The 279,589-nt window shown below is 41.2% G+C and overlaps 6 protein-coding genes across 15 annotated transcripts; all 6 read left to right on the top strand.

Moving 5' to 3' along the window:
• The first annotated feature begins 5,300 nt into the window (after positions 1–5,300).
• LOC133100394 (gamma-crystallin B-like) lies at positions 5,301–7,406 on the top strand. 2 transcript variants are annotated; one of them, XM_061204435.1, is made up of 4 exons: positions 5,301–5,309; positions 5,416–5,662; positions 6,632–6,641; positions 7,148–7,406. In XM_061204435.1, the coding sequence occupies exons 1-4, from the start codon at positions 5,301–5,303 to the stop codon at positions 7,404–7,406; spliced, it is 525 nt and encodes a 174-aa protein (XP_061060418.1). The 2 variants fall into 2 exon arrangements, with proteins under 2 accessions (XP_061060418.1, XP_061060409.1); XM_061204426.1 differs by lacking the exon at positions 6,632–6,641 and having other exon boundaries at positions 5,416–5,658; positions 7,131–7,406.
• A 5,326-nt stretch (positions 7,407–12,732) lies between these two features.
• On the top strand, positions 12,733–14,299 carry LOC133100381 (gamma-crystallin C). Of its 2 annotated transcripts, none has more exons than XM_061204414.1 (3): positions 12,733–12,741; positions 12,848–13,090; positions 14,027–14,299. In XM_061204414.1, the coding sequence occupies exons 1-3, from the start codon at positions 12,733–12,735 to the stop codon at positions 14,297–14,299; spliced, it is 525 nt and encodes a 174-aa protein (XP_061060397.1). The 2 variants fall into 2 exon arrangements, with proteins under 2 accessions (XP_061060397.1, XP_061060388.1); XM_061204405.1 differs by having other exon boundaries at positions 14,024–14,299.
• Positions 14,300–23,066: 8,767 nt separating this feature from the next.
• On the top strand, positions 23,067–24,786 carry LOC133100374 (gamma-crystallin D). Its single transcript, XM_061204394.1, has 3 exons — positions 23,067–23,075; positions 23,156–23,398; positions 24,514–24,786. Exons 1-3 carry the CDS (start codon positions 23,067–23,069, stop codon positions 24,784–24,786), a joined length of 525 nt encoding a protein of 174 aa, XP_061060377.1.
• A 7,250-nt stretch (positions 24,787–32,036) lies between these two features.
• LOC133100368 (gamma-crystallin F) lies at positions 32,037–34,429 on the top strand. The gene is made up of 3 exons (XM_061204381.1): positions 32,037–32,045; positions 32,126–32,368; positions 34,157–34,429. The coding sequence occupies exons 1-3, from the start codon at positions 32,037–32,039 to the stop codon at positions 34,427–34,429; spliced, it is 525 nt and encodes a 174-aa protein (XP_061060364.1).
• Positions 34,430–94,243: 59,814 nt separating this feature from the next.
• On the top strand, positions 94,244–276,497 carry PLEKHM3 (pleckstrin homology domain containing M3). 8 transcript variants are annotated; one of them, XM_061204302.1, is made up of 9 exons: positions 94,244–94,392; positions 111,294–111,426; positions 116,466–117,385; positions 137,217–138,152; positions 167,148–167,293; positions 177,803–177,996; positions 194,961–195,024; positions 244,874–245,031; positions 275,200–276,497. In XM_061204302.1, exons 3-9 carry the CDS (start codon positions 116,785–116,787, stop codon positions 275,375–275,377), a joined length of 2,277 nt encoding a protein of 758 aa, XP_061060285.1. In that variant the 5' UTR covers positions 94,244–94,392; positions 111,294–111,426; positions 116,466–116,784; the 3' UTR covers positions 275,378–276,497. The 8 variants fall into 8 exon arrangements, with proteins under 8 accessions (XP_061060285.1, XP_061060330.1, XP_061060322.1 ...); XM_061204347.1 differs by lacking the exon at positions 275,200–276,497 and adding an exon at positions 258,047–258,088; XM_061204339.1 differs by lacking the exon at positions 275,200–276,497 and adding an exon at positions 255,119–255,365.
• Positions 162,820–164,064, top strand: LOC133100338 (F-box only protein 7-like). Its single transcript, XM_061204287.1, is given in 1 exon segment — positions 162,820–164,064. A coding segment is annotated over 1 exon segment (1,230 nt). The 5' UTR covers positions 162,820–162,834.
• Positions 276,498–279,589: the final 3,092 nt, after the last annotated feature.

Below are 279,589 nucleotides of genomic sequence, written 5' to 3'. Positions count from 1 at the left end.
TTCCCTTCCTTGCTCCTCTCTTCTCTGTCCTTAGATGTACCCACATGGTTGTTCATTCTCTGTAGAGTCTCCTTCCATCTCACGCATTCAAGGGCTCCATATCCACCACCCAAGTGGCTTATTACCAGAGCAAGCATATAATTTGTTGCTTATCCTGAGTCATTTTTGAGAGTGAGTGTGTTCTATTAAGGATTACACTGGAGCAAGAGGCATGAACCAGGACCGTTCCAGGGAAGCTGAGGCACATGGTAAGGCTCTTTATAAAGGTTCCTTCCCTGGAAAATAGATTCTTGTATTATTTGATATTGTTCCTAAATCTCAGTTCTTTAACCTTTAAACTCCCAAAACTAGTGTTGGCTTCCTGGAGACATTAACCAGGGTCCTCTGTTTGCCAATAATAATACAGCAAACATGAATGAGAAAGCCAAAAGCTTCTTGCAGTGCCAAGTTTTACATTATTTGCCTAGTAGGCATAAAATCACACACATCAGACATGGAAATTATCCTGAAACACCTGAACTGAAGGCACACAAAATTAGAGACCTTGGATCTCATTGATCAAGTTTGCAAGTTGCTTCCCTTCCTGGGGCACAGGCAAAGAGAATGCTATCCACCCTCTAATCCCAACTTAAAGAAAAGGTCAACAGTGGGGAGTGGCCGGGGAAAGACATTATGCCCAAACTAACTCCTAATCTACCCTTCCTCCTTCTCTCTATCCTCTCTCTAAACACTGGGACCTTGAAGAGATGAGTGTCTGAGGTGAAAGCAGAGAAGGGATACCCTACAGGATCCCACTAACCTTCTCTCCATGAAGATGAACCAACAATTCGAGACAACCCTGGTATCAACCTACATACCCTACACACTAGTATTTCCTATATATCCTAGTTTGTTATAAGTCCATATTTTAAAGCTTTTTCTTCCCTTTTTTTCCTCTTTTCTCCCTTTGAATCCACAGTGTCTTCTGGACTAACCTTACAAAAGTTCCACCAAGCACAGAAACTGAAGTAGCAGCTATTCCATAAAAGTGTCAAGACCCCACTCTATTGAGCTATACCCTCAAAATGTTCTCCTCACTATGGGTTCCCTCTCCAGTTTTCCTTCCCCATTGTCAAGGGGTAGGTCCTGATGTAAGCAGGTGTCTTATTCCATCCCCTCTGGACTTTTGGAGTTCAAATTTTCTTCTTTGTGGGTTTGTTAAAGCAAAACTGACAGTCACAACCACCTGTTGCTTAAACAAGAAGGCATATTGTTTTTGTTTCTTTTTTTCAAATATTTATTTTATTTTTGTTTATTTATTTTGGGCTGTGTGGGGTCTTAGTTACAGCACGTGGGATGTTTGTTGCAGCATGCGGACTTCTTTGTTGCAGCATGCGAACTCTTAGTTGCAACATGCATGTGGGATCTAGTTCCCTGACCAGGGATCGAGCTTTGGTCCCCGGCATTGGGAGTGTGGGGTCTTAGCCATTGGACCACCGGGGAAGTCCCGAGACGTATTGTTCTTGTCGATGAAAAATTAATCAGTCAATTTAAGAAAGAATTGGAAACTTTTATTCGAGCCAAATTTGAGGATGATAACCTGGGAAGAGCATCTCAGGAAGCTCTGAGAACTGTTCCGCCTGTTAGAAGTCAAGACACAGTGTATATATAAGTTTTTTGAGACAGAGGGCTGTACATTAAATGACATATTATTGACAGTTTACATAATCCAGATTTAAGCGCCATTGTGGTGGGTCACGTGACCCTTTACAAGCTCTAGAAGGAATGTTGGACTTATCTGGTGGCACAGTGGTTAAGAATCCACCTGCCAATGCAGGGGACACAGGTTCGAGCCCTGGTCCAGGAAGATCCCACATGGCGCAGAGTAACTAAGCCCTGTGCCACAACTACTGAGTGTGCACGTTAGAGCCCTCGAGCCACAACTACTGAAGCTCGCGTGCCTAGAGCCCGTGCTCCACAACAAGAGAGGCCACAGCGATGAGAAGCCCGCACACGGTAACGAAGAGTAGCCCTCGCTCGCAGCAACTAGAGAAAGCCTGCGCACAGCAAGGAAGACCCAACACAGCCAAAAATAAATAAATAAATATTTATTTATTTAAAAAGGAAAACCAAAAAGAAGGAATGTTATCTTTTAAGGAGTTGCCTTGTTGGTGCTAGGAGAACGTTGCTGTTTATGGTTGAGCAGGTATTCTTGATGATGGGGGAGTTTTGGTTGATGTATAATGCAGATACACAATGCAGGGGGGAAAGGGGAAGCCAAAGGGCAGAAAAGAATTTTTATGTTGAAATTTTTCTTGCCTTGCCATAAAATATGAATTTTATTTCACATTTTGAACATGAAAATTCATTTGTTCCAAGAGGAATGCCATAGGAGTTAAGCAGAGGTGGGTTAATGATTGCTTCCTGTCTTCATGTCAGTTACTGAATGGCCATCAAAGACAAGTTGAGAAAGAGAACCAGAGGCTGGTGTTATGATGGTGATCTCCGGGTCCTTACCCAGTCTCCTTGTTTGGGAGAGTTTGGTCTACATGGCCACCAACCAAATGACCTCTTCTCATTTAACCAAGCACGTATATGATACAAACGCTACATTAATTGTCAATACTAGGAAGCAAACATGTGGGTAGTAAGGTCAACAGTTGACTGGACCTCAGACACTAGCAAAACTCTGGAATTGGACACTGCCATTGTAACACTAATTTGGCGTCTCAGGAGACATAAAATTAGAATTACGAAGGAGCAGAGGGCTTAGGGGACAGCACAGTTCTGTTTTCTCTCTTTTGCTTACTCATCTCGCCTATTATAAATGCCCATCAAATAGATCAAATGCAGGGTGCTTGTGTCATCCTACACATTGAAAGTTGCAAATGCTGAACTTTGATGTGAGTGTGTAGGCTTGTTGTGCTGAGCATTTGAAAGAGGTCCCGTGGACTATTACAACGATGAATTTCAGACGAGGGAATAACGCTCATATCCCCCAGACATTTACTGAGTAAACTTTATGGGCCAGTTCATTTTTCCAGTTAGTGAGAACACAAAAGTAAAGATGGGTGGCAGGGCGGTGGGGCGGGGATTAACATATACACATTACTATACATAAAATAGTAAACAACAAGGACCTCACATATAGCACAGGGGACTATACTCAATAACCCATAAGGGAAAATCATCTGAAAAAGAATAGATATAAATATATGTATAACTGAATCGCTACACCTGAAACTAACAAAACACTGTAAATCAGCTATACACACACACACACACAAGGAAAAGAAAGGAAAAGAAAAGAAAAGAAGAAGGAATAAATCAGAGTAGTGTTTTTCAAAGTTTGGTCCAAGAACAACCTGCTGCTGCCAGTTAAAAATGCAGATTCCTAGAGTCTTTTCCAGATCTAATGATGCAGAGTCTCAGAAGAGGGTAGAGCCTGGCAATTAGCATTTTTAATAAGCACAGGTGATTCTTAATGCACCCTGGAGTTTGAAAAACACTAGATGATTTCTAAAGTTCCTTCCAAATCTACATTTTTACCACAAAATGGCTTTGTGGTGGAGACATTTTTCAGGCATCTTTGAGAGGATTGAACATCTTTGAGAGAGACAAATGGGCTGAAGTCATCCTCAATAATGTCTCACTATTACTAATATCAAACGTTTATTCAGTGCTCATTTGTGCCAAGTATGTGCCAAACACATTAGACACATAATCCCATTTATTCAGGTCCATGTCCTTTAGCCAAAAGCCACCAGGCACACCTGTTGTGAAACAAAGGGGTTTGTTACTGGTTACAGTGATGGAGAGAACATACACCATGGGGAAGCATGGACTGTCTCCGTAAGAGGGTTAGAAAGAACTATGATAGGATTTCTACATTGGTTGGGTGACTTGGGGAAGTGCCTAAAAAGGCAGAAGTTGGACGTCTCTGGTGGTCCAGTGGTTAGGACTCCGCACTTTCACTGCAGGGGGCACGGGTTCAATCCCTGGTTGGGGAACTAAGATCCCACATGCTGCTCGGTGCGGCCAAAAAAACATAAAATAAATAATACAATAAAAAGCAGGAGTTCACTAAATTGGATGTTGTCAGACAGCAAGGGTAATTTTATGATTGGATATCTTAATAGATCTACTCATGGGGAAGGGAGCAAAGAACAAGGATTAAGCTGCAATTGATAAAGAAGTAGCAGTTAATCATTTTGGCTGAGAGAGGGCCTGTGTCTGGTATTTTGTGGGTGACACATTCGCTTTGTTTTTGCCTATGCTTAGACAAAATTATGAAGTCCCTTATTTTGTCTCATTTCATCATGGTCTCAGGGTAACCTTGCCTCAGTTGGTATTTTGTGACATTTTTTATGTCTAATAGGGAAATATGGCCTAGCTCTGAGGGCCAGGCCAGCTTCCAAATATCAGAGGCTGCTGGCCCTTTCTTTCTTTCTTTCCTTTCTTTCTTTCTCTCTCTCTCTCATTCAACATACTATATCCCATGAGATAAGTATTATGAAATAACTCCTGCTCTGAGAGGTTGTGTGGCTTGCCAAGTTCATGTGGTTACTAAGTGGACATTCTGAGTCCATGAAGCTTTACTGCCTTCCCCTGGTAAAGGGAAAGCAATCTATAAAGCAATATACTTCTCAGTCTTGAACTCAATGGTCATAAAAACCTTTCTTTTGGTTCTTATCACAAGTCGGCTATGAGGGGCTGGTTTCCAGTTATATGAAGTGTACTCACCAAAGAGGAAGTTAAAAGCTATGCCTTAAAGCATTGTCAAAACTAGCAAAAATCAGAATCCAGATTTGTGTCCTGTACTGGATTGACAAGTCCTGTGAAGAAAGCAGTTTTAAGATACAGTGGTCTCTGTGGTCCAGAAAAACTAGTGCTTGTGGCATTCTGCTTCACCCACAGCCTCTCTGGAATTCTGGGGCACTTACGTAAAGACATAGATTTTTTCCCCCATAATACACAGGGCATAAATGAATCATATGTATACAGACGTGAGTTTCAGGTCAAAAGTTCAGACTGATGTGCTGCTAAATTTATAAAACACTAAGAATCCAAATAAAAGCAACTCTAGGGACTCATCCAGAACCCGAACAGGACAGCGTTAGAATATACCAGAGAATGAGGGCAGACTAGACAGGCATTTCCACTGAATGCAGCATGTAAAAGCGATCCATAAAATCCCCTTACTCACCCCCGGGGCCCCTTTTGTGTTGTTCTTGCCAACACAGCAGCCGTCCTGCTATATAGACCCGCTGCGCTGCCGGGGCCCCATCACACTGAACTTGCATCATCCGTGTCAACCAGCCATGGGGAAGGTAAACGGAGCACAAGTGAAATAAAATGGAGGGGGGAAAAATGCCTCTGTACAAGATCTATTATGGGGAGCAAATGATTTAATTTTGAATTATACTCTCTTTGTAGATCACCTTCTACGAGGACCGGGGCTTCCAGGGCCGCTGCTACGAGTGCAGCAGCGACTGCCCTAACCTGCAGCCCTACTTCAGCCGCTGCAACTCCATCCGGGTGGACAGCGGCTGCTGGATGCTCTACGAGCGCCCCAACTACCAGGGCCACCAGTACTTCCTGCGGCGCGGCGACTACCCCGACTACCAGCAGTGGATGGGCCTCAACGACTCCATCCGTTCCTGCCGCCTCATCCCCCCAGTGAGTGTGGCTCTGTCTTTGCCTTCCTCTCTCTGGAAATCAAAGCCATTAAAAACTGTCATCCTTCAACCAAATCGTTCCACCTGGAGAGCAGAAAGGGGGAGTGACCCCAATGCATGCAGTCCATTCTAGAAGGGTGTCCCAGATAGCAAGCCGTTCTTCATGAACTCTGTGGTGGTTTTCTTAAAATCACATATTCCCAGTGTTTCATGTTTTAAACGGAATCAAAAATGAAAAGACCCATTAACAAAAAGCAGAACATAGAAGAGACTGAAGTTATCATCTGTTCGAGTTATAATTTCTTTTTTTTGTATTGAAGTATAGTTGATTTACAATGTTCTGTTAGTGTCTGCTGTACAGCAAAGTGATTCAGTTATACATACATACATTCTTTTTTTTATATTCTTTTCCATTATGGTTTTTCACCAGATACTGAATATGGTTCTCTGGGCTATACAGTAGGACCTTGTTGTTTATCCATTCTATATATAATAGTTTGCCTCTGCTAACCCCAAACTACTCCCACTCCAATATATAATTTCTTTTTTTTTTTTTTCAAGATATAATTTCTTCAAGTGGTCATTCTAAGCCATATCAACTCAGAAATCCAATAGATCACAACTTATAAATACAATCTGGTTCTGTTTAATTGATAAAAATACTTTTGCTTGCTTTGGCTTACTTTTCTATTTGATTATCCTCCTAGAGAAGACAGGCCCCCTGGCTTCTATTCTGATTTTGTAGGCAGTACCTATTAGCTCACCTAGAGGTAGAAATTAGAGGAAAGGCCACATCCAAAACTAAACTTTGAGATTCAGTCTTTCCTAGAGAGTGATGGCAGAGTTCTTAGAAGAATGTGTAGAAGTGCGGGAGCATGAGATATGGTGTCATCCAAACAGAGCTGCAAGAAGACCATTCCTGCTGCTGAGGGAATGAGGAAGTGGAGGGTAGGAGGCCAGAAAGGAAGCTTAAGAGTCACATAGGTTGAAATTTGAACTGAAAATGAAGTCATGAAAACAGAGGTAGAGAAGATGTGTCATCTTATTTTTTTTACAAGAGCTTAATAATCCATAGTATGCATGGGAACCAAAACATTAGTCTTACAGAAAATAGCTAAATGTTGATTCCTTTATAACAAGGGTAATATATCAAATGAGGTTTCACTTTCCAATGACGCTCACTTTTCTCCTTTGAGAGGGACATTCTCTAATAACAAGCACTAAAATGATCAGTTTTATTTTAGACAAACCTAAATTCCCAAGGACAGAGACTGGTGCATAGCAGTTGAAGAGCTGCTAAGTTCTGTTCCTAGCTTAGCCCATCCACCGTGAGATTCACGGCTGGGCGATGGGGACCATGAAGGCTCCTTAACTCCGCAACACGGTTGTGGTGAAAGCAGACTTGGACTAAGGGAACTTTAATTTCTCTCTATTTGTGTTCACTTACTTTTTCTTTTCTGTCTGCCACCCTAGCACTCCGGCACTTACAGAATGAGAATCTATGAGAGAGATGACTTCAGAGGACAAATGTCAGAGATCACAGACGATTGTCTCTCTCTTCAGGACCGCTTCCACCTCACTGAGATCCACTCCCTCAACGTGCTGGAGGGCTCCTGGGTCCTTTACGAGCTGCCCAACTACAGGGGAAGGCAGTACCTCCTGAGGCCGGGGGAGTACAGGAGATATCTTGACTGGGGGGCGATGAATGCCAAAGCTGGTTCTTTAAGACGGGTGACAGATTTTTACTAAAGTATTTTCATTCTCCATTTTTCTCCTTTAGAATCTAATAAAAGATTTAGCTTGTGTTTCTGGCACTAATAGAGTCCTGCCTTTCTTTTAATCTATTAGGACTTTGAAAGCAATAATGGCACTTGACCAGACATGACAACATATGTTTTCAAGATGGGGAACAACCTCCTATAAGGGGAATTAAGTAGAGGATATTATTGCCAGCATTCTTTTAAAGGCTAGGCCATGTAGGCTCAAAGTTCAGTTCAACTGGGCTCAACCCATTCGTGGTTAATCTTACAAAGATATATTTACAGTTACAATAATAAACAAGTACTTATTGAAACACCTCAAGTTATCCCTCCAGGTTATCCCCACCATCTTCTCTATATAGTCCAAGTCTTAATTGATAAGGAAAGCCATTCTCATCTAGACTCTTACTATAGCTCCATAAACAAACAAATAAATGAACTGGTCCTCTTACCTACTGCACTCCTTATCCTTCTAACAGCCTCCATCCCTTTTCTCCCATTTCCAATACCTCATACCTCCATGAGATTTCCCAATAGAATTCAGTGTCTCTTTGCTATGTGTGCTTTGTACAAAATTTTCAGGATTTTTACCAAAAACCACATGCACATAGGAAAACTCTGCCTCCTATCATTTTTTTTTCGGCCATGCTGCATGTGGGTCTTAGTTCCCCTTCCAGGGATCGAACCCACACCCCCTACAGTGGAAGCACGGAGTCTTAACCACTGGACGGCCAGAGTAGTCCCTGCCTCCCATCATTTTAATGGGAGTAAAGTACTATGACCATATATGAAAAATAAGGGACTTCGGTGGTGGCGCAGTGGTTAAGAATACTCCTGCCAATGCAGTGGATATGGGTTCGATCCCTGGGCTGTGAAGATCAGACGTGCTGCAGAGCAACTAAGCCCATGCACCACAACTACTGAGCCTGAGCTCTAGAGCCTGCACGCCACAAGTACTGAAGCCCATGTGCCTAGAGCCTGTGCTCCGCGACAAGAGAGGCCACCACGATGACAAGCCCACGTACCATACGAAGAGTAGCCCCTGCTCGCCGCAACTAGAGAGCCTGGGTGCAGCGAGGAAGACCCAATGCAGCCAAAAATAAATAAATATTTAATTTAAAAAAACAAAAAGAAGGAATGTTATCTTTTAAGGAGTTGCCTTGTTGGTGCTAGGAGAATGTTGCTGTTTATGGTTGAGCAGGTATTCTTGATGATGGAGGAGGTTTGGTTGATGTATAATGCAGATACACAATGCGGGGGCGAGAGGAGAGGCCAAAGGGCAGAAAAGAATTTTTATGTTGAAATTTTTCTTGCCTTGCCATAAAATATGAATTTTATTTCACATTTTGAACATGAAAATTCATTTGTTCCAAGAGGAATGCCATAGGAGTTAAGCAGAGGTGGGTTAATGATTGCTTCCTGTCTTCATGTCAGTTACTGAATGGCCATCAAAGACAAGTTGAGAAAGAGAACCAGAGGCTGGTGTTATGATGGTGATCTCCGGGTCCTTACCCAGTCTCCTTGTTTGGGAGAGTTTGGTCTACATGGCCACCAACCAAATGACCTCTTCTCATTTAACCAAGCACGTATATGATACAAACGCTACATTAATTGTCAATACTAGGAAGCAAACATGTGGGTAGTAAGGTCAACAGTTGACTGGACCTCAGACACTAGCAAAACTCTGGAATTGGACACTGCCATTGTAACACTAATTTGGCGTCTCAGGAGACATAAAATTAGAATTACGAAGGAGCAGAGGGCTTAGGGGACAGCACAGTTCTGTTTTCTCTCTTTTGCTTACTCATCTCGCCTATTATAAATGCCCATCAAATAGATCAAATGCAGGGTGCTTGTGTCATCCTACACATTGAAAGTTGCAAATGCTGAACTTTGATGTGAGTGTGTAGGCTTGTTGTGCTGAGCATTTGAAAGAGGTCCCGTGGACTATTACAACGATGAATTTCAGACGAGGGAATAACGCTCATATCCCCCAGACATTTACTGAGTAAACTTTATGGGCCAGTTCATTTTTCCAGTTAGTGAGAACACAAAAGTAAAGATGGGTGGCAGGGCGGTGGGGCGGGGATTAACATATACACATTACTATACATAAAATAGTAAACAACAAGGACCTCACATATAGCACAGGGGACTATACTCAATAACCCATAAGGGAAAATCATCTGAAAAAGAATAGATATAAATATATGTATAACTGAATCGCTACACCTGAAACTAACAGAACGCTGTATATCAGCTATACACACAGACACACACACACACATACACACACACACAAAGAAAAGAAAGGAAAAGAAAAGAAAAGAAGAAGGAATAAATCAGAGTAGTGTTTTTCAAAGTTTGGTCCAAGAACAACCTGCTGCTGCCAGTTAAAAATGCAGATTCCGGGCTTCCCTGGTGGCGCAGTGGTTGAGAATCTGCCTGCCAATGCAGGAGACACGGGTTCGAGCCCTGGTCTGGGAAGATCCCACATGCCGCGGAGCAGCTGGGCCCGTGAGCCACAATTACTGAGCTTGCGCGTCTGGAGCCTGTGCTCCGCAACAAGAGAGGCCGCGATAGTGAGAGGCCTGCGCACCGCGATGAAGAGTGGCCCCCGCTTGCCACAACTAGAGAAAGCCCTCGCACAGAAACGAAGACCCAACACAGACATAAATAAATAAATAAATAAAACATAAATTAAAAAAATAAAAATGCAGATTCCTAGAGTCTTTTCCAGATCTAATGATGCAGAGTCTCAGAAGAGGGTAGAGCCTGGCAATCAGCATTTTTAATAAGCACAGGTGATTCTTAATGCACCCTGGAGTTTGAAAAACACTAGATGATTTCTTTTTTTTTTTTTTTTTTAAATTGGTGAGTGACTATCTATTTATTTATTTTATTATTTTTTTTGGCTGTGTTGGGTCTTCGTTTCTGTGCGAGGGCTTTCTCTAGTTGTGGCAAGCGGGGGCCACTCTTCATCGCGGTGCGCGGGCCTCTCACTGTCGCGGCCTCTCTTGTTGCGGAGCACAGGCTCCAGACGCGCAGGCTCAGTACTTGTGGCTCACGGGCACAGCTGCTCCGCGGCATGTGGGATCTTCCCAGACCAGGGCTCGAACCCGTGTCCCCTGCATTGGCAGGCAGATTCTCAACCACTGCGCCACCAGGGAAGCCCCTAGATGATTTCTAAAGTTCCTTCCAAATCTACATTTTTACCACAAAATGGCTTTGTGGTGGAGACATTTTTCAGGCATCTTTGAGAGGATTGAACATCTTTGAGAGAGACAAATGGGCTGAAGTCATCCTCAATAATGTCTCACTATTACTAATATCAAACGTTTATTCAGTGCTCATTTGTGCCAAGTATGTGCCAAACACATTAGACACATAATCCCATTTATTCAGGTCCATGTCCTTTAGCCAAAAGCCACCAGACACACCTGTTGTAAAACAAAGGGGTTTGTTACTGGTTACAGTGACAGAGAGAACATACACCATGGGGAAGCATGGACTGTCTCCGTAAGAGGGTTAGAAAGAACTATGATAGGATTTCTACATTGGTTGGGTGACTTGGGGAAGTGCCTAAAAAGGCAGAAGTTGGACTCCCCTGGTGGTCCAGTGGTTAAGACTCCGCACTTCCACTGCAGGGGGCACGGGATCAATCCCTGGTCGGGGAACTAAGATCCCACATGCTGCTCGGTGCGGCCAAAAAAACATAAAATAAACAATAAAATTAAAAGCGGGCTTCCTTGGTGGCGCAGTGGTTGAGAGTCTGCCTGCCAATGCAGGGGACACGGGTTCGAGCCCTGGTCTGGGAAGATCCCACATGCCGCGGAGCAACTAGGCCCGTGAGCCACAACTACTGAGCCTGTGCGTCTGGAGCCTGTGATCCGCAACAAGAGAGGCCGCGACAGTGAGAGGCCCGTGCACCACCATGAAGAGTGGCCCCCACTTGCCGCAACTAGAGAAAGCCCTCGCATAGAAGCGAAGACCCAACACAGCCATAAATAAATAAATAAATAAATAAATAAATATTTAAAATAAATAAAGTAAAAAGCAGGAGTTCACTAAATTGGATGTTGTCAGACAGCAAGGGTAATTTTATGATTGGATATCTTAATAGATCTACTCATGGGGAAGGGAGCAAAGAACAAGGATTAAGCTGCAATTGATAAAGAAGTAGCAGTTAATCATTTTGGCTGAGAGAGGGCCTGTGTCTGGTATTTTGTGGGTGGCACATTCGCTTTGTTTTTGCCTATGCTTAGACAAAATTATGAAGTGGCCTTATTTTGTCTCATTTCATCATGGTCTCAGGGTAACCTTGCCTCAGTTGGTATTTTGTGAGATTGTTTATGTCTAATAGGGAAATATGGCCTAGCTCTGAGGGCCAGGCCAGCTTCCAAATATTAAAGGCTGCCGGCCCTTTCTTTCTTTCTTTCCTTTCTTTCTTTCTTTCTTTCTTTCTTTCTCTCTCATTCAACATACTATATCCCATGAGATAAGTATTATGAAATAACTCCTGCTCTGAGAGGTTGTGTGGCTTGCCAAGTTCATGTGGTTACTAAGTGGACATTCTGAGTCCATGAAGCTTTACTGCCTTCCCCTGGTAAAGGGAAAGCAATCTATAAAGCAATATACTTCTCAGTCTTGAACTCAATGGTCATAAAAACCTTTCTTTTGGTTCTTATCACAAGTCGGCTACGAGGGGCTGGTTTCCAGTTATATGAAGTGTACTCACCAAAGAGGAAGTTAAAAGCTATGCCTTAAAGCATTGTCAAAACTAGCAAAAATCAGAATCCAGATTTGTGTCCTGTACTGGATTGACAAGTCCTGTGAAGAAAGCAGTTTTAAGATACAGTGGTCTCTGTGGTCCAGGAAAATTAATGCTTGTGGCATTCTGCTTCACCCACAGCCTCTCTGGAATTCTGGGTCACTTCCATAAAGACATGGATTTTTCTCCCAATATACACAGGGCATAAATGAATCATATGTATAGAGACGTGAGTTTCAGGTCAAAAGTTCAGACTGATGTGCTGCTAAATTTATAAAACACTAAGAATCCAAATAAAAGCAACTCTAGGGACTCATCCAGAACCCGAACAGGACAGCGTTAGAATATACCAGAGAATGAGGGCAGACTAGACAGGCATTTCCACTGAATGCAGCATGTAAAAGCGATCCATAAAATCCCCTTACTCACCCCCGGGGCCCCTTTTGTGTTGTTCTTGCCAACACAGCAGCCGTCCTGCTATATAGACCCGCTGCGCTGCCGGGGCCCCATCACACTGAACTTGCATCATCCGTGTCAACCAGCCATGGGGAAGGTAAACGGAGCACAAGTGAAATAAAATGGAGGGGGGAAAAATGCCTCTGTACAAGATCTATTATGGGGAGCAAATGATTTAATTTTGAATTATACTCCCTTTGTAGATCACCTTCTACGAGGACCGGGGCTTCCAGGGCCGCTGCTACGAGTGCAGCAGCGACTGCCCCAACCTGCAGCCCTACTTCAGCCGCTGCAACTCCATCCGGGTGGACAGCGGCTGCTGGATGCTCTACGAGCGCCCCAACTACCAGGGCCACCAGTACTTCCTGCGGCGCGGCGACTACCCCGACTACCAGCAGTGGATGGGCTTCAACGACTCCATCCGCTCCTGCTGTCTCATCCCCCAAGTGAGTTCAGCTTGATTCCAATCATGCCACCTGAGTGTCCTCACTCTGTTATTGATGGGTTTTAGGGCGAGGGAGGTTTTCCTTTAAATACACCTAAGGGTTAAGTGGGCTTTGGGTAGCTGCCAAAGCCCAGGTAGATCCCGGCAGAAAAACAGCAGAGAATATAAGGAAGACTTCACTTAGGGAAAGAGTCAGTTTTGTTTTTATTCTTTGCTGCCATTAGGTCAGTCAAAGCTTGTCTGTAACAAATGTAGTATCACAATGGGATATAAAACAAACTTGCAAGTGGGAAGCTGTTTAGGCATAAGAAGGCAGTATTTCTAACAAATTAATTTTTACCTATAGTAAAGGAATTGATAATGAACAAATTAGATAGTTTCCACTACAGACCAGTAAAAATGGAAAATTCTGTTGTTAATATAGGCTATTCAAAGCTATCTTCCAATTTTGGAAAAGGTAATTTTTCTTAATTTGGAAAATCAGTTGAATTCTGGTTTCAGACTATTTAAACAAATTTTCCACCAAAAGATGTGATTTTTTAAAATCCTGTTTTAGTGGTAAATTTATGTGTATATGTATATAACTTTGGGAGATAATACTCTTATTAAAATATAGGCAAAATACTTATTGTTTTCCCCCAAAATGTAGGTTTATCACCTAGGAATCAAGAAATTATGGAATTAAGAATTAGGAATCAAGATATTTGAGTTCGTGATGGATTCTAACCCAGACCTTGAACTTCTTAAAAATTCCATCTCTCACATAAGAAATAGAAAATGAGCATTTGTTAAATGCTAGTAGAACACAGATCCATATGAAGCATTCACAGCAATTTCAGAGTCTCAGTTTTGACACTGACAATCTCATGCCCCAACCTGCCAAGTTCATCTCTTGTTTGGTTGCTTTTCCTGCTCTTTCTCTTTGTGGACCGAGCAGACAAGCTCCCACAGGCTGCGGTTGTATGAGAGAGAGGATCACAAAGGCCTCATGGTGGAGCTGAGCGAGGACTGCTCCTGCATCCAGGACCGCTTCCACCTGAATGAGGTCCGCTCCCTCCATGTGCTGGAGGGCTGCTGGGTCCTCTATGAGATGCCCAGCTACTGCGGCCGGCAGTACCTGCTGCGACCCCAAGAGTACAGGCGCTACCAAGACTGGGGGGCCATGGATGCTAAGGCCGGCTCTGTGCGGAGGGTGGTGGATTTATACTAAAATAGTTTCACACTACAGTTTTCTCATTTTGGAACGTAATAAAGTATTTAGTCTGTATTGTTGGCAATCGCTGGCTTCTGTTTTTCTTTCATTGTGTGCCAATTAATTCACCTGTAAATACTCCCTCTTAAAGATTGAGAAGTGGATAAGAGGTGGCGGGGTCTGTTCTAGAAGAGCATCAAGGTAGGATGAGTTTTGAACAAGGCTCAGAAGTGGGGGTGGAGAAAGGAGAGAGCCTGTCTGAGAAATAAAGGCAGATCAAAGGAGAGAGATGGGAGAGGGTGACTGGTGAGAAGGGAGGCATTCAGTTGAGGGCCTAAGGAACAGCATTCCAGGAGTTTCCATCTGACCCAAGAAGTAGTTGTAAGCCACAGAGTCACAGGTGAGTGGTGAGGGCAGCCCATTTGGAAAAAGCCTGATTAGACTATATAAGGAATTATACTTTTGTTTTCTTTCAAGCACAGTAATATATAACTAATGCCAGGGCTGCCATCAGCCATTGCCATACTTTTGGACTCAGCTGAAGACACTCCTTCTTACTCTAAAACAGCTCCTGACCAGGGTGCACCTCTTGGCCAGTACAGCTGCTGGACCAAACACTGAGTGAATATTAGAAACTGCACAGCTGTTCACAGTGCCCAGCTAATGCAAATAAATTAATGAGATACACATTAATATTTTAAATAGATTTGCCTGATATAGTGTACCACAAACAATAAAAAGTTCTTTACTACAAAAAAGCAGGCTCAAATTTAAAGGCACATTGAAGAAAGCCATAATTTCTAGAGCCCTCTGTTTGAAGTAAAATCTGCTTGCTCACAAGGGAAGCCCGGCATATTAAAAAAAAAAAAAAGAAAATTCTTTCATCAGTAGAAAATTAATTTATTTTTAACTTGAAGTTTTCCCTCCAAAGTGAAAGTCTCCCATAATCTTACTACTTTACACATCCTATAAAGAAAGAAGTGGAGGGGTCCCTCTGATCCCACACTTCATTGCTAGCCCTTCTGTACATTTGGTGAGTACCCTTCTTGAATTTTCCCTCATTTATATAGCTATCTCATGAAACACATATTTTTATTTCTTTACAAAAATGAAATCATGCTGTACCTATTAGTCTGCAACTTGCTTTTATCAATAAAATGTAATGTGGTATGGACATCTATCTAGGTCAGTACCTTATTCTGTTAATGGCTGCATTGTGTTCCGTTGTTGGAGGTTCCCTAGATTATTTAACCATTTATTCACTAGTGATTGGGCTTTTCCAATTTTGCTTTTCCAAACAAGGCTGCAACGAATATCTTCGTACATATACCTTTATCGACACACGCCATAGTTTCTGGAAGATAGAGACCTAGAAGTGAGACTGCCCACTCATAGTGCAAGTGATTTTTTCTTTTAATGGACTGCCCAATTATTAGCCACCAAGGAGCCTACCTTCTTTGAGTTAGGGACATCACCATTTACTGAGCACCTACCATAGGCTTGCCGTGTACAGCACTGGGGATGAAAAAACAAACAAAACAAACAAACAGAAGGCATTGTCCCTACTGCCACAGAACTCTACACAGAAATAATACTAAATACTGACACTAAACAATAAATACATAATCACTTTTTTTTGGTCAAGTACTTCCCAAGTACTAAATAACACATATGTAATCACTTGTTTATCAAGTGCTGTTGCTAAGAAGTTTTAAGGCATCCCATGACGCATTTCTAGGAGGAAAAATGGAGCAATATTTATTTATATATTTCTCGTGAGATGTGTTTTTATTCCTTAACATTTGGGGAGGGAAAGTGTTTTCTTGGCATGACATACACATTTAGAACCTAATTACATACCTTTCTGTGACACTTTTTTTTTTTCCTGTTTTGGAACAACACCTCCAATGAAAACAGTTTCCTGTGAATAGGAAAAAAACTGTTTTTGACACAGCAGACAAAATGTTGCATCTCAGGAGTAGCCAGTTCCAGCCTTTGGCCCTTTGGCTGGGGAACGGGAGACCAGAAAGGCACAGGTCACTGTTTCGCTATCATGACCTCCTCCAGCTGACCTCCTTTTTTCTCGCCCCTCCTCCCACCTCACCCCCACCTCCATCCCCTAAATTTCTGCCCCTTTATTCCTTTCTCGAGCCCACTGGTCTTGAGGTACAAGCCTCCATTGGAATCCTCCAATGTCCCTCCTGTCCTTCAGGAGAAATTTTAACAATCCAGAACTACAAAATCTGCCTTTTTCTTATGCTAAACATGCTTAAGACACACATACAGCAATTCTAATAACAATCCAAACATTTAATAAATGTCTTATTTTCTCTCTCTTTTTTTCTCTCACACAAAATCACAGGGAGCTTGCAATCCAACAAGAAGTGGACTTTTTCTTCTTTAGAATTCCAAAAGAGAAATGTTGAGGAACCAGGTTCCAATCACTTTTACAATCGGTTTTGTGCCTTTACTGGTGAATCATACATCTTTAGTAAAGGATTCTGAGAAGAATAAAGATTCATTATAGTTAATGAGAGTGGTAGTAGACAGGGATGAAAATGCTTGAGTAATTCTACTTTATTTAAAATGAAAATGTCATGTGACACAAGAAGAGTATGATAGTTTTCTAGCATAAGCTCCATTTGACAAACATTATCTTGAAGGTGAAAAAAAACTAGCTCAATCACATAAAAAGCTTATATATTGGACAAATTAAGCCTTTTATTTACAACACTTATGAAAATAACTGGGGCTAAATTAAACTTAGTAACACGTCCAGGGGGGTGGGATGAATTGGGAGATTGGGATTGACATATATACACAATTGATACTATGTATAAAATAGATAACCAATGAGAACCTACTGTATAGCTCAGGGAACTCTACTCAATGCTCTGTGGTGACCTAAATGGGAAGGAAATCCAAAAAAAGAGGCACATATGTGTACATATAGCTGATTCACTTTGCTGTATGGTAGAAACTAACACAACATTGTAAAGCAACTATACTCCAATAAAAATTTATTTAAAAAAAAACACATCCAGTGTCCCACAGTAAGAAGCAAGGATGGGACTGTAGCATGTCCTTTACTGCTATGCTTATCCTAATGTGGGGAGTTCTATGGAGGGATAACTTTCTATCTTTCTATCTTTCTTCCTTTCTTTCTTTCTTTCTTTTTCTGTTAGATCTGTTTTACTGAAGAATAGTTGATTTACAATATTAGTTTTAGGTGTACAACATAGTGATTCAGTATTTTTACAGATTATAGTCCTTGAAAACTTATTACAAGATAATGGCTATAATTCCCTGTGTCCTACGATATATCCTTGTTTCTTATCTATTTTATACATATAGTTTGTATCTCTTAATCCCATACCCCTAATTTGTCCCTCCTCCCTTGGAGGGATAATTTCTGGAATAACTCTAGGATAAGATTTTGAAGTATCAATATTATAAAAAAACAAGACCCCCCCCAACAATTGCTCATCATATTTTCACATTTTTAAAATCAAGGGGTTCTTAATATTTTAGATTTCCCAGACCAATTTTCCTTAAATAGGAACCAACATAGGGCTGCCTATTTTTATTTTGCCAAGCAAGGACATTTGAAATTAAAAACAAAACAAAAATTCAAAAGTAAGCACTATCTATTATTACATCATTTTATATTTTTAAAATATACATTTAAAAAAGAATATTTCAATCCCCTCAAATACACAAGTTTCTAATAAAGTGTGGTTCAGACCAAGAAAGAATGCTTGAGAATATTGCTTTGATTCATAGGCTTTTTTATTTGGCAAAAACTAGTAGAAACTGAGCAGAGTTTGAAGACTCTTGTCTGAGGTTCCAACTCAATACCTTCAAGGGTCAGGGAGATGATGTAAATACAGGCATACCTCACAGACACTGTGGGTTCAGTTCCAGACCATGACAACAGAGCAAATATCACAATAAAATGGGTCACATGAGTTTTTGGTTTCCCAGTGCATATAAAAGTTATGTTTAAACTATACTATAATCCATTAAGAGTACAATAGCATTGTGTCTAAAAAAAACCTATGTACATATCTTAATTAAAAATACTTTATTGCTAAAAGAGGCTAACCATCATCTGCACCTTTAGCAAGCCATAATCTTTTTGCTGGTGGAGGGTCTTGCCTCGTGCGGATGGCTGCTGACTGATCAGGGTGGTAGTTGCTGAAGGCTGGGCTGGCTGTGGCAGTTTCTTAAAATAAGACAACAATGAAGTTTGTCACATTGATTGACGGCTCCTCCTTTCACAAACAATTTCTCTGTAGCATGCAATGCTCTTTGATAGCATTTTACCCACAGTAGAACTTCTTTCAAAATTGGAGTCAATCCTCTCAACCCCTACCACTGCTTTATCAACCTCATGTTATCAAGTTCATGTAATATTCTAAATCCTTTGTTGTCATTTCAACAATCTTCACAGCCTTTTCACCAGGAATAGATTCTATCTCAAGAAATCACTTTCTTTTCTCATCCATAAGAAACAACTCCTCATCCATTAAAGTTTTATCATGAGATTGCAGCAATTCAGTCCCATCCTCAGGCTCCACTTCTAATTCTAGTTCTTTTGTTATTTCCACCATATCTGCGGTTACTTCCTCCACTGAAGTCTTGAATCCCTCAAAGTCATCCAGGAGGGTTGGAATCAACTTCTTCCAAACTCCTGTTATTGTTGATATTTTGATTTTTTCCCACGGATCATGAATGCTCTTCATGGCATCTAGAATGGCAAATTCTTTCCAGAAGGTTTTTAATTGACTTTGCCCAGATCCATCAGTGGAATCACTATGTATGGTAGCTATAGCCTTATGAAATATATTTCCTAAATAATATGACAAAGTCAAAATTACTCCTTGATCCATGGGCTGCAGAAAGGATGTTGTATGAGCAGGCATGAGAATAACATTAATTTCATTGTACATCTCTATCAGAGCTCCAGGGTGACCAGGTGCATTGTTATTGACAGTAATATTTTGAAAAGAATCTTTTCATGGAGTAGTAGGTCTCAACTGTGAGCTTAAAGTATTCAGTAAACCATGTTGTAAAAAGATGTTCTGTCATCCAGGCTTTGTTGTTCCATTTATAGAGCACAGGCAGAGTAGATTTAGCATAATTCTAAAAGACTAGGATTTTCAAAACGGTAAATGAGAACTGGCTTCAACTTAAGGTCACTAGCTGCATTAGCTCCGAAAAGAAAGTCATCCTGTCCTTTGAAGCTTTGAAGCCAGACGTTGACTTCTCTTCTCTAGCTATAAAAGTGCTAGATGGCATCTTCTTCCAATATAAGGCTGTTTCATCTGCACTGAAAATCTGTTGGTTAGTGTAGCCACCTTCATTAATTATATGAGCTAGATCTTCTGGATAACTTGCTGCAATTTTTACATCAGCACTTGCTGCTTCACCTTATACTTTTATGTTATGGAGACAGTTTCTTTCCTTAAGCCTCATGAACAACCTCTGCTAACTTCAAACTTTTCTTCTTCAGTTTCCTCGCCTCTCTCAATCTTCGTAGCATTGAAGAGAGTTAGGTTCTCCTTGCTCTGGTTTAGGCTTTGGCTTAAGGGAATGTAGTGGTTGGTTTGATCTTCTATCCAGACCACTCAAACTTTATCCATATAGGCAATAAGGCTGTTTCAGTTTCTTCATTAGTGTGTTCACTGGAGCAGCACTTTTAATTTCCTTCAGTAATTTTCCTGCTACATTCACAACTTGGCTGTTTGGAGCAAGAGGCCTAGCTTTCAGCCTATCTTGACTTTCAACAAGCATATGCCTTCCTCACTAAGCATAATCATTTCTAGCTTTTGATTAAAAGTGAGATACACGTGACTCTTCCTTTCACTTGAACACTTAGAGACTATTGTAGGGTTATTAACTGACGTAATTTCAATATTGTTGTGTCTCAGGGAATAAGGAGGACCAAGGCGGGGAAGAGAGATGGGGAATAGTCTGTCGGTGGAGCAGTCAGGACACACAACATTTATGGATTAAGTTCGCTGTCTTATATAGGTGCAGTTCATGGTGCCCCAAAGCAATTACAATAATAACATCAAAGATCACTGATCACAGATCACCATAACAAATATAATAATGAGGAAAAAGTTTGAAATATTGTGAGAATTACCAAAATGTGATACAGAGACTCTAAATGAGCAAATGCTGTTGGAAAAATGACCCTGCTAGACTTGCTCGATGCAGGGCTGCCACAAGTGTTCAATTTGTAAAAAACACAGTATCTGCAAAACTCAATAAAGCAAAGCACAATAAAATGAGGTATACCTGTAAGTGAAACAACCTTCTTTAAGATGACAAGGAGTAATGGGTAGTATGGTGAACTGTGGAAAGAATGAACCAACCTAAAGCATCACCAAAAACATCTAAACACTGTGTCAGCCAAGCGAAATACATCTCCAAGTCCACAGCCCTCAAGGCTGTTCTTATTTCCACACTGGTGTGAAAGCTGGGGAGAGCCACCAACAATGGACATCACAGTAGTTTCCAGTGAATCCTCCCCCACCATGAAATGCCTTGGTACCATGTAAGCCCTCAAAACCCAACCATAGAGCCTGGGTAAGTGAGGAGAGGAAATCCCAACAATGACTAAAGTTAAATTTTATCTCCGTCCCAGTGGAATGAGACTTAGGTTCATAAAATATTCTGAGTTACAGAAAATAAGGAAAGTGGTATTTCTTATATACTTCATTTTGTAGACTATTTACACTAGCTACACAAATCATTAACCCTGCATGCAGCAAAATCTGAACCTGAACTAGTATCTTTTTTCTTCACTTTTGTTTGAAACCATGTGAATATTTATAGAGTGACAAAGGGTTACTTCCTGGACCAGAGCTCGGGACAACAGGTTGTTTCTTCTCTCTTGTTCTCCCTCCAAAGACAATTGCCATCATTCATTCCAGGCAACTGGTGTAGAGCTCTGCTTCTGTGCCACAGGTGCAAGGAGTCTCAGGTCTTAAGCTATGCTCATTTAGCACACTAAGTACAATTTGGGACTTAGGTTTTATACACATTTGTCACTCCCAGAATTTTCTGTAGAGCATTGAAATTAAGCCACCTTTTGGCCCACAGCTTCCACATTTCAATTCTATGAGAAGTGTAGGGGGTTTTCCCTATTTCTTCCCCCGGGCAGAAATAAAGCCTTCCCTCTTCCCATTTAATGAAAAAGCCAAGCCCAAAGTGCCCTTGTTTTGGTCCTCCAGTTGGATCCTAAATTTCAGCTGTAGCTGCAGGTCAGCTGAAGTGGTGGTCGCCACTGACATCCCCATGCTGCTCCTCTAGACGCTCTCTGGGACTCTGCATTAGGGTTCTCATGTTTTACTGTTTTCACCTATCAACACTCTCCCCACAGAAACAGCTCTGAGCAAAATGATGGTTTTTTTAAATTTATTATTATTTTTCATTCTTATTTTTTTCATTTTTAATTAAAATGATTTTTATTCTTTAGATTCTGGCTGCATATATTCCACTAGGCTAACATAAGTAACTCTGTAAATACATGCAACAAGAACTGAAACATCATATTATACGGAGTTGGTGTCTAATTGATAAATATCAACTTACAAAGATTTATGACCCAAAGTAAAAACAAAGTATTTCAATGAGTCAACATAGGACTGGGACTAATTCTTTGAACATCAAAGAGGCTAAAGGCGTAGGTCATCTTCCCCTCCAGTGCTCTTTCAGTCCTACAGACTATCCTCTTCCAGGCTGATAAATACTGTCTAAAGCCTTCCTAGAGTCCAAGCTTCTAGATATTTATTCCTCCCTCTCCCTACACCATTCCAGCTATAGCTCCTCTTTGTGTTCGTGCAATTAATTTCCTCTAAGTCAAAAGCTCTGTGTACTCTTGTTCCCCGTAGAACAAAGGTGTATCTAGATCCTACCAGAAATGGGTTTCTTAGGAATTTGGTTTTCTTTTATAATAACCTAAGAGGTAATCTGGTTTTGTATTTTAAAAGTATTACTTTTTCTTATTTCCTTAAGCTTTTAGGAATTTCCCTTTTAGTTCTTCTTTCTGAGATGAATCATCTTAAAACCATTCTCCCTTTTGAATTTCAAGTAGGCAAGATAAAACATCCAATCTTCAGTCTACTTCCAAGTATGACTGCCACAAAATCAGACCAAATACTAAAGATCTGCGTTTGCTGTTTTTGTTTTTGTTTTTTTACCACACTGAAAGTTTGAAATTTTGTGAACCTTCTTGGTAAAACATTCCAATTTCTTACACCCTTTAATGAGGAAGCTCTCTTAAAAGACTAATTTGAAATTTTCAGTATTCAGTACAGGTCATTTCCTTATTAACCATTAGTATTCAATATTATGGTGCATACTTCTTACAAATTAATTTATATTTGCCATATTAAGACTCTGACTTTTTTGCTCCACCGCTTATATTTTTTTGTTTTTCCCCAACCCGTACAAATAAAAGAGTGGACTATATATATGAAATGGCTGAAGCTCTACTTCTATTATTAAATAGACACTGTCCCAAATTACTTTTTTTTTTTTCCAAACTGTCTCAATAGCATCAGCTAGTGATAGAAACTCCAGAGAGAATGGGACCAAAACCCACAATGAGCCCCACGGACTCTGACAGCAAAGAGAAAAAAGAGAACACGAAAATCCTCTCCTCACCGGGGGCCCCTTTTGTGTCGTTCCTGCCAACGCAGCAGCCCTCCTGCTATATAGACCCGCGCGCCCGCCCCTCCGCACTGAACTCGCATCGCCGCATCCAGCAGCCATGGGGAAGGTGAGCCCCGCGCCGGCGGGAGGGGCCCGCAGCCGGGCTGGAGGCCAGGCCTCTGAGCCCTGTCCTTCCCTTCCCTGCAGATCACCTTCTACGAGGACCGGGGCTTCCAGGGCCGCCACTATGAGTGCAGCAGCGACCACTCCAACCTGCAGCCTTACTTGGGCCGCTGCAACTCAGTGCGCGTGGACAGCGGCTGCTGGATGCTCTACGAGCAGCCCAACTACCTGGGCAGCCAGTACTTCCTGCGGCGCGGCGACTACCCCGACTACCAGCACTGGATGGGCCTCAACGACTCCGTCCGCTCCTGCCGCCTCATCCCCCACGTGAGTCCAGTTCCATATCATTCTGGTTCACTTTGAACCCAGAATGGATAGTTTCAAACAAAGGTTAAACATTTGGAGTAGTGATCGTTTAGAATAATTGAGAGTTTGGGGAAAAGGTAAGCTATGGTATATTAGTTCAATATAATTTGCCTTGAACAAAAGTAAAGTGTTGCCCAGGTACCAGTTAATCAACAAATATTTATTGAGTAAGAATGTATCGGCTGCCCCGGGCACGTATAAACTAGAGGTCCTGACCTGGAATCATTTACAATGGAGTTGTAGAAAAACCACTAATATCCAACAGAAAAATAATTAGGTGCTAGTTAGTTTCTGAGCAGACAGGAGTCGAAAAGGAAAATTTTACAAGGGTTAATTCTTGTTAAGACTCTTCTCCCCTTTTTGCCTCCCAATTGCATGTTTTGGTTTTCCCCACCTGTACAAATAAAAGTACTTTTTCTCAGTAGAGAGCAATGCAGAGATTTTACACACAGGCTACATATAATTCATACATGTCTTAAAACTCTAAGGTTTTTTAAAAGTTAGTCCTTGGGCTTACTCATTTTTCTTTCCCATTTTTCCTCATTCTATTCATAAATTACTAAATGAAAATCAAGTATGTAACTGAGAGACTTCAGATGTTTCACTTTGCTTTCCACAGAAACAAAAGCATCTAAGTCCTTGGTGATTTTTCCAAGATTTATTTTAAACTCAATGTAGAGTAATTCATTTCATAAACTGACTTTACTGTTCAAAGACACATGCTTGAAAATTTAAAATAATTCTTCAAAATGGCAAAAATAGTAATAAACTGTTAAAGATTTGGGTTTCTCTATGGTACAGTGTCCTGAGCGTGGTTAACAGTTCATCCTGGGAAATATCTGAATATATTAAAGAGTGAGATTTCCTTCTTAATTTTTAGTCACACTTTATGATCTTGGAAAGGTACTGAATCTCCACCTTTAAAAATGAAGAGTATACAAAGATTCATAAATAATGCATTTTTACCATATATTTGAAAATGGCTTGAGCTGGTCCTCACCAAACTGAATGGCACGAATGTGTTGGAATCATTTCATGGTTTGCTTTTCTCCTCTTTCCACCTCCGGATGGGCCAGGCTGGCTCTCACAGGATCAGACTTTATGAGAGGGAAGATTACAGAGGCCAGATGATAGAGATCACTGAGGACTGCTCCTCTCTTCAGGACCGCTTCCACTTCAATGAGATTTACTCTGTCAATGTGCTGGAGGGCTCCTGGGTCCTCTATGAGTTGCCCAACTACCGGGGAAGGCAGTATCTTCTGAGGCCAGGGGAGTACAGGCGCTACTATGACTGGGGGGCCATGAATGCTAAAGTGGGCTCCTTGAGGAGAGTCATAGATTTCTACTGAAATAAGTGCATCATTTCTCAATCTGGAAAGTAATAAAATATTTTCTGTTTTCCTGGCAATGGTTTGCTTGTGTTTTTCCTTTTGTCCTACATTTATTATTTTATTTATACACTCACACACACACATACACACACATACACACAAGATGCACGTGGAAATCAAGGTGTATGATCTACGGGTAACAAAGAAAATTCTCACAATAGAACTATGCCTTCCAATGAAGCAGAGCTTTACAGTTTACAAAACACTTCATAATACATTATCTTATTTGATTCTCTGGCCTTTAAACACATTGCTGCTTCAAACCAGATAGTGAGATATCTCTTCAGTTTTTCTTTGAGGAGTGAGGATCTGAAAGCTGAGGCTCAGAGATAGTGTGACCCACTTCTTAAATCAGGGATTCTGAAGCTGGCTACAATGGGCTTCAGAAGATTTTTAAATTCCCTAAATTGTATGCAAAATTGAGTTCACAAATCTCTGGCTCTCTCTCTTTTTTTTTTTCTCCTTTCATTATTTTGCCTTTTTTTTTTTTTTCTTTCATGTTTGATTTTGATGCTGAACTGGTCTCATGACACTCTCTGGACATTGAAACATTAAGTGGAGGAATGCTGATGGGGAGAGAGGAGATGGTTCTGGAAAAATTTTTGCCTTCCTAATGAAAGGGAGCAGCTGCCCTGGTGCCACAATTCCCTCTTATTTCGGACATTTTACACTCAAGAGGTGACAAGTACGAGGGAAATGTCACAGTTTCAGAAATGCTGGCCTTGATGTGGTCAAGCCCCTGAACCAATGTTTATTAGTCAGGGCTCTCCAGAGAAACAGAACCCACAGGATCTATATAGATATAGATGAGGAGATTTATTATAGGAATTGGCTCATGTGATTATAGAAATTGAGAAGTCCCATTATCTGCAAGCTAGAGAATCAGGAAAGCTGGTGGCATAATTCAGTCTGAGTCCAGAGGCCTGAGAACCAGGAGTGCTGATGTCTGAGGGCAGAAGGAAGAGGGAGTTCATCCTTCCTTCTCCTTTTTGTTCTATTCAGGCCCTCAACAGATTGGATAGTCTTCTCTACTCAGTATATTGATTCAAATCCTAATCTCTCCTGGAAATACCCTCACAGACACACCTAGAAATAATGTTTTACCAGCTATCTGGGCATCCCTTAGCCCAGTGAAGTTGACATAAAATTAACCATCACACAATGCCAGCAACCCTTTACCTTGAGACTTCTTGTAATGGGAGTAAAATAAATCCACATTTGATTATGGCACCACCACTGGGTGTTCTTTTATTTGTAGTTCAATATACATTTCTAGCTGACACAGAGTATATGTGACTTTTTCCGAGGTGACTGTTTAGAACTTTATTCAGAGTCTCAAAGAAATTCCTAATGGAAAATCCCCCCCGCCAAGAAGAAGAAGAAGGGAGGGAGGGAGGAAAGCAAGTCACTATAGCACAATGAAGTAATATGGTGTTTAACATATTTCAGACCTGGAGATCATCTAACCTAGATCACTCACTTTATGTAAGGTAAACTGAGGTTCAATTCTAATTTCAAACAGTTAATAATAGAAGTGGCATCAGAATTCAGAACTCACAGCTCAGAAAATCAATGATTTTCCATTGTGGAATCAGGAAGATGCTTGCCAAAATAACGACAGCACCAGCTTACAGATTCTTACCATGAGGTAAGCAACCAACCAACCAGGAACTGAATTAAATATATAGGATAATCCAAAGCTGCATTCTCTGTCTATATAAATGCACACATGATACACACACAGTTATATATATTTATATAACTGTATACATATACTCTCCATATGTGTGTATATCTGTGTGTGTTAGTAGATTGCCTGTGTAAGGTTATAGGGAAGTATAACACTATATTCACTTACCTTAGTTCTTCTACTGCTTGTTTTCTTACTTGTACTCTCACTGCTAGAATCTTAGAAAGGAGGAGTGGTGACTACGTTTGTACTCAAAGACTGATCTGATCAAGTCATTTCCCTGATTAAAAACCTTTGATATTGCTCCACTGCCCACAGGGAAATATTCTACCTTTTTCAAGAAACTGGCCCCAGCCTATCTACTTCCTCTCTTATTACCTGACCCCAGTTGTCCTTTACTCCATCTCATCCAAGTCATCCAATCACGTTAAGCATTTTCACACCTCTCTGAGTTTGCTCACATCTTTTCCTCACCTGGATTACTCTTCCCCACCTTCTACCCAGTGAGCTACTCATCCTCCAAAGCTTGATCAGAATTGACCCCAATCCCTTGGCCAAAAATGGATCTGAATCAGTTAGCATACATTAGACTGAAAGTAGCCAAAACACCATAGCAATGGATGAACAATGTGGAAATCTATTAGCTCACATGATAGGAAGTCCTAGGGTAGCACGGAATTTAGGAATGGTTAGTTCAGCAGCTCAACAATATCGTCAGGGCCCCAAGTTTTGTCCATCTCCCACCATATCATCAACCTGAAGCTGGTGTCCCTGGAAACCATAGCTGCTAGCTGCAAGCAGGGCAATACACAAGGAAGGTTGGGTGAAGGAAATCAACCAACAAGCTTTGCCTACAGCACAACTGTGCCCAGAGCACTAATTCCCAGGATTAAAGAGGACCTTGAAATATTATCAGTTCTTGAATGTAAGCTTTGGTGGTGTAAGATAGTCAGAATGGAAAGAATAAAGGGAGAAAGAGGAAGAAAGCCGAAGAAGGGAAATGTAAAAAAAAATTTTAAGACATTAATTTTATTAATTATTCCCTTCTTATAAAGTAAGAGGACTATAAGTAAGTTAAAATAAACTCTGTTTTAAATGCTTTTTAATTCCCTTTCAACCACTAGGAGTTTTCCCATTTTAATGTTTTCTTACAACCACAGTAGATTGTGTGTGTGTGTGTGTGCTGCACTGCGCGGCTTGTGAGATCTTAGTTCCCCAACCAGGGATTGAACCTGGGCTCTCGGCAGTGAGAGCGTGGAGTCCTAACCCACAGTAGCATTACTGAAATCAAGAAATTAATATTGAAAAAATTCATATTGATTCCCTTTTTTCTTGTTGCTCATGGAAGATGTTTTAAATTGTAATAAAATATACATAACATAAAATTTACCATTATAACCATTTTAAGTGTACGATTCAGCGGCATAAAGCACATTCACATCATTGTGCAACCACCAGCACTATTCATCTTCAGAAATTTTTCATCAACCCAAACTGAAACTCTGTACTCATTAAACAATAACTCCCCATTCCCACCTTCCCCCAACCCCTGGTAACCACCCTTCTACTTTCTTTCTTTATAAATCTGACTATTCCAGGTATCTCAAATGCATTGAATCATATAATATTCGTCCTGTGTCTGGCTCATTTCACTTAGCATAGTGTTTTCAAGGTTTGTTCACGTCGTGGCATTTATCAAAATTTCATTCCTTTTTAATGCTGATTAATATTCCATTCTGTGCATATACCACATTTTGTGTACCCATCCATTCCTAAATGGGCATTTGAATTGTTTCTTCCTTTTGGCTATAATAAAGAATGCTGCTATGATCATTGGGGTACAAATAGCTGTTCAAGTCCCTGCTTCCAATTCTTTCGGGTATATGCCTAGAAGTGGAATTGCTAAATCATATGGTAATTTGATGTTTAATTTTTAAGGAACTACCATACAGTCTTCCACAGTGGCTGTACCATTTTACATGCCCACCAGCAATGCACAAGCTTTCCAGTTTCTCCACATCCTCTCTAAAACTTGTTGTTTTCTGTTTTGATTTTGCTTTTTATACTAGCCATCCAAATGGGTGTGGAGTAGTATCTCATTGTAGTTTTGATTGCATATCCCTAATGATTAGTGATGTTGAGCATCTTTCCATGTGCTTATTGGCCATTGTATTATTTTCTTTGGAGAAGTGTCTATTCAAGCCTTGTTTTTCAATTGGGTTTTTTTTGGGGGGGGTGTTTTATTGTTGTTGCTGAGTTATAGCAGTTCTTTATACATTTTGAATATCAATCCTTTATCATATATGATTTGCAAATACTTTCTCACATCCCATTGGTGTCCTCTTCACTCTGTTGATAGTCTCCTTTGATGCCCAAAAGTTTTTATTTTGATGAACTCCAATTTATCTATTGCCTATGCTTTGGTGTTATATCCAAGGAATCATTGCCAATTCTAATCTCACGAAGATTTTCCTCTATGTTTTCTTCTAAGAGTTTTATAGTTTTAGTCCTTATATTTAGGTCTTTAACCATTTTGAGTTAGTTTTTGTATGTGGTGTAAGGTAAGGGTCCAACATCATTCTTTTGCATGTGGATATCCAGTTTTCCGAGTACCATTGTTGAAAAGACTGTCTTTTCTCCATTGAATGGTCTTGACAACCTTCTCAAAAATCATTTGACCATATGTGTAAGGGTTTGTGTCTGTGTTCTCTATTCTATTCCATTTGTCTGTATGTTTATTTTTATGCCAGTACCACACTGTTTTGATTACTGTAAATTTTGTAGTAAGTTTTGAAATCAGAAAGTGTGAGTTCTCCAGCTTTGTTCTTCTTTTTCAAGATTGTTTTGGGGGAGTCCACTGGTGGTCTAGTGGTTAGGATTCAGTGCTTTCACTGTGGTGGTCCGGGTTCAATCCCTGGTCCAGGAAATGAGATCCTGCAAACCTCTCAGTGAGGCCAAAATTAAATAAATAAATAAAAATTAAAAATGGCTTTACACACACACAAAAAAAATTGTTTGAGGTATTTGGGATCCTTTGAGATTCTATATAAATTTTAGAATGGGTTTTTCTACTGCCACAGAAAATATCATTAGAATTTTATAGGGATTGCATTACATCTGTAGACCACTTTGGGAAGTATTCATATCTGAACAATATTAAATCTTCCAATCCATGAACACAAGATGTTTTTCCATTTATTTATATCTTATTTTCTTCAGCAATGTTTTGTAGTTTTCAGTGTATAATATACTCATGTTAAAATTTTAACATACGGTGAGCATTTTCCATATCCTTAAATAAATTCTTTGAAAACATGATTTTTGGTAGCTGTGTAGCATCTCATCAAAGAGATGTTCTATAACTTACCTAATTAATGCCTTATTTTGGACATTTTATTTGTATCTAATTTTTTATATTATAAACAGTGGTCTGATAAAATGCCACCGTGCATAATATTTTCATGTACCTTTAGCTATTTCCTTTGGACAAATTCTTAGAAATGAAAGTATTAGATCAAAGAAGTGAAAATTAAGAGGTTTTTTTTGCAGGGGAGGAATGAGGTGTCTTTTTTTTTTTGGTTGTGTTGGGTCTTCGTTTCTGTGCGAGGGCTTTCTCCAGTTGCGGCGAGCGGGGGCCACTCTTCATCGTGGTGCGCGGGCCTCTCACCATCGCAGCCTCTCTTATTGCGGAGCACAGGCTCCAGACGCGCAGGCTCAGTAGTTGTGGCTCACGGGCCTAGTTGCTCCGTGGCATGTGGGATCTTCCCAGACCAGGGCTCGAACCCATGTCCCCTGCATTGGCAGGCGGATTCTCAACCACTGCACCACCAGGGAAGCCCCTGAGGTGTCTTTTTTATTGTGATAAAAAACACATAACATTAAATTTACCATCTTAACCATTTTTTAACCACATAGTACAGTAGTGTTAACTATATGGATGTCCTTGTGCAAAGATCTCTAGAACTTTTTCATCTTGCAGAACTGAAATGAGGTCTTAAAATATTCATCCACAGTGATCTTTAAAATACGGCACTATGGTTTTAATTTCTTCCTCCTTTCTACTTCTCTATAGTTTCCAATTTTCTATAAAATTAGAATTTTTAAAAGAAAGACTGTGAATAAGGCTTATTAAATTTATGTGTTTCAGATAAAATTGTTCAGGGCAAACAATTTATTAGCATTAGACTTAAGTAGCAAGAATCCAAACTAAGGAATGAGACACATGTATCACGGTTATATCTGTTTGAGGACTAGCTCCTTCTAAAGCAGTGGTTTGCAACCAGGGTTGATTTCACTCCCCCAGGGGACATTTGGCAATGTCTGGAAATATTTTTTGGTTGTCACAACCTTGAGAGGAATGCAAATAGTATCTAGAGTGTTGAGACCAGGGATGCTGCTCAACATCCTCAAATACACAGGACACACCCTCACAACTGAGAATTTTTTGACCCAAGATGTCAAAATAGTATGAGGTTGTGAAATCCTGTTCTAAAGAGTGGAGCGCCGGAAGCTGCTGGGGGGATGGATATGGCGGGGGTGGGGTGGGGGGGTGGGGAAGGAAGGAAGCCTGCAGCCCCTGGAACCAGAGCATTAACTAGAGAGCAACCAGGCTTGCCCAGGGCTGGGGAAGGTAGAGAAGGCAGAATCTTCCCAAGATTGTAGGATTTTAAATCTGTTACATTTGCATGTTAACTTGAATTTGTCAGCAGCTAGAACTAATTAACCTTAGCACCAGGTTTGCAAAATTATTGGTTAAATGAAAAGTCACGGTGTGAGTAATAACCACCCGTTAGTTCCCTCATGAACTCCAAAGTTGCGGGCTTCCTGCCGGTGGGCCAGAAGCAGCGGCTGAGTCGGGAGGTGGCCCTGGTCCAGTCTCCAGGGAGCAGAGCCGAGCCAGGTGCTTAAACAGGGCTTCCTCGGGGTCCAACCCCCATCACCTTTCCTCGGGTGTGTTGTCTGCTGCACCCGCTCATCAGCGCGGAGGCTGGTAGGAGGTCCTCTTAGAGGAGAATCCCATCCTCCTTCAGACGTCCTGCGGAGAAGGCAGGTGCATCCCACGTCCCACATCCTCACACCAAGGAAATGCTCTCTCATCTAAACGCCTCCCGCTGGAGCCCATCCTGACCTCTGACCCGGTCACTACCCGGTGTTGTTCCTCAAAAAGAGATCATTTCGAAATTCAAAAACGTTAAAAAATATTTCATTACAAGTATTAACCCGGTTAGGCGCTTTTGCTCGCTTCCAATCTCCTGAATAGGCTTCATTTAAAGGCCCCAGAGGCACCAAGTGACAGTTTTACGCGGGTCATCAGTTCGAAAGCTCTGGAGAGTCTAAGAGAAAACATACAGTAAGTCCCCCGCCCACCCCCGCCGTCATTATATAGAAGAGAGAGAGGAAATCCTCCTCACCCGGGGGCCCCTTTTGTGTCGTTCCTGCCAACGCAGCAGCCCTCCTGCTATATAGACCCGCGCGCCCGCCCCTCCGCACTGAACTCGCATCGCCGCATCCAGCAGCCATGGGGAAGGTGAGCCCCGCGCCGGCGGGAGGGGCCCGCAGCCGGGCTGGAGGCCAGGCCTCTGAGCCCTGTCCTTCCCTTCCCTGCAGATCACCTTCTACGAGGACCGGGGCTTCCAGGGCCGCCACTACGAGTGCAGCGGCGACCACTCCAACCTGCAGCCCTGCTTCAGCCGCTGCAACTCCATCCGGGTGGACAGCGGCTGCTGGATGCTCTACGAGCGCCCCAACTACTCGGGCTGCCAGTACTTCCTGCGGCGCGGAGACTACCCCGACTACCAGCACTGGATGGGCCTCAACGACTCCGTCCGCTCCTGCCGCCTCATCCCCCACGTGAGTCCGGTTCCCCTGGGCCTGCCGTGCCCTCGGGTCACACCAGTGCTCCAGACGCAGTGGTCAGGCTGCAGGACGGTGGCCTTCTTTTGCTGGCTCTAACCGGGTTCTCTTTCCCTTTATTAATATCTTTAAGGTTTCCTTCCACTGAAAAATTGAGTGATGCAATGCTCTTAATTGAAATTGCATTCTCCTTTGCTAAAATTAAACTCACCTCTACTGGGCAAAAGTGGTGCACGGTATTAGAGTGTCTGTGCCACCGCTGAGGAATAAGCAACAGGTGAACTCCTCACACTCAGGTGGCCTTAGGCTACTTACTGGGCTACTTCTCTCCTTCCTCATCTGTAAAGCGGGGTTAATAAGGGCAGTTGGTTCATCGAGCTGTGATGAGGTCAAAAGGAGGTTGCCCAGCACCTGGCAAACTACGCCCTCCTCCAAATATTAACCATTATGAACATCAAGGGTCCCTCAAGTTCTGCTTTTTGATTAGGCAAAACAAATAACCAACAATGTGATTCCAGTAGCACCTGCAAAGCCCACTGCTACCCAAGTAAAGCCCGAGTAGCCTGGAATTCCACAGTTAGGGATGCTTTAATTTGCCTATGACAGAGTCCTGTGGAAAATGTACCACTCTGGGGAAGTTTGAAATCCCCTCAGAGGGTTGAAAGCCTTGATAGGACCCAGACTGGCATTAGAAGCTTGGAAATCTGGGCTTCCACTTTCCAGCCCTGACTCTTTGATTACAGCCTGAAAGCTCTAGTCATTAGTTTCTCATAAAAGAAGAAAAGACTTAGAATGGTTGCTCTACGTGTGTCAGGCTGTTGTGAAGATCAAATTAGATAACGCACATGTGAGTCCTCTGCAAACCATGGAAGATACCTTATTAGCAGTTTTTTATACCTCAGAATGAATTGCTTATGAGAACCTTTCCTAACAAGGATTTAATGGTGGAAGAAGGAAGAAGGACTTGAGTGGATACCTGCTGGGAAGGAACAAGCAGATAAAAGAACAAGTGCTCTGGGAGAGACAGACAGGATTTGCCCAGGACTAACAGCCTGCCCTTACATTTTTCTAAAGGTTTTATAATCTATTGATCTAGACAAGCCTCCTTCATGATCTTGAGCTTCTATTTTTATTAATTACCTAAAAGTGTTTTGCCAGACCATATATTAGAGGTGAGAACTGAAAGCTAATCGTTACGATAGCTCTTGCTTTTCAGGATTTTAGAATAGCAGGACTGAAAGCAGAAAGGAAGGGATTAAGGAGTTGCCTGGGCTGGACTGCCACCATCTGTGCTTCACTTTGGGGAAAGCAATTCCACTTCCTCTCTCCCCAGCCTCTTCTAATGCTATTGAGATTGAAAATAATGCCTTTTGCCAGGGATATATTTGTCTTTTTATTTTAATATCTAATTATTTTTATAGCCTCCAAGGAGAGCTCCAGACCACCGTTTAAGTCTATAAAGGAGAGAGCACAAATTATATATAAAAATTGTCACTTAAGAATGGTACTAAGTAGGTACTAAATATGATTCATGTAGGTTGTGGCCCTAGAAAACTATGGAGCACCATGCATATCTTGATCTATGTGAATGGCCCCCTCTTCAGTTTTGCAGTGTGCAATCTACCCAACTATACCCAGTGGCCCTGTTGTTGGCTGTCTTTTTAGTTTGTCATCTTTGATATAGAAAAGATAAAAAAAAAATGCCCATTCCCCCAGGGGTGTGAGTGACTGGTTGCTAAAGGCTAGGTTTTCCGACTCTTCCCATCTGCTGATTGCTGAACGCAGACCAGCTCCCACCGGCTGAGGATCTACGAGCGGGAGGACTACCGAGGCCAGATGGTGGAGCTCACGGAAGACTGCTCCTCGCTCCGCGACCGCTTCCACTTCAGTGAGATCCACTCCCTTCACGTGCTGGAGGGCTGGTGGGTCCTCTACGAGATGCCCAACTACCGGGGGCGGCAGTACCTACTGAGGCCGGGAGACTACAGGCACTACCACGACTGGGGGGCCCTGGATGCCAGAGTGGGCTCCTTGAGAAGGGCCGTGGATTTCTATTGAAATATTTTTACTCTACCGTTTTCTCCATCTGGAAGCGAATAAAATATTTCCTGTGTGTCTCCTGCAGTTATGTAGCTTTCTTTTCCTTTCAGATTCCTTGGAAAAAAAGGCTCAGCAAAAATAAAGCTGGGAATAATGTGGATTTTCTTACATGTATCAGTGGAAAGGGTGGTGTGGGGTAGCAGTTAAGAGGACAGGCTCTGGAGCCAGAATGCCTGGGTCCACATCCACTTACTAGCTATAGACAATGGAGCAAGTTAGCACTTTTAACATTTTTGTGTCTCAGTTTTCTAATTTGTAAAAAAGGGGGTAATAATACTTTTCTCTTCATAGGAATTAAATGTGGCTTAATTAAGTTAATAGCCATAATTCTCTTACAACGATGCCAGGCACAAAGCAACTGATATATAAGAAGAACTTACAACGTAAGTGTTCCTTAGTTATTACTGAGTATCTGGACCTTGTACGTTAGTGTTTTCAAAGGATCAGTCATGGGTTGAGGATCACCTGCAACAGAATCACCTGGGACACCAGTTAAAAGACAGAATCCTAAACCCCACCCCACAGGTGATTCATATGCAAATGAAATTTAGGAACTGCAGTTCTAAATCTAGTTTCTTGTACTACAGAATTACATCCGAAAAGATTGAACACCTCCATTTTTAGACACTGGGCTCTGTACCAGGAAACAACAATGAGCAGAACTGGGTCCTTGTCCCCAAGAGCTTACAGTCTAGTGAGGGAGCAGAATATCCAACAGAATTTTTAAAATAATTATTCCAGCAGCATGGTTGTGGCATGTATGTCTACACGGCCATGGGAGCATTGAGGAGGAAGCCCAAGATACTGTCAGAGTGTCTGAGATGCTCCTACTGCAACTTCAGCCATCCCTAGGAACGACTTTGAGTTCCCACCACCACACTGAGAATTATCAAAGATCCGGCTTGTTATCAAGTATCAAAGATCCGGCTCCAAAATTCTTCTGGTAAAATTTCTAACAGAATGCTAGGAAAAAGAGATTGAAACAGATTATCATACCTACATGACGGGCAATATAACAAAGGGATTAGAACTCTAAAATATGACTGCAGTTAGACTGCTTTAGTTTGAATCTCAACTATATCTTGTATGAGCCAGGCAAGAGTATCAGATTGGGTTCCCCCAGACACAGATCATGAACCAAGGATTCAGGAAAAGTGACTTATGGGGAAGTGCTCCCACAAGGAAAGGTGAGGGAGTCGGAGAAGCAAGATGGGGAAGAAAACTTAGCCGGATCCCTTGGAGAGCCTCAGAGCATGGATCATACCTCCGAGTTTCTCCCTCCTGGAGGCAAAGGATCTGGGGGCTGGTTATCTGCCAACAGTCCCCTTTGCCATTGATCACAGGGCAAGGGAGACACAAAACTCCCAGTCCTCACTGGCTGGTGAGGGGCAATCGTCAGAAGGTTGCAGGGCAAGCGTTAGCAGCAAAGCCTGCAGAGGCTGAGGGGTGAGCACTCGTAGCTGGAAAGAAGGCCTGAAAGGATCTGGGCAGAGAGTACCTCGTCAGTATAATAGGGATAGTAAAAGTCCCTCCCTTGCATGGTGTGAGGTTAAAATGATATAAAGCCTGTAAACACTAAGTACAGTGCCTGGCACATGGTAAGTGCTCACCAACTGTCTACAATTATTATTATCATCATCATCATTATCATTATTATTATTAAGTTCTATGGATTTCGGAGAAATGGAAATAAATGTTGTGGAAACGCCATGAACTAATCTTGTCCCACAGGGAAGAAAGCATGGCACATACGAGGGAAACAGTGACTAATTTGTGTTGACTGAAGTATGAAGGGCCCAGAGAAGTAAGAGAGAAGGTGGTCTGATAGTTAAGGCCAGATCTGGGAGGGAAACAGCATTAGTCATCAGACCTTGGCTGAGACAGAAGTGATATTGTCAGTAGGCTCAGAACCAGCATCTAGAACCTGAGCTCTAAAGCCCAAAGCATTTTAAAAAATAAAAGGAGAACAATGGAACAAGCAAAATTATTTCAAATCCACATAAGAAAAAACCAGTAAAGGAGAAGCATTAGTACAAAACACTAACACTGCTGCTTCCTCCACAAGCAATGTGACCCTGTTCTCCTCCAAGAGGCCGAAGCTAGCTGCCTACTCAGACCTGTGAACTGGAAAAGGTGATTGTGTAGGGGCTTCCCTGGTGGCACAGGGAACACGGGTTCGAGCCCTGGTCCGGGAAGATCCCACATGCCGCAGAACAACTAAGCCCGTGCGCCACAACTACTGAGCCTGCGCTCTAGAGCCCGTGAGCCACAACTACTGAGCCCGCGTGCTACAACTACTGAAGCCCACTCGCCTAGACCCTGTGCTCCACAACAAGAGAAGCCACCGCAATGAGGAGCCCGCACCGCACAACGAAGGGTAGCCCCCGCTCACTGCAACTAGAGAAAGCCCGCACACAGCAATGAAGACCCAACGCAGCCAAAAATAAATAAAATAAATAAATTTTTTTAAAAAAAGAAAAGGTGGTTGTGTAATAATCAACACAAGCTATTTAAAACCTTTACATTTTCACTGCCACTCCTTCTCGCATTACCTTTCATTAAAACTATTCCAATAGCTTCTTAACTTAGTTACTTTCTCCTCGGCCCTTCCAGCTCTCGTTAAAAAACAACTTTTTTTCTCTAAGAACAAAACTAGAATATTGAATACATTATTTGGGGATATGGGTTGCTTCTGTTAGGATTAACTGCTAAGGTTATTTGAAGAAACTTGAAAATAAAAAGAAAGAGGAAGGGGAGAGGAAGAAAACAGAGAGATACTAGCGATGAGAGAATGGTGGCTCAGGACAGGGTGTGGCATTTATGGAGGTGAAAAGTGGTGAGATTCTGAACATATTCTGAAGGCGGAGCCAACGAAATCTCTTGCTGGATTCAATGTGGAGGTGAGAGAGAGGTTTGGTCTGAGCAACTGGAAGGAAGGAGTTGCCTTCAACCCAAACAGGGAGAGCTGCAGAAGAGCAGGTTTGTGGAGGAAAACCAGGAGGTCCCATTTTGGACAAGATGAGTTTGAGGTGTCCGTGAACATCTAAGTGGAATTGTTAACCAGGCAACTGGTTATACTAGCCTGGAGTTCAGGAGAGAGGCTGGGCTGGAGATCTACTTTTGTAAGTCATTGGTGGGCAGATGGTATTGAAAGTTATAAGTCTGAACATAAGGATGCCCAAGGGAGTGTGTGTAGGTGGAGAAGCCTGGGGTGCACTCCAGCTTTAAGAGCACAAGACAAAGAAGAATGTATGGGTCAGGGAAAGCTAAATGCTGTAACAAAGAGCACCAACAGTTCAGTGACTTACACAATAAAAGTTTTATCTTTCATTTAAAAAAATAATAAAATTTTAAACAATAAACAGAGGTTTTTTGTTTTTGTTTTTGTTTTTAACATAATGACTTTTTGGCTAGTTCTTCAGACCAGATACATCCAGAAACATTGAAGTCAGCACGAACAATGCCAATATAATTAGAGAAGTGGAATCTAATTGTTTTATATCACTTTTAATTTTTTGCCCATTATACTAAAAAGCACTACATACAGATTCATCAAGGAAATTTGGAAAATTGTAATGAATACTTAAAAATACCAGGATGCCCTGTATACATCTATAAATCTCCTTCAGTTTGAACATAAGTGTGATTATGAATAAAGCTGTTATAAACAAACAAACAAAAAATACCAGGGTGCCTATGCATCCACATTTAGAATTACTAAGAGAGAGATTAAGGACTTCGAAGCTGTGCTAAGTAGAGCGACAGAGGCCTGGTGCACAACTGCCTAGATTTACTTCCTCTTAGATGAGAGCACCACCCAGTGCTCACCAGAAGGAAGGCAGGTATGGTTTAAAAGTTTGTCCCAACATCACAATTGGTAAGAGATTATTTTGCACCTTTTAAATATACTGTTATGCCGTGTAGCCAAGGTAAACTTATAACTTAGCCAAAGAGCTTATTAAGTAAGTGTAAATTGTACTCAAATAGCAGTGTTTGAGAGCTTTGTGACACAGCATAGGCATTTCCTAAGAGAAGGTGAAGAAAGGCATGATGGTTGGTCTGTGTTCACCGGAGCAGCTGTGGCCCTTCGGAGAAGGGAATCTAGCATTTGTTTGTGCCTTTTCACAGAGCCTATGTCTTCTCCTCCATCTCTCAACATCTGACAGATCCATTTCTAATTTATGAAACTTTGAGTTCATGAGTAAGATAGATCCCATACCCTTGTTCAAATTCTTGCTTCACTTTCACTTTCAAGCTCAACACCTATATACTTATGATTTCTCAACCAACTCTTTTTACATCCTTTACATTTTTTCTTACCATTGTATATGAGTAGTTCTTTTACCAGAATATTGATTCATCTCTTTTAGAAAACAGGGACAGCTATGCCACATGTCATTGGCTGACTTCCTCTGTGTCTCTATCCCTCTCTCAGTGTCTACAGACATATATGGTTGTTCATAACCCACTGGTCTTAAAATGTCTCAGATCAATCTAGGTGTATTCAGACATGATGAGCAGTGTGTAGGGCAGTTCCTCTGCCCATCCTTGCATTTGAAAGCCACGACCTTGGCTCTTTAGAATAACACCCAAGCTTGCGTCTTGAGGCTGCTTTGAGCAGTATCCTCCAAACGATGTTTGTCTTTCTGCCTGAATCCTCCCACTGCCAGCTTACACTGGTCTCAGAGGTGGGAATTGGGAACTGTTGATAGAGCGCATAAATATAGCTCCTGTTCTCATAGCCTTTGGGCTTTGTTAAGAGTTCCAGAAAATTTTCACCACACATGCCACATGAAAGGGGACCGCTGCAAATCAGCGCAGATCCCAGAGCCCTACTCAGACTTTGTGGCCACCTGCCTCACCCTCTCAGGGTCCTGGCTTGGAAAATAAGATAAACCCTGTTGTACCTCATCATCTTTTCTTTCCTTGAAATCAGACTAGTCCATTCTAAACTAAGTCTCACCAGATCCTTCATCATGGTTTCCAGGTCCTACAGCTCACTTTTTGCACCACTTTTGTTCTTGAAAACTCTTCCTCTTTAATACTTACTTAATCTGGCTTTTTTTTTTTTTAAAGAACTTCCCTTTTATTTATTTATTTATTTTTGGTCGCACCACATGACATGTGGGATCTTAGTTCCCCAACCAGGGATCAAACCTGCGCCCCCTGCACTGGAAGGGCAGAGTCTTAACCACTGGACCGCCAGGGAAGTCCCTTAATCAGGCTTTATTTAAAATGTTTCTTTTCCCCCTTCATCCTCCATTATAATCCTCCATTCAAGGATTCACAGTACTCAATTTTGCCTTTAAAAAGCAGCAGCACTAGAATTGGGCGATTGGGATTGACATGTATACAGTGATGTGTATAAAATTGATGACTGATTAAAAAAAGAAAAAAATAATAAATAAATAAATAAATATAAAAAAAAAGAAGCAGCAGCACTAGAAAAAAAAAAAGCAGCAGCAACAACAGATTTCAACTCAACAAATTTAAATTAACTAATAATCATTACAACTTTTAAAATGCTTCAGCGTTCACAGTTACAGTTTACCATAACCCTCTAGCTGGTTTTCTGTTAGAAGCATTGTTCCTGAATTCTCAAGAGCTAATTTTGGGAATCAAACTTAGATACTAACATTACCATCCACTAGCTGTGAGACATCAGGCAAGCACTTAACCTCTCAACTGCAGTCTTTACAGCTGCCTAATGGGGCTAATCATAGAAGCCACCTCATGGGGCGTTTGTAAGATGTAAATAATAACATAGTGCTATAAAATGCCTGACATATAGTAACTCATTAAATGTTAACTATTGTCGTTACATTTTATTTATCTTTTTATTGTCCTAAGTATTGTATTTTGTACTTGTTGTGGACTTTTAAAAATTATCAAGAAGTCCAAAGCTTGCCTAAAAATAATGTAATTATAAGAGTATGTAAGGGAGCTATAGCACCTAGAATACAGGAAATAATAGATCTACTGTTCTCCAAACTAGTCAAATAAATTTCTCATTTCTAGGCAATACATTGTAAAGGTATCATTACTAACGTCACATTTTCTAAAGAGGATACCAGAATTGTGAAGAGTCTAAAAACCATCTCCTAAGAGTAAAGAAACTGGGACTACTGAAACTGTAGAGAAAAAGTATTTTCAGATATTTAAAAGGATCCCATGTGAAAAAGAGCCCAGACTAATTTTCTGAGTCCAGTACAGAAGCAACACCAATGGGTATAATTTATGGGGAGACTGCTATCAGCTCAACATAAAAAAGACTTTAAAGTAGGTAGAAATAGCAGCAATGTAATAGGCACAGGGTAGTGACCATCCTGTTCCTTGAGGGACTCAGGCATCCACCGAATAATAGAGGGTTTCTGTGCAGGTGAGAATTGAACTTAACTCTGAGCATCCCTTCTTACTCATGGGAGTTTATTTATCCGATTCTAGGGAGGTGGAGTAGATGCCTTCTGTTGCAAGTGACAGATGGTCAACTCAAAAGAGTTTAAACTGAAACAGGATTAGAACAAGAAGTCACAGCTGTTGTCACGCCGAAATGTATTCAAGGGTTCAAGCAATGATATCCTTTCCTTCGTGTGGGCTTCATCCTTAAACAGGCTTTCCCCATGAGATAGTCCACAGGAATCCAGGATTACCAGATCACTAGTGTTCAAAATCCCCATCTCTCTCCCTAAACATTTAGATCAGGTCTCTCAAAAGGACTCCTGTTAGTCTTGCAGGGGTGAGTTGCCAGCCCTGAACCATAAGTGCTTCCTAGAGGGTGGCATGTTCTAATTGGCCAGCCTTGGTCACATGACCACCATGTGTTGGGGAGATAGGACCTTGGGATTACTAGCTCTACCTGTGGAGGAGCAGTTCTCAAAGAGAAGAGATGTTGGGCTGACAAAGTAACAGATATCTGCTACAAGGGGAGGCTTGAATACGTAGATGTGAACAATTATGCCTCCAAAGTCCCTGGATGACCCCAAGAAATCCTCTTCTTCTGTAAGGTATTATCCATTATTCACAGATGTAAAGTAAGGACAAAACCTTATTTTCCCTTTTGTAAACGTTTTTCTTTATAGGTCCATATTTTTCTTCTCTAAGAGGTTTATAAGAATAGATTATTATAATTACCAAAGTAATCTAGAAATTCTTTCTAGGAATAACTAGTGGAGAGTAGGAGTCAGTTGGGTTCAGTTTGGTGCAAATGAACCACAAATGGAAATATTCGTTTACATAGGCTTAATTTGACCTTTCCTTTACAAATTCAGATTAGTGGAGAAAACCATTTGTAAGAATTAGTTCTTTGAATTGTGACTGTCGTGAATTTGGTTTGGGGCTACCCATTGATTATTGATTCTTTCCTTTCCAGGAACAACGATTGCTTTCCTGTTTGTCTCATTTTGTGTCCTGGGAACTTTGGTGACTTTTGGAAAGTCCATAATGACAGGGACTGGTAGCCAGGGGGGCCAACCTGTAATTAGAAGTTTGAAACATCCAGCGCCACTGCCACCAGCCACCTGTGGGGAAGGGAGAGGTGGTCAGTAATTTAACCAACCGTGTCTATGGAATGAAGCCTACTTAACACCCAAAAGGACGAGGTTTGGAGAGCTTCCGGGTTGGTGAACATGTGGAGGTGCTGGGAGAGTTACGCACCAGACAAGGGCATAGATGCTCTGAGCCCCTTTCCCCACACCTTGCCCTGTGCAGCTCTTCCACCTGGCTGTTCTGCCCAAGATTTTTAAGTGACAACAAATGACATATATATAACTTTAGACTCTTTAGAATACTAAACCTGTCCTAAGAAATTTTCAGAAACAAGAGTAGCCACTTCCTGTGAAAGAAACGAGTTTAGTAGCCATGATCTTATCACAAGCTATTTTTAGCAAAAGTCTTCTCTTTAAACCACTACTTATACTCCTTAAACAAATTAAAACTAAAACCTCTTAAAAGTCCTTTTATTAAAAAATATCCTTTCCTAACAAACCTGTAATCTAGTAAATAAACTGTTTCTCTGAGTTCTCTGAGACAGTCTAGCAAATTAACGAAATTCAAGGAGGAGGTCATGGGAACCTCCAATTTATAGCCAGTAGGTCAGAAGCACAGTTGATAACCTGGATGCGATTGCCATCTGAAGAGGATACAGGCAGCCTTGTAAGACTGAGCCCTTAACCCACGGGATCTGATGCTATCTCTGGGTAGATAGTGTCAAAATTGAGTTATATTGTATGACACCCAGTTGGTGCTGGAGAATTGCTTGATGCGGAGGATGGGGGGAACCTCCACACATTTGGGGACCAGAGTACAGAGCGTTTGGAGTATTGTGTGTGGTGTAGGGAAAACAATAGCATGTTTTTTCTTTATATCTAAGCACCCTTCTCCAATAAAAGGAACCAGGGCTCCTAGGAGAAGTGGTTAATTCCAAGACAGGAGCAGGGAAAATAAATATGAGTATGGAACATTTTGTGGTACCAGAAAACAAGAAAATACTAAAAAAATAAAAGGGAGAGCCACAGGCGCCAACCCAATGGTGATCCTAATGACAGAAGCTGGAACCATTTAAACCGCTATGTCTCAGCTTGTCCTGGGCTAGTGAGGATTCATTGTAACTGCTGCCCTACAGGGAGCTTTTTAACATGGTGACATGGTGGGAAGCAGCCTCTTCCCTACCCACTTCCTCAGTGGACCTATCAGTTTTAATATCTCCATTAGCTCAGGAGCAAACAAAAAAATTCCCCATGAGGTATAATACACATTATTATAATTCTAGAGATAAGACTTAATTGGCACTGTTCAGACGAGTCTCTGCTGATGCTTTATGACACAGGAAAATATTGAAATTCTTTAAACATCTGGAATATATATCCAGACATGGAAAGCTGACTTGGTGGCACTGTGTAATATAACTCCCGCATCAGTGACCAGGGATCAAGCAGCTGCTGAAAGGACAACAGTGTTGGAAGGCTGTCCTGCTGCTTTGACAATGTTTCTCTCTGCCATGTAGCCAATAATAATTGATAACATTTACAATGTTTCCAGTGTGGCAGGCACAGTGCCAATCACTTCACATCCATTTGCTTGTTCCAATCTTTTCACAGCAGCCATATGAGTTAAGTACTGGCAGTATCTGCATTTAACAAGGATACCAGTTCATAACAGTTAAATGATTAATCCAGCGCCACATACAAATGGAAGGAGCAGAGCCAGGACTTGAAGCCAGATTTCTCTGACTCCGGAATCCTCGCAGTTCACCATTAGGTTATACAGCACTGCCTCCGGCAGGATAAGGACACACTTTGACAAAGGAAGACTTGGGCGCGGGGGGGGGGGGGGGGGGCGGTTGGGAGGGTCAGAAACATGTACAGTTGGTTCTCAGTATCTGCAGGGGATGGGTTGCAGGAGTCCCTGGGGATACCAAGATGCCCAGATGCTCAAGTCCCTTCCATAAAAAGGCTGGCACGGTCTGCCGACCTCATCCGCGGGTTTGGCATCTGCAGATTCAACCAACTGCTGGTTGAAACTGGATGCCCTGGATGCAGAACCTGTGGATGTAGATGGCCAACTGTATGTTTATGGGAAAAAATCGATGTAGAAGTGGACTCAAGTGGTTCAAAACTGTGTCGGTCAAGGGGCAACTGTATACTATTTCCTGGACATGCCATTTGTAGCAATAATTTACTTGAAGGTTGTAATCTCATCCAAAATGAGGAGGAAAGAGGCAGAGGGAGAGGCGGGAAAAGCGTCCCACCTAGAGGACTGGAAACAGAGGAAAAAGGGATCTTTGAAACTCAAAAGTAACACTCATGGAACCAGACTGGCTATAGTAGCTTCCGTCATTTTAGACAAGGTCGCCAGCAAGACCATAAAGGAGGGTGTGACTGGGGGGGTCCCTGCTGCCAACGGGTCCCACAGTGAAAGGTAGTTCGCAGGCCTCATAGTGAAACGGAGCAGGACCCTGTGGTCTAGCCCCCCGTGTCCTCAGCCTGCCTTTTGTCTGTGGAAAAACTTCAGCCAACGAATAAGTTTAATCAGAGAAATGAGAAAATACAGAAACAAAGGAAAACAGTCCAACAAGACTGAATAATCATAGTTCAGTCAGCAAACACAGTCAAGGACCTTTAGCTCCTCCTCGAGGGCTATGGAGAATATTCTGAGCCATATCCTGTGAGCTTGTGAGCTGTCTTATAGATACTAAAAGCCCCACCAGGTGGAAGAAGTTAACTACGTGATGACCAGATTGTAGTCATGACATAAACTGCCACAATTCTGAGAATTAACCTCAAGAAAATGGGAACAAACCAACCCTGGAACTGAAGATTAACTGTACTTAACAACCAAGATGATGCTGGTGAGACCACTGCATTTCCAACTTCAACATGACGGTCAGAGCTGACTGTGCTGTTTCTACATGTAGCCCCCTCCCTCCGTCTATAAAGGCTCTTGACCCCTGCTTTTTGGGGGGACGCGGGGGGGAGTCGGCCTTTGGACAAGAGTCCGCCCTCCCCCGCGGTTGCCGGCATCCGAAACAAAGCAAACTTTCCTTTCCACCAATCTTGCCTCTTTATTGGCTTTTGAGCGGCGAGCAGCCAGAACCCCACTTCCAGTTACAATAGTGGTTTGTTCTCCATGACAATCCTGCCTTCATTTGGGGAGGAAGGGGTTTGATAAACCACCACAGATCTAGGGCACGATACCATAAGTCACTGGCAGGCCTTTCTCAAAAAAGACTATTTGTACAAGTTAAACAAGGAAGAGAATGAAAGCATGGAAAGTGCTGCAACATGCCAGTAAGTGGCTCTCCATCAGGAAACATGAAGGATGCTCTCCAGGAGGGAGATCAAGATGGCAGAATAGAAGAATGTGGAGCTTACCTCCTCCCACAAAAGCATCAAAAATACATCTACGTGTGGAATAATTCTCACAGAACACCTAAGGGTGCTTTCCAGTGTTCCTGTTAGGGAGCAGAGGAAACCTGTCTCCCTGGGCTGCTCATCAGAAAAGGAAAACGAATGCAGGATGGCACTTCGGTCAAGCATCCTGTTAGTAACAAGGGACTTGAGTCACTTTACCGCTTTAGAAGAAGCCACGGGACTAGCTCATATCTGTGAGAGTGGCCATAGACCCCTTCTGCAATACGGAGATTTAGAGATGGGGGTGGTCTCCCTGTGAAACTTTAAAAAAAAAAAAAAAAGGAAAGGAAAAGTAAAGAAATCTTATCAGCCCAGGACTGAAAACCCATACGGGTAGCATATGATTATTATTCATTCCCTTGAGTTGAAAATAAGAAGGGCTTTTTTTTGCTTTTTAATAGAAGGGCAAGTGTACCTAGACAGGTGCAGGAAGGACTAGGAAATCCAAGATCAATCTTTAGCAGACAGAAAACAAAAGGAAAAAGATCAACTTGGAAGTAGAGGCTGAGAAGACCCAGGGGCAGAGCTGACACGACTCTGGAGGGCCGGCTGAGCTCAGGCTGGAGCGGGTAGCCTGGAGCTGGCCGCAGTCACGAGGACAGGAGCAGGGACGGGTTCCCCACTCCAAGGGAAGGTTTATTGCATATGCCGCCAGGTTCCAGAGGGAAGAACAAATGCTAGTGGGTTCTCATCTGTGTTCCCGGAAACCAGACAAGAACATGGAGGCAGAACTTTCCGAGCAGTGCCTGATGCTGCGTCAAGAAAAGGGATGATGGGAGCCAAGAAGATGGACGCTGAGAATTCGGCTAGGTGCCAGGAACCCACAGCTCCGAGGCCGCTGCTCCGATCCGGGTTTCTGTCCCGGTAGGAAACTCAGGCAAGAAGTGAAGCCAGTCAAGCCCTACTTCCCACTAGAGGGACAGACAGACTGGTGGGCAGAAGTAGCCTGAGGTCGGGTGGAAATCTGGGATTTTGTTCACCACTATTGCTTCTGAAACTACTGGCCATAACACAAGTTGGCTCCTGAGTAGTCAAGCTTCCTAACGTCTTAGCTTGCCGACCTCCCCATTGGCTTAATGATTAGAAGGGCAGAGCCTGCAGGTCACAGGTATTGCTGGCAGCTGGGGAAATTAACTAAGAAGGATACTGAGAAGGCTAAGGTCAATATGGGGTCAGAAACAGGTTGAGACCTGCTGTGCCAGCCACGGAGTCAATGGATAGTTCAAAACAGGTTAATTGAGCACTTTTTTATGTCCCGGGTCCCAGTGCTGCTGAGTTAAGCAGAGAAATTTTGGAGATGGTAAGACAGTCACTGCCATCAAGGAGATGGGGGGAAGGAGCTAAGATTGATGGAGTCCCCACTCTGTGCCAATCGCTGTATCAGGTTCTGGGAATGCAGAGGACTAAGACAGGGCCTTTCCCCTTCAGGAGCTCAGAGTCTAGTAGGGAAGCCAGACCCACAATTAATTTGATGCAGTAAAATGTGGTTAACTGGGGCTTCCCTGGTGGTGCAGTGGTTGAGAATCTGCCTGCTAATGCAGGGGACACGGGTTCGAGCCCTGGTCTGGGAAGATCCCACATGCCGCGGAGCAACTAGGCCTGTGAGCCACAACTACTGAGCCTGCGCGTCTGGAGCCTGTGCTCCGCAACAAGAGAGGCCGCGATAGTGAGAGGCCCGCGCACCACGATGAAGAGTGGCCCCCGCTCGCCGCAACTAGAGAAAGTCCTCGCACAGAAACGAAGACCCAACACAGCCAACAATAAATTAATTAATTAATTAATTTTAAAAAAAAAATGTGGTTAACTGGGTAGGAGCTGAGGATGTGAAGGGCTACAGAGGCACAGAAGAAGAAATATGTGAGTTCTTCCTGGGTAAGTAAGGAGAATTCCCGAGGAGGATTCTCTGTCTCCGGAGGAGATAACATTGGAGATGGGTTTTAAATTATAAGTAAGAATTTAACCATTGAGAAAGGGCAGACGGACATGATAGCACCAGAACAGCACGAGAAAGGCGTGAACACACAGAGGCGTGACAGGGCATGGTGCATCCGGTGGGCCGGGAGGAACCCAGCATGGCCGGAGGACAGAATATAAGGAGCGGGTGGAGACAAAGGCCAGAGAAGACACTAAAAAGGTGGGGTGGAGCAGGGTATGAAGTGCTTTCAGGTAATCGGAGACCCTGGAAGGCATTCAGCAGGCTTCATGCAATTGGACCTGCATTTCCTTAAAGACAAAGGACAGGCAATTGGGAGGAGGGATGGAAGCAGGAAAGCCAGGGAGCCGCAAGAGCATTTACAGAGAACTGGGCCAGCTCGGAGTGGAACTGCCTCATCAACAGGGGGCAGCTGGACGTAATCCCTGCCTCCCTCCTTGGGAAAAGGAGGGGCCGAGTGGCCAGAACTTCCAAGTTTTCATGAAAATCTAAAACTGTACATTCTGATGCTAACTATCCACCCATCACCCCAATTTGTAATACTGGTTTAAAATTTTAAAAATCATGACAATCAGGCAAGCAAAACACCCTCAGTTAAATTTATGCACATTTAGGAACAAAGAAAGGATTGGAAATCCAGATAGTATAGTTTGGTAATTAAGCCCTGCAGTCAGACAGCCCTGGGTTTGAATTCAGGTTTTCTCACTAAGCAACCAGGAGGCCAGGGCTAAGTTATTGAATATTTAGCCTCTCTGTGCCTCATTACACAAGATGGTTGATGGGGTTGTTGTGAGGGATAAATTAAATAATGCATGTTGCGCCTTTAGCACAGGACCGGGCATATAATAAATGCTCAATATATGTAAGCTTCTATTGCTGTTATATCTATTGTATTATCATTATTGTATATTGTGTCATTGTGTGGTTAATGCGTTATTCGCATTTTCATAAGTTGAGTTTCTTTAAGATTCAAAGCACCACAAATAACCACTATAATCTTTAAAAAGATTAACTTGGGAATTCCCTGGCAATCCAGTGGTTAGGACTCAGCGCTTTCACTGCCGGGGCCCATGTTCGATCCCTGGTCGGGGAAGTAAGATCCTACATGCCGTGCGGTGCTGCCAAATTAAAAAAAAAATTTTTGTTAATTAAAAAAAATTATTTTTAATTAAAATTTTTTTCTGTTAATTAAAATTTTTTAATTAAAAAATTATTTTTAAATTAAAAAAATTAACTCATATTTCTCTAGTTTTGATACCCAAAGTAGTAAGAAAAGAAAAAAATTAACTGGCATTATTTATCCTCAAACCAGAAAATATGGACCTGAAATTCATCGAGCCTTTTCCTCAAGAATAGAAGGCTCATTTTTTAATGAGCTGCATCTTTCTCTCCCTTCCTTTAAAGTCTTGCAAATAAGTTTTTAACTTAGCAGACGTTTTCCAGCTTACATTTTCAACAATGGAGATTTGTAGACATTTAAAAAACCTAACCTAAACTTAAAATTAGAGACAAAGCTGACCGTTTAAAGAAGCCTGTCTGAACAAATATCTCACTTGCTAAAGATAAGTGTTCAATGATTTACACTTAATCCCCCAAATATCCTGGATCCAACTTTGCTCAGAGAGCGTTCAGTACAAGGTTAGCAGCAGGGCTTCCCTGGTGGCGTAGCAGTTAAGAATCCGCCCGGCAAAGCAGGGGACACGGGTTCGAGCCCTGGTCCGGGAAGATCCCACATACCGTGGAGCAACTAAGCCCGTGCACCACAGCTACTGAGCCTGCGCTCTAGAGCCCACGAGCCACAACTACTGAGCCCACGTGCCACAACTACTGAAGCTCTGCGCACCTAGAGCCCGTGCTCCACAACATGAGAAGTCACGACAATGAGAAGCCCGCACACCGCAACGAAGACCCAACGCAGCCAAAAATAAATAAATAAATCATTTATTTATTTATTTTAAAAAAAAGAAGTGTTCTGAAATCAAGATGTCGTTTTTTAGATCGATGGTTCTCCAAGTGGAATCCAGGGATCTCTGGCGGGTCAGCAAAGAATCTTCCAATCGTTCTGTGGGCTCTCTGGGACCCCCCCACCCTGGTTCTTGAATGTTTCAGCTAAGGATTCCCTCTTCCAAAGTCTGCAGAAGCTCAAGGACCCGCAGCTTCCAACAGTAGCCAAGAAGGAGAACCATTCTCTCTATCAGATTTTTCATTTCCCCTCCCATCCAAGAAAATACCAAAAAAGATACCCCACATCCAAAGACAAAGGAGAAGCTGCTAATGTTGGAGGGTCTCCTGCAGAGGCGGGGGGCGGCCGTGGCTCACTGTGGGGACAAGGACACTGGCAGCAGAAGTTCCGGGAAGTACTCCTTGGTGTGAGTCCTCCCAGAGTCCGCCACCAGCCCCACCAAAGAGCCAGGTAGGCTCTAAATACATAAATTCTTTAAAAAAAAAAAAAAAAAAAGATTAGCAGCAGCTGTTATGTCTGACTGATACTTGGGTTACATTTCTGTCTTCTTGCAAAATAGGAAAGGAAAGATCAGCCTACATGGGGTCAGAATGCAGAAAACTCTGAACTGAGATCACTTACATTGCACTGGGCAGGACTCTTCTAATTGCAAGTGACTGCAAACTCACCCACACAAGCTTTAACAGAAAGGATGTGTGGGTGCACATGATCGACAAGCCTTGGGCATGGCTGGATGCGGGGGTTCAAGTGAGATCATCAGGAGTCATTCTTTGTAGCCTTCTGTCTTCCTCAGCTCTGTTTTCCTCTGTGTTGGCTTTGCTCTCAACAGGCTCTTTCCACGTGGTGGACCTGCACAGCTCCAGGCAAACAGCATACTGTAGCTCAGAATCCCGAAGGGGAGTTCTTACAAAGTCTTTGCTTTGAGTCTCACTGGCCAGGTTTGAGTTAATTTCCCTCTTCCTGAGCTGGTCACTGTGGCCTGTAGAATAGAATATTCTAAGTGGCTGAAATGAAGCCCGAGCTTATCCCTGGAGTTAGGGATAGAATGAGCGAGACCTAAGCCACATGGTTTGAGAATGAGGAAGTGCTCACCTAAGGAAAGAGGGATACTGGAAAGTGGAATGGATTCCAAGCAGGAAAAAACACAGATGCCTGCCCCCCAGGTGCCAGTGCCACCCACTACAAAATCCAGAGAAAACTGGTAACTTGATTTGTGGCACAGCATGTAGCAAACAGCCCTGCTAACAAATGCACAAACTAGCTACCAGCTCCATCATTACTAGGAAGACAAGCTGAGAGTGGAGTCTATTGCTAGCACATTTGCTTTCTCAGGTCACCATTGTCAACTTTGACTTTATGAAGCAAAATGTGATTTTTTTTCTTCCTTGGAATTTAGAGTGCTTTTTTTTTGAACTTGCTATTGGGAGGATTTAGGATTAGGTACAAACTATCCTGTTGATAAAAGTGAGTAGACTCTGGAATGGAATTATTGGGTAAAGTTAATATTGTTGTACCATGAACTGTCTAAAAAATAAGGCCAATGAACTTGCTGATCTCCTAAGGGAAAGTCTTAGAGTGAGCTGCCAAATAATCGCATTCCTTTGAATGGCCAGGTCTCCCCATAACCATAACACCTAATATGGTCCTTTAGTCTATTACCTCATTTTGAAAACCAGACTTTGAACTTCTGTAAATTTCTTAAACCAAGGCTTTGTAAAGCTCCTGCTTGTAACAGTAGGATTGTGCAGCAAGAAGAGGTTTAGATTTGGGGGTCAAAATCTTTGAATTCAAACTTCCAGGGTCCTCTGTTTTTTTGGTCTCATATGTGCTTTATTTTAGTTTTTATTGAGCTATAATTGACATAGAACATTATGTTAGTTTCAGATGCACAACGTAATTATTTGATATTTGTATATATTGTGAAATGATCACCACAAGTCTAGTTAACATCGATCACCACACACAGTTACAAAGTTGTTTTTTTTTATTGTGGTGAGAACTTTTAAGGTCTGCTCTCTTAGCACCTTTCAAATACACAATATGGTGTTATTATTTGTAGTCACCGTGCTGTCCATTACCTCCCCATCCAATGTGCTTCTTGTTAGTTGCATGGCTTTATGCTCTGTGAGCCTGTTTCCTTTTCTCTCAAATACCTATAAGAATTCCTGCCCTATCTACCTCACCAGACTTTTGTGAGAAGCAAATATGAGCATATTCAAGAAGCCAATATTTAAACTATCAAGTGTTCTACTTTATTGTAAGGTAGACACATGGAGTTATTCTATAATAACACTGCTGCTTACAGAGCCACTCAACTTCAAACACATTCCTAGACTCTCCCCCAAGTGGCAGCTATTCGTATTTGAATATTTTCATAAATGTGGATAGAAGTTCATTCATTGAGGGCTTAGGCTGCCTTCCTTTGAGAGAAACGAAATCTTATTTTTTCCTTTAATAGTTATGGCTTATTTAGTGGATTTTTATTCCTTTGTAATTAATCTATTTTTCCTTCAGATTATGGAAGTGTTTCTTGAGACAATATTTGTTTCATCTGTATGTCATTTCTGGCTTCCATTTTTTCCATCTTGGATCCCTTTTCACGTCTTTTCTTTATGTCCAACACTAAGGTTCACAGTTCCCGCCTCAGTCCTCCATCCACCATAAAGCAAGAAATGGGACACACACACACACACACACACACACACACGAGAAGAAGCATACAGGTCAAAAAACAGGAAGAAAGGAAAAAAATTCAGGGGACTCAGAGAAGGGTGTGGACATTAGTCCAAGCATTTGGACTAGGAGAAAAATTGCCATGAAAGTTGGAATAAAATGAATTGAGGGGAGGAACAGAGGGTTCTGAGTCATTGCTTTAAAAACCTGGATCTCATTTTTATCGCTTGTTTCTTTGGCTGCCCAAGCATTTGGGGGGACTGTGCTCGGCTTCAGAGACATGGCTGTGTCACTTAGGGTCATTTAAGCCGTCTTTTGTAATTTTTTCTGAAGTGTCATTTTTGATCTTTGGAGTGTATTTTCAAAAAGTAACATGGATGAAACTCACAAATGTAATATGGTGCAAAAGAAGCCAGATACAAAATGTCCATACTGTATGATTCCATTTTTATAAACTAGGAAAACAGGCAAAATGATTCGATGATGTTACCCTAAACGTTGGGTAGGGTAGTGATGAGAAGAGGCACAGGTGGGTCTCTGGGTTTCTGGTAATGTTCTGTTTCTTGATCTGGGGACTGGTTACATGGGTATGATCAGTTTGTGAAAAATCATTGAAATGTATACTTACAATTTGTGCACTTTTTGGTATATATGTTATACTTTAATTTTTAAAAACATTTAAATAACATCAGTTGCTTTAGGTAAATGTCCAGCACAGAAGCCTTGAACTTATATTTTCTCGTAATGACTGCAGCCGGCTGGAGTGAAGACGTATGAAAAGGCTCTTGACATTCAAGCCCTGCTCAGTTATTCGTTCAATTAACACGTGTTTATTGAAGAATGGGGCCAGGCACTAAAGTCTAGTTAGAGGGAGGAGGAGATGGATGTCAATCAAATAATCACACAAATCAGTTTATAAGAGACTGTGAGGAGGGAGGGGTAACGCTGGGAAAGGCCTCTCTGAGACCGGAAGGGTGAGTAGCTGTTGGTAAATGAGGATATTAGAAAAGATTGATTGTCAGGTGGCGTTTAAATGTTAGGCTTAACTGGGCCACTAGAGGGCGACCACAGACAGGCATCTGCGGCAATTCCTAAACCCGTCCAGAACCGAGGCTGAAAAGTTCTCATAGCTTTTGCTCAACTTTAACTTCTACAGTGTTAGAGGAGCACAAAATATCTAACAGAAACTAACAATCAAGTGTCAATTTACATATGTAAATGTTGCTGTGTAGTCTTGCCTAACAGTATAAGCAGATTCCTACCAAACGTCTAATGGCCTTAAAAAGAAAAAAGATAAAAAGTCGAAAAGCAATGGTTAAAAGAATCTTTCTCGGCTTTTACATATCCTGAAAGAGCTGCCCACAAGTCACAGATATGCTATTACTATTGCTTATTCATTAGTACCTTCCACACCCAAGTCCTTCACATCTGCTGCACCCCAGGCCCCTACAGAAAGTACTCCACTGTGGATCTGCTACATGATATTGCCTGTTTCTCACTGAGGCAGCTACTGAGCAAAAAGAAGTTTACCTGTTGCCTTCCGACACACAAAGGCAGAATAAGCAATAATTTGTCACATCCTATTAAATGATCAGTGATGAAATCAGAACCAAGACATTTCCAGTGTATTAATGAGTAAGATTTCTTTAGCACCCAAGCATTCCAGTAAGCATTTAAGGCATGGCACTCCTTTCCTTTAAAACTAATTTCCAGGGCAATTAAAATCTTTTTAATTTTTATTTTTTTTTAAATGAAAGCAAATCTCTCCTGGCAACAGGTGAAGGCCTGTATGGTCCAGCCACTGTCTGTCTCTAGGACTCCTCTCCTCTCCTCTCCTCCTTTCCTTACTGCTCTCCAGTCTCACTCCACTTGTTTCCATGAAGTCATCAAACATTTCGCATTTCCCATAACTTCAGTTTTTCATTTGCTGTTTCCCTTGCCTGAGATGTCCTGCTCCCGTCATCTAACAAGAGGCTTTTTGTCCTTCAAGTTCCAGATGAATTGGCACTTCCTAGGAGAAGACTTCCTGAACCTTGCACTCCTGGCTGCCCTTCCCCACAGAACCCCAACCTTTAGCTGGGCCCTTTGATGCCCAGGATACTGGTCCATATTTCCTAGCCAGTGCTGGCAGCTGGATGTGGCCATGTGTCTTGTTAATGGGTTGTAAGTGGAAATGTTGAGTGAGACTTCCTAGAAGCCTCCTTAAGGGGAAGCAAAGAAGCCCTTCTTATTTTCTTCTCTCCTACTGTCTGGAATGCAGATGTAATAACTGCAGCTTCTGGAAGCATCTTGGACGCTGAGATGGCAGTGAGGATGGGAAGCAGGGCAGATAGGGGCCTGGAAAGCTAATGGCGCTGTGGGGTGGCGGAGAGGCGTGCAGTACCAGCCTCTAGGTATCTTTTTTTTTTTAAGATGTTCTTTCTTTCTTTCTTTCTTTATGCCTGCGCTGGGCCCCCGCTGCTGTGCGCGGGCCCTCTCCAGTTGCAGTGAGAGGGGGCCTCTCATGGGCTCTAGGCACGTAGGCCTGAGCAGCTGTGGCACTCTGGCTCAGCAGTCGTGGCTCAGGGGCTCCAGAGCGCAAGCCCAGCAGTTGTGGCACATGGGCCCAGCCGCTCCGCAGCATGTGGGAGCCTCCTGGACCAGGGCTCGAACCCGCATCCCCCGCATTGGCAGGCGGACTCTCAACCACTGTGCCACCAGGGAAGTCCCCTAGGTATCTTTTATATGAGAGAGAAATAAACTTATTTGCACCACTGCTCCTTGTAGCTTTACGATTACATAGCACCACACCCACCCCCAGACACACCACCCTATTGTCTTCAGTGCCCTTTTACTACCTGAAATAGCTCATTCATTTGTGTTTACATGAGAGCAGGGACCTGGTCAGTCTTGTTCACTGCAGTAGCCCCAGCACCTGCAGCAATGTAGTGTTTCCATTCTTTTCCAGAAATTCTTGGAACCTTGATATTTTTCTGAATTCTGAGAAAAATCCATTGAGAAATCAGGGGAAATATTATAATTCTTCCTAAGAAATAAAGTTTAACAATCTGCATGGAGGTGTTACTGGTTTGAAGGAATCCACCAATATCAAAAACTAGTGATGCTGTGGCAGTAATGGAAAAATCTGGAAAGTTTCCAGCAATTGTGCTACTTCACTTGGCTGTAACGAAAGTGTTTTAGTTAAAGCCTTGAAAGGTGAAAGCATCAAAAACAACTAGTAGAGGAAGCATACACAGTGCAGATTCTGAACATGAGAAAGAAGAAAGCAATTAGCACAGATCCAGATGATGTAGCTGGAGCTAATCAGTGTGATCTGCAAGCTGATGTCCTTGTGACAGTTTTTAGAATAAGCAAAATTATAATACTGTTTACATTTTCTCCAGTGAGAAATTCTCTTTTGCAACAAGAATGGGAAAAAAAAAAAAAAAAACAACTTACAGGTCATTTTGGACTGCAAAACACTCTGGAACACACACACAAAAAAATAATAATCGAGAGATTTTTAAAAGCCCTAAATCAGAAAAATGATTTTAGGCCCACTGAAGTTAGAATACTTATTTGCAAACAGACATATTACGAAACTGTGAGAGGGATATTAAATTGCTTGAAACTGGCTTGATTAGCAGTTGAAGCATTAAGTAACCATGGTGCAACTCTTCTAAGCAAAAACAGAATTCTGCTTAAAAAAAAATTAGAATCGAATTGCTTAATTCAGAAAAAGAGATCTAATATCCCTCACTAAACATTTAAGCAATGTTAGTAGTTTATATTAGGTGGACAAATTTTTGCTTTGGCAAACAAGAACAAAATCGCTCAATTAATGAAGTGATTACTGGAAAGACTTTTGTGAAGGAGAATATGCCTTATCAGAAGAAATGCAAAGAAGAGTATATATATTTTTGTGGACTATCCATCATGAAGTCTGAAACTGGTCTAAAATCTGAATTAGCAAAAATAATATGAACTTCAAGGGCAAAAAATCAGAGATAGACAATATTTTAATCATTTAAAAAAGGGAATGAATTTATAATAAACAAACAACATGTACCTTAACAACCAACTTGAAGACGCTTCTAGACATATTCTCAGCAATTCAACTGTCAACACAAAATGAAAGAACATTCAATATCTGGAATATTTGTCATAAAACAAAGACCAAGACAATCAGGGCAATTCATGCTTTATGTGTTTTTAAAATTTCATTTTAAGAATGATAATTTTTAACAGAAACAGTCTCACAGACATAGAAAACAAACTTATGGTTACCAAAGGGGAAAGGGGATAGGGGAGGGATAAATTAGGAGTTTGGGATTAGCAGATACAGACTACCGTATATAAAAGATAAACAACAAGGTCCCACTGTATAGCACAGGGAAGTATACTCAATATCTTTTATAAACCATAATGGAAAAGAATATGAAAAAGAATATATATACATGTATAACTGAATCACTTTGCTGTACACCACAAACTAACACAACATTGTAAATCAACTATACTTCAATTTAAAAGAAGAATGGGACTTCCCTGGTGGTCCAGTGGTTAAGAATCCGCCTGCCAATGCAGGGGACACGGGTTCAAGCCCTGGTCCGGGAAGATCCCACATGCCGCGGAGCAACTAAGCCCATGCGCCACAACTACTGAGCCTGCACTCTAGAGCCTGCGACCCACAACTACCAAGCCCGTGCACCTAGAACCCGTGCTCCACAACAAGAGAAGCCACCGCAATGGGAAGCCCGCGCACCGCAAGGAAGAGTAGCCCCCGCTCGCCACAACTAGAGAAAGTACATGGGCAGCAATGAAGACCCAACACAGCCAAAAATAAATAAATAAATAAATATAATTTTTTTTAAATTAAAAGAAGAATGATAATTCTTTTTTTTTTTAATGTAATTTTTATTTATTTATTTATTTATTTGACTGTGTTGGGTCTTCGTCTCTGTGCGAGGGCTTTCTCCAGTTGCGGCAAGCGGGGGCCACTCTTCATCGCGGTGCACGGGCCTTTCACTGTCACGGCCTCTCTTGTTGCGGGGCACAGGCTCCAGACGCGCAGGCTCAGTAGTTGTGGCTCACGGGCCTAGTTGCTCCGTGGCATGTGGGATCTTCCCAGACCAGGGCTCGAACCCGTGTCCCCTGCATTGGCAGGCGGATTCTCAACCACTGCGCCACCAGGGAAGCCCAGAAGAATGATAATTCTTAAAATTTAAATGTTTGTGGTATTATTTTTCAAATTCTAAAATCACTTTATTTGGCATTTGTTTTGTGGTGATATTCCCTTCTTTTAATGTTTTCTATTATCAAATGTCTATATCAGGTAGAGATCATTTTTACATGTCACTAAAATTGTTGACTTAAAACAAATAGACTGCAGTTATTCCTCCACCAAAAATGGGTTTATTTGAAGTCAGCAAAGAATTGTAATTTGGGGTCTGCAACCACGGTGCACATACCGGTCCCCAGCAAAAGTGGAGACGAGAACTGTTTTAAAGAGGGAAAAGGAAGAGGGTGGGAACGGGGGAGGGGTGATAGTAAACAAAGAGTTCATTGGAGAAATTGAGAGTTTGAAGTCTAGTGGCTTTTCACGGGCTGAGTTGTGACAGTCTCTCATTGGCTGAGCTCTTGCCAGGAAAAAAAGAGGAGTCTTTCTTCCTCTTGTTGGGCTCAGCTATCATCTATGGCATGACAGCTCTCCCTTCTGGTCTCCTGACTCTATTTTAATTGAGGTTTCTGTTTATTAATTTTTTTTTTACAAAATGTAGTATAATCTTGCATCAATAGATATGCCCATAAAAATAAACCATGCATTTATTATTACCTTTTTATTTTTTGCAGAAACTTCAGAAACTTTTAGTATAACCCTGTCACAGAAAAATGGTTCACTGTTTACTATAGAGTCATTCATTATTTAAAAACATGTAAAGAAGGTATTATGGAAAAATACAGAATAATTTATGATTTTGATTCCCAAGAATTCCTGGGAATTCCAATTTCTTCTTCCAGAATCCTGAAGATTAGTATCTATCAGGAATTTACAAACCCTAGTACAGTACCTGGCACAGAGTAGACACTCAGCATATATTTCAAATGAATGAATGTTATTTTGTTCAATAGTCCCAGCAGTCCTGTGAGGTAGAATGTTGTCCATTTACACTCAAGAAATCCAGGGCCTTCTTTGAGGCTGGTATGGGACAACACCCTTAAAATTCCTGAAAGCTCCATGGTTTACTGAGATGGCCTATGAGACGTGCTCTTAAGATTCTTAGAAGTACTCCCAGGCCTGTCCTGAATTTCTCTGACAAAGCATCTTATAGGCACACTCTGGATTTGATCTTAGCCCTGAAGCCATTTCTTGTTTAAGAATCTTTTTTTTTTTTTATAAATTTATTTTATTTATTTATTTATTTATTTTTGGCTGTGTTGGGTCTTCGTTTCTGTGCGAGGGCTTTCTCTAGTTGCGGCGAGCGGGGACCACTCTTCATCGCGGTGCGCGGGCCTCTCACTATCGCGGCCTCTCTTGTTGCGGAGCACAGGCTCCAGACGCGCAGGCTCAGTAGTTATGGCTCACGGACCTAGTTGCTCCGCGGCATGTGGGATCTTCCCAGACCAGGGCTCGAACCCGTGTCACCTGCATTAGCAGGCAGATTCTCAACCACTGCACCACCAGGGAAGCCTTGTTTAAGAATCTTTTAATGGGAGTGACTGGGGATGAACGACAGTTTTATTTCAGAACCCAGTGAATCTTAGTTTCTTTGTGTTTCCTTCCAATTCTGCCAAAAACGTGAATGATTTCTTCATTAGATCATCTCTCCCATCTTGTATTTTATCATAGGCCACCAGGAAAAGCCAGTTGGCACTTTCTACATTCCGCTTGGACATCTCCCCCAACGACCCCATGAGTTAATTAAGCAGCCTTTCTATTTTTCACCTTCTTACAGGTGACAGTGTTGCCACACTTCGTGCCACTACATTTAAAGGGTCCTCTGTTTTCCAGCCTCCATCGTCCTTCACCCCCTGACCAGAGTCTCCTCATGGCCTTTTCTTCTTCTTCCTGACACCCTGTCCCAAAGCCAGTGTCATATGGTTTAGGTATTTGTTAGGGCAGCATCCACTTCCAAGGAGCAAATTCTTTTTTTCTTCTTCTTCTTTTTTTTTTTGGCTGTGCCACATGGCTTGTGGGATCTTAGTTCCCCAACCAGGGATCAAACCTGGGCCCCAGGCAGTGGAAGCACAGAGTCCTAACCACCAGACCACCAGGAAATTCCCCCAAGGACCAAATTCTGTTCAAGTTATCTATTGCTGCACAGTAAACTTAGTGGCTTGAAACAACAACTTATTATTACTGTATTTGAACAAGGCACAGTAAGGGACAACCCATTTCTACACCAGAATGCCTGGGACCTCACCTGCAATGAGTTGAATATCTGGGAGGCTAGAGCAACTGGAAGCTGGTCGGGTATCTCTTTTTCTCTCTTGATCCCACTTTCCTTCTCCAGGGGGTTTCTTCATGTGGCTAGCTTAGGCTTCCTTATTTGATGGCAGCCTCTGGACAGTTAGTCTTCTTACATGGCAGCTCAGGGCTCCAGTCAATGTCCCAAGAGACAGGAATGAAAGTTGCCAGTCTCTTAAGGGCATACCTGGAAACTACCATTTCCACAATACTCTTCTGATCAAAGCAGTCAGAACTCACCTGAAATCAAGGGGAGCAGACATAGGTTCCATTTCTCAATGAGAATAGTGTCAAAAATCTCTAGTTATCTTCCATCTATCACACTTTTATTCCTAGGGTGATAATAATATAGTAAAAACTTCATGATAACAGAAATTCAAGTGTAACTTAACTCCTGCCTAGTCCATGTTCTTAAAGGGGAGTAGCCTCAGGTTCTTACATTCTACAGAGGATCGTCCTGGGAGCATTTGAGACTCTTAGTTCTGTATGTGGTACACACTGTGCTTGAAATAATTGGTGTTCTGAACATTCCCCATTCATCTCTCCATAGAATATCTAGTGAGTCAAGCCACTAGGTGATAGCAGCAAGAGATCCATGGCTGGGGTGGGGGTAGTGAATGAAGTCACAGTATTTACTCCTCGAGGAGCTCCCTCCCCGCTGAGTCATTGTGGTTTGGCTCTGTGGCTCCCCAGGCAGCCTCCTCCATTCAGCTGACCTAGAGTAGTAACGGCTCCCTAGCTCTTGCTAGCTCCAGGGTACTGCACCATTAGGTTTTAGTTTCCCTTCATCCTGACTCTTTATTAAATTCTCCTCAGTTATTCTATTTGTGTCTTCTGTTTGCTGATGGAGACTGGTATAGATGGTCTATTTCTTATAAAACTAATAGACTAAAACTCCCCCCTCTTTTCTTACCAGAATTGTCTATCAGTGTATTTTTCCCATTTTCCTATCAGGTTTTTGGTCCTTGTCCCTCACTTTTTAGAGTTCCTTATGTATTAAGAATATTAGCTCATTATCTGTAATATATCTTACAAATATTTTCTCCCAATTTGTTAGCTGTTTAAGCCATGCAAAAACAAATTTTTTAATGTTTTATATATTCAAATATATTTAAATGTATTCTTTCATTGCTTTTAGATTTTGAGTCTTTTCCTGCACCAAGGTTAAAGAATTCACTCCTATTGTCTTCTAGTACTTGTATGATTTAGTATTCTACGTTTAGATCCCTGACCATTTTGAAATGATTCTTGACTCTGGTGTGAAGTATGGGTTTAATTTTATCTTTTTCCAAATAGTCCCAGCACCATTTATTAAAAAGTCTGATCACTTCAAAATAGGTGTTTTTGTTTTGAATGGGTACACACACACACATATACACACGCACACACACACACCAGAATCTAAAAAGTGATCAGACTTGGGAGATATGCAGTTCTCTAAAAATTTATGCCAGATGTGGAAAGGACCAGTTTCATTCAGATCAGCAAGTATTTACATATTATCTACTATTTGCAATAAAATATAGGGAGAGGAGCAAGCCACGGTCTCTACCCTCAGGAGCAAAACCACCTGAAGGGGGCGATAAACACATATAAAAGACAGCAGTGAGCCTTACATAGCATTTAATACAGTGTATCTGTTAGGTTAGCACCTCTCTGAGCCACAGAAATCTACAGCCCAAACACCCATGTGAAGTGCTTACATATATCTACGATAATCCATGGTAGAAATGCATTTTGTTTGCTCGTGTATACGCTGCATGCTGATTCCATATTCTCCAGGTATCCTGATCACCTCTAACATTGATCTTCATCCCCATAATGGTCTCTTTCATAGGAGAAGAATTAAGATGAGACCATTTATTCATTCTACAGATACTTACTGAGTGCCTTCTATATGTGAGGAACTGCTCTTGGAGCTGAGATCATAGTAGATAGCAAGAAAGACCACATCCGTCTTGTGATGATTGCATCCTAGAGGCAGAGGCAGAAAACAAACATTTAAGATATAATGTCAAGTAGTGATAGGAGCTATGAGGAAGAGTAAGGCGGGTCAAGGAGATGAAGAGCAAAGTACCATCTTAGATAGAATAGTGAGGGAAAGCCCTCCTTGGGAGGAGAAAGCAACTGGGCAGAGTCTTGAATGACATGAATGGGGAAATCATGTGAAGGTCCTTGGAGATGAGCCTTCGGGGCACATGGGAGCAACTGCAGAACTAGGGACATCATGGGGGCCAACACAGCCAGAGGAGAGAGCAAGGGAGAGACTGGGAGAAAAAGTCTGAGGTGGGCAGTGCCTAGATCAGGTAGGAACTCTAGGCAAAAAGGAGTTTGGATTTTGTTTTGTGAGACGGGATGCTTTTGGCAGGGGCATGATATGCATGATCTGATTTATGTGCTGAATTTGGCTGCTATGGGGAGACTAGATCACAGTGAGAGTTGAAACGGGGGCTGGTTAGGAGTCATTGTGTTGTTCCTGTGACAGATGACAGGAGCATGAACCAGAGGACAGCTGTGACGAGGAAAAGAAGTGGAGAAGCAGAGGAATGTGGGGAATTTTTTGGAAGTGGAGCCAACAGGACTTGCTGAATGGACTGAATTCGGGGGTGAAGGAAAGACAGGAGCCAAGGATGACTCTGTGATTTTGGACTTAACCCAGTGAATAACAGTACCATAGATGGAGAAGGGCAAAAATCTAGAGATCTATATTGGACACATTGTTTCAAGATACATGATTACTCCCCATTAGTTTTTAACATCCCAGCATAAACTGCATGTTCCTTTTCTATTCTTCTGTAGTCTCCAGTTAGAGTTGTTCCCAGAAAGATGTTAAAGCCAGGTGTAAAAGAAGGGACGGTAAATGACCATTTGATCATTTCTCAAGGTCTCAAGCATTATCCTTCTATAAAGAGAATTAAATCACTCTTACTGTTAATTTAATAAAAGCTGTTTGGATCTAGTTGATTTCAATTGTAATCAAGCAGGAAAAAATTAATGGAAGTTAATCTCGGTTGTTTGCAATGTTATACATGGCCAAGAGCAGAGATGAACTTATAGCTTGCAACTGGCTCAGGCCCATGGGTGTTAGTTAACTGGGAAGCAGATGCTTTAAATGATAACCAAACCCTGATGTGATTTCTGATTTGGAGTCTCTTAGTCATGGAACACTTTCTCAGCATCTGCTATAGGTAGGATGCTGTGCTGGAGACAGTCACCATGTCAGATACCGTGGCCCATCTATTGTTATTCTTGGACATCTCTTCGTTCCCCGAGAGTTTCCCATGATTTCCAAGATACAATTAATCATTGCATTTTGTCTGTGGAACTGTGATGAGTCTCCAAGACCAAACACATCCCTTAATGAAACCATAAATGGGTTAAGGCATGTGAAGTACTTTGAGGGGTTAAACAGCTCATAGGAGTACTATTTAATGTTATCTTTACCTTAAAAGTAGCTCTTCAACAAAACAATAAACCAAATGTGGGTAAAAAAAAAAAAAAGCTGTGAAGAGGATATTCTTTATGAAGACCTTGGGTTTGCAGTCGATTCTTTCCTTGCTAAGTGAGAATCCTTGATATTTTGTGAATTCTGAAGAAGCGCAGCCATTGCAGGCCGCAGCATTGAGTCTTAGTAGGTAAAGCAGAGCAGAATATCTGTATCTATTGTGAACCATAAATTATTTTGTTTTTTGTGGGGAAAGAACAGTGGCATGGGCCAAATATGAATGATTTACATCTTAAGCAACAAATGTGCAAATTTTTTCTCTAAAAATAAAAAACCTTTTTTCTTATAAGAAATGTATTTTAATACAGAAAATTATAAAAAAGAAAACTTAATCATAACCACTACTCAGAGATTACCACTGTTAATATTTTATTTATATGCTACAACTATATATGTGTGTGTATATATGTGCGTGTGTGTATATATATTTGGAATATTGACTTCTGTGAGTATATTCTTTTTTTTAAATAAATTTATTTATTTATTTATTTATTTTTGGCTGCACTGGGTCTTCATTGCTGCGCACAGGCTCTCTCTAGTTGTGGCAAGCAGGGGCTACTCTTCACTGTAGTGCGTGGGCTTCTCACTGCGGTGGCTTCTCTTGTTGCGGAGCACGGGCTCTAGGTGTGTGGGTTTCAGTAGTTGTGGCACGTGGGCTCAGTAGTTGTGGCTCATGGCTCTAGAGTGCAGGCTCAGTAGTTGCGGTGCACGGGCTTAGTTTCTCCACGGCATGTGGGATCTTCCCGGACCAGGGCTCGAACCCGTGTCCCCCACGTTGGCAGGAGGATTCTTAACTACTGCGTCACCAGGAAAGTCCCTATGAGTATATTCTTTAAGAGGATATGATTTGAGGGGCTTCCCTAGTGGTCCAGTGGTTAAGAATCTGCTCTTCCATTGCAGGGAGCACGAGTTCGATCCCTGGTCAGGGAAGTAAGATCCCGCAAGCCATGCTGTGCGGCCAAAAATAAATAAATTAAAATTAAAATGAAAGAAAAGAGAATATAGGGGCTTCCCTGGTGGCGCAGTGGTTGGGAATCTGCCTGCCAGTGCAGGGGACATGGGTTTGAGCCCTGGTCCGGGAAGATCCCACATGTCCCAGAGCAACTGGGCCCGTGTGCCACAGCCTGCGCTCTAGAGCCCATGCTCTGCAACAGGAGAGGCCACCACAACGAGAGGTCCGCGCACTGCAACGAAGAGTGGACCCCGCTCACCGCAACTAGAGAAAGCCCGTGTGTAACAATGAAGACCCAATGCAGCCAAAAATAAATAAATAAATTTATTTTAAAAAAGAATACGATTTGAAAGCTGAAAGATCAACTTCTAAAGAACTTAAAGTTATAGTGAAAATTTGCCTAGCATAGACATAATAATAGTTATTTGCACTTTATAGAACACAGAACATGTTCTGTGCATTATCTCTTTTATTACTACTAATAATACTGATTGTTATTAATATCATTAATAATAATTATTACTATTGTTGAAATACTGGTAACAGAGGAGAGAATACCTTGCTGGGAGACATAAGTCCCAGTCCCAAGTTATGATTAGAAAAAGACAATGAACTTTGTTAAGCCTCAGTTTCCTCAAGCGTGCAGTAAAAATCTTGGACTAGATGAAGTCTGAGGCCTCTTCTAATTTTGAAATTCTGTCTAAGTCTGGTTTTGGAATATGGGCACTTACTAAGATGCATTTCCTGAGATGCCAAATTTTACTTTCCAATATTTTATCTAAAATACACCTGTTTTCAAGCAAAGAAAAATGGATCACATTTTGAAGAATATTTGAATGCTTTGAAGATGGGGCCTATTTACAGAGACCAATTTGTTTCTCTGTATTATTTTAGCATGCAACTCTATTCCAGTACCGAAGCTTCCTAAGTATCTGAGGCTTCGAAAAGTGGGGGTGTAAGAAGCTTATTACCATGGAGATAGATGGGAGCAAATGGTCACATCATCAAAAGCAAACTAGAAATGTACAAAGCTTTTGTGATGCTGATCCTTTTTTTTTTTTTTAAGTAAGAAGAAGAAGGGAAAAAGGCACAAATAAAAGGACAGATCTCTCTCATTAAATCCAACACTAATTTAGTAATCAGTGAAATAAAGGTTCCCTTGAAAGCCCTCTGCCAGAAAATACAGTACAACAAAGAAGCACAAAAGGTTGCTGGCTGCCAGGTGTAATTTCCAGGTACTCCAAGTGCATTTGGACTCCCTGTTCTCTTAGCTTTTCTTTACAGATTGGCTGTCTTCATGGTAGATGTGAACTATCTATTTAGTCACCCCAGTATGTTATCCAAATATTTAGGAGGAAAAAATTGCAGGAAAATAACCTTTAATTTCATGATTCTCCAAAAGAAACTGTTCAAAATTAAGAGGTATGAGAAGCTAAGAAAGAGCTAATTTATTTTTCTGTTTATTACACATCACTTTGGATAACCTGGAAATAATTTTGACAGTGGCATAAGAGTCAAAGTTGGGATAAGAGTCAAATTTACATAAAGTGGCTTGTATCAGAATAAAATCACTATTAACTCCATCTCCATCTGTATTGATAGATAGATAGACAGCTTTTCTCTTTTTTTTATAAATTTGTTTATTTGTTTTTATTTTTGGCTGTGTTGGGTCTTTGTTGCTGCGCGCAGGCTTTCTCTAGTTGCGGCGAGCAGGGGCTACTCTTCGTTGTGGTGTGCGGGCTTCTCATTGCGGTAGCTTCTCTTGTGGAGCACGGGCTCTAGGAGCACGGGGTTCAATAGTTGTGGCATGCAGGCTCAGTAGTTGTGGCTCACGGGCTCTAGAGCGCAGACTCAGTAGTTGTGGCACACGGGCTCAGTAGTTGTGACACATGGGCTTAGTTGTTCTGCAGCATGTGGGATCTTCCCGGACCAGGGCTCGAACCTGTGTCCCCTGCACTGGCAGGCAGATTCTTAACCACTGAGCCACCAGGGAAGCCCAGATAGCTTTTCTCTTAACTCCATCTATTATTTCATTTTACTCTGGCAGAAGCTGCCAAAAGCCTAAAGGCAGGAAACATTTACATTCAGTTCTTCATATATACTAAAAAAAAAAAGGAAATCGTTTAAGAATAAATATATAAAAGTTAAAGAACTTGGTCAAGATTCTGCCTTGCACTTTCAGTCTATAAATTACAAATAGTAATTGCAGGGAATTCCCTGGTGGTCCAGTGGTCAGGACTCGGCGCTTTCACTGCCGGGGCCCAGGTTCAATCCCTGGCTGCAGAATTAAGGTCCCACAAGCCGCGCAGCAAGGCCAAAAAAAAGAAAGAAAGAAATAGTGATTGCATAATGTTGGGATGTTTTAGAGATTGAGGTAATATTTTTAAAGTGTTTTGCACTATTCAGAGGGAAAATGCACTTTACATTACATTTTATGATGTGATTTATGAGAAGAATGGTCTCTTCTTCCTTATCTTCCTCTTCCTTTTCCACTTCAGATTTTCCTTCTTTGGTTGCAAGATTAAAAGAGAAGACTATTTGCGATTATAAAGCATTAATTTCTTTAACTGATCTATAAATTCAATGCAAAGACAAATAAAACATCAAGATGATTTTTTTTAATGTGACTAATACTAAAGTTCATCAAGAATGTTAATGGAGAATTATAAAAATTCTGAAAAATAAGAATAATGGGGAAGTAATTAATACAACCATATATTAAAATATATAACATTATAATAATCAAAATATTCTAGAGAAGAAATAGATAGCTCAATAGACTAGAATAGAAAGATCAGAAATAAATCTAAATACATATGTGAATTTAATATATGAAAAGGTAGATGTGTCAAATTTGGGGTAGATGAAAAGAAGGGAAGATGCATTAGTTAATAGTGATAGGTAAACTGGCTAGGAATAAAAAGTAAAATAAAATAGGTCCTTTATCACACTCTTTATAACCCAAAAATTTCCAGAAGATTTAAAGACTGTAAATGTTAAAAAAATAAAATTATAATAGTCTTTGAAAGAGTTCAGAACTTTGATGAATTTCTTTGGTGAATAATATTGGCATATAAAAAGACTTTCTAAGTAAGACACATAATCCTAAAGTCTTACAGGAAGAGAAAAATAAACCTGAACATATACAAACTGGAAAAAACTATTGCAAAATAGTTGGCAAATGAAGAGATATAGTCATTAATATACAACACTTTGTACAACTCAATGAGTAAAAGCAAATCAAATGGGAAATGGTCAAATATATTAAAATCATCTCTTTCACAATTAAATAATTACATATTAAAACAAGAGTATATCCATACAATGAAATATTTTTTAGCAATAAAATGTAGCATAATTTATAATAGCCAAAAAGAGTAAACAACCCAAGTACTGGTCAACAGATAAATGGATAAACAAAATGTGGTATATCCATACAACAGAATATTATTCAGCCATAAAGAAGAACGAAGTACTGATAACTGCTACAACATGAATGAATCTTGAAAACATTGTGCTAAGTGAAAGATGGCAGACACAAAAGAACATGCTGTATGACTCTAATTACATGAAATTCCCAGAATAGGCAAACCTGGAGAGATAAAATGTAGAATAATAATTGCCTAGGGCTAGGGGAGTGGAAGTTGGGGGAAAATGGGAGTGACTACTGATGGTTACAGAGTTTTTATTGAGGTCATGAAAATTGTGATCATGATTACACATTTCTGTGAATATACTAAAACCATTGAACTGTGCACTTTAAATATGCGAATTGTCTGATATCAATTATATCTCAATAAAGCTGTTATTTTTTTAATCTTATTTTAAAAAATGAGGTATGTTGAATTTGTTCATCAGATTACAAAACTCAATAAATAGTGAATATTGTTAATAGTATAGGGCACAGGCATTCTTGTACTCAACTGGTGGAAGTATAAATTGGTACCCTTTTTTGAGGACAATTTAGCAGTATCTTTCAAAATTTAAATACACCACATCTTTTGATTCTGCAATTCAAACTCAAAAAATTACTATGCTGATATAGTTGCAAAAACTTGCCAAGCTGCATATAGAAGGAAATCGTGTGTAATAGGAAAATCTGAAAATCTGGAGGTACCCATTTAAGTAAGTATTGTACATACGGCCTTTAAAAAATATGGAGTTATATGGACTGATATGGAAATATCTCCAAGAAAACAATAAAAGTAACTATTATTTATTGAGCGCTAGCTATGTGCCAAATTCTCTTCTAAGTGCTTTACCTGCAATGACCCACCAAATCCTTTTTGCAATCCTATATTCTTAATATTATTATTACCTCCATTTTATAGATGACAACACTAGAAAAGCACAGGTGGGTTTAAGTAACTTGCCCAAGATTACAGAGCTCCACCGTGGTAGAACAGAATTCAAACTCATTTGCATACAATTTTAAGGTAGCTATCTATAAATCTGTCAATATGGATTTATAGTTAATTTCTTATTCTAGAAGCATACATAAGTACCTATTGAAGAGAGAAGGACTGAATAGCAAAGAGAAAGTTTTTGCTCTGTATTTTATATATTTTTGTATTGCTTAAATAATTTATCATGTGATATTTACTTTATTTCAATAAAGAGATTTTAAAGCCTCAAGCCCCCAAAATTTGTATTCTAGTATCTAAAGATTCTGGGCTTTAGAAAGGGGGCTATTTCTGCCTTGAAAAAGCAATATGATTTGCCTACAACAAGCAATAGGCTCTGTTACCTCCGTTTTTTTTTTTTTTTAATAAATTTATTTATTTATTTATTTTTGGCTGTGTTGCGTCCTCATTGCTGCACGCAGGCTTTCTTTTTTTAGTTGTGGCCAGCAGGGGCTACTCTTCCTTGTGGTGTGCAGGCTTCTCATTGCAGTGGCTTCTCTTGTTGCAGAGCATGGGCTCCAGGCACGTGGGCTTTGGTAGTTGTGCCGCGTGGGCTCAGTAGTTGTGGCACACGGGCTTAGTTGCTCCGCGGCATGTGGGATCTTCCCGGACCAGGGCTCGAACCCATGTCCACTGCATTGGCAGGCAGATTCTTAACCACTGTGCCACCAGGGAAGCCCCTGTTACCTCCATTTTTATCTCCATTTTTCAGATGAGGTAAAAGAAATCAGAAAGCTTAAGTGAATTGCCTAATATTACAGAGCAGTGAAATGACACTGTGGGATCTAAACCCAAATCTGAGTCCAAAGCCTATGCTCTTACAAATATATATACCCCAGCAACAAATTGGATACAATGTAAATATCCATCACCAGATGAAATATTATACATCAGTTTAAAAAAATATCTCTGGTTTAAAAATAAAGCTTCTGGGACTTCCCTAGTGGTGCAGTGGTTAAGAATCTGCCTGCCAATGCAGGGAACACGGGTTCGAGCCCTGGTCCAGGAAGATCCCACATGCCGCAGAACAACTAAGCCCTTGTGCCACGACTACTGAGCTGCGCTGTTGAGCCCGCGGACCACAACTTCTGAAGCCCACATGCCTAGAGCACGTGCTCCACAACAAGAGAAGCCACCACAATGAGAAGCCAATGCACCACAATGAAGAGTAGCCCCCGGTCACCACAACTAGAGAAAGCCTGCTCACAGCAACCAAGACCCAGTGCAGCCATAAATAAATAAATAAATAAACAAATACATTTATTTTAAAAAATTTAAAAATAAAGCTTCTTTATGACCTTGAGATAAGAAAAGATTTCTTAAATAGGACACACAAAAAATTAACCATAAAGAGGAAAAAACCTAATAAATAGGGTTATATTAAAATTAAGAACTGCTATTCATTAAAAGACATCCCTAGGAAAATGAAAAGGTAAACCACAGATAAATGAAATTATCAGCAATGCATTTATCCTACAAATCATTTCTTTAAAAAACACAACAAAATACAAAACAGACAAAAGATTTGAACAGGAACTTCTCAAAGGAGGAATCCAGATGTACAATAAACACAGGAAAATGTATTAAAACTCACCAGTCAACAAACAAATACAAATTAAAACAAGACACCCCTACCTATTACCAGAGCAACTAAAAAGAAAAGGACTGACAATGCCACGTATTGGTGAAAATATGGAGCAACTGGAACTCTCATATATGACTGTTAGGATTGTGCTGATTGTAAATTGGTACACCCACTTTAGAGAACTGTTTGGCAATATCTGTTAAAGCTGGACTCAGTGGGCTTCTCTGGTGGCACAGCAGGTAGGAATCCGCCTGCCAATGCAGGGGACATGGGTTCGAGCCCTGGTCCAGGAAGATCCCACATGCCACAGAGCAACTAAGCCTGTGCTCCACAAATACTGAGCCTGCGCTCTAGACCCCGTGAACCACAACTACTGAAGCCCGCGCGCCTAGAGCCCATGCTCTGCAACAAAAGAAGCCACTGCAATGAGAAGCCCACGTACCACAAGGAAGAGTAGCCCCTGCTCGCCGCAACTAGAGAAAGCCCACGCGCAACAACAAAGACCCAATGCAGCCAAAAATAAATAAATAAAATAAATAAATTTATTAAAAAAAAAAAAGCTGGACTCAGCAATTCTACTCCTATATACCCAACAGAAATGCATGCATCTAGTCTCCAAAATACATGTTCATAGCAGCATTATTTATAATGGCCAAAATTTTCAAACAACTCAAATACCCATCAACAGTAAAACAGATAAATGAAATGTGGTGTATTCAAACAATAGATAAAGCAATGATACACAGTTTATTCATAAAGCAATGGAAAGATATGAACTATACCTACAAATACCAATATAGATGAATCCTACAAACGTAACGTTGAGCAAAAGAAGTCAGATACAGAAAAAGTACTCTGTTTTGATTACATTCCTAAAAAGTTTAAACAGAGATTAAACAAATCTATGTTGATGGGGTGATTACTCTGGGGGAGGAAAGTAGTGAACAGAAGTGTACACTTCTGGTTTTTGGTTTGTTTTTTTTTTAATTTTTTAATTGAAGTATAGTTAATTTACAATGTTGTGTTAGTTTCTGTTGTACAACAAAGTGATTCAGTTATACATATATATATTCCTTTCCATATTCCTTCCCATTATGATTTATCACAGGATATTGAATATAGTTCCTTGTGCTATACCGTAGGACTTTGTTGTTTATCCATTCTATATATAATAGTTTGCATCTGCTAATCCCAAACTCCCAATCCATCTCTCCCCCACCCCACCTTTCCCTTGGCAACCACAAGTCTGTTCTTTATGTCTGTGAGTCTGTTTCTGGTTCATAGATAGGTTCATTTTTGTCATATTTTATATTCCACATATAAGTGATATCATTTGATACTTATCTTTCTCCTTCTGACTGACTTCTCTTAGTATGATAATCTCTAAGTCCATCCATGTTGCTGCAAATGGCATTATGTCATTCACAAAAGGGTATTTTGAGTGCTGTTAATGTTCTGTTCCTTGATCTAGCTTCTGGTTACACAGGTATTTTCACTTTGTGAAAATTCATCAAGTGGTATGTTTAAAATTTGTATACTTTTCTGTATATTATACTTTTATAAAAATTCACATAATAAAAATTAAAACAAATGAACCAAATTTATATGTAATGACATGGATAATAATAAAAACATAAAATTGAGAAATTGTAATGACATTAATTATATAATATATGTAGTAACAACAATATACATTTTACATAAGTTATATTCCTGTAAACATTTTTTTGACCATATCGCACAGCTTGCGGGATCTTAGTTCCCTGACCAGGGATTGAACCCAGGGCCACAGCAGTGAAAGTGCTGAGTCCTAACGACTGGCCCACCAAGGAACTCCCTCCTGTAAACTTTTAAAACATACTGAATAATATTGTATATCGGATAGGGACCCATATATATGGTAGCAGTATAAAAATCATAGAATGTATAGCATGATGACTATAATTAATAATACTGTATTGAATACTAGAAATTTACAAAGAAAGTATATTTCAGGTGCTCTCATCACACACCAAAAAATGGTAACTATGTGAAGAAATAATATGTTAATTAACCTGACTCTAGTAATCATTTTACTATGGATATATAAACATCAAATCATCATATGGTACACCTTAAATATATACAATTGTTAATTTTTAAAACTTATAGAGGGCTTCCCTGGTGGCGCAGTGGTTGAGAATCCGCCTGCCAATGCAGGGAACACGGGTTCGGGCCCTGGTCCAGGAAGATCCCACAGGCCGCAGAGCAACTAAGCCCTTGTGCCACAACCGCTGAGCCTGCACTCTAGAGCCCGCGAGCCACAACTACTGAGCCCATGTGCCACAACTACTGAAGCCTGCGTACCTAGAGCCCATGCTCCACAGCAAGAGAAGCCACCACAATGAGAAGCCCACGCACCACAATGAAGAGTAGCCCCCGCTCGCCGCAACTAGAGAAAGCCCGCATGCAGCAACGAAGACACAACAGCCAAAAATAAAATAAATAAATAAATAAAATTTTTTTAAAATGGTGAGAAACACTGTTTAAAAGAAAAAGAAAAAGAAAAAAAACTTACAGACAGCAAAGAGTAAACATCAAGTGTGTGATCATGGCTGCCTCTAAGAATGGACGAAGGAGAATGGAACTGGGTTGAATCCATAATTTTTTCTTAATAAACTATCAAAGGCAAATATCACAAAATATTAACATTTTTTAATTCTGATAGTGGGTACACATAAATTTGTTATATTAATTCTTGTATTCTTTCCCATATGTTTGAAGGTTTTAATTTTTCTGAAAAAAATAAATGATCATTGCACCACACTAAACTGCCTCTTGATTGGTTACGAGAAGGCAAATTGACAAAAACTCCCAGAGAATGAGATAGTTTTGGGGGGAAAAGGAGGGGAGTTAATGTTTAGTTAGTTTGTATGACTTATGGTCCCATGTCTCCATTACTGATGTGAACCATTTTGCCAAAGCCATAATCCAGTAAAACACAAACAGGACTTGTCTGACATTTTTAGATATGATAAATCAAAGGTCAACTCAGCATATTTGACTGAATGACTGACCTTCCTTCTTTTGGTCTCTTCCTTAAATGAAATAGCCAGTTTACAGATCTAATTTTCCTGTCTTAGGATGTCTAAGACCTGACCCTTCATTTTCTTTCTAACTCAGCTGTGCATGGCTTGCTCATGCCCAGGCCCTAGTGCAGTCTAGCTTGAAACACTGTTGGTTCAACATTCATTAACTATTGGTTTGTTTCATCATGTCGCATCACTTCCTTGGGCAAAAGCCTTCAATCTCTCCCAAGTCTTCCTTCCTTCTAGGTAAGATGTGGTGTAATACCCAGTCCCAGAATTACCCCCATTTCCTTGCCAGGGGGATTCAAACCAGAGCAAAGCTCTGCTTCCTTAAACTCTCTCTCTCAAATAACCTAACACAAGACGAAATCCTATAATAAATCTGATCATCTTCTTAGTGAGATGCCCCCTGCTTCCTCATGCTGTGCGTTCTGCCTCACCACAACCAGTAATAAATCCGACTTCCTCAACTGCAGGAGCATGCCTGTTTGAGTGGAGGGCACTGATGCTTTACATTAAGTGAAAGAAGTAAGTCTCAAAAAGATATAAACTTCCTTTTAAATGTGGTTAATAAAAGTCAATACTAATTAAATTATTTAGGAATGCATTGCCACATAGGTGATAAAACTATAAAATAAAAGCAAGGAAATGATTATGACAAGTGTTGGCACAGTGTTAGTTCTTAGAGGGAAGGAAGAGATGGGATGAGCTGAGGCACAATCTGGAGGGTAGCCCTGACTTCCCTGGCTGTCCAGTGGTTAAGAGTCCGTGCTTCCACTGCAGGGGGCACGGGTTCCGTCCCTGGTTGGGGAAGTTCCACAGGCTGCACCGGGTGGCCAAAGAGAAAAAAAAAAAAGAAGAAGAAGAAGAAGGGAGCACCAGTGAGAGATGTTGCTGCAGGAAAGCACAGGTGGAAGCAGGCAAAACCCTGGAACTAATCTGAGAGCTGTGAGACCTCTGCCCCAGACGTGTCTGAGAAGAGGATTCAGCTTTATTCCGCTTGACAAGGAATGGATTCAAGAACATGTCTGGTGATAAAGCTTCAGTCTGGGCATAGCTTACCTTATTCAAGGATGAGTAAGGAGAATAAAACACAACAGCCTAGGAAAAACCTTTTGCAGAACAGGAGAAAGGAAGCAACTTCTAGGAGCCTCCTGAGAAGAGCTTGCTCCAGGAATTGATCCACTGTAGACTACTGAAAACTTCAGGGAACTGATAGCCTCAGTAGGTCCCAAATGGACTTTTTAAAAGGGAAAGGTTATGAGTCATTAAAAAAGGGGAATAGCATAAGAACACATTAGGGTGAAACGAAAATGCAACAAGATTTTTTTTAAAGGAAGAATGATGTGATAAGAAAAGATTGGAAGGCAATTAAAACTGAATCCTAGAATTTTAAAAAAGAAAAACTATATTGGAGGTGCAGCAAAATTCATGCTATTGTGATGTAGAGGACAAGTTAAATAACTCCCAAAATACAGAGAAAAGGAGAGAGAAATGAAAAAGTTAAGATGACAGAAACAAAGGATAGAGAGCAAAGAAAAGAGTGAACTGATGATCCTTTAGAAGAACTTGGAATGGAAAGACACAATCGCCAGAGATATGGTAGAAGAGTGATTCCTTACTGGAGGTTGGGGGTGAGGATGCATGGCACAGCCTGGTGGGCACATGACCAGAACTGCCAGGGAAGGCGTGGTGTACTTTTAAGTATGTATGTATGTATGTATTATATTGAGGTACAGATGATTTATAGTATTATATTAGTTTCAGGCATACAACATAGTGATTCAGAGTTTTTATAGATTATATTCCATTTATAGTTATTACAAAATACTGACTATACTCCTTGTGCTGCACAATAAATCCTTGTAGCTTATTTATTTTATGTGTAGTAGTTTGTACCTCTTAATCCCCTACCTCTATCATGCCCTCCCACTTTCCCTCTCCCCACTGGTAATCATTAGTTTGTTCTCTATATACGTCAGTCTGTTTCTTTTTTGTTATATTCACTACTTTGTTTTGTTCTTTAGATTCCACATATAAGTGATAAAATACAGCATTTGTCTTCTCTGTCTGACTTATTTCACTAAGCATGATACCCTCCAGGTAGGAGTGGTGTGCTTTTAAATTATAGTAATGAGTGACTGCTGGTCAGGCTGTGTTGTGTCCCTCAGTTGTGTTAGGGAAAAAAAAAAAGTCAGAATCATTGTAAAATAGATCTAAGATAATACATGAATAAATGAATAAAGATGTTTAGACTAAAAGTGCTAAACCACATTCCATGTAAAATCAATCAAGAGCTATCCACACTTAAGAAAAGGGAAGCCTCCTACACTTGGTGGGAATGTAAATTGGTACAACCACTATGGAAAACGGTATGGAGGTTCCTTAAAAAACTAAAAATAGAGCTACCATGTGATCCAGCAATCCCACTCCTGGGCATATATCTGGAAAACACAAAAACTCTAATTCAAAAAGATACATGCACTCCAATGTTCATAGCAGCACTCTTTACAATAGCAAAGATGTGGAAACAACCTAAGTGGTCACTAAAAGATGAATGGATAAAGATGTGGTATATATGTATGTATATATATACACACACACACAATGGAATATTACTCAGCTAAAAAAAGAATGAAATTTTACTAATTGCAGCAACATAGATGGACCTAGAGAATATCATACTAAGTGAAGTAAGTCAGACAGAGAAAGACATAATATCTTTTATATGTGGAATCTAAAAAATAATACAAATGAATCTATTTACAAAACAGAAACAGACTCACAGACGTAGAAAATAAACTTATGCTTACCAAAGGGGAAAAGGAGTGGGGGAGGGATAAATTAGGAGCATGGGATTAACATATACACTAATATATATAAAATAGATAAGCAATAAGGATTTACCGTATAACACAGGAAATAATATTCAATATCTTGTAATAACCTATAATGGAAAATAATCTGAAAATAGGTATATATATATATATATATATATATAGCTGAATCACTTTGCTGTAACCTGAAACTAACACAATATTGTAAATCAACTATACTTCAATTTAAAAAAAGAGAGAAATCCACACTTAGGCACATTTGGACAAAATTTTTGTACCACAAGATTAAGAGAAAAAAAAATGCTACCATATACATTTTCTTCCCTTAAAAAAAAGAAAAACTACCTAAAGCAAACAAATTAAAAAATCAGACTTCTCACAAGCTTTTCTTTTTCTGCCACGTGAAATTCCTATGACAATGAAGCAATGCTTTCAGAATGCTAAGGAATGAGGTTGAAATCCAATAGCACTTAGCTCTGTTGTCACTCAGGGAAAGGCAATACAAAGACTACAATTCGCAAGCACTCAGAAAGGATGCCACCTATGTACCCTTTAACAAAACTCCCCAGGATGGACTCTAACAAACTTTTGGTAAGTTTGTTATTGGTAAGTCATGGAATGAAACGATTGGTGGTGAGTACTAAAATCAATTGAAATTGACATCATTTTGACCAGCGGCAGCATAGTTTATTTTTTAACATCTCTATCCTCTATACAACAAAATTAGTTTCAGTAATAATAATTAAATAAAACAAATAATACTGGCCAAAAAGGAAATGTAGACAGTGAAAATAGTTTATTAAATTTTATGTATATAATGATACTAGTAAAAAAATTACATTACAAAGAAAGGGAAATATGGATTAATATTTTTAAATTACAAAGATGTGTGTTTTTGGTCAAAAAAGGAAAAAACTTGTACCTACATATTGGTCAGTCACAGTAATGAATTAAAACATTACAGTTTAATGTCAGCCTGATGGCAAGTGTCTCAGGTTTGACTCTCCAAAGGAAAATAATCCTAATCCTGTATTTTTACTAAAAATCAGTAGATGGATAACTTAGATCCTTGGCTAGTTTGATTTGGTATTCTTTTATCTTGACTTCTAGTAAGAATATTGCAAGGCTTTTATAAAGGATATAACTTATATTATCAGAACCATAAAAGATACTAAAATAAACGCATAAACAAAATTATGAATAAAATATATATAATGAAGACAAAAAAACCCATTACAATTTAATAATAATTGCAAAAGACTAACAAGGTTAAAAACAAGAAGAAAGTTTTATTTTAAAGATAATATTAGAATTCAGTAAAACATTTCACGTATAAACTAAATTTTGCACTTGCCAATAAGAAATATTCACCTAGGGGCTTCCTTGGTGGCGCTGTGGTTAAGAATCCGCCTGCCAGTGCAGGAGACAGGGGTTCGAGCCCTGGTCCGGGAAGATCCCACATGCCGTGGAGCAACTAAGCCCGTGTGCCACAACTCCTGAGCCTGCGTGCTACAACTGCTAAAGCCCGCTGGCCTAGAACCCGTGCTCCGCAACAAGAGAAGCCACCACAATGAGAAGCCTGCACACCGCAACGAAGAGTAGGCCCCGCTTGCCGCAACTAGAGAAAGCCCGCGAGCAGCAACGAAGACCCAACACAGCCAAAAATAAATAAACAAATTAATTTAAAATATATATATATTCACCTTGCAGTTTGCACTGTTTCACTCTTTTCTATTTTAAATACCAAAAGTTCAAATAGTCACAAAGAATGACAGAAGTCAACCCATGTTCTGATTCTTTGTCTTTGCAATCACCGTGATACTTATGTCAAATCTACTGCTTAAACACAGGCATTTGTGGTACCACAGGGGTTGGAAACACAAACTCGGTCCCTAAAGTGAGTTGGAAAAATCCTGAACCGTTATAAAGTTACCTTTGAAATGAGCTTGTGTGTGCCCCGTGTGTTGGAAGCCCAGTATATAACTGAGAATTCTTGTAATTGATGCCCATGTAGAATACAACGTTTACTAAAGGACAAGTAATAAAATGTGTTAAGTTGATGTTTATATGTGTCTTATTAAAATTCAGGAACCTCAGCAATTGTTTAGGATTTAGGCCAAAGATTTTTTTCAGGGAGGAGTATTTTATCACTGGCTGTTGACATTTGCTGGAACATGGTGATAATAAAAAGCAGACAACTTTTAATTGGTTTCATTATGTTCCCACTGCTCTGCCCTTGGGCGACCGCTGGTTTTAATAATTCTGGTAAATCTGGGGGTAAAACTGAATGCCAGGCCCTAGGTCTCTCTTTTCCAAATTATCCTCCAAAGAAAGGACTGTGGTTTAATCAGTTAGGATTATGCTCTCACTCCATGTATCAGGAAGCCAGTACAGTGGTTTAAGCAAGTGAGGGGAGTATTTTTTTCTCGTAATGGACAGTGCAGGGCTGTAGAGTATCTCCGTGTTGCCATCAGTGATGCATGCTCCCTCTAGTTTTTTGTGTCAACATCCTTCACGTCTGTCTTTTTCCCTTAAGCTCACCCAGTAGCTGCTAAACCTCAAGATCCTGCGCTGACGTTCCCCTCAACGTGCAGCAGGAAAAGCATAGGCAAAATGCTCGTAACAAGCCAAATCTGTCTTTTTTTTTTTTAATGAGGAAAACAGTAGCTTTCCTAGAAGCCTCATTCATCAGATTTCTGCTTACATCTCATTGGCCAGAACTTGTTATCCTAATTGCAAGAAAGAGTGGGAAATAAAGTGTTTGGTTTTGTTTTTGTTTTTAGCTGGGCGCATTGCCATCCCAAATAAAACTGGGCTTTTTTTTGAGAGGGAAGAATGGATACCATTTAGGTAAACCCTCTAGAGATTAAGGGCTAGCTATTAAATTCTTTTGTTGCTTTAAAAGTACTGAAATAAACAAACTTGGGGTATACTTGAATTTCCCAAAAGGAGAAACCTGTGGTTAAGAATCACTATAATTTTAATACATAGTTCCAGTGCTATAACAGGAGAAAAATCCATGCTATGTTCTGAATGTTTACGTCCCCTAAAATTCATATGTTGAAATCTTAACCTCAAAGTTGAAGATATTATGAGGTGGGGCCTTTGGGAGGTAATGAGGTCATGAGGGTGGAGCCTCCATGAGTGAGGGGATTAGTGCCCTTATAAAAGAGACCCGAGAGAGCTCCCTTGCCCCTTCCACCATGTGAGGACACAGGGAGAAGTTGCCTTCTATGAGGAAGTGGACCTAACCAGACTCCAAATCTGAGGGTGCCAAGATCTTGGACTTCCCAGCCTCCAGAATGGTAAGAAACAAATTTCTGTTGTTTGAAAGCTACTTACTCTGTGGCATTTTGTTATAATAATCTGAATGGACTATCCATATAAACAAACCATTTTTTGAAAGATGCTTAATTCTGTTGTAGTAGAAACTAGAATTGCTCTGGGTCACAATACTTCATGTTTCTACTTTAAAAAAATTTTAATATACTTTGTATTTTAGTATTTTTCCCCTTGTTACTTTCCTTTTCTGTGACCAAGAAAAAAATAAAACAGTATATTACCTTATTCAATCACCATGAGTATAAGTTCTAAAGACTATTAAATCCAGAAACAGGCTGCTGCAAAGGTAAATACTGACACCTCTTTTTCTGTCCACCTGTCTTTCAAGTTCTTGAATTTGCCTAGAGTTAAAAGCAGCTGTGGCCCTGGTAGCACTATTTACTACTTGCCATTCACTTATGAGTCATTGGTCCCACCTGCAAAGCAACTTGTGGGAGGAAGGAGAGAAGCAATGGTCATTCTTTGGATGGTGTTTTTAATGCCAGAGCTCCCTAACATTGAGGAAGTTCTTCATTTCATCCAGTCTAGGGCTTTCCCTTTCAGTATTAGGCCCTTGTTTTCTTGTTGTGAAGTGAAGAACATATTTTTTGGTGAAAATTTGCATGATCAGATATCTGTTTTCTTAATGTCTCCCACCTCGGAAAATGGCATGAAGGATGAACTCAGGAAAAAGGATGCTAGAAGAAAAGCCTCACATGCTGCAGCAATAGAGACTGAAAGAAGTTTCTGATCATAAAGACTTCCAAACTTCTAGGGGGGGAGCAGGCAGGGGGAAAAGTCTCCACTGCCAAGCTCAAGAAACCACCACTTGTTGGAGACAAATTTGTGGAGCTGAGAATGGTCTCTCTTAAAAAGACCCTTCTCAAAAGCTCTGGGTGATCTACAGATTCAATGCAATCCCTATCAAACTACCACTGGCATTTTTCACAGAACTAGAACAAAAAATTTCACAATTTGTATGGAAACACAAAAGACCTCGAATAGCCAAAGCAATCTTGAAAAAGAAAAACGGAGCTGGAGGAATCAGGCCCTCTGACTTCAGACTATACTACAAAGCTACAGTAATCAAGACAGTATGGTACTGGCACAAAAAACAGAAATATAGATCAATGGAACAGGATAGAAAGCCCAGAGATAAACCCACACACATATGGTCACCTCATCTTTGACAAAGGAAGCAAGAATATACCATGGAGAAAAGACAGCCTCTTCAATAAGTGGTACTGGGAAAACTGGATGGCTACATGTAAAAGAATGAAATTAGAACACTCCCTAACACCATACACAAAAATAAATTCAAAATGGATTAAAGACCTAAATGTAAGGCCAGATACTATAAAACTCTTAGAGGAAAACATGGGCAGAACACTCTATGACATAAATCACAGCAAGATCCTTTTTGACCCACCTCCTAGAGAGATGGAAACAAAAACAAAAATAAACAAATGGGACCTAATGAAACAAAAGCTTTTGCAGAGCAAAGGAAACCATAAACAAGATGAAAAGATAACCCTCAGAATGGGAGAAAATATTTGCCAATGAAGCAACTGACAAAGGATTAATCTCCAAAATATACAAGCAGCTCATGCAGCTCAATATCAAAAAAACAAACAACCCAGTCCAAAAATGGGCAGAAGACCTAAACAGACATTTCTCCCAAGATATAGAGATTGCCAACAAACACATGAAAGGATGCTCAACATCACTAATCATTAGAGAAATGCAAATCAAAACTACAATGAGGTATCACCTCACACCAGTCAGTATGGCCATTATCAAAAAATCTACAAACAATAAATGCTGGAGAGGGTGTGGAGAAAAGAGAACCCTCTTGCACTGTTGGTAGGAATGTAAATTGATACAGCCACTATGGAGAACAGTATGAAGGTTCTTTAAAAAACTAAAAATAGAACTACCATACAACCCAGCAATCCCACTACTACTGGGCATATACCCTGAGAAAACCATAATTCCAAAAGAGTCATGTACCACAATGTTCATTGCAGCTCTATTTACAATAGCCAGGACATGGAAGCAACCTAAGTGTCCATCAGCAGATGAATGGATAAAGAAGATGTGGTACATATATACAATAGAATATTACTCAGGCATAAAAAGAAATGAAAAAAAGACTCTGGGTAAGGGTCCCCATTTTGCTTTTATGTGGAATTTAACGCTAGATAGATATACATATACACTACGTATACGTATACACATACATATAAGATATACATGGATACATAGATATACATATATACATATACATATAAGATATACATATATTGATACAGAATAGATATAGATATAAATATGTACATATATGTGTAAGATATACACATATACATACATATATTGATATACATATACAAACAGATATAGATGTAGATATATAGATATAGCAGACTATGATTACTCCAGTAAAGAGCTGGCTTTGAACACCCAGGCCTCCACTCCAGCTGATCTACTAAAAGCTTGAGCACATCACATAGCATAGCCATCTTCACAACCATATTCTAAAACACCCCTCTTATCAGATTCTTCCCAGCATAAGAACCAACAGTGACAAAACATGGTGCTTCATTGCTACCTCATTATACAGTGAATACTATGGGACCGTTTGAAAGAATGAGGTAGATCTTTAGGACTAACAGAGAAAGACTGACACAGATATGGAGAATTGTGTTGTGAAGTGAGCAAAGGAAGTTGCATAGCTGTGAACAGAGGAGACTTTGTTGTTTTTTGTGTGAGGGAGAGGTGATTAGACTATGCATAGAAAAAATTCTAAGGGAATCTACATCAAAATGTTACCTTTTTTTTCCTTTTGAGGAGGTCATGGGGAAACATTCTATTTTTTCTATGTTACATGCTTCTCTAATGTCTTACGTTTTTATACAAAAAATATATATTACCTTTGAAATCAGAAAAAAACTGGATGTGGATATCTATGCATACATATATTCGTATCTTATGTGTAACATGTTTTCTAAAACTCACTTCCTTACAAGATCTGGCTTTGCCTTCATACCACCCCCAGACCTTCAGCTTCAATCAGCCCCTTCCATGCCATGTTCATTTTCCCCTCCACGCCTTTACTCCTGTTATTCCTTCTGCCTGGAATGCCCTCCCCTGAGCCCTTAATTATTCCAAATTCTACTCACCTGACCTTCAAGGATGGCCCAGATTAAATTCAAGGGTTTCCTTGAAACTCTTCCCCCAGCTCTCAGTTCATTCAGACTTCTTTCCCCAACTTTTATAATGCCTTTCAAACTTCAGTGTGTTTAAGAATCCCCTGGAGAGATTGTCAACCTGCTGTTTCCCCACCCCCAGAGATTCCAATTCAGTGGAACCATGGTAGGGCCCCAAAGTCTGCATTTCTAACGATACTCCCAAGTGATGTTGATGCTACAGGTTGTGGACCACATTTATAGAGACACTAGACTAGAACCCAACAACTTAGGACTCATTATATCTGTTGCCCCATTTATTTTATAAAGCATGTATCTTTTCCTATAGATTGTCAGTTCCCTGTAATAGTGGGCACCTTGTGTTACTCTCTTCTGTGTCCTCTGCAGCTTGAGAGCCAAGAGCTGTTCATAGGATACATGTTAACTGAGGCTTGGAGGTCTGCAGGTTTTCCCAGTAATTTAGTCAGGGGTAGAGATTATGTAACAATTTGCACTATTACCAGGTCCAGAAACTTTCTGATCCTGGTTCTGAACTTGAATGCATCTGGAATCCATGCATGTGACCATGTGAATTTACATAGGTTAAGGGACAACAGACATGCCGTCCTCAAGAGGACAGTTTCTTTATGGAGCCTCAGATTCTCTGAAAACACAACTTTATAGTATGACTTTCTTTCTTTAATTTCCAAACTGTTCTTAATTAGTGGAATCCCAAGGCTGGTTGATGCAACTTGAATATAATAGAGCAGTCTGAATTTAGGTGGCCATAACTAAGTGTGAAAAATGCAAGCGTGCAATTGACTTCTAGCCTTAGTTTTTAAAAGGAGTGATGGGCTTGGTCAGCCCACTCTTTGAATGCCTGATGCCACTCAGTGCAAGTCAAGGGACACTCAGCTGACCCCATATAGGCCAGCCTTGGTGGCCATCTCTGCAGAACAGCCCAAGCAACAGAATACACACCCAATCCGTGCTGCTACTCTGCATCTGCCAAGGTCCACCCTTCTTTCTCCAACCAGTAGAGAAAGTCCCCAGTTTTCATGGGGACCAAAGACAATTGGAACAATCCTACCCAGCCATCTCTGTGCCAGTATGTCTGGAGTGCTGAGAATCTCTAATCCTTGACTCCTCTCTTTGGCTATACACCCCATTCTCTTTCCCACTGGGTCTTGACGAGACAGGAGACATCATTAAAGCTTGTGTGTGTTTATTTGTGCCTTGTGAATCTATGTTACTGCATAAAGATCCACTCATTAGGGGAATAAGAATGTGCTTTTAGTTCTACCCCTGAAACTGGAAAATTAGTCTTTAATCTCATAGGAAAGGAGCACGGGCCTCTATACTGATATGGGAAAATATGGGATATTGGTAATTCCCAAAGATAATAGTCATGGGAACCTCTCAGGGAACAAACTTTGTTTGAAAAATTGAAAATAGGCAGGCACTCAGGTCATAGACATTGTTCCGAGCACTGAGGATATAATGATATACAAAACCAGACATAGTTATTGCTTATAGAGCTTATGATTATTCTCATGACATTTACAGTCTCATGAGGAGGCAATTATAAATAACGTAAGCCATTCAAATAAATGTAAAAGTTTAATTACAGTAAGTGCCGTGAAGGAGTAGTATATGTTGTTATAAATGCATGAAATAGAAGTTGTCAGGACTTCCCTGATGGTCCAGTGGGTAAGACTCCACGTTCCCAATGCAGGGGGCCCAGGTTTGGTCCCTGGTCGGGAACTAGATCCCACATGCATGCCGCAACTAAGAGTTCACATGTTGCAACTAAGAAGCCCACATGCCACAACTAAAAAGATCCCGCATGCCTCAACAAAGATGCCATGTGCTGCAACTAAGACCCGGCGCAGCCAAAATAAATAAGTTAATAAACGTTAAAAAAAAAAAGTTGTTGACCTAGAAAGGGTAGTAAGGGAAGACTTTCCTGAAGATCTGACTACTGAGCCGAGAGCTGAAGGATGAATGGAGAATACGAGGCAAAAAGTATACTGGGCAGAAGGATGTACAAAGGACCTGTGGCAGGAATGAGCAGGACATAATCACAGGAAAAGGTCTCCCAGTGGCTGGATCAAATAGCTGAAAGAAGCATGATGCAGGATGTTGCTAGAGAGGAAGAAAGGGCCAAACCATGCTGAGTCTCATAGATAATATCAAGAATTCTTACGGGTAATAGGAAGCCACTGAGGTGTTTAGATTTCTGTTTTGAAAGAGTTGCTCTGGCTGCTGTAGGGAGAATGAATTGGGAGGCTGATAAAGCTGGCTAATTATAATACGGCAGTTTGAATCCAGGTGGCCATCCTAAGTTTGAAATGTAAGTGCATGACAGACTTAAAAGGAATAATGGGACAAGTGATTTTTTTGGAGAAGTAGACCCCTGGAAGATGAGTAGAAGCGGCAAGCTAAAAGGGGAATTACTTGGGGTGTCATTCTGCTTTATTCTCACTGAGTACTGCTGTTTTCAATGACAAGTTCCCCAAAACCCAAACGGCCACAAACCAGTAAGAGGAACTGAGGGAAAATCACCTTGGAATAAAAAAGAAAAAGACAAAGATGTTTCCTCATTTTGAAAACTGGAGTCCTGAGCAGGAGGGGTCCACACCAAGTTTTTGTGAAGGTCATTTTGCAGTATGGCTTTACTCTCAACATCTCTAAAGACGGTCCCCAGAAATAAAGGGGCCAAGAAGGGGCTTTTCTAGAACCATTAGCAGGCCCCCTCCCGCACAGCTCCATTAGCGGGCCTTATTAAACCAACTCAGACAAAGAGCAAAGATGCCCTAGTTAATGGAGAGTCTCCGATAATTACTCTGCTCAGCGCTTCTTTTAGGGTCTGAATGGCCTTTAAATAATGTTTCTCTTGCGGTGGTCGCAGACAATGACCTAGCAATCTGCTTTAAGCGGTGCCAATCCCATTAGCTGAAGAATAGCAAACTCTGTGTGTGTCTGTGTGCCAATGAGTGAGTGAGTGTGTATGTGTGAGTGTGTGTGTGTGTTGAGGAGCTCAGCTTATGGTAGAGATCAGGTTTAAATGTTGCTTTCTTCCTCTTTTCCTCCCTTCCTTTATAAACCCATCCCTCCCAGGAATCAAAGGTATCACTGTGTTTACTGGGTCATCTACTGGGTGAAAATCTATTCCTGAAAATGGCAAGGGACCCCCTCAAATGGTTGCAGAAGATGCCTCTCATTCTTATTTACTAAGCACTTTTCTGTAGGATGTGATTTTTCAACTTATCTCTGCCCTCTAAAAACTTCAAGTCCTGAACCACAATCATGCAAATAATATAGTCACCCCAATACACGTCTACTGTTCAAAGCTGAAAAGCTTTATAAATGTGGAAGAAAAAGAGTAGAAGACAAAACTAATAGGAGGGAACATTGAGATCATTGGAATATTTTCCCCTGTGGCCCTCTCTCCTGATGCTTGCAACTCTTTTTTCTAACAATGTTGGCAAAAAATTAATCAGTCGATCTAAGAAAGAAATGGAAAATTTTATTCAAGCCAAATTTGAGGATTATAACCCAAGAAGAGCAACTCAGAAATCTCCGAGAACTGTTCCACCCGTTAGAAGTAAAGGCACAGTAAGCTTTTTGAGACAGAGGGCTGTACATCAAAAGGCGTATTATTGACAGTTCACAAAATCTAGATTTAAGCATCATTGTGGGGGGTCATGTGACCACTTACAAGATCAGGAAGGAATGTTCTCTTTAAGGAGTTGTCTTGTTTATGCTGGGAGAATGTTGCTTCTTATGGTTGAGCAGGTATTCCTGCCCATGGGGGAGGTTTGGTCGATGCCTGATGCCGAAACACAATGCACAGTGGGGGAGTGGGGAGGCCAAAAGGCAGAGAAGACTTTTTTTGTTTAAATTTTTCTTATCTTGCCATAAAATATGAATTTTATTTCACAACTATGTAGTTATATTTAAAAACAAATTATGTCCTGGGCAGAGCATGTGGAAAAAGGGCAAGGTTAATTTATTTGGGAAGGGTCAAAGGCTCCAACATGAAAGTGTGAAGAAGTTCAATCATGAGCAACTTTGTAATAAAAATGTGTAAAACAACATTCAGATACACAGAAGTGAGTCAGCTCTGGCTGGAACCTGCTCTTTGCCTACAGGACTTTTTCAGGGGTTCCAGAATGGTCTAATTCAAGGTTTTGAACAGAGTGTGAAAACAGGCCAGCATAACAAAGTGGGATGACTCCAGTTACACAAATACATGGGAGTGAGTTATGCGCAGCTCAGAGAGTCTCACAAAGCATCCGCAACACACACACACACACACACACACACACACACACACACACCGTGTTTGACAACTTCTGGAAAGAACAATTACACTGCAGCCAACAGGATAAAAGCTATTTTCTGATTCTGGGTTCTAGAAAGACACCATAGGCCAGGAAATATTCTGCTTGGAAAAAGTAAGAGGATGTTCCATTCCATTCTCATTCATTTTAACATCTGCCTTTTATTTTAGTGACTGTGAACAGCTTATGTATAGGGTTCCTTCTGAATAATTTAATTTCTGATGTTATTTAGTTTCAAAAGCATGAATTTACAAACTGATATCTATCTGAGAGATGTTGGTTTCTTGTACATGCACCATTAACAATCTACCTGTTGGGTAATGGCTTCATTTGCATTATAATTCGTTAAAATGTGTGAAGTAAGGACTCCTCCTGCAGGAACTGAAGAAAGTGTTTTGGGCCTTGGGGCTCTTTTGTATCAGTGATTCCCATTCTGGTGAAAAGGACTGAATAGTGTGAAAGTTCATTTGGGTGTGTGGGGAAAGAGAGAGAACTTTTAGAACAGATAAGAAAGGAAAAGGGGATCCAGCTCTTAGGCATAGGCTTGAACCTTGGGATAGAGTTTTTTTAAAAAAACAAGCTTGGGCTTCCCTAGTGGTGCAGTGGTTAAGAATCCGCCTGCCAATGCAGGGGACACGGGTTTGAGCCCTGATCCAGGAAGATCCCACATGCCGTGGAGCAACTAACCCCGTGCGCCACAACTAGTGAGCCTGCGCTCTAGATCCTGTGCTCCACAACAAGAGAAGCCACCGCAATGAGAAACCCATGCACCACAAGGAAGAGTAGCCCCCGCTTGACACAACTAAAGAAAGCCTGGGTGCAGCAACGAAGACCCAACGCAGCCAAACATAAATAAATAAATAAATAAATTTATCAAACAAACAAAAAACAACCTTAAAAATTACTCTTGGGGCTTCCCTGGTGGTGCAGTGGTTGAGAATCTGCCTGCCAATGCAGGGGACACGGGTTCGAGCCCTGGTCTAGGAAGATCCCACATGCCCGGAGCAACTAGGCCTGTGAGCCACAACTACTGAGCCTGCGCGTCTGGAGCTTGTGCTCCGCAACAAGAGAGGCCGCGACGGTGAGAAGCCCGCGCACCGCGATGAAGAGTGGCCCCCGCTTGCCGCAACTAGAGAAAGCCCTTGCACAGAAACGAAGACCCAACACAGCCAAAAATAAATAAAAATAAATAAAGAAATTAATTAATTAATTAATTAAAGGAATTCCTTTAAAAAAAAATTACTCTTAAAACCAAATTGAATTCTGGAACTCAATAGTCTTCGACATTACAAATACAAATTTTTCATTAGATTTTACTATGGACTATCACGGTGTTTGGTGCTGTGAGTTATAACGAGTATAATAAACATAATCCATCATCCTAGACTTTGTGGCTAGGTCATAATTCAGAGGTCCTGATCCCCAATCCAGTGCCTTTTCTAGTGTAGCAAAGCCTCTTTTACGACATGATTACTTTATCATAATCGCATAAGTACTAAAGATGGAATATTGCATTATAAGGGTTGATCCCCAGTAGAACTACCAAGTACTACCCTTAGATCTGGGCAACTGGGCTGCTCACCTGGGCTCTGTGCTTTAGGTCCTCCTCTGGCTACATCTCTTTCTGGCCAAGAAGGTGATTACCTGGAGCCTCCTCCTTCTAGACCAGGTTCCTGGGGCATCAGAATTCCCTGTACCAAAGCCAAGAGTCTATCTCTAGAGCTGCACAGGCTTTTTCCCCAGGGCTTCCTGGGGGCTGATCCAGCTGCCGGGGTGTTCTCAAAAGCCTGAGGAGTGACTATGGCTGGGAAAGCTGTAAATAAAGTTAGGCATGGCAGCCGAGGTGTCTACATGCACATATTTGGGGCTTGGTGGTGCAGGACAGGGTCTGGGCTGGGAAACTGAAGGCATCCATTTGTTTTCTTGCCCTGGCTCTTGTAAATATCAGGGTATACCTGCTCAGCTCCCCGGTTCTGGTGAAATGAACTTTGTATGTATGTATATGTGTGTGTTTGTAATTTTTTTTTTACACTACTCTGCAATGTAATATCTTCACATTTAGCTCCATGAAATAACAGCTCACTTATTGGGGGCCTTATATTGCCAAACACTAATACAAACTTTTAGTGTGAATTAACTTATTCAAAACACTTTGAGGTAGATAATATTATTACTATTATTACATTATTATTATTGTCACCATCCCCATTTTACCAATGGGGAAACTGAGGCACAGAGAAGTAAAATAATTTGTGAAGACCTGAGAATGAATAAGTGCCAGAGCCAGGATTCTAATTACAAGATAATGCAGCTTCTATTCAGTCTCCTCTGCTTTTCTACCACAATTCTACTTATCCTTCAAGGTAGGCTCAAGCCCTTGGTTTTTTGTAGAGGCCTGTCTGAGTGGCTCCATCCTCCCTCTAATCTTCTGAACTTCTGGAATTTCTTTTGCCTTTATCACTTGTTGGGTATTTACTGTTATGGACCACTGGACATCTTTCCATCTAGAGGTGAAAGATGACTTTTCTCTTGACTGAGAGTTAGTTGAGTATGCAGGTGACTTGTTTCCCAGAACAAGTATGGTGGACTCTGTGATGGGCTGCCCAGATCCCCTATCAAAAAAGGACTCGTTGCCCCAGCTGCTGGAAGTGGTGTCAGTAGATTGCCTTCAGTGGTCAAACCCTCCAAGGACTGTATCAACTGCAGAGGGCCACCTTGCCCAAGACCGTGCTCCTTCTCAGAGTAGCCCACATCCACTAACTGATGGATGTGGACATGGAAAGGCCTGGCCGTCTTGGTCAGTGGTGTGCTGGAGCCAGCTTCTGCTGGCTCTTGAGACCTGACTGTGCACATCTCCAACCCCATGTTCAGTGACACGACATCCAGAACTTGAAATTAGGCATCGTGTGGTGTTTACACCATGGAAATTGGCAGACAGTAACAAATCAGGGCTTTTGTTTTTTCAGAGTCAATTTACCAGCACACCACTTGTTCTTGGCCCAATTCAGGACTATTCTAAAGCCTCTGACAGGCCACTCTGTCTCAGAGGTCTTCATGGGGGTGGCAAGGCTGCTGTTGGGCTTTACAACTCTACCTTTCCCTCTGCCCAGTTTGGCTCTCACCCCTCCCATACACATGTGCTGATCCCACGGGCACTCCCTGCATGCTGAACTCACTCTGAGTTTGATTCCTGGGAACTCAACCTGCAACTCTTTTTTTTTTTTTTTTTTGGTGAGTTAAGTTTTATTTGGGGCAAAATGAGGACTATAGCCAGGGAGAAAGCTTCTCAGATAGCTTTCAGGTCAGGTGTTGAAGGGCAGCAACTCCTGCAGCTCTTAATGCTTTTAAAGTTTACCTAACTTTGCAGATTGCTTAGGCATTTTATCAGGAATGCTAGGTTTTCCCAGAAGGAAGTTTAGAATATATCATACAAAAAGGTTTTGTCCCATCTCAAGATTGAAAAAGTTTTCCTTTTACAATGTTTTAACTTCCTGGACCATTCCATCAACAGGTAAGCTCTTAATGGAGGCCTCTGGTTGGTAATAACCATCATACAAGCCACCATGAGCCCATGAACCACCTACCCGGAGAACAATGAATTCCTGTAATATGTGCTTGTTGAATGAAACACATTCAAATTGCCCAATTAAGGACGTTTTTCTGTAAGATTCTATCACTTATTCTTGATCTTTCTGGTTAAAAAAGACATAGTATGTGGTAGTAGAGTGGGGAATCATTGAATATTTTGCTTCGTTGAAGGCTTTTCACTATTTTTTTCTGTTTGCCTACTTGTAGAAGTGATAGCAAAAGACTCAAAAACATATATGGCCTGATCATTGGCTAATCAGAAAGAATCCTGCCTCTCATGCAAGAGAAGGGTCAGGTATCAATCCTTTGGGTGTTGAATCTTAGGGTGGGTGGGGAGGGAATTCCTTGGAAAGAGACTTGGGACACTTAGGAAGCTTAGGGACAGAAGCTAGTTACCAGCATGTATGCAACTGTTTCAATATTTCAGCAATGGGATATCCTTGCGGGTGCCTCCCAGCTGAATAGCAAGCTCAGTTGTACTTTTAAGCTGCTCCATTTATGACTTTAGTATTCTACATCTCAAATGCTTTTAATTTACCTAACGAGACAAACAAATATTATTATATTGCTCTCAGTGAATATCCCAATCGTCTTTACCTGGGCATATCTGTGCACATGGGGTGAGGTATACTTGGCTTACAAATTCTAGGCTATAAATAGCACCAACATTTTCTGATTAAGTTTAAAATATTTTTTGATGCAACTTTTGTTTTATTTCTTGGAAGACAGTATTGCTTTATTGAATCTGGACTTGACCATTATTTTATAAAGGAAAGCTAAGAGGAAAAAATTTTAATGAAGAGATACAATAATAAAATCTCCTTACATGTCCTTTGGTATTTCACTTTGTTTTAATGCACATTTATTAAGATCATTTACTAGGTACCATAAGTGGTGTGGAGACTACAAAGATGAATAAGGCAAGCTCCCTGCCCTTCAGGGGATGCAGAGGGGCTATAATGGGGGATCCTAAAGCAGGATAATGGGAATGAATGGAAGAGTATCCAGGAGTGGTAAAAAAATGTAAGTCTGGAGTATAGAGTGGGAGAAAAGAAGTATTCTGGAGATAAGTCTGGAATGGTGGAGTGTTAGGATGCTTTCAGCTGTAAATGACAGAGACCAACACAAACCACCTTGAGCAAACAGGGATTTAATTGGCAGTATAACTGCAAGGTCTAGAAGGTATACATAGGTGGCCCTATGGATGTAGGGTAATAATGACGTGTCAAGGTAGGGTCATCAGCTGTAACAAATGTATCACTGTAGTGCAAGATGTTGATAGTGGGAGAGGTTGTGCGTGTTTGGGGGCAGCGGGTATCTGGGAACTCTGTACGTCTCTGCTCATTCTCTACAAAATAAAGTCTATTAAAAAAAAAAAAGCAGCTGGGGCTTTTGAATAGAGACGTGAATTTAAATATTTAAATTCAGAGGAGCAAAATGACCCCTGCTGACCAAATGGAGGCCTGAGAGCCAGCAACTGCCCAGCTGAGATCGTTCTCAGCCTTTGACTTTTCATCCCTTTTCTGGGATCGCACTGAGGTTCTATATTAGTGATAATGAGTAAATCTAGTCATTCTGTAAATGTGGCTTTTTAAGGCATTTGATGTGCCAGACCCTGTGCTTAATGCATGGTGGGAAAAAAATCACAAACCATTGGCCCTGCCCTCCAACTTCATAAACTGGTATAGTTTTTCTCAAAGAATAGTCCAGTAATCAACTACATTGGGAGCACTTTGAGGCACTTGCTAAAATAACAGAATTCAGGACTTTTTGTAGACCTCCAGAATGAGAATCTAAGGGTGTCTGGTCAGGCCACTCAAGATGGCTGTCCTCTTGCTCTCTGTATCCCCTCTGCTCGACCAGTGCCTGCTGCACCTACACCCTGCTCACATGACTGACCTTCCTGTGCACTTGCCCCAGGCCCCAGCTGGTGATTGCTCTGATCCGAGGGGTGGCGAGGGCCGTGCCCCTCTGCTGGTTTCCCTGGTAACCCATGAGCCAACCTGACGTCAATTTCCCCCATAATTGGCAATTTCCCCCCCACTCCCGGGCCGCCCCCACCCCCAAGACTGGGTGCGTGACCCAAGAATTTGCATTTTTAACAAGCATCCAAGAGCCTTGATGCTCAAAATGTGGCATCACCTGGGAGTTCACTAGAGGTGCAAAGGCCCCACCATAGACCTCTTGAATCATGATCTGCATTTTAACAGGATCCCCACACATTAAAGTTTGAGAAGCACTATTCTAGAAGATTCTGTAACATGCTGAAGTTTGAGAATCAGTGGCCTGGGAAGACTAATGAGTATATAGATGAATTTGGTACAATGTGATGAGTGCATTTATAGAGGAACATGTGAGTTCCTCTGGGCATGTTTAAAGGATCAGGTTTCTCTGTCAGAGATTTCCAGGAGAGGTGTGATGCCACTTGCGGCTTAAAAAGCAAGAAGTTGGCCAGGCTAAAGGGATGGGGCAGGGGTGACAGCTCTCATCAGAGGAAACCCAGTGTCAAAAGTCCTGAGGCAAAAGAGAACACTGCATGTTTGAGGAACAAGAGAGGTATCTTGAATTGCAGTATAAGTTTTCAAACAAACATTTAAACTCTAAACATCAACCAAAAGAGACATTTTTAAAAATTCAATGGTTAAAGATTCTCTTATTAATCTTTAAGGGAGTGCAGGAATCAGATTTTTCGAATCTTATCATGCTGTTTCTCTGGCCTCCTTTGACAATTTTTTTGTGTGTGTCCATTTCTTCATTCATTCATTCAAACATATATACATTACACACTGTGCTTTGTGCCTATTATGTGGTGGTGAGTGAAACCAAAATAGTTTCTGCCCTCAGGGAGTTTATAGGTGAGGCTGGAGTGGGAGTGGAGAAGCCAATAAAACAGGTAAATTTTTAAAATGTGTAATTATAAATTGAGAAAATGGCTAAGTGTGCTATGATGGAGAATAAAGCAGGAGACTTCAAGGAAGGTCTTCCAGCCAGACTGAGGTAGGAGATAGATGGGCCCTTGGGCTGGACAGCTGGTGTTTGTCAAGTGGAGTAAAATTGAAGCTTTGTTCTCACTCCAAGGGCAAAGCTAGTGGCAGAAGCTGAGCTCTGCTAAAGTAAAGAGATAAGACGACCACTCCCGAGGTCAAGGAAAACGTCCCTGTCTGCGCATGTGCAGAAAGGCTCCTTGAGGGTCAAAAAGGGAGGGGGCGCCACCCCATAATAAGTGTGGACGTACACCGACATACACCCACAGGCTTCTGCGGTGGGATCCATCTCAGCAAAAAGTTGCGCGCAGCCCTCCTCCCCTCCCCCCGCCCCTGGTCTATTGGCTAGGATTCCCGGTTTTTATCAAGGCTCCCCAAGTTCAATTCCTGGGCAGGGAACTAGGATCTCTCTTCAGCACCATTCACTGCTGTCTCTCCGAGATCAAGACCACCCTATCCTCTTGCAACGTGGCCAAAGTCACTGTGGGGGGGGGGGGTTGGAGTGTCTCACAAAAGAGCACTCAGGTTGCCCACCAGTGTGCGTACACACACATACATACACACACACTTTCTGTTTTGCTGGGAATCCGAATGGGGGTTAAGACCTCCTCTCAAAACCATCCTCTTTCAACCTGCTGGCTACAACATGAAAGGGGAGTGAAAATTGATTTTCATCGCAGCTCCAAACCTGAAATGTGAAGCAATCTCTAGGTTCTAATAGTTCTATTTTCAGAAAGAACTTCTCTCTCTAATTTTCTTAGCCAAGGGAGCTGCTAAATAACAAGTCTGGTCCCTGGCATGTTTCAAGTGACATTTTCCAATTGCAAACATCCATCTGTGCGTTGGGAGAAGCAGTGAGGAGACTTTGCGGCACATACCATTGTTTTCAAAAAGTGTGTGATGAAAACTGTGCGTAAGAAAACAAAGAGATAAGGAGGCCGGGAGGGTGCGGTCAGGCCCTGAGTGGCGCTAGGTCCCTAAGGCAGGAAAGACGAGTCCTTGCGGCCTGGAACCTTGTGTGTCCGAGTCTCGCTTCCCGGGCTGCTGGGAGGAAGCATTTAAGTGTGGGACCGCAAGAAGCGCTTGTAAACAGAGAGCCGGGCCGGGATGGTCGGTGGCCGAACGGGCCGTGACCGTGAGGAGAGCTGGCTGCCAAAGCCGAACCCCAGCCAGAAGTAGGCTGCAGGCCCCGCAGGTGAAGGGGGAGAAGTAGCCGGCGGCCAGGTGAGCATCTGCCTGCTTCTGTGCTGCCCGACTGGCCACTGCGGGAAGGGTGTGGGGATGACAGCATTGTGAGTATCCGAGAAGCTCCCTGGGGTAGCGGTGATTTTGCTGTTTCTTCCATGCTCTGGTTTCTATTTCATCCTGGAAACTGCACAGCAGTGCAGTGGATAATAGGTGAGGGGAGACTGTATGATGCGTTGTCTGTTTATTTTTATGAATCAGGTATGTAAGTAGAAAGCAGTTGAAATAGCTGATCCTGTTCTGTGTGTTGTTTTTAGTACCCCGCCGCCCCTCCTGGGTCCTAGAAACCAAGCCTCAGCAGAGCTTTTAACTCCCATCTAACTGGGGCTTTCAGACTACAACGATTGTTCCTTCTGTTGACCTTGTTCATTTTTAATATACAGTAAATGACACTATGTGACTGATGACAAGCATGATTTGGTCTTCCATGAAAGGATTACTAAGCTAAAAGATCGAGATAAGGACATTTCAGACCCACTCCTCAAATAAACTGTTACTACTGAGATATACAAGTGAATGACAAATTGAGACTGGTCTAGAGTTATAGCTTGCAAAGCAGGACAGATTTGAATGTACTAGGTTAAACTGAGATTGAGCTATGCTGTTGTAAACTAATTTGGAAGTGTTTTTCTTCTTGGAAAAGAGAAATACCTGGGGTTCTTTCCTTTAATATTATAATTTCAGTAGTCATAGTGAATTGTGATTTGTATTCATTCATAAGATACTTTATTATAAAATACCACACGTAAATTATAATTGGCGCACCTTAAGATATAAGGCAATTTTTGTTTCATTAACTTCAAAAACAAATGCCTTAACCAAAATTGGGCTAAAAGGTCAGTAGGCATGTGTCACCTTGGTCACATAGTCTAACTTTTAGGTACTAGAAGAATATTAGATTAAATTGCTCATAGAAAAGTGTTTTAAAGTCATGCACATCAAGGAAATAATATTAATGCCTGATGAGTTTGTCTTTCAGTGAGTATTTTCACAGTGTAATGGTTCATAGCAAGAACTATAACGCCATTCTGGGTTTGAATTCCTGCTTGGTCACTTCCTATTGTGTAACCTTGGGCAGTTTATTTGCTATATTTCTTAATCTGTAGTATGGAAATAATAGCAGTACTGATTTCATAGGGTTGTTATGACGATTAAATGAGTTAATATTTTTAAAGTTCTTAGAACAGCGCATGTAGTAATTGCGATATACATGTTTGTTAATAAATACATAAAATAAAGATATACCAATGTTGAAAGTAAAATGGTGGTTGCCACGAGCTGGGAGAGGGGCGAAATGGAGAGTTGTTAAATGGGTATAGAGTTTCCGTTTTGCAAGATGAAGCGTTCTAGAGATTAGTCGCACAACAATGTGAATGTACTTAATAGTTCGGAACTGTACACTTAAAAATAGTTAAGATAGTAAATTTTATATATTGTACTTTTCCCCACAATTAAATCTTTTTAAAATACCAATGTTAGCAAAGTCATATACAATCATCCCTTGGTAGACAAGGGGAATTTTTTTCCAAGACCCCCCACAGATACCAAAATTCAAGAATGCTCAAGTCCCTTATAAAATGGCGTAGTGCTTGCATATAACCTCTGCTACGCACATCCTCTGGTATAATTTAAATCATCTCTAGATTACTTATAATACCTCATATAATGTAAATTCTATGTAAAGAATTGTAAATTCAATGTAAATGATATGTAAATAGTTGCCCAGTGCCCAGCAAAATTCAAGTTTTGCTTTTTGGAGCTTTCTGGAGTTTTTTTCCCCCAAATATTTTCAGTCTCTGGTTGGTTAAATTTGCGGATGTGGAACCCAAGGGTACGGAGGACCGAGTGTGTTCAGAATCTTTATTAGCACGCAGCAGCCCCATCCTTAGTTGTCTTTGCCATTGTGAAAATGCAACTTCTGGCAGTCATCAGTAAGATTCACTTATTTGGTAAATTCATGAAATTAAAACATCATAAAGAGCACAAACAAATGATAAGAAACAACATCTAATACCCTATGGCAGGCACAGTTCTGAAAATGCCCCTCCACCAAGATTGCATACCCTAATCCCCGGAACCCGTAAATATGATGCAATATCACTCCCTTGATCATGTTTCTTTATATGGCACAGTTGAATTTAAAATGGGGAAATTAGCTGGTGGGCCAAATCTAATCAAAGGGGCCTGTAAAAGAGGAGAGCATTCTCTGGCTGGGGAAATCAGAGAGATATGAAGCCTGAGAAGGACTGAACATGCTGTTGCTGTTTTGAAGATGGAGGTGACACTTGAGAAGGAATGGGGACGGCCTTGAGAAATGCCGGAGCCCTAGAATTGCTTTGCATGACCCAGTGTGGAAACTGGAACCTCAGACCGAGGGCCAACAAACTGAATGAGCTCAGAACTGGATTCTTTACCAGAACCTTTAGTTCTGGTAAAGGCAGCCTAGCCAATGCCTTGATTTCAGCCTTGTGAAAGAGAGCCTGAGCAGAGAACCCAGCCAACCCCGCCCAAACTCTGACTTTCAGAATTGTGAAGTAAGAAATGGGTGTTGTTTTAAGGTACTGAGCTTGTGGGAACTTGTTACGCGGCAAAAGAAAACTAGTAAGACAGGAACAGACTACCCATACAAGAGAAAACTAAATGGCTAATAGTCGTATGAAAATGCATTCTCTTTCCATTAATCAAAGAAATGAAATTGAAACAACAGCAAGGGACCATTTTTCCAGCTCTCAAATTTACATAGATTTTTAAAAATTCTAATTCTCCACATCAGGTAGTGTGTAGTGGAGGAGACACTCTCAGATGCTGTGAGGGGTGCACAGATGTTAAACCTTTCTGAAAAACTCATTGGCTGAATGTACGAAAAGTCTCACTAAATGTGTCCACTCCTCGATCCAGTAGTTCCACTCCTAGCAGTCTGTCCAAAGGAACTTATGAGAAATATTTTAAAAGTTAATGTTCACAAGTGCTTAATATGGCTTTGGTTAGAAAAGTCAGATATTGGCAATAGTCTAAATGCCCAACAAGAGGGGAACAGTTTAAATAAATTATGCTGTCATCAAAAGACATGGTGTTATACAGATTTGTAAAAGGATGTTTATGAAGAGTTTTAACAGGGTGGAAAGGTATCTATCAATTTTTGCTAAATGGGGGGAGATAGGCTAGAGAACTGTATATGCAGTCAACTCTCAACTATGTTTAAAAAAACAGAAAGATCTACCTACATAAGGAAAGGGACTGAAAGGGCCAAAATGGGGCAGTGCTTTTTTCTCATTGGAGGATGAATAGGCATTGTTTATTTTCCCTTTTATACTTTCTGTATTTTCAAAATGTTTAACAATAAGTATATAGTAATTGTTTATAACCATAATAGTCAATAAACATTATTTTAAAAGCTGTTAAAACTCTATGTTGTGGAGAATACAATGAATCTAAGACATTGTCCAGTCAAGTAATGGAGAATATAAAAACCCATAAATAACTTAATATATGGCAGGAAGTGATGTTTTAAAGAAAGACTAGAAGATAGGATATGATAAATATGGTTGGAAAGATTGAAATAAAGTTGGGTAACTTATTTCTCGATAAGGGTAATCAGTGAAAGGTTTATGGTGGAAGGATGGCTGAATATCATACTGAAATGATAGAAAAAGGAAGCTCACGGTTGAACTTTCATTGTCTTTGTTTTCTCATAGATTGATGGATTTTAGGCTTTGGGTTATGGACTCAGGTTAATTATATAAGTGGAAAACAAAGAACTGTGATGGATATATGACCATTAGCAAAAAAACAAAAAAAAAGAAAAAGAAAAAGCCCTCTGCACGTTATTACTAGGAAAACCAAACTGGATGTAGGCCGGTAACATCTGCATTAAAAAACATCCAAAGCTAATATTTATTGAATACTTATCAGATACTTAATATACTCTATTCCAGTTTAATCATGTGTGCAGCCTTCCCATAATACTTGAAGTCACGTCATACATTTACAAATTTAAGAAACAGGCAGGTAGAGGGGTACTACTTTAATTACTGGTTTCAGAAGACCTGATTTTATTAGAAACCTGAAAAGGTTAGACCATTTGGGCAGAATTTTTAGGATTCTCCATCTCTAGACAGTTTGCAGGAGCCCCAGACCACTGCTACTCCTTCTTTTTTTCCTACTAGCTCCCTTTTCTATTTTCACTTTACACTCTCCTCCAACACCTGTAGAAAAGTATGGAAAGTGTCTATTGCTCCACTGGCTGTTAGCCAAATGCTGATTTTCTGCATGGGGAGTGTTAACCCTTCAAAAGAAACCCTGTGGAGGGATATCTAGCAAGGAATTGCTTTTTTTCTTTTTCCTTTTTCTTTTAGAGTGGATTTTATATATGGTTCATAAGTAGCGGAACTGTATGCTAGCTTGGAGTTTCTGGTGCAAGCTAATGCAGAGAATTGAGTAATGAGTGAGAGTGTGGTAAGAATAACCACCAGTAGTAAATTCCGTGCATTGTGTTTGCTCTGTTTCATTGGCTACTGTAGGTATTACCAGACAGCAATAACAAGCCCACATAGTTCACCTTCATATTGACAGTAAGGTATGAAGTTTATTTGGTCCATGAGGGTAATTAATGTTAATGGCAACATGAATTATGAGCAAAAACCAAAGTCAAAATATAGAGGCCATTGTATTGAGATGTCAGGCATGCTATTTTCATTAACATTTTGTTTGTTTTTCATATACTCATTAACTGTCAATTTTAGTTATGTGTTTTAAATTGGATTCCCTGATTTTATGCCACATTTATGAGTATGGGAGAGATTTATTTGTCTAGTTACCGTGATTAGTGTAACCAATTTATAATTCAGTACAAACTGAAGCTGCCCTGTTCTGCATTATCCAGTTTACTTGTGGACATTTATCTAACTGGGAAATTGCTAAATATCCATTTTACCTTGTAGTCTATAGATGTGATTATAAATGTAGATTTTCATAGAACAAGGAACATATATTATAGGTTAGAAAACATTGGAAATGTAACCAGCAGTTTTTATGCTCCAGGAAATTAGCTAATTGATCTTTTCCCATGGACTTTTCCAGAACAACTTCTCTTCCACCCTCAGAGATTCATTGGTTTGTTAATTAAACAAGTAAGAATTGAGCACTTATTTTGTGCCGTGGCACATACCTCTTGTACTTGGAACCAGCAATACAATCTTGAAGAAAACAGGCACAATCCTTGCCTTCATGAAGGTTACAGTCTAGTGGGGGAGACACACAAGTAAGCAGGCTATTTTTACACAGAGTGAAAAGCATTATAATTGAGGAAATCAGTGTGCTATGGGAACACACAAGAGGGATGTTCAAAATGGACGTGGGAGGTCGGGAAAAAGTGATACCTCAGCAAAGACCTGAAGGCTGAACAAGAGTTAGCCAAGTTGTGTGCCTGTGTGTTTTGGGGTGCAGAGTAGAGACGATGGAGATTTAAGAGGTAAGCCCAGGAAAGTAAGTGGACTTGAGCTCTTATAGGCAATGTTAAGGAGTATATGATTTATCCAGAAGATAACAGGGTTTTAATTTTAGAAAGCCCTCTCTGACTGCAGTGTGGCGAATGGATTAGTGGAGGGAAAGACTGAAGGGAGGAAACTGGATGGTGGGGTCTGAACTAAGGCCATAAAGAAGGAGAGCAATGGATAAATTTGGCAGATCTCGCAGCGGTAGAATTAGCATGACTTGCTGATTTGGAGTGATTTGTGGGGGAGGGAGCCAGCAGGGTCAAGGATGATGATATCCTTCACTATATGGAGAATGCCAGGAGGAGGGGCAGGCTGAGGGTAAGATGAGGAGTTTGGTTTTGTGCATGTTAGGAGTTAGGGGATGTCTGAAAGGCAGCTGCGTGTGGGTCTAGAGCTCAGGATGATAATGTTTCTCATCTGTCACATGGACTGCTGCCAAAGCCATGGGGATGGAGAAGATCACCCAGGTGGAAGAGGAACTAAATAAGAGGGTTATGGGGAAAACGGAGGAACACCTACATTATGATGTGGGCATAGGAAGGGGGCTCATACAGGGGACCAGAAGGAGCATCCAGAGATAAAGGAGAAATACCGGAAGAGACTACATCAGTGCTTTCATGAGAGCAATGCAAAGAGTGGGTGTTGAGTAGGTCAGATCCTGCTGAGAGGTCAGTCAGATGTGGAGTGAAAAACCTCCTGGGTTTAGCCAAAAGGAAAGTGTTGGTGACCTCTGCCTGTGCAGTTTCACCTGGGGCAGAATCAGTGCTTCTGCAGGGAGGAATGAATGGGTGAGAAGTGGAGTCAGAAAGCATAAAAAAAAAGATTTCTTTAAGAAACTTGGAAGAGGAAAGGAGGAGGGACAGAGTATCCTACCTGTACAGGAACTTGGGAGACAAGGGAGTATTTTACTTATTTGTTTTTTCTTCTTTGAGAAGAGGCATTCCTTTTGAATCACCCTGAATCTTGCACTACTGAATCCTTCCACTCTAAGACTACCAGAAAGCCTGATGTGCAGCAACTCATTTTGCCTGAACAGTGCAGGAGGAGCCCTTGAGTTAATTAAAACCTTATCTCAGAGCTTCCTAAACTGATTGCTGTCACCACTCTCTCCACCAGTTTGTTGGTTTATAATGGGAGGAGATCAAAGAGACTGTGGTGACCCTTTCCCTGGTACCATATGGATGACCCCGGATGACCCCTGTTGGCATCCTGTACCCTGCCTTTGAGTTCACAAAGCACTACGTTATGTCATTTGATTTACATTCCAAAACAACCTTTGGAGAAGGTAGGACAGGGATCCTTATTTGACCTGCATTGAAATAACTAGAATTCAGGTTCAAATGACTTGCCTGGAATCACACATCTAGTAGTAGTGCATGGGCAGTTCAGGTCTTCTAGTTCCAGATCTAGTGGTCCAAAAGTAATTACCCTTCACTGAGAGGTTAGATATGATGTTTATATTTTCACTGTAGTGTGGTCATATAAAACTTAGGCATATCATATTTTAGTACACTTAAGAAACAAGACTGAAGATTGTGGGTCAACTTTGTTATTTTGCTTGAATCCCATATACATTGATATTTGTCCCCTATCCACCCGCTGTCCCCCAAAAAAGTTAAGTTGGTTTTAGAAGGAGGCAGTTTTTTTGGACATGCCTTAATAGTCAAAGCATGTTTGAATTATCTATAGTCACATCTAATTTGAAAATATTCCTTTTAATTCTTTTGACAGAAACACTTGTTTGCAGGTTTTTTTTTTTTTAAAGCAAACATTTTTACAAGTGTTTCTATTTATTGGCTAAATGAAAAATGATGTCTTCGGGAAACATTAGTAAAAGGTTTGGGCAATTAGGACTATGTAAACATTTGCAAAAGCACTTGTTTGGCCTAAATGGAGTCACAGTTATTATACCCTTGCAGACATTCCAAGCAATATGTCCAAGGTCACTGAGAGAATTGAGGTTAGCTATTTAGTTAGAGAACAGCCTTTTATTCTGTTTGTTCAGACACCTATCATCCACTATTCCCTTAGAGAATTTACAATGACACAGAAATAGTACAGAGGTGATTTTTTTTTTTTTTTTGTAAATTAAGTATAAACTATTTCCCTGGATATTTAGCAATTAACTTTCTGAGTTGTGGGATTAACAAACAGAAAGATTTAAAAAATAAATATTAAAGTTGCTGAAGTTTGACATTAAAATTCAAAGCACCTTGTATGTAAAATTCTAGCTGTATTATCTCAGAGTAATTAGTTTGCTGTTAATTGTTATACAGGACAGTATGTGCATTTTAGAGGTTTGTTTCCACTCACTTACTGGCCATATTACCTTGGACAAAGTACTGCATTTCTTTAAATCTCAATTTCCTTATCTGTAAAGTGGTAATAATAATAGCAGCTCTCCGATAAGGTTGTTGTGAAGATTTAACAACATAATGAAGATAAAGGGCTTCACATAATGACCTTAGGAAGTGCTCAATAAATGTTAGTGATGACTCTTAAATCTTGGTCTTGGTGTAGGAGTTGTAAGAACTCTATTTTGTTTTTAAACGTTTCATTAAATACATCATTCCACATTTAACATATGTCCATCCACGTTGAAGGAGTCCTCTATAGGGCATTTTTGAAGGGTTTAGTATAACAGTAGTTGTCTCTGATGCTGGGCAACTATTTGAGTCCCAGCTACCATAAGCCTATCATCCTAATGTCAGATCAAAACAGTCACAGAAATAAGACCAATCAGAGCTCCAGAATTCAACTTCCGAATGTTTACACGTTGCAGACTTGTTTTGTAAAAATCCATTGAGTACCAATGATAATAGTCCACAATAAAAGAAATTTAAACCCAGATTTGTGGATGAAAATGTAGTTCTTACTGTTCTTCCTCTTCATACTTTGTAAACTTTTCCTTTGTCCTGTATGATGGGCAGAGAGTTTTCTGGCCTTCATGTAGTACATAGTAAAATAACAAAGACTCGTCCTCTTATTTTACCTTGCCTTGTCCTTATCTTTGAGGGTCAAAGACAATGTTTTGTCTGCTTTTGGCAGCCTTGCTTGTTTCCTGATGGAATTGGTGAGAGGCTGCTTGGTAGCCAACCAAGGTCAAGGTCATGGTCACAGATTGAGTCCAAAAGGGAGGGAAGGGTCATGGGTGCAGCCCATCACCACTGGGTACGTCTGTCCTTTCAAATAAGAAGTGAGTCACCTTCTGCTTAGACCTTATCATGGGTCTGGTACTCTCTGGGTGCCATTCAACAAAGACCCAGCCTCATTTTTTAGCAGGTTCAAATGTAGCCAGGAAAGAAAAAAAATCAGTTAACTACTTCTCATGTACGTTCACCCTAAATGCCCAGAGGAACCGGTTTTGTGAATATGTGCTAACCCATAAGCTGGTTGTTGCTTTGACGGTTAAAGTGGTGAGTATTCTCCCTTCTGGTAATCAGCTGCGGTGACCTAAGGAATTAAAGTCAACAGGAAGTGAGGCAAGGATTCATTTCTCATGACATCTTAGCCACCCAGCAAATGCTTCTGTTGGCCAGGGATGTTTCTGTGGGTCGGATAGATTCTGTGGGTTGGATAGACTTGGGCAGCTTGTGAGGAAGCCCTCTGCACTTGTGCCTCCCATTTGTGCAATTGTTTGTTAGTTCACTTTGAGCTCAGCTTTTGGTGGGACCTTTAGAGATATTCCTGTAGGTTGACAGCTTCATGCCAGAAGCAGCATCATTTTTAGAGCAGGTCTGATTGGTTTTATTTGTACGTTTCGTTTGTCTTTGGTTTCTTTCCGCTGAAGTCATCTCTATACATGTTATTATGTCATTCAATTGTGTTCTGTCACTTAAGACTTTTTATTGTCCCTTGATTAGTAATGACTTCTTATTTATGTTCCCATAACACCTTTTGTATACTTCTGTTAAGGCACTTTTTATACTTGGTTTTGTATTGTTTCCCCACTAGCTATTAAGCTCTTTGAGGGCAGAAGCTGTGTTTTGTGTCTGTAGCATCATCTAACATAGTGTTTGGGTACTTGGTCCATCCTCTGTGAGCGCTTGTTGAGTATAAATGGTTGTGTGGTTAGAAATCAACTAGCTTCTAATAGGAATAGTAATTGTTTTAGATTTTACAAAAATTTCACATATATTATCTGCATTTGTGCATTACAGCTCTCTAATGGAGAGGTGCATTGATGGAGACAGACGTTGGAAGGATTTCCATTTTGCAGATAAGAAGGGCCAAGACATCCTGAGTCAACCTGACTTGCTGGAGGTCATTCAGCTTAGAAGGCAGTGCTGGGACATGAACCCTTTCTTGGTGTCAGAAATGTGTGTTCTTCCCATTGCCACACGTCTGTCCCATCAAAATCCCTCAAAACTGGGTGGCTCATGGATTGAATTCACCTTACTCCTTGTTTATGGTTCTTCTAGCGTCAGGGCCCCTGAGTGATTTAAAGTGGTTTAAAAGGTAATTGAACTTGGACTCAGTAATTTGACAGGGATTCTAGGAACTTCTTTTTCTTCCCCATGGGGCCTTCGACTGACAAGAGATGAGTCATTTTGGTCTCTATTTCATCATCTCTAAAATAATCCTGCTACTTTACTTACCTCTCTCTGTTGAGATTACTACAAATTTTTATCAAGAAGCTTATCAAGTGCTTTATAAACCATACTCTAAACCATGCATGTGAAGACGATTATTCTCAATAAAGTCAATTAGTTATATGAGCTGATGACATCTTTAAATCTAAAGATGCTAATCTGAAAAGCTATTTCTTTAGCTTTTTCGGGTATCTTGCATAGCTGGGTCTCAATGTACCTCCTTGGGGTGGCCATTACGAGGTCTCATGCCAGCTGGTTTAGATGGCACCTCCATGTACTAGTTATTCCCTGTTGCAGTTGGAGGGTGACTCTAGCACACGTGGTTTTTATGATGGAACTTTTCAACTTCTTCACCTCAGTCCTAGGATGAAGATAATTTGAGTGATTCTTTTGTTTGTTTTTAAATCACTGTTTCCTGCCATGGAGGTAACGGGGAATGGAAAACATTGAGTCTGCATTTTTAGACACTTAAGTAACTGAATTCTGTGTCTGTCTGTTTTGCTTCTAAAACCAGGACATTTTGGAATGCTGGTGGTTTTATGAAAATGGGCTTCTCAATCAGAAGTCTTGGCTTTCCAATGCAGTGGGTGCCACAGGGGCATAATAACATTGCTGCCTTCAATAGCAGAGCAATTGGAGATTTGAAGCCCCACACTTATATTTAGGTTGGTTTCTGGGAAAACATCTTGGGGCATCAAATGTCTCAATGATTTTTGCAAGTGGCAAACAGTAAGCGCAGAGATGGACTGAAAAATGCTTTAGGTTGATTGCCCGGGGGTATTTCAAAGGGAACATGTCCTTTCTGGTATTAAAAAGAGCTTGAGCTCTAAGTCACTGGAAAATTAGACCAGCCAAGCTATGGATTTGGAGTGGTTCACAAAATAATTCCCAAGCACTGCATAGGCGCTTTTGTTTCTATAAAAGGTCTGAGTGAGGTCTTTGCTACCTGACCTTTGCCATGTTATTTTTAAACCCGGTTTCAATAGCTTGGAAGCTTTTTCTAACCAAGAAAAAATTTAAAAGCTCAAGTCAACATAACGTTTTGGAAAGCATGCCAAATTTTACTTAAACGAGCTTATAATGAATTCAAATATACTTTCGCCAGAAAACCAGAGTGGTGTTTATATTTACAGACGTCAGTACTTTGAAAACATACTCTTTATGCAGTTGTTCATTCGGCCCATATTTACTGAGCACCCATTGTGTACTAGCCATTGTGTTAGGCCCAGTGAGGGTTGTAAAAATGAAATGGGGTAGAATTGCTGTGCCCAAGTTGCTGTAAGTCCAGTAGGGTAGGCGTGTGACCTCAGGAAAGTTACTAGGTGTCATTTCGCCTCAGTTTCCTCATCTGTAAAAATGGGAATAATGGTACCCACTTTGCACATGGTGAGGCTTAGAGATATAAAGTACTGAGCAATGTACCTGGCACAAAATATGCTTTTGGTAGTTATTATAATATAATATATTATATTATAATAATATAAGATAATATAATTATTATCATCATCATTTCAGAAGGAACAGGCAGCATGCAGTGTAAGTTGTGGAGGCAGTACCAAAGCCATTCTCTGGACATTTAAAGAAAGAGCTGACCATTTTAGGGTGAGGAATCACAGAAAGCTTGTGGAAGAGGCGGCAAGTAAGCTTGAAGAGTGGATAGAATTTCAGTAGGTAGAGGTGGGGAGACGGTACCTCAGAGATAACTGTAAGCAAAGTTTTGGAGTTGGGAAAGCCTAAAATTTGAGCAGTAGCATCCCAGTTTGGAGGAAAAGAATGTCTCATGGAAGGGAAGCGGGAAGTTGGACAGGCAAGCTAGTCCAAGACTGTGAAAGGCCTAGAGTGTCAGGTTAGAGAGTTGGGCCCTGTTGTCAGTGGGAGCTGCATTGAAGGGTTTTATTTGCTACCGTCTCCCCAGTACCTCAGACAGCACCCAACCCATAGTGAGCAGTCAGCAAATAATTGTTGCGTGAACAACTGAGTGTGGCTTTAGACAAGTTGAGCTTCATTTTGCCAGATGATAAGCCAGATAGAAATGTCCTACAGAAAGTTGGGGACATGGGACCAGAGTCCCATGGAGACTGAAGGTGGAAATTTGGGAGGTGTGAGCATGGAGGTAATTGTGGGGCTAAACTGACCCGAGGAGTACGTGCGGCTGTAGTCAGAGAAGAGAGCTGAGGTGATGCCCTTATTTGATGAGCAGACCAGGAAGGAAAGGAGGAAAATGGAACAGAGAAGGAGAGGGTAGAAACGAGAGGAAAACAGAGCGCGGTGCCCATGAAACCTGGGGAGGAAGGGTTTGAGGAGGGGCCGGTTGACATGCTCGAGGCGGGTCAGGGCTTTGCAGTGCCCTAGTGGCAGTATAGAGGGGAGGTCCCTGGATAGGGTGGAAGAGAGTTCAGTCAGGTGGGGCCTTGTGCCAGGCTGTAAGGTATCGGTGGGCACAGCACACTCTGAGACATTTCTTTTTTCTCTTTACGGTTAATAATTACTGGTATTTGCTTTTTGAGCAGGTCTTTAAACAGACAGTGTGCCCAAATTGTGTACTTTATATAATCTGATTCCAATTAAATATTAGATAAAAACACACCTAACTATTTAGTTCTGAGATCATGACTGATTTTTATTTTCTTTTCCATATCTATCAGTATTTTCCAGAGTTTTTATGTGTTTACTACCTTCATAACTGGGAAAAACACTACAAAATTATATTTCTAAATGGTATGTTCCTTAGGTATTGCCTGGCAATACACTTCTCATTTATTGAAACTTAGATAAATGTAGCCATTTAATGTTCCCTCAGGCCTATGAAGATGGGATTCCATTTGTGTTTCTAGCTGTCTTTCTCCTCTGAAAGAACCCCTGAACTCTTCTTATGAGGTCCACAGAGGCACCATTTCCTTATCTGCTGCTCTTGGCTTGCCGGTGCTCCATCAACATGCTTACATTACAACATGTCTTTATGACAAAGCACCATGAAAAAGCATAACCTCCTGTAGCCTGATAATCCAGAAGCATCCTTACTAGGGTCATATTCTCTTGTGGTGGAGCCTTTACATTATGTAGCTCTCAGAAAATTTACAGTCAGCTGTGGCCTTAACCAAAGTGAAGACCGTGTGAGAGCCACATGTGCTGACCATTCTTATAATCACCCTTGTTTCTCATGTTTGAAAATGAATTGGCAGAAACTGTTTATCCTAGGTGTCTTTGGTATTGCATTTTTCTCCATAGTCCAGCTGCTTCTAAAACTACATGGCACCAGACACCCTCTTGAGCACGCATTACGTTCTGAATACAAGCCATTTAGTCAAGTGGGAGGAAGTCAGCGTTTTTACCATCCAGCTTGGGAGAAAGTGGCATCTCTGTGTGGGCCAAGCTGGTATTATTACTCATATCTGCTTCTACTTCTGTGTGGAAGGACTGCTGTATTCATCCTGCTAATTAGCCTTGCCTAATGAGCATGTAAACAGCAGATTTCCTTGTTAGGAAACAGTAATACACTGATTCTGCATCCTGTTAACATTTTGATGCATGCATGGGATTCTTTGGATTGAGCTTTTATGACAACACTGACAAATGGACCTCCGTTTCTCAATCTGTTACATTGGGGAAATAATCCTTTTTACAGAAAGGGTATTCTTTATAAAAATAAAATAAAGTGTCTGTAGATCATTGAGTTTGGCTGAAAAGTAGGGTGTTATAAATAGTTGGCTGCTGACTTGGCTGTTGTTGGCTGACATATCTTTCCAGGGAAAGACAGGAGCAGGTGGTTCTTGAATGGGTGAGGTCCAGTGGAGGGCTCCATAATTATATAGCAGTTTACATTTTTTAAAGGTATGTTGGAACAGCTACCTGGTGAATGAGCCACGTGTGAAGCAATTTGATATTAGCAATGTTGTTGGATACAGGTAGCTGAGTAAGGTACCCAGAGGTTTAATGGTTTGCCAGAGGCCACCCAGCACGTGTGTGGTTGAGCCAGATTTAGAACACAGTTCTAATAGCTCCTGATTTCCACTTTTTGTGTGGAGGCAAACCACACTGCACCCACACGGTGATTTCACTCAGTTCACTTTGTCAGAGGAAAGGCCTGTTCATATTTTGACCTGTCTGAATATGTTATTATTATTATTTTTTTAAAAATTATTTATTTTATTTATTTTTGGCTGCATTGGGTCTTTTTTTTTTTGCATTGGGTCTTCATTGCTGCGTGCGGGCTTCTCATTGCGGTGGCTTCACTTGTTGCGGAGCACGGGCTCTAGGCACGCGGGCTTCAGTAGTTGCGGCACACAGGCTCAGTAGTTGTGGCTCGCAGGCTCTAGAGTGCAGGCTCAGTAGTTGTGGTGCACAGGCTTAGTTGCTCTGCGGCATGTGGGATCTTCCCGGACCAGGGATCGAACCCATATCCCCTGCATTGGCAGGCAGATTCTTAACCACTGCGCCACCAGGGAAGCCCATGTTGTTATTATTTTTTAATTAATTAATTTCAAAACCAAATGAGGCAAGCTAGTAAGAGGTGTTCATTTATGGAGACTAAACTTCGCATTAGACCCTTGTATTGTAGTGAATTTGAGGCCTATACATCCTAGGGAAAAGATAAATTCCAAAAGGAGAAAGGTTGGAAAATGGAGCCCCAAAAGATGAAGACATAGAGATTATATAGGAGGGTCAGTAAGGCATCATGCCTGCTGTCAAGTAGCTTGGAGTGTAGAGTGGGATGGAGAGAAATTGTTCATCATTACAGTACATTGTGGCAAACCCAGGGTGTTCTGAGAGCCTGAGCAATTCGGAAGGCTCCCCAGCTTGGGCCAAAACATGGAGGACTAAAATGTTGGTTAGGAACGACAAACTGGAGAGGTGGATAGGTCATGAAGGGCGATGAATGTCATGCAAAGGAGTAACAATGTATTCATTCAACGTGTGTCTATCTAGTGCCTTTTGTGTGTGTGTGTCAGGCATTCTCTATGTACTTGGGATACATTAGTGAACAAAATAAGCATCAATTCCTGCCCTCGAGGAGCTTATACTTTAGTGGGGTGAGAGAAACACTAGACATTAAATAATAAGCAAATTGAGTGGTTTGTTAGAAGATGGTAGATGCATAAGGAAGAAGGGTCCAGCCAGGTGATCAAGGTTAACGTGAGCAGTAGTAAGTCATGTTGATAGTATCTACTTTTGTTATGATATGATGAGAATGGCACTTTACCTCTGTAGTTTTTCTCCCCCAAATATACAGCCCTAGTCTTAACATGAGAAAACATTAAACAAATCCCAGTTGAGAGACAGTCTATAAAATACCTGACCAGCACTCCTCAAAACTGTCAAAGTCATCAAAAACAAGTAAAGTCTGAGAAACCGTCACAGCCGAGAGAACGCTAAAGAGACTTGACAACTAAATGCCATGTGATATCCTGGATAGGATCCTTGAACAGGAAAAGGATATTAGGGAAAAGTTGAGGAAATCTGAACAAAGTATGAACTTTAGTTAATAATGTATCAATATTGGTTCATTAATTGTGACAAATGTACCACATGAATGCAAGATGTTACATGGAGGAAACTGTGTGTGGGGTATATGGGAGCTCATTGTACTGTCTTTGCAATAATTCTTTAAATCTAAAACTGTTCTAAAATTAAAAGGTTATTAAAAAAAAATAAAAAACAGAGTAAAGGGGATCAGAAGTCCAGGGCAGAGACACACGTCATAATTTAAAATAGGGTGGTCAGGGGAGGCCTCATTGAGAAGGTGACGTGAACAGTCACTTAAAGAGAGAGTTCACCATGTTGGTACCGGGAACCAATGCAAAGACCCTGAGGTGAAAACATGTCTGCAAGTTGGAGAACCGGCAGGGCAGCTGGTGTGGAAGGGAGTGTAGGGGGTAAGGAGAGTATGAGGTCATAGAGGAAAGGTGATGGAACCCATCAGGTGAGGGCTTTTAGGCTGTTGTTATTCATGTGCTATACCGTGTGCCGGGAACCATGCCATGCATTGTCCTATTTAATTCTCTCAACTATTTTAGGAGAGAGGTATCATTAACTTGCTGATTTTGCAAATGAGAAAACTGAGATTAGGAAGTGACTTACTGAAGTCCCATTCCTGGTAATTGATGGAGCTGCCGTTCCTTTCTTCCTCCTGAGACCCAAAGTTGTCACTCCTGACTTCTTCCTCCTCTCCTCAGGGGGCTGGACTAGATCTTCTAGGCCAGGAATTGGCAACCACAGCCCGCTGGAAAATCTGACCCTCTGCTTGTTTTTTGGTTGGTTGTTTTAAGTCATGGTAAAAAACATACAATTTACCATCTAATCATTTTAAGGTCAGTAGTGTTTATATTCACATTGCTGTGAAACAGATCTCCAGAACTTTTCATCTTGCAAATCTGAAACTCTATACCCATTAAACAGTAACTTCCTTTTCCCTCCTCCCCTCCAGCCCTGGTAACCTCCATTCTACCTTTTTATTTCCATGAATATGACTTCTTAATATACATTGAATCACGCAGTATTTCTTTTTGTAACTGGTTTATTTTACTTAGTATGATGTCCTCGAGGTTCATTCATGTTGTAGCATGTGACAGGATTTCCTTCCTCTCAAAGGCTGAATAATATTCCATTGTATGGATATACCATATTTTGGTTATCTGCCTGTTTTGTAAATAAAGCTTTATCAGAACACAGACATGTCCATTCATTTCCATGTTGTCTGTGGCAATTTACCCCACTACAGCCGTAGACCTGTGTAGTTGCAAAAGTGACTGTGTGGCCCACAAAGCCTAAACTGTTTATTACTGGTTCTTTACAGAAAATGTTTGCTGAGCCCTGTTTTACTGGGGAGACCCTGAAGGGTTAAGAGAAACGATGTGGAGGCTGCTTTAGAAGGAGGAAGACAAGAAGCAGGAAGACCCTGCTGCCTTTGTTGGGTGACAGAGACATGGGTATGGGACTTGACCTCGAGAAGCTTATAGTCTAATTGAGGGAAAAAGACAGTCTGCAAAGTTGACTTGTTTAGTGATGCTTTAGATATTTGGGGAAGGGAGAGATCCGAAAGGATTGAGTCTCAGGAAAGACTTCATAGAGGGTTGGGATTTGGGATGGGATGGGATGGATCGGATTGCTAGAGTGTGGAGGAGTGCATCAGCCTTCTCACCACACCTTAACAGATGAGTAAGACATTGAAGGCATTTAGAGCAGTGTCTAAATAGTAAGTGCTCTCTAGAATGTAAGTTCCACAAGGGTAGGATTTATGTCTGTCTTGTTCACTGTCGTATCACCAGTGCCTAGAACACAGTAGGTGCTTCAGTAAATGTTTATGGAATGAATAAATCACTGCAGCTCTCAAATTCTTTTTAGCTATTTAATTTGTACTGTGAAAATACAGGCAAAGGGCTGGATCTCTCACATTGGTCTGTTAATTCATTTATTACGCTAAAGAGTAATTTTTTTTGGCTGTTGTTAAAGCAGTACCTCTATTGTTTATTGCTAGAGATAATCATTATGTGGTAAAAGGAATGTAAGTCAGGTACTAACAACAAAAGAAAAAGGGGGAAAAGAAAATGTCGTGATTCTAAAGATAACCACTCAAAAATAATTCATTCATTTATTCAACAAATATTTATTGAACTGCAACTGTGTTTAGGGGGTCCATGGGTGAACAGAATTGACAGTTGCTGCCTAAGGGGATATTGACATCGAAACTAGTAATTACAAATGTGATGTGTATAACTTACAGAAGTGCTGGTGCCCTTCTGAACCAAGGCCCTTCTGTCCTTAAACAAGTACATTTAACCTAGTCTGGGACACCAGAGAATGCTTCCCTAAGGAAGTGGTTAAGTCCTGATTATTGTTTGCTGTGTGGCAAACTACTCTGAAATTTAGTGTCTGAAAACAATTTATTATCTCTCATGGTTCTGGGCTAACTGGACTCAGCTGGAAAATTCTCACTTGGGAATCTCTTATGATACTGACTGGGGCTGGAATCATCAGAGAGCTCAACTGGGCTGTCATTCAAGATGGCTTCTTCCCTCACATGTCTGGTGCCTCTGTGCTCTAGCATGTGGCCTCTCCCTCCAGCAGAGTAGCCTGGACTTTCTATATAATCAGCTTAGAGCTCCAAGAGACAGGAAGAGGAAGCCACCAGGCCAGTCAAAGGCTGCACCCCCAATGGTCACAGCATTATTTCTGCCACACTCTACTGATCAAAACATCACAAGCTTTGCCCCGATTCATGGGAGTGGAAAAGTAAACTCACTTCTTGATGGGGAAGTAGCAAGTTCTCATTGCCGAAAAGCACGTGGGATAGGAGATATTGTTGTGGCCCTCTTTAGAGAATACAGGTCTGTCACTTGATGTTAGATTGGACCCTGAAGGATGATTAGGCACTGATGCGATGGGCAAAAGAGTCCAGGAGGTAGTAACCCCTCCAGCGATGGGAACAGCCCGTGGGCAGGCCTGGAGATCAAAATGGTAAACCTTGAAGGAGGAACTGAAAGGCCTTTGTGACTAAGTGGAGGAATGAGGGGAGGAAGAGTGGCATGGAAATGCTGGGGCACACAGTGAAGAGTAGGGTATGGTTTTGAAGGGTAAATGCATATTTACATCAGAAAGCAAAGAGAATAGCTGTGTAGGTTCCAGACAGAAGCGATGGAAAGCACTAACAGTGAAATTCCTAGAATAGGAAGAACAGATTAGCCCAGAGGACTTGGGGTGGACTTGGGGGTGGTTCAGGGAAATCTTACCCCAAATTACATAGCTAGTATGAGACAGAATTAGGATTTGGACCTAGCTCTGACTCTAGATCCACTAGATTGCTTGCTATTTCTCCACTGCATTGCTCACCACACTGCCTATGGAAAGTCATTTTATATAATAAACTTGAAAATTCCTTGCTAACCGAAAGGTGATTTACTCTTCCTAATTTCTTCCAAGCCATCCAGGCAAATAGCTTCTAAGTTTTCTAGACTCAGCTCAGAGGGCACCTCCTTTTGAAGGCCTTCTTAATCTCTCCCTCACCTTTGCTGGCAAGTGATCCCTCCCTCCTTCCCCCACCAAATCTGTTTCCGTCCTCTATCAAGGCAGTTTTTTGGACTTATTTTCTTAGGCTCATCATGATAGACTGTGAGCCTCTTTAGGGCAAGGACTGTATCTTATTCATCCTTCCATCTTCAGCATCTTGGACCTGTCATGACCTTAATGGGTGGTAGATGAGTGGTTTCCAGAATCCCTTGTTAAACAGCATTGAAATGGTTCTCAAGTTGAATTGTTACTGCCCTTAATGAGGATTAAATGAGACATTGCATAGGGAAGTGTCCCTGGGACTTCTTACTTTCTGTGGGCCTCAGTGTCCCCTCTGTGAAAGGTTGGGGTTGAGAGGATGATCTCGAAGGTCCCGTCCTTGTCTAACAGTCTACAATCTTAGAAGGCGGTGTGATGGAGAGTTCCACAAGCCCGCAGTGCTGGCCGTCAGTGGTTATATGCTCCTAGCCAGCCTGTGAATACCAAAGCAGGGAGCACAAAGAGTATATTCCTAGACATTTTGATTTAATAAAAAAAGAAAGAATAAGTTTGAAGGTATTTACTCTCTCTAGTATGATTAAAGACTGAATTTTAAGAACTAGGTAAGAAAAGGAATATTCATAATAGAATCTTAGATGAATAACTTGGTGCTCTGCACCTTGGTGCCTCTTCTATAAAATGGGAAACTCATATTTTATTATGTTCATTTAAAATTTTAGTAAATAAAGAACTAGAAGTTTTAAGATTTATTATGTATTTCTTTTTCTTAGCGTCTGGTGTACAAGACAAAACTGAAAAATTCCAAGTTTCAAAATGACAGAAGTAGTGAAACTCTGCTATAGGATTCAAGAGACTCAAGGCTTAGCATAGACACAGCAAACAAAACCATGTTTGCAGCTAGAAAAATATTATAACTGATCTTATCGCCAAAAATCAATCTGTGCCTTGCTTCATGAATGCTAACATAATAAATATGAAAATGTAAAAAGTAGACAAGTTCACAGTCATTATCACTTTATAAGAGGTTAGCCACCAAGTTCCTGTGACCTGCAAACCTTCTTGATACATTTAAAATAAAGGGCTGTATATAGTAGTTTTACTTACACACATTAAGCAATGTAGATTGGTGCTGTTGATTTAAATGTAATGATTTAATGACCTAAGTGCTAAAAATGATTTTAATTAACCACAGAAATTGTGCAGTTTTAAAGAAGAAAGCACATTTATGTACCTTTGCAGCAACTTGCAAAGGTGTTGCTAATTGCCTAGTTTTACCTGCTTGTAAGTAGTTAAGGAAAACAAAGCTTACCTAGTTGTTTTGTTTCTTTGTTCGTTTTTTTGGTAAAGATACAAAGGTGTATGTTGAGCACATGAAGTGTGGCTAGTGTGACTGAGGAACTTTATTTGATTTTTAATCAGTTTAAATTTATTTATTTATTTATTTTCTAAATTTTTAAAAAATATTTATTTATTTTTTTGGCAGTGTTGGGTCTTCGTTGCCGTGCATGGGCTTTCCCTAGCTGTGGCGAGCAGGGGCTACTCTTCATTGAGGTGCAAAGGCTTCTCATTGCAGTGGCTTCTCTTGTTGCGGAGCGTGGGCTCTAGGCGCGCAGGCTTCAGTAGTTGTGGCATACGGGTTCAGTAGTTGTGGCTCATGGGCTTTGGAGCGCAGGCTCAGTAGTTGTGGCGCACAGGCTTAGTTGCTCCGCAGCATGTGGGATCTTCCTGGACCAGGGCTCAAACCCGCGTCCCCTGCATTGTCAGGTGGCTTCTTAACCATTGCATCACCAGGGAAGCCCAATACATTTAAATTTAAATAGCCATGTATGGCTAGTGTCTACCATATTGGACAGCATCACTGTTCTTGTTTGGCCTGGCCTTGGAGATCTAGCATTTCCCAGACAGTGTGGTTAGTGTTAGGATTCTTTCTGCCCAGCCCCAAGGCTGGACCTACTTGTAGGCCAATCCTCAAAGCCTCAGGGAGTTTGGATCCTGAAGCCTTTTTGCAAGATGACTGGAAGAATTGTGAAGTCCAGAGTCATCATCAGGCATTACATAATCTAACCTTAGGAAACACAGCACAAAAACATTCAGGTTAATAAAAGGGCCATTCTCCCTCTCTACTTCCCCCTTGCACCTTTGAGCCTGACAAACCATCAGTGCTTTCAAGGTTTGTGACAGGACTCATGCATTTATGACTTTCAGACTGATTATGATATAAGTGCAGTCACAGAATTCCTCGTCTCTTTGGCTAACTCTTTTAGGTCAGTATCACAGAGATTTGCCGGGGCAGTCTTTTCACAGCTGCTCTCAAAGGCTTCTCTGTGTGAGTAAAAGCTGCTGACCTTAATTCCCCTTATCAAGAGTCCCACCCTGCTCTGTGTAAGTTCTAATACAATGTAGTGATGTGTACTCTTTTTTTTTTTTTTTTAAGATTTTAAATTTTATTTATTTATTTTTTTTGACTGCATTGGGTCTTCGTTGCTGCACGCTGGCTTTCTCTAGTTGCGGCGAGCTGGGGCTACTCTTCATTGCGGTGCGTGGGCTTCTCCTTGCAGTGGCTTCTCTTGCTGCAGAGCACGGGCTCTAGGCACGTGGGCTTCAGTAGTTGTGGCATGCAGGTTCAGTAGTTGTGGCACGTGGGCTCTGGAGTGCAGGCTCAGTAGTTGTGGCGCACGGGCTTAGTTGCTCCACAGCATGTGAGATCTTCCCGGACCAGGGATCGAACCCGTGTCGCCGCATTGGCAGGCGGATTCTTATCCACTGCGCCACCAGGGTAGTCCCAGTGATGTGTACTCTTGACAGTGGAACTTCTCTGTAGGTGTTGTCCACGTTTGGGCATGACTGCCATGGAAGAGATGTAAAGATGAGGAAGTAAGCGGGCAGATTTATGTATATAGAATACAATGATATAGAATACAATGAACTATGTGCCAATGTTGTTCTTTTCATTTTCTTTCAGGAAATTAAAGATGGTGGTGACATTGCCTTGACAAGCACTTCCTGTTGTCTTTACAGAGGTCTCACTGAAGAATAATCTGAAAGGAATGTTTGTCTCCCAGTACCTTTGTTGATGACTGTTGTCATCTAGCAGATGCTTTTAATGTCCCAGAAAACATCAACCACCCTTGTGCTTGACCTGCTCTGGGCAGCTGAATGAAAGTTCCTTCCAGTTGTTTCCAGAACTCTGTTGCCCAAAACACCTCTCTTCGTCGGGTGAATGTTCATGAAGCCCTTTCCTGAACCAGCTTAGGAGGCTTAGGCCTCTTGGAGCCTGTGACATGGAAGCTTTGGAAGTGGATGATATCAGCCCAGCCCTGGAAGTTACTGAGGATTTCTTTAGTACTTTTGATAGTAAGCTAGAAAAGGCTGTGCAGCAAGCAGAGGTTTATGGGATTCAGGAAGTCCCTGAGCTGGTGGGGCATGAGGTCCTCAGTAACATAGACAACGGTGCTATCAGAAATGTCTCCTCCCTGGGCAAGGGAGGCATGATCTGGGACCATTGTAAGACCAGGTTCTTAGAAACCAAAGCTCAAAATGTCTTCCCTGCCAAAGAACAGTTTATGGTCCAGAAAGGGACAACCCCAGATAATCTGTCCTGGATGGAACAAAAGGAAGCTTCAACCTTTGAGTTTTTCAACATCTGTCAGCGTCGGAAGGACAGACCTCGTTCTGTGAATGACTTATTGGATGAGACCTCTACTTTTAAGCCCGGCCATGCTCGATCGAGGTCAGATGTTACCCAGGTGGACTGGCAGGTGGTCCTCAAAACCATGCCTCTGCAGCAGCAGCAACAGCCACCTCTTCAGGGCCCTCACTTCACCAGGCCGTCTTTCCTGTTGTCCTCATCAGACAAGGTAGAAGATGCTCAAGGAAATATGGGTATGTTTTTATATCTGACTGCTATTAGACAGTTGTTGATTTTCCTTTGTCTCTCTTGCATCTACCTCATGAGAGTCTTACTCTCCATTGTCCATGTCTGGCTTTGCCTACTTAAGCCCCCTCTTCCATTTACCTTTGCACTTACCTTACCTGAAGTCTACAGTCTTCTTCCTCCTAGGAGGAACTGAGTGAAGAGATGACTACGGTTAATTCTCCTTTCCTAATCTTGTATGTTAGAATCAGAATATTCTCATGATTAATGTAGTCCTTTCCTTTGAACATCGTATGATACCGCTTATTCACATTGGTAGATGTTGATCAGCTCGTACCTTGGCCATAGTCTTGTGATATGAAGGATTAAAAGATGTGTGAAGACACAGTCCCTGCCCTAAAGAACTTCTCATTAGGTTGAGGGGATCAGACACTCCCAGAGACTCAGGAAGGCGCCCAGTGGTGAGAGAAAGGAGGTGCTCAACTGAAATGCCTGGGAGGGAACTTTTGTTTTACTTTATATTGTTGGAATTTTTTAAAAAAATGAATGAGTGGCAGCAATTGTCAGAGGATAGAGGAAGGGGAAGACATTCTGGGCTGGGCTTGGCAGGAAGGGCTTGTGAGACGTGGTGGAACTTGAGCTGGACCTTGAAGGACACTAAGTTGCAGAAAGAGAGTCACAGTTGGAGGACACTCGGTCAGGATTATGGTGTGGACCAAGGGGGAGACAAGGAGACCAGGCTGACCCTTGAGGAGACCAAATGATCTCATGGGGGTCGTGGGAGGAAATGTTTGGAGAGGTTGGTTAGGACCTCATGGTGCAGGGCCCTGATTTCTTTTTTCCTTGAACTTTATACACACACACACACACATGCACATGAATATGTACTCATGTACTCACACGTGAACTTCCTGTTCTGTGAGACGTGACAAACCATCTCTCTGTTTCCCCCAGCATTTTTCTTCACCATAACCTCAGTTATACAGGCTATCCATTTTTCTTACTGATGATTCTTCAGTTACCCTGCTTAACCTCTTAATTTAGATGGCTTCTGCTTAATTAACTGGGGAGACTATTTTATGTACTTAACTGCTATTTTAGCATTTCTTCAATCTCCGTCATTGCTTGCTACTCCACTGATACATTTAACATTGTATTTTATTTACTTATTTTACATTAAATTTTAATTAATAACATTTAGTTTGTAAGTATAACTCGAGGCAAGGATATGGTATAGTATGTCCGTTAAGGAAATGCAGTCTTCCTGCCTATGAGGTGCTACATTATTTTCACACCCAGTTCAAATCTATCCTTTTAAAATACTCTTTTTCCCCCACTCAAATTTATGACTTGTAATTCCTCATCTTCTCTCCTAGACTTTCACCAGTCCTCTGTAACATCTAGCCAAATGGTGATCATGGGAGTAAAAAGAAAAGGACATTATAAAGCACAGGGCTTGGTAACTGGCTAGACATTAGGGGATAAACAAGTTGCTGCGACCTCAGTGCCTGGCAGAATGAGACCTTTGCCTTGGGCTCACGTACAAACAGTTGTACTCATTGATTAGCAAACAACCTCAGTTTTTGTTTGGTTTCTTGGAGTTCACATAGATTTTTTTTTTTTTTAATCACTAAACCACTGTAACCATTCTAAATCCCTGGCATAAACCAAGTTAAGAGGATGTCGTATTTCCAATTTTATTTTTTCCAATCTTGTTTGGATTGTAAATGCAAGAACCAGCCTTCCTCGGGTTCTCTAAAGGAAGCTAAAGAAAGAACCTTCCTTAGCTTTCCTCTTGAGGATATGACAGACCGTGATTATTACTTTTTAATTCTCAATTTTAAAAAGTTTGAGTATTATGTTGAAATATATGTACTGAGTGGTATCTTGAAAACTAAACTGTAACCAGTGGCCTTTGCAAGTATTGATGTAATATAACCTGGCCCCCTTTTGGTCATCCACGGGATACGCATCCTATCTGGAATTAATAAGGTTGGGGAAATGGCCTGCCAAGCGTCTGACACCTGTTCCGTCTGGCATACTCTGGAGAGCAGGAGAGAGAAATCTTGTTCCTGTTGCTCACTAGGTAAAGGGCAGGGGCAAGCAGGGCCCACGGGCTGCCCACTCTTGGGCTGGGGGTGGAGAGGAGCTCTAGGTTCATGGCTGGTCACCCACTCTGCCAACTGTAATTCTCACAGCATTTGGGAGAGGTGAGGAAGTGCCAACACCCACGTGCATACTAGTCAAGATCAGCCAAGATCTCTGAGTGAAGTTCACTTTAAAACCTTTGAAAGTAGCCATCCAAACTGAAGAAAGGCTTATTGTCTCTCCTGAAGGCATATGCCACAAGCAGAGGGAGACGGTATGGTATCTTGGCCAGAGCTGTAGCTGAGGACCCAGGGGTCAGGATCTGAGGATCTGGGGTCAGGCCAGATCTGGGGTCAGGCCAGATCTCTTCCTTGAGCTTCAGACTCGCGTATCCAGCTCTCTGGTGAACACCTCTGCTGGAGTGTCCCACAGGCACTTCAAATTCAGTGTCCAGAAAGGGCCCGTCATCCTCACATCCTCCACTCTAGCTGTTCTAAAAATTAACAAGGGTTAATGAGAGGCTAAGGGCTCCTCAGAAGAAATAAAATGTAGTCAAATGGGTCTCCTTTGAGGAGGGCAACTTGGTGTTTTTTTGTGTGTGTGCATCCCAGGAAGAGCACCTTTACTAAACAACAGGAAACAAAACGTGCCAGGAATCTGACCAAATACACAAAGCAGCAGGTGAGATTCCTGATGGGAAAGAATGACTCCCCATGGAACATAAATAGATCCCCTCAAAGTACATATATTTCACATGAGTGTGTACATACATATGTAATATATTAAAAGAAATTTGGTTTCTACCACGAGAAGTTACTCAGCAACAATAAATCAACGTCGCACCTGAGACAGGGAAGTGCGGGCACTGCAGCCACGTTGTAAACCGAGGCGCACCTCCGTCCTGCACACGCCTCCCCTCTGTGCGCTGTGCACACTTGCTGGCTGGGGGCTTCTCTCTGCCCCTCCCCCCAGGCCCAGCAGATCCAGTGTTTGTAGAAGAGCGAGTCAGGGAAGAAAGGTGGCCTTGTGGCCTCGGAGCCCACCCTGCAGAGCCCAGGAGCTGGCTGCAGGGGAGAGGCAAACACCCGAGGCCACCGCCGCCTGCCTGGAGGGCTACCTCGGCTCTGGGGTGAAGGGAAGCGCTTGGGACCCCAGCAATGGCATGGCAGTGTGCCTGGTTTTCAACAAAGAGTGTGTATCTGGGGTCCGCCCAGGGCCCTCCAGATCTTTGTAGTTTGGCCAGCGGGGGCTTCTCCTAGGATCAAATGGCTTTTGGGAGGGGAGTAGAGTTTCCAGAGTCACCAGGGCTCAGCCCTGTGAGTGTGTGTGCACACACCCGCATACACACGTGCTTCAGTGGAGGTCAGCAGGTTGCAAACAGGTGTTCTACAGGGGCGCGCTCAAATAGTGTCTGCTTTGGGGTCAGTTTGTCACTGTGTTCTGAGTGTCCCCATGCCAAAGTGGATTTGTTCAAAAGATGCCAGTTGCTAGAGGCTACAGATACAGAAGACTCGTTACACACTGGGGCGTGCAACCCTCTCAGGGCGTGGCACAGAGTTTTAGTAACAAAACAAACAGAAGAAATGCACGGGAACCCTCTCCTCACTGTAAAGCCCTTTCCTGGCACCACAGGCAGATGGGGAAAGGCTATCAGGGTTTTGTGTCTAGCCCTGTCACTGTCTTACTTATGGGCTTTATTACTTTGTAGTCTTGTGTTTTCTCCAGTTGATTTTTATTTTTTTCTGGATCCTTTTTCTGAGATCCCCTGAGTAGCTTAAAGACTTAAACCAGGAGTGGTTCTTCTCCTCCTCACCCGCCGCTTCATCCTCTTTTGCCACCCTCATTCCCTCCCTTTACTTCCATAACAACAAGCCCAAGGGTCTTCTTAATTAGGTAGGGCCTCTGTGTCTTCTGCCTCATTTGGCAATGATTAACTAGGCTTGTGAACCTTACTGAGGATAAATGATGCTTTGGCTATAAAGCAAACCAGATTTTGGCATATTGAGGGCAGTGGGTAGCTGGGGTATAGTAAGAGTTGTTTGGCTAATGGGCAAGCCTGTCTGAAGAAGGCCTTCTGGTCAGACAAAGTAACATATTGGTTAAAAAAATGACTATAAACCTAGACTGTTAGAATTTCATTCCTTGTTTCAGTACTTACTAGCTGTGTAACATAGGGCAGGTTTCTTAATCTCTCTGAGCCTTAATTTTTTTTAGGGGGGGCATAAAGTGTGGAATAATAGTAGTACTTACCTCAATATCTTGTGAGCATTAAATGGGTTAAAAGATCTAAAGTGCTTCTTAGAACCATGTTTGGCACACAGTAAACAATAGATGTCTTAAACATTTAATAATATTACTATTACTATTACAATTGAATTTGGAAGTCATCCATGAGAAGCACAGTGATACGACCAATCACTCCTAGTTTTCCCTGGCATAGTCAGTTTCATAAAATGGCCTCGTAATAAATATTTCTTGAATTGGCCTTCCTGCCTTGTACTTTCTCATAGCTGTTAACTGGTTTGTTAATGGGAAATAAACCATCCATGCCCTCTCTCATACTGATTTGTCATCAACTGTTTACTGTCTTCTACACCAGAGTTTATGGTCACTGAGGAAGGGATTGTTTCTTATGCGTTGCATTATCCTCAGTACCTAATATAGTGCTCTGAACGTTCATACATCCTGAAAACATTTTCTTACACGTGAGATGAATGTATTTCTGATCGAAATCAACCTGATAAATTAAGAACATTAGTTCTTTAGCTGGTTTATGTCCTTCTAGAAAAAGAACAACTCCACCCTCTTTTCTGAGGGCCTTGCACCATCATCTAGCATCTCATACCTTGCACATCCTCTCTGTGAAGTTCTTTAGCAGCAGGAAATGAAGATTTGCTTTCATCTCAAAGGCTGCTGTGCACTATCCTTGTGATAAGAGAGAATCAAACAGATACGGCTTGTAAAGTAGCCCCTAGTGTTGGAAGAATGGTGCCCTGGCCTTGGAGGAGTCTCCAGATACCATCTCAGACTCCGGGGTCGCACAGGCATGGTTACGATTACCCTTTGTAGAGGAATCTGACTGCTGTTTGGTGAGCACAAAGTCTGGGGAGATAATTGTGGTGTGCCCTTTAGTCTTTCTGAAGTTGGCAGTCATGTGAGGTAATTTTTTGCATCCCTCCTCAACTTTTCCCTGTTCCCTCATAGTGTTTCTTTACAGAAGGCTATTGCTTTGGATTTGAAGATCACTTCTTTCCTAGGTTTTTGGTATATATGAGAGCAGAACACATCAAAGAGATTAACAGCCTACTTGTTACTATCAAAGCCAACATCCGAGCACCTGGTGTGTTCATCCTCAGGGTAAGTGAGAGAGCCCAGGTGGAAAGAGAAGGAAAAAAATAACAATAACAGCAGCAAACACTTTGTTCACTATTTTAAGTGCTGTGCAGATAGCAGCTTATTTAATTCCTATAACACTCCTGTGATATAGGTATTTTTATTGAGCCCTTTTTAAGGATGAGGACACTGAGAGCTTAAGTAACGTGCTTCCCGTCCCCCAGCTACTAACAAGTGGGTCCTCGGTTTGGACCCGGGCACCCTTTCTTCAGACTCCATGCTCTTAACCACTAAGCTGGAGCTGGACCCCTACTTTGGAAGCCAGTAATTCTCAGTCCCCAGAACCCTCCACTATAGAAGCCTTGTTGGCAGTCAGTCCCTGTGGGAGTAAAGGGTAGGAAGTGGTGTGGAGGAAACAGACCTGGGTGATAACGTTCATCAACTAAAATTACTCCCTCAGGGAATCACTGGTTAGGAAAACTGAGACCCACCCAAGCAGTTTAGCTAAGCAAGGATTGTTTCCTGCCTTTAACACATTTACCACATGAACAGTGCAGAGCTGGTCACAGTCCTTTAGGGGACCCATGAATCTGCAAGAGGAAGACTGTAACTTTGCCTTTCACACTCTTGAGTGTTATCCATACAGAAAAGCGTAAGTGAACCGACCCCTCTGGGTTTGTGACCACGGAAAGAAGGCTTCAGAGTTTTGCCCCATCTTTGGCTTCCTTTTTCAGTCTTACTCAGAAGCCTGTGAATGCATTCTAGAGATTTCATTGCCTCAGGAAGACAGACTATGCTAAGTGCTAGGGTACTGCCAGTGGATCCTACTAGGTGGATGGAGTATAGCTTGAATCCAATGTAGTTAAGACTACCTGCATTACCTGAGGATAGAATAGTCATAACAAAAGGGTTAGGTCATAAACTGATGGGGAAGGAGTAGATCTAAGGCGAGATGGCAACAGCAGTTCTTTTTTATTTTTTTCAGCTTTGTTGAAGTATAATTGACAAAATTGTACGATATTTTAGGCGTGCATCATGATGATTTGATATATGTATACATTATGAAAGGATGTACCCGTCCATTAAATAACACATCCATCACCTCATTTCAAAGGCAGCTACTTCTAGAGAACCTCAGGTAGGTGGTGGAGACCAAAGCTTCCTCAGCGCCAGCTCCCTTGCTCCTGCCATCCCAGGGTCTGCCATGCCCTAGGCAGCTGTGGCAAGGTGTGAGTGGGAACTAGCCCTGAGGGAGGAGCCTGATCCCACAACCAAAATGGCTCCTTTTTAGTCCTAGCACTAATCTTCATTCTATACAGACATGTTCCTGACTAGTATCTGTCTTAACCCTTTCCCCCTTTGCACCGCTGTTACCCTGTTCTTGTTCACTAAGTAATGAAACAGCCAGAGGCAGCAGGGAATTTCCTGTGGGATAAAAAAGATGGGGTCCTAACATCTTAGAATTACAATCCAAATATAAACATATATTAAGGTAAGAACATAAAACGCCATAAGAACATGTGGACACTAGATATGTTATCAATATGAAAAATAGGTATATACACACTCTCTCTCTCTCTCCCTCTCTCTTTCATCCCTCTAAGTATATACACACGGTAGAGGAAGGTGAGGCTATATGGAAAGAACACTCATCAAGGACTTGCAAGCATTGTATCGTAGCTCTACCCCTAACTCACCATGTAGGTTTGGAAAACTCACTTGTCTACTGCCTTTGGTTTGTAAACTCGTGAAGCAGGTTAAATTATCTCTATAATCTTTCCCAACTCTAAAATGATATTATTCTAGGATGTCGTTGAACTGACCTTGACTTATGATGGTTGTGTGGGAGCCAATTATTATAGTCAGAGAGGTAATGGAAGGTCATGATGGGAATATAGGTATGGTTGAAATTAGTTAACACAGAAGGATTTCCATGTGCCTTGTAACTCCACTTCTGGATGAACTGCTGTTGCAATTTTTCAAATAAAAAAGTTTTAGAAGAACTCCTTGGCATTAGCTATGGAGCTCTGAAACTCAGCAGACTGCCCGAATCTGACTGACTTTTCCCTCCCTGTGTTCACATTTTCATCTGCTTGGCAAGGGCAGTGGTCAACTGGGCTTTTGTTTCAGTCGGTTTCACTCTCTGGTGACCTGGTACCATCCCTCTGCCTGTTTTTCTTGTGCTGAGTACTTTAGGAGAAGGTCTCAAGCAGAGTTTTTCTGTAGGGCTAGAAAAACCATGGCAGTATGGTTTCTTTATCTGGAGTTCTATGTTACTCTGTTTTGATTCCCTTTTTCCCCATCTTTCACTAGAGAAAAAAAAAAAAGAAAGCCAAATTTGGGACTTATACTAAAATGACTGCTTTTTCAATTATGATGTTTCTCAAAAGACTTGGAGCCAGTAGAGGTGGGACTACTCCTACGGGCTTAGAACAAGTGAGGTCACCAGGACATGGGCTCTGCTGAATTTATGATTCACCCTTCAGCAAGATTAGTCAGTGCAAAGAAGTTGCTAAAATAGGTCACAGAAAGTTGATTTTATATGGTTGTATAGTTTCCATTGGTTATATTTTTCGGAAACCCAGCATGCCTCATTGCCAGCCCGCATCCTGATTCCTAACAAATGTATATGGGAACTCTGAAAATGAAATGTCTGGCATTTTTTTGCGGTTGTTCTGTTAATGTGTTTTATCTTTCTTGGCTAAGGAGAACTATAGTTACTAATTTCACAAACTGCTAGAGTTACTTCCTTAAAACACAGATCTTTTGGTGCTACTCTGTTCTCAAAAATGAATCATGGTTCCCCATTGTTTACAAAATCAAGTGTAAATTTTCTAAAGCATCCAGATACCTTTCCCATCTTTCCAAGCTTATCACCTGCACCTTTCTTCACCCCATCTATGTGCTAGTTTTGAATGTGCCGTGTGCGTTCAAGCTCCTGGGACTTTGCTCATGATGTCTCTTCACCCACAATACCTTCTCTGTCTTCTTCACTTTTCAAAATCCTCCATTTTCTTTCAAGGACCAGTTCAAATGCCACATCATCCCTGAGACCTTTACATATTTTTCCATTTTTTAAAAAAATTGAAGTATAAGTAACTTACAATATTATATTAACTTGAGGTACACAACATACCTATTTTCTATTTTTATAGATTATACTCTGTATAAAGTTATTATAAAACATTGGCTATATCTCCTGTACCATGCATCACATTCTTGTAACTTATTTATTTTATACGTGGTAGTTCGTACCTCCTAATCCTTCTAATTCACCTATTTTGCTCCTCCTCTGACCCCTTTCCCCTCTGATAACCACTGGTTTGTTCTCTGTGTTTCTTGTGGTTTTTTTAAATTAAAATTATTTTTTTTCTCTTATTTTATGTTTCCATAGCACATTTTATTCTGCCGCACATTATAGGTAATTGCTTGTACATTCATCTCCCACACTAGGTTAGCAGTTCTTTGATAAAATGAATTGTACTGTAGACAACTTTCTATCATATCGGGTATGAGCATATGCAAGGTGTTTGGTTGAACTCTATGTATTGGTGCTTGGAAAATCAGGACAGCACAGTTTTATTTGTTTGTTTCCAGAATGAAAATGGCCTCTCTTTCATTTTTCCGTACCTAAAGCTTGAGTCAAGTTGAATGAAGCTTATTAGTATTAATACTGTCAATAAGAGCTATCACTTAATGAGAGTTAACTTTATGCCCAGACCTGTGCTAAGAAGTATTCATCCATTATCTTATTTAATATTAATAATAGTTTAATATGTTAGACTAAGAGATTAATATTTTGCTGATTTTGCAAAGGAGGAAGCCAAGCCTTAGAGAAGGTAACCTCACCCAAGGCCATCTGGCTAGTATGTGGTGGAGCTAGGATCCCAAGCCAAGCCCATTCTGGAGGCCACACATAACCACGCTCTAATACTGCCTCTCAAGTCTGAGGAAGCTTAGGCCTCATCCCCTCCACCACAGATAAAGCACAGTGTCATCTAGATTGAAAGTCTAGAGGTTGGAGTTCCACTCTCAACTTGCACACTCTGTGGTATAACCTTGGCCAAGTCATTTTGTTTCCTGGAACCTCTTTCCAAATCTGTTAAATCAGTTAGAATGCGTTTAGAAGCAAGTAATAGAAACTCAGCTGAAAGTGGCATAAACAGTGAGGCCATTTATCATCTGATTTTTTCACGTATCTAACAGATAGCTATTGGACACTTAGTGAATATCAAACACTGTATGCAGTAAACACTTAAGGACACCTACCTCTGGTGGCCCCAGGGTCATCAAGATCCAGGCACTTTTCATCTTTTTCCTCTGCTATCCTCAGTATATTGGTAGTGTCTCTTCTCTCCCTCATTTATGCAAGATGGCTACAGCAGTCCCAAGGATATATATCGGCCGCCAAAGTCAGGAAGGGAAAGCAGGGCACTTCCTCTGGGTCTCTTCCCAGAGGACCCCAAAAGCACCTCGTCTGCAGCCAGAACTGGGTTGCATGCCTTCCCCTAAAGCAATCTCTGGCAAAGGAAAATACGGTTACTGATTGGGTTAAACAAATCATGATTCTTTTTGTGGGGCAGGGGAGAGGCCATCTCCACAACTGAACAAAATTAGGGTTCCGTTGGTAAATAAGGGGGAGACAGTTGATAGGCTGGAGGCACCTGACAGGTTCTACTTCAGATAGGGCTGGGCTGAAGAGATTTCTAGTCCCTTCTGGCTCTAAGTTTCTATGATTCTGTGTTACCCAAAGATATAGCAATGGAATGCCACTTATCTTAAAATCTGGTGGCCTAAGTATGAGAGATTCTTTTATACTTAATTCGTATAGATTAACGAAACAGAATGAGAAGCTCACGATGGCCAAGACTGAGCATCATTTGAAAGTTGATGTTTGGAAATGTTTTCTGGGTCAAAAAGTTCTGTAAGCACTAGAAATTACCCTTGTCACAGAAGGCAGAAAACCTCTGAATTTAAGAGGTTGGGTCTGTGATCTCCTGGTCAGGTTCACACTTGAGAAGTGAAATTGACCAGGTCTGTGTTGACTTATGCACTATCACTGTTGCTCATAGCACAAAGAACTTAGATGAAAAAGGTCCCCAGCTGGTGTGTCTAGCTAATACATAACTAGATATGTTATGGATCTCTTTCTTCTAGAGCCTGCACAGATATGTCTTTTCCCCTAGGTTAATGAAGGGAAAACAAGTGGGATATTCTCTTTTACCCATAAAGAAAGATCTCCAAAGTAACTCACAGAAGAGATATCACTTGAGCCTAGTTCATTTCTACCAGAATAAGTTAACAAATATCTGTGAGCACTACTGTGGCCAGCACTGTGTGAGGGCTTATATACCATATTGAAAATGTACAAAACACAGCCCCTCTTTGGTTCCTGTAGCATCATTCTCTTCATGTTCTTTGCTATGGACATTTGTGGCAGTGTCATGATTGATGTGCATCCTGTTAATTTCACTTCCCTCATGTGCCTCTAATGAGAACAAAGACCTAAATTTGGTTAATTTCCCCCTAGTCTCTGGCTTAAACACAGTTGAATAATAACATGAAACAAATAGACTTGGAAAACTGTTTTGTTAACCAGAAATGTAAAGAAAAGAGACATGATTGTGGTCTAGAATGTCAGAGAAGTCTTCATTGAGGAAAGGATGTTCCAGCTGAGCATTGAGGGTTGAGCACACAGCCAAGGTGGAGATGAACACAGGCTTTGTGTGGGGTGGTCAGAGGCTAAGCCAGAACAGGACTACATTTTGGAGAGCGGTGGGCTGAGATTATGGAGGACCTTCAAAGCCAGACAGAGAGAATTAACATGATATGTTTGGCAAGAAGCACTTGAAAATTTCTTGAGAGTCAAGATTAAAAGGATATTTTACAGAAAGTCTGGAAGCCGGCAGGGGCCAAAGGTAGTGGGGGGTGGGTTGCAGGGAATCTCCTTCCCTGTAGCTTTTGTGTCCATGTAAAGATTCATCAGTTAGAATGGTGCTCTTGGCCTCTCTCCCTCCATTTGCACACTCCACCCCTGGGGAGGAGTAACTTACGGGCAACTTTAGGAGAGGAACCAGGCATGTCTAACTCAGCCTCTACAGGAAGCACTGATTCTGGTCCGCTCCTCTAGGCCTGCTCCACCACCCATCAGCCTTTCATGGATAGTCCCTGGGAGGGGAGCCTGTGCTGATCCAGTGCTGCGGGTGACTCATTGGTGAGTCTGTGGAATTCTGGGGTGCTACACACCTAAGCTGTGTCCTCCAGCTGGCTCATGTTTTGATTTCTATGCATCTGACTACCCTCTATCAATCTCAGTTGGTTTAGAACTTGGGTGAAAAAAAGTGATGCTATTTATTGGGTCCCCTCAGGCCCTAACAGTACGTGGGGTGGATTGGTAGATGGAAAGAATTGAAGGGATGGAAATGAGAAGGCTCTGCGGTCATCATGATGTGAGGTGATGAGGACTCGAATTAGGGTGACTGTGGTAAAAGAGAAAGTGGGACTTGTGAAGAGAGAAAGGAGGGCTGTCACTGGGCTATAAACTGTTGACAGGATCTGTCTGATTCACTTGGCGTTTCCACAATTCTAGCTTAGTCCTTGGTGCATACATTCGACAAATACTTATAGAGCCAGCCACTGGGACTACGAAGTGAGAGAGACATTCAGGTCTCTGTCTTCAAGGAGCAGTTCTTTGAACGAAATAAAACAATGTTGTAAGATAGAGAGGGACTGAGGGGGGCCCTTTAACTGAGGTGCTGAGGGATGAAGGCCTCACTGAGGATGGCACCTTTGAGGTGAAAAGCTGAGGGAGTTGAATAAATCAGTGGAGATGGGGGGAGATGTCCCAAACCTAGGATACAGCAGCTTCAGAGTCCTTGAGGCCAGAAAGTGCTCGGCTTGTTCAAAACCCATGAGAGGCTTTTGGCTGGAGCGAGAGAAGAAATGTGAGATGATGTGAGGGGAGGTCAGAGCAATAATCAGAGGCCAGATTGTGCGGGACAGAAAGTAGAGGCGTTAGAAGAATCTGGAATCTGAAGGAAGGAGACAGATTGAGCCATAGAAGATGTAGGTTCAAGTGAATAATTTTGAATAGACACAACAAACCTTAGAATATTAGAAGACAAGAGGAAAAGAGATCCATAGAGGGGTAATTTTCAGATGTTATAGAGGAAGAGATTCTGAAGAAGAGGGAAAGAATTAGGTACAGAGTGGAGGTGGAAGGGTTAGCTTTAACAAGGAGGCAAGAAGCTTCTTCTTTTGAGACCAGAAGCTAAAATAGGAAACATCTTTGAATACTTAAGATGTGTGAGGCATCGTTCTGAGAGTTACTCATTTCTTCCTCACAATAGTACAATGAGGTAGGTGCTAATATAGCCCATTTTAAAGATGATAAAACTGAGACTTGGGTTGAGTAATTTGTCCAGGGTTACCCAGCCAGTAAGGTCAGAATTATGATTTAAACTTAGACCAGTTGGCTCTAGCACATGTGGTCTTAACCACTGTGCTCTGTCGTACTTGTATAGGATATTGGTTAGTGTAATGTTGAAGTGAAGCCAAGTATAGTATATGTAAAGGAGCTCCCTATGGTACACAAAGAGATGGTGGAATTTGCAGTTTGAAAAGACTAAAGAAGATGTGGAAAAATTGTTCTGGGATTGTGTTTGGGATCCATGAGATGAATAAAAGAATGAATTGTCAGGATTAAAGCTATAAAAGAAGTTGAGCAACATGAATCTATGTTTGACCGGTGCTTCGGTCTGAATATTTGTGTACCCCCCCAAAATTCATATGTTAAACTTCTGACCCCTGAAGCGATGGAATTAAGTGGAGGCTTTGGGGGTGCTCAGGTCATGAGGGTGGGGCCCTCATGAATGGGATTAGTCTCTTTTATAAAAGAGACCCTACAGAGTTCCCTAGCCCCTTCCACCATGTGAAGTTATAGCAAAAAGATGACCTTTTATCAACCAGGAAGCTTGATCTCACCAGTACCAAAGCTGGTACGTTGGTCTCGGACTTCCAGCCTCCAGAGCTGTGAGAAATAAATTTCTGTTGTTTACAAGGTACCCAGATTATGGTATTTTGTTATAGCAGTTGAAGTGAACTAACATACCTGTGTTAATACTTCTGTGTCTTCCTCGAGCATGCTGGTCTTAAATAGATGATGGTAATGATCCAGAGTTGGTGATTAAATCTGGGAAGTCTGAGCAAACAAGTTTTAACTATTGACTACAGAGTCTAGAGGAAGGAGTCCAGTGAAACAAGGAAGAGACTTTAAGGGATGAGGTGGAAGGGCTTCATGTTTAAAGGTCCTTATAAGGATGAAGTGGAAGGTGGGTGAGGTGGAGGAGTGAGAAAAATGAAGGAGTACCTCATTGGAAGTTGGAAAGTACGTTGTGATGAAGAGGTCTAAGAGGTCTAGGCTGTTACTGTTGTGGAAGAGAGAATTAGGTCTCTGGAATCAAAGAGGGGAAGGACCTATGTTTATAAAGATCCTAAAACCAGATGGCAAATACATAACATGTATCTTTTCCCACCTCAGTGACATCATGGTGCTTTTTCCCCACTGAGTCTGGATGTGGCCTCAGCATCTTTCTCAGTACAGGGTTCCAGGCAGTCAGTAGCAGTCAGTGAAAGTTGCCTCCTGTCTCTGCGTCAGACAGTGCCAGAAGGGGCTGTTAGTCCAAGGGTGCGTGGAGCTAAGAGCAGGCCAGTCAGTAAGAGGGGAAGTCCAGAAATTGGAGTTGAGGATTAGGGCTGAGACCTGAAGCCTAGAGGTTGTAACTAACCCCAGAGAAGCGTGCAGTCTTGGAGGAGTAAGTGGGGCTGGCCGGTGAGTAGACGGTTCTCAGGTTGTCTGTATCTGAGGGAGTCTAGTCACATTCTCCCATGCTCTAGGCTGTCATGTAGTGCTGGCAGCACCTGGGTCAGAGCTGTGAGGTGAGGTTGAACCAAGTGGCACTGTAGTCTGGGAGGCTGGGGATGGGATCTGGAAGTCAAGAGACAGTAGCAGTTGAGTACAGGTCATTGGCACTGGCCATTCATGAAGAAGAGCCAAATCATAGAATTGTCTTTGTTCTGAAGTGACGCTATGGTTCCTCCTTTATCATTGATCTGGAAGCCTCCTATTAGAGTCATTTGCCAAAACTGAATTGTAAGCACCTTGAGGATGTCTGTCATCTTTGGATCTCCAATAAAGCTTAGTGTTCTACTTTGCACATAGTTGGTACTCAGTAAATGTGTGTCAAATTGCTTTGCTCCCTTAGTTTTGAGCCCATGTGTAGTTGTAAATCCTGTTTCCTAGGCTTTCAGATCTTAAAATCATCTATCCTTTTAGCTAACAATAGCCTAGATAACCTGTAGAGAAACTGAAAAGAAAGATGATGAAGGGCAAAGGAAATGTAATAAATCTGTTGAACTTTGAGAGGCAGTCCTTTTGGGCTTGTCTAGGACAGAATGTGATTCTGTAGCATCATGGTACTCCATTCACTCTCTACTTTGGCTTCCTTTCACATTTATTCATCTTGTTGTAAGAACTTAAATGTTTCCTTTAAATTTGCCTAGATAATTTTGATTTGAAATACTGACACCACATAGGCTTTTGAGTTCTTTGAAAATGTTAAAACGTTGCTCTTTATCTTTCATTTTAAACTATTGTCTGATCTTTGAAGTCCTAGTCTTATGATGTCGTCCATGGTGCTGACTCAGGCAGTTCAGACTTTCTTGGTAAATTAAATGTTTACCTAAATGTTTCATTTATTGTGATCTGGGACATGGTGGTTTTTAAAAAAACAGAATTGCATAAAGTAACCCAAATGGAAGCACATTTTAATTACATATGCTAATATATGCAAACATGCCTAATTATTATTTATAATATTATTATTACATATGTATACTGTCTAAAGGCTTCCTATCAAATGCTCTACAGTCTGGGCAGAAGGATTGTGGGTGCCGGGATGTGGAGGCAGAAACTTTTTTTAATTATATCTTATTGATTTGCTTGGAATACTTTTATTATATAATTTAGTACATATTTGATGAGTGTGAAATAGTATCTGAAATATGAGTCATCAGGGTGGTGTAGCCATAGAGCCATGGGGCTTCAGAGGAGGACAGTTGTGTTCAACTAGAGGGGACAAAGAAAGGCTTCAGGAAAAGGTGAGATTTTATACTAGCTCTCAAGTATGATGAAAACATGGACAAGCAGAGATGCAGGGAAATCTAGGCAGGGAGAACAGTGAGAGAAAATGCCTGAGGTCGGGAGGGGCCAGTAATGGAAGCCACAGCAAGTCCCCTGGCTGGAGTGTGGGGAGTGGAAGAGAGTGGCTGCAGTGTGAAAGGTCCCTGGGGAAATTCAACACGGAGGGGCCCGGCTAACATCCTCTGAACCTCCTAATCAATCTCCATATCCACGCAAGTAGGACAACCACCTGTAACATATTCTTGCATAAAAAAAAAAAAAAACGAACTGGATCTTGAGATCTAAATAGCAGATGAGGGACTTCCCTGGTGGCGCAGTGGTTGACTCTGCTCCCAATGCAGGGGGCCCGGGTTTGATCCCTGGTCAGAGGACTAGATCCCACATGCGTGCCGCAACTAAGGAGCTGGCGAGCTGCAACTAAGGAGCCTGCCTGCCGCTACTAAGACTCGGTGCAACCAAATAAATAGATAAATATTTTAAAAAATAATAGTAAAATAAGTAAATAGCAGTTGATGGAAAACCTGGGAAACAGGAGCATTTGACTGATACCGTGAGGATACACTCAGCCAAATCCAGAATGTGAGAAATTCTACAGGACAAAGGAATGAATTTCTTCAATAAATACATGGCATGAAAAAATAAAAGGAGAAAGAGGGAATTGTTATAGATTTAAAGAGGCTTAAAAGACCTACCAACCAAATCAAGGTGTGGACCTAAATCGAGCAAACCATCTGTATAAAGAAATTTTTTGAGAGAATCTGGGAAAATGAGATACAGACTGGGTATTAGATAAGGAATTATTCATGTTTTGGGTGTGAAACTGGTATATATATATATTCTTATCTGTTAGAGATACAGCCTGAAATATTTACAGTAGAAATGATAAAATGTCTGCAATTTGCTTTCAAGTATTCCAGCAAAAGCAAACAAACAAACAAAAAACAATAAAAAGCAAGAGTTGGAGGGGAGTGGGAGAGAGGAAACAAGAATAGCGGAAACCTGATGACTTTTAAGCGAAGGGGTGAGCCCACAGGTGTCCATTTTACTCTTCTCCATGCCTTTGACTGTGTTTGAAATTTTCCATGAGAAAATGTGTTAAGGCCAGTCTAAGGAGTTTGGACTTTATTGTGTAGCACCAGGAAACTTGTGCAGGGCTTTGGGCTGATGAGGAGGGCATGGGAAAGGTTATGAGTGATCCAGAAAGGTTACCCCGGTAACTGAGTGTGACATGGCGGGGTGCGGGGGGAGGACTTGAAATGGGAGCCCATTTAAGATCTTGATTAAGATGGTGGCCTGAGAATGGGAACTTTTTTGAGAACAGAAAGAGGAAATAATGGCAAAAGAGGAACTCTTCGGTGGGTTGGCAGTACAGAAATGAATCAGGCTCATGAGGGGGAAAATCCCCTCTTCCTCTTCAATCAGTAGCAATTTTTGTCCTTAAGCCACTGTGCTGGGTACTGTGGGACCAGGAGGAGAGGGAAAAGGGGTCTTTGTTGAGGAGGAACTGACCCAGGTCTTTGTAACTAGCCACAGTGGAAAGCAATGGGGAAGCAAAGAGTTCTCAAGTTCTTTTTGTTTATGTTTTTGTTTTTGTTTGCTCTTTTTCACAAGGGAATTACTCTCTTATGGTATCAATATGAAATTTACAGACACAGTGATTCATTTTGATCACCTTTCTCTATTTTCATTGGGGAAACAGCGATAATCTTTGTCAGCTGTTCTACCTGAACCATTTATGATATTAATTAAGACAGAGATAATATTGTTCATTCGTGAAATGGAACACTTTAGAAGAATGTATGTGATGAAATGATATGGTCCGGGGAAACAAAAGTTGAACTATAGTAAATGAACGAAAGCTTAGATTTAAGTATATAACTTCTGATTTATCAATAGCAAAAATATTCAAAATAAACTTCAGATTCAGTAGAAAGTAGCAGCTAGAGATTAAAGAGAAATGGTAGTTCTCCAGCCCTCTACAGTCAGATAATTAATACTTCACACACAACATATTAATAAGGTTTGATATAAACAGGCCCTCCAGAAAGGAATACATGCTGAGAATAGTTTCCTGATCACATCTGTTCTCTTCTTTTCCAAGAAATTACACTACAAACTGCAGCCTATAAGGATGGGCCATTTCCTATGATTAACACCCCTCTTTTCTATCTCAGTTTAACATACCTATTTAGAGAGGGCTGAGCCGAGGTGGGGAGAAAATATTGAAACACAGTGCGTTCTTTACCTTATTCTGCAGCAAGAAGGTGGGGGAACTTTTGAGACTCCGTGTTAGACTTCTATTCAGTCCACCCAAGCTGGCATCTGCCACCCTAGCTTATACAGTCGGAAAGGAGTGAGGTTTGCTTCTGGCTTGGGTCCAATTATAGTTAGAATTTCTAATTCGTGGAAGCTGTTGTAAAAAGCTCTCAGGGAGGAAAGAAAAGGAGAGGAAAATTCCTAGCTAAAAGCAAGAGAGATGGTTTTTATTTTATTTGGGGATGCATGCCTGAGCTGTTGGGTCACAGGAGGGATGGGGATGGAGGGACGCGAGGTTATGGGTCTTATTATGGAAAAGGTTGAACTGTCATCGGCACCTGATGGAAATGAGAGGAGGAGAGGCGGCATCAGTGTCTCTAACAGCACTGCCTCTCTTACTGCATTATCAGCAAAGAAAACAGAGAATAGGCATCCATTATCTCTCTCTGCAAAGGGATTAGTGTGGGTTGCAAGAAATTAATGGCTTTTGAATTACCACAGAAATACTAATGAATGTCAGGAGCAGAGATGTAAAGCAGGTAAAACTGGCTTTTCTCTACCGCATTTCTCTCATTTTCTCTTTTGGTTTGCTATTTTAAGATCTAGATCTGTGTTACTCTTTTTTTTTTTTTTCTCCAGCCAAGATCAGAAATCATACCCTTTGGGAATGTGATTTCTCTTCTTCAGGGAGTGACTCAATTAGTTTATGACTGTCTCCGACGTGTGTCAGCAAAAAGATTGAGAAACATCTCAGAAATGAAAAGCTCTACTAGGGAGGAGAACTCCCTCATTTTCACGCCTGATGAAAGTATCAGGACATCTCCCAAGTGACAGTCCCCTTTTATTAAAGTATGAAATTTGTATCTGTTGCAGCTAATCATTGATTAAAGATGGCATGACCAGATGAACTTGTGAAACACAGGGGAAGAGAAGGGAAGGGAATTATACCTATTATATGCTGGACATTATAGTAGAAGCTTTATTTCTATTCTAATTCAACAAGTACTTACTAAGTACCTACTGTGTACCAGGCATTACACTATGTGCTGTGATACAAGGATGACAGGACAGGCCTTGCCCCTGTCCTCAGTGGAGCTTACAGACCAGTAGCGAAGACACACTTCTTTAAAAATTGTAAATTATTTTTATAATTTAAAAATTATAAACTGTATTATAATACAGCCTGATGAGAGCCCATTAGAGAGGAATAATATAGTAAGGATCCCTGATACTGACCCGGGGATGTGTCTGTGCAGGTGAGGGAGTGGGGTTGGGAGAGTCAGGACAAACTCCCTTTCTGGAAGAGAGGATGGCTGAGTGAAGGATAAGTGTGTCCCAGCTGGTGGAAGTGGTGGGAAAGGGGCATTGCAAGCCGAGGGAACAGCATAAGCAGGCTCAGAGGTGAGAGGAACTGCTATCCAAGCAGAGATCTAAGAAGTGAGTAGTCGAGGCACGGCTGGAGAACTGGTTATGAGCCAGAAGGCTCATGGCCTGGCCTTGAAGACTGATGGGGGCATCTGAGAAACAGGAGTTTGTGAGAAGTGCAGTGCACTTCATTCTCTGGTCTTTCCATTGGCCCTTCCTGGCTTTACCTACCTAAAGAAAGATGAGTATTAGCAGGGAGTTAGGTCAGGTGGCAGGAGGAACATTCTGTCTCTCGTATTTGGTACTCTGTAGAACGTTATCTAGAAAACAAGAAATCCTGGCAAAGCGCGGTTGTTTCATGGGCCCACATGGCATGGTCCCAGTCATTCGGTGTTTCTGCTTTCCGAACAGACTTCTGCATGTCACATTGACCATGAACCCCCAACACCCCCCTCCCCAGTACTTACTCTTGAGCCAGAAGCATGTCAACCCCTGATCTGTTTGGTTTCTGACACCCGCCTTTTCATCTCATTCAGTTCATTCAAATTAATGGATTAATATGTTGCTTCTTTTTATTTTTTTCCCTTTCTTTCTAGAACACAAGCAGGCATTCCCAAACATTCTGAAAAAGGGTTACCTGGAGATTCGGAAGGACCATGACAGTTACTGGCAAAGCTGTTACGCAGAACTCTCCCCCTACAGCTTATACTTCTACAGCCTCGACAGCAGTGGGAATCAAAACCTCTATGCCACGTACCAGCTGTCACACTTCCAGAGCATATCTGTTCTGGGCAACCTCGAGGCCAGGCTGGTGGATACTGTTCTGTATGACAACACTCAGCTGCAGCTAAAGGCAGTGTCGCCATGGGAGGCTTTGGACTGGGGTCAGAAGCTTTGGGAAGGTGTGCAGGCCGCCGCGCCTGCTTACGTGGGACGGCCAGGGGAGCTGGCTGACTCACCGGGGCTCGGTCATCATGTCGACTGTGCACAGAATCGTTGCTTGCAGAAGAAGTCCAGCAAGCTGCTCGTGCCATCCCCTGTCTTGGATAGCCCCAAAGAGTACCAGAACATCCTCAAATCGGGGACGCTGTACAGGCTGACCATCCAAAACAACTGGAAGGCATTTACGTTTGTCCTGAGCAGGGCCTACCTGATGGCTTTTCAGCCCGGCAAGCTGGACGAGGATCCCCTGCTGAGCTACAATGTGGATGTGTGTCTGGCCGTCCAGATGGACACCCTGGATGACTGTGACTCTTGCTTTCAAGTCATTTTCCCCCAAGATGTCCTCCGCCTCCGTGCTGAGACCCGGCAGAGGGCCCAGGAGTGGATGGAGGCTCTGAAAACAGCTGCCAATGCGGCAAGGAGTTCAGAACAAAACCTGCAGGTCACGCTGAGGACCAAACCCAAGGATCAGATGGGTGGGCATGAACTCAGGAAGAACAAACGCCAGTCTGTGACCACCAGCTTCCTCAGCATCCTGACGACTTTGTCTTTGGAACGAGGACTCACTGCTCAGAGTTTCAAATGTGCAGGTATGAAACAAATTTTCAGCCTAAAGCTCATTAAAGAACAATCCTGAATCCCACAATTGGAATTCCCTTTAAAAATCCCCTCAAGAGACCAGTCCTAGCTAGCTGCCTCTTGTTTAAAAGGCATCTCTCCTTTAAGGAGTTTGCTATATTAAACCATCTGTCCGTCTTCATGCCATGCTGGTGAAGTAAGTAGAAGCAGCTCTGATCTACCCACTGAATCAGAATGACTTGGCTGAAGCATACCAGGCTAGAATTTAGGCTTCCTGAGTCTGCTGTGATGACATTTCCTCTGCCTTCTTAAATAAAGGTCACTGGGAATGTGGATGTCACAGATTGTCTCCTAAGAGACATTCAAGCCCAAAGCTAACTACTAGCACTCCTTAGGCGAGGAAAATGTCTGTAGTCAGTAACTGTCATTGATCATGACCTTGTCAAACCCTGTTAAGGTAGAATCCAGAAAGTCAGCCTTGACAGAAAACCTGGAGGTGGCTAAGAGCAGGGCTAAGATGATTCAGGAGATGACCTCTGAGTCACGATGGGCCGGTGCCTCATCCTGGGGAAGCCTGAGGCTACTGGAACTGCTGTGGAGGGTGAGACACAAGGTGGAGGCCAAGGCAGTCATCTGTTAGTTCTTAAAACCCTATTACTGCTTCTCTCCCCTACTCACCATTCCTCTCACCTTCCCCCAGACAGTAAACCAGAAAGAAGACAACCCGCACTAAACCAAGTCTATATATCTCCTGTAAATGAAATCAAGTTATTTCAGTAAACCCCACAGTTTGTCACAAGAAATTTACCATGAAGGTAGCTTTAATTGGAAGCCTGATTTGGAAAATTTCAATTCAAGTGTATCAGATTTAAGTATGTTGTTTAGAAATGAACAGGAAACTCACCACCAGTCAAGACCAAATTTTCAATTTCGTGCTTGTTTCTGCATTGAAAAGCCAAATAGTGGTGGCACAGTGAAACTTTGAATTTAAGTTAGTTATGATGATCGCCTTTACTATTGAAAAATAATTTACCCAAAGGGGAGATTAAGTAAATCATCCCTGCTTTGTCTGGAGGGCCTCGGTAACTGGGAAGCAGACACTTGTAGGGTGGGATGGGAGAGACCAGCAACCCCGAGCCGATAAAGAAGCCGTACTAGGTGAGGGCCATATGTGTGCAGGCATGAGTGACCTTGTGTTAAGTCAGCCAGCTACTTGTGGAAAATGCTTTTGAACTAAGGAGATGCTGGTTTTAGCACAGTTTTTAGAAATTATTGACATTTCAGTGTCTTATTATACTAGTGCATATATTATATTTCAAAGTTCAGCCATTCAACAGTAATTTATAAGTGCTTACTCTGTGGACACGCTGGAATTATGGTACACTCCTGTGGCTTCAGACTGCTGAGAGCGGCAACAAATCTGCTTTCTTTTTTTTTTTTTTTTTAAAGATTTATTTTATTGATTAATTGATTGATTGATTGCTATGTTGGGTCTTCGTTTCTGTGCGAGGGCTTTCTCTAGCTGCGGCAAGCGGGGGCCACTCTTCATCGCGGTGCGCGGGCCTGTCACTATCGTGGCCTCTCTTGTTGTGGAGCACAGGCTCCAGATGCACAGGCTCAGTAGTTATGGCTCACGGGCCCAGTCGCTCCACGGCATGTGGGATCTTCCCAGACCAGGGCTCGAACCCGTGTCCCCTGCATTAGCAGGCAGATTCTCAACCACTGCGCCACCAGGGAAGCCCCAACAAATCTGCTTTCTTATTGGAATCAGGGAGAACAGCTCAGCTTAATTTTCAAGGTAGAGACCAGAGTATGAATCGGGAAACTTTCTAGTAAAAGAGGCAAGAAAAGCCTCAGGTGTTAGAAAAGATGGTCCCTTTGTGGGCTCCTACTTCACCTTCCTCTCCTAAGTTTGCTTCCTGATGGAGTGTGCCCTGCCCACATTCTGTACCACCTGAGTAGCATTTCTAACACTCAGAGGAAGCAGAGATGCAGGTAGAGGGTACCATTCAGCAGGTCCACCACATCTAGCAGTTGGAGAAATGAAAACAGGAAAAAGGCATAGAAAGATGAGTAGGAGAGACAGGGAGAAGGAAACTAAGTGGAAAAGAGTAGGAAAAGGATCACATAATGGGCTGGGATAGAACTTGGGGCAGCTGCTTTTTAGGGTCCATGTTTTAGGATGCTGCCCTTTGCTGTGTGAATCAGGTGCTCACTGAATAGCTGGCTGGAGAATAGGTTGGGGATGGGTGGTAATGGGGAACCCAGGAGACAGGGGTAATGTAGTCTAAAACTCCTTTGCTACTCGGCTTTTACCTTCATGCTTTGGTTTGGAGTTCTAATGGGGCACAGGTAGGTTTCTCATTTGGCATGGGGAGAAGTCAGTCCTAATTTGTACAGTGTGGCTGATTCTCAAGTAGAAATTTTTAATTTCACTTCAGTGCCCGCTTTTCCATCAGAAACTGCTACGCTCCGTTGCTTTATGGTACACGTGGGTTATGGGTAAGCGCGCCGGGAATACCGGTTTCCTACCTCGGTTAGGAATACTTCATCTCCTGTAGGGGGCAGAGTCTCAAAAGAAAAATATCAAAACTTGGTAAGCAAACCTGTGAATGTTTCCTAAATTATCTGGGAGGCTGTTTATTATATCAAAGATTATTATAGCAGATGGAACTTTAAAAATTGATTTATGTTTCTCACAAACACAGTTAATCTAAACCAGCTGTTTATTCATTTAGTACTTGTGTCCCCTAACTTTTCATCCTCATAAAAACACACATTCAGTGAAAAATCTGGTTATATAGCATGTTTACCTCCCAAACTGTCAAAAAGTCCAGTAAATCATTTTTAGTTGAATCTTGGCTTTATCATTTTAGGGAGAAGCTAATTCACCGTATTTCATGGTTTAAGTGAGCCTCTTTAGACTACAAGTATTTATGTCCACTTAGTCCCTCCCCCTTTAAATATTTTTGATGAGTAAACTTTAAAAGTGGAAGATTGCACTGAGCAGCTCTTTATCGTGATGTCATTCAGTTGCTATTTGGGGGAGCCACAAATGTTGGCTTTTAAATCTACAAAATAGTGCAGTTGGCCTCACTTCACTAAATTCTTTCTGTAGGTGAAGAATTTTCTATATCCTTTTTTGAAACTTAAAGAGCCCTTGCAGAGAAAATGGACTCAGACCATCCCCAAATGCCTGAGGTTACGGTTTTAAAAATACATGCTTGTGCATAACTGTGTATTTCTTAACACGTGCTTGAACTTTTTATAGTTGTATTTGATTATGTGTGGTTTGTTCCATGGCTTCCTCTCCAGATCCATGGCTGCCCTGTATTAGGAAACCCAGCTACAGTGGTCTTCTTGCTGTTATGGAACCTACCTTGGTCATTCATGCCTCCAGGGCCTTTATATTTGCTGCTCCTTATTCCTGAGAACATGCCTTTGAAAATTAAGTTCTTCCATTCATTCTACCGTTTATTGTGTGCCGAGTTTCTGACCACATGCCCCAAACTCAGGTGCACCTGGACGAGTCAGTGCTGCGAGAAAGCAAACGTGGTCCCTGTCCCTGCCTTCATGGAACTTGCAGTCCCCTGGGGAAAACAGACATTAATCAGATACTCACATCACCAATGCCAAATGGCAACTGTGAGCGGGGCTGCGGAAGTTAGGCCCACAGGTCAGATTAGAGAGCTGTCAGAGGTGGTGCCATGTGGAACTCTGTGAAATTGCAGACAGTCATTTTTGACCTACAAAAAAAAGGGCAGTTTGATAAGGTTGAACTTCATGTTTGACCCTGAAGTCCCAGAACGTTCCTGAGCAGAGGAGCATGTGAGGAAAGTGGTGTTTAAGAACAATTAATTTGCTGGTGCTTTAGTACAGCTTTACAGAAACACATTGGGAGCAGAAAATGAGGAATGCTTCTTTAATGAAGTCACTGGTTGGGATTCAAAATTATGTTTAGCAATGGGGCATCTGTAGTGTTAAAATATTAATGCTAAAACAAATGACTGTGCAGCTTATTAAAATATTTATGGGGTATGTACCTGTAAGTGGTTCTAAATGAGGTTGTTCACAGAATGCTGTATAAATTCAATTATAAGGCAGTAGCCTGGTTTTCTTCTGGAATTAGGCATGTGTACATATCTATTTCCCCTCAATAGATGCATGGTTTTCTTGGCACTAATACATACAGTTTTTTTCCTCTAATTTCCCAACAAAAAGAAACCTAGCAATTGAGTATTATGATAAAAGGGCCCAGGCCCTTTTTTATAGATGCTACAAGAGATGCAAAGCTCCGGTCTTGAAGTGTCTTACTGCTTTGTAATCTGAAGGTGAAATCGGACAGCCCACTGTGGGGCAGTGTTCCTGATTCTGAACTGAAATTGAAAATGTTAATGGAAGAGACAGCAAGAAAACAGTGAGCTGAGGGGATCCCCTCCACCATTTCACACTGTCAGTTTTTATGGTTTTACTCCTTTGGCTGCTGTTTAACCTCTTGGGACTGCTGTTGGTAATTACATCTCTCTGGCATTCAGAGCATTTTGCTTTCCTTTTTTTCCCCCCAGCCGTTGGGAGGGGTAAGCCCAAGGTGGGGGGGGGGGAGTTTTGCTGTGAATTCTTCAGCCATTTAGTGCAAATTCCTGTAATTACCGGCATTGTGTCCTCTCTGAATGGCACATAATACAGCAGAAGCCATTCCTAATTGAGACCTTACAGGAGGTACAAATCCTCTCTTTGTTCAGCCTGACAAATTAGTGCCAGAAAGTGGCAGGGTCCGAGTGGGAATCAAAGGCAAGAAACACAAAGATGGAACTTAAGGCTACAGTAATAACCCTCTCTTGTCCTGAAGGGAGAAAAGGAATGACCAATGAAAAATGAAGTTTTTTTTTGTTATAAATTCCCTTGACATGACAGCACCTTGGGGCTGCTCTATTTATTTAGCAAAAGTGATTAAATAGTAATACAACAGGACTGCCCATTGTTTCCACGGGTGCCCCCCACCTCACAGACCCCTGCTGCCTCGGCTAATTGATTGACAATGAACCTCTGATAAAGAAGTATGTTGTTAGGACCTGAGGTGGGGGGAGCCTTTTTTCCCTCTCTTTGTGTGTCTGAGTGAGTGAGTGTGAGTGTGTGTGTGTGTGTGTCTGAGTGTGAGTGTGTGTGTGTCTGAGTGTGAGTGTGTGTGAGATTTCCTTTTTGCTTGCATTGCACTCCAGTTTTTCTTTGCCCCGCCCCTTCTCTCCCCTTCTTCTCTCCCCTTGCTTCCCGCCACCCCTCCACCCCAAGCTTTTCAGCAGTTGCTCCCAGCCGACATTCACAAGCAGGTAGTGAGGAATGAGGATCCTAGTGCAGGCTTTTGACAAATTTATCTTTGGAGCAAATTTCCTCCTCTCCCCCTGGTCCATTTAAGGCAGAACAGCAGTGTGAGAAGAGAGAAAAGGGGAAGGGGGCTGATTATTGGTGCTTTAAGGTCAGAAAAGTGTTCTTGTTTTTGTTTTTTTAGTTTCTCATTTGTGGGAACGGATGTCTGAAGCTAGTCTTTCAACTAAGAAGCTGTGCACTAATAACATTTACATGTGTGTGTGTTTTGGAGGTGTTGTGGAATAAGAAATAAAAATTTGAATTATCTAATCTCCCCTCAGTTCCTGAGAAGCCAAGATGGATTATTTTAAGATAGAACCTGGCTGCTTGTGGTGTAACTCAGCACCCCAAGATTGCTGTAAATTGTGGGAAGATGACCAAAGGCCTCTAGGCAGATAATTAATAGCCCCTGGTTATATATGCCCAACTAGCTAAGCTGAAGCTAAATCCCTAATTTAACTCTGTTACAGCTGCAAAAACAAATCATTTCAAGCCCCTATGAAAGCAAAATATATTAAACAAACAGTATCGACCTTGTTAATACCACATGGCATTTCATGTGATAAATGAGGGCGTCTTTCTGGCAAAGGCCTGTTTTATGACATCGTTTAGACATAAAGGATACCTTTACCCTGGTAATATAAGCATCCCTGATAGAAAGTATGGAGTGGTTAATTATTCATTAAATAGCTGCCAGTCTGGAAGTAAGCAATATTTCTGAGTTGGGCATAGTTAGTTACTTATTGGCCTCAGAGTAAATCATGCAGAATGGCAATTCTTAAGAAAAAGAGAAATTGAATTTGGGAACTAATTATGCATGTGAGTCTAGGTAAAGAAAGGTCTGTAGGTTTTCAAGTGCCAAGAAGAAAAGTTATACAACTTATAACTCATGCTCCTGAAAAAGCAAATTCTAGCATAGCCAAAAATCTGTTTTGATTCCCGTGTGAAAAATTAGGGTATCCTCTAGTAGATTTCCTTAGATCTCCTAAGGAAATGAGAGACAGAAATAAAAAGACATTGACTTTCCATGATATCTTCAATTCCTATCTTTACTACTATTTTCAAATTTGCCTTCCACTTATTAGGGATAGTAATACAGTGAAGATTTATTTGACTTAAGGAATAGGCAGGTAGCCAACTGGAGGAGAAAAAAACAATTAAGGAAGACTCAGCTATGCCCCTCAAAACATATAAATAGCTTGGATAAATGAGAATTGTTTAGTCCATTGTTGCCTTCTCACTTTGTATTGTCTAAGTTATTTTGTTTTTGAGTGTATTTGATTGTTATCTCCCAGAGAAGTAATCTCTAGTTAGTTAGTTTTTGGTGCATGCTGGAGGGCTAAGTTTTATTTCCCCAACCTTGAATATGACCATGGAGGGGTTGCTGACAGTAAAATCCTTAAGTGGAGTTTTAGTGGAGGGTTTATTTCAACAAGCATTTATTAAACCCTTCATGTACACCACACACACGCTCTACCAGGCACCTCAGGATATCTAAGTGGGAGTGAGGTGCAGGCTGTGCTCTTCAAAGACATCTAGAATAACTACCCCCCAAAAAGGGTACTGGGGGGACTGAGAGACAAAGGGGTCAAGCATCATGGCCACTGGTTTGGAGACCCATACATCCATGTCTGAGTTCATGTCAGAGAATCCCTGTTGTAGAGAACTTGAAAGCTCAAGTGCTAAAGGGTGTCTCTCCTCACTTCCGCATTTTAAACTTTATCCTCCTACTTCCTGCAGAATTAATCTCAGGGGAACATCGCCTCAGCTTTTAGTACCATCTGTCAAAGATAAAACTTGAATTTCTGTTATGTGCTCATTAGGTAGTAGGTGCGATGGGAGATATAAGACAAGCATAGATGTGGCCTGGACCCCCAGGACTTTATAGTCTGGTTGAAAATGCACAAAGGAAAAATGAGGGATTACTAGGCAGTTAAGTCAGATCCATGCTTAGTGTTCAGAAAAGCATTTGGCAAAACCCTCAAGACAGAGAAACATGGGTTATCAGAGATTTTAGTTACGTCATTTTGTGAATGGTGAATGATTGGCAGCTTTACCCAAGGATTATTGACTAATGGATTCCTTTCAGCCTAGAATGTTGTCAGTAAAGGTACATGATAACAATGAGAAGCAGCATACTTTAGTAATTAGAGCGAGGACTCTGGAATCAGACTGGCTAAGTTTCTAGATCTGCTACTCACTAACTCTGTGACTCTGGGTAAATTACTTAACCTCTCTGTACCTCCATTTAAAAATCTCAGATGTGAGAAAATAATCACATCTACCCCAGAAGTTTGTAGTAAGAATGAAATGGGTTAAAAGGGCTTGGAACAGGGCCTGGCACATGGTAAGTGCTATATACGGATTAGCTATTTTTATTATTTGCCCACATAAGACAATAATTACCTGGATAAAGATATCATAGGCATACTTATCAAATTTGCAGCTATCTCAAAACTAGGTTGGACAGCTAATATGTTGAATGAGAGAATTGAGATTCTGAAACAAGCTAGAGGAATGGACCAAACAAGGTGAAATTTAGTAGGGATTAATAGATAGGACTATACTTATATTCAGAAAATTAAAGGCAAATATAGAAGGTAGGTTCTTCTGATCTCATGCTCATGTGGGCATGCAGATGAAGCCATGGGGAAGCCAGCATTTGTGCTGTTGTGGCTACACCAAATGCGTTCACAAAGCAGGTCCAGAAAGAAGAGAACACATCCTCACTGTGGCCAGACCACACCTGGAGATTTCAGTTATGGATGCTGCTCTGGAAGAACAAACAACCACATCTATTGACACCTGATAGGATAGTGCAAGGACTAAAAACCATGCCACACAAATGTAACCTGGAATAGGAAGGACACAAGTCGTCTCCACATTATTTGAAAGCTGCCATTTAGAAGAGAAAATAGGCTTACTTTGGGTAATTCCACTGGATCAAAGTAACAGAAATGCCCAGAGTAGAATGGATTTTCCCTTATTGAAGAGGGTTTGATGGCCATGGGTGAAAATGAGTAGAGTGGCAAGAGCCCTGGCCAATGAGACCAGAAGAACCTCAAGGCCAGTCACCTAACTTGTCTGAGCTACGTGTTCTCCTCTGCAGGATGAAGAGATTTATTAATTCAGCCCTTCTGCAAATATTTATTGAAGTTCTACTATGTTCTAAGCACTATGCTTGATGTTTAGTGAACAAGATAATCCCACTATGTGTCCTCACAGAACTTGGAAATTGGAAGCCAATTAAATAAGTAACTATAGCACATGAAGGTCTTTGAGTTTCCTTCCAACACTTCCATTTGTCTGGGATATTTTAGAGGAGATGGTTTTGCTCTGTATGGTCCCTTTTTTATTTCTCATTCTGTGATTCTTTGAATGTCTATAGAAGATTAGGGGAAATTAGATTAATGTGGTCCTCCGTTTAAATCTCATTTAATAAGTAATACCTTTTTCCTGTGGGTAAGAGAATTTAAAACATTAGAAATATCACTTGACTAAGAGGACAGGAGATGGGAATTTTTTTTTTATTGACTCTGATGTTTGTCATTGGATAAATTACTTTTTTGCAGTCTAAGTTTCTAGGTCCAGGAAATTCATTTTAAATAAAAATAAATGTATATGAAGAATGTGAATACACACTGAAATAGTACCATGACTATGGAAGAAGAGAAATGTTATATAATTTGGGTTTTGAACTATTTCACATCCTAAAATTCAGAGAGATTTGATCACTTTATATAAGTAGGCCGTTTGATTTTATAGGATATAAATTTGCTTTTTTGATTTATTCCTGGTATTCTCATCATAGAAGTCACATGTTGGTCTTTGATATGTTTCAGAAGAATAAAATCATTTTGAATTTCAGAAGATAGGGATCTTTTGATAGACCTTCCTGAACTTCATAGGCCATAGCTGTGCTATCTTTTTTTTTTTTAAAAGCTGTTCATTTCTCCTAGTCTTTGTTGCTATACTTTGGTCTGGAAAGTTCTTGTCCCTTTTTGTAGCTTCCTTTATGGTTAACATTGTTCTCATCATGTGTTCATTTCCGGCTAAACTTCTAAAGTAAGTGTTAATATACTATTGGACTCTATGTTGAGTTAAAAGTTTCTATTTACTGACCTTTCATTGGGAGGGAAATTGGTCTTGGTGTGGTTTTAGGACAGACTGGGGTAGGTTCTCTTAATTTCTAGGTAAGTTCCTTGAAAAACTAAGCTTTTCATGAAGTCCTAAGAGTAAGAACTACTGGAGAGGTTTTCTAAAATCCATTATACTGCCTAAAAGTAGAGACATACTTAAGTGAAAAACTTGCCATTTTAAAAATACATCTCTAGATAAGGAAATCTGGTAATATCCTAATACCAACTTATTTCTTGCGTTAATATTTTCATCTAGTCATTCATTCATTCATTCAACAGACATGGGCCACATACAGTCCCAGAAATTGAGGCATGGGGATAAACTAAAAGTTCATTTTAGCAGAAGAAAATATGACTGTAGACAAGACTTTATACCTTGAAATATGCTAATATAGAAAATGTTTTAATTAAATTATATTAATAAAAAACAACATGAAACTCCTTTACATGTTTCAGATGAAAAGTGGAGCAGGCCTGCAAAGCATTGTGCCCTGAGATCAGGGGTGACAGCCAGTGTTTGGGTACAGTTTTGTACTGTGCTTTGTTGAAGACTTGTAGGTGTGAAAAATCCTTTATACCCTTAAAGACTTATTTCCAAGCCTTCCTTGACCACTCTTCCCAAACCCCACTCTAATTCCCCAGGTAAATTTGAGCATTCCTCCTGCTTGACTCCACCCACCTCCACTGTCTTGGACCCATGGGCCTATGACTTGTGTCTCACTTTTTTGAGGGCAGGACCCCAGCACCTCTCAGACTGTGGTTGGAGCACCATGTGCATCGTGAATCATGAGCTTGATGTGGGGAGCCTTGGTTGGACCCTTTACTAGACCTGTTGAAGTCAGGATCTCTAGGATCAGGCCTAGAGATTTCACAAACTTTCCAGTTGATTTGCACACATACACAGTTTGAGAAACCACCAGCCTAGCCCATAGAATGTTCTTAGTGAATGGATCAAGTCATATTTCAGTTTTCTCTAGGTTATATAAGCTCATTTCCTTTAACTGTTTCTTCTACATATACTCAACATTTTAACCATTTAGTATCAACCTGCTGATAAGCCCTAGGGTTCCATATCCTCATTATATTCTGGAAACTACAATGATGTTCTCTTAGGGTTCTACCCAGTGGTGAATACAAATTAAGGAAGTGATTAGCTCAAGTCCTTGACCCACATTTTGGCTTCTTTTTTTAAGACATCCTAATGATATGTTTTTATTTTATACTTGATAAGCATATTTAGTATTTGAATTTTGAAAATAGCTTTTACCTCCCTCACCTTCTTTGCTCCCAGCCTGGTCATCGTTCACATAGATGACTACAGTGGCCTCCTAACCAGGCTTCCTGCTTCCATTCTAACCTTTTCTAAATCTTGTCTTAACTACAGTGAGTATGACCTTATTAAAATTCAGATTGACCCTGGTAGACCTTTCTTTACCATTTTTCAGTGGCTTCCCGCTTCTTTTGACATGAAGACCAGCATTTTTACAATGACCCGCCCCCCATGATTTGGCCTCTGCCCACCTCCTAACCTTCAACTCTTGCCCTCTTATCACTCTCTCCCACACTGAGTTCCAGCCACACTGACTTCACTCTGTTCCTCAAATGTACCACTTCCTTCCCACTTGCCTCAGAGCCTCTCCATGTGCAGTTGCCTCTCCCTGGAATCTTGCCACCCTCACCACTACCCCCAATGCATTCTTCAGGTCACTACTTAATATTCCTTTCTCAAGAACACCCTCTCCAACCAACCCCTCAGACTAACTTAGGACCTTTTTAGTTCCCTCTGCTATCATGCTGATCTAATACCTCCAGAAGAGTTTCAGAAAGCAAAACTTGAATTTGCTGGGCATCAGCAACTATTTGCATAGCATTTACATTCTATTAGAGATTGTAAGTAATCTAGAGATGATTTAAAGTATATGGGAGGCAGCGTGTAGGTTATATGCAAATACTACACCCTTTTATATAAGGGACTTGAACATTTGTGGATTTTGTTATCCACAGGGGGATCCTGGAACCAACACCTCATGGATACTAAGGAATGACTGTATTATTACAGCTTTGTTAGAAAGGATACAAATAAGGAACAGCCAAATGAAGAGACTCGGAGGGCAAGGTCTGGGAGGGCTCCAAACACAGAACTTCTGTGCCCTCTCCCCATGGAATCAGGGCGCATCTACCCCTCAGCACACCAATGTGTTCATCAACCAGGATGTTCCACAGAGCTTCAGTGTCCAGAGTTTTTATTGGGGTTTCATTATATAGGCACGATTGATTGAATCATTGACTTTGGAATTGAACTCAATCTCTAGCTCCCATTCCCTCCCCCAGAGGTCAGGCAGGCTCATAGTCCCAAGTCTCTAATCCTGTGGTTGATCATTCTGGTGACCACCCCCCATCCTGAAGCTATTTCGTGGTCCACCAGGACTTACTTCATTAGCATTAACTCAACTGTGATCCAAGGGGCTCATGAGTAATAAAGATACCTGTGTCACTGAGGAAATTCCAAGGGTTTTAGAAGCTCCCTGCCAGGAACTAGGAAGAAAGACCAGATAATTTTTTATGATACAACAGCTCAGGATATTGAGTGGGCCATTTCCACAGCAAAAATAGAACTTGGATGAAAAGAGAATGTGATGTTGTGGTTGCCCCTCAGACAGTGAGGAAGGTATGGCCTACTGACCCTGTTCCCTCATTTCTGGTGAGCTACTGGTGCCTTCCAGCACTGACTGCATCTGCCAGGGGAGGGGAGATTTCTGGTGGTATCTTGCTGGATCTCTCTGGAACTGATCAGCTTCAGAAGCAGATAAGAAACTGGCCGGCCTGGGGCTGCCCAGCCTGGCTACAGCCCTCCGAGAGCCCCAGCTCAAGGTGGTGGGGTGATGGACATGTCCAGTGACTTTGTGATTCCTGCTCTCTCACCCAGGTACCACTCTCATATCTTGGTTTAAAGTAGAGTGTTTCCTTTTTAAATGGCTATAAATAAAAATGATCAAGAAAATTAATTTTATGTATTACCTTTAACTGAAAATAATCTAGTTTATGCTATATACAACTTCTAGACATGGGAGCTAGGGTTCCAAAACCAGAGACATGTAGGCTTGTATCAGTTTCCAAAGAGTGAAAAATCACATTCTTTTTTAAATCCAGCTTTATTGAGACATAATTCACAAGTAACATTGTGTAATGTTAAGGTGTACAATGCGATGATCTGATATATGTGTATATTGTGAAACGATTGCCACAAGAAGGTTAGTTAACATATCCATCACCTCACAGTTACTTCTTTCTTTTTTTTTTTTTTTTTTTGGTGGTGAGAACTTTTAACATCTATTCTTTTAGCAACTTTCAAGTATACAGTACAGTATTATCAACTATAGTCATCATCATTCTAACCAGGTCTGTACTAGTATACCAAAGGTTGTGTCTTGTCCATATTTTTTTCAGTAATGTAAATAAATCATGTGGGGCTGAACCAAAAGCTTTGCTAAAAGTCACTTTCCCCCTTAAATCACCAGGCCCATACCTCTGACACAGAGGATAGACTTAGTTTGAAAGCCTTGGTCTCTTTCTTCCTTTACCAATGAAGATGTTCTTCTCAACCCCCAGAGTTTTAGAGACCAGACAAAATATTAGACACATGATTTGGTGGCTGGGAAGCATCCAGACTCAGTAGGATAAGTAATAAATTAGGAGCACAAGAGCCTAGTCTTCTGTTTACAGCCCTGCTACTGATTTATTATACAGCCTCAAGCTAGCCTTTTCACAGCCTTGCAGGTCAGCATCTTTGACACTATAACTTGAGGGACGATTAAACTTCTTGACTATGTACAATTCAAATGTTACAAAATGTCAGTTGCACCCAAAGTGCCAAATATTATATATCACTGCATTTTACCCCCAGAAAACATGGTGGGGGGGGAGGTTCTCTCTTGGATGAAGAGAGGTCTTGTTGTGACCTAAAAATGGATGGGAAACCTTTAGGAAAATGATATTTCTCATCTGCTGTTAGGATGAAGAATTTTAACTGAGTAAAAGGTGTCCAATAATGTGGGGGATTTCCTGGCTACCCCTTGAGCCCAGCTGTCCTGTATGACACTCTTCTTAATGATCTTCACCCACCAACAGGCATGCTCTGGTTTCCTGATTACCTCCCTCTTTCCTGCCCACTCCCATCATTGGATCCTGCCTGTCTGAGCCGTCATCCGTATAGAGGCTTTACAGGGTTAATAAATCATGCTTCTTCATTCTGCTTCTAGGGGTCAGGAGGATGGGGATCAAGATATCGCATGCATCGCTCATAGATCACATGTAATATTATATAATGGACCCTTAAATTAGATAGACTTATTCATGTGGTCACAACTGGAGTCCCTAAGGCCATGTCCTCTTGCCATAGCAGACAGAAAAACTGCTCCCTGTAGGCCAGCTGACGTGCCAAGGTCCTTCTTCTAAACTCCCTGGTCAGATACCTCATTTTTTTATCTGTGAGGAGTGCTGGATAAGCAATGGGGAAAGAAGCTGGGAATATTACTCTAGGAAGTTCCGCTCAAATGGCAACATGAAGACCAGGGAACAGACGTTTCCTACTTGAAGGTGTTGTGTGCTTTTTTTTTTTTTTCCAGTGTCCATAAATAAAAGTTTTATTGGCACACAGCCGCACTCATTCATTTATGTACTGTCTGTGGTTGCTTCTGAGTTGTAGGTGTTTCTTTGTGTCTTGCCTACCAGCTCTAAATATCCTGACACAAGCAGCCTGTCTTCAAGTATGAAACATATGGTTAAAAGATCAGCCTTGGTGGCAGTTGCAAACCTGTGTTTTTAGAGAGACAAGAAAGCTTGGAAAGCAGGCCAAAGAAGGCATAAGGGGAAGAGTAGGTAAAGAAAGTAGACCAAGGCAGTGCCTAAATCTTCTAGAACATAAAGGATTTGGTGTGGGGCGAAAATGCAGGAATTCAGCGCGGACTTAAAGGAAGCTGATGAAAGTGATTTTTTTTTACTTTGAGGCTGTTCCTAGTACTGTTCGGATCCACTCTCATGACTTTAATTTTATCAAATTGTTGTCATTACTAAAATAGCTCAAGTAGAAATTACTCTAAGAGATGCTGTCAGGGTTTCTTCGGAGGTTTCAGCAAAGAAGAGGAAAGGTTGTGTTTTAAAGATACTGTAAAGTTCAAAGAGACGAGACTCTCACAAAATAAGGAGAGACAAACAAGCATTGAGAATGGAGAGTAACGTGGAAGAGAAGTCAGAGGGGACCCTGGTGGGACAGTGTGTGTGACAGAAGCTACAGGCCAGACGAGACTGATGTACGTGGAGCCGTCTGTATACACACTGGAAGGAAACGTAAGGTCCAGAACAGAAAGGAAAGGCAGGTGCTTTTCAAGTAAATCAAAAAGATAATCTGAACTTCCAAGCCAATAAGAGGTTATTGACCTTTCAAAGCAATCATAATAGAGGTGCAACTGGGGAATCACGAAAAGAGTTAGTGGTGGTTTAATATAATGTTAAATACCAAGGGAAATCACTGTAGAAAGAACATAATTGGGACACACGATGGATCCTATGTGAGGAAAAAGAGTTCAGAGCAGGGCTGAGATTAGGGTGAGGGGAGTGAGGCGCTCGTTTGGGGCACAGAATTTAAGGGAATGCCAAAAAAAAACAGAAACAAAACTAAACCCTCAGTAACCAAGATAAATATTATTTTAATGTAATATTATTTAAAAATCAAAATTAATCCCCCAAAAATCCATGATGAACAAGTAAAAAATCTTTAATAGAGATAGGATCAGTATGATGGATTTTTCCTTTTGCCTCAGGCTCTAATATGGTTCAGAGGAGCATTCCAGTAAGACAGTTTACTTAAGATGTCTTCCCCCAAAGCTTTCAACATGTAAGTTCCAAGTTGCTCAGCCCAACATTCGCTTTGTTAATGTTGAGGGTGGTGAGGTTGACCTCCCTTTTCTGTCTAGGATTGCAGGGGTGCCAGATGGAATCCTGGTACTTCCATGTTTAAGATAGAACTGAAGGGGGTGGTGTGTAAGCTGTGACAGAGGAGCATTATTCCACCACCGGCAGCCTGCATGTCTAAAATAATCAGCTTAGTTTGGCCTCTTCTGTTTCTGCCATTGTTTTTCAAGTAAGGGTTATTGGTAGCAAGTGTTTCACCAGAAGGATTAATTTATGAAGAGAAGAGCCCCAGGCTTGGAGCAGATGTTACTCGCAGGTAGTCTCGTAGATGGTGGTGCAGTGTGGACAAGGCCTCTCTTTGGAGGCACCTCTTTTGTCTAAACTAACCTAGCAGCATGAATCATTTTCTTTAGATAAGAAAGCAGAGCTGGTGAAAGGGCTTTTCCTCCTCATAATAGATGGCATATCCATCGCTTGCAGAGAAAAGTGACTAAGTAGGGTCAGTACACGGACCTTTTATCTTGCCCTCTTGTCTTTGTGCTGTTGCAGGGTTTCTCAACAGTGGCACTATTGACATTTGGGGCCAGATAATCCTTTGTTGTGGGAGGCTGTCCTGTGCATTGAGGGGTGTTTAGCAACATCCCTGGCTTCCATCCATTAGATGCCAGTAGCTACCCCCACTCACCCTTTTGTGGCAACCAAACATGTCCCAAATTACAAATGTCCCCTGTTGGGACAAACATCTCCCCTGGTTGAGAACCACTGTGCTATCAAGAAACAAGGGCAACCAACTATGTCTCCTCTTCCTCACTTCTTTATAAAGTAGTAAGTGTCTTCTACTGAAATGCATGTTGATTATTTCATACCACCTAATGGTTTGTAATGAGACCTCAGCCTCTTAATGGGTAGGTTTAAGTAAAAGTACTAGGTTATAGTAATAGAACCCTCACCGACCAACATTCAGTATAAATATATCAGATGCTTTCAGTCACAAGTAACAGAAGATTGAATTCAAATTGATTTGTACAATAAAGGGGAATTATTCTCAACCGGCTGAGTTTTAGGCGTCAATTGATCTGCTAGTTCAGATTTTTTGAACTATTTTTTTTTAATTTAATGCCTCAAACAGCATTTTCTCATTTAAACCACCCGCCCCTTCTGACTGATAGATTTCTCATATAACGGTCACAGGCTCAAAATGTCATGGGCCTCTTTGCCAATCCCCTTGCCATGCTCTCCCCATGAATCGCCTACCAAATCGTTTGCACTTTATCTCCCAGTATCGCCTTCTTTTTCCCCCTACCTGCTCCCAAGCCCACTGCCTACCCAAGCTCAGGCCAGGGCGGTAACTTATCGACTGGTTCTCTCCCCTCCCAATGTTTTCTTCCCAATTAATCTTTCCAAAGCGCAGATTGCTGTTCTGCTTCTAACAACTCTAGCTGTTCCTGTATCTTACTCGTTAATACTCATCCCGTATTGATTAGTAAGGACTTCTGCCCTGAGCATTCGGGAGTCTTATGTTCAGTTTACCATTCCAAGCTCTTTTCCCGACACCCCTCTAGTTACAGTGAGCTTCAGACAACTAGAATAGTCAATGTTTTCCAAATGAGCTTCCATTTTTCTGACTTGAGCCTTCCTTTTCCAAAATCTCTTTTTTTCTTCAAGTCCCAGCTCAAATGCCCCTATGTCTACACAGCCTTCCTCGATCTCTATAATTAGAGTGACTGCTTCCTCCTTTGCTCATCTCTTACTGTCTTCTACTTGCCACCTTACAGATTTGTATTCTTGCCCCCTTCACCCTTCATATTCAGAGGAGATGCTGATGCTTGTGAGGTCCAAGGCTGAATGCACTGATGAACTAAATTGTGTTCTTTTGTATAATTGATTCATATTTTCTGTGCTTGTCATATTGTCATCCACAAGGAGACAATTTATGTGATATCTTGCGTATGGAGATAGCTACGTGGAAATTCACCTATATAGTTCATTGTTGTTCCTCATAAAGTGCCATATCAGGTGTTTCATCTAGGTCCTACCTTTTTCACTAGATGTACAACCATGGACAGAATTACTGTATCACCCTCTGTCTCAGTTTCTTCATCTGTAAAATGGGGATAATACCTACCTCACAGAATGATAAGAGAATTAAATGAGTGTGTGTGTGTGTATGTAAAGTGCTTATAACAGAACCTGGCATATAGTAAGCACTATGTTAGTATTTGTTTATCCATTTGCCTATTTATGTATTATTTCCATTTTAAATTTCTTACCATTTACTTGAAAGTCCTTAGGAAAAGAACAGACAGGCATAGAAGTTAATGAGAAACCCTAAGAGGAAAACAAATATGAAAAAAATACTAAATTTAGACTGATTTAAATATACTAGATATGGAATTTATAACATTTCTTATTAAACTTATCTTACACTACTCTAAATACTGGTATTGAAGCATCTTATCACAAGAAAAATTAAAAGTAACTCAACAATTCAAAACATTTCTTTGGAAATGAAAATCCGTGTCACAGATCATTATAACTCACTGTAGCTATTTAGTAGATAGAAAAGCAGTCAGAATCTCTCAAACAGTGCACATATTTACTTACTTGCCTTAGCAAAAATCAAGATTTATTGCCTTTCAAGATAAATTTTGACTAAATATTGACTCTAGGTTCTCAATCATTGTTTACCTGAAAGACCAATAAATCTTGACACTTCTCAACTTGAGTTGGAGTCTACTTGGTATTTATTCATTTATTTCATACGATTTATAATATTAATAACAACATACCATGAAATTAAACAAATAAACATTATAGAGTTTAGCAAGAGCAGAAAGTCTTTAGTTTCTATTTTTTTTCTTTTTTTCTTTTGCTGCAGAAGCTTCATTGTTTCCATTTGGTCCACAGCTCGGGAGAGGGCTCCAGGGTGGTTAAAAAAACTGCCTAGTGGCTGCAGGGGGCAGAAGTTCTGACACCAGGGGCATGCAGAGGGGTCCTTCAAAGTCCACTGGGCTCTGGAGGCTCCTAGTCCTGTTGGAGGGTGAGCCTTCTAAGGGATGCTCACCCAGTCCCGCCTGCAGACGTTAGTCACGTGCAGTGCATCTCCTTGATGAGTTTCACCTCCTCATCTAGGAAGTGGCTCTCCGGATGTCACAGTGATGGAGGTCTGTGCGAGCAGAACCCAGGGCCCGCAGATCCCACAGGGCCTAGTTCAGGGTCTTCTCCAGGTTTTCACTCCACTCCTCTTGGGAGGGCTTCTGCATGTTCTGGAGGAGGGTGCAGCCGCCACACTAATTTTGCATCTTGAAGAGACGCTCAGTGCCCTCGTGCTTCTCCTGAGCCAATTCACAGAAGTGGCTTACACCTCCAGAGCCACAGCGTCGCAGTGGAACTAGAGGCCCAAAGAGATGTGGGTGTAGGAGGCCCGCAGATGGCTGACCAGTCAGTTGACAGCGGCCTCTACCTCGCTGGAATAATTCTGACGAATCTGGTTGGCATTAAGGAGCTAACCACAAAAAACGGTGTTGGCCAGTCCCGGAGACAGAGGATGGCGAGGGTCCCAGGGGTCGCGACTAGAAAGGAGGTTGGAGAGTGGTCAGAGACAGGAAGAAGGGGTGTCCCTGCGTCTGTTCCATCCAAACATTGTCAAAATGAGACAGATCTGTGAGACCACCAGTGTGCTGCCTGTATTTTCAGTCAGCAGTGATTACCTGACATGATTTTTCTCTTCATTTCTTACTTAAACATAGCACCTCTAGCTCTGTTAATACAACATGCAAATCGAAACTGACTTAGCAATTTAAATATTCATTGTGGGGGGAAGAAAAAACCTCAACTAACAGCTTGTAGAATACTTTCAAATTTTAAACCAATTAGTGTTCAGATTAGGTTTTTTTAAAGATCTTTCTTTGGTTGCTGTAGTCCTGCAAGTATAGTCAAGCAGCACGTGATTATACTTGTAGATGACCTCTGTCTTGGACAGTTGATGTCTGTTGGTCTCAGTTGCCTCTGTCTGTCTCTCTAGATATAATGTGCCACTGAATAATCACTGTGTCCAGGCGCAGTGCTCATACTTTACAAGCCTAACATTTGCCATCTTGCTGTAATGAAAGGAAAATTCCTTAATTAGGTACATCCATAACTTCAGAGGAGTTATTTACTTATGTTCTTAAGGACATAGCTGTCCTAGCAACAGCTACGGTCCATTCTACAAGTGCCACGTTAAATTATCCTAAATGTGTGTCAGCCACAGTAGGAACAGTTTCCTTCCGAGTGTTACTTATACTTTTTAACGTGTCAGCCATCTGACTGTGTAGCCCAACTTTTTTTTTTTTTTTTTTTAATTTTTTTTTTATTTTTAGAATCCTTTTCAATATATATATTTTTTAATAGTTTGGCAATTTCTTTAAATTTATTTATTTATTTTTATATTTTACTTTTGGCTGTGTTGGGTCTTCGTTTCTGTGCAAGGGCTTTCTCTAGTTGTGGCAAGCGGGGGCCACTCTTCATCGCGATGCGCGGGCCTCTCACTATCGCGGCCTCTCTCGTTGCGGAGCACAGGCTCCAGACGCGCAGGCTCAGTAGTTGTGGCTCACGGGCCTAGTTGCTCCGCGGCATGTGGGATCTTCCCAGACCAGGGCTCGAACCCGTGTCCCCTGCATTAGCAGGCAGATTCTCAACCACTGCGCCACCAGGGAAGCCCCTAGCCCAACTTTTTGAGTCAAACTTTTGATCAACAATGAGTGACAATTTCGCGTTACAATCTCTCACTGCCCTGAAAGTCATTTATAGACAAACGTAAAATGAAGCCCACCAGAAGAAAATTCTTTTCTGATGAACAGAAATGAATTTCAGTATAGCTTTGGAAGCAACCAGTCAGTACATTTTAGGATTGTATTTGAGTATGTGTATTCCCTCCCAGACTTGAAGTTTTCATCCCCTGGGAAGAGAATTCCCTACCAGAGGACTTAAAACCTTATAGAGAAAATAATTTTGAAGTATTGCTCTCCAAAGTTGAGACCATATACCAAAGAGACCACCAGCAGTGTGCCATACTAGTCACATGAGCAATTAGAGGTAGAACACAATTGATTTTTCTTGATTTCCTGTTTTCTTCCTTTAGTTCCATTTGAGATGCTTGTGGATACTATTTTCCTTATAACAGACAAAACGCATACTCAGAGGCATTTGTTTTCATGTGCCGATTCTCCAATCCAAATACTTAATGTCTTGGACTTCCCTGGTGGCACGGTGGTTAAGAATCCGCCTGCCAATGCAGGGGACACGGGTTCCATCCCTGGTCCGGGAAGATCCCACGTGCCGCAGAGCAACTAAGCCCGTGCGCCACAACTACTGAGCCTGTGCTCTAGAGCCCACTAACCACAACTACTGAGCCCGCGTGCTGCAACTACTGAAGCCCACATGCCTAGAGCCCATGCTCCGCAACGAGAAGCCACGACAATGAGAAGCCCAAGCACTGCAACGAAGAGTAGCCCCCGCTCGCCACAACTAGAGAAAGCCCGCGCACAGCAATGAAGACCCAACGTAGCCAAAAATAATTTTTAAAAAATTAAAAATTAAAAAATTAAAATGTCAAATACTTCATGTCTTAATTGATTTTATGACTAAGTAGATGTCTCCTACTTTATGGGTCACCACCTGGTCCCAAAGATGTAGAGTAACTTGGATGCTTGAGACAGGAGAAAGTTTTGCATCACTTATTTCTAAGTAGGTGTTTCTCAGTGTCCCTCACCCTTGCCCTCTTCCTGTTACAATTATGTAGAATTATGTAGCCTCGGTTCCACCTGTGTTAACTTGTGAACACACGTGTGATCAGTCTCACCTGCCAGCTCCTTCCCCTCCTATAGAGGAGGATGCAAGTCTGGGGCCCAGGTTTGCTTTGCTTCAACTTCCCTTAGTGGATACCAAAGCTACCTTGCAAAAATTGCTTCTGCCCTGTGTCCAACAATCCTTTGTTTAAACACCGTGCCCAGCTTTGTGCTAATCTTAGGCTCATTAAATAGAATTTTCTGCTGTATACCCAATGTGACACCTTATTTTATTTTATTTTATTTTTTAACATCTGACACCTTATTTTAAAAAGTACTTATTCAACATTTACTTAATGAGCCAATAGTTATAGACTGTAAGCTAGTAAAGCTAAGTTCTTTATGACTTTCTCCCCTAATTCTTGTAAAACAAGAGGTCATTGAAATCCCCGTTTCCATTTTCCTTCATCTTGGAACATCTGATCCCTGGGGCACATGATCAGGCTCTAGGCCTTCAGCCAACATTTGCCCAGCGCGTCCCACAGCTCACTGTCTCCCACCAGAACACTGGGTGGGAGGGGGGAGGCAGGGACAGGGCCGTCCCCTTCCCCTCCCATGGCCGTTGCTCCTTACCCGGCGTGCACAGTAGAAGAGGGATCGAAACTTGCCAGTTTTATTTTGTCTATTTTAACAGAGCAAATGAAAATTTGTCCTCTCACTCTCTTTCTCTTCTTTCCTCTCTTTTAGAAAGGCACCTTCTCTTCTCTCTATTTGCCCCTGTTCTCTTCTTAGATCATTTCTTCCTTCCAAATACAAAGTCCTGGATTTCCCTTACCAAGTGAGGTGGAGGGGGTAGCGTGGCTGGCCACACTTAGAAAGCATTGGATGCGTTCTTTCCCTAGTGAGAGAGAATCACCTGGACGCAGACACAGCTCTTGTTACTTTTCTGTTGTGCCCAGGAATTTTCCACCTGCTGGCGGGGGTGGGGAGGAAGGCTGTAGTTGGGAGCCAGGAAGTAGAGAGAGGTGGTTGGCTTCTCCTCAAGATCTCAGCTTCAGTAACATCTCATTGCAGCCAATTGAGCTAACTAGGTACCCTTGTTAGAAGAAAGACTGTACCCTTGTCGAGAATTATGCCAACGTTTCTGCTTCAACCCCCAGCAACAGATTCTTTTGGGTGTCTATAGTGAAAGGCCCCTTGGGAAATGGACTGTACAAGCAGCAAATAGGATTTTGGTTAAATGGTGACATTTGTTTCCCAAAGTGTATCAGAAGGGAAGCTAAGCTTTTCAGAGCATGTGTTCATTAAAGATTTGAAGTGGGGTGGGAAGCAATAAAAAAAAAAAAAAAAAAGGCCAGTGGGTTCTCTTGTGAGATAGTTTTTTGTTCCTATGAATTGAATACACTCTCTGAAAAGTTTCAAAAAGAGACCGAGAGGAATGTTTTTGCTTTGATCCTACATGTGGAGTGTTCCCTACTACAAATGCCTTTTAATTTAGAAACATTGTTGAAAAGTCTGTTTGAAAGTATATGAAAATATAATATGTAAATAAGTTCTAATTAGTTATTTCAATTAATTATTTTTTGTCTCTGCTTTGCAGCTCTATTTTTCTCCTCATAATGTCACTTGTCAGAATCCAGCTTTGGCCTCCTCCAAAAAATGTGTTTTTCTAACGGTCATTATTAAGAAAACACACTTTTCCCCCTCTGGTTGAAAACCTCACAGTGATTAAGTAAAATCCCAGGTTGTGTATCTTTATGGGGAATTGTTTCAGACAGTTTTAGTCTATGATTTGCTAGTAGGATATTAAAGAGAGAAATCTTGCAGTTAATTGAAAGAACGGGTGTCTCCTTCTTCAAATAAATGGTATGTGTTGTTTTTTAGAAAATGAATCTACACCAGGCCACTGACTGGCCTCTAATCTTCTTTCCTGACCCTCCTATGTTCTTTCAATGAGAAATACATTGGATTTGGAGATTAAAAGTTTTAATTCTTTCTAAGTCAAATAAGATGCTTCTCAGTGGGGACAGTGAATGCTCTGGAAAAAATGCTGGTAAAATGAACTGTTGTTTCTACATAGTAAATTTTTGAAAATTGACTAAGAACTTGAAGTGTTGATTTTGGAAGCCTAGAAATTAAACTGTGTGACGAGTTATGAACTTTTCACTTAGCAGTCTGCCCACCCGCTGCACTTTACTTAAATAGAATGAGAATTTTAGAGCTTGGAGGGACCTTTGGAGTCACCTAGAAATCAGGGAACAATCCCCAGCTTTTACCCACCACAGTCCCTGGTGGTGGTTGGATGGGTAGAAATGCAGGTTCCTGGGCCCTACCCCAGGTTTACAGAATCAAAATCTCTGGGCCCAGGTTGGAGGTGGGGGAGGACTACATTTTTCACAAACATCGCCAGAAAATTCTGATGCTCACTGGATTTGGCAAAGCACTGATTTAGGCTAACTCCTTTATTTTGAGGTGAGGAAAGCAGGCCTAGAGAGTTTGATGGGTCAGGCTCACCATGTTCCCTAGGAAAGAGCAAGCTTCCTGACTCTAGGCTTGTGCTTGTCTATACACCATGTATCCAAAACACTCCTAAGAATGGGGATAGGTTGAAACCTTCTGGGTCATTAGGAGCTATCAAGCTTTAAAACAAAAAAGGGTTTAGTGAGCAAAATCAAGTTTATTTGGGAATAGCAGAAGAATTGCAATTCGGGACATGCAAACTGCTGTGAACCACAGGCAGGTCCGGAGAACAAAGGAGAGGAGTAGTTCTACTATAGAGGAAAGGGGAAGTTGGAAGGAGCTCTTTTGAAGGAAAGTTCATTGGAGGACTGTGAGTATTCAGGGCTGTGGTGGCTTCTTATTGGCTGGGTTGTTGCTGGGCGAGGAGAAAATCTTCCTTCTTCGTGCTAGGCTGTGTAAAGGAAGCTGCCACACGTGGAATGTGCCTGAGACCTCCCCTTTCAGGGCTTCCTGCCTCCATTTTGAATGAGGTTTTCCTTTTATTCAGTTTCGTAGGGCGATTTCAGCATCAAGAGTAGGAGAGCATGGTCCTAAATAAGTTATAAAGGTAAAGACACCAAGGACTAGACGTATGCGTTTATGTGCTGCTGCTTCTGTCTCAGCTAAAATGGGCATAAGAGGCCGGGCGGCGAGCGGGGCGTCGCGGAGCCCGCGCTCCTGGACTGTGACGCGCAGGCCGGGCGGCGAGTGGGCGCTGGGGCTGCAGCTTGCGGCTTCCTGGCTCCCGGAGGTCATGGCCGGCGTCTCGGGGGCTCCCATCCCCTCCAGGTTCTGATACCCGGTTTGCAATTACATTGAACAACAAGGATGCCCTCACTGGAGATGAAACGAGACCTTGGCTTCATATGGGATTGTTTCTGGGGAGTTGATACGTTTGATTCTTGAAGATGCCTTTGCAGCAGCTAACTTACCTTCCATCCACAGATTCAGAGCATGCCTTGCTCCAGAATAATGACCAATCCTCTCTGGCCACCAACTCCAGTCAGTCCAGCATGCAGGATGAACAACTGCGTGATTCATTCCAAGGACAGGCAGCCCAATCTGATGTCTGGAATGATGGCAGTAGGTCAGGACCTAGTCAAAATTTTGAAGCTGAGTCAATTCCAGATGTTGTGGATATGGAAGAGGGCACAGGTTTCTATCCCTCAGAACCAATGCTCTGCAGCGAATCGGTGGAAGGGCAAGTGCCACATTCATTAGAGACCCTGTATCAGTCAGCTGACTGTTCTAACCCCAGTGATGCCCTGATAGTATCCATACATCTTCTCGTGTTGGAGTCGGGTTACATACCTCAGGGGACTGAAGCCAAAGCTGTGTCCGTGCTGGAGACTTGGAGGTCGGGGGGCGTGTATAAGCTGCAGTACACACATCCTCTCTGCGAGGGTGGCTCTGCTGCTGTCAGCTGTGTGCCTTTGGGAAACCTCATCGTCATAAATGCTACACTAAAAATCAACAATGAGATTAGAAGTGTGAAAAGACTGCAGCTGCTGCCAGAATCTTTTATTTGCAAACAGGAATCAGGGGAAAATGTAGCCAAGTCATACAAAGATCTTCAGAAGCTCTCTCGCCTCTTCAAGGACCAGCTGGTGTATCCTCTTCTGGCTTTTACCCGACAAGCACTGAACCTACCAGATGTATTTGGGTTGGTAGTCCTCCCATTGGAGCTGAAACTGCGGATCTTCTGACTTTTGGTTGTTCGTTCTGTCCTGTCTTTGTCTGCAGTTTGTCATGACCTCTGTATTGCTTCAAATGACCAACTTCTGTGGAGGTGTGTATATCTGCGGGATTTTCGAGATGATACTGTCAGAGGTCGAGACACAGATTGGAAAGAACTGTACAAGAAGAGGCACAAACAAAGAAAAGAAGCTCAGAGAGGGCGGCATGTGATGTTCCTGCCATTGTCACCCCACCCCATTCCATTCTACCCCAACCCCTTGCACCCCAGGCCTTTTCCTCCCAGTTCTCTCCTTCCTCCAGGAATTATTGGTGGTGAATATGATGAAAGACTAACCCTTCCTTATGTTGGGGATCCAATGAATTCACTCATCCATGGGCCTGGGGAGACACCCAGACAGTTCCCTCCACTCAGACCACGTTTTGACCCAATCGGCCCCCTTCCAGGACCTAACCCCATCTTGCCAGGGCGAGGTGGCCCCAATGACAGATTTCCCTTAAGACCTAGCAGGGGTCGGCCAACTGACAACCGGCTACCATTCATGTGACTGGTTTGTAATCTCACTCTGGAGCTTGTTTTGGTTTTGTTTTTTTAAAACTATGGACGTCATCTTGTTGGGGTGCTATCTCTAGTGTTTTCTGATTGTGGTGGTGAGAAATGCACTCACAGAAGCCTTTTGGTAGGTATATTTAAAGCTCCAGGGGTGGTATGGCCCAAAGGTTACTGCATGAGAGGGTTGGCCTTGGGAATAGTTGGTTCCTGACATCCCCTCTCTGAATTACCCTCTAGAATGAAGGTTAGACATTGATAATGTTCTGCACCAGAATAAAAAAAAATTAAGTGTGAAAAAAAAATAAAAATAAAATAAAATGGGCATGAACCCTAGCCATGTTCTCTCAGCCTTTCTCTCTTTTATGAGCCTGGAGACCTGTGCAAAGTAGTGAGGATGTTTAGCCTGTTTAGTTGAACCCTCACCATCTTAGGCTTTGGGCCTGTGTGCCCGGTTGATATACATACTTGTAGGCTATATGCTTTCTTAAAATGCACATTTGTGGGGGTGGGATAGGGAGGGGGGGAGGGAGATGCAAGAGGGAGGAGATATAGGGATATATGTATATGTATAGCTGATTCACTTTGTTATACAGCAGAAACTAACACACCATTGTAAAGCGATTATACTCCAATGAAGATGTTAAAAAAAATGCACATTTGTGTATTTTAATATTGCCTATGTATGCTGCATCTAGGAGATTATAATAAAGTCATTAAAAGTTACAGAATAATAAACCCAGTAGGACCTACTAAAGCATATATAAACATTCAGCAAATGCTTGCTGTTTATTATATCCAAAATGCAAACAAGCAAAAAACTAAAATAACTTAAATTTATTTTTGCAGTGTTTTATGGTGAGAGTTTCAGCGGTAATGATGACCCTGAATTTCTATAAGATCACGCTCATTTTCTGAATCATTAGGGAAGACTGAATTCTATTCATTGTCACTTCAGTGTTAAGTCAGTTTCACTGTCCACTAAATTTTGGAAACAGTGTCGCAGTGTCTAAAATGTGTCAAGTTCTACTCAACTCTGTCTCACAGTCCATCTATGAAGGTGTCTAATGTGTAATTCTTAGAAGGGGCAACATATTTGCACAGGGATATTCACCGAAGTAGGCTGTTTTCAAGAGGCAGGTGACCAGGTTAGGAGGATCAATTCCAGAATAGCTCTGGGAAATTAAAATCTCTTTATATGCATGAGGGTGTTTATGTGCCAGATAACATTCGGTTTATTGTCTCTTCAACATAAACATTTATTGCTGGTCTGTCATATGTAAAGCGCTACAGTAAGTGCTAAGTTTAAAAAATACATCTGAGCGGTTTGTCGTGTGGTCAGGGTTGTACAAGCACGTCAGAAAGCGCAGTGTTTAAGGGGGCGCACGCTCTACATGCTGCATGAGCAGCGCGGTCAGTGGGCGCAGCACATGGCGTTCCAGTGTTCATAGCCTAGAGATCGCGACAGCACCTCCCACGCCCCACAGAAGCAGCAGGTGGGTTTGGTTCTTCCTTATCCTTCACACATATCTCAATCCTCAGCCAATCTGAGAAACAGGAGCTTGTTAGGGTTTTGTTGCTACTCAACAGTAAAGAAATAGCTATCCTAGGAAGAAAAGGTATTAAGCTCTGGAAGCATAATTCCGATACATTTACTCCCCGTCTGTCTTTCAATACCTCTCGTATCTAAAAACAATAGGATCTAATTCTCTTTCTGGAGGGTACCTTGTGAAACTGCTGGATGACTGATACCATTTTATTTGTGATGGAAATGAAAGCTCTAGGAATTTTATGATGCTTTCATTCATGAATTCATGGGAATAAGTATCTTCTTAGGCTGGCAGTTTGTTAAATAAACATGTTTGAGCTCCTTCTAATGGAAGTGGGCTGCCACACTGGTTATATTATTATTACTATGATTATTAAGAGTAATCTATTTTGTACCCATATTACGAAATGGGCTTAATGTGAGATTTCTGTGATCAATACAGGTCTTGGTACCCAGCCATGAAATGGGCCACGAGGGAGGATTTCTAAAACGAAAGCAGTGGATGAGAAATGTCAGAAAAACGATGCTGTTTGTATAATCCTGATTATCTGTTCTGAATGTTGTCGTTTGGGTTGATTATGACAGAATTTCTGTTGTCAGTAGAATGTAGTTCCTCCTAGCTAAAGGAAAATAAGGGCTTCTTTTTGTCAGGGCCATGATTATTACCAGGTCCCCTGACAGTACCAGGACAGTACTGACAGAATCATGGCCTTCCTGGAACATGAAAAGGGCCTTTGCAATCACTTGCAGGCAATCAGTGATGGGCAGGATTTGGCAAAGTAGAGATCAGAGAAAAGGGCGTCGTGAAAGGAGAAATAAATCGTGCCAAGATATGGAGGGTAGAGTAAGCACACTGTTTATTTGGAGAACAGTGAGGAGAGTCCTCTAACTGCAGCAAAGAGGTTCTGTTCCCATTGGAGAGTAGTAGGAGTAGGTAGTTGGAAAGGAGAGATGGGGACCAATCAAAGGACACATTCCTTTCATGATTTTTGTCAGCCAAGAAAGGCTACACATCAGGTTTTAGGATCATTTTAGAATCAGACAAGCTTAGAGCCAAACCCAAACGCCATCTCTTACTGGCTGGGTGACCTCAAGACAAAATGCTTAACCTGACTAAAACCTTAGTTTATTCCTCTGTAAAACAGAGCTCATAATATCTTCCTCATAGAGATGCTGCATGGGTTAAGTAAGAACCTGTATGAGAAGCCCCCAGCCAATTGCCAGGTGAAGTAGGGTTTCTGAGGAGGAAGCGAGGAGATGAAAGGGGGTTGGTTGTAGAGAGACTGGTCTCTGGCCACTGTACACAGAAGAGGTGGAATCAGAAGAGACCAGAAACAGTACCAGTGTCAGCAATCCCCGAGGAGGCGAAGGGGTGGGAGCTGCCAGGCTAGGAAAGAGGGGACGTGTCTGTACACATATTCTCTGCAATTTCTTTCCTATCGTAGACTTTTGTTTCACTTGAGGATTGTGTAACTTCGTTTTGTGGTGTTAGAAGTACAACAATCACCGACTCTTTCTTTTGCCCTGAACAGGATGCCAGCGATCCATAGGCCTTTCCAACGGGAAAGCCAAGGTGTGCAATTACAGCGGGTGGTATTACTGCAGCAGCTGCCACGTGGACGACAGTTTTCTCATCCCGGCCCGCATAGTCCACAACTGGGATACTTCAAAATATAAGGTAGGTACCGAAACTGGGTTCACTTCATAATAGCGATTTGGGTATTTACATGTTGTCATGTGGATTCTAAAGATGATGAGATAAGAATTTGAGGCAGACCTGATTAAGTAGTCTCATAAAAGCTACAACTTCATGCTCTTTTCCCACTCTATACTTTCTTTTTTTTTTAAATTAATTTATTTTTGGCTGCATTGGGTCTTCATTGCTGCGCGTGGCTTTCTCTAGTTGCCGCGAGCGGGGGCTACTCTTCGTTGCAGGTGCGCGGGCTTCTCACTGCAGTGGCTTCTCTTATTGCAGAGCATGGGCTATAGGTGCACGGGTTTCAGTAGTTGTGGCATGTGGGCTCAGTAGTTGTGGCTTGCGGGCTCTAGAGCGCAGGCTCAGTAGTTGTGGCGCACAGGCTTAGTTGCTCCGCGGCACGTGGGATCTTCCCAGACCAGGGATTGAACCCATGTTCCCTGCATTGGCAGGAGGATTCTTAACCACTGCGCCACCAGGGAAGCCATTGCGTTATTTCCCTCCCTTCTATGGTTTTAACTACCAGGGCTCATATGCTGATGATTCCTACATTTATCTCCAGCTCTGGTTTTGCTACTGAAAGTGAGATCTGTGGATTTAACTGCCTGATAGCATTTATCTCAACTGTAGTTTTCAGCCTAGTAGTCCTCAAGACACATGAACCAGTTAGCTCCATTGCACAGCATTTCCACCCTTGCATAAATGAGGTAATCGAGTTTGGCAAGTCGAAGAATCTAACCCCCACTGGAGTTGTACTCTAGGCTTAGGATTTTTTTCCGGTCCTGGGTCCTGCCACCCAATAGAGAATTCTGTTAATCTGATCGGACTAGAAGCTTTCCTGATCCTTCTGCCAGAATATCATCACATCTGCCTTGAACGAACCTTCCATGCAAGGTGCTTCGTACAAAAACAGGCTGTATGATGGTTTTTATACCTCCTTGCTGATAGATGTCTTAGACTTCCTTTCATTGTAACTGTAAATCACTCGGGAGCAAGGTAGGCAGGGAAGGAACCTGTAGCTGTCACCTACCTGTAATCTTTGAAGTCTAAAATGAACATGACAATTGTGAGTGGCCAGTTGTCTTGGATCCTTTTCTACATCCCTGGGCAGCTCTGTCTCCTGTTCTACCCAATAATCATCCACATCTTCACTGTCTTCAAGATGCCTCATCCCAGTCCTTCTCAGCATATGACCTTGCCTCCTACTTCAAGGAGAAAATTGAAGCTACGAGATTTGAATACGAATACCTACAAATCTGTCTACATTTGTTCCTATCCTTACTGCTTCCCGTCCTGTGTTGGGAAGAAGAAGAGCCTTTTCTCTTGTTTAGAGATCGTCCTTCCATGTGTGCTCCAGATATTTTTACCCATCTCGGGAATCCCTGCTGTTTGTTCCAGAGCTGAGAAAGGCACGTCCTCCTTGGTGGAAGCTCTGATGCTCCCCACCTTCCCCATTTGTGCTTTGCTGCTTCTCCCTGTGCCACCATCACGCATGCGTGGGTTTCTAGAATTGCACTTATTATAGAGGTTAACAGCAGGAGCTTGTTGTTCACCAGGCCTTTGTCCAAATCCTCTCTCCACCTCTAATTAGGTGCTTGATTGGTTGGGGCAAATTACTTGAACTTCCGTGAGTCTCCATTTCATAATCTGTAAAATGAACCCAGACTACCTGGGTTCAAATTTTAGCTTTGTCATTTACTAGCTGTCTAACCTGGGCAAGTTGTTTGGTCTCTCTGTGTTTCAGTCTCCTCATCTGTAAAATGAGGACAATAATAACTCATAAGGTTACCGATGGTTAGATGGGTTCATGCATGCGAACAAAGTACCTCGCACACATAGTGTTTGTTCACATAAGCATTTGTTCTTACTACGCTTCATGTATTTACCTAAAAGAGTTGTGTGAATTGGGATAATGTAAGAAACGCACTCTTCGACTGACTGTGGGAAGTCCTTAAAGAATGGAATGAAGTGATTATTTTCATGATCCTCACATTTATATACCAGCTGGCTGCTTATCTGTCTTCTTACTAAAGGTGAGCTTCCTGGGTGCTGGGGACCTGCCTTAGCACAGTTTCTGGTGCGTAGTAGGTAAGCAGAACTGTATAGTGAAGCCGGTCCTGTGGGTGCCTCAAACTCAGTACACCCCAAACTGGCTTCCTCGCCCTCACCAGCTGTCTCCCACCCCTCCCTCACTGCACGTGGCCACCATTCCCACCGCCAGTGCTGGGAGACATCCTGGCCTCTTCCCTCTGCCACACCGGCCCTGCCTAATCAGTTCGCAGAAATCCACAGCTGACTGGGAGCTCTGAGGCCCTGCACCCCACTGCACACGCGGCCCCACCACACAATCCCAACCCTCAGCATCACTCACGGGAAAGAATTCAGCCGCCTCCCAACCGTGCTTCCTGCCTTCAGGTCTTGCCCAACAGTATTTCAGAAAAGTCCCAATTTGCCCCAACATTATTCCCAAGAAGTCCCATTCTCACCTTGGGTAAATGTTATACCCTCTCTTAGTCTCTGTTTCTTCACATTTAGAATGGAGATAATAGCAGCGATAGTACCTACTTCACAAGGTCGCTGTTTGCTTAAATGAATAATTCGCAGAAAGCACCTAGTGCAGTGTCTGGAATGTAATAAGTGCTCAATTAATGCCAGCTTTTACTCTGACTGAACATAAGATAAATCCAAATCTCTTAGCCCGACAAAAGACTGTTTGTGATCGCTAGTCCCAGCCTTTCTAGCCCTTTTATCCACTCCCTCCCTGCCCCCGTGAGTGTCTTCAGGAAGATCGCACTCCTTCCCATTGCCCAGTCCCGCCAGGCTATGTCACACCTCTTGTCTTCCTCTTGCCCTCATTCAAATCCTAAACCCAGCTTAAACCTCATTTCCTTTCCTGATTTTTTCCTTCCCCTCAGCCAGACAGTTATCATTCTCTCCTCTGCATCTTGTACTTGACACTCTGAATATAGGCTATAAATATATTTGCCATGTGTGTATTAGATAAAAACTTACTTAGAGGGAAAGGACACTAGCTGAGTTTGAACAGTTTAGATTAATCTATTTGGAGCAGGACTTTGACAGCTGAGAGGTGTGTAGAGAGCAAGTGAGTGAGGCAGCCCCAGCCCTGTGATCGTTGAGGGCTTAGGCTGGTGGCACCTGCCCACAGAATATGTGCCCATCAGTGGAGCTAAAGCAGAAAAGGTGGCACTGAATGAGGAAAGTGAAAAACTCAGGAATGGTTTATGAAGCCATGAAATGGAGGAGATTCAGGTCTGTTTGTAGTGATGGCTGAAGGCCACTCAAACCATCAATCTAGCCATCACTACTGCTTGTAGTCTTTCTATAAAGCAGATATTTTTGTGGTGGTGGTCATTCAAGTGACAAGGTTTGATTTTTTGTTTGTTTGTTTGTTTTTGTTTTTTTACAAGGTTTGATTTTGAGAGGATAGGTAAGTTATAAGGATATTAGGTACCCTCACTTCGTCCATGAGGAAAATGTCCTTTGTCAGACCATTCCCTCCCTGGATCTCAGTGGACCAGGGAAGATTTTAAAGCAAGAACAGAGCTGGTCAATTTTATCTGGATCATCTCTCACTGGCATTAAGTAACTATATTCCATTTAGTCCAGTGTCTGTCTGTCTTTGCTCAGATGCCAGGATTTAACTTAATGTTCCTAATTGTGGGGATCAATTCAGACCTATCAGTTTCCAAGACCAGACATTGTTCTGTTAGATCTGCCTGCTCTCCTTAATTGCAAGTACGTGACTGGCTTGAATATCCATTTAAAGAGTGAAAAAATGGTTTTGCAGAGCAGAATGAAATCTGTCATCTTAAGCGTTTCCTTGTCTGCCCTCCAGAGTAATAATAATCCTAATTACTTTTAAAGCAGGATTTCATCTGTTTTCCAGTGTACATCCTGCAGATTGAATTGAGCCCCAGGATTACCTAGCAGCTAAACCCTATCCTCCAATTTTATAGCCATTTTCTAATGAAATTCTCTTTGAAGATAACTTTCCCTCTGCCACCACCCCCCCAATTCAAAAATATCAAGCATGACAAAGAGGTGGTAAGGAGCTCAAACTTAGCCTGAACTCTTCCTAAATTGTGCTTTTAAAAAATATTTTTGTATCCTGGCCTGAATATTCACATTCCATTTAGCTAGGGGTTTTCCATGTTACATAAGCCATTTCCTATCTCTTCATCTTGAGAGGCATTCAAGGCAAGCTCTATTGCCCTTGCAGAGCTGGAGAGTAGCTCGCGATGGGAAAAACCACTTGTTCAGAGTCATTTGGAGATTTTGAGAACAAATTGTAATTACAGTTAAGATTTCCTGATTCCTTCTCCGTTAGCCCACAGTGCCTGTTTTAATAAGACCAAGAAGTATTATGGTTGGAATTGATCTTATTAAAACTTTTGCCATGATTTTTCATAATAGATGATGGGAAAAAATACTGGAAGGAAACATTATACCAAAGCAATCAGTGGTTATTTTACTGTGGTAAGATTATGGGTGATTTTTTTTTCTCTCGTAATCTTTATTCTCCAAACTTTCAGTAATGTGATTACATTATTTTTATTATTTTATAAATTTTAACTGTCACGTAGCTCCGTGACAGTTTCCTACTTCAGAAAATATGTACTAGAAATTAACCTTTTTTTAATGCCTCAGAATTATAATTATAAATATGAGTGTTCTATCTCGTGATCAATAACTTCAATGTGGCTTAATATGGTATGGGAGGCTATTTTTTCTGTAAGGAAATTGCATTGTACCGCTATACTTTTATTCTTCTTTTTTTGAATATAATATACTTTCACATTTCGAGGTTCAAAAATACAAAGGACATATACATAGAGATAATCTCCCTCCCTCCTCTTCCTCTCACCCACAGGCAACCAAATTACTCCTTCCAGAAATATTTTACATACATGTGTTTTACACAGAAATGTCAATTGGCAATACAGTATACATGCTGCTCTTAGAAAATATTCCATTCAGATCATAAAACTCTTCCTTGGGCTTTTTTAAACAGCCATTCCATATATATTTTTTTTTTAATTTATTTTATTGTATTTTATGTATTTATTTTTGGCTGCTTTGGGTCTTCATTGCTGTGCGCAGGCTTTTCTCTGGTTGCAACGAGCGGGGGCCACTCCTCGCTGCAGTGGCGGGCCTCCCACTGTGGTGGCCTCTCCTGTTGCGGAGCACGGGCTCTAGGCTCGCGGGCCTCAGCAGTTGTGCGGCACGCGGGCTTAGTTGCTCTGCGGCATGTGGGATCTTTCCGGACCAGGGCTCGAACCCGTGTCCCCTGCATTGGCAGGCGGACTCTCAACCACTGCGCCACCAGGGAAGCCCCCAGCCATTCCATATTACATCATGAATTTAACACACACACACACACACACACACACACACATACACACCCCAGTTTATCCAACTTTTCCTTGTTTTGATGGACATTAAGGTTTTTCTAGTCTTTCTATTATAGACAGTGATTCAGTGAATAACTTTATACATCATTTTGAATGTAAGTTTTTCATTCACGAGTGAGACTATCTGTAGGTAACTTCCTAGATGTAGGTATATACACCTGTGAGTTTGATGGATGTTGCCAAATTGCTTTCTGTCGAGGTTGTATTCTATACTTTTACCTTATCTCTTCTTGCAGGTGCCTTTCTTCCCTTAGTACCGGGATGTCAGCTGTCACCTCTCTTGTCACTGTGCTGCCTCTAGCTGTCCTTCCCCTTTTCTACTTTATTAATTCTAAATATGTTGTGAGCTTAGAAACAAATAATCAAACTGTTAGAAGTGTGTGGTTCAGAGTCACGGCCAGAGCATTGTAAAGTACTCATTCAAGTGTTTATTGAACACTTACTGTGCTCACCGGGGACATAGCCTCTGTGTCGTGAATTTCTCGTGAGGGAGAAAGACAGTAAACAAATATACAAATAAGTGACTTCTAGATAAATGAAGTGTTATTAGACTTTAGTTTTTGTTTTAAAGACCCACACACCAATGTACTGCCTCCTTAAATTATGGGTTCATCTCCATTGGTAGCCCACTTGCTTTCTATTTGACTGGGGAGGAGGGAAGGACAGAACAGGGACAGGGATCTCCTCTTGTAAAGAGTGATGAACAGATAGTTTTTGGTAGAGTTATTAAAAAAATAACAGGAACTGTGAACGTAAACGATGCTAAAAAGCACGGAGCAGTGTATCTCGACGTCTGGGTTTTGGCTTGAGTTCTGCCACGAGATGACCACAGATAAGTCATTTAAGTTCTCTGGACTCAATTTTCTCTTCTATTAAGTATAGGTAATGGTAGAGAAAAATGTCCCTTCCTCTGGTTGCTGAGTGGGACCTAGGCTGACTTTCATCTCCTACTGCCCCCTCCACACAGCCTGCATGACATTAACCAGCCGCCCTGTCTGTAGTCAGATTGGTTGGGAAGTGGCTGGGTTAAGCAGGTTTTCTCTAGTACTCCATGTCCCAGAGCTTTAACATGCTAACACGCTGCACTTTGAAACACCAAGAGAAGAATGTGGCATGTGGCGTATTTCTTGTTGGCCCTCAGAACATCTTTTCTGTATGACTGGTATTCCTTGCCACACAGGTTGAGAAAAAACTGAACTAGATTATCTGTACCCGTTCTTGTTATTCTGAGATTATGTTCCTATCTGTTTTATTCTGATACATTTTCCTCCTTTAACAAAAGCTGAAGTCCTCACCACCACCACATCATCCTCCTCTGCAAATTGCTGTCTATGGTCACCACATTGCCTCTGCCCCATTGCTTTATTACCCAGGGCTCTTTTTGTGGGGGAACATACCAGGACACCGTTCCGGAACCTCTCAGGATTACATAAACCTGAACATTTGAGAATTTTGTTTTTCAGAGGTAGCTGTCACCAGCATAACAAAAGATGTATTATGTTGAAATCTATACCAACGATGCTTAATGTTAAAATCAAATGACAACATGCTTATTTATAAATACATATGTGTATCTAGGAGATTTGTCATTACTAGTTTGTGGAAAATTATAACCTGATTGTGTCCAACTCCTCCTGAGTGTGAGATGGGGAGGAGACCTGTTTCTACCTGGACCTCCTCCTCCTCAACTCTCTTGAATCATGTTGACGGCTGGGCTGTGGAGAGAGAACCAGTTCACAAACTGCAACAAAACCACAGTCACAGACTGGAGTTCTTATAGCTTAAACTATTCTAAGTTAGAAGACCTATGGAAAGAAACTGTTTTATATTAATAATACTAATATCATTAACAAATATTACTTAGTAAAATACTAACAGGCCAATAGGTTGGAAAAGTGAACCGTCAACCCTGTAAAAATTGCTTCTGATGTGAGTGGAGTGGGATCATGAAAAAGAATACCAACTTAAACCATTCACTTTTTTAAAGGAAAGCATAGTGGGCTTATCCATCTGCACTTATGAGCTGAGGTTTCATATCAGAAACAGCACTCAGGCTTTTGATGTTTTTCATAATTTGGTAGGCAAGAAGTAGGACAGTAGCTCTTGGCTCTTAGGTAGAATGTTATTTGGTGTTCACATATAACTCATGAAATATTTCTATTAATAAGAAAGAAACTTTCTCTCACATAAACTTTGTCACTTAAGAATATCATTGGCTTCCTTCCTTAAGTAACTATATATTTTTTAAAAAGCTTTTTAATTACAGTTGAGTTTGAAAGTAGAATGCTCATATCAGTATGGAGGGTGGTTTTGAACTTAGGACACTGTATCCCCACTGATTTCCTATTTTACAAAAATAGCATTTCATGCCAAATTTTGAGTTCTCTCAAAAATTCCCTCACTGATATAAGTGGTCGTTTCCCAAAAAATGAGCATGTGCCTTGCTGCCAAAGAGGGCTCAACATGGCAGGAATTTATTTGTTCACATACTCAGGCAGCCAAGGTCACAATATGCTCTGTATTCCTAACACTGGCTAATAACTTTGTGAAGCAGTGCCTTAGACCTTATTGAAAGTAGCTCTGTTTTTGTTTTTAGTAATTTCAGCGTATGAATGCTGATGTCAGTAGCTGCCATCCCATTTGTCTCATTGCTTTTACTGTCTCTGTTAAAGACTATTTTTTTCCATTTGGGCTTAAGTACCACCTGAAGAGAGAAGCCTTTTAAGGCCTGGGAGACTGGCCAGTGCCCTTTGTCCTTCTGTTCACCTACTAAAAGGTAGCATTGTTAACCTAATTCAGCGGGGCCCTGGCTCAGTATAAACACTGCTCAATAGAGCCAGAAAGACTAATTGAATTGTACAATACATCATTCTTCAGCAACAGTTTCAAGTGGATTGTACTTCATTTTCCAGAACACCATCCATTTTTTCCCCTCATTTAAGATTTTTAAATATAGCCAATATTTAACCACGATAAACAAAATATTTGAACCCAATTCTGTCTTTCCCCGCTGAACTGTGAGCTACATGAGGACAGGGGCCTGCCTGTTGTGGTCTCCACTGAGTGCCAGATGCCTGCTATAGTGTCTGCCATGTATGTACCTGCATCTCTAGACCTCAGAATGAGGCATTATTTAGCCCTGTCAATTGTTATTTCCAGTCTGGTTAAAGAGTCAAAGGTTTTGGCTACTTCGCGGTGCCTCTTTGTGAGCTGGATTTGCAGAGACTGTAAACGTCACTAACTCTAACTCTTTAACTTTGCGGGATCCCAAAGGATCATACAGCAGAACAGGCACCTCAAAAATAATTGCTTATAAGGGGAAAAAATAACTTTTGTTAGGGAAAAAAAAATGATGCTTTTTTTTTGCTTCTCTATAAGAACATAGACTTTTGTATGAGCTTTACAATAAAGAAAATAATACTGAATTTCATAAACATGTGTTTTTACTCAACCTACAATAGGCATACATTTCGTTATCACATGTACATATTGATAGATTTTGTGGTTGTATCTGCTTGTTGTACTCTCCTCTGTCCCATCCTTACCCACCAAGTGAATTTCTATTTATCTTTCTAGACCTTGAGCCAGTGTCACCTGCTTTGCCAGGCCTGCCCTGGCTCCTAGCTCCCTTCTCCCCAGCACGGTTGCTGTCTCCCTCCTTTAAGCTCCCAGTGGACCTCATCCATATTCCTTTTGTGGCAGATGACAGGCTACGTGCTACATGTATTTTTTGCTTTAATTATTTGTTTATTATATTCAACAGTGAATCTCATGAGGGTAGGGACTGTATCCTGTTTATCTTCATCAATATTCTTCTAGCCTAGAGTGTGGAACAGTGGATTTTCCGTTTTTTTAATAAGCAAAGTTGTTTGTTTTGTTTATGTTGAATTCCAGTCTTACTCCCAGTACTAGAGAGGTTTTGGTGGAAACTTTGTGGAGAGGTCCACGTCCTCAGTATCAGTGAATTGGTATGCAAAGATTCCCCCAAACTACCCACGGGTTATGCATTACTTAAGCTCCTCCCTCTGTATCTCAGATGTGTTTCTTCTATTTACTTCTTTGGATGACAATGACATTTTAAAATCAACTTTCATACTCTTGATGGATATATCCACTACCAGAAGTGGATATAGAGTTGGATGGATCTATTGGCCAAAGTCAGCCTAAGCTCAGAGCTGTTCTAATAAGAGCAACTCTTTTCTGCTTACGAAAGTGTGTGTTTGAGCCTATTTTCTATGCACACTGTTCTGCATATAATATCCTTTTTTCCCCTTTTTTGGGAGAGATCCTTTTATTCCTTTTGAATTTTGTAGTATGTGCATGGTTGACCTATCTTTTTAAAGTGGCTACTTTATAAAAAGTGTTATAGACTATATATACATATATGTGCACATAGTTTTAGTTTTTAAAGTCAGCATTGTTGTTAAGAGTAGTAATGGTGCTTTGTGACCACCTAGAGGGGTGGGAGAGGGAGGGGATATGGGGATATATGTATGCCTATAGCTGATTCCCTTTGTTATAAAGCAGAAACCAACACACCATTGTAAAGCAATTATACTCCAATAAAGATGTTAAAAAAAAAGTCTTAATGAATTTTTTTTTTTTTACTCTTTATTTTGAAATAATTATGGATTCATAGGAAGTTGCATAGGTAATATAATACAGAGAGGTCCTATGTATCTTTTACCTACTTTCCCCACTGGTTATAACTTAAATACCTATAGTACAATTAAAAAAACAAACAAACAGGAAATTGACATTGGTATACTGGGTCTGTATAGTTCTGTGTCATTTTATCACGTGTAGATTTATGCAGTCATATGATCAACATACAGAGTTAATGAATTCCTTTCAATGCCCAGGTTACTTTTACCAATTGCATTTCTGGAAGAGAGAAAGAAAAGCCACACTTTATACTTATACGTTACACTATGGGCTTTTTCATTTGGCTGTGTTCAGAAGATGATGTTATTTTGATATTTAAGCTGTGGTTCCTGGTTGGATGAGGTGTGGAAAGCCGGGTGATTCGCCAGAGCTGATGGAGCAGTTTCTTTTGTAGGTGTCTAAGCAGGCCAAAGAGTTTCTGGAGTACGTGTACGAAGAGCCCCTGATCGACATCCAGCAGGAGAACCCCATGCTGTACGGACACGCCGAGCCGCTGGCCACCGTGGTGCGCCTGCGGCAGCGGCTGAAATCACTGCGAGCCTATTTGTTCAGCTGCCGGGCAGCGGTGGCCGAGGATCTGCGCCGCAGGTAAGTCATAAATGTCAGACGGCTCCGGTTTGTTTTTCTTTTCCCGCCCCGGGAGGGTGGTTAGAGGATCTCCAAGGGCCTTTACAACGTGGAGTATCTCGAATTCTGTGGCTCTCCCTCCGGACTCATCTTTGGCTCTTTCCTCCGAGGACCTCTATCCGGTTGAGCCAAGCACAATGAAAATAATATCTCAGCGTAACTGAAGGCTTTTAACCCATGGATCGAGTTCCCACAATGGTGAAGACCTCTCTTTACCTGTAGGCTAACTTGAGATAATATTCATGGGAGTGTCTTCATTGATCACTTATGTAGTGTTTTATATTTCCCTCAAGTTCAGTTCTTATTATCATCAGGAAAAAATAAGCATGTTTGAAATATTTCATAACTTAGAAACATTTTTTCAATGGGAAATTAGTAGGTGGTTATTCAAATCTTATTTTGCAGACAGAAGCGAACTTGGTAAATGATGCAGGCTGTAGAGCTGGAATTAAAATGCATTAAAAACCAACAACAATCACAAAACATGAAAAGGCCCAGGATTCTGCCTTTTCATGTTACATTGACATAGGCTGCTTATCCATAGCTTGATTATCTCAGAGTTTATGGAACACACAAGTCCATGCCAGGCTCAGATCCTCAACATAAAAGTGAAGTTAAAATGTGCCTGCTCTCATCAAATTCCTTCTTTTACAGTTAGGTTTTATTGGCATTTAAATTCTCACCCTTGGCATATATGAACTAGCTTATACTTGAAATAATTGTTGATGGTGTTCGTAAGTCCCTAAACATACCTTTTAATTTTTTTTTTAATAGAAATTTAAAGGCATACATTAGTCATGATTTTTGGAGGCAAGCCTATGTGAATAAGAACCTTTGGAAAGTGATATCATTTGCTATTTGAAATCCAATTAAGATCCAAAGAAACTGACAAAACCCCAGGCATCTGAAGAGACGTTTTGAAAAGAACTAAATGTAGATGGTAAGGGATACATAATATCTAGACAAGCTCTCATATAAAATAATAATGAAAAGGCAGCTGCCATAAAGCAAAATACTTCTCAGTGGTAGTCATTCTATTACCTAGTTGTTTTTCAGAAAGCGCTAGAAAGTGGTCAGGATTTACTCTTGTAAAGTCTAGGCAAATCTTAATTTTAAAAGATCAGGGCTTTGCCTGAAAGGCAGTAAAATTATGTGTCTCAAACTAATTCACCAACTAAACTAGATACAAGATTTTTAACATTGAAAGTATGTTTGTTCTATTACTTTCAGTACCTTTTGGCTTTGCTCAGAGCTGGTTTTTCCTGTGCCTATATTTTTAAATGATATTAAAATCCACACATGGGAATCATGTTAGATACCTTTATGATATAATGTTTTGCTTTGGTTAAATATGTCAGATCTGGGCACACATTTAGAAATTAAATAGCAGATCCTCTCTTCATATGGATGACTAAGAATACCTATGCTGTTCCAGCAGTTTGGTGGTTTACCACCATGTACTGCGCCTTATGGCCAGACCACCAGGAAAGGAATGGAAGTTCCAGAAAAAAAGCATTCCTAGGGCTGTGAGAATGAAAATAGTAGTCTTTTTTTCCTTTTCCTTCATTTCTCTTTCCTGGACTTGTTCATGACCGTTATGTAGTGTAGTGCCTGGCACAAGGTGGGTATTCAGTAACTACTGAATGGATGGATGGAAGGAGGGATGCGTGATAGATGGATGTCTGTTACAGTGTCACTTCAGACCACTGAGCAGTGGCTAGTAGCCCAGTTTTGAGGAAGGAGTCATCTTCAAATTCTTCTTTTTCTTACTTCCCCGTGTCACTTAGCACAGTGTTTGACCTATCTGAAACTTTCAGAAATTGTTGAATGAATGAACAAATCAACTAAAGAACAAACCAAATCAGCCAAAAAAAATTTCTGTTTCTGGGATAAGTCTCAAATCTTTCCTCTCCTATTCACTTCCAGTGCACTCCCCTGGTTCAGTCTCAGGACTATTACAGTATCCTTCTAACTTTCTGTCTCACTTGGGTTTCTTTCCTCTCCAGTTGAACCTTTGCATCAGACAAATTATTAAGGCACAAGTATGGAATTAAAGATCTGCCCCAATCTAATCCAGTATATTGTTCTACTCTCTCAAACACTGCACTTCAAACACAAATAATTATTTAACTCTTCCCTCAGTGCATTCTGTTGTGGGAATTAAATGGGTTTTTACAACTGAAGGGCTTACAGTAGTGCTTGTACATAGTAAACACTCTACAGATACCATTATTATTAATACTGCTTTCTTATCCTAGACTGTTCTTGTCTCTAGCTTTTAAAATCTTTGTTAAAAGATTCCCCTTAAAAGCTACCCCTGAGGCTCTGCCTACTGGAATCAGGCCCCTTCTCCTGCTACTCACTATATCAGGAGAGGGGTGAGCAAGAGGAAGTGGGTTGGAGGGCCAGCCAGGCCCAGGGCCTGCGGTTCCTGGGTTTGCGGTATGTACTTATCTAAGCATTTGTTGCATAAAAATAGGTGGAGCAGGAGGCTCCCTAAGGCTCCCTAAGAGCAAAGAATGAGACAGTGATTCCTACAGAGCCCTAGAGGAGGTGATTGATTTTTTTTTTTAATGTTATTTTAGTTTCTCTATATTTATATACTGTTAACATAATGTTTGGGGTTACCATGCTCTCCAACCTGGCACAGAGAAAAGTATACCAGTAGCAAGCAGTACTCATAACTTTGGGGGGAGGTGGTGAGTTAGAGGGAGGCTAGAAATCTTTTTGATTTATTTTGAAATATGACTATTTAGTGAAATATGTCTAAGAGATTTTTCTGGAATGTCCATACTTCTTACAGCTGGGCCATGCTTGCTAATTCCGCTGTCTTCAGTGTCTATAAAAATAACCATAGCTACAAAGAGGAACCATTGCCCACCTCATATGCTAAAATTCCTGTCACCAGAAGCCATCTCTTGCCTATCAATCATCTTTCACTTTTATATGGAATCTGACTTTTTAAAAACAAAATTAGCCAACAGTACTTTTAGCGATGATAAGCTTGTTCAAAAACAATACTTAAGGTTCCCTTTGTTTCACCTGCGGGTACCACATCTAGAGTGGGGTGGTTTAAACAGTGAGAAGGACCTGCTGGGCACAACTAACCATACGTATCCTTGATAGAAGTTAAAAGAGGGAGGAGTTGATGAGCAACAGGGGAACAAAAATAGAGCAAGAGAATCCAGTTCTTATCTAGTCGTAAAAGGCATTCTCTCCCTGCCTGGTTTTTACCTCCATATAAAAGTTGTCATTAATCTCCAGCAAGTAGGCCCAACATGCTGAAGCCCTGTCAGCGCCATATAAACAGAATAAAGCAAACTGTTAATATTGCTGTCATGAGGAAACTGGAAACAGACTGATTAATCGTATTGGCGCTCAACCGCCAGGGAGACAACTTTGGTCGTCGCCTTATTAGGGAAGTCACAGTTGGCTTTTAGGCCTATCATTACGATGACCGTCCGGTTTTTATCTTCACTGTTTTTGTTATTGTTGTTAAATGAACGCCTTGTTCTTGAACCCATACTGCAAATCTTGACTGGCAGGGGTGATTAGTTTAGAAAAAGTCAGTATCTTCCATGAAATCTAAAATGTTTATAGTGCTGACCATTCACCGTTTCTGAGGACTCCCAGATGGCGAGCGACCCTGCTGGATTGATTCGAGACCTATTTAACTTTTCAAGAGAAAAATTATTTACAGTGTCCACATGTAAAGGTGCATGAAGTACTCTGTGGAAGATCTTTGCACTGCCAGGACGCATCCGGCTCAGCAGCCATTAAGGACGTCTTCAGGAGAGACCCTAAGAGAAGCTGGGAACACAGGAATAGTGGGGTACGTGTGTAAATCAGAAGTCACAAAAGGGCACCTCGGGGCCAGATTTGGCCCTCAGACATGTTTTGTTTGGCCTTTCAGGGATGGCCCCCACCAGGTTTTAAAGTTGCAAAATAGTAGCTAACATTTAAATAATTAGGAGTTTTCATGCTCACACAAAATAAAACTCTCTGGTTTCTCTTAAGAAATCAGAAGCTCTGATTACACAGAAGCTTCCCTCATTCCTGGATGCAGCAATCAGCTTTACATACTGGACTCTGCACTGTCCCATTGTCTCTACCCCTCCTATCTTCTCCCCAAACCCACTGGCATTGGGTACATAATATGTTGCTGCCCTGCTTGTCTTATCCTCAGCCCATTTCATTTATTTATGATGGTACCTGGGCCCATGTGAGATAATTATGATTTAATCAATTAAAAAGTACTTTCCCGTAAATATCGCGATATATTATTTGCTCTTTACAACAGCCCTTCAGATGGGTTAGACAGATGGTATTTACAAAGAAGGGAAAGAACTGTGACTCTGAGATGCTGCGTGACTTGCCTGAGGTGACAGAGCTGGTAAGGAGCAGAGTCCACACATGGAACCAGGGTTTCTGACGCTCAAATTGCTGCTGCTTTCCCCAGTGCATTTGCTGGTGGCCATGACGTCCAGGAGTTTCTAGATTCTTCAGAGGAAGGAACTGCTTTTATATCTTCTGAAGCCTTGTTTGAGGTCATCTAGGAGAGTGTGAAGGAAGGCGGGGAGGTGGCAGACAGTAATGTCCCTTGAGTGGGAAGGTGCAATTGCTGACACAGGCACTCCTGTGCTCACTGCCAGCGCCAGCTTTGGAGAACAAGGCATGACAATTGGCTTAGCGCTAATGATTGCATTTTTCGCTAGGTCTGTGTTTACCAAACCTTTCCATTCCATAGACCTGTAAATGTAGAGGTATCTGTAGGGTTGTCTTATCCATGTCTTTTGCTAAAACAAATATCCACCTATTTTTCACCATCATTTCATAAAAGAACGTAGTAATGCTAAAAAAAAAAAAAATAGGCAGACAGCAATGAAACAACTTTTTAAAGTCAAATAGATTTAAAATTCATTCTACTATGCTTTTTCTTTTCTCATTTTGCCTTGGATTACTACAAGTGATAAACTTGTAGTGGTGACAAAACATCACCAGACCAACACCAGCTGTTTGGACTAGCTTTTCAGAAATCCTGATTTAAGTCATATGTTCTGTTCTGAGTGCTGAAGTGAAATCATCTAGTCCAAAGAAAGACATTATAGAAATTAATTAGTGGATGCCTGAGTGTTTCCCATTCTCTGTCATTAACAAATGATTTGGGGATTGGGTGCCTGGTGAATCCAAAGTTCCTATTGTGATATGTATTTAAAACTAGTTTCTCTCCAACACTAGTCGAGGCCAGTAAGCAATATTACGCCTATCCATCCAGTTACTTAGAACACAATTGTGATGGTTCTGGGGGAACCTACTTGTTTGTTAAGTTTAGTTCTTGGCTTAGACCATTCTAAACAATTTAACAGCTTGACTTGGGAATCTCTAGACAATACCAAACGTGATTCTTCTACCTTCTAAGTCACCTTTTCCTGTCTTTGGTCTCACATTTTATTTGAAATTATAATTATATCCAGAATTAGTTCTCACTGAAATATCAGCTTTACTGAACAGTGAGAAATTTGTATCGTAAAAACAGCCATTTTTATTACCATTATTTATCCTGGTGAGTGCCAGAAAAAAATGAGTGAGTGAGTGTGTGTGTGTGTGTGTGTGTGTGTGTATCCTGTCAGACTCTCCTTGTCTCCTCTTCCTTCAAGCAAAATTTAGCAGCTTGCTTAGCACTTAGGAACAGTCCCCAGAAATGTCACCTGATTCACCAAGATTCCCTGCCCATTCCTTCGCTTGTTACCCCCAGGGAAAGCTGTCTGTCTGGCTAGTGAATTCACTGGACAGGAGGCTAAGTCCAAAGGGTGAAGCCTCCTTTGGATGTCCACTAGCGTCTCAAACTTAATATGTCCAAAACTGAGCTAGTAGCCCCTCTTCCACTCCTGTAGCAAACTGCTCCTGCTGCAGGCCCCCCATCCGCCTACCGCACCTCTACCCATACAGCTGTTCATGCCAAACACCTTTCTCCCACATTCCACACCCAACCTATCAGCAAGTCCTATCAGCTTCACCTTCAAAATATATCCACTCAAATCAAAATCACCACAGAATCATCACTTCCACTGCTACCACCTGGGTCCAAGCCACTGTCATTGTTCCCCTGGATTTTTGCGGTAACTGATCTCCCCCTTCAGTCTGTTCTTCCGGCTACAGCTATAGTTAATGTGTACATTAGATGATATCACCTCTGATTCAAACTATCTAATAGCGTCACCTCTCAATCCAAGTAAAAGCCAAGGACGTATAAGCCTGGTTCCCCATCACCTCTCTGCCCTCATCTCCCAGTACGTTCCCCCTCCTTTACTCTGTTCCAGTCATACCAGCCTTGTTTTGCTCCTCGAGCACACCAAGCAGGCTCCCATGTGAGTCTCTATGCTCATTTTCGTCTTCCCCAGATAGTTGTGTAGCTGGCTTCCTTACCTCCTTTAGATCTGTATGCAGCTGTCCCGTTACTGAAGCATCCTTGACCACTTTATTTAAAATTTTTGCACACACTGCCCGCTCTGCCGCCCCACACTTTCTCTCTTCATTCTCTGCTTATTACCACATAACGTGGTGTTTGATTTTTGTCTGTCTCCCTCTCTGGTGCCATCATGTATGGCTATGGCGGTCGTGCTTTGCTCAGCCTGTGCAGCCGTGTGCAGAGGCCCTGCTCTCTCCACTAGAATGTAAGCGACAGAAGGTCATGGCTTTTTACCTGTGTTGCTCACTGCTCTATCCCCAGGGCCTAGAACCATACCTGACATATAGTGAGGGCAAATAAATATTTGGTGAACAAATTAATTAAATAAATAAAGTACTGTTACCAACATTCTGCCCACTTAATTGGGTCAAACAGTTTTTTCATATTACAAAAAATACTGTTCATCATAGAAAACAAAAATAAGAAAGTCATCCATTATCTTACCACTTTGGTGCATATCCTTTCACACTGCTTCCTCTGCAGATTATGTTTTCCCTAAAAAATGGTTTTATACTGTACATACCACTTTTAACCCAATCCTTTCACTTAGTATATCGTGAACATCTTTTTATGCCGGTAAATATTTGTCTAAAGCATCATGAATCACTGAGTGAAAATGGTGTTTTGATGCATGAGCATACTGATATACCCTTGATCTGGGAAGAAGTAAATGAGGATAGTATTCAATGTACCCAACAAAAGATTGCCTGAGCTGGGAGATATCATAGCAACACTTCCTCTTTTCCCTACCTCCCAATAAGTCAGACGTATTAGGTGGAGGGGTTGTCTGTTACAGAGAAAAGATTTCATGCTCTTGTGACTCGAATACACTTAATGTAGGAGGCTAGCTTATTGAGAGCCTATCTCCTCGGGCAGCCTCGTTCTTAAAACACAATCTACACAGACTTGATTTGCTGTGTCTCTGAACTGCAAATGAGGAATGTCTTATAACCAGAATCTAAGATCCAAATGTGCCATTGATTATTAGCCAAAGTCTGGTTAATATTGGCTTTTAGAAGAATAAGCCCATTTTAGCCACAATATTATCACTAAATTAGTCTCATTAAAGACCAGTGGTTATTAGCACTTCAAGCAAATAGATAGCACTTCTTTAAGCTCAGTAAATGAACACAGCTCTTTACATTCTCTGTAAGACTTAATATTAGCCAGACTTTGTAGCTAGTTTTCAAGTTAGCTAATTAAAAGTGTCATTGGGGCTTTACTCTCAACAGATTAGCTGCATGAATCTATCAGGACTCAAACTACTAAAACACAGGATGTTATTTTGATAGTTTTTGAAAGCAACCGTTCTATCTCCTTCAAGAATTCCTTTTCCCTCGGATGACTTCTAGAACTAAGGTTTTCAAGTCATCTAACCTCCTGATCTCCTGATAGGCCCTCCCCCTTCCTTCATTTTCTCCAGAGATCTCATTCAGCAAATTTTATAAATATATATGCTGATATCAACACTCTATAAAGGAGTTATAGACTATCCGCAAAAGTGTCATTCAAAGCTAAACAGATTGATAAACTTTGAAAAAGGAGCTCTGGCAAGTTATATATTAATTTTACTGTAATATACATGTAGCTTTTTATTTACCAAGAAATCCTTCAGAAAGTTAGAAAGTGTTTTATCTTATTCTAAGATTAAATGAAATCTATAAATTATCTAAAATCATTTTCTAAGAGGCAACAAAAAAATAAAACTCGTGGCAGGAAAAGTGTTGTATTCTTGGAACCATTGAATACCGTAAGAATTTAAGCTAGGATCTATAATGTGATATAATCTGTCACTTTTATAATCAGACCCCAGAATAATCACAACCCAAATTACTTCCCAAGTATTTCTACTCCAGGCTTTAGATTGTTGCTAAGAAACTTAAGCACAATTTCTGAAAGAGCCGGTAAGAGACCCTTATTTCCCATACCTATCCTCCAAGATATAATATCTGATGCAATCTTGCCACTTTTTCAGCCCATGAGATTAGCAAAATGAGGTATCTACTGAAATGATTGAAGCTTGTTTCTTCCACATGGGTTGCTATTGCAATATCTGCCTTTGATTTAAAATTGTTTTTCCATTAGCTGGGAGCATGGTTGGACATACGAGTCCTGTCCACATCCAATCTAATGTAACTATTTCAGGAAGTGTTTGCAGCTCATATCGAGAACACCAAATTGCATCTCCCTAAGGATGCTTCACAGTGCTTTTTGCTGATTTCAGTGTGGGTGCATGTGCCCTCCAAAGGAAAGATACCGCAGCCCTCTCAATTCCGTACAGATTACCTAACCTGGAGCACATATTCTTGGAGAACACAGTAATATTTCATAAATAAATGGTTTTCCTTTCTAAATTATTCCTTATGCACTTCTACGTGTATTCTTCCTTTAGACCCTTATGATTTAGAATCAAAATTGGAGGTTTTCCTTTGGTGTTATCTTTTTTATTGTGTGTGTGTGTGTGTGTAAGAGAGAGAGACAGAGACACACGACACACAGGAAGGGAGGGAGATGAGTCTTTCCTTTAAAGCCTGTCTATTACATGTGCTGAGATATTTTCATTCAGACTTTTTTCATTTTAATCATTCGGTTTTTTAATGCCAGTTATGCAGCTCAAATAACTGAGCTTCAGAGAAATGGCGATATTACTAAATCTATCAAAATCCTGCAAAGGGTGTGCCTGACTTAGTCCCTTTTCTCTCATGAGCATCAGGGCTTGGTGGGAACTGAGTTGAAGTCCCCAGAAATTAGTCAGGTTAAATGAGTCTTGATGTATTTGACTCAGTGTCCTGGTCCAAAATAGAAGAGGACCCCCTACCTGTTTTATATAGACTACTGCCTTTGATTTCATAGGCCATTATTTCTGCATTTTTAACCCCAAGTACCAGCTGTGTAATATAAGGGATATGAATCATATATGACCTTTTTCCCTTTTGATTTTCATCTTTTCTTACTTTTCTCATTGGAACAATCTATAAATGAAGCCTAAGTTACCTTCTCAGTATGTCAGGAAATCCTAAAGGTGATAAAATAGAAAATGTTGGCACTAGAAACAGTTGTGCTAGTTGGTTTCCATGATCCTTTAGCAGGTTTCTTCATTGTTCTTTGGTATCAGAGAACTTGACAGTGCCACCTGCCAGCGATGCAGTTTCCCTTGATGGGTGAGTGAAGTGTGGAGCTGACTCTCCTTATCACGTTTGTCCTCTGGCTTTGGCGTCAGGGCCAACCAGAAGAAGTTGCATTGGCATGAGCAGGGCTGTCCTTGTGGTTGGCCTGTTGGCGAAATGCTGTCAGACCTGATGATGAATAGGCCTACAGTACAGTGAGGTCACTTACTGCACAGAGAACCCCTAAACACAGCCGCCTCACCAGAAACAAAAGGCAGCACCATCCTGCAGCAAAGAGGCCGTTTACCAAAGGATTGCCAAGTCAGACAACTGTAGCTGTAATCTGTAGCTTTCCGTTCCTAACATGCTGAAGTTTGGAGGGAACATTGGAGAAATTAGTAGTTACCTTTTACGTAACATTTTAGTAGAAACTTGAAGCATTTCAATTAAGAAAATGCAGAGTGTTTGTATAGGTACATGCACCCTCACACACACAAATGTGTATTTGGAAGAGCTCCTAGCTGGGTCCACATCCCATTTCCTCTAGGCCTTTACTAGCTCAGGCGCTGTCATTTTCCTTACTTTTCTATCTGCAACTTTGGCTTCTGTACTAGCTTCTTCATTTTAGCATATAGATATGCCCAAGTGGCTCCCATCTCTAAGAAAAGAATCCTTTCTTAGTCCTGCATCCTTCTGTAGCTATGGCCTAGTTTCTCTCCTTTAAAGTTAGTTTCTTAAAAGAATATTCCACGGTCCTTCACCCCTCTGCAGTCTGGCATCCCTCTTCCTCCTGGATACTGTTCTAAGGTCACTAATGAATTCCCCTTTGCCAAAACCAGCAGGCACCTTTCAGGCCTCGTGAGAGTCTTCCCCGGATTATGTGACCTCTCCTCTGCCTCTGATGCCGTTGACCCTCTTTGTCCTTGAAATTCTCTCCTTCCTTGGCTTCCTGGATGCTGGCTCTTCCGCTTTTTCTCCTATCAAACTGCTTCTTCCCAGCTTTCTTCCTGTGGCCGTTCCTTTAATAGTATTGTTTTGCCAGTGTCCAGTCTTTTCTGTTGCGCTAATGTGTACTATCTCGGGCTCTTCCTCATTTTCATGTCTTCACCTGTAGGCACACAGCTCTCCTCCCTGGACTCACAGATGACTCCACTTGGACATTCCACACCTCTTCCCCGACAGCTGAGCTACCCTTTCTTCCCAAAGGTGACTCCTCTTCATTATTCCCTGTGTTAGTAGATGGAACTTTCATTTACCTACTGGCCCAGCTGGAAAACCATGAGCAGTGCCAGGCTCCTTCCCGGCCTCCGTTTCCTGTTAGTCTTCATGACCTGTGGATTGTTGGAGAAATCTGTCTGTGGTAGGCCATTTCTCTCCAACCCCAGGGCAACCATTTAAATTCTGTTCAGGGCCCCATCATTTCTCACCTAGTTTATCTCCAGAATTATCCATCTCTTCAGTCTCTTCCCCCTTCTGCTGTCAATGATCTTTTAAAGGCACAAATCTAATGCTGTCCCTTCTCTTGCTTGAGGCACTCATCTCTTTGCGGGTAGGCTCTTCTCTAGGCATCTAAGCCCTCGCATGTCTGGCTACACCCTAACTTTATGAGCTCACGCCCTGCAGTCCCCCCAACCCCCAGCATGGACACATATACACATATACACGCATACAGAGCCTGTTCCCTGAAAGAATTATGTTCGTCCTGGCCTCTCTGCTCTTACCCATGCTGCACCCTCTGCCTGCAATATCCATTCTTCCACTCCTTCAGATGGATTCTGACCTGTCGGTTCTCTGAGGCCTTTCTTGAACAGGTGTCCTGCAGGCTCCCCTCAGCCCTGCACTCCACGCTAGAGCTGGAGCTGTCTGTTTACTTGTCTGTTTATCTCACTTGTCTGTATGTATTGGAAAAAGAACTGTGTCTTCTCCAAATTTTCTGTCACATACATACCCAGCATCCGCTCATTGCAATGAAAATGTGTGCTGATTTTAGGTTCTGATTTTAGGTTCTTAGCCGTAGTGACCAGTCACAGAGGTCGTAAGACTGGACTTCATTTGCATTAAATTCCTGGGCCATATGGTGATCACAAGTTGTGTTTTCTTACCAAAAAATGCAAATAATCATTCATCCTTTATTGAATACATTAATAGTAAAATTATAAAATTAGTGCTGCCATGGCTCTCAAGGGGGTGCCAAACCTTGCCTCCCGGACGTGAGCGGCTCCCCTAGCAGTGCCTGAAGTGGCTGCAGGTTCATCTCTGGTCCCCTGCAGCGCCCTATCCTCTCCTAGTCAGATCTGCTGGAGGCAGCTTAATGCTACCCAGCCACACCGCGGCCTCCCGGTTCTCCACAATCCCTTCCACAACTGACCCCTGGGAGGCCCTGCTTGTTCCATCCATTTCCTAAAGAGCTCCTGTCAGACGGGCCAGGTACAAGGCCAGCTCCTTGTACACCAAAGCCACAGTGGGGGAAGCCCTGGGCATCACCCAGATGGGATGTTGCCTGTGCTTTTTGGGGCTTGGCTTTTATGTCATTATTTGCCCTGCACTTCCCCTGTGGACATCAGCCTAAAGAAGATATTCAGAGAAAGACAAACACTGTATGATATCACTTACATGTGGAATCTAAAAAATACAATAAACTAGTGAGTATAACAAAAAAGAAGCAGACTCACAGATACAGAGAACAAACTAGTAGTTACCAGCGGTGGAGGGCGGACACAATATAGGGTGGGCGTAGGAGGTATAAGCTAGTAGGTGTAAGATAGGCTACAAGGATGTGTTGTACAATACGGGGAATATAACCAGTATTTTGTAATAACGTAAATGGACTGAAACCGTTAAAAAAATTTTTTGTAATTTAAAAAAGAAAATTAAAGAAAAGATATTCCGAGAATGTCTTGCCAATTCAGTCTGCCTTGACGGCGCCAGCAATGAAAAAGAGGAACAAACTGACGGGGTTATCTGGCCCCGCCTTTGAAATCCTTTCCTCCTCTAAGCAGAAGAGCAAGTCCCTACCTCTAAATAACTGCAACAGATCTTTTCCTTCTTTTATTTACATTAAAAAGCATCCCTGTAAGAGACACATTTTAATGCTGCTTAGTCTTCCCTCTCAGGAACTTTATTCTCATATTTGACTTCAATGCTTTCTTGATATAATTTCCATCCTCAGAGAGAAGAAAAGCTGATTGGCAATATCTGTCTTAAAAGTCTGTATTTTTTATGGCCACCACTAAATCTCCTGGACACAACATCTTCTCCAAACACAACAAGCTCAGTTCCTTTATCTTTTCTGCGTATATTGCATTTTCCAGTTCTTTGTGTCGTTAGGCTGACCTCTTGTAAATTATAGTATTAGACACTGAAGAGTGCCAGAGAGGAGACAACAGATACGGTGCTTCTGGAGGGGCTTAGAATCGCTTCCAGAGGGGAAGAGAAAATAAATATGTGAAATATATTTACACACAGAAACACTACATACACAGCTCACTTTAGCTGTGTAAATAATGTTTAAGGAGTATTAGAGATTACTGTGTCCAAAGTTGGTCGGTTATTGTGAGAAGAGTAATGAACAGTGTTTGGAGGCAAAGGGGACCCAGCCTAGAGAGGAGAAATTGGAAATTCTCTTTGCTGCTCATCAATTGTGTTCACTGAACATATCCGTCTCCAGCCCTTAGCACAGCACCTGGCTCATTTTAGGCACGCAGTAGTGTCTGTTGACTGGATAACTAACTGACTGGCTGTAGTACTCTAGTAAGTGTATACCAGTATGATTCCATTTGTAAATTTGCAATTAATTCTTATATCCTGTACACTCTCGGTCGGGGAAGTTTTAGGATTTTAGAGAAGAACTTTAAGTAGCAAACATTAACGACATGCTACCCTGCATTTGTCCCTGCTAGAGTTCATTTCAGTCACCTTCCTTCTAACTCTTTCTCCAGCTGACCTACGTGTGTATAAACCAATGGAAAAGACAGGAGCTCATCTTGAAATGATTTTCCAGCCTGCTTGTTTAGTTCAGTCCGTCTGTTTCTCAGCCCTGCTGCCACATTGCCTTCATTTTACTTTACTTAAGGGATTTCCTTACGAGGCAATTGCCTCTGAAAAAGGTTATTCCTCCCATTCAACCACACTTAAACATCCTCTGTCCCCATAGCAGATTATCATACTTTGCTACCCTAGTGACCTCCACTGAAAGGCTGCGTCCTAGGTTTGCTTTTCTGCACATGATGTTTGGGTCTCAAGTCATCTTGCAAATACTGATATATATTTTAAAATCTATAAATGCAATCTCATATTCTGGATTGGATCCTTGAACAGAAAAAGGACATTAGTGAAACAACTAGTGAAATCTGAATAAGGTCTGATTTACATAATAGTTCATTTCTTAGTTTTGATCAATGCACCATGGTTGTGTAAGGTGTTACCATTAGGGGAAGCCAGGTGAAGGGTATAAGGGCATAAACATTTCACAAAAAGAGGAAATGTTAGGAACTCACGTACACGTGAACATCCTGGTTATTTTCAAAACAATTTTTCAAGCATGAGAAAAACTGCAGACTACCAAAGTGTACTTCAGATAATTCTAGGCTTTGTAAGGTAAGAAAAAGTAAAAACAACCCCTGTTCACACTCAGCCCCGCTTCTGTTCATTTTCCTCCAAGGTCCGCTCCCTCCGTTCCCACAGCTTCAGCTGTCCCCTCTGTGCTGCTGTCAGAAGTGCCCCTGGCTCTTCCACATCTCTCAGCCCCACATCCGCCAAGGGCCACGCCTGTCCTCCACACAAGCACTTGATATTCAGCGCAATTAAATCTCAATGCTTTTTCCCCTCCCCCAGCAGCCTGCCCTGTGTTGGCCAATGACATCACCATCCTGTCACCCAAGCTAGGACTTCAGAGTCGCCTTCAATTCCAAAATGTTGTCAACTCTTCCAGAAGTTCTCCTGTGTCTACACACTCACCCCTTTCGCTTTCGCTTTCGCTTTCGCCTTGTGGTTACCCTGGAAGAGCCCCTGGGGTACGTGGTCAGGACTGTCCCTGCCTGCAGTCTCTCCACCCTCCCGGGTGCCTTCCGGAAGTGGGCGTGACCAAACGCATCAGTGTTACTTTCCTTCTTTTAAAAAGCACCAATGGCTCTATATTGCTGCTGGCCTGAACAGCAATAAACACCTACCTGGAAGAGAGATGTATTATATAGCTATATTAGATGGTCAGCTCAAACCCACCTCCCTCCTTCCTCCACCTTCATCTCCTGGAAAGTAGAAGAAGCACAGGCCTTTGGAGTCAGAAAGTCCTGGCCTTGCGTCCCCGCTTGTGACCCTGGGCAAATTAGTTTTTGCCTCTGAGCCTCAGTTCCCTCTCACATAAAATGGAGGTTGTACTTACCATGCAGGGTTGTTGTGAGAATTAAATGATGTACGTTGAGGGCCACACCTGAAGCAGACTTCTCTTGTCGTTAATCCTGTAGGGGGTCATGAGGAATAGGCCTCTTGATCATCTCTGTCATACGTGTGTGTTATTGAAAATGGAAGTTGGTTATGTCTCATGGTCCCTCCTGGGACCGCGGTCTACCTTCTACAATAGGGGGCCTCTTTGTAGGGAAGCTTCATCCCACATGGAGGGATTGAGCACTTTCCCAACACCCTCCCCAGCTGGGCTGGGACTGTGTGCTGCTACCTGCCACAGGTGCGGCCCCAAACCATTAGAGTTGAAGGGAGCCTAGCCTTAGGAACTGAATTTTATTCCCCAGAGTATAAGGGCCGTGTCACTCACTTGGTCTGTTCTCACTCTTGTGGATGAAACAGGAATTTTCAGCAGAAATCTTCAGAGCCTATCATATATTTATCAGGAGTGCTCCAAACTAGAATATGCCTGTCCCAGACCTCCATGGGGGATGAACTTCACCTAATTGGTTCAGTGCCCTTTTTTCAGTGGCCTAGTACAGTAGCTGGCACACAGTTGTGCTTAATCAGAATTGGATGGCTAGATAGATGAATGGAAGGATAAAGGGCTTAATCTCTAGGATTTATCCAGTAATGCATACTTAATTGAAAGACTGAGTAATGAATTCCCCAACAAGCTACGAGTTAGGCCAGTGGTTCTAAACCTTGGCTGCACTAATCACCACGAGAGTTTTTGTTTTAAGACTGATTTCTGGGTTCTACCCATACTTATGCCCTATTATTTTCAAAGGCTTCCCAAGTGATTCTAATAGACGGCCAAGGTTGAGACCTACCATGCTAGACCAATCTAAAAATATGTACCCTGTGCATATAACTCCTATTTTCATGTTACCATGTTGTGTTGTAATTATCAGTTTATGTATCTTTCCCTAGCTTGACTTTATGCTCCTTGATATGCTCTGATATGCTCAGCTACTGGGACTGTCTCATTCATAATTGTCTTCCTAGTGCCTGGCACAGTGCTTGGCATGTAGCAGATAGTCAAAAATTTTCATTGAGTTGGTGGCTTCTTTCATTTAGGTGGTACTATGCAATTTTCTTGTATCCTAAGACAAAGAGAAAATGCTAGCACCATGAGTTTTGTTTTGTGTATGTGTGTGTGTGTGTGTGTGTGTGTGTGTGTGTGTGTGTGTGTGTGGTGTTTTCTAACCATCTATGCTTCAGTACCTGTTTGCTTGTCCCTAATAGATTTGTTTTTCCTGTTCACTCACCGTCATTTATCCAGATGCTATGAATTGACAGCAACCAAAGATATTAGACTTTGTCAGGGAGTCTCAATTTGAAATATTTTGTCCCATTATTCCCATCTGTACCTAGGTTCCAAAACTCATCACTGTGTACGTAAGAGGATAGCTCACTAAGTGGTGTTTGGCACTGCCATCTCCATTAATGAAAGCCATAGGAGCCTCTAGGCAAAGACACTCAGGTTGCCCCTCCAACTGATTTTCTCAACTCTAAAATCTATTCATCTAGACATAGACTAATAGAGCTGGGAAGAGATTTAAGACAACAAGTTCAGTCACCTTCATTAACCAATGAAGGATCTGAAGCTAGATGGGTTTTAGGACTTGCCTGAGATGACACAGCTTGTTAGGGACGCAGCTGGTACAAGAAACCTGGCACTCTGGTCCTCAGGCCCGGACCATTGCACTGTGCTCCTAGCACCTTGGACTACATCAGAAATGAAAGATCACACGCCCTTACTCCCTTTTTGGTATTTGTGTTAGAAAGAAAAGTATCTGGAAAAAGGTATTATTACAGGTTTCTCAGAGGATGTGGGGAGGAAGAGTATTGGGTGGAAAGGGATTCTTGAATGAGACTTGGAAACTTCTCAGAAAAAGTGTGTTTTTTTGGCAGCACCACAATTTATCTGTGTTTCTGTCCGTTTTCAGAATTTTCCCCAGAGAATACCTCCTTCAACAGATCCACCTGTATTCCCTCGCTGATCTGCAGCAGGTAAGCACTTAGAGGGGCCATTTCATTTCTGTTTTCTCCCTGGGAAAATGTTTTTGTTGATTATGGCTTTGGCACTGAATTCTGCCATCATTGGAGTAGTTTTATTCACAAGCCCTAATCATCAATTATTTTCTGTTCAGAATGAGAAAAGAAAACTTAGTATAAAAAGATATTCTAGGACAATAAGAAATGCTGGCAAGGATATAGAGAAACTGGAGCTCTCATACACTGCTGGGAATGGAAAGTGGTGCGGCCACTTAGGGAAATAGTTTGGCAGTCCCTCAAAAAGTTAAACGTAGAGTTACCCTGTGACCCAGCAATTCCACTGCTAGGCATATACCCTAGAGGGCTGAAAACATATGTCCACATAAAAACTTGTACAGGAATGTTCAAAGCAGCATTATTCATAATAGCTGAAGAGTGGCAACAACCCAGATGTTCATCAGCTAATGAATGGATAAACAAAATGTTGTATATCCACGCAATGGAATAGTATTCGGCCATAAAAAGGAGTGAAGTACTGATACGTGCTACAGCACGGATGAACCTTAAGAACATCATGTTGAAAGAAGCCAGACAGAAACGAATACATATTTTATGATTCTTATTTTATGTGGACTTTTCTTAGGATGTGCAAAATAGGCCAATCCATAGAGACAAAGTAGGTGAGCGGTTGCCAGGGCCTGGGGAGAGCCAGGGTTGCCAGGGCCTGGGGAGAGCCGGGGGGTGAGGAGAGGCTGCTGACGGGGTGCGATTTCCTTCGGGGCTGATGAAGATGTTCTGGAATTAGTGGTGATGGTTGCACAACTTTGAAACTATACTAAAAGCAGCCAGTGAATTGTATACTTTAAAAGAGTGAATTTTATGGTATGTGAATTATATCAATAAAAAAAGTTGTACAAGGGAAAAAAAGACATAAAAGGCAATGAATATATTAAACTCTTTGACTTGTGCTCACGTCAAACAGTTGGATGACATTAAATTTTAGTAAAACACAACAGAGCATGTAAGAGTCAAAATCATCTTTTTATACTTTTATTTGTGTACGTATATCCTTTTAATGACTGACCAGGTTAGCACCCGGGAAGAAAGCCAACATTTTGTCTGTTCAACCCAAAATTCTGAATATGTTAAGCTTTGGTTAATCATTTAAATCAACAGCTCACTCCCTAAGAAGCTTTCAGACACTGCATGAAAGCATTGCTTTCTTTTCCATATATTGTGGATTCTTTCAAGAGTCAATTACAAAAAAAAAAAAAAAAAAATTGTGACAACTTTCAGAACGTCTCAAACTGCTGTGATTCGGTTCTTTTGTTTCTTGCTGTTTTGCCCAGAAGAAATGAGGTCAACTTAATCTGTGTTCAGATCCTTCACTCATTTTTCAAGACTTAAAAAATAAATAAAACCTTGAAAAGTAATTTAAACTTAAGAGTTTTGTGTTCTCTTTATCCCGCCAGAAGTAGATAGGTTATTTTAAAAGGTAGAAATAGTTCTAGAGCATTTAGTTGGAGAGGGTGAGAGAATACTAGGGTTTTAATTTCCACTTGTGCATCCAGTTTAAACTTATTTGGACACATCAGCTCCTTCCCCTCCTTCAGTCCTGCTGTCCTTTACTACGTAATCAAGCACCAGTGATCTGCTGGCTGGAGTGGAAAGAGATACAGTTTTAATTATGATTGCCCAGTGGTGTTCAAGGGGAAGAATTGGATACAAGACCCAGTATACATTTATATATTTTCTAGGACTCTACCTGATCTTAGTATCTGAGGACCGAGACTCTTATCACCGGAGAAGTATGTTTAAAGGCACCAGTGGCATCTTCTTGTAAAGGTGGTTTAAAATAGAATGGGTGGACCCCAGAGTGAGTACTTTTTGAGGAAGCCTTTCAAAAATGAGTTTTGATACCAGATGAAGAGAAAGAATCAGTAATTCCGTATTCATTTTAGGGTGTCAAAGTAGTGTAGCTATTTGGCATAATAAAGCCTTCTTTTTTAAAGCTTTCCTATACCCTGCTGTCTTTTTTTCTTTTCTTTTTTTTTTCCCCATTGTAATACTCAAACCATACATGCCAAGCAGCTTACCTAAATCAGTGGCAGCAGTATTCTCGGTGGGCCAGACCATTAGCGTCGGAGCCCCATAAGCAGCTTAATCAGTTTTCAGCCTCAGTAGTAAAGCGATAGAGGCAATCAACAGCTTATCAAACTCCCTGTGGGCGGGGGCAGCCAGAGCTCCCTTCATCCATTTACTCCACAGTTCACTCTAACCTGGTTCTTTGTGCCTGGATTTAAGATCCCCAAACTTATCATATTTAGAGGAAGTTTAATTCAATTATCTTTTTCTGCCTGAGGTGGGTTAAATTGGATTTAGCTTTTGATCTGTCTACATCTAGGCTATCAGTACTGAAGGGCACCTCCGCCCCATCTTCCCTTGGTTTCAGAGTAAATTTCTGGCATGTTTTCTGGATCTGAACTGTTCTTGCAAATAGGTAAGAGAAGGGAACACAAGAAGGGGGAAAACATACTATTGCTTTGTGACAGAGCGTGTCAGGGGTAGCAGGAAACCCAGCCTGACTGACCCAGCTCCCAGCCCCAGCTCGGCCTGTACCATTTCAGCCTCTGTCTGGGTTCTACGTCACCCTGTTTCAAGTCAGCTTCAGGAGTTTTAGGGCAAGTTATTTCTCCCATTTGATTCCCGTCCTCACTCCTAAAACAAAGGTCTCTATAAAAGCATCTCTTCTATTATATGAAATAACTATAGAAGAATGAATTTCAGTTTATAACTTTTGCAGGGGAGAGGAAGAAACTCAACCAAGTAACTGAAGAATTAATCTCAAATAATGGCAATATAAATATCCTTCCTAAAGGCCTAGATTCCTTTCTACAAGTTTCTCTCAAGTGAATTTGAGTTTCCCCATTAGCTTTTATTTAAAAAACAAAATGTAGCTATCTTCCTCTCCAGAAAGAAAAAAAAGGTAAAATTTTAATAAACATGGTAAAAGGGGATTTATAATTTAAGTAAATATACAGTAATCTTAAAATAATGTAGTACACAAAACACTAATACCACCCAAATAAAGATGCTGAAAGAATTCTGGTAGCAAAAAATGTGCAAACTTTTTCTCTCTCTCTGTTTTCATTTTTATAAGTAACAATCCCGGGGCTTCCCTGGTGGCGCAGTGGTTAAGAGTCTGCCTGCCAATGCAGGGGACGCGGGTTCGAGCCCTGATCTGGGAAGATCCCACATGCTGCGGAGCAACTGAGCCTGTGAGCCACAACTACTGAGCCTGCGCGTCTGGAGCCTGTGCTCCGCAACGGGAGAGGCTGCGACAGTGAGAGGCCCGCGCACTGCGATGAAGAGTGGCCCCCGCTCGCCGCAGCTGGAGAAAGCCCTCGCACAGAAACAAAGACCCAACACAGCCAAAAATAAATAAATAAATAAATAAGTTTATTTAAAAAAAAAAAAGTAACAATCCCAAAAGTTTTAGCAGGTAGACTCAATTCAACAAATTGGCAGAAGATTTCAGACTCCCTTAATGCCTCTGAAATGACATTCAAGACAGTTTTTTCTCCTCTTCTTAGTATTTGAATTCACTGGCCTCTTTGCATGCACTCTCTCTACTTTTGTACACTTGGACCTGGGAAATAAATAGCACTCACTGACACTGCTTAGCGAAGGGGACTCCCTCTAGTTGTTCTGGGAGCTGTAGTCACCTGCCCACTGGCCAGTGAGTGCTCAGCGTTGCCAATTATTGGTAACATTTGTAGCTTATGCCAGTGCGGAGTCCCTAATTGTCTTTTTTTTCTTTGGCTGCGTTGGGTCTTCATTGCTGCACGCGGTCTTTCTCTAGTTGCAGCGAGCAGGGGCTACTCTTCATTGTGCTGCATGGGCTTCTCATTGCGGTGGCTTCTCTTGTTGCAGAGCACGGGCTCTAGGCACACGGGCTTCAGTAGTTGTGGCTCGTGGGCTCAGTAGTTGTGGCTCGCGGGCTCTAGAGCGCAGGCTCAGTAGTTGTGGCGCACGGGCTTAGTTGCTCCGCGGCATGTGGGATCTTCCCGGACCAGGGCTCGAACCTGTGTCCCCTGCATTGGCAGGTGGATTCTTAACCACTGCGCCTCCAGGGAAGCCCCCTGTCTTTTTATTTCACCAGTAAATAAGTTGCTCACTGGGTTTTCCTAGCACAGGCAAAGGTAGTAGTTGACCCCCACATAGTCACTACCTAATCAGCGGCGGCATTTTAACATGTAAGATAGAGCAAGTATCAATACTTCTCCTGTCCTAGTAGCAGGACCAAGGAAGGGCGAAGAAGATGGGGGCAGAGACTCTCCAAATCCCGGGAGCTGGGTAGGGGGTTGAGGAGGGCACACCCGTTTGAGTTATTCATTTAAGTTTGGAATTTCAAATGAATTTCTGTTCAGCAAAGTAGATATTGTTAGAAAAACATTCAACCTATGCTCTTTGAATGTAAATCTGACAGAATATACTATTTTTTTTAAAGTAAAATCTTATAAGCAAACTTTCAGGAGGTTTGAATGCATGGTGGTGTTTTGAAATGATAGAGCAATTCCTCAGAAAGGATTTGGCAGGCAATGGCTAAGCATATGTGAATGAACAGACCAGTGTTGGTGCGTGTTTTTAATGGGGAAATGAGGCTGCTTTTTAACAGTTTTTTTCCCACTTGGATACTTTGAGAAGGGAAAGTAGAATAGAATTTATGTTTCGTTATTTTCAGTCTACCCAGCATTATCAGAAATTCAAGGGAAGACTTTACAACAGGAATACAATAAAAAGATATGCTCCAGTGGAACAGCAGAAACGATACTGTAACCCTCAGTGCGTTAGCTTTTTGTATTAGTTCTCCCCTTTCCCTGTTGAGTGTGTGACAAACCTTCTCCTTACTCAGATCCCTTTGGCTCTTTTAACACTGACAAGAAAGTCCCACATTTTATCAGCAGAATACATTAGTGTATGTGAGTTAGCGTTCAAGAGATCCTGGTTGCTATTAAGGAGCAAATCAGAGCCATGGTTTACTATGTCATTCCTCGGACCGTGTAAGTGATAGGAGGCTTCTTCTGAAGTTCCTTCTACTTGCTGAAAGGAACGGTCAGACTTGACTTCTAAATTGTGGCTACCTGTGCTCTTGTGACAAAAACCTAAAATGTCTATAAATGACTAACTCTTCTGGTGTTACTCACCTTTGGGACGTATGTAAGTTAAGCAGTGAATGATTCTATTTGTACCCGATTCGTGAGAAAGGATACTGGATGATCCCAGGGGTGAGGCGGTGGGTTAGAGCGGCCCCTCCTCACCCGCTCCCTCCATCGCTCACCACCTCACCTGCCAACACACACACACACCTCTTGTGGGACCATCTCAGGAGCTGACTTCCCCATTGTTCACCTTCCCTAGGCCCTAACTTTTCAAACTAGCCCCTACCTCCAGGTTAAGGCAATTCGATTCTAGTTAATATGAAACCCAGGCATACCTCATTTTATTGCACTTTATTGCACTTTGCAGATATTGTGTTTTTCACCTATTGAAGGTTCGTGGCAACCCTGCGTTGTCAGATAATGGTCAGCAGTTTTTAGAAATAAAGTATTTTTTAATTAAGGCATGTACTTTTTTTTAGACATAATGCTTGTACACTTAATAGACTGCAGTATAGTGTAAACAATTTTCATATGTACTGGAAAACCAAAAATTCATATGACTCGCTTTATGGTGATATTTGCTTTATCTCAGTGCTCTGGAGCTGAACCCACAGTATGTCTGAGGTATGCCTGTATATTACCTGAGAAGAGTAAATTATTATTTTGGCACAAATTCTTTTGTCTTATTAATAAGTTGAAAGCACAGGATAATCAACTGAGGGGAGATAGATTTCAATAGGTAAGTTTTAATTATGAAAAAAAGATGGAAGAGTCTGAAATTTGGAGTACTTACTAAAAGATGTGAAGTGGGAAGGGTGCCAGAGGAGAGGACCCATAGCCCTTAAGAGCCTTGAAAAGAGAGGAGTAAATCAGATGCATACTGCCTTTCTAGAGGGGCCTAAAACAGTCTGAATTGTTTGTTTTATGCTAAAGCAATGAACATTTATACTAAGCAACTGGGCATGTAAATGTTCAATGAATCAATGGATGGATGGATAAATACACACACATACACACACTATCCTGAACTCATTCACACTCCCTTCCTTTAAAAGAAAAGCAAACGAATTAGTTTAACTTAAGCCCCTAAATAAAATGACATTAGAAATGCTGGAATTGACATATATACGCTAATATGTATAAAACAGATAACTAATGAGAACCTGCTGTGTAGCACAGGGAACTCCACTTCGCCGTACAGTAGAAACTAACACAACATTGTAAAACAACTATACCCCAATGAAAAAAAAATTTTTTTAATTCAAAAAAGAGGGAGATGAAAAAACAACCAAAAAAAAGAAATGCTACTTTGTAAAATAATGCACAGAATTCTAAAACCAAATAAAATCTCCGCTTTTTACATATTGGAGCAACAGTGGGTTGTTCAATGTTGCAAACTTTCTGAACATTAAACCTTCTTGAACTGCCAGCTGGCTTTTCAGTTAGCTTTTTCTCTAGTCCCCCACACCCATGGAGTTCAGGAATTGTCATCCTTGTGACCTAACCATTTGTCAGAATTGGCTCCTGAAGAAATAATGCAAATTGGTGGCCCTACCATGAAGATTTTCTAGTGTGTTCTAGCTAGTGAGTACGATCACCAAAAGGTGACGTTTAAGGCATTTCGAGGCCACTTTTTAAAAACATACTTGGCTGAATACTTCTTCGAGGAAGTTTGCGAGTTATTTTGCATGGCTCTGCCGCACCAAGCAAACACAGAATCAGAGAATGTTATTCTCTGTGGGTGCTATTCACAGAGTCAGCAGACAAAGGCTGAGCCTAAGTGGGCACCCAGCACAGCTGCCCTTTCACCAAAGAAGTAACAGGTGATGACCTTTATTCACACGAGGGCTGACGTCTTTGAATCTGCAGCCCCCAGGGACACAGTGCCTCAGTGCCCACAACCAAGTCACTGGTCCCCAGGCCTCAGGAGCCCGAGGAACTTGTATTCATAGCCTCTCAGCACCCCTGATCCCCACGCCATTGTCTACCCCGGCCTTAGCGGTCAGGATAACTAATTAGGAGCATTTGGATTTAACCAGCAGAAAAACGAAGCGTGACAGCTCGCCTGTGTTGCTCCATGGCCAGAGCCTGTGTCCCCTGCAGCCGTCACAGCCTTTAGAAACCCCTGAGCATAATCTGGGATGAGACAGGAATGAGGCCTCCATTAAAACATCACTAAATCTCTGTTAGCAACTTTCATCAGGGTCGGTGCAGCCAGTGAATGAGTTAGGAAAGAGGACCGTAAGTCATTTGGGGAACAAATCATTCCTTTTAAATAAGGGGGGTTTCAAACAGTGAATATGGGTGTTTCAGGGTGAAGTGAAGGGACCGAAAGTTGCTCTTTGAAGGATTGGCAGGTTGGCAGCAGGGCAAGTGGAAAGTCACCGTTGTCAGGAGAGCAGGTGGGAACAGTTCCTGCCTCACGGTGTTTCAGATCCTGGGGGGAGGGGAGAGGGAGAAGTGACAAGTACCAGGACTGGAGCCTGGGTCTTCTGACTCCTTCCCCGAGGCATTCAGTCCTCGGAGGCCTGCCGATCATGACTGCTGGCGTTTTGGTGATGGGGCTGATTAGCCGAGTGGGTTAATACAGATGATTAACAAGGTGTAGCACAGATTGTTCCTTGTGCCAGCTGGTTAGCCTTTGCCCAGAGAAAACTTTGCCTGCCTGCAGATCCAGGCCCCACACCTGACTACAGCCACACACTTGGCCCACAGACGCGGTGAAGGACTGGGGAAGGCGGACGGGGGCTGCGGCAGGAAACGTGGCTAGCCAAGGGCACAGTTCTTGCTCCTGTTGGGAAACCAGGTCAGAAAGATGACCTTGGGTGCTGAGTGTTGGATGGAGAGGCTTGTCGTCCAGGTGAGAACGAGCTCAGAGATAAGGATTCCAGAAGCCAGACGTGAGCCCCTGGAGTATAAACAGCCTGCTAGTAGATGAAGATACAGCTACATCCCTGGATGGTGCTTGGTCAGCACTGAGATCACTTTCCTGGAGTCCACTTTCCTGGCCCCCACGTCTACTTTGGCTTCCAACCATCTGGGTTTTGTTGTTGATTTGGAGTTTGTGTTGTTGTTGTTTCCCACGTATTAAAAAGCATTGTAATACTGACTAGGTGAGGGCCTGGTTTCAAAGACAGTTTACTTAAAGATAGAAAGTAAGGTTAGTGTCACTCTTACCAAAGATGGAATTGCACTCTTCCCCCTGCCTGACCCCTCAGCCTGCCACCTCACACATAAATATCTTTTGATCCAAACCCTTTCTTGCCCCCTCCCGGTGACTCAAAACTAACCCATCATGTGATCAGGGAAACAAATGCCTACCATACCTTTGGTTGGTTAGTGAGGCATAGTTCTGTGTATTAGTTATCTAGTGCTGCGTAACAAATTACCCCACAACTTAGTAACCTAAAACGGAAGTAGACATTTACTGCCTCCCATGGTTTCTGTGGGTCAGGAATTCAGGGGCAGTTTAGTTGGGCAGTGTGGGTGCAGAATCTGTTAGGAGGCTGCAGTCCTGATGTTGGTTGGTCAGGACTGCGTCATCTGAAGAAGCCTTGACTGGCTAGAGCATCTGCTTCCAAGGTGGGTTACTCCCCCAGCTGGCAAGTTGGTGCTGGTTGCTGGTGGGAGGCCTCTGCTCCTCCCCACATGGGCCTTTCCATGAGCTGCTTAATGAGTGTCCTTATGAGATGCTGGCTGGCTTGTGAGTGACCTGGGAGAATGAAAGCCACGTGACCTCTCCTTGGAAGTCAGCATCACTTCCACGTTCTGTTCATATGAAATAATCACTAAGTCAGGCCCACGTTTCTGGGGCGAATTAGACTCCACTTTCTGAAAGGAGGCATGTCAAAGAATGTGTGAACATATTTTAAAACCACCATGTTTTGTAATAGCATCTTGTTTTTGTATACTGTGTTACTACCTTTTTTATACCCACTTTATAGACAAGAAAACTGAGATTTAGAAAAATTAGCCAGCATAGCAAAGCTACACAGCTTCTGCTCAGTGACTGAACCAAGACTGAAGCTGAGGTTTTCTGACTCCTTATCCAGTGTTCTTTCTGCTGTACCCTGAGTGTATGTGTATAAAAAAAAGGCAGCCTCTTGGCTAATGTCATCTCATACTTGCCATTTTTATGGCACAGAGATATAAAGGGGAAAAAAATATTTCCAAAAAGCTCAAGAAGAGAAATACATGAAGTCAGTTACAATTCTTGTAGTTATTTCCTATATACAGTGTGAGAAACATAAGGAAGCAAAAACTCCCTTATCATACATGATACAGTCACAGGGAATAGCCTTGGGCCCCAGAAAGGTGTTTAGGTACTTTTCTCTCACATTTCTTTTATTGCCCTGGTCAAACTTCCCTCATGCCACCAACAGCCAGCATGAAAGGGGCCCCAGGAGTCCTTCTGATTCTTCCTTTCTATTTGGTTCAGTTCAGTAAATGCGTGTTGACTGCCTTCTCTGTGCCAGGCACTGTGCAACAGAGGAGGCAAAGGTGAGTAAGCCAGTCCCTTCCCTCACTGAGCTCACAGTCTAGGGAGGGCGGCACACAAGCATTTTTTTTTTTAAGTCAGGGGGAGTTGAACTCAGGGTACTCAGGAAACACATCCAATCCAGTGTGGAAGATTATATTTCACAAAGATATCCACAACAGCATCTCCCATCCCACATTCCCTTCTGACACTGAGACTTCGACATTCTTCCCATTGAGAAGTGGCATCTTTTTTTTTCTGAATTTGGGTGGGCCTGTGACCATGGAAGTGTTGCTATGTGACTTCTAAGGCTAGGTCATAAAAAGTGATACAGCTTCAACCTGCTACTCTTTGGGAACGCTCACTCTTGTAAACCAGCCACCATGTTGTAAGGAAGCCCATACTAGCCCTTGCAGAGACCCCACAGAGAGAGGCCACATGTAGTCATTCCAGCTGACAGCCATCATCAACCACCAGACATGTGAGTAAAGATACCGCCAAATGACTCCCCACCTGGCCTTCAAGTCTTTCCAGCAGAGGCTACGATGAGACTACAGATACCATGGAGGAGAGACAAGCCGTCTCTTCTGTGTCCTGTCTGAAATCCTGACCTACAGAATCTGAACATATTGACTGTTTTACACCACTAGGTTTGGGGGTAACTTATTTTACAGCAATAGTAACTGGAACGCCCAGTAACTTGGCTGTCAGGGAAGGCTTCCTAGTGGCTGTGATTCTAGATTAAGATGTGAGGCTCTATAGGCGTGAGTTAGGCAGAGGGCAATGGGATGAGGACTTCCAGGCCTTGGTAGCTTCAGACCCCTCAATGACCTAACCCATGGTGTTTCTGGAATGGAGGCAAGCAGGAGAAAATTCTCATTGCTGACTTGGACATTTCTGAAGAGTAATTTTCGTTACTGATTTTGACAATTCTGTCTGCATGCTTCAAGATTTTGATAACTTGTCTCAAAACATTCATGGTATAAGTATGATGGTATCACATCACTTTCCTCAGAAATGAAGGAGTCTGTGATGTGCCTAAAGCAGCAAAGAGTGTAGAGTTTACAGTCTTTCCATCCCACCTGCACATCTGAAGCATAAGCCCAGTTCTCTATCAAGAGAACTGGCTAGGTGTTCTCTCTGTTCATTTATTCATTCAGCAAATATTTATTAAGCACATACTACATGCCCGGAGCCATGCCGGCCCTGAATTTGAGAGGGCTTATTTTCTCAGAAAAGGACTAGTGCTTCTTGATGGTTATGGTCCAAACCCCTGTATTCTGCCTGGGTGCCAAGAATTAGTAGAGGCTACCTATAATTCTGCTTCAACCTAGTGACATCCGGTGGGATTTTACCCCCTGATGTCTCATGCCAGCCATTCTCACATTTGTGGTTGGTCTACAAGGGGCCAGAGGGATTATAAGAAGGCTCTGTCTAGTCAGGTGTCGAGGGCTGAGGGGGTTTCTAGCACTTTCAAAATTCATTCGCTTGGCCATCATTAAAAAGTCTACAGATAACAAATGCTGGAGGGAGTGTGGAGAAAAGAGAAGCCTCCTACACTGTTGGTGGGAATTGATATTGGTGCAGCTACTATGGAAAACAGTATGGAGGTTCCTCAGGAAACTAAAAATAGAATCACCATATGATCCAGCAATCCCACTCCTGAGCATATATCCAGACAAAACTAAAATTTGAAAAGATACATGCACCCCTATGTTCATAGCAGCACTATTTACAATAGTCAAGACATGTGGAACCTAAAATAGGACACAAGTGAACATAGCTACAAAACAGAAACAGACTCACAGACATAGAGAACAGGCTTGTGGTTGCCAAGGGGGAGGGGGGAGGGGTGGGAAGGAGCAGGCATTTGGGATTAGCAGACACAAGCTGTTACGTATAGAATGGGTAAACAACAAGGTCCTAGTGTAGAGCACAGGGAACTATATTCAATATCCTGTGATAAACCATAATGGAAACGAATATGAAAAAGAATATATATATATATATATATATGTATAACTGAGTCACTTTGCTGTACAGCAGAAATTAACACAACATTGTAAATCAACTATACTTCAATAAAATTAAAAAAAGAGAGAGACAAAGTTCATTCGCCTGATGCTCTAGAGATGGAGCCAGGAAGCATGGCAGCCTCACAGGACTGCATTAGCACGTGTGTCTTAGGGAGAACCGTTGGCTGCATGTGTTAGTGGCCTGCAATTCTATCTACATTTGGAACTTGCTGCTTTTCAATAATATCACCCCCATCTTTCTGAGGAAAAATTGTAAGGTTGACGGGGGCAGCTCTTCACATTGTTCTTTGTTTTTTATTTTAATTTCTGGCTAAATTCTAGTAAACCATCAACATACTTGCTTCTGGAATTTTAAACAAGATTCAATCTCATTTGTGACAGCAGGAAAGATCTTTATAGCACAACAAATAAAGAAAAGGTGTAGGGTGCCTCGGTCATTCAAAAAGCTATTGAAGCATTAATAAGCCTGGACTTCTGTAGCTGGGGAGCTGGTTTCTGTCAGTCAGAAACTCACTCTCTTCCAGAGAGCTAGTCACTCACTTATTCATCCGTAAGAAGAAAGTGATAAATGTCTGTTACGTACCAGACACTTACCATGCCAAGTGCAGGGACAGGAGAGAAAAGGCACAGCACCTGCCCTCTGGGAACACCAGCTCTCCCAGTTCTGTCCTAGTACACCAGCCTAACCAAGCCAGTTCACATTTTAGAGGAGGGAAATATGGCTTCAGAACAGGGTTTTGTTGACTCCGATTTCTGCAGAGGCCAGGAAAGTGGCACCCGCGCCCGAAGCAGGCCTGAGGTGAGACTTCAGGCCATGATGAGAAGCCGGAGAGAGCATCTCCCTCTAAAGGGGACAGGTGGTACTCAGAGCCCCAGAGCTGTCATCCCTTCCCGTTTTCCAAGAGAGGCCGGAAATTTGTATTTTTATGTGAAATTTCTCAATATTTAAACACTCTGCAGGCCAAACAAAACACAGCTACTGGTTTTGACCTCTGCTTTATAAAAGAGAATGCCTGCTTTTGTTCTGTCAAACTAATGAATGCTCAATTACGGGAAGGAATTCGGAGGTTAGTGTTAGATTGTGCTCCTCAAAAGGCTGCAGACCCCATTCCGAACCCTTGAGATGCTAACTGACAGACTTGCACAGGCTGACAGCTGGACTCTGAAAGTGGACACACACAAGGAAACAGGCAAGCTATTCCAGGTCACTTTGCAAGGTCAGGGCAGTAATGCAAACATTCGGAAGGCTGAAGACAAAGGTCAGGTGGCAGCAAGGAAGCCCTACATTTCCTCGAGCTATTGGTTAATAAATCATATTCAAAAGGTATCACCAGATTCTCCCTCCCTGTCACTGCTTTGTGAGGTGGAAAATTAAATAGAAATCAAAACTAAGATGGCTGTCAGGAGCTTTTAGGAGACCAGCAGGCCAGTGTGAGGCCAACATGGGATGAAGTTTCTGCCCGGAGCAAAGGTCTCCAAAGGGGTGATGATACCCGACCTTGGGCATTGCAGAGGGGCTGAACGGTGCAGTGGTTATGCACTGGAGCCTTGGAGACCGGCTGCCCACATTCAGATGCTCACCCCAGACTCACTAGGTGACCTTGGGCAAGTCACTTCACTTGGTGCCTCGAGAAGCACTTCATTTCTGAAGTGGGGACAATAATAGTACCTGCCCCAAAATGTGTTTATGAGGCTTAGAGGAGTTAACATGTATGACACTTAGAACTCTGCTTAACACATAAGGCTTAGGAGATAGGAGCTGTATAGTGTTGCTAGGAGATGTGGACTTTTATAAATGGCTCCCTGTAGCTTTCTTTAGTGGCACCAAGACTCTGCATCTGTGGACACTAGACTACAGTTGTCACCACAGAAGTAATACTGGCTACACCCCAGTTCTGCCTCTCAGATTCTGCAAGGGTGTCTAGACCACAGGATCCTGCTGCAGCAACAGTTGCACAGCCACCATATGGAGCAGCACCTTGATAGGCAAAGCTTCCTCCTGCCTCCAGGGTGGTCCTAGACCAGACGTCCCCAGTGACCCCACAGGGGAATTGCACCTGGAGAGCCCCCTACCCCACACCTTCTCCCCAGGCAACAAGATCTCCCTAGGGCTCTGCTAGAGCAAGTCAGGTATTACCCTCCCAGCCTCGCCACCTTTGTTAGTCTTGCTGAGAGACCTTCAGAGCTTGAACCAGAAGGTGGGTTTTGGCTTCCAAATAAAGGTAGGCACATTCAGCACCTGTCTCTGAAGAATGCATGCCCTTTTGGTGGGTTGCGCACAGATGTCTTTTCAGTTTTAACAAAAAGCATTCTGTAAGTTTTAAAGAACCATAGAATACCTATTTTGTGTGCTAAAAAAAATACTGAGTCCACGCTATTTCTGCAACTATAGAAGGGAGGAGCTTACCAGACTGAAATGTTGGCAGAAACAAAGAGAACCCATGTTCCTTCCCACCTGCAATTATAGTTTTACTAGCTTGTAAAGCACACACAGATTTGCAGTACATTCTTCCCTTGCAGCTGGGGAGAGGCCCTGCTGCGAGTGTAATTGGCTTTCTAGCTTCCTTTAACGTTGAGGTGGAAGGGAGCTGGACTGAAGGGCCTTTACTCTTAGAATTAACTGATGTTGAATTGTGTTAAAATCCCACGCGTCTCCCTGAATCCGTGTGTTCCATTAAGTCTTAGTCAGGAGTGGAAACACAGCTTACCTCTGAAAATATCCCCATCCCTATCACTTCTCATAGCTTATAAAAGCCAAGTTTCTTTTTTTTAAAAAAAAAAACAAACGCATTTTTAACTTAACCCTCATAGGGATTATTCTCAGCCCTGTTAACCCGTGTGGTTAAAGCTATGTGGCATCTTTAAATGACAATTTCATACAGTATATCCAACTTTGGACCACTTTCTTCTCTGGCTTTGGCTCCTCTGTTCCCAAGAGGAGAATCACAGGTGCATTTGGATAAAAACTGCCTTTATCACCTCACTTCTTGGGTCCTGAGTTTCCTCATTTGTGATGTGAAAAGGTTGAATTAAGCAATTTTTAAAGCCCTTTCCAGCTCTAGGACTCTGGTTCCATGATTATAGAATCCTTGAGAAGCGATTAAGTTGTGGAAGCCACTCTACCTGTATCTACCTTCTGGGGTTTCCCAGCCAGTTTGCAGAAAGCAGCCAAGCTCTGGGCTCAGCCAGGAACCTGGGAGGAGAGCCAGATCTTAGCCCCTTCAGTTCTAAGTGACAAATGTAAGATTTCCATTTGCCAAAGGTCAACTGGTATTTCAACTTGTCATTAAATAGAAGTTTGAAACGTTTTCACAAATACAACCTAAAAGACAACTTACAAAAAGAAGTCAAATATTACTGATTTCATATATTCCTTAAACACAAATTGTCTTCCTAATACCTTACAATCCAGTGGCAGTTCGAAACAATGCCCAGCACGCAAAAGTTGGCCAATAAAAACATGCGGAAGAGAATATGCCATTTAGTGGGTTTGTTACTAAGATGGGCAGCGTCACTCAGGTTATCTGGTGAACGGTGGGTTGGTTTTCTCGGGGCTAACAGCAGAGATCCCACTGCAGCTCAGACAATAAAAGGATAGAGCAGGGCTTCCCTGGTGGTACAGTGGTTAAGACTCCATGCTCCCAATGCAGGGGGCCCGGGTTCGATCCCTGGTCAGGGAACTAGATCCCTCATGCATGCCGCAATTAAGAGTTCACATGCTGCAACTGAGGAGCTGGCGAGCCGCAACTAAGACCCAGTGCAACCAAAAAAAAAAAAAAAAAGTTGGGGCATTAATAAGGGAAGGTGTAGACCTGATGAGAAAAGGAAATCCAGGGAAGGATACTATGAATGGATTCTTGGCTGGAGGAGAGGTCAAGGGTGCAGAGAAAGTCTAGGCAATGGCGGGTAATAAAACTGCTGATTGGAGTTTCACCTTTTTCTCCTTTCTCTGCCTACTGCCTGCTGGGGGTAGGGACTCATCATCCTACAGGCAGGTAGAAGGGGCTAGAAAGGGCCAGGATTCTCAGCCTGCGGGCTTCACCCCCAGAGTGGTTAAGGCACAGTCTCACTGAAGACCAGGGGCCTGCTCACTCCACTCTCATGTCATAGCACTTAGTCAAGGAGAAAGAGAAAAGAACATTCAGGAGACCTACTACCCAAGGTAACAATAGCAGTCTATCCCTTACCAAGTCACATCCTATCTCTGGCACTTAAAATCTTTGTCTGTAAGATGAGAAGGTTGTACTAATAATTAGATTAACAATGGCTACTTTTTATTATATGCTCAAGAAATGTTAGTTACTTGTATTACTGAGTGCTTACTGTAGGCCAGATCTTGTTTGAAATCTATGTGGATTATCTCATTTCCTCACAACAGCCCTCTAAGACGGGACCGTTATCATCCACCTTTTGCCAGTGGGATGAACTTGCCCAAAGTCATCTAGCTAAAGTGGAGGAGCCAGGACCCGGGCTGTCCTGTTCTAGCACATACTCTTTTGCTTTTTCAATTTTGTATGAAATTTTTCAGATTTATCAAAACATAAATAACAACTACTACCCGCTGCCTGATTACCGCTGTAGCTGTAGGTATTCCCTTCGCCAGTGGGCACGAGCTGCTACACTGTACCATCTGCTTCCAGCACTGACGTTCTCTATTTCTAGAGGCAAAGTGCTAGCAAGATCCACCTGGCAGCAAGGCCCAGCCCCGCCATTGCTGAAGCCCCACCAAGTCTTTTCACTGGGTGGAGGGAGGGAATACTATGGCAAAGAGGGGACCAGAACAAGGTGCCCATGCACCCATCGCTAGCCAGAGGGCCAACACGTGGCACGAATCCCAGAGCCCAGGACACTTGGTGTAGCCAGTGTGATCATAGTAGTCAGGCCCAGCCCCCCACCCAGTTCCCCTACACAGGCCATAGCCCCTAAAATTTTTACAGATCCGTTTTGACCACTGGCATGGTGGTCAGAATATTTCCATTCTGTCCAACCCATTGACCTGTAGTTGTCAAAAACAGCAAATTTCTAGAACAAAGAACTGGATAACCCACAGAATATATTAACTTATAGTCCAAAAAGGAATGCAGGCTAAATACATATGGATTTGTGACACTATGAATTCGCTTTTTGTGTTTCAAAAGTTTGGAGTTAACACATTCTACATTCATAGCTATGGCTGACCTGTGTCCATGTGTGTTTTTGTATTTACAGCTAGTCTGATTCCAAAAAGGACTTTTGTGGTAGAGCTTCTCTCTCTCCTCTTGTGTGTGTGTGTGTGTGTGTGTGTGTGTGTGTGTGTGTTTTCATAACTGTGACTAATTTTAATTCCCATCCCTCTCCATTGGTTTGAATCATTGGCATATACACTTATCAAAGATGATTCTTTGCTGCTCGGGGTCCTGCATGCTTGGAGTTCTCCTAGCATCCCTCCCACAGAATGTGGTTAGGAAACCCAACTCTTCTAGAATTGCCTTTAGCCTAAAGGTTCCCCCCAGCTACTGGAAAGACAGAGAGCAAAAATCTCTGATGCAGCTGACATTTTAGGTGTGTATATAATTTACCAAATTGTTGGCCACTCAGCTCTTAGTCAGTGGTCACAAAAGGAATTAGCAACCCTCCCCTGCTATCCCAAAACCCCAAGAAGGAAGGGTGTTACTTGGCTTTGGCACAGGCCTGCTGGCGCAGTGTCAGACAGCAGCACAATGGTACATTTTGGCCGCAGAAGACTTTGGGGTGGCAGAAGGGGCCAAAATAGTTGTGGCATAAGTTGGCCAAGATATTAAGCAGATCTGAGTTTAACTTAATTTAGAGATAACAACTCTTTTTTTGTTTTCCAGCTGGCTGCTGCTTTCTCTGTCTCCATGGGACCAAAGATTTCAGCCAGGAGTTAGTTCATAAGGGCATTAAAGTCCTTTCAAAGTGAGACATGTAATGGTCTTTACACAGGCTTTCACATTTGGCTGGGCAAGATGGAGTAAGGATAAAAAGACACATGAGGATCTGGGGGAAGCTGAAAATGGATCTTGAGGCTTGAATTCCTCCTATGCGTTTGCTTAAGCCACATTGCCTGAGCTTAGAATAAGAGAGGCAGGCAGTCTGTCTCCTTGGGATAAGGAAGGATTTGGAACTCAGCGACTGTGAGGTCTTGGCCCCTAGTGTGTTTTCTGGTTTGTTTTGTTAGCAGGAGCAAGTTATTCTAGTTTCTTGCTTCTGGGGTTTTCTTCTGCACACTTATAAGCTGAGTCTCCACCCCGCTGATGGCAATAGGGTGGATGGAATGGGATAATGAAAGGGGTGGAGAGAGAAGTTGATTCAGCTGCTTAGGATGAGGGAGGCAAAGAAACTTCAGACCTCGGAGCTAGCTTCTGAGTCCATCGAGGGTGGGGAGGGAAGGGGCACCACAAGGACTGAAGTCCTCCCAATACGGGAGAGAAGCTGGTCTTTGAGACACTACTGTGGCCAGCACACCAGCTCATTGTCTGAATGGTGATTTTATTACCCATGAAATGGTTAAGCTGTAGTATTCATAGTGTTTAGAAAAGTAATCCATGAAGTATAACTAATCAAAAGTGATGAGATATACCTAAAAATGTTAGAATGGTAAATTTTATGCCACATATATTTACCACAATAATAATAATAATGAAAGAATACTCTTAAATGATCATGAGCTTCTCAGGAAAGTACTCCTTGACTATATTTTACAACCTTCCATGTATTTGTTAACTGCTAGGTACTGTGATGCAGTGAATTAAAAATTCACATAAGATGAGATACACGTGCTCGTGGGCAGTGTGCTGAAAGAGTCCTCTGAACTGGGAAGAGAGATGCATTTAGGAGGAAGGACCAACCTGTCACATCCAGGATCCAGAGGGGCTGGCCCAGTGGGGTGTCCTCAATTCCCAGGCTGGGAGCAGAAACGGTGGTTTGATGATTCTTGCCAAGACTGTTTTGCAGTCCCAAAATAAAATGTCACCTGAGTTGCTTGGTTCTTAGGCCTGTTCACAAGAGCTTTTTAAAACAATCCATAAGTGAAAGAGTCAACCTTGAATGCAAGTCTTTATCTTACCCATCCTGCTACTAAGAACAGTGCCTGGGCAAGAGGAAGTGCCCAATAAACATGGGTGAATGAATGAATCAGTTATTAGAAGAGGAAGACAGGAATGAGAATGAACTCGAAAGGGGCTGTGCATTACTACAAGCTCTGTTGTTGCATAGTGAGCATTTGTGAACTGAAGTCCTCACCAACATTTATCTTTTGTTTTTCTCTTTAGTACTATTTGGTCCTGAGTTCAAACACCTGACTTCCCAGTAAACCTTTAAATATTCATGGTCTGTTGTGTGGCTCCAGCATGCCCTCTGAAAGGCAGTTTAGCACAGTAGTTGAGGGTATAGAGTCTGGAGCCAGACAGCCTGGGTTTGCATCTTAGCTGCACTCCTTCCAGCTATGTGACCTTGAGCAAGTCACTTAAACTGTTATGCCTCAGTTTCCTTACCTGTAAAATGGGGATGATTAAAGTACCTACCTCACAGGATGGTGAAGTTAAGCGAGTTACAAATACATAAAGTACTTGGAAGAGTGCCTGGCATATAGTAAATGCTCCGTGAATGCTGCTCTTGAAAGTTCCTCACTGTATTATTGACAAGATTCAGCTGATTTACAACACTAATGAGGCTTTAGCATGCACCCTATGACCGCAGGTGCTTGCTTTCTCTGTGCCTTTTATTCTGACTAGCAGTTCTAACTATCCGTGAATAGGAAGAACACCTTAACTGACATTAGAAACTCTGAAATGTTACAAAGGGGATTCCCTCCCTGGACAATTTGACATTTATTTCACATCCTAATTCTACCTCTACTACCAATCTTTTATAGTTTAGACGGCTTCAATTTCTCCATCTCTGACATGGATAATAATTTACCTTACATGACTCATAAGGAAACTAATAAAATATATATTGAAATTTTATCAAAGTACCTTAGCAAATTATTAAGTGTAATGAAGATGTTTTCAAATGGCCCAGCACTAATACTGGCATTTTAAAAAATACATTGAAAACAGTAGTTGACTTGTTAATAACCATACTCTTTAAAAGCAATATTATAAAGCTAAGTAGTGATACCCCAATAGAAGAAGCAAAAAAAGACAATATGTAGCCATCTTGATATAGAGCAGAAATTCCAAATCAGAGTTTGGTAGGGTGATATTGCTAGGGACATTGCACTTAATGATGGCCTTTGCTACTATCAGGTCATATAGCATATTCTTTAGTAGTAAATTACTATATATGTAAGTGTGCACAAGTATATATGCAAATACATAGTATACACAGTCATGTATTTAAGGAAATGGTCTCTTCTCCATAATCTGAAGATTCCTGGTAACTCCATTTTAATTTAATAACATACATTCTCAGTTGATCTCAACTACCTGCTTCCTAGGATGCCCTATAATTTATACTGTTGACATTACCTTGTGACAGGAATTACGAGCACTACAGCCAGCTTGGGATTCTTAAAAAATGAATGAAAAATAAAGAGGAAAAAGCAATAACCGTGAACGGGGAGGGGCTGGAGGTGGCAGGAGGAGAAGAGGAGGGCAGCTTGGCCCAGGAGTGGCATTGGAAGTGGGAAAGGAGAGGGAGCTGGCTGCCTCGGGACGTGTTATTTTTCCTGTGGCTTCTTGCCCCTCTCCACCCCCACCTCTTCCAGTCTGAGCTTCGAGTACAGTTGAATTTTCACCGCAGAACTTGGCTGGGTCTCCTCAGGGACTTTCTCTTTCCCATCTTTCCATAAATTATAGGTTTGCACATGAGAGCAGAACAGATGATTCCCATTATCTTTTGGGTTGGGTTAGGATTTTTTTTTTTTAAACCTCCTGCCCACTCTTAAATGTGTATCCTAGTTCAGGGAGGTGGAATTTTTATTAACAGTGGCCCATCCACCAACGAATTGCTCCCCTCTTCCTTAATAGGATGGTTTTAATCTGGTTTCCTTGACCAGTGTGACTGAGATCATTTTCCTTGGCCTTTAAATACTCTCAGGAAGTCATTGCTCCAGGAGAACAGGGCCTGTCGGAGTTGTTCACCCATAACCCCAGCACCTGGAACCGTGCCCAGCATCCTGCAGACTCCCCATGAATGTGTATGTATTTTGGTGGTAGCGTGACATTTCTAGAGCACTATTATACTTTCATAAATGACCCATCAGATCATTGTAAAGGAATCGGACAGATCCAAAAGAGTTAATTTACCCCAGAGCATAGAGGTCATTTATAGGTAGGGTGTAAGGCTCACTAAAAGCTAGAGCCACTGTAAGTAGTTAAGGTTTATTGAGCTCCAACCCTGGGCACTCTTTTTGATTAGATACCCAGACCAGATGCAAACTCAGTAAAGAAAGGGGAAGGGAGAGGGAGGGGATATGGGGATATATGTATACGTGTAGCTGATTCACTTTGTTGTACAGCAGAAACTAACACAGCATTGTAAAGCAATTATACTCCAATAAAGATATTTTAAAAAATAAATAAAAAGAAATAAAAAGAAAGGGGAAGGGAGTTTACTGCCTTGCATCTGAGCTCATTCTGCTCTTTTTTGGTACAGTACTCAAGCTAAGCCTTCTAAAAGAAGTAAGTCCTAGGGAAAAGGTGCAAAGGAAAATGAAAAGATGTGACCTAATTCCACTTCCAGGATTTGGAACATTCTATTACTTATAGACATAAGAGTAGAGTGAAGGAATTTTCCAAAAAAATGTCCTTGACTCTATGGGAGGAGAAAGAGAAGCAGGAAAGGACAGATAACATTTTTTAAGAAAGAATAATGTTTCATGCTGAATTCACTAGTAAAGTTGGGAGACCTGCCTGAAAGAGCAAGGAAAATGAGCATGATAACTTGGTCTCATCAGAAGAGAAGCCTAGCAATGAAGAGGGCTGTAGAGAAAAGGGAGGCAAGTTATAAATGGGGGAATCATAATAGCAAAAAAGGAAAAGCTGAAATGTTCAACTTGAGACACTAGAGGAAGAAACAGCCAAAGCTGAGTGGAGAGGAAGAGGAGGAAAAAGAGATGTTACCAAGAAGCATGTTGTAGCGATGGAAGAAACTGCCCTACAGTGAATGGACAGAGACTGGAGAAGATATTTTTAAAATCCAGATCCTTTGAATGAGGCCGCCATCAAGTAGACCCATTAGAGGGTCTAGAGATTACTATAAATTTTCAATTTGACCTTATCTTGTAGTTTAATAAACTAAATATGTACTTGTCCACTATCTCTTGCCCTAACCTTGACCAAGATCTACTAAATTAATACCCTCTCTTTCTACTTGACTGCCCTGGCAGCCCTGTTGTTCTCACTGTACTAAATATAGTTCCAGGGACAAAAGGGATGAGACACATGAAAGGCAACAGCTTAAGATATGTTAATATATGTCTTTCTTGTTCAAGACCAACTAATCCATCTCAGGAGCCCCCTAGAACTACTGCTTTTTGATGTTAGCTTATTTATTTAATGATTTGGTGATGAGTAAGTCCTCCTGTACTGTATGCCATAATATAAATTAAATCATAACATGTGAGTGTTAAATCTCCCCACTCTGAGGATTCAATCCTATGTTAATTCTATTGTTTACTCTAACAAGAGGAGACATTAACTTCATAATTAAAAGCCTAATATATTTGGATGGCCTTGTTTACCTAAGTAGTGACTTGCAGTTAAGATCCTGAAAGCCTTTCTCTATGGTGTAATCTTTTTTGTGTCAAACACATTGTGTACTATGCCTTAAAGACAAAGATATATCATTCAGACTTGCTCTTGACCTAGAAAATGGGCCATGGAAGGAAACTTAAACCAAATGAACACTAAGTTGCCTTAGATGCACGAGTACCAAGTTATTCATTTTAATTCAAATTAGCAAAGGAATTGTCATTCTTATTCTCTAGCTACATGTTCTCTCCAGAAATACATTACTGTATCACTATATGCCTGATATAGTCTAACAGATGCCTAGACCTTTGGTGTTTCTCAGAGTGTGGGATAGTAAGGATAACTATTGATATTAACATTTTTAAGCTCTTAATATCTGTTGCTTACCATTCTAAGAGCTTTACCGGTATCTACTCATTTGATTCTCACAATGAAGTGGGTATTATTGTTATCCCCCTTTCATAGATAAAAACCTTAAGCAGAGAAGTAAATGACTTGCTCAAGGTCACCAGCTGGTACATGGGAAAGTCTCAGAATTTGAACCGAGTTAGCCATTGCTCTTAATTACTATGTGAGGATACCTCTGATTCCATGGAATGTCTACCAAAATGATATTAGTTGATATAAGAGATGCTTTTAGGCAGTACATGGTCATAGCATTAAATGACATTTAATTACATAATAAGAAAGTTATTCTCTTCAGTTCTCTTCCTGTCCTTGAGGTTATATCAAGCAAAGTTTCATTCTGGTGCTGGTGTGACTTGAACCCCTAACACCTGCGTATCTCTCTTTTCAACAGTTAGCTGTAGGCTCAGGGCCTTCCAGCAGTTGGGTTATCTTGATTTCATGGCAAGGGATACTGGCTTTCCATTTATGGTGTTCATATATGACTTTCATTTTTAAATAAATTTATTTAAGCAAACAAATGACTCAATTGAAATTAATTAACACAAGTGGAATGCAGCTATGAAAATGTTTGTGAAGGTGTTTTCAAATGATTGAAGTTTGGGAAACGCTTCCCCAATTCTTCTATTTTGAAATTCACTTTAAAGCAATAGTTTTAGCAAATAGTGAGATCCTTGTTCTCTTATCACAGAAAAATTCCAATTTCCCTCTGTGGGTTGAGGACTCATCCGGGATGGAGTTTTCACCAGGTCATGCAGAAGGGAGAAAAATATAATGTGGTGAATTTTTAATAATACCACACATATTCAGTTGAAAATATTTTTCTGAAATCATACTGTTTCTACTTTTTTGGTGTTAAAATCCCCTTCCTTTCTTGTGAAATGCTGGTGATAGTAGCTGAAAGGTTTTGTTTTGTTCTTAATGTCCTTACTAGGCAAAATTAAAAACTGGACACTTTTTAAAAATTGTACTGATCCAGAAAACATGTAATCTGGGTGCCATTGCTCAGTCACTCTATTCATGGTATGATTCCTCTCAGTTGCCCAGCAGCCCTGAGTGCTTCAGGAAGGGTGATATGGGATCATGCCAATCCTTTCTAAAGTGCATTCAAGCATTTTCTTCAGGGAAATTATTAAATAACTCCTGTTTATGGAATTCTCTTATGTCTGTTCTCTAGGTTTATAGTTTTCCTATTAGGACTGCAATGCTAATTATTAATAAAATAGTTTTTGAAAGATGTAGTATCTGAAATAACTATTGTGAGCAACCAATCCATTGGAATACTTATACTTGCTAAGATATGTTTATTTCATTTTCACTTCCAAAATGGAAAGTTCAGAGCATAGTTGAGAAATACTTAAGTAGTTATTGTTTTTTTCTTGTTTTGTTTTTGTTTAATGTAGTTGCTGTTGTTTCTGGGACTCAGGAGAAAGGGAAGCTAAAAAAATTGGACAGATTTAAGAAGATTTTAAAAGGTTGTTATTTTTCTGTCTCTGTTTCTTCATTGTTTTGACCAACACATTAGTATTTTACATGAGATTTCAGAGTTGGTCTAGAAAGAGGCCATTTGGAGATACAGAAAGATCTGTAAAAGAGAAAGCAGGAGACCCAAAATGCCCAAAGTCAAGAAGACTAGAGTTAGAAGGGTTAACTATAGGGCGAAAGCACAAACAAGAAGCAAAGTTCAAGGACTCCAGCGGGATTTAAGGTGGTTTTTCAGAATATGTTCGAGTTAGCCAGGGAAGATCTGGCAAGTTCAAGACTAGCATTGGCCAGCAAACCCAAAGCAACAGGATCACTGCCATTGTCACCACTCTAAGGAAAAGAATATAAACTAGGCTCAGACCAAGACGTTCCCAAGCACCTGGATCACTCTCAGTGGATATTACTGGCTTGCATGGAGCTTTTATTTTACTAACTCTTAAGATGTCTGAGTAGCCTTCTCCCTTACATGGCTTTCCCTTGTGCCTTAAATGATCTTTATAGGGAGACATGTAGGTTCTCATCCTCATCTACCCTTTGGCCTCAGTTTTAGCAGCAGGTGGCAATAGCTTGTTTCTAGTTGACTCTAAGCCCCATGTCCATATGCAGTCTTTTATGATCTAATGCAAGGGGAGCTGGAACAGACCTATCACACTAATGTCATCTTTGTTCTCTTGGGAGTAGCCATGACCCAGAGTACCTGCAGGAGACAGGGCCAGACTGAAATATGTGGATACCCAGGCAGCTAATAATTTGGCATCCTACTCATTGATACTCTTTAAACCTATTTTCAATATGTACTTAAATAGTATTTAATATGTTTAGTAGATAGGGGAAGAGAAACTGATTTTCTACTAATAAAAATACATATAGGGCTTCCCTGGTGGCACAGTGGTTGAGAATCTGCCTGCCAATGCAGGGGACACGGGTTCAAGCCCTGGTCCGGGAAGATCCCACATGCCACGGAGCAACTAAGCCCGTTGCACCACAACTACTGAGCCTGTGCTCTAGAGCCCGTGAGCCACAACTACTGAGCCTGCGTACTACAGCTACTGAAGCCCGCGCGCCTGGAGCCCGTGCTTCTCAACAAGAGAAGCTACTGCAATGAGAAGCCCATGCACCGCAACAAAGAGGAGCCCCCACTCGCCGCAACTAGAGAAAGCCCGCACACAGCAACGAAGACCAACGCAGCCAAAAATAAATAAATAAAATTTTTTAAAAATACATATATACCTCTTTATGTTGAAAATGAGGAATTTATTACATGCTCTGACAGTAACATTATCTTTTTAGCTTATTGAATGGAATTTCTAATAAATGTTTCCATAACTCTGAACTGGATAGGGTTAACCACTCAGACTCTCCAAGAGTATAAGCACCATACTTGAATATAGTTACAAAGTCTTGTTAAAAAATATAAAAGTTTTTTTTTTTTTTAATGACTTTCATGTCAGCAAAATGTTTTTAGTTTTCCTATATACCAGGTCTTGTCATCTGAGACTAGAGATGGTTTTACATCTTCCTTTTCAATCTGGAGTTTTAAATTTCTTTTGCTTGCCTAATTACCCTGGCTAGAACCTCTAGTACAATGTTGAATAGATGTGGTGAGTCTGTTCGTGATCTTAGAGGAGAAAGCATTTAGTTTTTCACCATTCAGGATGAACTCACTTTTTCATAGACAGGTAATTTCCTCAACCTGATACAGGCTTCTGTTCCTAGTTTGTTGAGTGTTTATCATGAAGAGGTGTTGGATTTTGTCAAATGCTTTTTATGCATCTATTGAGATCATTATGTGGTTTTTGTCCTTTATTCTATTAATGTGGTAATTTAATGTAATCAAACTATTACATTGTTTGATTTTCAGATGTTAAACCAACCTTGCATTCCTGGGACAAATCCCAATTGATCATAGTATGTAATTCTTTCTATATGTTGCTGGATTCAATTTGCTAGTATTTTATTGAGGATATTTGTATCTTTTTCCAACTTTTCTGTAGTTCTTATTTTCTCTAGGTTTTTTGTTTGCAATTTTTATGGAATCAGTTGAGTTTAGTCTTTATTTAACAAAAATTAATCTCTTGCACCCATGTTAGTTGATTGCTACTTCAGATGACTGTCAGCTGCTTCATTGCAGAACTATTTCCCTGGCTTGTAGTTACTCTGTACACCTTACACATGCTTACTACCAAAATGCTCAGTACTCTATATAAGGAAGTTGTTTTAAAATTTCATTGCTATCTTCTTATCCTCAAGTGGGACTAGTTCACAATTACCAGTAATTTAAGGAGTGGCTATGGAAACCCAGCCTCACTGGCACCTTATTTCCAATTTATTTGGTGAGAATGTAGTACAGTTTACCAGTTCACGCCCCAGGACTGGCTGGGCCACACCTTAATCTAGCTCCAGGGGCTTAGAAGAACCTCATCATCGGATTCTGGCGTTAGGGTTCATAGTCCCTGATGGTCAGAGTAGATCTAAGGCCACAGAAGAGAGCTCTCTGGGATTCTTTCCATTTTGTGTTGTGCCAGCCATTGTTTTGGAAAGCATAGTAACAAAACAATACTCACATCTTATCTTCCCTTTTCAGTTATTTTCTTTGGGAGAAAGGAGACAGAACACCTAACTGAACACTTGGTACCAAAGCCTTGCCAATTGGTGGTGAAGTCACATGGGTGGAGCTTCCCAAGTTTTGAGTGCATGTTTCCACCTGACTGGGCTTGTTGAGCAGGTATAGCAGGTACCAAGACATAGACTTGGATCTGCCTTTTAATCTGGACTAACTACATCAGTGGAAAATGATTTTTGTTATTTGATTAGAGCTGTAGGAGTAGCCAACTCTCGTTGTGATAGCTCAGGCCTTTTATAACTGTTTTCGGAGAGAGAGAAAAGAAAACAAAAGAACAACTCTGACCATGGTCTAAAGCCAGGCTTCTGTCACTAAGCAATAAAGAAAAAGCTCAAGTAGCCCTTGCATAAGTGGGAATTTGTGGTTTCTAAAGCTGCCCATTCCCCAAATGACTAAAATATGTTATTGGCATTTGGCACTGTTTCCTATGTTTTGCTCTCCTTAAATTTCTCTTTAAAAAAGTTTGAGTTTAAAGGCAGAACCACTGAAAAATGCAATTTAATCATAGAACTGTGAAAGGCCAGCCCAGAATTAACCCCAGGATGCCCTGTTTTGTTTTTTTAAACCAGAACTTTGAACCAGGCTTATTCTCAGGGGGTGCTGGAAAGTCTAAGGGTAGGCAGGAGGGAAGGAAAAGAGGGAGGCAAAGGAAAGAAAATGAGTAGGCCAGACCAGCCCTGGGATGGCTCTGCCATGCACCAAGGGCTTTGCTCCGCCATGCACCAAGGGCTTTGCTCCCTCACTAGGCAAAGTGACTCCAAGATTTACACTGGAATGAGTAGGAGAAAGGGAATGGAAATGGAAATTGAAGGAGAACCCAGAGCCAGGGGGAAGAGTGAGAGGACTCAGTGGCAGAACAGTCTCCCATACCGCAGGCTGTCAGGGGACAGAACACAAAACTTCCAGGGGCCTCTTGGCCCCAATTCACTTTTTAAAAAGTGGTGTTTTTCTCCCAGATTATAACAGTATACTCATTGCAGAGAATTTGGGAAGTATAGGTAGTTACTGAGAGAAAATAACCATCCTGGCAGCACGGCAGAGAGGTTCAGATCGCAGCCCTTGAAGACCTGAGTTTGAGCCCCACTACTCAGTGTCCTCATCTATAAAAGCAGGGGTGGTGAGATCCCTGCACTGGTGATGCGAGGATTGAAGGAGATCACAGACCTGGCCAGGGCTAGTTGCTGCTGCTGTTATCATAAGCCCCCACCAGAGTAAACACTGAGACACACATCCAGCGAGTTCTTTTCTATGCATTCATAGGTATGAAACATGGCCATTCTTTACAGCATATAAATTTTTATCTTGCTTATAACTTAAAAATACCCACTGCTTCTGAAGATTGTTAATTCCTATGTTAAGATCCCATTGCTGTAGTTAGTTTAACCTCCTTTTTATTGGACATTTTGGGGTTTCCAATTTTGTATTATAAATAATACTATAATATGCATCCTTGTGCCAGAATCACTTAGTTTCTCACTATTTAAGATAAATTCACCTGAGTAACTACTAGAGTAGAGAGTTTGAACTTTTTAAAAGCTTTAGATACAATTTACTATATCTATATCCACACCAACAGTGTAAGCAAATTCTCTATATCACTGGAGCATTAGCCATTGTCATTTAAAAACTGCAACTCTTTGGTAATATTAGAGGCAAAAAAAAATTTCTCCTTTTTGACTTTGCATATCTACTTTTTATGATTTGTGAGGCTAAACATTTTTATATGTTTATTGCTAATTCCATTTTTTTATGAGTTGTTTGATTATATCTTTTGCCCATTTGGGGGTAGGCTGTTTTTTCAGTTTATGTGAGTTCCTTCTATATTAGGCTATCAACACTTTATGTGTGATATTTTCCCTAGTTCGGTTGTTTGCCCTTGAATTTTATGTATGATGTTTTTTGGTAAATAGAAGTTTAACTCTTATGTTTCCAGATCTGTCCATTTTTCCCCTTGTGAGATATTTTTCCATGGCTTTAAAGCCTGAAAAGCCTGTCACCATGCTTAGATCAGATAATGATCGTTTGCATTTTCTTGTCTTTTAAAAATAATTTTATATGTTTAATAATTTAATAAATGTCCAGGATTTATTCTACTTCATGATATAAAGTGAGGATGTAGTTTGATTTTCCCCCAAATGGGTAAGCAGTCATTTCAGCTCCTTTTTTTAAATAATCCATCCTTCCTGTGCTACTTTTTATTCCATATTTATCATAATCTAATTACATGTGTGTTCTGGGATCTGTTTCTGAGCAGTCACTTCCACTTCCTCAATAGCAATTCTGATGCCAGCACCAATTATTTGAATTGTATGATATATTTTGATGTCTGGTAGTGTAAATACAATCTCATATTCTCGTTTTACAAAATTCATTTATTATGCCCGCGCTTTTATTCTTATAGATCAACTTTGGAATCACCTTGTCCACCCAATATACTTTGTAAATTATTTTAATAATTGTGCTGATTCTGGGTTGGATTTCTGTACTTTTTCTTAACAATGAGAATTTTTAGCTTGGGACTTAAAACATGTATGTAGTTTAAATTTATGGAAGAATAATGTGCTAAAGAATCAAGTGACTTATTTTATAATCTTAAATACAAGTATGATTGAATGATCACAACCGAACGCTGCCATAGTTTATCGAGAGGTCGTTGCAGAGCCAGCCGCTTCCCAAGTTGTGGGACTTATACAGATTGCACATTAATATTCACTTTTGAGGTACAGAAGGAACTGAACATGTACCAAGTGTTCAAATGCTTTGGTATTTTTCATTCTGCATAATCAACAAGAATGTTAGCTATTCCAACGATAAAATGCTTTTCAAGATCAGTTCAAAAATTGCCCACTACGGCCTTTCCAGCTGCCAAAGAATTCATCCTCCAATTGTCCTCATGTTTGAGGAGCTGGCTAGCTCATCCCTCAGGAATTATCCATGTCCCAGGAGTGCATGAATCACACAGCCCCAAGAGGTTCTGCTAAAGTACACATGGTGTTTAACTGGCAGCAACTTCTCCATTTGCCCTCTGTGTTCATGCCATTAGCCCATAACCCCATCTGGCCAAAGACCTGCCATTTTGTTTGGACAGAGCTGCCATCTAAATATTTGATTCCAGGGCCTGCCCTAGGAATATTGCAGAAATACTCAGTTTCAGCTTTTTTAATGCAGAGGTCGAATGCACTTGGAAAGGCCTAGAATAGAAACAGAGCAAGAGCCATTCCTCCTTAACTAGTCATCTGTTTATACCTGTGGAAAGCAGCAGAGCAAGAGGGGTAAATTGGTGGCCAGAGTCAAAAAGGCCTTAGAAACTAGGTGACACTTGAGCCAGGTATGAGAGCATGTGACTTGAGGGGAATGGCAGCCGAGTAGGAAGGATCACACCCTGCAATCAGACGACCCAGTTCAGACTCCAGCTTTGATGAGCTCTCTGACCATGAAACAAGTCCTGTAATCTTCCTATGTCTCAGTTTACTTATATGTAAAATGAGTATGATACTATTTTGGACAGTTGCAGTAAGAATTGGAAACAGATACAGAAGTATCCAGAATTCATACATGGTCATAGCAATGAATGGTAGTTATTTAGAGAGCAAGAGATTGATGCATGGCAGATAAAAACCGGAAGCAAGTGTGGAAAGACAGGCTGTACCTAGCTTGTGGGAAGCCCTTGTAGGGCCTGCTAAAGAGTTGAGACCTCATCCCATAGGGGCTGAAGAGGCCTCCGGGAGTTTTCATTAAAGAAATGCCAGCTCTAGGACGGCACTAAAGCCTAATGTGTAGCACTTGGGCTCCGGGAGCCCAGCTCCCTTCTCTACACGTCCAAGCTGGGTGACCTTGGGCAAATGACTCAATCCTTCTAAGCCTCAGTTCTATCATCTATAAATTGGTTACGATAAAAATACTGACCAAAAAAAAAGAAAAATACCGACCTTCAGGGGTCTTGCGAATAATAATAGTTATTTATTTAATGCTCGCTGTGTGCCTGCCAATGTTCTAAGTGCTTGACTTGCGTTATCTTAAAGGAGGTCATGAATTTAAAAGCTTAGGACAATGATTGGCACATATTAACAGTTAATCACTGCTGTGAGGGTGGTGCAACAGCTGATGTCATTATTCTTATTGTTCGGTCAAATCTGTATTTTAGTAAGATCCTTCTGGTGATGGCATAGAGAATGGGCTGCAATGGTTGAGGCTGGAGGCCAAGAGAACAGGTACTTTCACACACATGTTTAAAAGGTCACTGAGCTGTATACTTCAGGTCCGTGCATCTTACCTCATGTATGTTATACCTCAGTTTAAAGAAATGTAATAAAAGAGATAACCAATGAAAACTCTCCTCCTAGTTTACATATGCTGCTCTACAACTGCTTAGAGTTTCAATTAGCTGAGCTCTCTTCACTTAAAAAAAGTAGGGGGGTAGGCGTTGTGAGGGACTAAGTGAAACCCTTTTTCAATGAACCATGCTCCTGAAGGACAGGAAGCCCAAAGAAAACAAACCTCTACAACTCATACAAAATTCTGACCTCGTGGAGAGTTTCCCTTTGCTAGAGCTGCCTACCAGCAGTAGTGAATGAATCTAGAGGAGAGTCTCTCTCTTCTTCCAGCCCAGTGGTACAGAGATGATAGAACCAAGAAAGGCAGGACACCAGGGTGGTGTGGAGAAGGGTGTTAGACGCTGGACCAGATGACAGACCGTCCACCCTCAGCCCTCTGGAAAGTTGACTGTTTACCGGGCTTCCTACCTTAGGGCACTTTTCCATTTAGTTTTTACTGAACCTCTAAACGTGTCACAGGTGGCAATACTATTCAGAATGCTTTTCTCTTTGAACCTAATCTTATCTTTGAATGTCCTCCTGTTGTAAAACCACCATTTTCATTTCGTTCTTAAGGCCAAGTCCAAGGCACTTCAGTCAGTATGTTGACCTTTGCTTGGATTGACACCAAACTAAGTGGTAAATGTGTTCAGACTGGGCAACATACTTCTCCTGCATAGTGCCCTGGGTGATGTGAAATGATTGTGACCTCTGAATGGATGGGGAATGGATTTTTAAAATCTGATACCAATTCTGTTTCTCCTCCTGTTGATTACAAAAACACAATCTAAAACGATTGGAATGTCGAGACCAACCAGCTGATCAAAATCAAGTAACGTGCCTCGGGATGGAGCAGTGAGGGGAAGGTCATTTCTGATAGGTCAGGAGGGAAAAAGCCCTGGCCCAGCAAAGCTGGAGAAGGGCATTTAAAACATTTAAGTGAGATTTGTAAAAACTGCAATATTCATCCTAACCAATTACTTACTTACTAACTCCCAGTTAGGTATTTAAGAAGATAAGATTAAATGTCTAGAATTCAGTGATAATTATGTAAACAAAAACCAACCTTAAATTGCCTAGTATTAGATATGGCTATTGACACTATGCATATCTTATAAATCATTCTAATTGAACGGGGCAATGTTACCTTCTGAAACCTAAAAAACCCATAAGTCAGGCAACATTCTGATTAGACAGACAGGTCTCCTTGGATACAAGCTTTGAGTCTTATGTGGCCATGACAGGTTCACTGATAGGCAATTTTCAAGAACTTTTGTGAAAATAAACATGAAGATAAGTGAAAACACAGGTCATGTAATACCAAAAAAATGAAGATTCTCTACATTTTCATAGTGCTTATATACATGCATATGCAAATTACATGTATTTATTTCTAAAGCCATGCTTTGTAGCACTGTCATTTTTTTTAACTATTTAAGCATTTATTATAAAAGTGGCAATTCATATTAATTTAAACATTAAAAAATACAAAATTATATACATATATATTTTTGAAGGTGCAAAAAGGTTTATTACTTACATAATTTAGTTTTATGGGATGAGCAGAGCAGTCTCAAGCTGGTCCAAAATGGCTGGCGAGAGCAAGGAAAGCAGACTGGCTTGAGGCTTTTATTGTGGTTAGGGGGTGGGCCTGGGTGAGGACTGACATAGAAAGACAGGAGATTGGGTGGTTTGAATCTCCTGTAGGTGCTTGGGCTACCCTATCAGCTTGCCCAGGTGTGGGGCACAAGAAGAGGCAGGTGTGAGGCTTAAAAGCTATTTGCAGTCAAACATCAAAAGAGTTTAACTTTTTATTACAAATATCATTCACACAATCACCAACATGCTCTTCCAATGTTACCACTAAATTTTTTCTTAAAATTTTTCTTCCCTTTCCACTCTTACTACTACTCCTTTACTTTTAAGAAGTTATCATCTTTATCTGAATCTCTCTGATAGATTTTTTAAATTGAGGTATAATTGACATATAACATTATATTAGTTTCAGGTTGCGCAATGTAATTTCCAATATTTGTATGTCTTGCAAAATGATCACCACAGTAAGTCTAGTTAACATCCATCACCACACATAGTTACAAAATTTTTTTCTTATCATAAGAACTTTTAAGATCTACTCTCTTAGCAACTTTCAAATATGCAATACAGTATCATTAACTATAGTCATCATGCTGTAAATTATATCCACGTGACTTATTTATTTTATAAATGGAAGTTTGTATAGGGTTGGCCAAAAAGTGCCTTTGGTTTTTAAGTAAAAATAAAAGACACATTTTTCATTTTCACCAAGAACTGTATTGAACAACGTATTCACCCTTTTGTTCCACTACCTTCTGCCATTTTTCAGGCAACTTCATATTCCGTCTTCCCAAAACTTTTTATCTTTTTGAGCAAAGAACTGTTCCAGGTGCCTTTTACCGTCTTCCAGGGAATTGAAACTTTTCTATTAAGAGATTTTGTAAAGACCTAAATAAGTGGAAATCCGAAGGTGCAAAGTCTGGGGAATACGGCAGATGAATCAGAACTTCCCAGCCAAGGTGTAACAGTTTTTGCCTGGTCATCAAAGAAACATGAGGTCTTGCGTTATCCTGATGGAAGATTATGCGTTTTCTGTTGACTAATTCTGGATGCTTTTCATCGAGTGCTGCTTTCAGTTGGTCTAACTGGGAGCAGTACTTGCTGGAATTAATCGTTTGGTTTTCCGGAAGGAGCTCATAATAGAGGACTCCTTTCCAATCCCACCATATACACAACATTGCCTTCTTTAGATGAAGACTGGCCTGTGGTATTGTTGGTGGTGGTTCATTTCACTTGTCCCATGATCTCTTCCATTCCACATTATTGTACAGTATCCACTTTTCATCGCCTGCCACAATTTGTTTTGAAAACAGAACATTTTCATTACGTTTCAGTAGAGAATCACATGCGGAAATACGGTCAAGAAGGTTTTTTTCACTTATGTGGAACCCAAACAATAAAGCAATTAACATAACCAAGCTGGTGCAAATGATTTTCATTGCTTGATTTGGATATTTTGAGTATGTCAGCTATCTCCCACATGGTATAACGTTGATTGTTCTCAATTAATGTCTCGATTTGATCCCTATCAACTTCAACTGGTCTACCCAACCGTGGAGCATCTTCCAGGGAGAAATCTCCAGCACGAAACTTCGCAAACCACTTTTGGCACATTCGATCAGTCACAGCACCTTCTCCATACACTGCACAAATCCTTTTTTTTTTTGCGTTTCCGTTGTGTTTTTACCTTTCTTGAAATAATAAAGCATAATATGCCAAAAATGTTGTTTTTCTTCCATCTTCAATTTTAAAATGGCTACACAAAAATTCAACAGTTTTGATGTCTTTTTTTATTTTTTATTTTATTTTTTTATTTTTAAAAATAAATTTATTTATTTATTTTTGGCTGTGTTGGGTCTTCGTTGATGCTCATGGGCTTTCTCTAGTTGTGGCGAGCAGGGGCTACTCTTTGTTGCGGTGTGTGGGCTTCTCATTGCAGTGGCTTCTCGTTGCGGAGCGTGGGCTCTAGGCCTGTGGGCTTCAGTAGTTGTGGCTCGTGGGCTCTAGAGCGCAGGCTCAGTAGTTGTGGCACACGGGCTTAGTTGCTCCGCGGCGTGTGGGATCTTCCCGGACCAGGGCTCGAACCCATGTCCCCTGCATTAGCAGGTGGATTCTTAACCACTGCGCACCAGGAAAGTCCCAATAAGCCTTTTTTTAAATGCACACTGATATGACAACTGTCACAATACAATCTAACAAAATGGTTTTGAATGAAGTTAAAGACAACTAAGTGCTACTATAGCCATCTTATGGAAAAAACCAAACGAACTTTTTGGCCAATCCAATATTAAATTATTTCCTTAAGATATATTCCCCAAAATGGCATCCCAATACCTTTTAACTCCCTTCACCTTCTTCACTTACCCCCCCCCCCCCACGTATTGTCTCTGGCAACCACCAATCTCTTCTATGTATCTATAAGCTGGTTTGTTTTGTTTTAGATTCCAAATATGAGTAAGATCATACAGTATTTGTCTTTCTCTGTCTGACTTATTTCACTTAGCATAATGCCCTCAAGGTCCATCCATGTTGTCGCAAATGGCAAGGTTTCATTCTTTTTTATGGCTGAATAATATACCATTGTGTGTGTGTGTATACACACACTATATGTGTACACACTATATATATATGTATACACACTATATATATGTATACACACACACACACACCACATCTTTATCCATTCATCCATCACTGGACACTTAGGTTGCTTCCATATCTTGGCTATTGTAAGTAACGCTGCAATGAACATGGCGGTGCATATATCTTTTCAAGTGAGTGTTTTTGTTTTCTTTAGATAAATGCCCAGAATTGGAATTACTGTATGATATGGTAGTTCTATTTTTAATTTTTTGAGGATCCTCCATACCATTTTTTATAATAGTTGCACCAATTTACATTCTCACCAACAGTGCACACGGGGTTCCCTTTTCTCCACATTCTCACCAGCACTTGTTATTTGCCTTTTTGATAATAGCCATTCTAACAGGTGTGAGGTGGTATCTCATTTTGGTTTTGATTTGCATTTCCTTGATGATTGGTGACGTTGATCACCTTTTCATGTAACTGTTAGCCATCTGTATGTCTTCTTTGGAAAAATGTCTATTCATATCCTCTGCCCATTTTTAAATTAGATTTTTTTTTTTTGCTATTGACTTGTATGTGTTCTTTATATATTTTGGATATTAACCCCTTATCAGATATATAACTTACAATTATTTTCTCCCATTCGGGGGTTACCTTTTCATTTGTTGATGGTTTTCTTTGCTGTGCAGAAACCTTTTTAGTTTGATATAGTCTCACTTGTTTATTTTTGCTTTTGTTGCCTTTGCTTTTGGTGCCAGATTTAAAAAGTCATCTCCAAGACCAATGTCAAGGAGCTTACTGCCTATGTTTTCTTCTAGGAGTTTTATGCTTTCAGGTCTTCCATTCAAGTCTTTAATACATTTTGAGCTAATTTTGTAAATGGTGTAAGACAGTGGTCCAGTTTCATTCTTTTGCATGTGGCTGTCCCGTTTCCCCAGCACCATTTATTGAAGAGGCTTCCTTTTCCCCATTGTATATTCCTGGCTCCTTTGTCATAAATTAATTGACCATATATGCATGGGTTTATTTCTATTCCGTTGATCTATGTGTCTATTTTTATGCCAATCCCATACTGTTCTGATTACTATAGCTCTGTAACATAGTTTGAAATCAGAGCGGGTTATGCTTCCAGCTTTCTCAAGATTGCTTTGGCTATTCAGGGTCTTTTGTGGTTCCATGCAAATATTTCGATTGTTTGTTCTGTTTCCATAAAAGATGCCATTGGAATTTTGATAGGGATTGCATTGAATCTGTATATTGTTTGGGGTAGTATGGACATTTTAACTATATTGATTCTTCCAATCCATGAGCATGAAATATCTGTCCATTTATTTGTATCTTCAATTTCTTTCATTAATGTCTCAGTTTTCATTGTACAAGTCTTTCACTTCCTTGGTTAAATTTATTCTTAGGTATTTTATTCTTTTTGATGCAATTATAAATGGGATTATTATCTTAATTTCTCTGATGGTTGCAGAATTCTGTTTTTAACATCTGCCTTTCTCTCCCTCACGTCCCACTCTGCAGAGGTAGCTTTTGTTTAACTATAGCCAGTCTGTCTTCTTCCAGACATCTCTATACACAAATGTGAATATTTAATTTTTTTGCAAATGGGATCAGTACTACCTTTTTGCATCTTGCCTTTTCCACTTAAGATTATACTGTGAACATCTGGACATATGTGCACGTTCAGTATACATAAAGGTTTACCTCATCCTTTTATTAGCTGCATAGTATAGAGTTACCTTGATTTTTAATCTGTGACTTTTTCTCTATTAGAACCAATACTGCTGTGAACACTCTCATACATTTTCTTGTACTCTTGTGTGAATGAGTCTGTAGGGTAAGTTCATTAACATGAGACTACCAGGTCAAAGAGTATGCATGCTTTGCAGTTTGATGTATATTGCCACTTGCCTTCTGAAAAGGTGGAACCAATTTTTACTTCCTTTCAGTGTCTTGAGAATGACTGTTTTCCTCCATCCACATTAACTTTCTGTGTAAACAATATTTTTAATCCTAGCCATTCTGATAAATAAAAAATAACTTCACACTATGATTTTGATTTTTATCATTGTAAGGTTAAGTATCTTTTTTATATTATATTGGCTATACGTAGTTTTTGCGAATTGCCTTTTTATTTCATTAACCTGTAATTAAATTATATTAAGGAAATTGGCATTCTTTTTACATAAATAGGAAATATATTTCCCCGTTTTCTGTTATGTGACTTTGTAAATGGTATTTTGTACTGTACTGATTTTTAATTTTGCATATTCAGATTTATCACTTTTTTATGGTTTCTAAGATTACAAAATACTTACTCCACATAAACGTTTTTCTAACATTTTTCTCTAATACTTTTATAGTTTAAAAATACTTTCACGGTTTACTTTTTGTATTTAAATCTTCCATTTATCTGGAATTACATTTTTATGAAATGAGTTAGAGATTCAGCTTTATTTTTCCCCTGATGGCTAACCAGTTGTCCCAACATCATTTATTAAATAATTTATCTCTCCTCACTTTTATTGTGTACTAAATTCCCATATGTATTTGAATCCATACCCTGGGTATACAGATATCCAGCGTAAACAGCACAATCACAGCAGATAATATTCTCAAAAAACAAGATGTATGAAGTCATAATCAGTACTGACTGGTGGTTTGCTACTTGTTGACACCTTGAGGCAAAGAATAAAAAGTACCCACATTCTTAAGACAATGGCATGCAAGCTAATAAAGAGCACCATTTCAATTTATATGCAGGGTTTGTTTTTCCTCACATCAGTAACCCAGCAATTTATTAGATCACAACCTTCTAGCCAGGAACTCATTTTGGTTTCTCATTTAATCGTAGGCATTTCTGGTCTCATAAAAGCTGTTAAGTAATAATAATGTTGAACACTTATATTGTACTTTTCATCCCTAAGTTCTATCTAAACATTAACTAATTAAATGCATTGATGAAAGGAAGGGATTTGCAGACTTCTTCAGGAAAACTGGTATCTGGTTGCACACCTAGGAGGGGATGATTCCTAAAAAGCATTAACTCCCTCTTTGAATGGTGCTCAGTGAGCAGAGGAATAAAAAGCTGGTGACGTTATTTCACTTCTTTTGAAAATTTCCTTGGGTATCTTCTAATTAGTCTGGTTAAACTCACCTTTTATCTATCTCCCCAGATATTTCCTTTCTACATTCCTGGGGGTATTCAACAAGCTTCTTTTGATGTTTTCCCTGTCTGTTAATCACAAAATCATAGAATCTTCAAGCTGAGAGAAATCCTTACTGATCATCTAGTTTTGAAAGACTTAGTATGATCACTTTATTTTGTAGATGAGGAAACTGAGGCATGGAGAAGTTAAGTGACTTATTAATAAGGTCAGACAGCTTAGTGGGGACAAAACTGGGAATAGAAGCCAAGATGTCTAGCTCCCATTTCAGATCTAAATCAGCTTCAATCCTTTTTTTTTTTTTTTTTCTCTTTGTGATCATCTGAATTGCTTTTCCCTTTTCTTTAACCTTTTTTTTTTTTTTTAACTCCACCCTTTCTGTACTTCTTCTTCCCTTCTTTCTGCCTTTTATGTCTCTCCTAACCCTTAGTGGGTCATTCCCTTATATGATCAGGGAATATTGCTCCTATTTCTCCTCTATTTCTCTATCCCTTTAAACATGGGGTCTTTTGTTGTTTTTCTGTTAAGATGTCCTCCATTGGCCTCTACTCAGGTCCTCTCTGAAAAGCCGTATTTCTTCAATTTCTCCCACATACATGCATTCGGGGAGTTGCTTTGTTTTGCTTTGGTTTTTTCCAGCTGTAGTTGCTTCTTCCTTTAATTAAATTACTTCTCTAGTTTTGGTAAATAGCCTAAGGTTTAAGTTGATGTTAAGTCCATTTTCATCACACAATTTCATGTTACTTTAATCGATGAATTTCCCAGTCATTCACTCAATAATAAGAATCATACTCCATGTTCAGAAATTCACACAAGATGCGACCACTTAAGAGAATTTTCATACAAGTAGTAAGTATGCTGGACGATAAATCTTTACATAAGCCAAAGACAAATCCAGTTCAGATCAGGACTGTGGGAGTAAACCTGGACCAGACTGTGCATCTTGTTTCCAGGCAGGGACTGAGTCAGTTTAGAAGTCCTCCATTTCTATATGGTGGATCAGTGGGCATCCAGTGACCTCAGGATTCTCAGGCTGAACGAAAGCCTGAGGCTGCACTCTGACCCTAGATGCCCTCAGAAAGGCCCCTTCCTAGAGTAGTGCAGGGTGCTTAAGGGGGTGGAGGGGCATCTGACATAGCCCAGCTGGGTGATCTTAGACAGCTCACATCACCTCTCTTGGCCTTAGTTTTCTCATATATTAAGTAAGGAAGCTGAGTTAAGGAAACCACTTAGAGCCTTTCCTTGTTTACTGTTCAGTGAGTAATAATGACATAACTAGGGCCAAAATGAATAGTAGAGACCTAAATACGATTTATTTTCGACACATAGCTAATTAACTCAATAGAGGAGTAAGATTCTGCTGACCATACGATGAGAATTTTCTGGAACTGTCTCAATTTAAAATATTTTAATCTATTTTCCCCTAAATAATACTCATGCACTTATATGAGACCATGTGGCCCGCTTTGGGGCTCAGAATATGTGGGCCACATAATTGTACTTACTGTTTGCAAATGCTTCTACTGAAGTTTCATGAGGTTGTGGCTTCACGAGGCCACACCCCTTGAGGCACTTTCCATAGTGCAGAAAAACTGAAATAGGCCCCTTCCCGTAAATATATATATATATTTTTTTTTTAATAAATTTATTTATTTATTTATTTATGGCTGTGTTGGGTCTTTGTTGCTGCGTGCGGGCTTTTCTAGTTGTGGCGAGCAGGGGCTACTCTTTGTTGTGATGCGTAGGCTTCTCATTGCGGTGGCTTCTCTTGTTGCGGAGCATAGGCTCTAGGCACGCAGGCTCAGTAGTTGTGGCTCGCAGGCTCTAGAGCACAAGCTCAGTAGTTGTGGCACATGGGCTTAGTTGCTCCGCAGCATGTGGGATCTTCCTGGACCAGGGCTTGAACCTGTGTGCCCTGCATTGGCAGGTGGATTCTTTTTTTTCTTTTTTTTTTTTAATTTATTTATTTATTTATTTTGGCTGTGTTGAGTCTTGGTTGCTGCACGTGGGCAGTTGTGGTGAGCGGGGGCTACTCTTCGTTGCAGTGCGCGGGCTTCTCATTGGAGTGGCTTCTCTCGTTGCAGAGCACGGGTCTAGGCACATGGGCTTCAGTAGTTGTATGCGGGTTCAGTAGTTGTGGCTCACGGGCTTAGTTGCTCCACGGCATGTGGGATCTTCCCGGACCAGAGCTCGAACCCATGTCCCCTGCATTGGCAGGTGGATTCTTAACCACTGAGCTACCAGGGAAGCCCCGGCAGGCTGATTCTTAACCACTGCACCACGAGGGAAGTCCCCCCGTATACTTCTGTGAATAAGAAATTTATGTTCTTGGGCTCAGCTTTACCATTCAGCCATTGGAGAAAATTGAAATTCGTTTATCTTTTATTCCCTGAGATAGTTTCCATCAGGAAGCAAAATATAATTTGATAGGAATGGTGATGACCACTCAAAGATCTACCCAATTATACTAACCCAGATAACCCAGATTAAATTATCACATAGTTTCCAATATCTAAGTAGAAATTGTCACCTTTGGGAGAGGATCAGATAAGAGCTAATTTGTGACATCATAATCCACCCTCAGTGAAGTATTTGATTAGCCAAAATCTTAGTCCTGTTAGAACAGTCCCATAATGGATAAAGAAGGGTGTGGAGCAGCTAATTAGAGAAGACACAGTTTTCTGTTTATATACAAACATCCCAGCATTAAGCCATGATAAGGAGCTCAAAGGCTAATTATGGGGAAATGGGGTTTTAACAAACTTTTTGAAATAAGAAAATTCCCTATGCTTTTTATTTTCTATTTTTGAGAAAAATATGGTAGTATGCTTTTTATTTTCTATTTTTAAGAATTTATTATTAAAAGGAGTAAAATTTAGTTAACTAGACTTACTGTGGGGTATTTTACAGTGTATACAAACATCGAATCATTACATTGTACACCTGAAACTAATGTAACATTATATGTCAATTAAAAAAAAAGAGTAGAATTTAGAATTGAATGAGAACTCAGAATATTCTTGCTGTGGTTTAGGTTTTCAAACTTGAGCAGACTCCATAGGCTGTTTTTCTTACCTCTCCAGGAACTCACCTGGCCTAGATCACTAAACGTCACTGTCCCCACCTGTTAATGCTGAGAAATGTCACTCAGAGAGAAAATAGTGAGTGCAGCCTTTCATAGCCCTCTGGCCAAGCAATGCAACCTAAATTATATTTGAAATCATTTTACAATGCGTGACAATTTTGATTCTTCCACTAGTAACCAGGCTAGCTTGTTACTGGTGAGTGGCAGGTGGCTTTATTTAACATGAATGGGGTCTTTTGGTTAGACTTTCAGAGCAGGGGCCATTTGTCAAGTGCAGCAGCCCTCTTCATCAACGTATTCCCAACAGTTGTCCAGAATCTAGATGTTACACAATGGCTGAGGAATGCCTGTATTGAAATGGAAGGTAACTTGACAAATCAGGGGGAAGGAATTCGTCGATGCATAAATTCAATGAGAAAGAGCTTTTTCTTTCTTGTTTCTTGTCCAAGTCCCCAGTGCTCTGTCCCTCTCCCCATGTAGATTTTGAATTTTGTGGTGGTGCTGAGGGAGTGAAGGTAACAGACATAAAAGAATCATTTGTGCCCTTTTCCCAATCCCACAGATTTCTATTGGCTGCAGACCTTGAACATGACACTGCAATTTCCTGGTGCCACACATGAGTAATAAGCAGCTGTTTCTGAAACTGTGGTTTGGAGAAGGCAGCACTAGGTTATTTTTTAACTTAATTGTAATTTTTGATTGGTCTGCAAGAAAGCAAATCAAATAAAGTCTGTTGTCTTAGTCTGCAAGAAAGCCATAGGCCTCAAATTCCAATGCTGACCATCTTGACCAGAATAGAAGAGGGGGGAAAATGTGTGTATCCCTGAGCTGGAAGTTCGACCAGGCAGCTTTCGTGGGCTGCTGTCACACAAGAAGCATAAGCATATTTGGTATATTTGTCAGCTGGATCATGGTGAGTGATATTTGACTATTCCTTGAGTTCTAGAAGTACCTGAAATGATAGAGTGAAAAGAATTTGTAGAGGGACTGCAAAAGACAAAAATAGAAAAATCTTGAAGATACCAGCTTGATATTGCATTTTGTCTTTATCCTACAGTGCAATAAAAGGACACATAATTTTAAGTTACAAACAGAAGTGTGTATTCTTTGAACACCAGGTCAGTATGATACCTCTGGAATAGTCATATATGCAACACTCCCAAATTAAATGAATCAGACTAGGATTTTCCTTAGTACAAGAAATTAAGTTTAATGGAAAACAGAAACAAACTCTTTCACCCTATTTTGGACATATGCCTTTTCTCAAAGAGATAAGGCAATTTGGTATACGGAAAAGGTGAGGGAGATTGAGGAGATGGACAAAGAGCTACATATGTTTTCTGCTAATTACTTTGTCATGATTTTGTTCCCGTAGAGAGACACTTTGGGGAAAATAACTAAACCTGGGATAACCAAACCTCATCTCAGAGGTCTGTTTCACTAGCACCTACAACATATCCAAATGACCACCTGGTTAACTGAAACCACCAGCCTTCTAATGCTAAAGATGAATGGCCTTGTGACTTGTGATGGACTGATATAAAGTTATATTAACCTGTGACCAGGAAAAGAGTGAAAAAGAGGGGCTCCTTGGGCTTTGGTCTTCTTTGAGGCTGCCATCTTCCTATTGTTTGTGGTATATGGTCCCAACCTTAAGTCTCCACCAAGATGGCTAGGAAGTGGGAGCGAAAAGCAGGATTCTTGAGGGCAGGAGGAGATGGTGGGAGGCAAGACACTTGATTTCTTTTTAAGCGATTATCCCAAGGAAAGATATATCTGCTTTTTAAAAAGCACCCTAGGAGATGTCACACCTGGAGCCTGCTTCTCTTAGTGATGAAACCTCCAGACCAGAAGCCAGAATAGCTCCCCAGTGCTGCTAGTTGTTATATTCAAAGACAAGATTTAAACCTTCCAAATATACCTTTACCCCTTGAAATGTATCAGTATAAAGTTTTTCTTTCTATAATATTAAAGAAATGTTTGTCAATTCTAAAATAAACTTATAGAATATTACCTCACTTTTCTGGAGGAAAAACTTCCAGCAGCTTCAGCCCTTTGGAAGAACATGGCCCTGAACCTCAGCTGACAAATAGGAGGAACAGTTACTCAAGTATAAAGAAGCAGAAAGGGTCTCTGAATAGCTGAACTGCCACCAAGTCCACGTGCTCTTCGTGCACCTCCCTAAGTCACACAGCAGAATGAATGATTCAAAATGTTGTGACACAAAAAGAGCACAAAGATATGACTGCTACAGCCAAGGAAAAAGACTGGAAAGCATCCTCAGCCAGTCAACAAGAACTTAGGTGCCTGACAGAGAGGGGATATTAAAGACTAGTATGAGACTCAATCTTTATCTTTAAACAGTTTACATTCTCTAAGGTTGCTCCATATAAAATTGCCATTTTTATAGGTAAAATCACCATTATACTTTTATAGGTAAAATCACCATTTTATAGGCAGTATCTCCATTTTTATATTTTCAATCTACAGTTGGACAAGCAAAACAATCACATGTTAAACAATAGCAAAAAAATACAAAGGAACATCAATTTCTATTTATATTAAATTATGTGATGTAAAAATAAATTATATGAAGCACAAGAGATCCATGGCAGGTGAAGTAGCCAGAGATGGCTCTCCAGATCAAGCCAGAATAGATCTGAGCCTTAAAGCCTGGGTGAAATTTAAATAAGTTTTAAGAGAGGAAGTGAAACTCCAGGTAGAGGAAATACGTGGGTGAAGGCACAGGAGCAAGAACAAGCATATTCTACACCGGGAAAACTTTCCTCGCAACGGAACATACATATTAAGAAATGGAAAATGAATTTGGATAGATAGTGTGGAATCAGCTTATGGAGACACTCATATACCAGGCAAAATGTAAGCTGCAGTTTTGTCTAGTTCACACTTGTATCAATCACTGAGAATAGTAACTCAATGTAATTTTCTGACATGAACGAATGCAGAGTTTTTACCAATGATAAAATAAGAATTCAACCAAAGGTTTGAGGGAAGAGATGACACACGATGAAAGTGATGTCTAAAACTGACTAGTATATATGCTGGATGGATCAAAGGAAAAAGACTATTATGCAGAAATAAAACCAGAAGATTATTTCATTAATCTAGAGAGGGGTGATGAAAGCCTGAGATAGGATGGGAAAAAGACTTACACTAGAGACATTTAAAAGAGAATCAACGTGAACCTTGAAACATTATGCTAAGTGAAAGAAGCCAGTCATAAAAGACCACATATTATTCTATTTACATGAAATATCCAGAGTAGGTAAATCTGTAGAGACAGAAAGTAGATTATTGGTTGCCTAGGGCTTGGGGGATGGGTTAGGGAGAAAACACTAGTGACTGCTAATGGGTATGGGGATTTGGGGAAAAGTTGATGAAATGTACACAACTCTCTGAATAGACTAAAACATATTCAATTGTAGACTCTAAATAGGTTAATTACATGTTATGTGAACTATATAGCAATAAAGCTGTTATTTAAAAAGAGAAAGAGAGGGGCTTCCCTCGTGGCACAGTGGTTAAGAATCCACCTGCCAATGCAGGGGACACGGGTTCGAGCCCTGGTCCGGGAAGATCCCACATGCTGCGGAGCAACTAAGCCCATGCGCCACAACTACTGAGCCTGCACTCTAGAGCCCACGAGCCACAACTACTGAAGCCCACGCACCTAGAGCCCGTGCTCCGCAACAAGAGAAGCCACCACAATAAGAAGCCTGCACACCGCAATGAAGAGTAGCCCCTGCTCACCACAACTAGAGAAAGCCCACATGCAGCAACGAAGACCCAACCCAGCCAAAAATAAATAAATTTTTACAGATAAATAAATAAATAAAAAGAGAAAGGGAATCAATAAAATGTGGTGCATGACAAGACATGTGTATTTGATGGAGAAAATGAATCATTCACTCTAGACTCTGTATAGTTTGATTTCATTGAAATAACAAGACTGTCCACTAACACCATTATTAATTAATATTGTTTTAGGAGTGCTGCATGATGCAATAAGACATGAAACATGAAAGGAAGGGACCAGATTATTACCTTCAGAAAACCCAAAAGAATCCTAAAAATGATAGGGATTCATGAACATTTAGTAATATAGTCGTATATAAGATGGACACAAATGTCAGTATATTCTAATACACCAGCAATAGCTGATAAGAAAAAATATTATACAAAAGTTTAACCTTAAAATAACCTAAATAACAACTGTGAGTGGCTTACACTATGCAAAACAGTATGAAGGTTCCTTAAAAAACTAAAAATAGAATTACCATATGACCCAGCAATCCCACTACTGGGCATATGCCCAGAGAAAACCATAATTCAAAAAGAGATATGCACCCCAATGTTCATTGCAGCACTATTTACAATAGCCAGGACATGGAAGCAACCTAAATGCCCATCGACAGATGAATGGATAAAGAAGATGTGGTACATATATACAATGGAATATTACTCAGCCATAAAAAGGAATGAAATTGGGTCATTTGTAGAGACGTGGATGGACCTAGAGACTGTCATACAGAGTGAAGTAAGTCAGAAAGAGCAAAACAAATATCGTGTATTAATGCATATATGTGGAATCTAGAAAAATGGTACAGGTGAACCGGTTTGCAGGGCAGGAATAGAGACACAGATGTAGAGAACAAACATATGGACACCAAGAGGGGTGGTGGGGGTGGTGGTTGTGGGATGAATTGGGAGATTGGGATTGACATGTATACACTAATATGTATAAAATAGATAACTAATAAGAGCCTGCTGTATTAAAAATAAAATAAAATTCAAAGAAAGTCAGTGGCTTATACAAAGGAAAAAAACAAATTTGTATTAATAATAAATGAAGATTTATTAAAATGGAGATAGGGAGACTAAATGTTGTGAAGATATCAATTCCCAAATTAATTTTTAAAAGCTTATTAAAATATCCAGATAGGAATAAATATAAATTACTGGCACTGTAAATTTGGTGAAATATTTCAAAAGCCTTCAAAATGTTCATACCCCTTACACTTTGTACCAAGAAAATCTTCTAGATAAAGAAAAAGCTTTATGTACAAGATGCCCCAATCTTCTCTTTTAGATCCTAGATGATAACTCTCATATCTTCCTTAAGGTGTTCTCTTCTCATCCTCAGTTCCTTAAAACAACCTTTACTCATCTGGTTTCCAGACCAGGTGAGTTCTATATCCTGATGTTTTCCCCTAAATGGACTATAGTTTGTTAGAGCCTCTCTTTAAATGTGTCATTAACTTTGGTTGTTTAGAAAAGAGTAAAATAAGTAAAACAAAACTCAGCTGAAGTATTGTTACCACAATTTATAAATAACCCTGTTGGGTATATGATTTGGTAGTGGTTATTTCTTATAAAGTGTGTATCATGTGTTGGTATTAGGAGCACACTTTCCTGGGGTTGATTGGAGTTAATGGTCCTTGAGAAAACATAAATAAAAGGAGGTCTTATCTATGGCTTCTTAAAGGTAATGGGGAGGAGAATAAATTTTAAAACGGTGGAAAATGTACTTGCTTGACTCAAAAAAAAGAAAAAAAGCCAGCATAATTTCTACCCCCTTTATTAAGAAAAACAACAACAACACTCTTATAAAGCAGTAAACCTGATTCTTCTGTTCCATTTCTGCATCAATACAAAAATAATATACATTGCTTTTAAAAATGCCAAAACAACCATATACAAGGTGAAAGATGTGCTTTTCCAACTTGTTCCCTTCCCTAGATTTAACCATTATATTCATTTTTAAAACATCATGAGATTATTCAGTAGTGATGTTCATAAACCACTTTAGTTTTTATCTCCAGTATTATGTATAGCTTGATTTTTTGCAAAATACATTATTAATTTTTTAAAATTTTATTGAAGTATAGTTGATTTACAATGTTGTGTTAATTCAGTTTTACATATATATATTCTTTTTCATTATGGTTTATCACAGGATATTTTTCTCCACACCCCCTCCAGCATTTGTTATTTGTAGACTTCTTAGTGATGGCCATTCTGACTGGTGTAACGTGGTACCTCAATATAGTTCTGACTTGCATTTCTCTAATAATTAGCGATGATGAGCATCTTTTCATGTGCCTATTGGCCATCTGTATGTCTTCTTTGGAGAAATGTCTGTTTAGATCTTCTGCCCATTTTTTGATTGGGTTTTTTGGTTGTTTTTTTTTTATTGAGTTGTATGAGCTGTTTGTATATTTTGGAAATTAAGCCCTTGTTGGTCACATCATTTGCAAATATTTTCTCCCAGTCCATAGGTTGTCTTTTTGTTTTGTTTATGGTTTCGTTTGCTGTGCAAAAGCTTGTAAGTTTGATTAGGTACCACTTGTTTATTTTTGCTTTTATTTCTGTTGCCTTGGGAGACTGACCTAAGAAAACATTGGTACAATTTATGTTAGAGAATGTTTTTGCCTGTGTTCTCTTCTAGGAGTTTTATGGTGTCATGTTTTATATTTAAGTCTTTAAGTCATTTTGAGTTTATTTTTGTGTATGGTGTGAGGGTGTGTTCTAATTTCATTGATTTGCATGCGGCTGTCCAACTTTCCCAGCACCACTTGCTGAAGAGACTGTCTTTTCCCTGTTGTATATTCTTGCCTCCTTTGTTGAAGATTAATTGACCATAGGTGTGTGGGTTTACTTCTGGGCTGTCTATTCTGTTACATTGATCCATATGTCTGTTTTTGTGCCAATACCATGCTGTTTTGAATACTGTAGCTTTGTAGTACCCAAATCCTTTGGGTAGTATTGTCATTTTAACAATATTAATTCTTCCAATCCAAGAGCATGGGATAGCTTTCCATTTCTTTGAATCATCTTCAGTGTCCTTTATTAAGGTTTTGTAGTTCTCAGTATGTAAGTCTTTCACCTCCTAGGTGGGGTTTACTCCTAAGTATTTTATTTTATTTTATTTTTGATGTGACTTTAAAAGGGATTGTTTGTTTACATTCTCTTTCACATATTTCATTGTTAGTGTAAAGAAATTGCAAAATACATTATTACATTACTTGTAGTCTTTTATTTTTGTATTATCAGCTATTACTATTTGTTCACCTTGGCCTTCTAATATCTCTTTAAATATGATTTACTGCTCTCAGATGTTATTTTTATGTAAAATTATCATTTTAACTATGATTCACTTGAAAGTATCCATTTCCAGCTCTTTCCAAATTAAATTTAATCTTCGTTTTTTTCTTATATCAAAATCAGCATGTATATGCATGTGCATCAATCAATGAGAGAGAAATAAAGGCAAATTTTATCTTGTTAGTGTATGAACTGCCAAAGTCTTTGAAGCCCATGCAGTATTAGTTAAGTGAGGAGGGCTCTGATGGACCATTGGCTCCACACTCACGGATATTTGCAGGCCAGCAGGTGAGGGGACTGTGGGAGGCAGGCAGACTCAAGACACTGGGGCCTCATGGGGACAAGTGTCAGTTGAAGAGCACGTGCCTCAGCAGGAGCAAGCAGCCTCTACTCACAGCCGGGATCATCATCGTGTTGGAATTCAGGCCGAGTTTTTCCAGATCTAATGATTTTCCAAAAGAAGCCAAAAATCTGGAATTTTATGTGAAACCTTCCAATTATTAAATTGGCTTATTTTTTTTTTAAACACTAAGAGATTTTTTTAAAAAATCTTCAGGCTAAATACAGCACTCAGACTGCCAAATTGCAGCTTCTGTGTATTATTATAATTATCAGCAGCAAGAGAAACCTATATTCCACATTTGTTACATGTTCTCAGGGGAGATGGTGAAAAAACTATTCTATTAACTCATCAGAAAACAGGTATTATTGAATGTACAACATAAAATACTACATTAGTACTTACTCTATATGTTTTCAGTCTATTTTGGGAAATCGACCACACTGCTCTTATACCGCACGATAACTGTCAAGTTAGTTTATGAAAGTAGGGTTCCCCATTTGTTGGTCCTCAATCCTCTACAACACACTACCAAAAAAAGAGGAATACGAAAGAAATTTCAACATCTTCATTTTCCAACCTCCAGTGGTTTAAGCCAGAAAGTTCTTTTGGAGCGAAAATACTATGTCTTTTCTTTCTCAGAGTTGCTAAGAAATTATAATTAGAGGTTTTCCTGTTGGGTAAAGGAAAGGAATTCCTCCTGCATCTGCAAGACTTCTCAACAAATTTGCTTCTTCCCTGTTCCATTTCTCTTTCTGCAGGTGATAGAGGGAAAGCTGGCTCCGTTCTTGGGCAAGGTCATTAAATTTGCTGCCTCACATGTGTACAGCTGCAGTCTTTGTAGCCAGAAGGGGTTCATCTGTGAAATCTGTAACAATGGAGAGATCCTCTACCCTTTTGAGGATATTTCAACAAGCAGGTACAGAATCTCTTGTCTTTTAAAAGTATACCTGAATATGTCACATGCAGTGTTATTGGGCCAGAGCTGGCCAGCTTTTAGTCGAGTACTGTATCGCTGTCTCTTCCTCTGTATCAGATTTCCCTTATTCCTGGAGAACATTTTTTACCCTTTGGTTTCCTATATTTATTTCCAACTCATCTTGCTACCTTTGTCCAGAATGAGATAACAAAGTTGCATAGCCTAGCTCTGCATTATTAGGTAACAGAGTGTTCAGATTCATTTTTAGAATGAAGATGGGGAAGGAAGAATCCTCACAACCATCCCAGGTCAAGTGATAGGCAATGGAAATCACAGTTGCAGAGGAAGACCAAAACTGGATTGGCCACTAGGAAGAAAACCAGAGGACACTGATGAACAGCCCTCTGGCTCACCACATGCTCTTCTGCATAAATGCACTGCAGTGTAGTGATGAAAGTTTTAGGACCCAAAGGAGAGAAAAGTGGGAGTTCATGTGGGATTATTTTTCTAACCAAAGTGCAAGAAACCAGACACAAAAGGCCACATATGTTCCATTTATAGGAAATGTCCCAAATAGGCAAATCCATAGAGACAGAAAGTAGCTTAGTAGTTGCCTAGAGCTTGGGGAAAGGGGAAAAGGGAGTAACTACTAATGGGTATGGATTTCTTTTGGGAACGATGAAAATGTTCTAGAATTAGATAATGGTGATGGTTACACAGTCTTGTGAATACAATAAAAAGTAGTGAATTTTATGCTTTAAAAGAGTGAATTATACTGCAATAAAAATATTTAATAAAAAAATAAAAATTAAATTTAAAAAATGCTTCCAACTGAATAAACCATATATTCTGGGCCATAAAAGAAGTCTCAGTAAATTTAAAAAGATTGAAACCATACCAAATATGTTCTCTGGCACATGGAATTAAGATATCCAGTAGAAAAAAAAAAATCCAGGAAACCCCAAAATATTTGGAAATTAAATAATACACTCTAAAAACTCACGGGTCAGAGAAGAAATCCACCACAAGAGAAATTTTAAAAATATTTGTAAATGAATGAAAATGAAATACAAATTATCAAAATGTATGGAATGCAGCTAAAGTAGTGCTCTGAGTGAAATTTATAGCTATAAACACCTATATCAGAAAAGAAGAAAGAAGGTCTCAAATTAATAATCTAAAATTCCACTTTAAGAAACTAGATAATGAAGAGCAAAATAAATCCAAAGCAAGCAGGAGGAAGGAAAGGATAAAGATTAGAGCAGATATCAATGAAGTAAAAAACAGAAAAGCAGTAGATTGATGAAACCCCAAATTAGTTCTTTGAAAAGATCAACAGGGACTTCCCTGGTGGTCCAGTGGTTAAGAATCCGCCTTCCAATGCAGGGGATGCAGGTTCGATCTCTGGTCGGGGGACTAACATCTCACATGCCGCAGGACAACTAAGCCTGTGCACCGCAACTACTGAGCATATGAGCCATAACTAGAGAGCCCACGTGCCGAAACTACAGAGCCCACGCACTCTGGAGCCTGTGCGCCACAACTACAGAGCCCACGCACTCTGGATCCCGTGCACCACAACAAAAGATCCCGTGTGCTGCAACTAAGACCCAACACAGCCAAAATTAATAAATATTTTTTTAAAAAAGATCAACAAACTTGATAACCCTTTAGGTAGGCTGACCAAGAAATTAAGAGAGAAGACATGGATTCCCAATATCAGGAATGAAAAAGGGTACAGCAATTTAAAAAATTTTAAAGAGGTAGTGTAAACAACTTCATGCCAACAAGTTAGACAACTTAGATAAAATGGATAAATTTCTTGAAAGACAAATTACCAAAACTGACTCAAGAAGAAATAGAAATATGAATAGACCTACAACAAGAAATTGAAATAGTAATCTTAAATTACTTTAAATCTTCCCATGAAATAGTCGGATGGCTTCACTGGTGAATTTTGTTGAATATTTAAAGAAATAATACCATCCTTTATACAGTGATAAAGAGGGGCATTACATAATGATAATGGGGTCGATTCTTCAGAAAGACATAACAATCCTTAGTGTGTATGAACAAAGAGTCAAAATACATGAGACAAAAACTGATAGAACTACATGGAGAAACAGATGAATCCACTGTTCTATTTAGATATATCCACTATTATAGTTAGAGACTTCAACACCCCTCTATCAGTAACTGATAGATCCAATAGGCAGAAAATCAGTGAGCATATAGTTAAACTGAAAAGCACTATCAACCAAGTGAATCTAATTGACATCCATGTCAATTCATGTGGTTCATCCAACAACAACAGAATTTGCATTCTACTCAAGCTCACATGGAATATTTACCAAGAGAGACCATATTTTGGGCCATAAAACACATCTGGACAAATTTTAAAGAATAGAAATTATGCAAAGTATATTCTCAGACCGTAATGAAATTAAACTAGTAATCCATAACAGAAAGATACCTGGAAAATACCCACATGTTAGAAGATTAACAGTATACCTTCAGAGACAGAAGAAGCAAGAAGAACTACAATCCTGCAGCCTGTGGAATGAAAACCACATTCACAGAAAGATAGACAAAATGAAAAGGCAGAGGACTATGTACCAGATGAAGGAACAAGATAAAACCCCAGAAAAACAACTAAATGAAGTGGAGATAGATAGGCAACCTTCCAGAAAAGGAATTCAGAATAATGATAGTGAAGATGATCCAGGACCTCAGAAAAAGAATGGAGGCAAAGATCAAGAAGATGCAAGAAATGTTTAACAAAGACCTAGAAGAATTAAAGAACAAACGCCTAGAAGAATTAAAGAACAAACAAACAGATAAACAATACAATAACTGAAATGAAAAAATACACTAGAAGGAATCAATAGCAGAACAACTGAGGCAGTAGAACAGATAAGTGACCTGGAAGACAGTATGGTGGAATTCACTGCTGCAGAACAGAATAAAGAAAAAAGAATGAAAAGAAATGAAGACAGCCTAAGAGACCTCTGGGACAACATTAAATGCACCAATATTCACATTGTAGGGGTCCCAGAAGGAGAAGAGAGAGAGAAAGAACTCCAGAAAATACTTGAAGAGATTATAGTCGAAAACTTCCCTAACATGGGAAAGGAAATAGCCACCCAAGCCCAGGAAATGCAGAGAGTCACAGGCAGGATAAACCCAAGGAGAAACACGCTGAGACACATAGTGATCAAATTGACAAAAATTAAAGACAAAGAAAAATTATTAAAAGCAACAAGGGAAAAATGACAAATAACATACAAGGGAACTCCCATAAGGTTAACAGCTGATTTCTCAGCAGAAACTCTACAAGCCAGAAGGGAGTGGCATGATATATTTAAAGTGATGAAAAGGAAGAACTTACAACCAAGATTACTCTACCCGGCAAGCATCTCATTCATATTTGACAGAGAAATCAAAAGCTTTACAGGCAAGCAAAAGCTAAGAGAATTCAGCACCACCAAACCAGCTCTACAACAAATGCTACAGGAACTTCCCTAAGTGGGAAACACAGGACAAGAAAAGGACCTACGAAAACAAACCGAAAACAATTAAGAAAATGATAATAGGAGCATACATATTGACAATTACCTTAAACGTGAATGGATTAAATGCTCCAACCAAAAGACACAGGCTTGCTGAATGGATACAAAAACAAGACCCATATATATGCTATCTACAAGAGACTCACTTCAGACCTAGGGGCACATACAGACTGAAAGTGAGGGAATGGAAAAAGATATTCCATGCAAATGGAAATCAAAACAAAGCTGGAGTAGCAATACTCATATCAGATAAAATAGACTTTAAAATAAGGAATGTTACAAGAGGCAAGGAAGGACACTACATAATGATCAAGGGATCAATCCAAGAAGAAGATATAACCATTATAAACATATACACACCCAACATAGGAGCACCTCAATACATAAGGCAAGTGCTGACAGCCATAAAAGGGGAAATCAACAGTAACACAATAATAGTAAGGGACTTTAACACTCACTTTCACCAATGGACAGATCATCCAAAATGAAAATAAATAAGGAAGCACAAGCTTTAAATGACACAATAGTCCAGATAGATTTAATTGATATTTATAGGACATTCCATCTGAAAACAGCAGATTACACTTTCTTCTCAAGTGCACAGGGAACATTCTCCAGGATAGATCACATCTTGGGTCACAGATCAAGCCTCCATAAATTTAAGAAAATTGAAATCATATCAAGCATCTTTTCTGACCACAACACTATGAAATTAGAAATAAATTGCAGGGGAAAAAACATAAAAAACACAAACACATGGAGGTTAAACAATATGTTACTAAATAAACAGGAGATCACTGAAGAATTCAAAGAGGAAATCAAAAAATACCTAGAGGCAAATGACAACAAAAACACAACAATCCAAAACCTATGGGATGAAGCAAAAGCAGTTCTAAGAGGGAAGTTCACAGCAATTCAAGCTCACTTCAAGAAACAAGAAAAATCTCAAACAATCTAACCTTACACCTAAAGGAACTAGAGAAAGAAGAACAAACAAAACCCAAAGTTAGCAGAAGGAAAGAAATCATAAAGATCAGAGCAGAAATAAATGAAATAGAAACAAAGAAAACAATAGCAAAGATCAATAAAACTAAAAGCTGGTTCTTTGAGAAGATAAACAAAATTGATAAACCTTTAGCCAGACTCATCAAGAAAAAGAGGGAGAGGACTCAGATCAATAAAATTAGAAATGAAATAGGAGAAGTTACAGTGGACACTGCAGAAATACAAAGCATCATAAGAGACTATACTACAAGCAACTCTATGCCAATAAAATGGACAACCTGGAAGAAATGGACAAATTCTTAGAAAGGTATAACCTTCCAGGACTGAACCAGGAAGAAATAGAAAATATGAACAGACCAATCACAAGTAATGAAATTGAAACTGTGATTAAAAATCTTCCAACAAACAAAAGTCCAGGACCAGATGGTTTCACAGGTGAATTCTATCAAACATTTAGAGAAGAGCTAACACCCATCCTTCTCAAACTCTTCCAAAAACTTGCAGAGGAAGGAACACTCCCAAACTCATTCTATGAGGCCACCATCACCCTGATACCAATACCAGACAAAGATACTACAAAAAGAGAAAATTACAGACCAATATCACTGATGAATATAGATGCAAAAATCCTCAACAAAATACTAGCAAACAGAATCCAACAACACATTAAAAGGATCATACACCATGATCAAGTGGGATTTATCCCAGGGATGCAAGGATTCTTTAATATACACAAATCAATCAATGTGATACACCATATTAACAAATTGAAGAATAAAAACCATATGATCATCTCAATAGATGCAGAAAAAGCTTTTGACAAAATTCAACACCCATTTATGATAAAAACTCTCCAGAAAGTGGGCATAGAGGGAAACTACCTCAACATAATAAAGGCCATATACGACAAACCCACAGCAAACATCATTCTCAATGGTGAAAAACTGAAAGCATTTCCTCTAAGATCAGGAACAAGACAAGGATGTTCACCCTCGCCACTCTTATTCAACATAGTTTTGGAAGTCCTAGCCATGGCAATCAGAGAAGAAAAAGAAATAAAAGGAATACAAATTGGAAAAGAAGTAAAACTGTCACTGTTTGCAGATGATGTGATACTATACGTAGGTAATCCTAAAGATACCACCAGAAAAACTACCAGAGCTAATCAATGAATTTGTTAAAGCTGCAGGGTACAAAATTAATGCTCAGAAATCTCTTGCATTCCTATACACTAAGAACAAAAGATCAGAAAGAGAAATTAAGGAAACAATCCCATTCACCATTGCAACAAAAAGAATAAAATGCCTAGGAATAAACCTACCTAAGGAGGTAAAAGACCTGTACTCAGAAAACTACAAGACACTGATGAAAGAAATCAAAGATGACACAAACAGATGGAGAGATATACCATGTTTTGGACTGGAAGAATCAATATTGTGAAAATGACTATACTACCCAAAGCAATCTACAGGTTCAGTGCAATCCCTATCAAATTACCAATGGCATTCTTTACAGAACTAGAACAAAAAATCTTAAAATTTGTTTGGAGACACAAAAGACCCCGAATAGCCAAAGCAATCTTGAGGGGAAAAAACGGAGCAGGAGGAATCAGACTCCCTGACTTCAGACTATACTACAAAGCTACAGTAATCAAGACAATATGGTGCTGGCACAAAAACAGAAATATAGATCAATGGAACAGGATAGAAAGCCCAGAGATAAACCCACACACCTATGGTCAACTAGTCTATGACAGAGGAGGAGGCAAGGATGTACAATGGAGAAAAGACAGTCTCTTCAATAAGTGGTTCTGGGAAAACTGGACAGCTACATGTAAAAGAATAAAATTAGAACACTCCCTAACACCAGACACAAAAATAAACTCAAAGTGGATTAAAGACCTAAATGTAAGACCAGACACTATAAAACTCTTAGTGGAAAACATAGGAAGAACACTCTTTGACATAAATGACAGCAAGATCTTTTTTGACCCACCTCCTAGAGTAATGGAAATAAAAACCAAAATAAACAAATGGGGCCTAACGAAACTCAAAAGCTTTTGCACAGCAAAGGAAACCATAAAGAAGACAAAAAGACAACCCTCAGAATGGGAGAAAATATTTGCAAACGAATCAACAGACAAAGGATTAATCTCCAAAATATATAAATAGTTCATACAGCTCAGTATTAAAAAACCAAACAACCCAATCCAAAAATAGGCAGAAGACCTAAATTGACATTTTTCCAAACAAGTCATACAGGTGGCCAAGAGGCACATAAAAAGCTGCTCAACCTCACTAATTATTAGAGAAATGCAAATCAAAACTATAGTGAGGTATCACTTCACACCAGTCAGAATGGGCATCATCAGAAAATCTACAAATGACAAATGCTGGAGAGGCTGTGAAGAAAAGGGAACCCTCTTGCACTGTTAGTGAGAATGTAAATTGATACAGCCACTATGGAGAACAGTATGGAGGTTCCTTAAAAAACTAAAAATGGAATTACCATATGACCCAGCAATCCCACTACTGGGCATATACCCAGAGAAAAACATAATTCAAAAAGACACATGCACCGCAATGTTCATTGCAGCACTATTTACAATAGCCAGGTCATGGAAGCAACCTAAATCCCCATCGACAGATGAATGGATAAAGAAGATGTGGTAGGGCTTCCCTGCTGGCACAGTGGTTAAGAATCCGCCTGCCAATGCGGGGGACACGGGTTCGAGCCCTGGTCCGGGAGGATCCCACATGCTGCGGAGCAGCTGAGCCCGGGCACTGCAGCTGCTGAGCCTGCGCTCTAGAGCCCGCGAGCCACAACTACTGAGCCCGAGTGCCGCAACTACTGAGGCCCATGTGCCTAGAGCCCATGCTGGGCAACAAGGGAGGCCACCGCAATGAGAAGCCCGCGCACCACAACGAAGCTCGCCGCAACCAGAGAAAAGCCCGCGTGCAGCAACGAAGACCCAACACAGCCAAAAATAAAACAAATAAAATAAAAATAAATAAATTTATAAAAAGAAAAGAAATTATTAAAAAAAAAAAGAAGATGTGTTACATATATACAATGGAATATTACTCAGCCATAAAAAGGAACGAAATTGGGTCATTTGTAGAGACATGGATGGACCTAGAGACTGGCATACAGAGTGAAGTAAGTCAGAAAGTGAAAAACAAATATCGTATATTAACACATATATGTGGAATCTAGAAAAATGGTACAGATGAACCAGTTTGCAAGGGAGAAATAGACACAGATACAGAGAACAAACGTATGGACACTAAGGGGGGAAAGCGGGGGGCCAGGGTGGGGAGTGGGTGTTGGGATGAATTGGGAGATTGGGATTGACATATATACACTAATATGTATAAAGTAGATAACTAATAAGAACCTGCTGTGTTAAAAATAAAATAAAATTCCAAAAAAAAAAACCAATATACCTTCAAGTAACAGATGAGTTTATAACTTTACATTCACATAAAAACCTGCACATGGGTATTTATAGCAGCTTTATTCCTAATCACCCAAAACTGGAAACAACCAAGTTGTCCTTTAATAGGCGGATGGATAAATGAACTGTGGTATAGGCATACAGTGCAGTGTTATTCAGGGATAAAAGAAATGAGCTATTATGCCACAAAAGGACATGGAGGAAACTTAAATGCCTATTATTGAGTGAAAGAAGCCAATCTGAAAAGGCTACGTACTGTATGATTCCAACTCTGTGATGTTCTGAGAAAGGCAAAACTATACAGATGGTAAGAAAATCAGTGATTACCAGGGGTTTGAGAGGGGGTAGGGAGGGACGAATAGGTGAAGCACAGGAAATTTTTAGAGCAGTGAGATTATTCTATATGATTCTGTAATAGTGCACACATGACATCATACATTTGTCAAAAGTCATAGAGCTGTACAACACAGAATGAACCTTTATTTAAACAGCAGACTTCAGTTAATAATATATCAATATTGGTTCATTAATTGTAACTGACATACCACACTAATGCAAGATGTTGATAATACGGAAAACTCAGGGAGAGGCGGTACTAATACAGGAACTCTGTACTATCTACTCAATGTGTCTGTAAATCTAAAACTGTCCTAAAAAATAAAATCTATTAAAATAAAACAATTCATTTAGCTGAACATTTGACTCAAAGATCAAAGCTGAAAAGTTTTCATAAACTTTATTAGAACAATTTTAGATTTACAGAAAAATCACAAAGAGAGTACAGAGAGTTCCTTTATACCCCACACCCAGTTACGTTAGTATGGTACATTTGTTACAATTCATGAACCAATATTGATACATTATTATTAGCTAAAGTCCATAGTTTTTTTTCCAGTTTCCTTAGTTTTTACCTAGTGTCCTTTTCTGTTCCAGAATATCACCTTACATTTAATTGTCACATCACCCTAGGCTCCTTGGCGGTGACAGTTTCTCAGGCTTTGTTTTTATGACCTTGACAGTTTTGAGGGGTACTGGTCAGGTATTTTGTAGAATCCCTCTATTGGGATATACTTGATGTTTTTCTTATGATTACACTGGGTTCTGTGGGTCTGGGAGGAAGAACACAGCGGCAGTGTCATTTTCATCATATCATATCATGGGTACGTACTATGAACGTGACTGATCACTGTAGTCTTTGTGTCAAGTGTCTCCACTTTAAAGTTACTCTTCTTCCCACCACCCACTCCATCCCCTTTCCGTACTTTCCTTCTGGAAGGAAGTCAGTATGTTCAGCCCACACGTAAGCAGTGGGGAGTTATACCCCATCCCTTTGTGAGTGCAGTATGTACAAAATTATTTGGAATTCTTCTGCATAAGAGATTTGTTTCTTCCCCATTTATTTATTTCTTCAATTATTTATTCATGTCAGTATGGACTCATGCATATTTATTTTATACTTTGGGTTATAATTCAATACCACTTTATTTTGTTACTCAAACTGTTCTGGTTTTAGCCATTTAATAACTCTTTCAGTTGGCTCCTGTTTCCCTTTGGCATATCCCAATGATTATGGGGTTTTTGGTTTTGAGCATTTCCTTACTTTCTGGCACTGTCAGATGCTCCAGGCTCATCTTATATAATTCCTGCCCTAATCCTAGAAGCAGCCGTTTCTCCAAGGAGCCCTGGTTCCTCTTAATAGAGAATATTAGAGAGCAAGATCAGGGTGCTGGGATGCACACATTTTTAAAGCCCTCAGTCCCAGGACTTGTCCCTTGCAGGGACAGAGGTACTCCCCTCTCACTGCACATCAGAATCTCCTGTGAGACCTGGCTTCTTTAAATCCCCAGAATGTGTATCTTCAAAGACTCCCCATGTGATTCTAAGTCACATTCAGAAGGAAAAGATCCCTCCTCTAAGATATCTGTGGTCATGATCAGAGGTGCTGGATTCTCACAACCAAAATGACCACATTAGCACATCTATGGGCTCATAGGGCCTTTACCCAGTAGGAAAGAATACATAGCTAGTTAGAATGCTCTGTTTCTCCCTTGGTCAGATGCAGTTCTCCAAGCTTGCACAAATGTCTGAGTCCGAAGGAGCTCTGACCTGCCTTCCTGGAATTCCAGGTGGATAATACTTTCCAGGAGCCTGTTGCGCTTTCCCATGGTGTTCAGTTTCCAGTTAAACACTGGGAGTGGCTTGTACACATCAATGGAAAAGGACAAAAACAAACACTAATAAAAGATTTACTGAAGGAAAACTTTAATCAGAAATAGAGGTGCAGGGGGCTTCCCTGGTGGCGCAGTGGTTAGGAATCCGCCTGCCAATGCAGGGGACACGGGTTCGTGCCCCGGTCCGGGAAGATCCCACATGCCGCGGAGCGGCTAGGCCCGTGAGCCACAACTACTGAGCCTGCGCGTCTGGAGCCCGTGCTCCGCAACGGGAGAGGCCGCGACAGTGAGAGGCCCGCGCACCGCGATGAAGAGTGGCCCCCGCTCGCCGCAACTGGAGAGAGCCCTCGCACAGAAACGAAGACCCAACACAGCCGAAAAGAAAAAAAAAAAAAAAGAAAAAAAGAAATAGAGGTGCAGATTTAGAACATATCTATAAAGATGTACTGAATAAATAAATGTGGGTAAATAAAAGTAAATTTGAATTGTGGGATAAATTTTTAAATCTATGCATAATTGAAATCTTTATGGATGAAGTAATGATACATTGGATTTACTTTAGAATAATCTGATGGTGGGAGAAAGGCAATAAATATAGATGAAAGAGATAGATAATTGTTGAAGCTAGGTGCTCGGTACACAGGGGTTTATTATACTATCCTCTCTACTTCTGAATATGTTTGAAATTTTCCATAATAAAATACGTTTTAAAAATCTGTATGTAAAAATCCTAGAAATTTAGTATTTAGTTAATTTGTTACCACATCCTTGACCATCTTGCTAAATTCAGCACCTCTGCATCCTCAGAACTATATTTAATGTCCTTTCAGATCCAAATATCATGTGAATAGCATAATTACAATTCAGTAAAGAACATTCCACAAGCATTAGAACTATTCTTTCTTTCAATAAATGATTCATTGAACATATTATGTTTGTGCACTGGGCTGGGTTCTAGAGACACACAGTGAACCCGGCATGCTCCTTGCTCACAAATAGTTGAGAGTCTCTAGTAAGAGACAGACAAGCCAGTAGGCAGTTGTGTTAACGTGTGGGAGGAGCCACAGTAGAGGGGGTGGACCTGGGGCTCCAAGAAGGGGAATGACGTATATTGTGGGTAGGAAGACGTTCCACAATTTCTAAACATATGACAGAGCTCCATGTTGAGCTCTAAAGCACCAATTTATGTACTTCAATATTAGAATACACTCGGTTTTAACAACATGCTTATTTGATTATGACCACATATCAAACATTGGTCAACTCTTGAGACTTTCTTTTCCTTATTAAATGAATTGTTATGCAGGAGGAAACTTCATGAATGTATAATTTAGAAATATAGCCCTAGTATTAATTTTTAGAACACCATCTCTGGCAGACATAGAGAATGTTCTGGGATTGTAGGGGAACGGCACTAATATTTACTAGTACTGGTGCCAGCAGTTTACATATCTCATCATTTAATTCTTATGCCAATCCTCTGAGGGAGTATTATTACCTCTGTTTTAATAATGAGGAAACCTAGGTTCAGAGGAGGCAATTAATTTGGCCCAAAAGATAAAGCCAAAACTTGAACCCAAATATATCTGACTCCAAAACCTATGCTTTTTTCATTATACATCACTGGTTTTTTTTTTTTGTACCTGTAGTCTTCAAACTGTTTTTGCAGCATACCCCCTAAAAGAAATTTGAAAATTGTATGTACCTCTGCTATTAAAGAAGCCTCCCCCGGACTTCCCTGGGGGCGCATTAGATAAGAATCCGCCTGCCAATGCAGGGGACACGGGTTCGATCCCTGGTCCGGGAAGATCCCACATGCCGCGGAGCAACTAAGCCTGTGCGCCACAACTACTGAGCCTGCGCTCTAGAGCCCGCGAGCCACAACTACTGAAGCCCGCGTGCCTAGAGCCCGTGCTCCGCAACAAGAGAAGCCACCGCAGCGAGAAGCCCGCGCACCGCAACGAAGAGTAGCCCCCGCTCGCTGCAACTAGAGAAAGCCCCTGCGCAGCAACGAAGACCCAATGCAGCCCTAAATAAATAAAATTTTTAAAAATAAATAAATAAATAAAAGAAGGCTCCCCCAAAATTGTTATTTACAATTTTCCCTTTATTTGCCAACCTGGACGTTTTTATACTTGGAGCAGTGAGCCAGAGTTAAATTGGGAAGGGGAAAGCTCTGCTTTTCTTTCGTGAGGTGGCCGAGGGGCTGTTGTGAGGGGCAATGGGAAAGGGAACCACAGCAGGGCTCCCACCTCTGAGCAGCCCAGGCAGGCCAGGTCCGCGAGGGGTACCTGTGCAGCTAAGGACCCGCCTTAATCAGGTTTATGAAGGCAAACCCCAGATTAAATACCTACCTCTCTCCTTTAAATTGGAAAACACTGAAATCCAAATTGCAAGGTTTTAAATACAATAGGAAGATCCAGAATCACAAAACTGCTTTACTTAAGCCTAATCCAGCATTTACCCTTTAGAGGACTAAAAGGAAAGCTCAGCCCTAGGAGAGAGGAACATTCTGTTAAAACAACTGTCCAATTCCACATCCTGAGGAAATAGGAATGACAAAACATGCCCTCCTTGATTGAGAATCAGAAATAAGGGCTCTAAATTTTCAGAATTACAAATCAGAAGATTAGACTGATACTGCCCTAAGAATTAAGCAAAAACAATCACTATAAAAGGAAAAACGTCACATAAATCCACAGAATGACCCAGGACTTAGTTTTTGGGGTTTTTTTTTTTAATCCTAAAATTGCCTCCTATCCAGCTTTCTTTCCAACATCTCTACATATCACTGATCTTCTTTTGTTATTAAGGACATAATGCTGCTAAGGAGACCATCCTGCTTCACACATTTCTGTGACGATGCCAGTCCTGAATCTTGAAATGTTTCCAGATCACAAGTACATAAATACTTCATCTTAAAAACACTCAGGGCTTCCCTGGTGGCGCAGTGGTTGAGAATCTGCCTGCTAAAGCAGGGGACACGGGTTCGCGTCCTGGTCTGGGAAGATCCCACATGCCGCGGAGCAACTAAGCCCGTGAGCCACAACTACTGAGCCTGCGCGTCTGGAGCCTGTGCTCTGCAAAAAGAGAGGCCACAATAGTGAGAGGCCTGTGCACCACGATGAAGAGTGGCCCCCGCTTGCCGCAACTACAGAACGCCCTAGCACAGAAACGAAGACCCACCATAGCAATCAATGAATCAATAAATAAATCTTTAAAAAAAAAAAAAAAAACACTCAGCATGCGTTTAACATGGGACTTGCAAAACATACCAGCTATCATAAATCAGTTCCATCCTTTGTGTCTGATCCATTCAGCCTTGTTGATTTTTTCAGGTCATATACAAGCCATCCCCACAGGTTTTCCAGTATGGAAAACACTGCACTTCAAGACTTTATGACCCCGCTCCCATTCGGGGTTGTATTTAGATGTGGGAGTGCTATAAGAAGATTATATATTAATACTGAATTTGGTGCGTTTCATATAGTAGGCATTCCATAACTATTTGCTATTTGGTTCAACTCTCCCAAATATATTATGTGCGTTCATTAAGAACACTGAGAACGCTTTTTTAAAAAACTGGTTAAGAGAACTTAAAATACTTGCACTAAATGAAATAAATCAGACAGGGAAAACAGATATTATATGATTTCACCTATATGTGGCATCTACAAAAAACCAAACTCATAGATACAGAGAACAGATAAGCAGTGGCCAGAGGCAGGGGGTGTGGAAGGGGCAAAATGGGTGAGGGGGGTCAAAAAGGTACAGACTTCCAGTTGTAAGATGAATAATGTGCAGCGTGGTGACTAAAGATAACAATACTGTATCATCTATTTGAAAGTTGCTAAGAGACTATAGCTTAAAAGTTCTCATCACAAGAAAAAAAACTTTTGTGACTATGTGTGGTGATGGATGTTAACTAAACTTAGTGTGGTGATCATTTTGCAACATGTACGTATATCAAATCATCACGCTGTACGCCTAAAACTAATGCAATGTTATATGTTAATTATATCTCAATAAATCTGGAAAAAAAACACTTGTGAGGATAGAGGAGCATAGTGAAAGTCTGAAGTAACACTACAGATTTATATGTAAGGTTGAAGCAACTGACCTGTCGTTTCAAATATTTCTCTGGCATTGAGTGTTGGCCTATGGAGGTCAACGTGCACTTGTCCTAGGAAGGCATCCCTGAGCACATGTTCTTCCTGTGTTAGGGCATCTGCAGCTCAGTGGTTACTCTTCTAAAAGGGTTACATGTTTTTTTAAAGCTCTGGGGGTTTGGAGAAGCAGACTGAGCATTACTTGGTAGTTTTCCTTTTGTGTGCAATAGTCGACCACTTCCTCCTCTCCTTCAAGAAATCACAGTTGCACACAGGACCTTGAATTTATCAACATCAAACTCTTACCAGTTGAGTTAACATAGTCTGACACCACATCCAGTCTGCACACGTTCACAGAACATTTCCTATATCTGTCTATTGAGAACGAACACTGGCCTCATGGAAAAGTCCATAGCAAGTGAGTTTCTAAGAGGGCTTATCCTGTTTTTCACTTTTGAAATCTATTTTGTCAGGTTAGCTTACAGAAAAAAAGGTCTCCCAAAGAACTCAGTTCAAGCCCCATTGCTTTCATCCATCTTGGCCAAACTCCAGAAATGTCTAGCTTGTACTGAAGAGCATGGAGACTCCTCCCAATACCTTGACCTCTGGAATTGGCCTTTGTCATTTTGCATCTCATTGCTATTCATACCACCCTGCCCCTGAGGACCTGAACTTGTTGGGGCATGGACTTTGTTCTTTGTCTTGGCACCTCTGCCCTTCTTTAAGCTTCATGTACACATGAAGCGTCAAATAACTAATTGTAGTCAAACCTTAAAAAGGTTTGTTTAAAAAGAGAAAAAAACCCAGCCGTATTATGAAGTACAAAATTACTTCTTCACACAGAAGATGCTGAGATGCACAATTCTGAGTACAACTTGAGCAGTCCATTAAGAGCTGTGTTTTCCATTGCCCTAGTTTCCTTTGATTTGTTCATGGAAGGTAAACGTGGAGATGGCTTTGCCTAAGGTTGCCACTTATGTGCCTAGAAAATCATTAAACCCCAGATTTGCCACCATTTTTCTGGGCAGCCAGTTATACAATAGTTTGTCATTTTTTGAAAGAGAGTTTCATGTTTAGGCAGGGATTTTTTGGTGGGAGTTGGGGGAGTAGAAGAAAGCTCCAGAAGAGGAGGAGAGAGAAGCACTGCCCAGAAGCTGATCTTTCCTTGTGGCTTCCTATTTGCTCAGGCTTCATTTCTGTGAGCCCTTGCACAAACAGACTGAATACCTGGATTATGCCCTCATCTGGACTCGAATACACATACATTACATACCCTTTTTTCACTAATCATCCTGACACATTCCTCTGTTGGTAAATGGTTCCAAAACAAACACTGTCGGTGCACCTAATTAGCAGGTTTGTGGGCTGTGCTTGGCAGTCCTGTTACATCCTGTTCCACAATAGAGAACAACAGCCTTGGCTAGGTTAGGCTTTAGGGAGGGAGCAGCTTCCCTCAATGCATATACGCTTTTTTAATGGTATTTCCTTTCCGTGGCTTTTCTTGGGAAGCAGCCACTCAGCAAGTATTGTAATGAGGTGTGGGATCCTCCCAGCAGCTAGAGGGAATTTGGACTCCTCTTCATAGGTGTGTTTGTTGAGGAACCAGTAGTTTCCATCTGCTTAGTGTTCCCTCCCCCTCTCCCCCCTCCCCCCGGGTTGAAGAGGAGCATATCGAGGAACTTTCTCCATGGTTCTCTAACTCTGATGGTGAAGGACAAGACTCCTGCCTCTGTTCTAGAATCAAAGCTAACCAAGTCGGAAGGGCCTGTGGAGACCATTTAGACATTTTTAGCGTAGAAAAACTGAAACCCAGAGAGCGCACAGATTTCATGAGTGGCAGAAGCAGGGGGTGACTTGCAAGATGGAATTCTGCTCTCCTTAGGCTACCTGACTGCCTGCTCTTAAATGTATTTATTGAGTCAGTGAAGGTTCTCCTTGATAAAAACTCGAGCACAATGCTAGTTTTTTTGGCTTTTAAACTTTGGTCAAAGAGTAACTTGGTAAATAACATTTTACCTTGGCCTGGTGGCTCCTATATTCACATGTCAAAATGTTTCAGAACGTCTGCTAACACAGACAAGACTTTTGTGAAATCCTCAGGGCTGACCTGACCCTTTTTGCCATTAAGCCGCTTGATAAATTCTGTGCATTTATAAACACAGTCCTAGCTGGTGAGGCCCCCATTGGTTTTTGAAGCCATTTGGTCACTTGAATAGATGGCTGTTGTCTCCCCCAGACACATTTCTTACCAAGTTTCTACTTAGGTGTCTGGCTAATATTATGTTAATCATTTTATCTCTAAGCGTTTTAGACAACCTAATTTTTTGTGGCTTGGAGGGGGAGAAGTTATTTAACTCTTGTTTTAACTTTCCAATTATAAACTAAATTGATGTCCATTATAGAAAATGTTGGAAGCATATGAAAGTAAAAAATAAATAAATAAATAAAATTAAATAAAGTACATAAAAGTATAAAGAAGAAAATTCTCCATACATACATATGCATATATGTTTTTTAATAAAATTGAGATTGTATGAAATACATAATTTTATATCCAGTCTTTTTATCACATCATATTAGAACCAGGAAAATAGTCGTATTTAATCTATACACTTCCACTGATGGGTACTTTTACAGGGAAAAAAAAATTTAATTGGCTCTAAAATTATCGAGATCCATAAGTTAAGGCAGGCTAGCCCACAGAAAGATCACTGGACTGGGAATACGAAAGCCTAGATGTCATTCCTAACTCTGCCACTAAATTGCTGTGTGACCTTTAACAAGCTGCCCCACCATCTACACATCAGGCGTATGACACTGTTCTAAGCTCTTATTGACCAAAGAAGAGCTTGTAAGAGCTTTACTTCAGCTCCATTGCTTAGCATTTTGTATTAGTCTGTTTGATGGTTTGTCATAACGTTTTCAGTGAAGTTGACTGATTCTTTTGATACATTTCACCCAAAGGGATTAAGATATAAATTCAAATTGTGATTCAGTCCACCATTCTGAAATAATGTAAGATCCATGAGGAAATGGACTTTTTCTATTTTGCTCACTGCTCCATCCTCTACATCTAGAACAGCACATAGTGAATGCTCAATAAATAATTCATGAATGGATGGTTTACTTTATTTTAGTTTTTCAAATCTGTACTTACCAACATATTTTCTTTTATTTTAAATAGATTTTAAACTAATTTCGGGGAAATTGTCTGTTTAAATGTAGACATTACCAAGAGACCTGACTTTATCGAGTGATAGCTAACATTCTATTATATATTAGGGACAGATGTGTTTTATTGGCCCAATGGAGACTTTACTGTCAAAAATTTGAGCTTTGCTAACTTACCCGGATAACTTAATTTTCAAAACATCTTTTAGGTCATTTCTTAGTGTGTGCTTTTTCCTTCCCCGTGGGACTGTAAATAAGTAACCTGAATACACAATAGGGAAGAGAAGGAGTATTTACCTTTCCATACAAAAAATATTGACTTTTCAGACTGAGCAATATGTTCTGAAATGAACTGTTTTTGTGCTTTAGAATTACAAGAGGTACAACAGTATCTTGGTTTTGTCAGTATATGTTTATGATATTTTGAGACTTTTTTCATCCAACTAATTACAGGAGTACAGATAGTAACCTGTTTAAGTCGTCATTTTGTTTTTATTTCAGCATCTAATGGCATTATCGTATCTTTATTAAACCCCTTCTGTATTCTGAATATTAAACCGCTCAATGCTGCATCAGGAAATACCTGCCTGTGCCATCTATAGCTACCATTAATAATCATCTGTTTGGTTCCTGATTCTTTCAGAGTACTTAAAATAGAGATAAAGGCACAGTTCATAGCTGTTTACACTCTATACAAAAGTTGCTATTATATTTGGAATGAAGTATATCAGAGCGTAGAACGTGGGAAGCTTAGCAGTCGTTTGCCCATCACCCCCATGTTCTGCAACACACACCCCTTCCCCACCCCCTCCACCCCCCCCCATGGAAGCCAGTGTCCCCCACCACACCACACCCATAGCTAGCTGGAGATTCAGGCTGTCACACCCCAGTACGGTACCCTTTCTGCCTCACCCTGTTGTCAGAGCACTAGCCTAAAATTTGAGGGATGCACAGAGCATCCTAGGAGGGTAAAAGACGACTACATACCCTCAACTAGTTTCACTTACTTCTGGTGATGGTTGGCAGTGGCGATGGGTGTTCTCACCAAAATTAATGGAAAGAATTTTGTAACCTTTGGGTGAGAGAACAGGGCAAGAGAGCATTGAAAGAGGTAATTCATGTGAAAAACAGAAATTTGGGAATTGCCTTTTATAAAACCAATAACATAGTAGACTAGCTGGCAAATAATGAATCAGTGGCTGGTTTAAAGACTGCATTGGAAATGTTAGAAGCCACTAACTTGGACTGATATAACTTAAACTAAAAGATCTAAACTAAAAGTTTGGCCTTGAGAGTGGGGAGGTTGAAGTATCTTAAAGCTATTCTTTAAGAGGGGAGTTAACACTTTTTTTCTAGAAAGGGACGGTGAGGAGAAAGGAAATTTAAATTAAAAGACTTAGGTGGGAAAGCAGCTTACATTAATGATTGGAAAGAAAAATTTCAGAATTGAGGATGAAGAAACAAGCAAATTTTCCTTGGCAGTAGGGAAGACAAGGTGGGGGGCAGGGAAGGGGAGGAAGGATAGAATTAGGGTGGGAGAGTGAGACCTGAGGTAAACTGAGGGGGGAGCATGGTTTTCCTGCAGTATCAGAAATAGGCACCAATTCAGGGGTTTAGGGACAAGTGATGTGAATGTCAAAGCAGCAAGCGTGAAGGGTGCCTTTTCCCTTCCTCTGCTTTCAGCTTTCCTGAGAGGTACGTAAGGTCCACTGTTTAAAAGAGAGAGACCTAATCAGGGGAACCTTAATACTTAGAAAGTACCTGAGAGCAGTACTTAACCCTTCTCTGGGCCTAACCCCACAAAAGTTTCTCACCTCAGTTTTTCTCACTGAGGGCTCTAGACAGCTTGCCCAGGCCACCTCCCGGAGGCAATGAAAGAGAAAAGGCTTATTTATTAGTTAGCAAGCACATTGCTAATCAGACCGAAGCGAGAGGCACCCACTGGCTTCCCCCAGTGAGTGAGCACGTTGCTCCCTTTGAGAGTTTCCTTTGCTGATATACTACCACCTAGCCTTCTCCACCCTAGTCCTGTCTTATGAATATACACAGTGCAGTGTTGAAAGAAATAAAATTTTTAGTGACTTTCAGGTGTCTCACATGTCTGTTTATTGCTTGTGTACATAGCATAACTATTCGTAACTTTTTATTACTGTGATTATCAGTTCCATCCAGCTTTTACTAATATGCAGAGTGGAAGCAAAAGTTCCAAATAATGTTCTCACTGAATCAAAGGGGCTGCTAAAACAGGCATTGTTGTTCTTGCCTTTTTCCCTCATTCAGTGTTACTATATGTTGATAGTACCAGGTTTTAAGCATTATTGCATTATTTTTCCAATACATGCTTGGTTCAAGCACATTAGGATAATTTTAATTACTAAAAGTTTATACATTATGGAACAATTACACAGTGTTTCCTAATTTTATAAACATGTAAACAGTCTGTTAGTTTAACCCACCAAAAGTTAAACAATACCTTTGACACTATATAAAGATGAAACAAAAAAAAAACTGAGATGTTCAAAAAGTCAAATGTCTAATGCCAGGATTGGTCCTTGACCACCTGAGATGCTTATACAGGTGCATCTCTTTTTAAATAAACTTAAGAAATAAAACTATAATATAAATTTAATTAATTGGTTGATTATTTACATTTCAAATTCTTTCATTTAACATAAAGATGGGCAGCAGTAAACTTTGCTAATATATTCAACATAGAATGTTATAACTCTTTAGGGTTATAAACTCTAAAGTTGTTTACTTGAAGGGAGACTGTTTTTACCAGATATACAAATGTATTATAAAACAGTATAGTGTTGGCATAGGAAAATAGATCAATGGAATAGGATTTCAGAAAGTATGGAAATAAACCCAGGTAATATGGGAATTTACACACGATAAAGGTAGCACAGCAAATTAGTGAAACAAAACTGGATCATTCCATAAAAGGAACTGGGAATCAGATAGCCATTTGAAGAAAGAAAAATAATGCTGGATTTTACCATACATCTTACATCAAGATAAATTCCAACTGGATCAAATATTTTAATGTAAACAAAACAAAACAAAACCCATAAAGTACTAGAAGAAAAGATGGGTGAATATTTTTGTCATCTTAAAGTGGGGAAGGTCTCTCTAAGCTTGACACAAACCCAGAAGTCATGAAAGCAAAATGCTTTTAAATACATCTTTAAAATGTTAAATGCCTAAAATTTTATAGATAAAGGCAAATGTAAACAGGAAACTTGGAGAGAGATTTTCCACATGTGACAAAGTATTAATTTCCTAAATATAAAAAAATCTATAAAAGTCATTAGAAAATGGGCAAAGGTCACAAACCACTATACAGAAAAAACATGCAAATGGCCAATAAATACAAGAACAACTCCATATTGTAATTAAGGAAAGCAAAATAAAATGAGATTCTTACATATCAGCTATGGGAAAATATTAATAGATATGAAATGTAAAGCCCTATATAAAAACAGTAATTAATATCACTTCCTATTTCATTTTGCAAAGTCCATGTTTTTGTTCTAAGTGTTTAGAACAGCCCTGTCTAATATATTAGACAGCCCAGCTGTCTTTGGAAATGATTGGCCTAGAGCATTGGTTTTCAAAGTTTTCTTATTCATCAGAATTCTCTGGAGGGCTTGTTAAAACATAGATTGACAAGCCCCACCCTGTAGTTTATGATTCAGTAAGTCTGGCATGGAACCCAATAATTTGCATTTCTAACAAATTCTCTGGCGATGCTGGTTTGGCTAGTCCAGGGACCATACTTTTAGAACCATTGGCCTAGAACACATTGAGTATTAGAAAATGATGTAATCCTGTCTTGTAGAGAATGTATTGGTGAGAAGAGACAAATAGGGGAACAGTGTAAATTAATGCCAAAACACTTTGGGTCTTTTATTTGAATGCCTTTCTCCTTTTAAATTTACATCACTAACTTATTCCTAAGCAACTAATCATGCTGTTTATAAAATTAGATTTACCTTCTGAACTTTTCTGCATTTTTCTAACGTACCCGTGCTTGACAGTTTCTTTTGTGTTCCATTAAGTGTCTTAGTGCTTTGAGGAACTGAAATGTAATATGTTAAATACAAGTAAATCCCATTCAAGGGTCTTAGATACCATTGTTATAAATTATTATTTCTTTTAAAGAGGTTTACTTCAAAAACTTGACAGTTAAATTTTTCAGTTTTACATTAAAAAGGTAGGCTGGTGAATTAACAAAAGTCCATATATAAGCCAAGATAATTTTTTTTTAATCTGCATTAGCCTAATAAATTCTTATATTTACTGCCTTTGTCTTAGATGTAGCAAGACATTTCTAAACATCTCTTGGACTCTTAGGTGTCTTGAACTACTTTAGAGATTTTTACAGAAAGCCATTGCTCTTATTTATGGTTCTTTAATGGGTACAATTATATTCTAACTTTTTCCAGATATTATAGAAAATTTTTAAATCCTCAAGTAATCCCAAGAAGTGATGGACATTTGTCTGTTGAGAATGATATTAACTGCCAGGTGAACCATTTAAAAAAAAACTTAGAAGTGTCAGAAATTCCAGTTTTTCCCTATCCCCAAAAGACTATTTCATTCAGGTCAAATCTATTATGATTTTACATACATAGAGTATTACTGAGAAGTCCTGTCACCACCTGCAAATTAGCAAGAAGCATTTATTAAGCGTTTGCACTAAAGATAATGGTGAGGTATTGTCCCCAGCAGGATAGAAAAATTGACAAATGAATTAATTAACCCTTGTTTACATTCTATTTCAAAGCCAAGATTTTAAGTAAAGCACTTGTCAAACGTATTAGCTGAGCTTGGTTTACAAACTAAAAGTGCAAGACCTGTGAAAGCCAAATGCTTTGTGGGCTGCAATCAGGGGGAAAAAAAATCCTTCCTTAATTAACTGCAGGGATTAAAATGTAAATAAAAAGATCATTGCAGGGCATACCAATTGTTCTTCCCAGATTTGAGTCTTAGCAGGTATATGGGGATATACTGAATAACTTAAAGGACCATGTGGCTAGTAACTGGGGACAGAGGGCCAGGTTTAAGTCAGAAGACTGGAATCAAGTCCCAAGTTGATCACCATTTACTAGTTCTGGGACCAGATAAGCCACCAGTTATTTTAGTATTTCATTTCATTTTTATCTATTTACTGACTGACTGACTTATTTAAAGAAGGGAAAACAAATAGGAGAGCTATTATAAGGATAATTTATATAAAAATAGGGGCAAAGGGCCATATAGATATTGCCTAATTTAAATACCTAATTTGATTTTACTGTATGTGCATTTTACAAAGCAGAACTACTAGAATAGATTTACAAATTAACACATACATGCCTCAATCTGCCAGACATTTAGCCAAAGGAGCTGGATCTTTTCTAGTCTCATATAATTCCAGTCAAACGTTATGAATGCCTTTTCAATCCCCACCTCCCTACCCCCAGCCAAAAAAAGAAAAAAAAAAAAATTACAGTGAACAACCCTAAATGTGATAGACCCAAACACAGTTCATCCCTCGCTCTGCAAGGAGCCAGGAGAGTTCTGTAATCCGTTACCAGACCCTTTGCCTCTTCCTCCCTTTCCCAGCTGCTTCTCCTGGGGCAAACTAGAGGGGCATCTGGAGAGTGTGGATTTCCTGGCACAAGGCTTGACTGGAGGTGGTGCTCCAGGCAGCGGCCGTGAATCTTGGACCCTCCCCACCCATCAGCACCAACCATAATCAGTTTCTTACTGAAATTACGTGTTAACAGTTCTTTATTTTAGCTCTATTTCCCGCAAATGGATGAATCTGTTAGGTTCTATCATCTGTTTAAATCATATTTAATTCATTTTACCTTTGAACGTTTAGTAACATGTTCTGTGCATTCTTCTAAACAGCATACATATACGTATGTAAGCACATACATAGCACATATACACACACACACGCAGGCATATGCTATATATGATATTGGCTGATTTCCTATTTAAGCAAATTATAAATTGTTTGCTTACATTCACTTCCTGAAGAACAGAAGAAAACACCAACCCAAAACATTAAAATAACCAGGCCCCAATAACTACCTCCCTTAGCTAAGAGATTTAAATAATCATCATGGTTTCTTGGAAAAACCAATAATATCTGGTGACCCTATGAGGCGTCTTACATAGTAGCCATACACCAAACCGCACTCGCATGCCTGATAACATGCACTTATTTCTGCACCCCACCCTTTTCGCTGTGGGCTCTACTGAGTGGAAATCAGCCAAAGCTCTACCCTGCTCTGTGGGCCTGTCTTTCGCTTGTCAGAGATCCAACCAAACTAAGCCTGAATTTCAGTCCTAGTGAAATACCTGAGGTCATTGCCTGAGCCAAAAATAAAAATGCGGCAGGGGAAGAACCCAACATGAACAGAGCAGAAGCATCTCAGTGACCTCAACCTGGGGCAGAGGCCTCTAGCAGCTTCCTGCGACCTCCCTGTGTGCAGCTAGAATCTGGAAGGGCACAGACAAAGCCATCGCCAGCCTGTCTCTTATTGGCCTCATGTCATTAGCATTCCAGAACAGGAAACTCTCTGCAGCCAGGAATTCTTGCTTCTTTGCCATAGTATTTGAGAAGCAAACCTTTTTTCCTGCACATATTTAGTTCTGTTAGTTTGTCACAGGTTAGTTTTCTTGAGTTTGATAGCTATAATAAGAACACCCTGTCTGTCTGATTTCTTGGCAATTGACTATTCGATTTCTAGGTTCTGGACCTCTCTTTCATTTGCCCTAGGTCAGTAAGCTAAGTTTTAGGTCAAAGACTGTTTATAAAATGTATAGAGTCTTGTTCGATGATGCCTTTATTAAGACATAGAATGAGATTTGTGTTGCCCCCAAATGGTGGAGATATTCCCCTGCCCCTGTCCCAAGGAAAGGGACCAGTTTGCCAGGGCATACACAGATCATTAATGGCATTGCCCCCTAGAGCTTCTGTAGAAGCAGACCTTGAGTTACTCCTTTCTCCTCACACATCCTCTGGTATATCCAGTGCTGATATGCACCTGGCCCACTCCAGTGTGGCTGTCCCAATGTTTAAAACACAAAAGTACTTCCATATAGGGTGGTAAATGACTACTGCCTCTAGCCAGTCCCCACCAATAAAAATAAAAATAGAAAAATAAAAACCCCACAACATTTAACAATTCTGGGGTTTTTTCTTGGGGAAAAGGGATACTGATGAAGATTGGGAGGAGGTTTAAAAAGGAGTCCTTAATGTTTAGTTGAAATTTTATTTGAAGGGACAGAGTCAGCTCCTTTTGGCCAAATTCCTGATAATCAGAGCTGTATGCACTGGTACATATAAGCTATTTCATAGCTTGATTAATCAATGCAAATAAATAAAATTTAAAGTGATGCTCTTCACTTTAAGGCTCATCTCATTCATTCCCAGCTTGTCAGTTTGAGATTTTCTGAGGAGGGGCCAGCAAAGCTACATTCCCTCTCATTCATCCACAGACCTTGGGGCAAGAAAGTTTTAGAAAGAGAAGGATAAAAGCCAGAGTAGCCTTTTTTCCCCTGCACAGAATCTGCAGGTTGGAAGGAACCTTAGATACCATCTAATCCAACTTTCTCTTTGACTTCTGTGGAGAGTGAGGTTCAGAGATGAAGTAACTTCCCCCAAGATCCCAGTGATGCTAGGGCCACTGGGCCAAGAACTAAGGGTTCCTCTCTCTAGTTGAGCTCTCCCCTCTGCAGTAAGTGGCCTCGCTGATACTTTACTGGTCTCTTTTCCATTGTAGAAGTTGCTAAAACCTAACTGCTTCACAATTAGGTAAAAGCAAATTATTTTATGGGGCAAATACAAAAGTATTTGGTTTTGGTTCTCTAGCTGGCTTAGATAGGGTATGAAGAAGCAAAGAACACCACAGAGAAACACCTCAGAAGTTCTTGGCCAAAGAGCGAATAAATGTGATGGACGGTCAACCACCAAGATGGCCTTTGGGGAGGATGGAAAAATCAGAGTGAGTTGATAAAAAGTTGCAGGTTACTAGTCAATGCACAGAATTGTGTCATGGGTATTGACTTCTTAAATGATGTCCTAAATTAATTTTAGCAACCACAGGATGGTTAATGCTAGTGAGTTTCAGCTATTTTAATCAAATGATGTATTAAAATATGTATTTGTGAAAATGATATGAATAAATACACTACGCTGGACCTTATTGGTTGGTATTAGCATAAGCCAGCAGGTGATACTTGCAAATTCCACCTGGGGAGGGCACTGTTTAAGTACTCCCTAGGTACCCCCTCTGTGATGCCTCATCCAGATACGCTAGGTCAGTGGTTCTCAACTGGGAAGATCTCCCACCCACCCACCCACCCAGGGGACATTTGGACGTTTGGTAGTGTCTGGAAGCATTGACAAGGGAGGAGCAGGGTTTGCCACTAGCATCCAGTGCGTAGAGGCCAGGGAGGCTGCTAAACATCCAGCAGTGCTCAGGACTGCCCCCCACAGCAAAGGACTCTCTGTCCCAAACCATCAATAGTGCCAAGGTTGAGACTCCTGGATTAAGTAATGAATGTTTTCAAGAAAAAAAATGGAAAAACCCATTGGATGGCCCTGGTCAATAGCAAGTATGTGTCCCTACAGTCGCATCCTCTGTGACATGACACTGCGAAGGGAGGCCATATGGTCTTTGTTCTCCGTGGGGCACAGCAACAACCAAAAAGCAGTGAAACTGCTGACTGCTTGACCGGATGACTCAGAAATGGAGGTGCTGGCTTTCGTTTGATTTATCACTGAGGAATGCCAAAGGGACATTGCTCTTTCACTATCTGTGGCAATATTCTGCACAGATGATTACATTGGTAGATTTGCCTTGTATAAAAGATGTATTCCTAGGGCTTCCCCAGTGGCACAGAGGTTAAGAATCCGCCTGCCATTGCATGGGACACGGGTTTGAGCCCTGGTCCGGGAAGATCCCACATGCCGCGGAGCAACTAAGCCTGCACGCCACAACTACTGAGCCTGCGCTCTAGAGCCCACAAGCCACAACTACTGAAGCCCGCGTGCCACAACTACTGAAGCCCGCACACCTAGAGCCCGTGCTCTGCAACAAGAGAAGCCACCACAATGAGAAGTCCGTGTACCGCAATGAAGAGTAGCCCCGGCTCGCCGCAAGTAGAGAAAGCCCATGTGCAGCAACGAAGACCCAATGCAGCCATTAATTAATTAATTAATTAATTAATTAATTAATTAATTAAAAAGATGTATTCCTAAAAGTTATGTTTGTTAAATTTTAAATACAGTCAGGAAATTCAGTAAACACTAAGGAGCCAGTGAATCCTTTCAAAGTGAAAGGTTCTTTTTAATAAAGTCCTATTCTCAAAGAGGAGCATACCTATTTACAAAATTAATGTAAATATTTTTCCTGCACATTATATTTATATCACAGAGCTACATAACTCTTATGCGAGAAACAGTTTCTCTTCCTCCTTCCTTTTCCTGCCCTTGTTCTTTTCCTTTAAAGAGAAAATCGGGAGCGGGGCGGGGGGGGGGGGGGGGGAATTAACAATACAGTCTCTGAATTTGGGAAAGTCATTGATCAGTCTGTCCATTATACAGATCAAAAGATGCCTGCTGGGTTACAAATTGTTAGAAAAAATAGGACTTGGCTCTGTTTTGAAATCATTAATTTTTTATCTCAGACTTTTTTTTTCAGTTACTGACCTTTGGTTAGAAAGAGCAGGTGTACTTGGTCCCTCCATCACCCCATGGGTGTTTGTTGCACCAGAAATATCTGATAAGACTCAACCTCTTCACTCACAGCGGGGTGGGAGGGGGAATCAGCAGAGATAAGGGAGTGGTACTAAAGGAACCCAGCGGTTCTCTCCTTATCAATTATTGCCCTAGGGCAACATCCCTAGGTGTATAAGTCACTGACTAAGTCAGCAGGACAAAGGGGGCAGAAAGGAGGAAATTTATTTGATAAAGTTACCATTCATATCACTTCAGTGGTAGGAGGTTACAGAGGTGTGACCCACTGGGGACAAAGCCACTGACACTGGGGAAGAGCCAGCCAGACAAGAGAGGCACTAGGACACCTGAGTCTGACCTTCATGCCTCGGCCCTACTCTCCCTGGGAAGGAGGGAGGGGCTGAGGGCAGAGAGATCATAGAGATGACCCCAGCATGTCGACTGCCCAGCCAGCGCAGCTCCAGTCAGGAAGGCACGTACCAGTGTCACCATGAGAGGTGGTGTCACCCTCGCCTGCTCCTCAGAGCACTTGCCATTTGAACGGCCCTTCCACATACATCCACCCGTGTTCGTCTCAGAACCCCATTGAGTGAGTAGGAAGGAGGTCATTGTGGGTAGCATTTTCCAAATGAGGAAACCAGAGCACCAAGAACGTCAATTCCACGCCCAAGATCACTCAAAGAAAGATTTGAGATTTGAACACCAGGGTTCTAACTTGAACCCCTGCGTTTCCCTCATGGTAACCTGCTCTCACTCAGATGACCAGGGCCCAGTACAAGCCTTGGCTGGGCTGCCAGGAGTCCTGGGTTCTAGTCACAACTCTGTCTTTTACTCACCGTGTCGTCATGAGACAACCACTAGCCCTATTAGAACTTCAGTTTTCTTCTCTCTGAAATGAGGGGGTTGATCAAGGTGTCCTCAGGTCACCACGGTGACATAAGTGAAATCAGGCTAAAATGAAGACTTGCAGAAAGGCAGCAGGTAACTGCTTACACTGGAAGGCGCCGTCTTAGCTGTACTATTAAGCACTTACCAGGTGCCAGGAACTGTGTAAACGCTTTATGCATTATCTCATTTGAGCCCCGTAACACCAGATGAGGCGGGCACATGTTAATGGAAATCCAACTTAGCAGATAAGGAAACTGAAGCTCAGGGAAGTGAAGTAACTTGCTCAAGTAACTGTCTTAGCTCAGGCTGTCATACAGAATACCACAGACTGGGTGGCTTAAACAACAGATATTTACTTCTCACAGTTCTGGAGGCTGGAAGTCCCAGATCAAGGTTCAGCAGGGCTTGGTTTCTGGTGAGAGCTCTCTTCCTGGCTTGCACGTGGCCGCCTTTCTGCCTCAGTCCTTACACAGCCTTTCCTCTGAGTACACGCAGGGGAAGAGAAAGAGAGAGCTCTCTGTTGTCTCTTCTTGTAAGGACACGAATCCTATCAGATCAGGGCTTACCCTTATGGTTTCATTTAATCTAAATTACTTCCTGAGGACCCCATCTCCAAATACAGAGACATTGAAGGTTAGGGCTTCAACATAGGAATTTGGGGGGCACACGATTCAGTCTATAGCAGTCCTACAGGCAGAAAATGATTTGAAGGTGGGATTGACATCAGGCCATCTCTGCCTGCTCTGCTAACCGCTATTATGCTATATTTGGCCCAGAGATCTGAGCTGGGGGTAGAGACTGCTGGGTGCAGTGAAGCTTCTGTCTTTTGATCTCTCAGCTGGTAGATACAGCCCCTCTCCCTCTAAGTCACTACCTTCTCTCCTCCATACGAGGGTGGATGGGAAGATCCTCCTTTGTTCAAACTTTTGAGTCCTGAGTGGTAAGTAAGTAGCAGGCCAGGGAATGGTGCCCCAAAGACCATCCTACACCCAGGCGAGAGGCATAAGGCTGAGCCCCGAGGACTGGTTCCTTCACAGCTATCTTTGAAACTGGTCCAGTGCTGGACCCTCCATCGAGATTGCTGGTTGAACAAAATCATGCGGGCCCAATACCCTGGGCTCCCGGGATGAGGTCGTAGTCGGTTGTCACTCATGTGTGGAAGGATGAGAACTTAATCCACATTGGCAAGCCACCCACTGGAGCAGCTATAGTTGTGCTTGTCAGTTACTCATTATTAAAGACTTTGCAGTAAAAACAGCCATTTAGACTCCTGTACAGGCTTCCACCAAGCCAAACAACAAACTAGTCATCCACCTGGAATGTCTCCTCTCTATAAATTACAATATCTGTGTGTTGTTTTTTTCTTAAAAAAAAATCCTCTTCCCCACTCTCTCATGCTTTACTGTTCCCACTTGTGTTATGCAAGTAGATTTCAAAAGGTTGTGGGGCTTTCTAATTTAAAAAAAAACTCAGAAGAGAAACAAACCACAGGATATCATTCAGAAAATGAAAATGTGTCATTTTACCTTTCCAAAGTGTCAAAGGCAGGGAGTCACAGGGAACCACGTGGCTCTTGTTAGCGGAAGTGGAGAGTCACATTTTCACAGCTGTAACGCAGGGGCTGTCACCGGTGTTGGGCGTGTTTTCAGTTGGCAGGGCACTTCACTCATTTTCTGTCACTTCACCCTAGAGTCACTACCCCCACTTCTTTCTCAGTGGAGCTAACACACGGAGCTTCTAGAGCTCAGTCCATCGTCACCATGGTCACAAAACTGCTAGCTGACTGCTGACTCCCCTCCACCCAGAAGCCAGAAGCCTCCCCCCAGCTAGTTCTAATCAGAAAAAAAAAAAAAAAGGTATGTTTTTCAAGTGAAATTCAACCTTGAGCATTTTGGAAAAGGGAGGAGCCCATTTCTATGAGTCATGTCTCTTCCCAGGGGCAGGGCTGGCCAGAATAAAAGGTTGTGGCCCGAGCTGCACAGAGGCCACTGGACTTCCCGCATCCTGCCCTGCTCATTTCAACCTTGCTCATCATCTCTGTGGTTGGCTTTTGCAGGTGTGAAAGCTGTGGAGCCGTTTTCCACTCTGAATGCAAAGAAAAGTCTGTCCCCTGCCCAAGGTGTGTCCGCCGAGAGCTGCAGATGAAGCAGAAGTCTTTCTGGCGGAGGCTGAACATGGACGAGAGCCTGGAGGAGGCTTGCAACATGTTTGAGCTGTCCTACCAGAACACCTGACTCAGCGGGAGCCCAAGGCCGGGCAGTGACCTCTCAAGCATCCATCAGCCCCAATGGCTTCCTAACTAGCCAGTTAGACCCCTCCGGGAGAAGAGTACGTCTCACCCTCAGCTAGATATAGATATATATTTATAAATGTACACACACACGTACCTATACGTCCTGTACGTATGTTCTGTATAAGTTGTTGTCCTAAAGGTCCATGGAGCTTTGTGGCTCAAAAAATTACCAGTAGCCGAATTATACTTAGCCATGAATTTCAGCTGCTTGCTCCCAAGCAAAACGTGTTTTACACACAAGGCTTTATAGTTCAGACTTTTTTTTCGGCTCTCAAGGGCCATTTATTACACAGGACACAGGAGAAAGCATTTCCTGCAGAGCAACAGTGCTTCGAGTTATTTTTGTGTTATTTATTTTTAGCCTTCACAGAGGATGAGGTAACTGAGGCAAGCACCCATCATCATATTTCATAAGAAAATCTTCAAAACACAGCGATGACTCCTGGATCCTTCCAGGACCCGGTGTCCCTGGCTCTCACCTCGGTATCTTCGCAGAGGCAGAGTTCACCTCAGCTGAGTTGAACGGCTTGGAAATCAGGAGTGCGAGCTCCCTCTGACAGAAAGCATGTGGCCCTAATTTATTAGGGGAGCCTAGTGCTGGTTCTGAAGTTAATCTCAGAAAGGGTTTTGCTTGAGAAAAGACCTCAGTAACCTACATGTTGTCGGTCTGTTTGCTGGTACGAATCCCGACGCCTGCCCGGTGATGTGACGCTCCACGGTATTTGCCAGGCTGGAAACATGGCTCTCTTAAGACCAGTCTTCCAGGAGTTTCATGGGTGACAGTTACGATTTTTTAATGGTGCTGGCCTGAGGAAATTGCCTAGGATTGTTGTTAAATACATCGGTTTATAGACCAGGAGGTCGGATGTAGAGTACGGACATTCCAAGAGATGGTCTGCAATTTCTTTTCACAGAATCCTGTGTAGGCAGTGACCACTTATTCATTATAAGTGCTTTATTTTTCATTGTTCTTCATTGCCCTCTCATTTTGACTTTTAATTTGTCAATGTAACCACTTCTGCTTTCATGTTTTTTAATTGTCTTGAAAAATCAGAGTAACTTGGAACTGTCAAATATCAACTTTAGACTATTAAGAGAATACCAAACTTACAAATACAATTAATGAATTAAATCTGATATGATTTAAATAAATATATATACACATATGCAATTGCCACCATAAACTGAAATGAAAAGTACTAGGATAATATAGGAATAAGAAATAGAATGACTCCCTTAGGCATTTGGCGGGGGAATGTTCTCCCTCTGCAGTGCCCTTTTAAGAGCCAGCGTAGCAGTCACTGTGACCCAAATGGCAGGTAGGATGGCACTGGAAATCGTGGCTTCCATTCCTTCCACATTAACTCTTTCCAGAACAGAAAAATAAGCTTATATGGAAACAATTCTCAATAGGCTGTATGAGAAGATCCTGTATATTCCCACTGAGCAGATGCCTTCAATGCCTTCATGGTTTAGTAGTTTCACTGCTAGTAGGATCTGGAGAATCAGTGGCTCACAAAGTCCATGGGACATTTAACCCCATTGCTCCTTTCCACCGCACCCGGCTCCCTCCGGATCCCAACTCATGATGCTTCCGTCCGTTTAGAGACGAGACATTTCAGACTCACTTTTGTGCAGACCGCTGGGTGTGAGCATTTCACCTCTCTACGCATGCCGGTTCCTTTGGCCTCAGGCCACACATTTCAATGTAGTAGCTCAGCACCACGCATGCATTTATTTTCTGATTATACAGGAGCTATAACCAAGGCATGAAAACTTGTTAAAAGGCCAGGGCGCTATTCATGAGACACCTTACGGTGCAATTTACTCTTAGAAAAACAAGTTGACTCCCCCCCAGCGCCCACCCCACTCCACTTTATAGAGACTGTCGCACACAAAAGAAAAAGGGTGGAAGATCTCAAGCACTTGGCAAACAGGCAAACAAATTTGATCATCTCCCCTTTCCTCCTCCCTTTCGTGAAATACAGTATTTATATTTTCCAGCCTCAGAGAAGATAGCAGAACATGATCTTTCACAAGAGAATTATAGACCTGCTTATTATAAAACAGATGTGCTCTGATGGCAAAGTGCCTTTTTCCCTCCGCCCCCAGCTCCCTGTCACTCTAGCTTACTTCTGCCTTTGCCGTAATTAATGTATCTGTGATTCCGACTGTCAGCGAGGCCATCCCCAGCACACTGCATTTGGGAGACCTGAAGTGCAAGGCCGTCTCCTCCCCTTCTAGCGTATTCGCTGTATGTACAGAATTTCCTGTCCCATCTCACAGGCACCCAGGGCCAGACCCGCCGAAAGTCAGGGTGACATTCTGGATATCTGTTCTCAAGGCCTCTGCTTTCACCAGGCCCATTTAGAGGCCCTGCTGAATATTGGCAGTCCCTGTGAACTCATAAGGAGAACTTTCCACCCACATCGTTTTCTGCTTATTTTGAAAAGGGGGGGAAAAAAATGAATGTGCTATCATCATCAGCTACCCAGAACTGGAACTGTACCCCAGCTGCTTCTGTTTTCTCTCCTCTTCGTGGAGCCCTGACAGCCCGGCCGGTGCCGGCCGCAGGCCCACATGACACGCTCAGCCACCACCCCCCAAATCTAATAGGACAGAGCAGAGCCGGCTTAGGAGTTGGGTCTGCCACGAAAATTCAAAATTGCTATTTTCAGCCCAGAATGCCTTAGCGCACATGAACGCCCTTACTGTTTTCAGCACTAACAAATTACTTGGGGCACTGTAGGCAATTGTTCCACTGCTTAGAAACTGTCGAAACAAAAGCAGATCTGTGGATTACCACCTCCTTAAGACCAGGCTAATACCTGCTTTCCCTCATGGTCCGTTTTTCATCTCATATTAAATATCTTGCACATAAAGCACATGAGAAAATGGCCAATTAATCTCGTAGAGCTGGCAGCCGACTCAGGGCAACCTCTTTTCTCTTGAAAGGCCCATTCCCTGGTGTATCACTTGAGGAAATCCCTCCTCACAGTGCCAGAAACTCATGTGTGAGACAGTCCAACCCTGGTGAAATGTTGGCATCTCACCCTGCAGTAAAGAGGCCAGTTCCTAAAATAGACCTCAGTTTGCACCGCGGCAGGAAGGCCGCAAAGTACTTAAAAAGCAGTCAACTGGGATGGGAGTCATGTTCTCTCCAGGGCGGCTCTTTCTCGAAGTTGAATGCTCTTTGTATGAAAACCATGTAAACTCTCATCTTCCCCCTTTGCTTCATTGCCTTTTCAGGGGACTGATTTATAGTCGTCTTCATGTTTGTTGTGCTAAAGGGTAGTCTTTTTAGGAGCTTTAATACTCGGTTAGCTGAGAAGGCAATCGCTTTTGGATTCTTCTAGAATAGGCCTCTACCGAAAAGGGAATATCTCTAGGACTTGGGATCTGTGGTTTCCAACCAACCCAGTGGTGTCCTTCAGACTCCCGCTGAGGGACTGGGCCATGATTTCCTTCTGGCTGCAGTGAGAGCCAAGCTGTTCATACCGCTCTAGCCGCTGTAGGCAGCCTTTGCTAAGCTGGAATGAGTACCCTTGCATGGGGTCTGGCCTCTGTTTTTGTCTCTGCATCTGTACACACTGAACATTGACACTGGATAGTTTCTTCCCATACTTTCTTGAAAAGGCTTGGCTTCCAAACCTGTGGCTTTCTTCTCTACCCATTAGCCAGAAAAGGCCATACGTAAATTACTATATCAGGGTAGGACTTGCAAGAGGCTGCAAATGTTTAGTAACATTTTCTGCAGAGGCATTATCTGAGGAAGCCGAGGTATGCTCTGCTCCTAATTTAGGGTTAAGCCAATGCTGCTGTTCTTGTGTTTGGGCAGACTTCCTTACCTTCACTGATCTGTGTTGAAATAACTGGATTGTGAAGTAAACCTTCAACTCCTGATTCTAATACTGCCTGGAGTCAACACAAAGGTGATTTTATTTTTTTTTTACTTCTCCCAGTAAAGAGAGATGCGTGCGGTTTCCCCCTTATTTCTTGAGTTTTCTGCCTCACTACTATCCTTCCTCTAAGATAATGTGAAAAAGCAGAGAATTGGGGGCAAAACTGAAAGACGTGAACATGCCCTCGTTGGCCTGAATTGAGTTATCGGAAGCACTCTCCGTTTTCCTTTCCCTGGTCCTTGTTAACAGCT

This window comes from Eubalaena glacialis, chromosome 1 (assembly GCF_028564815.1).
Source record: "Eubalaena glacialis isolate mEubGla1 chromosome 1, mEubGla1.1.hap2.+ XY, whole genome shotgun sequence".
NCBI classification, from domain to species: domain Eukaryota; kingdom Metazoa; phylum Chordata; class Mammalia; order Artiodactyla; family Balaenidae; genus Eubalaena; species Eubalaena glacialis.
The sequence above is the reverse complement of the archived record's forward strand: the minus strand, read 5'-3'. Positions and strand labels throughout refer to the sequence as shown.

What these genes read in the sequence shown, in the direction of transcription:
- LOC133100374 (XM_061204394.1), top strand. An exon ending in CCTGCCGCCTCATCCCCCAC is followed by an intron (nt 23,399 to 24,513) that starts GTGAGTCCAGTT and finishes CGGATGGGCCAG; the next exon opens with GCTGGCTCTCACAGGATCAG.
- PLEKHM3 (XM_061204312.1), top strand. Translation starts at nt 116,785, where the DNA reads ATGGAAGCTTTGGAAGTGGATGATATCAGCCCAGCCCTGGAAGTTACT. An exon ending in AGATGCTCAAGGAAATATGG is followed by an intron (nt 117,386 to 137,216) that starts GTATGTTTTTAT and finishes CTTTCTTTCTAG; the next exon opens with AACACAAGCAGGCATTCCCA. An exon ending in TCAGAGTTTCAAATGTGCAG is followed by an intron (nt 138,153 to 167,147) that starts GTATGAAACAAA and finishes TGCCCTGAACAG; the next exon opens with GATGCCAGCGATCCATAGGC.
- LOC133100381 (XM_061204405.1), top strand. An exon ending in CCTGCTGTCTCATCCCCCAA is followed by an intron (nt 13,091 to 14,023) that starts GTGAGTTCAGCT and finishes TTGTGGACCGAG; the next exon opens with CAGACAAGCTCCCACAGGCT.
- LOC133100394 (XM_061204426.1), top strand. An exon ending in CCTGCCGCCTCATCCCCCCA is followed by an intron (nt 5,659 to 7,130) that starts GTGAGTGTGGCT and finishes CTGCCACCCTAG; the next exon opens with CACTCCGGCACTTACAGAAT.
- LOC133100368 (XM_061204381.1), top strand. An exon ending in CCTGCCGCCTCATCCCCCAC is followed by an intron (nt 32,369 to 34,156) that starts GTGAGTCCGGTT and finishes TGCTGAACGCAG; the next exon opens with ACCAGCTCCCACCGGCTGAG.